The 243,793-nt window shown below is 33.1% G+C and overlaps 6 protein-coding genes across 8 annotated transcripts; 2 read left to right on the forward strand and 4 right to left on the reverse strand.

Annotated features, from left to right (window-relative positions):
- Positions 1-1,658: 1,658 nt before the first annotated feature.
- Positions 1,659-57,413, reverse strand: Syngr (synaptogyrin). Its single transcript, XM_072540736.1, has 5 exons — positions 57,259-57,413; positions 27,355-27,592; positions 18,897-19,036; positions 11,990-12,164; positions 1,659-7,368 (listed from the first exon to the last, which is right to left on the reverse strand). Exons 1-5 carry the CDS (start codon positions 57,358-57,360, stop codon positions 7,337-7,339), a joined length of 687 nt encoding a protein of 228 aa, XP_072396837.1. The 5' UTR covers positions 57,361-57,413; the 3' UTR covers positions 1,659-7,336.
- An 8,711-nt stretch (positions 57,414-66,124) lies between these two features.
- LOC140447852 (phospholipase A2 hemilipin) lies at positions 66,125-110,338 on the reverse strand. The gene is made up of 3 exons (XM_072540762.1): positions 109,912-110,338; positions 78,515-78,741; positions 66,125-66,821 (listed from the first exon to the last, which is right to left on the reverse strand). The coding sequence occupies exons 1-3, from the start codon at positions 110,193-110,195 to the stop codon at positions 66,496-66,498; spliced, it is 837 nt and encodes a 278-aa protein (XP_072396863.1). The 5' UTR covers positions 110,196-110,338; the 3' UTR covers positions 66,125-66,495.
- On the forward strand, positions 110,213-172,858 carry LOC140447849 (uncharacterized). The gene is made up of 5 exons (XM_072540748.1): positions 110,213-110,346; positions 149,706-149,903; positions 156,010-156,225; positions 158,830-159,122; positions 172,525-172,858. Exons 2-5 carry the CDS (start codon positions 149,745-149,747, stop codon positions 172,736-172,738), a joined length of 882 nt encoding a protein of 293 aa, XP_072396849.1. The 5' UTR covers positions 110,213-110,346; positions 149,706-149,744; the 3' UTR covers positions 172,739-172,858.
- Positions 172,859-178,729: 5,871 nt separating this feature from the next.
- LOC140447861 (3'-5' RNA helicase YTHDC2-like) lies at positions 178,730-219,603 on the reverse strand. 2 transcript variants are annotated; one of them, XM_072540774.1, is made up of 13 exons: positions 219,447-219,603; positions 218,551-218,627; positions 207,720-208,180; positions 204,007-204,978; positions 202,496-203,001; positions 197,645-197,818; positions 193,873-194,150; positions 190,323-190,446; positions 190,003-190,250; positions 184,944-185,082; positions 184,039-184,512; positions 180,278-180,427; positions 178,730-179,250 (listed from the first exon to the last, which is right to left on the reverse strand). In XM_072540774.1, exons 2-12 carry the CDS (start codon positions 218,562-218,564, stop codon positions 180,317-180,319), a joined length of 3,501 nt encoding a protein of 1,166 aa, XP_072396875.1. In that variant the 5' UTR covers positions 218,565-218,627; positions 219,447-219,603; the 3' UTR covers positions 178,730-179,250; positions 180,278-180,316. The 2 variants fall into 2 exon arrangements, with proteins under 2 accessions (XP_072396875.1, XP_072396882.1); XM_072540781.1 differs by lacking the exon at positions 180,278-180,427.
- A 6,130-nt stretch (positions 219,604-225,733) lies between these two features.
- Positions 225,734-236,506, reverse strand: LOC140447878 (short-chain specific acyl-CoA dehydrogenase, mitochondrial-like). 2 transcript variants are annotated; one of them, XM_072540792.1, is made up of 7 exons: positions 236,185-236,506; positions 235,977-236,134; positions 233,422-233,680; positions 232,087-232,239; positions 231,785-231,931; positions 226,194-226,354; positions 225,734-226,140 (listed from the first exon to the last, which is right to left on the reverse strand). In XM_072540792.1, the coding sequence occupies exons 1-7, from the start codon at positions 236,222-236,224 to the stop codon at positions 225,829-225,831; spliced, it is 1,230 nt and encodes a 409-aa protein (XP_072396893.1). In that variant the 5' UTR covers positions 236,225-236,506; the 3' UTR covers positions 225,734-225,828. The 2 variants fall into 2 exon arrangements, with proteins under 2 accessions (XP_072396893.1, XP_072396902.1); XM_072540801.1 differs by having other exon boundaries at positions 235,977-236,128; positions 236,185-236,505.
- Positions 236,507-236,624: 118 nt separating this feature from the next.
- Positions 236,625-243,278, forward strand: LOC140447891 (uncharacterized). The gene is made up of 3 exons (XM_072540814.1): positions 236,625-236,726; positions 242,433-242,735; positions 243,053-243,278. Exons 2-3 carry the CDS (start codon positions 242,448-242,450, stop codon positions 243,206-243,208), a joined length of 444 nt encoding a protein of 147 aa, XP_072396915.1. The 5' UTR covers positions 236,625-236,726; positions 242,433-242,447; the 3' UTR covers positions 243,209-243,278.
- The last annotated feature ends 515 nt before the right edge of the window (positions 243,279-243,793 follow it).

The raw sequence follows: 243,793 nt of genomic DNA on the forward strand, positions 1-243,793 counted from the left end.
CGACAAAGTGCATGATTTAAGTAAGCAATATTTTCTACTGATTTCTATGATTCATGGTATATGGTATTCTTACCGAAAAACAAATAAACTGTCGTTACTATAATTAAAATAAGATAAAATAAAATTATCTTTTGTAAATACTATTTATTTAATTAAAATCATTTTCCCTACTTTTCATCTCTTGTTTCGAATGGGCACTTTTGGCCAATTACGTTAAAAAACATTAATTTAATTCATGTCTGTGGAAACTAAAATACAAATTATACAGCCCTGACTCGTGCTTGTGTTCATCGTGGCATCGTCGCGCTTCTATCGTCCATAAGAAATACATGGCCCTATCTCCGCAATGTTATTTTCTTAACGTGAAACGCTCTATAGCTCTTTCATACAAAGCCTTTCTATTGTCTTCCTTTTTGAACTTAAAGCCAATCTGTCTTAAAACTCTCCAGAGACTTGTTCTGGAAATTTCAAATATATTTCTGTCTGTTAATTCTTGTAGCACTGAATCTAAAGAAACATGTTCTTTCTTTTCGCGCATTTTATATATTGTCTCACGGATTTCAAATTTGCAACTTTCGGGAAGATCTATAGTCTTTGGTTGTCGGCGAGATTTATATTGTGCGACATTTTGTTCACTTTGTCAACTTTTTTTGCTTTTTGCAAAACCGACTTTAGTTTTGTTTCACTAATACAGAGTGCATCAAATAATAAAGTACATTAAATATAAAGTTTTCTACATCTAAAACACGTACCGGCATTTTTAGCTTCAATAAACAAATACATTATACTAAACTCTCTCTTAACGGACACCTCTCATCACCGGACACCTCTATACGGACGTTTTTTAAAACTAAAATCAGTCGGCGATATATGAAACTGTATGTAAATTTTCGTTACTGTTTAGTATCTGTAACGACTCGGTACTTTAACTATCAATAGCCAGTATGTTATACCTGTTACTTGCGGTTAAGACTACATCCACTCAAAGCAAACAAATATTTAAAACTAACAAAATGAAATATTGAATTCTTTTTCTGGTTTCTAAACCATCGTTCTGCCAATTTCTTTTCAGTTATATTAAAAATAGTATATTTCTTTTTATTACAGTTGTAGTACCTAATAAAGTAATAAAATAGTGTAATATCAAAGATACCAGGCATGCCTCTTTGGTGTTTACATTTCACTGAAACCCATCCCAAATGTCTGATGAACACATTTGACTTCATAGACGTCATTGTATTTATTTGCAGGAGCGTTTGCGTAAAAATTTTGTTACTTTCGTATTAAATTTCACAATAAATTTTGCGTCTATCTGAACATCTATTAACTGAAATAATTTTAGTTTAGATGTCATACTAACAGTAGATCCTTTTTATTTAAATAATGATTAGACCAATTTACTTTCATATTTCTACTTGCACAGTAAAATATTCGTTGTCGCAATAATCCAAAACAGTCGTATATTATTGTGGAATAACCTATAGTATTGGTTTCTATTGAAGAACAAAATAAAATATCTTCTGTGGGTACGATAAGACAAATGGATCGCCAACTAATTTTTTGTCAACAGAGGTCACAGATCTAGGAAACTTTAGTAAACACTGATCTAGATGATATTTTCAGATAATTATAATTGGATTGGGAAAGTAAATGATATATTTTAATATTAACATTTATTAATAACATAAATATTACACATACGAAAGGTTTTATACATTCAAACAGGAAAAAATGAAATCACGTTCTTAACAATAAAATGAGATGCAACTTATATTAACATAAACCAAAAATAAAATAATTCAGCCATTCCTGCTAACCCTTAGAACAGTTCAGATAATGGAAAAAACTGTACTATTTATTCCACACAGAAATCATAGTAAACCATTTTAATATTAACAATCAAAACGAAGTGAAAAATGTGTTACTGATATACCTAAAAAACAAAAAACAAAATGTATATGAATAACATTCACAATTTCACTTCAAATTAATAAGTTATCCTTGATATCTAAAAATAAAAAACTCTCCTTGTATTGGGCGCAGTTCTAAGAAGTTAGAGGTATGAAAAATGCTACTTATCGAAAAAATATCTGTAAGATATTTATTGCTAAAGCTTCTACACTATCACCTTCACGAGGAACAATGTATCTATGCAACATTCTATACATCATCAAGCAGCAGAAATGAAAGGTCTTCCTTTTGTGCATCTTTCCGTATGCAGGGAATAAGAATTTTAATTTTTTGGTTTTTTAGGGATATGTGTTAAAATAGATAATTTTTAATATCTTTTCGTGGTGTATTTTTTATTGTCATTTTTATACTAAAGGGTTTAATAAATAAATATCTGGGTTTAATTCGAGAGATTCTTTGGGGTTATTTTACTTTTAATACTGAATATAGAAAATATACTACTTTATCTTTTAACAGGTCCGATAAAGAAGATAAATGATAATTCTGTGATTGATGATTGATAAAAGACAAACTTCAAAAGAACTTATCAAGAACTATCTAGATAAAAGCCTCTCTCTCCACTTTCTGAACAATAAAACTTTATAATTTATAAAGAGGTTCTAAATCTGTTTTCTTCTGGCATGTTTAAGTTAAATATTGTATTTTCTTGGGATTAAACCACAATTTATTATTTTTGACGTTTCGGTTTCACTCCGGAAATTGTTTTTAAACAAAGATTATTTGAAAAGTAAAAAAATATTTAAAATTTGGATGTTTATTAATTGGCGGTTTGCTACACCAATTTGACAGGTATCTTACTTGGCCTCGATCTTGTAGGCAAAAAATCCATGCTTTGAGTGAGAATTCTGAGGGTGGTCATTTCACCCTCGGGTTGATATCAAATTCTGATTCTTGGTGTTTATGTGTTATGTATAATATTGGTATCCTTTCGTTGCTGACTTCTTTTAGTATTGGCGACCAAAGTCTGCTATATTTCGTCGATGGGTTTGCTACACATTTTTCTTCATTAATTAAAATGAGAGCTTATTTGATTTTTCTCTTTTGATGTGTTTCATGACTAGTCATGACGCATGTTCGCCATTTTTAAATGTTACTACTCATTAAAATGTCAAGAACAATTGCCGGATGCCATAACTTAAGTAATAAAAAACTTAAATGCAACATTTGAAAACAGGTCAGTGCTCTAGTATATTCTACAGACTAGCGTAGCTCTATCTAGATACAAGTTTGAAGAAAATTTGTCTTTTATCAATAATAATGGCCATTTCATATATGCCATGGCAATATAAGATACCAGATAATATTCGAGAACTTTTCAGAAATATACATTTGTTATTTTTTCTGATTAACATTTGTGTAAAAAGGTTTAAAAGAATATAATAATTACTAAAAATTTTTAGCGTTAATTCTTTTGCAATACCTTCTTTCAACAAACTTCCTTATCGTCTATTTCTATGCATTTTACAAATATTCACTCCTCAAACGTAATGCTACGCAAACAAAAACAAAGAGGTTATTCCACTCATAAACTTTATTCTCGTATATTGTGTTGCAAAAATTGTTATGCTCTTTAGAGTTTCTTAAACGTCTAAGTGTTTGACCGATATATATTTTATTGATAAATAACACAAAATTGTTTATAAATTCAGCTTTCATTATTAAACTAATGAAATATATGGATCAGTAGTGAAATAACCTTAGTTCCATAACGTGACCTGACTATTTTTGTCGCTACGTTTAAAATTTTGCTAGGTGTTTGGCAATACAAAAACACAAACATGGTCTAGCAACTACGTACATCCATTTTATTTCAATGGACTTGTTACGATAAATTAGAAAAATGTTCTACAAAAGCTTTATATTCCGACACACATATACATTTAATATCAACTGTACACTGAACTTTTTACTAAAATAAGTATTTTAACATTTATTTATATATTCATATATAACATACTATTCAATGGCTTTGTATATTATTTTACAAAAAGATAAAAACGTAAATTATAGCAGAGGCAAAGTATGAAATGGTAAAGTAAACTTCAAGTCGATGAAGCTTGTTCATTTAACCTGACAGGTCGATCGTGACCGTCGAAGAGTTTTTGTCGTTGTCTGATTTGACTGTCAGAGTAGGTAAAGGTAATCGACGATTAGAAATATTTATATTAGATTATGGTATCTTTTTGTAATAAACTTATGTGTTTTTATGGGTTTTATAAAGAGTTGACGTTTTATAAAGAGAATTCCAATTGCTACTTTTACACATGAAAATCATAACTGTAAAAGAATATTTGCACAAATAATTGTACAGTCACATTAGAATGAAACCTAAAAGAGTCCATATACAAGTACTTGTGTGAGTACTTATGTACAACGTATTCAATGTATACTTGTATGTCGGCAGGGAAAAGGTTATGTATGTATGAATACTTAATTTTATTTATGTACCTCTTCGAAAGTCATCGTATATCGTAAGTAAAAGTGGGTACTTCCATGTGTAAATGGCAATAAATAGTACTCCGGTTAACGGAATCGAACATATCCATTATCAAGAAACGATAACTGTAGGATATAGACCCAAAAAATTTTGCAAACATGACATGAGAACTTGCAGTAAACTGATTTTATTTGTATCTGTACTTTGTCTTTTTTGATTTTATATGATTGTCTTGGTTGTAAATGGGTCTATTTACTGTCAATCGGGGATTGCACCGGATAAAACTAACTCTAAAATTGAATCATTTTGATAGAGATATTAATACAAGAAATCAGTGAATTCTCCAAAGATCACAAGGTTTAATTTCTTGAATATCTTTACAAAGCTTCACTTCATAATTTGCTCTGCTCAACAAACTAGCCTCATTAAGAAATCACAATGGTAGGGAAAGAATAACGTGAATAACTGACTTAGTCCACTACATAAAAACTCCCGAAATAACTACCCACAACTGTGAAAGATTTTAATAATTTTTAATAAATCTTTTCTTAAGTTAAAAAAAAATTATAAAGTTTGTAGAAAATATTCCAGTTATTATATGGCACGCTGAAAGGACTCAAAAGAACAAAGCCCAATTATTTTCTGTCCGACCGGCGATATTAAAAAATAATAAATGTTTTGCACCACCAAAAATTATGCTGATTTTGATAGATGATATTCTTGTGAACGTATTAACGGATTCCTCGTAAGTTTTTTTATTAGTTTTTCTTTGGTTTTTACACTGTTGGGCAAAGGCTTACTCAAACTTTTCTTTTGTGCTTATACCGGGTGGAAGAAAAGGTATGTTTTTCTTACGTTAAGTGAGACAACCTGTAGGCACAAGGGTGGATATTCATCAAAATCATGTTGCAGTCTCATGTTTTGTGACAACAAAACTTTAAAAACAGAAAGAACCATAACGTAAACTAATACCGCGTATTTCCTCATCTTCTAAGAACAGTTCTGATCGATGCTTAAGAGTTATTAGTCGACCAGGTGAGCGGTATGCACACCTCAACGCAAGAGAGACGAGATTGTTTAATGCAGGCTCTATGATGTTTTGGAGTGGAATTTCCTTGAGAGCAAGAACATATTTGTTGTCTTTACGTGGCTCTTACGTGGGTATGAAGAGGAAGAAACACGCGATATTGGTTTACGTTATGTTTCTTTCTGTTTTTAAAGTTTCTTTAACTGTTGTTATTTTTTTATTATTATACATAGGTAGTATTGTTTCGGTTAAAACACATATTAAAGAATAAAACCGTTTATTTTCTTTGTTTTTAAAGATATCAGGAACATTTAATAAACACAATGTTCATAAAACATGAGACTACAACATGAATTTCATGTATACCCACACTTGTACTTTATCCTTCCTACAGGGTGTCTCAAACTTAACATAAAAAACATTTCTTTTCTTCTACGCGGTATAAGCCAAAAAAAGTTTTAGTAAACCTTTTAAAAATCTAAAATAAAAAAAAAATAAGCCGAATCCGTCAATCCGTTCTCGAGAAAATCAACTACATCTTATGAATTATGATAGAAACGTTTCTTCAGAATTGGTTATTACTCCAAATAGAGACAAAGAAGACCTTAAATAAGGACATATCAATAGAATCTTATATCCTAGTAAGAGTAATTAAATCAAAAGTGAAAAAAAAGCGCACGGTTTGGAACTTCACTAATTTTACTGCCGGTATCTTATCCATCAAAAGTAGTTCAAACGTCATATATTGTTTCGCGGAACCAACAATATATCGTGTAACAATTTCATAGTACGAATTTTGGTAATCACCTTACTAAGACAGAAAACAATAGGACTACGAATAAATAACTATGAGTCCTTAAGAACTGATACATACAAAACCAATATGTATTAATAATTGTTAAAGTTATTACGTCTCTTTTAATCCTGTTATAAACTATCAAATGTTATCGATACTGTAAATTTTTGACGGGACTGAAGTACAATTCACAAGTTCCAAAAATATCGAAATATTAGAGCATAACGTTCGATATACACTAGATTTAGGTATCACTTATGAATTTCTATTTGATATGCAGGCAAATTTTGATATTTAACTGTGAATTATTTAAGTAATATATTATATATGTATGCAATTACTGTTAAAATAATAATTTTAATTATAAATAAACATCTATTATGATAAATAAAAAGTTTCAGTAAAACTTGACTTTTTGGTTAAGTGAGGTTAGATTTGACAACCCAGCTAAACAAAGACAGACTATACGTCAATCAAATAAACAGATAAGACATAATACTTTTGATTGTATTAGTATTGAGGTTTTGTTTAAATTCTTTTTATGTAATAATTAGTACAAAAAAAAAACAAAAACATTCAAATCATTAAAATTAAAATAATTCAACTATTGGCAACACTGTAGTCATTTAATACCGATTGAGCTTCAGCAGAAAAATCATATAAAGCATTATTGTTTTATAGGATTGTTCGGTAATGTTTAACATCGAATTACTGAAAACCAAACTAAATATTTTACTGAATAACGAATACTAGATCTAATTCATGTTTTAATTACATATATTATACCTTGCATCAAAATGTCTTCAAAACAATATTTCTAAATCTAGATATAAAAAAGATAAAAAAGGACAATTTATTTTTGGAACCAGAAATTTAGTACAACATCCCCTTCAATTGCTAACTCCTAAGTCAATTTTACACGATCGTCCATTATTTTGTACAAGAAACCATAATATTTGAGGTGTAATAATACTTGTTTGTTTGAATATTCCTAAGTACAATAATGACGGTAACCGTTTATAGGTAAAATCATCGAAACCTGGTTCTCCACTAAGGTGTTTCTATGTCGTCGACTCTTTGGAAAAATAAAATGTTCGACTCTTTCTTAGTAAGTTGGAGCTTGGAAATCTGTCTGACCTACAAAAATCATGTTTAAATAAATTATTAGTATCGCAAATATACGTTATGTTACACTAAATATATGAACGCATATTGTCCAATCTTTAAATTATAACAAAGTAAACGTCGCGTCGTTTATTACTCTTTGCAAGGTACAATTTTTTTTTTGTATTTTAACCTTGGTTTAGAACCTTTAGCCACGTAATTACATACAAATGGGCAACAATTAGGAACACCTTTCAAACTTTTTTTATACCATTCTATATAAAGTTTTAAATAACGTATTTCAAATTACATCCTGTGTAAGGTTTTAATCTACGTATTCGACAGAGTAAGACTCAAAGATGTAATCCATTTTCTATATAATAAAGAAGTTCATAAAAACTATTGAAAACATCTACCATAACAACAAAATGGAAGTCAGAATAGATGGATAACTTGCAGAAATTAATACATTTAAATCATCAAAAGTGTCAACAAAGGAAGATGATATAAAGAAGTAAAAATACTATGTTATACAATATTGCGTCGTCTGTTACGCAGACGACGCAATATTGATAGCCCAAGATGAAGATAGTCTACAACGACTGGTCCACAGATTTAACATAAGAGCAAAAGAATATAATATGACAATATCATCTCAGAAAACTAAAACAATAGTAAGTAATCAGAAAAGGACCAATCAGATGTAAAATAGAAATTGATGACATCAGTTTTAAACAAGTAATGGAAACAAAATACCATGGAGTTACACTGTCCAGCTATGAAGACCTGGACAAAAAAGTGAGAGATCAACTACAAAAAGCAAATAGACTGACAGGATGCCTTAATAACACTATATGGCGAAACAGACACATTAACACTGAGATGAAGTCAAGAATTTATAAAGCCAATGTAAGACCAATAATGACATATACCTCGGAAACAAGATTTGACACAGCCACAGCACAAAGGCTACTGGAAAGGGCGAAGATGAGAGTACTGACAAGAGACGACATTAGAAGTAAACGTAACGTACAGTGTACAAACTAATGGACGCTTAATAGAAAAAAAGCATGGAATAACCATATAAGCAGAATAGGGGAGTCCCGTATGGTCAAAACAGCAAGAGATAAATCAACAATCGGCAGAAGTATCGGATGACCGCGCATAAGATGAAGTGACAACTTTATTGCTTATGAAGAGAAAGAGAATTGCTTAGAAAGAGGAATAAGAAGAATGGGACAATAAAGTTTCCTGTTTATTTTTATATCATACTTATTTATATTATACCATTAATGTTTTGTCTGACTTTTATATAAATTAAGCTTAAAAACACGCAATTTAAAACTTTTCTCGTAGTAAATAGTCGGAAACCTACTCATGAACTGACTTCAAAGGTCCAATACGTTGGAGATGTTTTAAATAAGAAGGAAACGCATACTGGATCGAGTGTATCAAGCGATAAAGCAGGGTATTGTTCTTCTTCTTGACGTGCCTATCTGTGACGAATGTTGGTGGTCATCATGGCAATTATATCTTGTCTGCAGCAGGCGGAAAAGCTACACAGAACTTGTGTTGAACCAGGTCCTGAGGTTCTTTAACAAGGATATCCTTCTTCTTCCTGGACCTTGCTTTGCAAATATTTTTCCTTACAGGATATTGTTAAGCTTTACTAAATCTGATGTTTTATGAGTGGTACAATTCGAACTTCAATAAATGAACTGGAACTTGTTAATTATCTACTGTATTTTCGATTTCTTATTTAACCCATTTAAGGCCATCGTCCTTTTAAACTACCTCGTTACAAATATGCCTGTAATTTAATTATATTGCTAGTTATGGTGTTGGTATGGGTATGGATATGGTATGCTTAGTATAGTGAAAAACGGTAGCGTTTTTTAGGTACTGGACAAAACCTTTGACTTTAAGTGAGTTAATTGACGAGCTAGAAAATCTGTCAGATAATGAACTTCCTGATGACATAATTATTTTTCCATCCAAAGATGGGGAAGAGACTGAGGAGGACAGCGGTGATGAAGAGGCTGTGGAAATAAGTAACTACTTGGCAGGAAATCAACTACGAGTAGAGACAGAGATAATCATAAATGATCCAAAACCCATACCAAATCCGATATCAATAAAGATAGAAGACGACATGCCTTTGCCGCACTCTAAAAAGAATACGTCAAAACCTAAAATGCAAGTAACTCCTACAGTAAATGTGAAAGAACAGAAGAGCAAACGCTGCAAAAACTATCGATGGAACAAGAGAGATATACATAGCAAGATTTCAAGTTGGAGTATAAGGTCCAAAAAACATCATTTCACCGGTAGATACTTTTTTCCTATTTTTGATGATACAGTTATTCAGATTCTTGAATTCAGACGCTGTTGAACTTACAAATATGTACGCCAATTTAAATAACCGTGAAGGCGATATTACAACAAACGAAATTAGGTGTGTTACTTTAATTTTATTATATAGTGGATATATGAGTGTTCCTAGGCGAAAATCCCCCGATTCTACTCACGACCTTGTAGCTAATGCAATATCTAGAAACCATTTTAGATTTATCATACAGAACATTCATTGCTGCGACAATGTAAAATTGGATACACAGGACACATTTTCAAAGGTTCGACATCTGATTGATTTAATGAATCAAAAACTTCTCAAAAACCACAAGAAGAACAGCACAGCTTGGATGAGTTAATGGTTCCATATGGAAAACACGGATCCAAGCAGTTTATCCGTGGTAAACCTATTAAATGGGGATATAAGTTTCGGATGGGGATACTAGGCTAGGTTATGTGGAGTGGTTTGATCCATATCAGGGATCTTTAACTACTATTCAAAACAAATATAAACTTCTTTTTTGGGACCTAGTGTTGTCTTACAATTTGTTGATGTCCTAGAAGGCTTCCAAATGATCCTATACAGCGTTCCACGTTAAGAAAATAACATTAGGCTTATGGAGATCAGTGTTGCCAAAACTCTCAGGCATGCGGTTTACTAGATTGTCGATATATTTTTCGAATTTCCATTTTCAATTAACATTTAACTGTAAAGTCAGAATAACAACTGAAGAACCACAAAGCCTTATTATCATTATGTAGTCTCAGAGAACGACATAAAATCGCTGACATACGTACACCGTATTATTTTAAGTTGCAATTAGTAATTAGATATATGCATTCCAAGCGGTCCGTTTATTTGCTTTTAAATTTTTAATAGCCGGCAAAGTGTATGATTTAACTAAGCAATATTTTCTACTGATTTCTATGATTCATGGTATATGATATTCTTACCGAAAAACAAATAAACTGTCGTTACTATAATTAAAATAAGATAAAATAAAATTATCTTTTGTAAATACTATTTATTTAATTAAAATCATTTTCCCTACTTTTCATCTCTTGTTTCGAATTTGCACTTTTGGTCAATTACGTTAAAAAACATTAATTTAATTCATGTCTGTGAAAACGAAAATACAAATAATTATACAACCCTGAATCATGCTTGTGTTCATCGTGGCATCGCTGCGCTTCTATCGTCCATAAGAAATACATGGCCCTATCTCCGCAATGTTATTTTCTTAACTTGGAACGCTCTATATGATATATATATATATATATATATATATATATATTGGCAACTGAATTTATATCAAGGGGATGTAAAGGAACAGGTACCATAAGAGAAAATTGCCTAGGTAAAGATTGTGACATTGAGGGTTCAGACACACTGAAAAAGAAAGAAAGAGATTCGTTTGACTACTGTACGGCAGGGGAAAGTGAAATAGTAGTTTGCAAATGGAATGACAATAATTTTGTTTCCATAATATCCAATCACATTCAGATATATCCAACAAAGCAAGTACAACGGTATTCTCAAAAAGAAAAAAAGAAGGTGCTCGTTGATTAACCTAATATTATAAAATAGTATAATGAAAGTATGGGTGGCGTTGATCGGGCCGATAAAATATCAGCGACTACAGAGTAGCAATCCGTGGCAAGACATGGTATTTTCCCATAATAAGCCACATAGGGGATCTAGCAGAAAAAAATGCCTGGCATAAAATTAGTGGTGATAAAATGGATCATTTATAGCATCGTCGAACAATTACAATAGGCATTCTTGAATCTTTTAAAAAGACAACAAAAAGAGGACCCAGCAAACCTTCAGCCAATTTACATAGTCACTAAAGATACGATCGGATGGACGATCTTATTGTCTATAAGGACACTCAAACTCGTTTTGCTGCTTGTCACAAAAATTGTAATTTTTGCTGCAATTACTGTAATGTAGCACTACATTCAAAACAATGTTTTTACAAATATCATATAAACTAGATATTTAAGATTTTTTTATTTTAATATGTTGGAATAATTAGAATAAAAATCTGTAAGTTTAAAATGCTTGTACTTTTAATTACTTGTTATTCACAATCATTGATTACGCCACCGGTCTTTTAATGGGACACCCTTTTTTGAAAAATATACCGTATTTTTTGTAAAATTTCTTCCATACTTTACTTTTATCAACCTTAATAGGCCTAAAAATTAAATATCTCATCAATATAAGAAAGACAAAAGTTTCGGCCTTAAATGGGTTAACTTAATCGTACCAATATCTTTAGTACTTTAAAGTACTTACCTCTTTGGTTAGGCCCAGCCGAGAAAGGTGGTTCTTGATAGGGTGTATCTGTTTCGGGTCCTCCAGGGTAAGAGGGATACGACGCGGGCATTCCCGCTTCGTTCTCGTAATTTGTAGCAAAAGCTGCTCCAGCACCCTGACGGAAACGTTGATACGCGAAATATGCAGAACCAGCCTAAAAACCCATCGATTACTTATCAAATATAAATGCAAATATAATTTCGTGTCTCACATTTCGAAAGAAAACATTAATAAAAAGAGAGATTATTCTTAATTTGATTTTTAAGGATCAATATGTATAGCAACAAACCACTCTGTAAGTGAGTAATATAAAGAGGATTAAATTTTATTTTCTGTGTTTATTGCCGCACAGTGTACACTCATTTAATAGACTCTTTAAAAGTTTAACCTTTAACCCATTTAACTGGGTTAAGCATTGGTAATAAAAGGCCTAAGATGGCATATTTTTATTCGTTTTTCTTTTATTGATATCGAATAGCAGTCCAACATCTGTCTTGTTCACATTTTCCAGAATATTGAATGCTTTATATAGATTAAATTTTACAATTTATCTTACGAATATTGAGGAAATTTTCTCTGAGAATTATTGGAATGAATTGGAAACATCATTCAGATTCTTTTTAATTAATATTTATTTTGCTGTTGTTATGATAGATTTTTAGTTTATTTTTGCGATCTGTTTTTTTTTATAAGATTGTTATAATTTTTGCAAGAGGTACAAACTTTTAAATATGTGTCTCAAAGACAATTGCCTTCAAAACAAAGTGGAAAAATAATTAAAAATCGTCGAAATAAAGAAAGTGGATGAAAAATGAGAATACACCAGTACCTGAAACAGGTTTTTTTTTAGAATCTGAACAGATAACAAACATCTCTCCTAAACGGATATTTTTTCTTAGAAGCCTAGGTATGCTGGAGTGAACATAGGTGGAGGGTATGTACAAAAGAAATGTCAGTTTCAGTGTGGACATGTTTACGAGGCAAATCTAACCCTTTGCAATCTAGAGTAATACCAGCAGAAATTTATAAAATTTATTAGAAGCATAGCCATTCAGGTATGATAAAACAAAAGACGACTGACAGGACTGCAACGACAGATCGCGCAACTACCATAAATAAATTAAAATAAAAAAAATCAAAATAAAATAAATTAAAATAAAAAAAATTAAATTAAAATAAAATAAAGTATATACAGGGTCTCCAATTAAGTCGGCACAATATGGTAAACTTTTCGATTTTAGTAACAATATCCACAATTCATGTTTTTTGAAAAACTGCCTGTATGACTAAAAATTTTTAATATTTAATAATTGCATTTTAGGTTTCAAAACATGCAGAACATTTTATAAAAAATAACTTTTTTTCATAAAACTAAATATAAAAAAGTTTATTACATGATGGCGACTTAATTGCACACGCTATAAATACATACATATATATATATATATATATATATATATATATAATATCATCGCTCCGTCCGTAGACCATAAGAAAGCTATGCTTCCCCTCCTCGCTCCCGGAGTGCCCCATCCGTTTCTTTTATTATACTTCAAAGATGTCTAATTATAAAATAGTATTGAACGGGAATGATATGAAGGACTGTAAGGGTAACATTGGACTGAATCATCAGCATCATCAACTACTACTCCACCCATAGTAGGATCTAAGCTTTTAGTAGGTGTGAATTATTATAAAAATTTAAACAGATGATTCAATGTTATTAATAATTGGATGACATTTATGACTTTTATTAAAATTTGACAATCGTTCAAATCTTTTAGTGACAGATATTATTTTAATTTTTTTACTTCTCATTTAATGTCTACGTTTTGTTAGTTATTTTTGATGCAGTTTTTTATTTAAACTTCCTTACAGTAAATATATTATAGATAGAGTAAATATATAACTAGAAAAAAATTAATCGAGAGTAGTGAATCGATGTCAAGAATCTCTATTCTATGACGCTACCCGCGACGACGCCATCTTGTGGCGCTAGTTCCGTGACGTTCACCTCAGCATTTTGCTGCAGAGAAAACTAGTAATACAAAGCCAGCATAGAAGCTTTGCTTCAATCATTTTAGTATCTTAAGGAGATTCTGTGTAGTGTTCTGAAGCTGTTTACTTGTGTCATTTTAAAATAATTACTATTTTAATGTGAATAAGCCACAATTGAAGGTTAAAATAAATTTATTGACGTTTCAATTTCCACTTCGGAAATCGTTCTCAAAATACAAACATTAATAAATTAAACAAATTTTCTTTTTTATCACCTGGTAAAAATTTTTTCTAATTTAACTTTATCTGACTCAGTTATATTGACAATTCAGACATATATTATACATTTTAAAGTAGACGACTTTAAAATGATATTGCCAATATTGCTGAGTCGCGTTCCTGGGACGACTTTATTGTAAAGTTCATTCGATTACATGAAAGCAACTTTAACTTCAGAATATCCGTCAGTAAAATTATAGCATGTAATTCGTCTTTAAAAAGACAACCACATGCCATGATGACAGTAAAATTATCCTGTTAGTGATTCCATCGTAAATCATGAGCAAAAACCCAGGAAAAAAACCTCATAATACTATCCTGACATGGTAAGTATTTGGTCTTACATTTAGTTTATTCTCAATAAACACCAAATTCTGATTTTATATGTTTGTTATTTAAAAAACATAAATGATGTATCCTCGATATGTTATTGACTTACTAATACTGGTATTTTCCCTTTATTATATATGTATATGTATATATATATATATATATATATATATATATATATATATATATATATATATATATATATATATATATATAGGGTGACCCGGAAAATAGTGCGTTCCTTAAAGGTATGGGCTGAGTGTAGCATTTAAAACAAAAAAGTCTTATAACATTTTTTTATAAAGTCAACCGTTTTCAAAAAAAAAATATATATTAAATTTAATCCATTTGATTAGTGTCCACAGAAAAGCAAATACATCCGGCAACGTTGCGCTAAAAAAGGTATGGGCAGAATGCGATAGTTTAATTTATTTTGATACAGAAAAGGTACATTATTTGTAAACAGTTGTAATTACCCGTAGCTCAAGAATAAATAGTATTGTCATGTTTTCGATTCGCGAGTATCACGATATGTTAATTACTTACGGTGCAGCCCACTGTGACAGTAATAGGGCTGATAGACTTTATGTTGAACGCTATCCCGAACGACGACATCCTAACGCCCGAAGTTTTGTGAACGTGTCCCAAAGGATATTAGAGACGGATTGTGTGATACCTAAAAAAACTAGCGGTAGAACACGAAGTAACCGTAGACTAAATGCAGAAGATGTGATTTTGGATATAGTTAGTAATAATCCAAGAGTAAGTACTCGATCTGTGGCTAGAATGGTTGGCATTTCAAAAAACATTGTTCACAAGGCATTTACGGAACAACTGTTACATCCTTACCATTACCAACGAGTGCAAGATTTACACCAAGGCGATTTACCTCGAAGATTAAGATTTTGTAGATGGTTTCAAAACAAAATCGCCAGAGAACCCGAATTTCCGTGCAAAGTGTAGTGTGCAGATGAAGCTTGTTTTACGAGAAATGGTGTGTTTAATTTTCACAATTGTCACGTGTGGAGTGCTGAAAACCCGTATGCTACCCGTGTGCTATACGACAAATTTTCAAAAACAATTTAGTATAAATTTATAGGCTGGGATTATTGGTAATCGTCTGATTGGACCGTACGAACTTCCCAGAAGATTGAATGGAGAATCCTATTTAAATTTTTTGCAGCATGTTCTACCGATACTTCTTGAAGACGTTCCGTTACAAATACGCTCTGAAATGTGGTTTCTTCATGACGGGACTCCAGCACATTTTACGATTTACATTAAAGATTTCCTCGACGTCACTTTTCCTCGTCGTTGGATCGGTAGAAATGGACACGTTCTGTGGCCACCCAGAACACCAGAATGCAATGTTATGGACTTTTATTTTTGGGGAGATCTAAAATCATTAGTATACGACAACCAGGATGAAATTAAAACAGAAACTCAATTGCGACAACGAATTTTTGATGCTGCTGGAATAATCAGACATAATTTACATACTTATAATATTAAGAATAATTGGATTCGTCGAATAAACGCGTGTATCTGTGCAAATGGTGGCCATTTCGAACATTTATTGTAATAATAATTTTCCATGTAAGTAAAAACAGTATTCAAACTTTAATTATTAAATATTTAATAAAAACAAATACATGCTTTTTCTCTATCACTTGTATCAGTATCAATACATATTATGCCTAACGATCGATGATTCATAATAGCTGATTTACAGTAATTAACGAAGAATAACAAGAAAAGCAACGTTGCCGGGGTATTTCCTTTTCTGCGAACAATAATCAAATGGATTAAAATTAATAATTTTTTTTTGAAAACGGTTAACTTCATAAAAAAATGTTATAAGACTTTTTTGTTTTAAATGCTGCAATCTGCACATATCGTTAAGGAACGCACTATTTTCCGGGACACCCTGTATAAGGTTCTTGAACTAGGAGCATAGAGCTTCAGTGAAAACGCGCCATCGGGTTCTATTTTGCGCTAAGGCCTTCACCTCATTCCAAGACTTTCCTTACCTCTAATCTCGTCCATAATGGATCTTAACCAAGTTTGTACTGGGCGAACTCTTTTTCTTCTTCCTTGGGAATTCCACTCTAGGGCAAACTGGAATTATTTTTTCTGAGTGTGTGACCAATCCCACTCCACTTTCTGGACTTTATTTGATGTTCTACCCTATTTTGTTCGGTCAGGTGTAATAGATCTTCGTTTTTGATAATGCTAGGCCAGAAAATACGAACAATTCGTCGTAGACATTTATTAATAAAGACCTGCAGTTTATCTGTAAGGGTTTTTGTGACTTCCCAGGTTTCACATTCGTAGAGTAGAACAGACATGACATTTGACTGGAATATGCGGATCTTTGTCCTTGTAGTATACTCGCCAGATCTCCAAACAGGGTTGAGCATGCTTAATGCTTGTTGAGCTTTTCGTATCCCCTTACCAATATCGTCCTCTGTACCTCCGCTTTCTGTTATGACACTTCCAAGCTACGTAAAGTTTTCCACATTTTCGATCTGCATGTTGTTGATAGTAAATAGCGTGTTGTTTCTTGCATTTACTCTCATGGATTTGGTGATTTACCTTTATTAACTTCCTCTTTTAATATGGGTAACCAGATCCTACTGCATTCTGCCGAGGAATTTGCAACATAATTGGTCTCATTTAGCATAATTAGAACCGCTTCTTTCAAAGAGAAAATAACAGTATTAGTTAAGTCAGTAACATAACGAGGATATATCATTTATGTTTTTAGATAACAATCATATAAAATCAGAATTTGGTGTTTATTGAGAGTAAACTAAATGTAAGACCAAATACTTACCATACCGGGATAGTATTATGAGGTTTTTTCCTCATGATTTACTATAGAATCACTAACAGGAGAATTTCACTGTTATCATGGCATGTGGTTGTCTTTTTAAAGATGAATTACATGCTATAATTTTTCTGATGGATATTCTGAAGTTAAAGTTGATTCCATTTAATCGAATGAACTATCTTACAACAAAGTCGTCCCAGGAACGCAATTCAGCAATATTGGCAATATCATTTTAAAGCCGTCTACTATATATGTCTGAATTGTCAATATAAATGAGTCCGATAAAATTAAATTATTAGAAGAATTTTTCACCAAGTAACAAAAAACAAAATTTGTTTAATTTACTAATGTTTGTATTTTGAGAACGACTTCCGAAGTGGAAATTGAAACGTCAATAAACTTACTTTGAGATTCTGTGTTCTATCTGTGTACACATGGGCTTGAAGTTGGACAAAAAGATATTAAAAAAATGGTAAAAATATGAGATATCTGCAAGCAAAAAGACGATAGCTAAAAATACGATGACCACAAAGAATTCACAGATCGACGAGACCACGATACTGTATCACATTGTCTTCAATGTTATTTGATTCATGATTAACGTTACAAGATTTGATAAATCAATAGGTATCCTATGTGATATTCTTTAATTACTTTGAGAAGAAACATTTTTTCGTGATAGGGAGCAAACTAGTTCTGTACTTTACTCAATATATATTTAGGTTTGTATAGATCACAATACAATATATACCCACAAATAAACGAATTGTCTCCCATAACAGATTATAAATTAATAAGGAATTCATTGAAAGAACCAAAACATGTACATATCTACATAAATACAACGATAAATACCAAATGAGACCATTCTGTGGAGAGCAGATGTAGAATAAACAAAGCAAGATCGTCATTTAAGGATGTCGAAATTATTTCGCAGCCATGACCTAACACAAAAATGACTGTTCAGCAACTCAAAAACTATGTTTTAGAGTGTTTACATACGGTGTCGAAACATGGAAAATTACAGGTGCACCCACAAACATAGAAAAATACTCAGGATTAGCTGAAAAGACTATAATAATTATCTAATAAAGAAATATTAAGTAGTCTACATAAAGACATGAAAGTCTTTAAAACACATAATTTAAAATGACAACAGATTTGAAGTGTTAAGTCTAAAACAATCCAAGGACAAATACCTGACAGGAGAAGAATCTCCTCGCTAAAGAACCTGAACACATGGGTTTAAACAAATACTACTGAGCATTTGCGCGCTATTGCCAATCAAGTAAAAACAACCATGATGAATAAACCAATAGTAAGTTTATCTTTACAAATCTGGTACAGTGTTAAAATATCTGTATATAATGTACATATTTATCTAGATTCTAGGTTTAATTCAAATAGGATTATTTTCAATATTACATTCTGTACTTATGTACTTACCCATGCAAATATGGAAAAAAATGAAAACGCTATGGCAGCCTGAACGTTGTTTACACCAACACCGTTTGGAGGTGGTTCGGATTTTCCCCATTGACTGGTGAGGTACCAAAATCCAACAAAATAGAGGAATGCCCAGAATGCTAAAAATATTTTTTTCGTTAGTTATACAATTTTTGAATGAAGACGCAATGACACAAATAAGAAAATAAATGCTTATTAAATCTTTAACTTTCAATTTATTTAGTAGTGTTGATTATAATACCGGTTCCATTGAACAACAATCTCGTTGCATAATGATACCTGTCTTAACAATCCGTTGGAATGTGGCCGGTGGTATATCTGACATTGAAAATTGTTACCAGCATGTCGATTTTGTCATCTTCCAATAGTTTTATGGCTTCCGTGGTAATGCCATCCGGTCCAGATGGTATACTCCTGGTATATATTTCCTGGGATGTACAAACTATTGACGATCCATGTCGCTACTTTATGAATAACATTTTGAAGTCGAACCCGGGGGATTCGTAGCACCCTCGGACCATCTAAGGGAACTGAGGGCCTTTGCTTCAAGACTATAATTCATAGGCGTCTTGAAACAGGTGGGAATTGATGACCAACACCTCCGTATTATCAAAAATTTATATTGTGCTCAATGTGCAAACATACGAATTGTTCAGAACACGATGGAAACAGTGAAGATCAGACGTGAAGTGAGCCAAGAGTGTACTTCTTCACCGCTACTTTTTAATATCTATTCCGCATTTATCATCAAAGTCGCCGTAGATGAAGAGGCAGACATTAAAATCAACAGAATTAATGTAAATCTCAGGTACGCAGACGACACGGTACTAATTGCTTCCAATCACAAAGAGTTGCAACGACTTATAAACAGAGTGTTTATAAGTCGTTGCACATGTGCACGTTAAACATGTGATGAATATGGGCTACAACCTAATACTTCTAAGAAAAAACTTATGGTTTTCAGCAAAAAACAGAACCGGCTTCTATAAACTAAAAAAATCAATTATGTGCATATTTGGGTAGTTAAAATACCAAATTACATAGTAGCATAAAATGCAAATGAATTTAATACCTGTATTGACATCTATTGCCTAGTGAAAATTACATAACTTGTAATTGTAACTTGTACCGTTAGAGCTCCAAACGTTTGGGGTACAAATATTATATTGTACAACTCTTTGACGGTACAAATATTATATTGTTGGTTATGTACTTTTGTTTTAGTTTTATATTGCTAATACCGGTTCTCGTGTAAATTTAATTTTGTCAACTTTAAAATGAGTGAAAACAATAGCAGTGATAAACGTAAATGTGTTAAAAGTAAAACAATAATTTATTATACATTTATTTCAATAATTCATTAAAATAAATTTTCAGTTGATTTTTGCAAACATTAACTCCTACAATGTTTTTATATTTTGCAGAATGGCAAGTCTATAAACCTGATAAATATGATTCTGATAGTGATTGGGATCCATATGCAACTGATGAGGACAGTGAATATTATGAACCAACTTCCGACTTTTTATCCGAGGAGAAAGGTGGCTATAATCTCAATCCTAGCAAATTGGTATCAAATAATGGCTTTGAAGTGACGTCAGCTCCGGCTCATGGTAAAGGTTTTATATTGTTTAATTCACGTGCACAAAATAACACAGATTTTTTGGTTACGCCCAAGAGAGCACGAAAAAGTCAAATAAAAGAAGAAGAATTGAAAAGAATGAAGGCAAAGAAAGCAAGAACAAGTGTAAAAGAATATAAAACGAAAAATGGTAAAACTATCCAAAAAAAAGGGAAATGGAATTGTGGGAGCAGGATTGCAGGTATGACTGCAGGAAAATATCCGAAAATGATGCAATAAATATTTTTACATAGTTTTATGAACTTCAGACATATGACTTACAAACAAATTACATTGGTTCCTGCATTAAGAAGGTCCCTCCCAAGAGAGTAAAAGCTTAGGCACGCTGTCACAAAGAATTTGTCACCCATATTCTTCTTATGGGCTTTAAAGTCTGCGAGTCGTTCTTTTTGAAACTGTTAGGAATAACTAATCGCAGATTTATTTCGGTGTGTAATAAACTATCCAAGGAATGATTTCTGCAAGCCAATCAACGTGGCAAACATCCACCATGGAACACAATAAGTAAAGAGAGACGTGATGACGTCATATCACACATCAAAATGTTTTCGAGATATAAGAGCCATTATTCTTAAACATACTATAGGCATATTGTTTGTACTGAGTTTAATTTGAAATTTCATAAACCTACAAAGTAAAACAGAGCTGAAGGTACATCATAGAGTTGTAGAAAGTGTCTTAGCTGCCAAGAAAAAAAGACATCGAGTATTGCTCAGAACACTCTCTCTCAACTCGTTTAATATGCTTCGACTTAAAAAAAAACGCTAGCCACACCACGACAGCTGTGGACATATAATTTTTGCACAAATGAAGTAATTTCTGGTAAATCCTACATGTATACTTGGAATGAAACAATTGCTGCACGAGGATCTGTTGGTTCTTGTCTGGTGAAGGTAATTGCCTATTCTGATTCCTGTCGAGGACAAAATAAGAATAAAAACGTAGCTAAGCTATTCATTTATCTGGTTAAATGTACTATTCTGGAAAGAATATACCACAAATTTTATGAAAGTGGGCATTCATATATGGAATGCGATAGATATTTCGACCAAAAAGAAAAAAGGAAGAAGAAATACCCTCATGTATTTGTACCTGATGATTGGGTTGACATTATTAAAAAGACAAGTCACATGTATGAGTAGTGTTGCCCAAAATCGGTCTTGGTCTTGCAGTCTTGGTCTTGTTCTTGCGTTTTCGCAAGACCAAGACCGCCTTATTTAAGCAAGACCAAGACCAAGACTGACCGTTCAAGATTTAAGCAAGAACAAGACTAAGCATGCGAGACTCTTGCGTCTTGCAGTTACGACTGAGTGTCGTTTTAGCGAGTATATTAGTTTGGGTATATGCTTAAAGACTTTATGACACGCAAAAAAATATGTAATAAATCTTTGAAAAACTGGACTTATGCGCATTACGAACAATACCATAAACATACATACGTAATCAAAATATTCATTAAAAAACACATTTGACACGTGCTCAAAGGTCATAATTACAATGTAAAAATAAAATATTTTGTACATTCTTTTCCAGCAGACGACTTCTTCGCTCTGAAATTAATTGTAAAGATTTTGAAAATAGCCGCCCTCTAATCATAAAATAATCTTCTTGTATTGAGACGCCGACAGTAATATCGTATCGAACTTTTTTAAAAATATGTCACCTTAGCTAATAAAAATATAACACTTATTGTTTTTTAATTCAATTTGTTTCCCATTATAATTTAGTTAGGAGTAATCTAAATAAACAAATCTTATCGGCCTAAAACATTTGAGTGTGCGATGAGATCATTCGGTTAAACAAAATTTGCTGAAAGAGCGCGGCTAATATTCAAAAGTAACGAGACCAATTAATAACAGATAATGTCGCCTACCGTGTAAACAAAATACCGAAATATTTAGAATAACGAAGTAACGATATAATATAATTCTCGAGTTGTTAGTAGATACTTAGGATATTGCATAGTAACGAACATAAAGTAACTATAGAGCGTTTCACATTAAGAAAATAACATTAGGCTTATGGAGATCAGTGTTGCCAAAACTCTCAGGCATGCGGTTTACTAGATTGTCGATATATTTTTCGAATTTCCATTTTCAATTAACATTTAACTGTAAAGTCAGAATAACAACTGAAGAACCACAAAGCCTTATTATCATTATGTAGTCTCAGAGAACGACATAAAATCGCTGACATACGCACACCGTATTATTTTAAGTTGCAATTAGTAATTAGATATACGCATTCCAAGCGGTCCGTTTATTTGCTTTTAAATCTTTAATAGCCGGCAAAGTGCATGATTTAACTAAGCAATATTTTCTACTGATTTCTATGATTCATGGTATATGATATTCTTACCGAAAAACAAATAAACTGTCGTTACTATAATTAAAATAAGATAAAATTAAATTATCTTTTGTAAATACTATTTATTTAATTAAAATCATTTTTACCTACTTTTCATCTCTTGTTTCGAATGGACACTTTTGGTCAATTACGTTAAAAACAATTATTTAATTCATGTCTGTGAAAACGAAAATACAAATTATACAACCCTGAATCGTGTTTGTGTTCATCGTGGCAAACTATAGTTACTTTTTCGACATCACTAAACTTCATTCCCAATTGAGATTTCCTTTGAGTCTAATGTAATAATTGTTTTTCATCTAATCTTTGTTGTTCCCGGAGTGACAAGTTTACAATTTGACATAAGGGACGAAGATTCAAATAGTTATATTATAGTCGGAGTAGTGAGAGTTGGAGTTATAGATCTAAAAGATCTGAAAGCAAATTTGATGAGTTTTTCGAAATAATTCATGTATCCCAAATTACTTTGTGTAAATTGTTGTACATAGAAAGGTTGAAATGAAAATGAAAAACAGAAACAGGTCAGGTTTAAGAAAGCATCTAATATCTTTTCACAAAAAGGAATTACAAATATTTCTTCGTGAAAAAAAAAATCCGGTGGAGATATCACAAGCTTTTTAATAACCGCTGGGAAAAGTGGACATGTAAAAAAATATACTTATTACCTTATTACCAATTACATACATATATTATATACCTACTACTTTATTTTGGTAAATTAATGTATTTATTAAGTAGGTATCTCCTTAATTTAAAATAACTTCTTTTGATTATCATTGTTTTTTTACCTATTCTTTATTTTTTCAAGTTAGTTTTTTATATAAAAGTAGAGCTAAGATTGTTAACAACATTTATTTTGCTTTAATAAGTGGATTATAGTTTGTTATCTTATCACCTAAAGAATATGTGCCCTTGATACATGTATATGGAGTTTTTGCCACATACCAATGTTTTTTAGAATTTCCATTTCATATATGGTAGGGGGTCCATCAATTCCTTTCTAGGCAGATAATCTTCTTTAAAATACAGTCAAGTTTATGTCATTAATTTGTTTTTTTTTTGTGTTTTAACCATGTTTTAGCACATGTAAGCTTATTAAATGCAAATGTTTATTAAGAAACAAATTGTCTTCCGTGAGGCATGGTAGATAGTTGAGTTGGTTAGAGCATAGGCACGGATCACTTAGATCGTGGCTTCAAACCCTACCTGGTGTCAGTTGTTTAAGACATTTATTAATTTGGTTGGTCTTTATTATGGCTATGTTAATTCCAGCTTAAAATGTACTTACTCTGTTACGTTGTTCTAAGATCTAAAGTAACGTTTAATAAATAGCAATAGGCTAATGTGTAACTGCAAGACTTGCAAGATTCTTGCTGCAAGACCAAGACCAAAACCGGGAGTGCAATACCAAGACCAAAACCAGGTGTATTAGCGCAAGACCAAGACTGTCTAAGTCTTGTCTTGTTCTTGCACTTGGCCAACACTATGCATGAGTAATGACGACTTTCTCTCATTTAAATATCTTCATGACAACATAAAAGATCCAAAGACGAGGAAAACCGGATATTTAGATGGTGTGAAAATGTCTGGTTTATTTATACAAAGAATGACTTTTAGAAAGTTTTCTTTTAGGATATCCAGAAATTAAAGCTGGACTCCAATTTAGACAGAAAGTTGCTCTAAGCTAACAAGGAGAAGACCAACCTTCACATTGAAAAACCTCGATAAAAAAACTCTACAACGACGCATTAAAAATTTCGTATTCAAAGTATGAGACAGAGTTAAGGACATGATTATATTATATACCGCCTTGCCATCACCAATTTTATATTGATTTGCCTCATGAAGATAAAAAAGGAAAGAAAACAAGAAAAACAGCTAATCCAACCCAGTTAGATATTACCGCCGACTCCTGACGTAGATGTTTATATACTACCAACTCAGGCATTAGAAATCAAAGGTGATATAACGAGGTTCCAGACCTGTTAGACTAAGATTATGATGATTAATTAATTAATGTTCATGTTATTATGTTTATTATAAGCTATAAATAAGTTTGCTAGTTTCACTAATAAAACATTGCGAAATACCAAGTTTTATAAATTTATTTGCAGGCAAAACGGTACAAGTGCACAAAAAAACAAAAACGGGCAATTTTTGAAAAAGTGTCTTATGCTAACAAAATTTATGACAGTGCAACATATAAGTTGCTGAAGAAACAAAGAATGCAATACCTCTCTGGATTTTACAATAACACAAACACTTTAACATTGAATAACTCTATTTCTATTTTTTGTCACTTGTACCCTTTTGCTTCTAACCCCTTCAATTGATATCCTAAAAACATCAGGACTCGATGGTAAGGATATAAGACTGATCTCAAACTTATATGTCCAACAAAAAGAAACAGTGCGATTAGAAAATGAACTGTCCGAGATCTTCACAGTCGGAAAAGGAGTTGGACAGGGTTGCATATTGTCACCGGCATTATTTAACATATACTCTGAAAACATCTTTAGAGAGGCCTTGGACGAATCAGAAGATGGGATTGCTGCAAATGGTCAACTTATAAACAATATTAGATATGCAGACGACACAGTGTTGCTGGCAGATAGTGCGCAGGAGCTCCAAAGGATGATGGATAACGTTGTAGAAACATGTAACAAATACGGCCTAAAACTAAATTGCAAGAAGACAAAAATAATGATCATTTGCCCAACAGTAAGAACACCAACATAAACGCAGGCGATACACCGTTAGAAAGAGTGAAAAAAATAGGCTGTTTGGGCTACAATATTAAGGATACTTGGGATCACAGCTACGAAATAAAAATTCGTATTAAAACAGCCAAAAGCTCTTTTAACAGCCTTAGAAAGATTCTCTGTAACTGCTAGAAAGCTGGAGCCTTACAGAAGATGCCATAAAACGATTAGAGGCATTTGAAATGTGGTGCTTCCGACGTATGTTGAGGGTCTCATATATTCACCACAAAAGTAACATAACCATTCTCCAGAGGCTAAGAAAAGACAAAGAAATTAATAACACCATAAAAACAGAAAATTGGCTTACTTCGGCCACATCATGCGTAATAATAAATATCGACTTCTATAGTTGATTCTACAAGCCAAGATTGCGGATAAGAGAGGCCCTGGACGTAGACGTATATCCTGGCTGGCCCATCTTAGGAAGTGGTCTGGTCTAACGTCAACTGACCTATTTCGAGCTGCTGTGAATAGAATAAGATGGGTCAATGTGGTCGCCAACATCTCTAGAAGATAGGCACATTTAGAAGAAGAGCTTGACGTTTGAAGAGACACTAATGAAAAAATTGGAGGCCTTTAAGATCTGGATCTATCGACGAATATTACCGACAGATTGTGTTGATCGAATAAGACATGAAATAAATCAAAAAATGGAAAAAGGAAAGTATTTTTTGATTTGTCATAAGTGTGTACAAAAGCATAAAAAGCATCGAATGAAAAAGAGCACAGAAATAACGAAAACAATAAAAAATCCAAAGTTCCAATTATTCGGCCATGTAATAAGGCTCTGGGAGGTCCAGCCGGTTCAGGCCAAAGACGAATATCCTGGCTCCGAAATCTCTGAGGGTGGTATCAAGAGACATCCGCTAATTTGTTTCGAGCTGCCGTAAACAAAGTTATTATTGTCAATATGATCGCCAACGTTCGATAATCGGACAGGGTACTGGAAGAAGAAGAAAGGGATAATACTGCACAGAAGTAATGAAAGAGCACAAATACGCCAAAGAATACAAGGCGATACACCATTATATGCAAATTAAAAGATTAAAGATTAAAAGATAAAATTAAGTAAAAATATTAAACTGAGCGAGAATATATATAAAACAATAATAATACTAACAGTCTATAATACGCAGCAGAAACTTCAAGTCTTACTTATAAAGAAGAAGAAAAGTTAGAGATCTTCGAAAAAAAATATTAGAATGTTTATGAGATCCAAGATAATCAAACAAAACGAAATCAAAAAAGATCATTGATGAATTTTGAAATAGATAATATACTGAAGAGACAAAACATTGTAAGAATAATAAAAGCACAGAGAATTAGGTGGTCAGGAAAGCAAAAAAACACAACTTAAAAAAGAGTAATTGAGTGAACATCAGATGGAAAAAAACCGAGAAACGATGGCAGCACACAGACACTACTAGATAAAGTAGCTTGGAGGCAAGTGGTTAACATCGCTAAAAATTATCAGGACTTGTAGCAGATGTACCAAAAACCAGAGGACTGATCCACCACGGCAAACAGATCTGATAAGTTCGTCAGAACTAGTTCAAGTAGTAATGAATACTGTAAAAATTCTTCAATGGTTTCTAACTTACTAAATATTGTATTCGAGGCACCGCAGCAATAAAGAAATGTATAAAATAAATTTATTGTTACTTACCAGAGAATCCCAAATCGCCCAACACAAAGTGCTTCCTTGTTTTGACTGATGACATCTGTTCAAAAAGATATTCCCCAACAAGCAGTCCCATACTGGCCAAAAATGCTATTACACTTATTCCAACGCCGTAATTACATGCATTTGCGTCTTCGTTGTAGAGGCAAAGATGTCTGTTCTTTATAGGATCAAGTTTCCAACCCTGAGATGATATACATCCAAATATGATGACAGAGAAGAGCTGAAACAAACATTTATGTTTACATTTTATTCCAAGAACCATACTCCACATATGAAGTTTAGAATATTGAAAAGTAGATGTGATAGAGATGTATAATAATTTTGAAATAACAGAAATTTTCAAATGATCGATAGTAGTAGGTTGTGAATTCTATACTAGCTTTCAAATTGAATTATATATTTTGGGAATCAATGGGACTAACGTTTCCTTAGATAATCAAAAAGTATCAAAGTGCGACTTGAAAACCCTAACACTAGACCTTTGCCAGAATATTACACGAACTTTACTTTATCAATCGTTTAGAGATAATCAAAAATTAGAGAGAGCAGATTTTATCGAAAAACTTGCATTTGAATTAGTTACACCACATCTCATCGGAAGAGCCAAAAATCTACATGTAAATAGAAGAATCCGGTCAAATATTTGTGATATTTTAGGTTTAAAAGAAGAAATAGGTCCCCAAAATAAAATTGAACGTTTTGCCAAAAGAAAGACTTACTTTACTTGACCTTCACAGAAAAAAACGGCAAACCGTCTACGAAGTATGAATTAAAAGAGTTCCTAGCATTAGCTAAAACATTAGCTTCAAAAAAATAAATTACATTAAATGGAAAAAAGTGAATCTGTTCAACTCCGCTGAGACAGGCCACGTTAGTGCTCACGTTACAAAAATGATACGTTAGTGGTTAAGGGATAACAAAAACAGTACAAATAGGTACAAACAGGTCCTTACACTCTGAGATAGCTAGACTGGGTATGGATGGCTAATAGGTTAGTGAATTTTTATTGTCAAGTTTTAACAACGTGTACAAAAACAAGTTTAGTATTAGCGTTCCTGTCAAGTATTATATATTTTCGTACCTTTATCAGGCTAATTAACTCATTACTCATCCAAGGTATTTTAGTTGTTAGCTTTATTGTGGTATTGTATTTATTTAATGTGCATGTATCTAAAAATACGCGTCCTGTTTTTAAGTTGGTTATATATAATAATGTTTATAAAGAGCTAAATATCCACAACGGAATATTAGAGAGTTATTTAAGAAGTATTTTAGATAGTTCTTTATTAAAAGCAACTTTAATTTGACTTGGTACGCTTAATATCGTATTCTGCATAGTCTTATAGAGATGTTCATAAGACCTATTATAGCTGATTTATGTTCTCTAGGAGCTTCTTTGGAATGACTCCAGTAGTAGAGAGAATAATAGGTATCATTTGGGCACTTTCCATTCTCTACTTTCTCTTTAAGCCGAGATTTGACAGAACGTGGAGCGGGGTTCTTCATCGGCGAACAGAAATAGAAAATACATAAGAAAAAGACAAAATCTAAAGACGGGAACCAAGGCAACCTGGGATACCGTTTTTACAGTCAATATTTGTGGTTAAGGATCCCTGAGATAGAACAAAACTGTCTATTTACGGTGAACGCGTGCTGTCCCGTAGTTTGTCGGTAAATCAACACGGTTCAAAGGAAGGTTGGAAGCTGACGTTGTTTAACGAAGTTTTGTTGCAATTTTTATCATTGTTTAAATTACCCAACTTAATAAAATTTTTACCGCCAACACTGATGGACAAAACTAAACTAAACCCTCGATCTCAATGGGACACGCTGCATTGGGGTAGTTATCTAAAAGTAAATATTTATTAATTTCACAATAAGGCAGCGGGCCAATAGTGCTCTCTTTTCTTTTTACTGTTGTTTATTTTCTATTTCTCTTCGCCGACGTGAACTGGCGAAGAGCGCCTCTACATGCTCTGTGAGATGCCGGCTTTATTAGATATAGCTACATCTATTAGTGTTGTTTGCCTATTAAATTTAACTAGAATGAGATCCGGTCTATTATGCGTCACTGGTTTGCCTGTGAACACAGTGTGGTCCCAGTACAGCTTGTAGTTGTCGTTTCAATCAATTTGTCACGGACTTATTGATAATAAGGGAGATGGTCGGTTTGGAGCTTACTTTCGAAATCGTTTCATTAATCTAAGGTTTGGAGAAGTCTCATTTTGTTAGCTAGTTTTTGGTGAACAATATTTTCTACTTAGTCATGACGTTCGTTATATTCGGTACCGACAAGCGCCTGACAATCCCCGGTACGATGTTGGATAGTTTCTTGGGCTTGACATCCATATCGGCACATGTCGTTTTACTTCTTCGTTCGTTTTTCTTGTTTAGACAGATAGTTTAAGCGCATTTCTCCCCTCAGTTTAAGAGGCGTTGCGTCATCTACTGAGCAAATTAAGCGATGTAAAGTAGATTTCCCAGACTGCGTCTGAAAATAGGTCCTTGATTAAATTAGCAAACTGTTCATCCAGTTGCTTACTTATGTCCATAAGTCCTTTTCCCCCTAGATACCGCGGTAATGTTGTTCTCTCTACTGTACTGCGTGGATAATGTTTTGGTGCCTTTGGGAGAAGTTTTGTTATTAATATTATAATTATTCTCAATTATTAAATCTTCATGATCATTATGCAAAATAATGTAATATTATTCAAAATTTGCATTATAATAGTATGCAAAAGTAACAACTCTATTTCTTCGTCATTTGTGCCCGCCTAAAATAGTCTTGTAAGATGAGTATTATGGATTATGGTATTCTTTAAATGACAAAATAATGAAATTTAAAAAAACTCGAATATCGAAGTAAAACACTTCTGTTGTATTGGTATATTTAATTAAAAATTAAATTTTAAAAATACAAAATGATCAAGTTTAGAACGTTTTCGGACTAATCATCTTCAGTGAACTTTGTAGTACTTGCAAAATAACCTCAAAACCAAACAGTGGTTGGGTTTAAATGGATTAACCCATACTTGAAATTATTAAATTATCTGGCAATATGCCGATGGACTTATACTGCCTACAGGGAACATAAATCCCTATTTGAAAGAGTTTTCTAAATTCGAACTGTAGGAATGTTAAAGCGGTTTCCCACGATGGCGATATTCCAGACGGACGCGGACCAGCTCGCACCGACGCACCGTGGGAAATGTCTCGTCCGTGGTAACACAGGCACGTCTGTGCTGGTGCGATGTATCCATCGAGAGTCGGTAACATCAAAGGTGCGGTACATGCCCGTGCGACGCGATCCGAGTGTGTCCTTGTTTTAACAGACAAGTACAAGTCAGAAGTTGTTCATTTGCTGACACGAGTAGTTGTCTGTAGTGTTGTCAAAGTTGTCTTGCACTTTTTTGCTAAAAAATGGAATGGACAAACAAAGTTATTTATGATTTTTTTAAATTTGTATCAAAATGAAACAAGTTTATGAAATTCTACGGCGCCAGAGCATAAGAACCGGAACGATATATACGATGCATGGAACAGAATAAAAAATCAATTGAAGAATAGTACTATTTCGATTAAAGACTTAAAAAATAAGAGAGACAATTTAATATCAACATACAGAAGGCAAAAACAAAAGTAGAGACCTACACAGACTGTCACTGACCGTAGGAAGAGCTCTGTCTGTGGTACGTTGCCGTCCGTGCTCATCGGCTGTGCGCGATGATCTGTAAATTCGCCGACAGTGGGAAGCCGCTATTAAATGCCAACTGAACATTAGCGTGTCTTCTGAAGACTGGCGTGGCTTTGGCACACGGAAAACAATTCATAAGAAAATTTTATACAAAAGAATGGATATGCCAATAAGGAGAGCTAGACCAAGAAACGTGGGCTTCAGGACATTTGGAGAAGGATTTGGGAGCAATGAAGCACAGACGATTGAGTTTTTTTCCTTTTTTGATACGCTTCAAAGTCTGATAAACTCGTAACTATATTTAAGTTATTAACATTGCTTTCAAGGAGAAACTCATCTTGTAACCTCCATTATATTTCCAGTAATCATCAACCTCTAAAAATCATACGAACAAGCTGAATTTTGAAAAGAATGTCAATTTTGAAAAATCATTTTAAAAAAAAATGTTTATCAGCATTTTTTATGTAGAACGAGCCGTTCTCTCAAGAAACAATGCTTGAAGCGACCGGCGATTTTCGAAGCAGCCGCCGATTCCACAGTCACTTTAGAATTTCCATTGCCAAAGCCTAAACTTTAAAACCTATAGCATGAAATTTTGGTTTTGAGTTTTGGCAACAAATGTGAGGTATTTGAAATACGCCTAAAAAATCCTGAATCTAAACTTTTACATTACAAACGCTCTTAAACATTTAAAACTGCTTCTTTTTAACCTTTCAGTGCTAACGCATGGTCTCACAGACGGAGCTAACCTATTCATACCGATAATTAACGATCCGTTCCGATATTCGCGCTAGGTCATTCAATAGCTTCATATTTTGCCTAACCGTTGTTAGTATTAAAATATTGTTGAATGTAGATACACGGTTCGTTCGTTACACACGATTTCGGTCTCAGAGACGGATGTTAGCTTTTGCGGCTGTACTAAAGGTAAGGATTGTAACTTTTAGCGTTGTATTTGTAGTGAATAAGATATTATTTTTTTACTTTTTAGAAATAGAAATGAACTACGAGGAGGAGCAAAAATATTTGCAGAGACTTCTAGAGGACGTTGATAGTAATGATGAATTGGAATGCAACGATTCTTCGGATAGTTCTGAAGAAGACGAAGTTGAAATACAAAATCTCGATACAGAGAGTGAACAGGATATATCAGAAGCAGAAAATGATATATTTCATGAGGCAGAAGCAGAAAATATTTGCCGGCGAATTCCTATTTTTTTTGGTAAGGATAAAAAAACTAAATGGCGAAAGCATGTTGGTAATAAGCGAGTGCGTACAAGAGCAGACAATTTACTGAGACATTTACCAGGAGTAAAGGGGGATGCTAAGGAGAAATTAATCTTTAGTGATATTTGGGGATCTTTTATAACAGACCAGATGTTGGAACTTATTGTAATAAATACAAATATAAATATTGAACTACATGCTGATCCTTTGAATAGAACCTACAGAAAGACGGATATACTAGAAATAAAAGCACTTATAGGCCTGTTGTACATAGCAGGAAAGTTCAAGAATAACCATCTCAATGCTCGCGACTTGTTTAGAAAAAACGGTACTTCCTTAGAAATATTTCGCCTTACAATGTCATACGAGCGATTCAAATTTTTATTGGCATTTATTCGCTTTGATAATAAAAAAACTCGTGCAGAGAGACAAAAAATAGATAAATTAGCTCCTATTCGAAACTTTTTTGAAGACTTCAACACCAATTTGCCAAAACACTACACCATGTCACACTATTGTACAGTTGATGAAAAATTAGAAGCTTTTAGAGGACGCTGTGGGTTCAAAGTTTATATGCCAAAAAAACCAAATAGGTACGGTATAAAAATATACGCCTTGACTGATGCTAAATTAGCTTATACCTCAAATTTAGAAATTTATGTTGGTCAGCAACCACAGGGACCCTACCAGCAAACCACAAAGACTTTGGATTTAGTAGTACGTTTGTGCAGACCTATCTGGGGTACAAATAGAAATGTTACACTTGATAATTTTTTTACCAGTAAGCAGCTAGCTGATACATTATTGGCCAATCATCAGCTCACTATAATTGGAACTCTTCGAAGAAATAGACCAGAACTGCCTTTGGAATTTACGGCGCCTATAAATAGGCCTACTTCTACAAGTATGTTTGCATTTCAAGATAAATGCACTATTGTTTCGTATATTCCAAAACCGAAAAAAGTTGTGCTCCTGATGTCAACAATGCATTATGAAGATGATACGTTGGATCCCCAGACTGGTAAGCCTAACATAATAATTGATTACAACGCAACCAAGGGAGGAGTGGACACTATTGACAAGATGTGTGAAAGCTACAATTGTGCAAGATCGACTAATCGCTGGCCCATGGTGATATTTTATGCACTACTGAATATCGCCGGCATAAATTCATATACAATATACAAGTGTAATTCTGCTCGGAGAGCCCAACGCATACCACTTAGAAGAACATTTTTAGAGACAATGGGTATTCAATTGCTTGAACCACATGCCAGACGTAGAGCAATTGCACCAAATATGCCAAGGATGATAAGTATGCGACTCAGAGAAATGTTTGATATTACGTTGAATGTGCAAAATATTGCAAAATCTCATGGTCGTTGTTTTTACTGTGGAAGCCAGAAAAGTCGAAAAACAAAGTACAGTTGTTACTCGTGTAATAAATTTATGTGCTTAGAACACATAAAGGGTATATGTGTGGAATGTTCAGAAAAAGATTGACTTTTTTTAAGTTTAAAGTTACCTCGTATTATTAGAATTTTTTAAGTGTGGTTATTATAAGTGGATAATGTAAGCTTTAGTTTAAAAGCAACTAAGCAAATTTTTTGTTTGTAATAAGATTTTAGGGTTTTTTCCCACATTTTAGAATAGTAGCTTGTTTTTGTTAAGTAATTATTTTTGTCAAAATAAATGTTTATAAACATAATTTTTAAATAAAACTGTATTTATTTTAAATAAAAAAGTATTTAATAAGACCCTTAAAGTAATTAAATTTTAAAAATTGGTAAAATTTACAGTACTAGGGCATGTATAAATATACGGTCCCAGAGACGGACGTTAGCACTTACGTCAAAATAATTCACGTTAGCACTGAAAGGTTAATTACACAAGTACGTTTTTCGAAACTACACAACTTTAGCTACAAACCCCATCCAGTACCGTCTTCTTGGAGACATTTCCCGTGAGGTGCGATCGTTTGTAATGTAAAAATTTAAATTCTGCGTTGTTAGGCATATTTCAAAGGCCCCACAATGACAAAAATCGCGCAACGTTTTATTTAACACCCTTTATAAAAATTCCATATGATGACTTTGTTGGTTGCTATACGGAATAGCTGTGTTGAGGTCTTTCTATACCATGCTTCCAGGTTACCAACCCTTCCAGGTTCTTCGTCCTGGGGCCACTTTTCCTTCAATTTTAACTAGCAAAATGCATTGGAGTAGCACATATCTGCCTTGATTTCTCATTATATGTCCCAAGTACTGCAGCTTACGGCTCTTTACGATGTTGACCAAATCCGCGGTTATGTTCGTCTTCCGTAATACTTCATTGGTGACTTTGTCTGTCCATGGTATCTTTAGGATCCTTCTGTATAACTATAGCTCAAAAGCCTGAAGTTCTGATAGTTTCCGCATTCAATGTTCACGTTTCTACTCTGTACAGAAGCACTGAGTACACGTAACATTTAAGGAGCCTTATTTTTGTTTCAAGGATGAAGTCATGGCTCTTGAACACAGAGCTCATAGTCAAGAATACACTTTTTGCCTTTCCGATGCAACATTTAATCTCTTGACTATTGTTCCACGACTCATTGATTATAGTCCCAAGTAGTTGTACTATGAGACTCGTTCAACTCTAATTTGTTTCACATACTGATGATCATTAGCTTGGTTTTGCTGGTGTTTATATCCAGTCCATATGTTCTACTTGTTTCCGTTATTTTGTTCATTAAGTTCTGCATCCCTTCTATGGTATTGGAAAACACTATTGTATCATCTGCATACTGCAGGTTATTGAGCTTGACTCCATTTATTGAGATGCCTTCATCAATATCTTTTAGAGCCTCTTCAAAGATGTGCTCCGAGTACAGATTGAACATCAGTGGTGAAATTATGGACCTCTGTTTCACTCCCCTTAAGATTTTCACCTGATCTGTATATTCTCCATCTATTCGGAGCACCGCTGATTGATTCCAATACAGGTAAGCTATTATTTTTAGGTCTCTTCCGTCAATCCCTGTCCTCTTCAGCACTTCCATCATTTGTTCGTGCCTGACTATATCGAAAGCCTTCACCGTTGAGTTGATATAAATTTTATTTAAAATTACTTTTGCGCACGTAACTGACATTCAAAATCGCCGGTCGCTTCAAGCGCTGGTTCTGAGAGAACACTTCATTCTAGATAAAAAGTTAACTAAAATTTTTGTTCAAAATTATCTCAGCTGCATTTTTTATTTAAAACATTTTTTCTACGGCGTACAGATTCTTGGTGAATAGATTTTTCCGTCACCCCCGCCCCCTTAGGGGCGCTTTAGGGGAGGAGTGGTAATGCAACTTCTTTGCGGTCCCAAATTTGTCATTCAGCTTGTTCATATGATTGTTAGAGGTCAAATCTCTGACGACTTATAGACGAGTTGGGCGTCATTTAGTGTAATGAACAATACCTCTGTAAAAACAAGACTCATCACGCGTTGAACGCTAATAAATATAACGAAGCCTCAAACTTTGGCTATCATTTCGAGTAAAGCTCAAGACGTCTATGGATGACGTTCAGTATTTGCGGCGAGATTGGTCGTGGATAAGAGTTGCAAGCAAGATATAAAACGGGAAAAAATTTAAAAAATAAATAAAAAAAGTTGTTCAACGTCATCCTGTTTTTATTCGGGACATACAAGGAAACCCGATGACGTACCAATAAATGAGAAAGTAAAGACAAGAATAAGAAGTGATATAACTAGTCATATACTCGGAAGAAATGGTTTCCTGTATATTATTATTATTATTATTATTAGATTAGGTTGACCTCCCCCACCATCCGCCTCCAAGCATCCCTTTCCTTGGCTGCTCTCCTCCATATTGTATTAATACCGATGCTAATATAGAAATTTATTATAAATCATGTGTCATGACAGTATTTAGACATGTAGAGATTCCGTTTGAAACAGATGAAGTATTAATTAGTAGATAACCTCCGAAAGCCATTACAGCAGTAAATAAACTTAATTAAAAACTAATAAAACAATAAGCTGCGGTATTTTCATTTTGCGTAACTAAATATAAACATTATTACAGGAAAAGTTACTATCCAAACATCAGTTATGTATGTTTATGTAAGCAATATGTTGATGTAAACATAACAGGGTTATTTACAGAAAATAAAACCGTTCTTAATGTGTAAAATGAAAGATCTAATAAAATTTAATAATCAATAATTACCGATCATTTAATAAATTAAAAACTTTAGATAATATATGTACCACTGTTTTAATTAGAATTTAGTATTCAACGAAAACAAAAATAGATAAGGCAAAAAGCTCGGGTGCTTTCAAAAAAATGTTCCCATGAAATATTTTTGCCTAATCACATTCGTGAGACACCCCAGAATATGGTACAAGAAATCGTACGTGTGATTATTGGTCCTAATTTTATTTATGATTTTTTTTTGCTCGAACTATTTTTTTTGTGTTCTTTGGATCCTTCTGATCAAAAAAGGTCTCTTCCAATGTCCCTCATCGCTTCTAGAACGGCATCACTCCCAACCGAACATTTCCTTCTTCCCCACAGTCGACTCACACAGTCCAAGTCACATAGTCTAACTCTAACGTATTCCCTCTACCATCAACTTCCAGCATATTTCCCTCTTAACTTTGCCGTTGGTCCAGCTGTCGATGTGTAACATATCAACCTAGAAAACAGATAGGATTCCGAAAAGGTTATGGAACCAACGACCATCTACACAATATGAAAACCCTAATAGACAAAACAGTGAAATACAACAGCAACGTTTCTTAGTCTTTTTTAGGAAATCGATACCAAAACTGTAAGCACTGGTTATAAATAAAAGTTTGTGAACAAAAAAAGTTACTGATCCCTTTCTGAACATTGAAATAAAATAGTTTACGATGATTCCAGAAAATTGGTGAAATAAATAACAAAAAAAAAACTAACCTATCAACTACTGTATATTTCATCTATAAATAAAATAGAAGTAATTATACGATAACAGGTAAACGAAATACAGCAATTATGCCAAGGTCAATTGTAGATAAACAGCATTGACCATAACAGTTAAAATGACTGTATCTCACCTAAACAGGAAAACGTACGCAGCGGATGCTACTGGTCGGTCACTGACGGAAACCTTTGGGAAACACAACTGTAATATATCATATAACCACTATGAAAAAAAATAAAACCATTACATTGTTAAATAAAACAAACTTTTTGTTATTTGTAACTTTAAGATTATTAATATTTAAATGAAATTTTTATATTATTATTGAGAAACTCAATATTGAACTCTGAACATTTCTTTATTTAAAATTTCTCTTAATGATTTTCTCCAGGTTAAGGGCATTTTTAGAATTTTTATTTCGTTCGTTTTATAAGTTCAGAAATTGTATCCACTTTTAAACTTATTGGATTTCGTATCCAGGGAGTTATAAATTAGGTTTTTCTGTTTTTCATGGAAACTGTGATAAATAGGTTATAAATATGAATATAAATATGATTTATAAGGAGCCATAAAAAAAATCGCAATTGAGATATTGGAATGGAATAAGCCCTCCTTCTTTTGGACTGTTAGGCACTACACAAGAAAATCTAAACAAATATAAACATAACCAAACTTTTTGACATTCTTTAAAATACAAATAAAAAAAAAATGGAGTTCAAATCTAAACATATTTAAGTCCTGTTTGTTACTTTTGTAACATACAAAGGGGACCTATTTGTCACAAATGTAATAAAACTCATAAAAAATATCATTCTTGAAAGAAAGTGAAAAATATGTAATTCTTTTGACCTCATGTGAACCATCTACGGTTTTCTTCTTTTTCGTTTAGGCGAAACACGTTAATCTCTGGCACTTGGTAATAAGACCTTTGTACCATACCCTATTTCTTTTTTCATTAAATTCCAATAAGTCCTGTGGTCTCAACGAAGGCCAACAGTTTCCTCATTGGTAGTTTTCGGATCTCTTTTGGTTCAATCCTCAGTCGGCCAGTGAATTCCCGCCTCATATCGTATGGCGATCTCTTCTTCCATTTCGCATTTTTTGCACGATGGTTCATTCACCTTAGAGTTCAAATCTAAACATATTTAAGTCCTGTTTGTTACTTTTGTAACATACAAAGGGGACCTATTTGTCACAAATGTAATAAAACTCATAAAAAATATCATTCTTGAAAGAAAGTGAAAAATATGTAATTCTTTTGACCTCATGTGAACCATCTACGGTTTTCTTCTTTTTCGTTTAGGCGAAACACGTTAATCTCTGGCACTTGGTAATAAGACCTTTGTACCATACCCTATTTCTTTTTTCATTAAATTCCAATAAGTCCTGTGGTCTCAACGAAGGCCAACAGTTTCCTCATTGGTAGTTTTCGGATCTCTTTTGGTTCAATCCTCAGTCGGCCAGTGAATTCCCGCCTCATATCGTATGGCGATCTCTTCTTCCATTTCGCATTTTTTGCACGATGGTTCATTCACCTTACCTATTTCGTATAGGTGTTTTCTTAAATGATAATTTCCAGTCACCACTTCAGTGGTCGTTTATTGAGGTTCGTCAACTTGTCCGAGTTTTTTATCAATATTCTTGATAACTTCCTCTATTTTCTGAGTCTGAATTTGCTTTTGAGTGGCTCTACATTGAGAGGGTAAAGACGCCGCGCCGTTCCTGTAAAGTTCATATTATACTGTCTTAAAATAGGCAGCTACGAAAACTTAGTATAATCAAACGATGTAATAATCACCATTAGTCTAGGCGGGATCTGTTTTGGATTGGACATTTTCCATAGGAAGATATTTTTTTGCTGGAATCCCTTCAGGATGTGCCCAATATCGATAATCACGATATGCGCCAGTCGCAAACCCTGTGCTAAATTTTTTATTTAACAAAATCTGAAAACAATTGAAAATTTCTCATTTTTTTGCTCCTATTTTCGTTTATAATAAAACATAGCAATAATTGGAAAAAAAAGTACAAAAAAATGAAGTTAATCCTTTAAATGTTTTCGACTTTCTAAACTTGACTTACAAGCTCCATATTCCGCCTAGAAAAACCTTTTAATATGTTTAAAACGTGTGCTAAATTTTGTTAAGATCGGTCAGATAGGTTTTGCATAATAATTTTGCAATCCAGCCTACTGGAAAAAAATCGCAAATTTTCAAATTTATAGTAGGCCTTAAATAAGGCTCTCAGTTGCAAATTTTTTTACACTTAAAGGAAGGCTCAAACTTTCAAACGCTTTTTGTAAAATTCAAATCGGTTCACTAGGAGAGCCTAAAAATTTTTTTTAAGTTTTTATAAACATTTTTTATATATATTAGGCTTATAAACAAATTGAATAACTTTATGAGCTTTAAACATTTCAATTTCAAAATTTATACACTTAAAGAACATTAAAAGACGCTTCTTTAAAAAAAAAGATACATTCGGCTTACTGGTTGCCGAGATATTGAAGGTCAAAGTTGGCATACATTTGCCGTGTAACCATAAGTGATATAGGGCTCGTTTTTAAACAAATACCCTCGTCTTGTCAATTACTTTTTATATCAAAAGTTTTACGTAATGCGCTTCACGGCAACATCCATAAAAAAGACAAATAAAAAACCGTTTTCGCGTAAAATGTCGCTCGGAATGCATGAGAGGTGGTGGTGAGGGACATTCACTCGAAATGTGAATCGGCTAGTTCAAAATCAGAGCGCGCGCTAAAAATTGCATTATCTAGGCTTCTTGTTAACCAATTTTCCTTTTTTTTTAATCGCTGTCTCGGACGACAAGGATTTCAAATATCATATTTTCAAATACCATTTTTAATTGCAAATTGGTAAATTTGCAATAAACAATTGTATGTTAAACAAGTAATTTCTTCATGCATTTTTTTTTGATCTTGCAATTTATACATTGAAGTAAATTGTTACTTTTAGTAAACAAATATGTATTTATAAATTGTTAATAAATAATTTAAATTGTTAAAACAAAGGCGAACAAAAAAAATTTTTTTTTCATAAATAAACTTTATTTTGACTCAATCTTCAATAATTTTTTTTAAAGTCTTTTTCTTTTTTTGGAAGGATATGTTTAAAGCTCGTAAAGTTATTCAATTTGTTTATAAGCCTAAAAAATGTTTAAAACTTTAAAAAAATTTCTAGGCTCTCCTAGTGAACCGATTTGAATTTTACAAAAAGCGTTTGAAAGTTTGAGCCTTCCTTTATGTGTAAAAAAATTTGCAACTATCTGAGATCCTTATTTAGGGCCTACTATAAATTTGAAAATTTGCTATTTTTTTCCAGTAGGCTGGATTGCAAAATTATTATGCAAAACCTATCTGACCGATCTTAACAAAATTTAGCACACGTTTTAAACATATTAAAAGGTTTTAGGCGGAATATGGAGCTTGTAAGTCAAGTTTAGAAAGTCGAAAACATTTAAAGGATTAACTTCATTTTTTTGTACTTTTTTTCCAATTATTGCTATGTTTTCAACAATAAACATTAAATTTTCAATTTCTAGCTAACGAAATATTGTGTAAAATTGAATAACGGAACTTTTAACTTCTTATAATTTTTTCTCTAGGATCAATATTTTCCGAATTATAAACGAAAATAGGAGCAAAAAAATGAGAAATTTTCAATTGTTTTCAGATTTTGTTTAATAAAAAATTTAGCACAGGGTTTGCGACTGGCGCATATCGTGATTATCGATATTGGACACATCCTGAAGGGATTCCAGCAAAAAAATAGCTTCCTATGGAAAATGTCCATTATGGTCTTAATTTCCACAGATCCCGCCTAGTCTACATAGTATGATATCAGTATCCGACTATGCTAGCGCAAATGTTAAATTTATAATAATGGTTGTATCATTTTTATCAAGTGTGCCATAGATTAGTAAAATACAAAATAAGTTGCTTAAATATCTAAAAATGATTTAAAGTACATAAATGGTAATTTTTTTTTTTGAATTTTTTTTTAAGTATGTACAAAAAGATGAAGAGCAATTGAAAGTTTTTGAGAGGAAGATTATCAGAAACATACTGGGACCAAAAAGTGAAAACAGCTTCAGCTTCTTCGGGAGCGTATAGCTTGTATATATAGGGTCCACCGATGAAACCGGAATAAGCTTATTTAGAGAGACGATGCCTTTACATTATAGTAATTTTCGAAAAATTTGTGCAAAGACGTGTATACACCACGCGAATACATTATTATTTTTTGAATTTAGAACTATACGTGGAAATGCAGCCAGAGGGACCCTTTCAATTGAGCAATAAACCTAGCGACGTATTTCTTCAACTTGTAACTCCGATATCTAGAACCAAACGAAATGTAACATTCGATAATTGGTTCCCAAGTTATGAACTGATGCTGAAGATTTTAAAAGATCATCAATTGACTTCTACTGGAATTGTAAGAAAAAAACAAAAGACAAATACCTTAAAGTTTTCTAACATCTAGGAACAGCCCAGCATATTTCTCAAAATTCGGATTTCAAGAGAGTGTAATGTTAGTTTCACATGTAAAGTAGAAACGATATGAATTGGGAAAGAACAATTTTTGGGGTCCGGTCAGTAATTCTACGGCGAACATAGAAATAAAGATAAATCTTTGTAATTCTGTAATTATTGATTACTCCTGGTATTAGTCCACATGGATATTGGCGTGGCTTATTAATTTTTAACGTATCTTATTGGGTAATACTGAAATGTAATTGGTCAAATTTTTCGGATGTGCATAATATACACTGAAACCAAATCTGGCTTTGCCGTTATCTGGCAAAAGTTGCTTCTCATGTTTCAAAGGCGGCAAGCATATAATAAACACAATAACAGTGTCGTCGTGATAAACTTATAATTATTTTATTTTTATAGTAAAATTGTATTCTCATTTTTTAGTTCTCAAATTAATAAGCACATTACATTTCACTTGCATTATGTATGTATATACTTTTAATCATCAATTTTAAATTTCAATAAAAGTTAAGGAATTTTTCGGATCCAGTCCCGAATAATTCAGAAATATAAACATTGTTTGTAATTGATCACTAACGGTATTGTCCACATTGCAGCTGTGGCTTATTACTTTCTACGTATCTTATCGGGCACTACTGAAGTGTAATTAGTCAAATTCTTCGGAAGTTATTACGCTCAAACTTTATCGTTATCTGGTCAAAAATGTCTTCTTAGGTTTCTCATACTAAACGATATATTCAGTATCGTCGTGTACGACAGCAAGTTCACGTATATTTTTAATATTTTTGTGCAAACAGTAGTGTTGTGTTTTAGTTAAGTTTGAGTTAAGACAGTAGAAATAAGTTGTAAATACATTAAAGATGACTTTTTGGCGACCATTTGAATGTGATACCAACGAGAATACTAGCGACAATCCAACGGACGATTTAGGTATGTAAATTCTTATTTAAAACAAGTTTTTTTTTTAACAATTAAAAGTAAAAATATTTCTTTTAGATCCAACACCAATGAATTGGGAATTTGTAAATAAAGACTTACATATTCAAGCACAAAGGATTATTCTAAATATATATTCCTGTTTAAGAGGCGAAAATAGTACACTTTCGGAAAATAATATTGTGTTAAGGATATGTGAACTTACCAAACTTGCGCGTACGACAGTTTTACATGTTATTGCAGCTGGGGATGTAAGTGATCATTCTGTTAAACGTCAAAGAGTTGGACGAAACCTTAAAAAGATTGATAAGGCCACTAAAGACGTTATTTGTCGCTATGTCTACGAATTTATCAGGACAACAAAGTTCCAACGTTGGAAATGCTTCAGGACAAGTTGAAAGTATATCCCGATTATGCATACAAATCCCTTGATACATTGAGTCGTGTTTTAATAGAATGCGGATTTAGTTATAAAAAATTAGACAAGGGAATGGTAATTATGGAATCTACAAGGATTGTGATACAGAGGCAACATTATTTACGTAAAATAAAGGAATATCGAGATGACAATAGAGACATTGTGTATCTTGATGAAACGTTGTTTGACACCCATGATGTAGTTCAATATGGCTGGATGGATGATAGCAAAAAGTGCTGCTTGAGTACTCCTTGTTCGAGAGGAAAAAGAATTATAATTCTACATGCTGGAACTAAGAGCGTGTTTGCCTTGATATTATCGGCCAAAAACATTAAACAGTCATCAGCTGATTATCATGAGGATATGACGGCTGAACTTTTCGAAAAATGGGCAACGGAAAAGCTTTTACAGAATATTAAAACAAATTCCGTGATAGTAATGGACAATGCGTCATACCATTCTAGACTCTACACCAAAATTCCAAATACTAGCTCCAAGAAGGGATATATCATAGAATTTATGGTGAACATAGGCATGGCAACACCTAGTAAATGTACCAAAAAGGAATTGTTGCAATTAATTAAGCAACAAAATTTTCAAAAAGAATATGTAATAGATAAACTCTTTGAACGCCACGGGCATACGGTTTTGCAATTGAAATGATATGGGCCGATGTAAAAAAGGAATTGCGGAAAATGAATCAATCTCCCCAATTAAGTGACGTTGTTGTCCAAAATATAAAAACAGTGATCGAAGAACTTAACAAAACTGACATTTGGAAAAATTGTGTAGCTCATGTTCAAGTAAAAGAAAAAGAATATCCTACTTTACCACCAATTGAACCGGTAGTTATAAACACAAACAACGACTCAAGTTCTGGACACACGGATAGTGATAGTGTTTAATTGTGTGAATATTTCCACAAAGACTTCCACAACTTGTCAAAAATATGTTCTGTGTACCGTAGTAAATGTGATCTCTCCATTAATCTATAACCTAAGAGACAATTCGACTGGAAGACGAATTGGCCGATTTCATGTAAGAATATTTCAAAAATAAGCTCTTTAAACCGATGAAACTTACAGATCACATTCATGATTATTTTTTACCAAAAAAAGGGATCAACTTTGTTTTGAGCGTAACTTGCTTACATTTGATGCTAGAAACTTTTTTAAAAATCAAAAATAAAGATTTCTTTTCTGTAAACCGTCCAAAAACGTGGTGTTTTTGTTGAAAAATGAATATATTCACTCGCAAATAACTCGAAAAGTATTGATTTAGTAAACACCTTTATAGAACAAAAGTTGCCTAGAATTAGTCAGTTTATCCACTTCCGGACTTATTTTGGATGTATATCTTTTCACCCCCGAGAAGGGGCGGTACCCACCCCCAGGGCAAAAATACACATCGGCACAATATCACTTTTTTTCTTTGAAACGTTAGCTATATGTATATGCCAAATTTCATGTCAATCCCAGTGGTTCTTTAAAATTTAGAGGTTTTTACAATATTTTACCGTTAGTGAATGGACTATGTGTATTAACTTTTAATCATCTTTGGTGTCAAGTTCATAAAGAAATGTGAATAATTAACAATATTATTACTGTTTAACAAAATATTAGACCTTAATTTAAAAATAAAAGTTTATTATTTAATTTCTATTGCGCCGCCTATGTTTTACAGAAGGCGCCGACACTTGAGTGTCGAATTTTGTTTTTATACTTGTCCAACTGACATCGTAAGTACTAAGTACAGTACAAAAAAAGGAAAAGTAGTTCTTCTAATGTCAACTTTACACCACACCCCTGATATTGACAATAGTACTGGCGAAAGTAAGAAACCAGAAATAATTTCTTTTTATATGATGTTTCACGTAATAGTAAAAGGTGGCCCATTACATGATACTCAACTGTGCAGGTATAAATGCTGGAGTAATTGGCGATTTTCAGACAACACAATGGGAATTTTTGAAATTACTAGCAATACAGTTACAAACAGAAAACAAACAAATTCGGCCTTCAGGAGCAACTTGAGGCTTCCGCGAAATTTACAAGTCCACCCTAAAGGAACTGCAACAAATGACCAAATGCAACCAGGTAAAAGAATGAAAGTGGCCAAAAGATGTAATGTTTGACCGAGAAAACAGGACAGAAAGACCTTTTATAACTGTGTGATTTGTAGAAAAACTATATGTTTAGAGCATTCAGTGGTGCATTGTGATTCTTGGTGTTTAGCTAAAAACAATTAACATGTATTCTGTATGTATGGTTTCTCCAATATAGTTTTTTTATGTAAGGCTTTTTTATGATGTACAATGAGACTTTTTGGAATATTCAAATATTCAGTTTGCAATTTGTTTTTAAACACTAGTTTCTTTTAATTTAAGTTCGTTATATGTTGAAATATAAATCACAATATAAATTTTCTAAAAATGTGTTATTTTTATTTCATTTTTTGTTTTAATTTGAGGTATCTAATACCCCATCACACAGGTTTTTCCAATTAAGTCTATCACACTGGCGCTGGGTTAAGGCATCTTGCATGCGATCAGAAACAATACGGTCTTGCTAACCTCTAACCACTAAACTAGACCATACTCATAACTGAGAGTTCGGGTTTACTATAGATTTTTAAATTTCACATTTTTGAGAATCTATTGACCAATAAAAATAATTGAAATTTTTAGGACTCCAAATACATATTACATATCCCATTTTCTACGCCTCTGCTTTTTTAAATGTGATGTACCAGACAAAGAATTGTAAATGTACCACTATTTATATTAGCATCTAAGCATTGTTCTATTCTATTCTAATTACAGATTAGAATGAGAATAAGAATAAAAAGCAAATATTTAGAAGTTACACTTTCAGATCTTCCCATTTTATTTTTCTAGCCTCCTGTTATATTTAAGTGTCTCAGCGAAGTTGAAATTCTGCCAAATGGCTAATAGTATTGCGATTTCCGTATATTTTATATGTTTAGAAACATTTAAATAGACAAAATAATGGTATATGTATAGAGTAATCCTGATATTGATAAATATTCTTGTCCAGGAATGAAGTCACATCTTTTGGTGGCTGCATTTAGGTCTACTCCTATTTTACTTTCCAATCACATATACCTAAAGCTCTTGTTTTTATTGTTCTCCGTAGAAAAATATAAAACACTTTTTTAAATAATAAAACGCCTAAAGATCCTTTTATTCTATTTTCCAATATCTTATAGTCTATTATTTTCATTGTTTCATTACGCCAATTACTTACTTTGTGTTCCTTTAATTCCTTGGTACTGTTAATTAATGTAATTACTCCATATGTTCAGCCGACGTCCAACAATTGTACCTCCTGAATTAGATTGAACTTAAGTCATCATTACTGCCCTGCTGTTACCCTAATATCTATATTAGTTTTTTGTACGATTATTTTGAAAGTGTTTGATAAGGACAGATTCGTGCTGAATACAAGTAATACATTGTATGCGGATTCTTCTTCTCACTACTTGACTTAGAACTTGCTGCATAATACACTATAGTCGGTTCGCTATATTTACACGGGTTTCGGATTAACAAAATTATGCTAATGACTCATTGATAATCAGTTGCAGTAAACGACTTCCCAGAAAATTAGGTAAAAACTGCATTAATGGTCATATTTTAAAATACATTAAAATAACATTAGGGTAGGTATAAATTTGTTACAATATTGCAGTTGAATTGATTCTTTGCCAGTGTTGACATTGTATGTTTGGTGGAAATATTTAAAAATGCCTCGACGTGTTTTAGATGTAGATAGTCTAATTTGTAGTGTACATAAGTATTTTACGGATGAAAAAGAAAATGGGGGTCCTTTAAAATCGGTAATGTCTGTTCAACAACGCGTATGTGATGCTCTAGGAATTAGTGAAAGAAAACTAAGAGGAGTATTACAAAATCGCAATAATGAACGGCCGAAAGAAGATCACCGAAAAACTCGCCTGTCATTGAAAACGAAAGATATTCCAGATGGAAAAAAATTTGAAATTCGTGATACCATTTATCGAATGCGAGCCAACAAGGAACATGTGACCTTAAATACAATTCTCTCGGAATTAAAAGATAGAAAATTTGACGAAATTGGCAGAACAAGTCTATGGCAAGTGATACATAATTTGGGTTTCAAATTTCAAAAGGAGGATAACAGAAAAGCCCTTTGTGAAAGAAGTTCTGTTGTGCATAAAAGAATTAACTTTCTAAGAAAATATTCTAAATTAAAAGAAGAAAGGGCAAATTTTATATATTTAGACGAAACATGGATATTTTCTAGGGGTACAACCAAGAGAATATGGCAAGATGATAACGTAAAGTCTATCAAACATACTGATGGAGAAGGGAAGCGACACATAATTTTACATGCAGGAGGGAAATGGGGTTTTATAGAAGGTGCTGATTTAATATTTTCATCTAAATCAAAATCAAGTGACTATCACGATAATATGAACACAGAAATGTTTGTAAAATGGTTACATGAAAAACTTCTCCCAGGTTTAAGTGAGCCCAGCGTAATTATTTTAGACAATGCACCTTACCATTCTGAAGTATTAAACAAAAGTCCAACGAATTCTTGGACTGTTAATAAAATTAAAGAAAGGTTGACAAAGGAACATATACCATTTACACAACATATTTTAAAATCAGAATTATTACGCTTGGCAAATATCCACGCAAAACCAAAAACCTTTGTTGTGGATCAGATTATTGAAAGTTACGGTCATCAAGTTTTACGTCTGCCACCGTATCATTGCCAGTTTAATCCCATCGAATATATATGGGGAATAGCAAAACAATATTATGACAACCATATTGGGCCTAACGGTTATAGCGACGACGCAGTTCGAGAAACTTGGCGAAAGGCACTTTCAATTGTAACTCCAGAAGTGTGGTGCAACTGTATATTCAAGTGCGAGAAACTAATAGAAGATTGGTGGACTCGTGAAAATAAAATAAAGGAAATAAGTCCAATCATAATAATAATTAATGGTGATGACAGTGATGATGATGACGATTATGATATTTTTGATGATGATGACTGATTTTCATTTTTGTTGGCAAGTTAATTTTTTTTATTTTTCATTAGAAATTCTCTCCATGGAACAAATATACATAGACCATATTTTCTGTGTGAAGAAGTGTAATATAAAATTATTATTAGGTTTATATTAGCCACATTAGGCTCCATTAATGAAGTAATTCTCCTTATTATACTGTCAATTATATAAAAGATTTTCCATTATTATTTAATTAAAAAAAGTTATGGATTATTTTTCATTTCATTTGACCAGTTGATATTTCCCCAAAGAGCAGGTAATTACAACTGGGTACTTACAGTAAAATTTTTAATCCGAAACCCGCGTAAATATAGCCGGCTATAATTGTGCAATTATAGAGATTATAGAGACCAATTATTTTAAATTAGCTGCCAATCTGTCATGTTCATTTATCTAACAATTACAAGAAATCCCAAACTGTTTAAGAAGTGCTTTTTAAAAGTTTAATTATGATAGAAAATGGTGAAATATTGAGAATTAACACCTCCCAATATTTTGAAACCTGCGAATGCCAAAAATGGTGATTTGATGACAGAAATAACTAAAGAAAAACATAATACTGCATATAATTCGTGTTTTAGCGAAAAGATCAAAAATTTTATTTTGGCGTATTGTATTAGACCGTGCAAACAAAACTAAGTGGAGAGATGCAGATATGACGAAAACCACCAAGAGGTTGCCGGTATACGAAATCCCCTGCTTACTGACCAGATGAAGGTAGAAGAATGGATAAGTGACAACATCATATTCTCTTCTCCCTCCAATGGCACTACAGCCCAAACCGAGCCTTGGCCTCCTTCAAACTATGCCTCCAACCTTGCCGGTTCCGCGCCGATCTTCTCCAAGTTCTCACGTCTAGTAAATTTTACGCGTCCGCTACCACTTCATCCTCTCACCTTGTCTGTGGCCTTTCTTTTGGTCTTGCACCCTGCATTTTACTATCTAGGACTCTTTTTGCCAATCTTTTGTCCTCCATTCTCACTACATGTGTAGTCCATCGAATTCTCTGAAGTGTAACGAATTCTGAGATCGGTGCCTCTTTGAACAGTTTATGGTTGTACCTGGATCTCTATACTTCTTAGGACTTTTCTTTCAAAGATTTCCAACTGTCATCACTCATGTCTCGCATCCATAATATACTATTGGTCTGATAGTAGTTTTTATACCTGCTTTAGCTTTAGTAGCGTCTCAACTTTGGCAGACGTAAGACGTATTTACAGTGTCTGAGTTTGTATACACGTGTACCTAGTAGTTCCCATAGTTTGTGTGGATTAATATATGTGACCACTTAGATAATAACTAACATAGATTCTAGTATATTTCACGCTTCTTCAAAAATCTGTAACCCTTTTCGTTGCCGAGATATAGATATGACTATGCTAGCTTTACCGTAAAGTTAGCATACCCATTGTTTCTCAGAAACTGTTACAGTAATATTGTTTCTTGTCGTAAAACTTAAAAACAATAAATTAGCAATTAATTCCTTGCGGTTCACTTTTCTAGTTTCATCGTTTTTGGCCGATATCTCGATTTTTCCAGGGATGAGTTTTGCGCTAGGGGATGAAGGGGTAATTTTTGGGGATTGTTCAATATACAAATTAACAGTATTTAATTAGCAATAAAATATGCCGCCAAGATGTGCTCTGTAGCCTTATTCATTGTTGAGATATAGCTATGGCTATGCTGGTTTACCGTAAACTTAACAATCATTGTTTCTCGGCAATGGTTCTTCTTCTTCTTCGCGCGACTAGAATTACTCCTGTTTGTCTGCCCCTTATTCTGTTTCAGTCGTTGTTGACTGTACATTATCTTTCCACCTTTTTGGCGGCCTTCCAACGGGTCTTCTGCTATACGGCTTGTTGTTTTTACAGATGTTCGCTAATATATCTGGTCCCATTCGGTTTACATGTTCGTTCCAGTTTTTTTTCTTGTTTTTATCCACCTGTTAATATTTTGAATTTTGCATTGTTCGCGTATACTTCTGTTGGTTTGTCTGTCTCTTAATGATATGCCCGCTATTGATCTTAATACTTTCATTTCGATATTGTTGATTTGTTGTTTTGTCTTTCTTGTATTGCTCCTGTCTCCGCTGCATATGTTAGGATTGGTCTTACTGTTGTCTTGTATACTTTCATTTTGCTTTCCGTGGTCAGATATTTGTTTCTTTTGTTGTACAATTTTGCTGTCTATTTCTAGTTTGCATCTACGCGTCTCTATTCTGATCACTATACATTTAGTTTTTTCTACTGATATTCTCATATTCAGTTTGTTTGCTGTGATATTGAAGGTGTGGAGCTGCCTTTGTGGGTTATCTTCGTTATCAGCAATTAGTACTGCATCATCGGCATAACATAGTATCGTGATTTTATGCGCTCCCATGTGGTATCCGTGTCGTTTTCTTACTTCGTGAATTATTTGATTCATCACCATATTGAATAACAATGGGCTGAGCGAGTCTCCTTGGCGGATTCCTCCTTTTCGTTCTATGCATTCTGTTTCCCCTGTTGGCATTAGAACTCTGGTTCAGCTTGTAATAAATTTAAGATGTCATTTCGCTTCACCCTGTCAAAAGCACTTTTTAAATCTACAAAGCACATGTATGCTGGTTTTCCATATTCAATAGACTTCTCTATTTATTTGTAATAATGGCAACGGTTGTAGCAATAAATTGTTTCTTGACGTAAAACTTTGGCAATAAATTAGCAATCAATTCCTTGTGGTTCGCTTTTTGGTCGATATTTCGGTTTTTCCGGAGGTGTGTTTGAGCTAGGGGATAATGGGGTAGTCTTCGGTGATTGGTTTTGGTTAATATATCAATCAACAGCAATTAATTAGCAATAAAATATGTCACCAAGATGGGCCCTGCACCCCTTTTCATTGAAAAGATATAGCTATGGCTATGCTAGCTTTACCGTAAAGTTACCATACCCACTGATTCTCGGAAACGGCTACAGTAATAATTTTTTTCTTTCCGTAATAAATTAGCAATAAATTATAGTGTTGGTCTGAATTTGGCCTTATAAAATGGATCTGCTAACTTTACAGACATTTAAAAATAAGCTTTGTTTCGCTTTATTATCTATTCTTTTTTGAAATTCTGGTTCTTCTGTTCCATCAGTGCTTAATGCAACTCTCATGCAAAAATGTGAAACTTTCTATTATTTCAATATCGTCCTCTAATTCAACTGTGCGTATGTTTCAAACTGATATTTCAGGACAATTTGAGTTACGCAGTTACAGAATTTTTCAAATAAATTTATTCTATTTGGAGAGGGATTGGGGGAGGGGAGGAGAGGGAATTAACAGAACGCATTAATAAACTTCTATAAATTAATCTTGAAAAAAGCCTTAATTTTCGGGAAGGAAAAGAGCACCAAGATTTGTTTTTGTGCGTAGACATTTAACTGCTGGACAGTAGACGATTCTAAAACTGTTTTGGTACAGTCTAATGATGAAAACACCGACAATTAACTACGATAAAAGCAGTGTTTTATGGGATTGTTTCTCATGGAAAAGATTGGGCCCTATACACTTCAGTAATGACGACATGGATCTACTGATTTATAAACATATAATGCAAAACGCCACGTACTCTTATGAAAAGTAGAAAACGTGACTGCCTTTTATTTTTCAGAACAATATTCGCAAATTATTCAAGAGGCTTTTAAAGAAGACTAACATTCAAGTTTTGAAGTGGACGGTACAATTCCATAACCTTAATTAAAAATTTGTGAGAAAAAGTAAAACATCGTATTCATAGACAAATGTTTCCAAATAAACAATCGTTGATAGATAAAATCAATCAAAGTTGAACAAATGTTCCAGACAACTTTTTCAGCGGCGACAATACCACTGTATCCTCAGCAAGTAATAAAAAGTAATGGATAAACTATTATTTTGATGCTTTTAGTTATTATTATGAATACATTTATGTTGTTCCTTGTAATATCCACCATAAAAACTGTTGAATACAATTTGTTGATTTGTATAATTATTAATTATACATAATTTTTATATTAAATGTTATTTAGAGTTTCTACAAGGAAACTAGGTTCCTGTAGCTGACTGTATACCATGTATCACAAAAAATTTATTTAAAATCCTTTATAAAAGGTATATAATTAAGACACCCCTACATCACAAAACGTTTTCGGAATCTATATATCATCATCAGTGTGTCCTAAAAGTATATAACCACTTTAATTAAAGAAAACATGAAATTTAACCTAACCTAACCTACCCTTGGTCAAAATTTTAAATTTCATGTTTTCTTTAATTAAAGTGGTTATATACCTTTAGGACACACTGATGATGGAATATAGATTCCGAAAACGTTTTGTGATGTAGCCCGATTGGGTGTTTTAATTATATACCTTTTATAAAGGATTTTAAATAAATTATTTAGAGTTTCTTATAATATTCTAAAATATTGTTTTAATTTTAAGGCTCATAACTATATAAATAAACTAGGATTTTTCATTTAAACAAAAAAACAGCTTTGTTTATTTTTATCGAATAGTACATATTGACATTCTTGGCCAAAAGCTTTGAACTAAAGAATTGAAAAGTTGCACACAAGATGTCCAAACATTCATTTTGGTCTTAGCTTAAACCTGTTTTGCTTTTTCCACTGTGATATCCGCCATTGCTTTAGCCATTTGCCAAAAGTGATGTCGTGGTAAGGTGACTCTTAGGTATACAAATTTGTTGATATCTTCAATTGTTTCGTTCTTATAATAGGAATTTAATACCTCTACTGCCGATTTGACGGCAGTAGAGTATAGTAGGTATTTGAATTTTGGTTTTACCAATATTTACAGTTAGCTAGTGTTGGTCACTGTATTTTTCTAGATAACTTAAATTTTACTGAATTCAACTCAAGAGTCAGACATAATGACCAAATCATCAGAGTACAGTAGCATTATTATTTGGTTTTTGCTAACAATGGAGATACCTTTTGACCCTTGACTGGTAAAAAATTGCTCTATATCCACAATAAATAAACTAAATAATAGTGGACTCAAAGGAAAAGTGACTATCTACTTTTCTTCCAATATCGAAACACTTGAAAGCCAAATCTTGTGAGGAGCATAAAATTAAATTGATGAGTCAAGTACAATTAATTTGTTGAGTTATGTCATCCAAAATCTTTCTTAAACTCATACACGCCAGAATATATAAAAAGTGTGCAGTAATATGGGAAACACCCCATTTAGGTTAGGTTAGGTTTCATATAGTGTTCTCAAAACGCAATCTCTATTTGCAATGCATGTCATAATTCAAAGATGTAGAGACATCAACTCTGACATATGTGTTTACTTTTTGACTATGAAAAAGCATTTGATATGTGTAAGCACGAAAGGATATAAAGATGTATATCGTGAAAAGCTAAGAAGTAGTTGGAAACGACTTAAGAATAATAGTAAAACTTTATTGAAGACAGAAGACTACAGTACATGTTGCCGAGTCCAGTATACCACACCAGTACAGATACAAATACGAAGAGAGGCTCTAGAAAATATCATAAAAGGTAATAAAGGTAAAAGGATAAATAAACAAACCCATAAATCGTATACCATTTTACTAAAGAAGTTTTCTTCTTGAGTAAAATGAAGTACTTCATAGTAAGTTTTTTTAAAAATATATAGTATACAGTATACAGTCAACCATTGGAAATTTCCCTTTTAAATTTTAATAAACTGTGAGCAAAGAGCATAGACTTTAGTTGAATATAAAAAGATGGAGTAAGCAAGTCAAAGTTACAATACACAATACTAAAGACAAATGACCAAGTTATATATCTAGCACCAAAATTCACCAAGAGGTTGAATAAAGAAAGGGATTATTCTCAAGAAATAAAATTTAGAATCGTAAAAGGCAGAGCTATATTCTTCAAAATGAAAAACTTTCTTTATAGCAAAGAGGTAAGCTTTTGTAGATTTATGTCAATTAAAATCCTCAGAAGAAAATTAAGAGAATTAAGAAATAACTGCTCCAAAACTTTTAGAGGCATAATCTTTATCTACTCCCATTTATCCTCCTAACATATATATATATATATATATATATATATATATATATATATATATATAATATATTTTTATCTCACTTATCTTTATCAGAAATAAACTAAATAAAAATTCTGAAATATTCAATGGAATTGCAATACACCAATAATTCCTTCTAATAATCTTCCTGATTTAATGTGCCTCCAGTATATTATAGTTCATTAATCACTAAGGGAATGACCTCTCTCTGTTTTGACTACTTTGTCTTCTGCCATTCTATATAATGGTCATTCATTATGTTTACAACCTGTAATTCTGGCTCTATCCTTAAGTGTTTTTTCATAAATTCCTAACTTTTCATTTTCATCCCCAAGTGTTCTCATTGTGTAGAATTTGGTTTCCACAACTTAAGTCAGTATTGAACACCTGTATTATAAATTTTGATTTAACTTCTTTCCTTATATTTTTATTCCTCCATATTTTACAATGCAGACATTCTGCAGCTATATTTGCTCCACCAAATTACACCTTAGCAGGTCATTTGACACAGTCATGTATGTTAGCTTGTCTGATAAAATTCTCATTTTAAATTTCCTAGCAGTTAGTTTAATTGATAAAATAATCTTTGTAACTGGTGTTTGCTTTGACCATTAATACCACATGATCTGCGCACTGTGTTATTTTAAATTATTTTCTTCCCAAATCTTATCTTTTCTTTGTTGTTACTGGTCTATCAGATCAGTTAGTTCTTCTTCTATTTTTGCTTTTATTGTGTTGTTTTAAATTATAATTTTGATGGTTTTGATTGAGTTTAGTAGTATATTTTAATTATCTAGCTATGAAGATGATATGGAAGATATATATCTTGCACATCTAAAATCTTGTTCTTGTGATAATGATATAGGTTTATTGAGTTTTTTTTATGGCTTTTGTTGTGAATGCCCCTATAGTTTCTTGAATCTCCTTCCCATTTTTAAGAGTTTTTTTTATTGCCACTATTTTTTTTAATCAAGGCATATGCAAAGTTTCAAATTCTTATGTACTGATTGTATGCCTCTAGTGTTTAATGCATTATATATAATACAAAGGTATTTTTATTTCTGTATTTTATCTTCACTTCCTCTCTAAACCAAGGGGTCCTCTTTCTAAATATGTTAGTGTTCCTCACCTTTCTATCTTTAAGAGCTTCTACCACTGCTCGTTGTTCCTAAGCTTTTTGCAACATTGTTTAATGTTGTCAACTGCTGGTATTTCGTTATCTAATTCCATTTATATCAGTGTTCCAGTCTTGAGTTCATTGTATTTTGTATTCATTCTCATTTTATATAATATGTAGATTATGATCACTACCCACTGAGTTGAGACATTTTACATCTACTTTTGATTAGTGTATTCTTCTGTTTGTTGTAGTATTATCTATCACTGATAGTTGGCCTCAAGTGTGGTTGAATGTATACTTATTTGTATTTATATTTACGGTTCAAACCCAGTATTATTTATTCTGAGTTCATTACTGGTGCATAAATTTACCAACAACTCCCAGTTTTCTCTTTGAACATTCTCATAATATCTGTTTGATTCCAGGTATTATATTATCATTTTTTCTCTAACCTGGTCAATACTGTACTGTATTTCTTCATAAAATTGTTCTCTCATAGGTTTTGGTTTACAGTTTTCGAGTTTTCTGAGCTGTGTACTTAGATAATGCTTAAATCTTCTCTTTCCAATATGAAATGATCTTTTCTCATACAGACTGACACTCTAGTTATCCCATTTTGCTAACTTTGATATAATATCAGTATGACAACTCCTTCTTGGTCATTTCTTGTTTTCTTATCCTGCCACAAAATAAGATATGTTCTAGAATTGACTGGCCTTTCCCCTTTTTTTGTTGTCATCATAAAGTCATCAGGCATGTTCTTAAGCTTCACATTAGTTTTATTTTATTACAATAGGTAGATGGATAATCTTGCTTATCAACTACAGAGCTACTCAATATATACTGGATATTTTAAAAAGAAAAACTTATACAATATGTGTCTGAATTATAAAAATATTGGTATTGGACAAAATATTTACATTATAATTAAGTTTCCTTGACATACTTTATTTAATATTTGAAACATCAATTATTCCCTTGGAGGATATTACATTTAATTTTAGACAATATTATTTAAAATATAACAATTTGTGCACATAGACATGTTAAATAGTCAATAAAGGATAGTCAATATTCAATTATCTAAGTAAAACCAATGATAAGAATAAAGCAACTTAGCATACTTAATAACTTGGGAGATGATAATATATGATTAACCATTTTAAAAAGCAGTATTTATTCAAAAGATGAAGAATAAGTAGATTTTGTTTGTAGTCCTTAACTGCATCAGTTTAAAAAGTAAAGGGTAAACCTATACTTAAATCCAGTTCACAGATAATTCAATCTGATAATAAATTCTTCCTCATTAAATATAATATAATATCAAATTGAAAAATACAATATACTTAAAAATTAAAGAAGATATGATCTGGAGTGAAATGATTTTCCTTGTACCTATGTATTTGAAAAATAAATAATAAAAATATTGAATCCCTTTGTATTATAATGGTATTTACATCCCATCCTGTTAAATGGATAATAAACTGAAAATAAACAAATATTTGCACAAGATCTGTCTCACTGTTAATATTAATTTTTAGTTTTTTGTGTACATATTTTTAAAATAAATGCGAGAAAACAGCAAGATTTAAATAAGAATGACTAAGGGTGCAAATTGTTTGCGATGTACAGAATGAATTCGTAGAATATTTTGGGTTACATTGATTTCAGCTATACAGCAATAAATTTCAGGTGTCCCCGTGTGCAAAAATATAATATTTTTATACTTTTTGGGGGTGACCCATTTCAAATTTAAGTAATCAATAACATCTGACACACCCCCCACCAAGATTCACCCCATATTATATTGATTGAAATGCATTTGTATTCACATTAAATCGAATAATTGAAAATAGACTAAAATTTATTAGGAAAATCACTTACCCAACATAATGCTCGAAGTATAACTTGTGGTCTTTGCACAAACGAAATAGGATCAAAGGTTCCCCCGGCTTTTCCACCACCGTACGCACCAGCAGCCTCCATGTTTTGATTATCCCTTACTTTTTGAATCCTGCTAATGCGCTTACTCGGATAACGTCGAAATGACAGTGACATGGAACTAAAGACATAGGAATATAGATTCTTTCCATACATGTGAACGTTTGTTCGGTTGCCTACTTTTAGATCAACTAATACAAAAATGAGCTTAAAAAGTTTAATACACTAAAATAAAAATATGTGGAAAGTTACTTTATATATTCTGAAGAAATTTATTAGGTGGAACAAAGCAAGTAAATATTCTTGGACGGTAGATTATTCTCATAGATTAGAAAGTAGTAAGTGTTAAGAAAAATATATGCCCCAATCATTGATAAAGGTACACACCGGATAAGAATAAATACAGAACTTACGGAACTATACAAGCACTTAGACATTGTAAGAGAAGCCAAGAGGCAGCACTTAAAATGGATGACCAGGATACCAGGACGACCACAAACCAGATGGAGAGACAACCAGACAACAATGCTAAATATTTCCATACCATGGGCTTAGAGATGGGCAAAGACTTTATGAATGACCGGAAGAAATAGAGGCAGAGAATACAGTCAGCCAAGAACTAAGATGGATTGTAGCACTACAGAGTAAGTAAGAGTACCTAATATGTCTTGGATGAGCAACATATGGAAAACTACGAGAAACATGTAAAAACGAACTACTGCAAAGACAAGTATATGTGAATCAGTGGATTCTAGCAGTACTGATGTAGGAAGTAACCTAACAATAGCTTCAGTTACTAAATTGAAAGTGACAGAGAAAAATTAAACGAGCCGTGCTGGGAGTAACTCTATGATATATAATTAAAAACGAGTGTAAAAGAAAAATAACCAAGGTGACTGACATTATTGAAAGAATCGCCGGACTAAAGCACCGGATCACTAGCACGATGAAAGGACTCGAAGTATATTAAAAAAACTGGATTAGAGAGGCGCATGATAGATATGTTGAATTAAGAATAAAGGGATGAGGCCTATGTTCAGAAGTGAACGTTCGAGGCTGTTTGATTAAACTTTCTTATTAGCTACTTTTTTTTATATTGGCGGTAGTCCACGGGCATTCTCTGTTATGAATAGCAGACTTCAATAAATTATAGGTAGTAGTTTTTAAAGTGTCATTCTTCATGCCTATCGCAGATAATATTCTAAATCGCGCCAAAACGGTGCAACATTACATAACAATTTTACCAAACCATGTAGGTCATTACATCAAAATCCTGCCAGGCTATGTAGGATATTAATGGCGATCCTGTCGAACCATGTAGGGCGTGACAACTTACCTAATATGGTAGGGATGAGTACTCTATGGCACCAAACACAATAAATAAAACAAAACAAGTCAAATAAATTAAAATACTTTATTGTTCCATGTAAATTGGTTGTCGATAAGGAGAAAACAGAATATGTAATAATATTAAATCAATTAAAGTCTTCCAATTCCAGAGAAGATAACACCATCGCAGGAGCTTCAACTTTCCTTAACACAACTCCCGAAAGTTCACCGGAAATTAATATTGTAATGTTCGTTTAGTTCCTGTCAGAAATACAAACGAAAATGTTAAGGAGTTTGTGACTTAACCTCAAATCGCAATCCAGAGGTCAATCCAAAATCTATATTGGTACACCTGAAAAGAATGAAATTTAAATAGAAACACAAAGAATAGAAGAAACGAAATTGAAAGTAGTGAAACGAAAAATACTAGGTAATATGGTGAAAAATGATTTTAAAAGTGTACAAGTAGAACACAACAACCAGGAAAGCAACTCAATTTCATTTATTCAAGTTAATAAAGGTAGTAAAAAAAGAGGTCTATTGTAAGATCTAAACCTCTAAAAAGGAAACTTAGTTTTTCATCAAGTGATTCAGACGCGTCATTGGAAAAGAAAAATTCATCAGATTCAGACAGATATAACCGAAGATTATAAAATGGATGGTTTGAACAACATATCATTAGGTAACAACATATCATTAGGTAGGTAGGCTGTGTTCAAGATATCACCGACCCAGCTGAACCAGTGGTCAAATTTATGAGAAGAAAGCAAAATTGTGGATTTTTCAACCCGATACAGGATGATATTAGCTCTATACTTAACCCTTAAGTACTAATGCGTAGTCTACCAGACTACGGCTGTTTTTAAAACTGTAATATCTATCGTAATTAATAAAATATTTAGTTTTTCGTCAGTATACTTTCAAATAGCATTAAAATAAACGTATTTACCAGATATTAACAATAGATTTCGAATTGAACCGAAATTATCTGACAATAAAAGTTAGAACCTGTCAGACGATATGTCAGCACAGTTTAATGCTTTAGCAATATACTGTGACATCAGTATAAGAGTAACTATTATTAGACGTGGATTATTTGTTTACTGTTGCATACTGATAGTCAAAAGTGGTCAAAAAGAGTAATAAAGCACATTCCTCAAAGAGTGTGCATTTTATGGATGATAATTATGAAAAAATAGTTACGAAATGGTATGAAGAATGTGATAGTAGTGGAAGTGAAATAGAAAATGGAGAATATGATTGTGCTATCGAAAGTGAGCACGATACAGCATCGGAAATATCGGAAGAGAGTGACGAAAACGAAAATATTGAGCAAGATGACTCATCTAATCGAGATAATATTTACGGCAAAAGTCATTTTAAATGGGCGGCACAAAAAGCTACCTACACGAGGGAGAACTTTGAAACATAATATAGTTATACAACTTCCTGGTCTAAAGAATTCTGTTCATGCGCTTGGAAATAATGTATCGCCTTTAGATGTTTGGAATTTACTGTTTTCTACAGAGATGATTGAGCAAATTATTCACTGGACTGTAGTTATCGGGAAAAATACAAAAGAACTGATAGAATTGAAATTCGTAACACGGATTTGATTGAAATGAAAGCATTTTTGGGTATGCTAATTTATACTGCCATTTTTAACTCAGATCATGAGTGTATTCGAACCATTTTTGCTACGGACGGTACCGAAAGAGACATTTTTCGGTGTGTTATGAGTAAAGATCGGTATGCGGTTCTGTTAGCATGTCTTCGTTTTGATAATCCCAACGACCGAAAAAAGCGTCAACAAGCTGATCCAACTGCTTCAATATCAGAAATATTTAACAAGTTTGTATTAAATTGTCAAAACGTATATTCAGTTGGTCAGACTGTAAGTGTCGATAAGCTGCTAGTTAGTTTTCGGGGCAGATGTAAATTTAAAATGTTCATGCCGAACAAATCCGACAAATATGGTCTCAAACTGATGTGTCTCGCAGATGCCAGGAACGGGTATTTGTATAAAAGCTGTATATATTGTGGGAAGGACTCTGATGGGCGTGAACTATCAGAAGATGAATAAAAACTTTCGAAGCCAACTCAATCTGTTTTACGACTTTCTCGTCCATTGATGAAAACAAATCGAAATGTCACCACAGATAATTGGTTTTCATCGATTGAGTTGGTACAACTTTTAAGGAACAATGGTTTGACTTACGTGGGAACCATGAAAAAAATAAAAAGGAAATTCCTAATTCTTTTCTAGCAAATAGAAAGAGAGAGATAGGAAGCACCCTATATGGTTTTACTGAACAGATGACATTTCCGTCATATGCAGAAAAAAAGGAAAAGTTACAATTCTTATATCCTCAATGCACCATTGTAAAGACACTGATTCGTTAACGAACGAGCCAGAAATTGTATCGTTCTACAATACGACCAAAGAAGTAGTCGACTCACTAAATGAGAAATGTTCCAAAAGTACTTGCAGAAATCGTACCCAAAGATGGCCAATAGGAATATTTTTCAGAATTTTAGACATATCTTGCAGCAATGCATACATAGATTATCAGGCATCCAAACACAATCGTACAATATCGGAAAAATCTAATTTTCTAAAACAATTGGCAAAACAGTTAGTAAAATCATATATGCGAGGACGAGAAACCATGAATCATATCCCAAGAGAAATAAAAATTTGTATACCTCTGGTATTAGGTATTCAAGAAAAAACTGCGTCAGATCTTGTAGATAACGACATCTTGGAAAAAAGAAAAATATGCTCGATTTGCGCAAGTAAAAAAAAAAAAGACGAATGACTAAATACCTTTGTAATAATTGCAAAAACCGATATGCCTCCAGTGCACAAAACAAGTGTGTATTCGATGCGCAGAAGATGAGTAAAGAGTAAAGAAAATGATGTACTTTGACATGTGTTATCTTATGTTTAATTTACTTTTTGAAGTGTGTCTTTACTGCACATAATTTTGTTATATCCCCTAAGAAATACTAGATCTGTATTAATTAATAATAATTTATAATTATTATTTTTACTGTAAACTTTTCAGGTGTTACACTTGGTTTATCTTTTTCGATATCCAAAGTAATAAATTTTTTTTCAATTACTTTGTGTTGGTTTTTGATATTTATTGAAAATATGTTATTGCAAATGAATGTAATTAAGATATTTAAAATATATTTAACCGAATTTCACAAAAAACATGCAAAACAATTGTTTTTATTTAGGGTAGTCTCACAGACGACATGTCAGTAATTGTGTTACAATTCATTCATATGCCAGTACTTAAGGGTTAAAGGCGACATTGTAGCTAAACTGTCAAAACCCAATAAAGTGTCAGGAAGTACCTGAAGGCATCTTATATTAACTTTCCTGTTTCGTTTGTGTACTATGTTTTATAAACTTTGTGTTATTTTATGAAAATCATAAATAACTTTATCAAAAGGATAAATTGTGTTATTAATTCCATCTTTCTCACCATTGGGACAGCTTGAGACTATTTGTTCCAAAGTATCCCTCGACGAGTCCAAACGGCCCCACCATAGGGCACATTAGAAAAATGATGTATGTAATTTTTTTCTATTTTTTTCATAAACTATTTATAAATTTTACCTAGTTCACAAACAATAATATCATGAAACATCACGAAAAGGATGGAACGACAACTTACTAGAGGCTCATTGAAAAACAGACAGAGTTACGTCTACAAAAAAAAAGAAGAAGAAGGAGAATATGACATAACTTTAGAGTTAATTTACAGTCACGATTTGATCATGATTATCTAAACATAATTATCTAGGGGTGTAGAGTGTGTTATAGAGGTAGCACCTTATATCGGAACGACCACATCGAGCGTCATAGACGGGAGATGGTTCTTGATAACTGGTCCTCATAAGACAATTAACTCTCACTTATCGCTCCACGTGCCATACACCGGGCAACTGCGTTGGTCTGCAGGCTAAACTAAGTGAGGGTAACCAGATATGGCGAAAATTCCACCGAGCGATTGCCAGTATAAGCAATCCCCCGTTTACTGGCCAACAGCTTCGGGTGGAGGAGCTAGTAAAGGGTAGGGCACCTCTTTGTCCTGGAGTTAAGAAACTGGCTCCAAAGGCGGAAGAACCGTGAAAGCGCTCAACGGCATAGAGATGAGGAAGAAAGATTGGGACGAGACACCTCATTAAAGATCCGGATTGGATAAGTCCTAGTAGAATCAAATGGCTATGCTTGCAGCGTTACTGCAGCCGTTACAAGTATAACAAAAAGATTAAAATGCAAAGAAGCCAAATAGGCACATGGAACGTGAAAATCATGGCACAGGAAGGTAAAATCCATAATGCAATACAAGAAATGGCACACATGAAATTAAATATTCTGGGAATAAGCGAAATGCATAGACCAGGAACCGCAAATATCGGGGAATACCGCGTTTACTATTATAACGGCAAACATGAATTGGATGTCGGCATTATATTGACAAAAGAAGTGGCAAAATCTGTTGACAACTTCATCCCAATCTCAGCAAGAGTGATGCTCATACAACTAAAAGCAAGACCAATCAACATCAATATAATTTAAGTGTATGCATCTACATCAGAAGGAACAGAAGAAGAGATAGAAGAACTATACCATAGCATTAAGCAAGTCGTGAAAAGATTAAAAAAGCAAGACCTAATAACTGTCATGTGTGACTTCAACGCCAAAGTTGGGGCCAGCAAAACATCATCTGCACTTGGACCATTTGGTCTAGGAAACCGAAACGATCGGGGAGATACGGAGCAAATCAATTAGTAATAATGAACACCTGGTTTAAGCTACACCCAAGGAAACTGTACACCTGGAAATCTCCACAGGATTCTGTGGGAAGGATTGTAAGAAATCAGATTGATTACATGCTAGTAAATAAGAGGTATAGGAACAGCTGTACATCTGTCAAAACATACCCGGGGGAAGACATAAATTCTGATCATGTACCAGTTGTAGGTAATTTCAAAGTCAGAATGAAGAAGGTTACAAGTAAGTCGATGAAGAAGTATGATGTTAGAAAACTCAAAGATTCCAATGTTCGACTGAAGGTGAGTGAACACCTCAATACAAAGGTGCTAAAATGCAAAAATTCAGGAACTATAGAGGAAAGTCTGACCATTATACAAGAAACAGTGAGAGAAATAAAAGAACAACACCTGAAGAAAGATACAGTGAAACGGAAATCGTGGATAACCGATGAAATACTTGAACTTATGAGAGAGAAAAAACAAAGAAAATCTCCAAGAATATAAGAGAATACATATAATCGTAAGAAAAAAAAATAAGAGAAGCCAAAGAGAAAGAAAAAACAGAACAATGTCAAGAAATAGAGGAGTATCAGAGTTGATATGATAACTTCAATGTTCATCGAACGGTGAAGGAAATAGCTGGAAAGTTCCGAAAACGCAACAGCGGAAAAATACCAGATGATGAAGGCAATCTTGCCATAACCAAAGAAGATAAAAAGAAAGTATGCGAAGAATACTTGGAGAAACTTTTCCATGACCTTAGAACAATACAAGAGCCCACCATTGAAAAAAATTCAGGTCCTGGAATCCTATCAGAAGAAATAACGGCAGCCGTCAGAGAAATGAAGGATGAAAAGGCACCGGGACTTGATGAAATTCCTGCAGAACTGTTGAAGCTATTAGATGCAGAACAAATAAAAATAACAACTGAAATATTTAATGAAATATACAAGGCAGGAAACATACCAATAGAGCGGCTCAAATCGGAGTTCGTACCATTGCCCAAAAAACCAGAAGCAAAAGTTTGTGAAGATTATAGGACTATAAGCCTAATGAGCCATCTGCTGAAGCTGTTTTTAAAAGTCATCCACAAAAGAATTTACCGGAAATGCGAGGAACAAATTGTGCCGATTCAGTTTGGATTTGTGAACGCCGTTGGTACGAGGGAAGCTTTATTTAGCGTGCAGGTATTGTTTCAGAAATGTAGAGATGTAAGCTGTGATGTTTTTGCATGCCTGATTGACTACAAGAAGGCTGTCGATAGAGTCAGGCATAACCAAATGATGTATGTGCTGAAGACGACAGGGATTGACGGAAAAGACTTAAAAATAATAGCTAACATGTATTGGAATCAATCAGCGGTGCTCCGAATAGATGAAGAATATACAGATCAGGTCAAAATCTTAAGGGGAGTGAGACAGGGGTACATACTTTCACCACTGATATTTAATCTGTATTCAGAGCACATTTTTGAAGAGGCTCTAAAAGATATTGATGAAGGCATCTCAATAAATGGAGTCAAGCTCAATAACCTGCGGTATGCAGATGATACAATAGTGTTTTCCAATACCATAGAAGGGCTGCAAAATTTAATGAACAAAATAACGGAAACAAGTAGAAGATATGGACTGGATATAAACACCAGCAAAACCAAGCTAATGATCATCAGCAAGGAAAACATAACTGGAGCAAATCTGTATGTAAATCAAATGTGAATTGAACGTGTCTCACAATACAACCACTTGGGAACTATAATCAATAAGTCGTAGGACAATACCCAAGAGATTAAATGTCGCATCGGAAAGGCAACAAGTGCATTCTTGACTATGAGCTCTGTGTTTAAGAGCCATGACCTCACCCTAGAAACAAAAATAAGGCTCCTTAAATGTTATGTGTACTCAGTGCTTCTGTACGGAGTAGAAACGTGGACATTGAAGGCGGAAACTCTATCAAAACTTCAGGCTTTTGAGCTATGGTTATACAGAATGATCCTGAAGATACCATGGACAGACAAAGTCACCAATGAAGGAATACTGCGGAGGATAAACACAACTGCGGATTTGGTCAACATCGTGAAGAGCCGTAAGATGCAGTACTTGGGACATACAATGAGAAATCAAGGCAGATACGAGCTACTTCAATGAATTTTGCAAGGTAAAATTGAAGAAAAAAGGCCCCAGGACGAAGAAGAATATCCTGGCTTGCTAACCTGAGAGCATGGTATAAAAAGACCTCAACACAGCTATTTCGTATAGCAACCAACAAAGTCATCATAGCCAGAATGATCGCCAACGTTCGGAACGGACAAGCACCCTAAGAAGAATCTAAACGGGCACGAAATTGACCGCAAAATACCGAAACTTGTTTGATAAATATTTAATCGTTGATTAAAGTTAATCGGTCTATCTAGTAATCGTTGGATTAGATAGTGGCAAAAAATATCGGCACTAAAATGATCACGCAGTAAAAAGTTCCTATAAGGAGAAGGAGAGGAAGGTTAAAGAAGACATCATGAGTGTCGAAAAGAGATCCATAATGAAACAGTATCAATATTAATGTGAACTTAGATAGAAACATATGGAGAAATATAATTAAATAAGTATATCCGGCAAAGAAATGAGAGCAAAAAATAATGATGAATATTATTCGATCTCTTAGGATGTTATGTATTGGAATAAAAGCAAAGTTATTAGAAATAAATGTATTTTACAACACTAACAATTATTCTTAAAGTATTTTAGAAAGACACAATGTTTAATTTTTAGAACATTCTCTCGTAACAAATTCCATAAATTGTTACATTAATTATAATTCTGTATTTACTGAAATAAAAGATTTTAGTAAGAATATAATATTACCTAATACAGGAAACGAATGAAAAATAATTTACAGACAATTTTTAGCATGGAAACATTCGGCATCTTAAAATTAATTAATTAAAATAATTAAAATTAATTTACTTACAAAAATTATCAAAAAATTTGAAAACTACGTATTTATCTACTATTTTTATATTTACATTTTATACAATTATATTCTTTAAATTTATTATTTATGCTAGAAGTTTTTTCTAGCACTCCTAAACTGCAATCCTTTACCCGTATCCATAAGACAAGGCACTTGGACTATATTAAAATAAATTTGTCCCATCAAGTTGGCAGATGGAGATGGTAGAGACTTTTTGAGACATTGAAACAATTCATCGTCGCATCTACAATGGGATTTGGTGAATAAGGAATTGTTGACGAGGTCATACTGTTTGGAATTGGCCATGATCTTCACAGGACAGAGATCATGAGCTCGGCAGCAGGAGTCGACGGCTGAATCTGTTCCTAAGTCGAAGTAGTTTTTAGCTATGTCTCCAGTGCCACACCATTTGGTTCCTAGAAAAGAAACAAAAATAATAATTTCTAAGCATTTAATATATTCCAAAGCTCAAAACGTTCAGAATAAATTTCTTTAATTATAAAAATAAAAAGTAGAAATCCGACGATTTTTAAGTGTTTGAAACCAAAATTCTGATTATTGTCTAAAGCTGTTACTTCTACAATTTTCAAAGCAAACAGACGATGAATGGACCGATATGGAGGATCAAGTTTGTATTTTACGGAATATCGGCTCATCCAGGCAAGAGCCTTTCGTTAACTGGTTTCTAAAAGCTGAGTATCCACTATGATCGCGAACTTTTTGCGCTCCGCTTTCCTGCAACTGCTCTACATAATAGATACGTTTGCGCTTTAGAACGGTGCGCGCACCACGCTCAGAGCTCCAATATATATATATATATATATATATATGTATATATATATATATATACAATGGCTATACACCCCAGTGTGGGGTTAAACCGCAAATGCTTTCTAGATCCTATTTCTTAAGTGGATCAGTCTTTTTTGTTTATCTTATCTTCTTGACAATATCTCTCCATTTTTTCCTGTCTCTAGTTCTTCCTCTCCATTCTCTGACTCCTGCCCTTTGGAGGTCTTCTTCAACTTCTTGCAGCCACTTTGATCTCGGTCTTCCCCTTCTCTTTCTTCCTCCTGGATTCCATTCTATCATTGCGTATGTCACTGCCCCATCGCCTACTCGCCAAATGTGACCTAACCATCTAACTCTGCATTGCTTTATTTTAGTTACGATGTCTTCCTTAAGTTCTTCCTTAATTTCTGCATTTATTCTGCTTCTATATTCATTTTGCTCTGTTCTGATTGGTCCTAGTATGGTTCTCATAATCTTTCTCTCTGCTATTCTTAAGTCTTCTTCATCTTTTTTAACCATCGTCATTGTTTCTCCTGCATATAATAATATTGGCCTAATTATGGTGTTATAAATGCTCATCTTACTTTTTTTAGTCAGTGTTTTGCTTTTAAGTAATCTTTTGTTTGCAAAATAAGCTTTATTCGCTGCTAATATTTTTTCTTTTATTTCGGATTTCCTTTTTCCGGATTTACTTATTGTAACTCCTAGGTATTTGAAGTATTCTACTTCTTCAAACTCAGAACTTCCTATTTTGATTTTTTCTTTCATTGGATTTTTCCCTAATCTTAATATTTTTGTGTTTTCTTGATTTAATCTTAGCCCCATTACCTCCCCTTTCTCTCTTATTTCTTCTAGCATTTCTTTCATTATTTTTCTGTTCTTTGCAATAATAGCAATATCGTCTGCATATGCAATTATTTGACCACCTTTTGTTCTGAGATTTCCTTTATTTATATTTCGTAGTACATATTCTAATGCTAGATTAAATAGCGTTGTTGATAAGGCATCTCCTTGTTTTATCCCTTTATTTATACTGAATTCCTCTGTCTCTCCTCTTTGTGTCTTTATGCTTATTTTTGTAGTTCTCATTGTCATTTCTATTAATTTTCTGAGTTTATGTGGAATTTTTAATTTTTTAAGTGCTATCATTAATCCGTTCCTTTTAATTGAATCAAATGCCTGTTTGAAGTCTATGAATAACATTTCCAATTCTAATTTATACTCGTTTGCTTTTTCCATTATTTGTTTTATTGTGTGTATTGCATCTATTGTAGATCTTCCTTCTGTGAATCCACATTGGTACTGTCCTACTGTCTTCTTTGTGATCTTTGATAACCTCTTTTTTATTATTGATGTCAATATTTTATATGCTGTACTTAGTAACGTAATTTTATATGCTCTATAATTTTCACAGATTTGTTGGTCTCCCTTTTTATGTACTGTTATGATCTGCCCTACCTCCCAGTCCCCTGGCATTTTCTCTTCTTTCCATATATTTTTCAATAGTGCCAGTATTTTTCCTCTTAGTTCCCTTCCCCCGTATTTTATTAGTTCCATATTAATTCCATCTTTACCAGGGGCTTTTCTATTTTTGCTTCTCTGTATTACTTCATCCAATTCCTCTAATGTTGGTTCTTTTGAAATTTCGATGTCTACTTCATCTACTTCATCTGCTTCTTCTTCGTGCACCGTTTACTCCTCGTTATGCATTTCTTCTTCTGTTGTTTCCTCCGTCAAGAGCTCTCTGTAGTAATCTCTCCATACTTGCTTGTATTCTTGGTCCTCTATTATCACTATTCCCTCTCTATTTTTTATTTCGTTTGTTTTGCCCTTGTATTTTTTGTTTTGTTCTTTAATCTTTTTGTAAAAACTTTTCGTATTTCTGTTTGTTCTTTCCTGCATTTTTTTGTCTACCCATCTTCTTTTATTTTGCCTTATCACTTTCTTAGCATTCCTTCTTAATTTTTCATATTCTTCTCTGTCTTCGTCTTTATCTGCTCTTAGCCATTTATTTCTGGCTTGCACTTTTTTCCTGTTATTTCTCTACATTCTTGGTTATACCATCCATTTTTTGTTTTAGCCTGACTTTTACCTATCTGCATATTTGCACCTTCTTCTATTGATTTTTTGATCGTCTCCCATTCTGTGTTTATATCTTCTGCTTTATATTTCTCTTTTATTTGAACTGTTACTGCCTCTTCATATTTTTTTCTTACTTCTTCATTACTCATTTTATTGACATTCCACTTTTTATGTTGGTTTTTTGTTTTGTTTCAATTTTAACTTTTTGTCTTATAGTGGCTGTGACCATGTAGTGGTCTGAATCTGCACACGCACCTCTGAACGTTCTTACATCTTTTATTGACGATTGTTTTCGTTTATTAATCATTATGTGATCAATTTGACTATATGTTTTCTGATCTGGTGACCTCCATGTTACCTTATGTATTTTAGGGTGTTCAAATTTTGTTGAGCTTATTAACAAATTTGTTCTTGTTACATAGTCTTTGCCCATTGTCATTCGTGTTTTCGTGTATTGTGTGCTTTCCTGCAATTTGTTGTAAAAAGTCCTCTTTTCCAATCTGGGCGTTTAGGTCTCCTAGTACAAATATGACATCTTCTTTGGGTATTTTTTCTATCTCCTCTTCGACCCTATCATAAAAGATTTCTTTTTCGTCTGCATTGCTTGTTTCTGTGGGGGCATATAAATTCAAGACTGATATATTAAATGGTTTGCTATTGACTCTAACATAGGCCATCCTTTCGCATATTGGCTTGAAATTTATAATTTTCTCTCTTAGGTGCCTTAGTATCATGAATCCCACGCTTTTTGCCCTTGCTTCTTTCCTCCTGAATATAACATTCTAAAGTCTTGTTTATCAATCTGTCCCTGTCCCTCCCAGCGTAATTCTTGCAGTGCTGCAATATCTATTTTATACTTTTTGAGTTCTTTTCCTATTTCTAGCATTTTTCCTGGAGTATTCTTATGTTCTTATGTTCCATGTGCTTATTTTCAACTCTTTGTTTTTTTTTGTTCTGTTGTCTTCGTCTTTTATTTTTGTTTTCTTGTCTATCTTTCTTTATTTCACTTTTGTTGTACCCGGGTTTATCTGCAGTCATTTCCTGTTTCTTTGCCTCGTCCATCATAATTGATACATTTGCGCTTTAGAACGGTGCGCGCACCGCGCTCAGAGCTCCAATAGGTGGCGGTAAATTGAACGAAGACAAAGGCGAGCTGGCGAGCTCAGTATGTTCGTTGACGCGAGCAAGATATAACGAAGTGCGTATGTGTCATATATAGTGCGTTAAGTTTTGGATTAGATATTGCAAATACATAAATCGCTAAAATTGGCAACATTGCCTCGTACGAGGTAATTGTAATTCTCCGATCCCCACCGCTCCGATACCTAGACTCTTAGACAGAAAACGAGAAAACCATTTTGTAACACATAACAACGCAAGGGATATGTAACTCCGTCCGTCGATTTTTGTTTTGCTTATGTACACCCGGCTCATTCCTTATAACATAAACTCGATAAAAATAAACTGATCATTATAAGGCGGTGCATTTGTATCGATTTATAATAATGTGAATCATTTTTTGTGGTTGAATTAAAAATAAAAGCGCATTCCTTTAAAAAGATTAAACAAAAAATATACTCTTATTGAAAATAAAAAATAATTCCTAATAAAATAAGAAATAATTCTTTATGCCCTACAGAAATGATTCAAATATTTGTGCTTATACGGCTGAATAGTATCCCAATCTGTCATAAAAATTTCTGCGTGCATTTGTAAGAGTTTCTGCTGTAATAGAATTGGAGACTTCTCTTATTCGGTTTCTTAATTCTTCCAAATTTTGGACTCTAGCCTCAGGATGATCGTAGATGATGCTTTTTAAATGTCCCCAAAAAAAGAAGTCCATGGGTGAAAATCTGGAGATCGCGCAGGCCACTTAGTATCGGCTGTTCCACTAATAACTCGATTTGGGAAAGTATTGTTTAAGTACTCTCTAATTATTCGAGCGTTTTGAACTGAACAGCTGTCTTAATGGAACCAAACATTCTCCAGATTTACATCAGGAAGATTGAGAATAGTGGGAAGAACATGAAACTATAACAAATCGATGTATACTCTACTATTCAAGTTGCCCTCAAAAAAAATGGACCTATTATGTGGTCTTCTAAAATGCCAGTCCAGACGTTTACTTTTTGAGGACGTTGAGTTCGGCAAACAACACTTGTGTGCTGGTTTTCCCGCGCCCAATACCTCGTAATGGAAGGATTGTGTCTTTCTACTAACGAAACAGAAGATTCATCAGTAAATAAAATGTTTTTTATAAAATTGGGTTCATCATTAGCCTTCGTTATTAGAGTTTCACAAAACTCCATTATTTTAATGTAGTCGTCTGGATAAAACGGCTGCGTTTTCAAATATTTAACATGTTTGTAACCATCATGCTTTTTCCACACTTTCGTTACAGTAACATTGCTAATATCTAACTCCCTAGCAACGCTTCTACTTGAACGTGTAGAATCTACCTCGATTATTGCATACATTTGTGTATCCTAGTATTTCTTTTCTTTCCTCAACTTTTTTTGGTGACACTTCTTGAGCGTGACATTTTCTGCAATTTTTGAGGCAATAACCACTCTTAAAATTTTTAACAATATTATGAACTGACTGTACGCAAGGAATTAGTCTTCCCTCAAAAAACACAAAATAAATCTAAATACTGTTGTCCAGAATTACCACCATAAAACCATTTTATTATTTGAACCTTTTCTGCGGGCTTATAAACGGACATGTTATTTACAAAAATAAATTAAAAATCTACGCTCTTATTGCTCTCTAAACAACCACTGTATGATGACAAATTATTGGCGACGGGACAACGGAGGTTCGTGGACAGTCGACGGCGCGCAGTGTTGCCATTTATAGTGTGTATATCTAATTTAAAACTTAACGTACGGTATCAGGCCAAGCTGTGTATAAAAAAAATGTTTAACTGTAATCGGGTTGTAACAAAACGATACTGTACTGTGGGTTCCCAGGATAAAAATTTAAAAGAAGACGGCTGGGTGGAAGAGAGAAACCAAAACAAGAAAAAAAGCAGCGGGACTGGGAAAGGTAGGTAGGTTACTAGTAGGTAGCTTTATTAAGTGGTATAAAATAAAACACAGCAGCGAGCAAAAGCAAGGATGGCTTCTATAGTATTCGAGAAAATATTGAAATAAAATATATGCTGCACTGGCAACTAATGGTGACGACATTTTTACTCAAAGACTAGTTGGAAACTGCGGAGCGTACGAGAAGAAGGCGTGTTTTATGTAGAGGAGCGCATGTCATACGGAGCATGAGAAGTTTGCGAACAGAGTGAATACTCACCTTTATACTCAAAATATATGAGTAAATATGACCCGAGATCATAACATCCATAAAGATCGGACCTCTGCGCTGGATGGGCCATGTTAAACGGATGTTGGAGACTGAAACACTAAAACATATAATGAGGCAAATACCAGTAAGGAGAAGGTCAAAGGGAAGACCCAAACTTAGATACATGGAACAAGTGGAACAAGATTAGATAAGTTAGATTACCAATTGGAAAAACAAAGCAAGGAACAGAACAGAATGGCGGAAAATCCTAGAACAAGCCAGGACCCAGAAAGGGTTGTCGAGCTACTGATGATGATGATGATATGAGTAAATAAAGATATAATAGAAAAGACAGTTAATACTTGATTTCACGTATAGTGTTTCTACTATTCGCTTATACGTATTTCGTCCTAGCAAGACTCTTCAGAGCGATTATGAAGAAGCCCTGAACATGAAATCAAATATTTTCCGTCAAAAGAAGTAATAATAAAATAACTTTATAAAGACGCTACGGCGCCATCTGAGAATAAAACAAAAAGTATACATCCGAAAATTTCTAAGTATTCGAAACCAAAATTCATGTTTGTGGCGACGAAGGGCTGATGTAAATTAATTAAATTTTACAACTTTTTCGCTTGCGAATGCAGGGAGTATTATAATATTAATTCCAGGATTTCATAGTTGTGTCAGTCGAATTTGTACCACCAACCAAACCATACAGAAATAAAACTTAGGGGCCACACTTTTATATTTTAATACCAATTTAGATTATTGTCTAAATCTACGCCTTCTTCAATTTTCAAAGCAAACAGACGGTAAATCGAACGAGATGGGGAATCTAAATTTGCATTCCACTACATTTCGATTCATCTAGGCAAGATCTTTTCCTACACTAGTTTATTATACGAGTAATTAAAGAAATAGAAAAATCAGACAAGAAATATATGAAAAGGAGAACCACAGAAAGAAAAGCAATCTACGAAGATGCAAGACGAATCAATTATGCCGAACAAAGAAAAGAAAATACGATAACGGGAATATACAGGCAATATCCACAAAATGAAGGAGAATTTTCAAAACAACGATATAAGAGAAGTGTATAAATATCTACGCAATTTAAAAGATGGATACAAAACCCGAACGAATCTATACAGAAATTAAAAGGGACAGATAATATGCGATTTAAGAGAAATAAAATCAGTCTGGAAAACCTATTTCCAAACTCTATGTACAACGCAAGAAAATGAAGAGCATTATGGACATGCAGCATATTGAGGAAGACGCCGAAGAACATAGAACCTCCAACGATGATGGTCAAACGAGCAATACGAGCACAAAGGAATAACCAGGCTCCAAGTATTGAAAACGACTCCTCTGAATTGTGCTCATCAAAAATATTTGGAATGATAAAAAGGTCCCTAGTAACTGGAAAAATAGGATTATATGCCCCATCGATAAAAAAAGGGATAAACTGAAATGTAAAAATTATCGCGATATGACCGACCCTCTTATCCAACTATTCAAAGAGGCACCGATCTTCAGAGACGGCGAAGAGGTGGTCATGTAGTGAGAAGGAAGACCGGCAGATTCCCGAAAAGAGCCCTACATAGTAAAATGCAGGGCGCAATACCAAAAGAAAGGTCACGGAAAAGGTAGGTGAATGAAGTAGCAACGGACGCGCAAGATTTTCTAGAAGTGAGAAGAGTGGCGCGGGACCGGCAATGTTGGAAGCATAGTTTGGTGGAGGTCAAGGCTCGATTTGGAGGCACCACTGAAGAGTATTGCCAACGATGAGAAGTATTGCTAAATACTTTGGTTTTATTTAGATCCATTTGCCGTCCTACTTATTTTTATACTTAAATCATGAATTCTAGCTCTTCTCTATGCGTGGTTATCAACACAATAAAAAAGCTTTCGTTAATGTTATAAACGTTTCCTTTCCATTCTAGTTGTTTGAGAACATTTTTTAAGACTCATATAAACAGTTTTAGTAAGACAGGATCATCTTATTACATTCACCTTGTGTATTTTCTGGATTCGAGTATGTTTAATAGAAATGTCTAGAATTCGATCGTTTCAAAAGCATTTAATTGTACAAAAAAGTTATTTGTAGTAGAATATTGTATTTGGTCGACTTCTCCAGTAATTATAATTGTTTGCAGATGGTCCATCTGATTAAATTCTTTTTTATAATCGGCTTAATTGGTTGATAAAAATATAGTTTTGCTGTCAAATAGTTGGTTATGTTATTCTAGTGGCACATATTGAATGTTTATTGTAGTATGTCTCGCACCATTTTCAGCTTTCCACAACTTATTAGATCTTTTCCCAGAGTTTTTCGATAACAAGAACAGTATAAGACTAGAACCAAGGACAACGAAATCTGTAAGATAAAAAAGTAGGAATAGATGACTCTATTTACAGAAATTTTCATATATTTTATTAAATGGAATCATTGTGCGAACCGTTTAAAATATGATTAAGTTGTTTGTTGCTAAAAATATAGATAAGTGATACCAGAATTAATTATTTTGACGTTAACAATCTTTACTAAATAGGTATTATAACGACCTGTTGAAAATGATAATAAAAAAATAATATTCACAAAAATTGTCTATTTTAAGTTGGTTTTCTAAATCTTGAACTTTTAATATGACACTGTGTGATAATGAAAACACTAGACTCACAATATGATGATCAATGTATTCTAATCAAGATTAAGGACTTGAGTCCCAGTATTAACCTAATCTTCTACCTATCATATTAAATAAGTTTTAGTAGATAAAAGGCCAGACTTTTTATCCATTGAAAGGTTTGACTGTTGCAAACTTGGGTTTTCTAGTTGCTGAAGATATGGTAACTGTGTTTTGAACTGTGTGGATGTAGTTTTAGGTATACATGATTCTTTCAATTAATACTAATGGGATTTGCTTCACTATGAAGTTGCACCTCATATAATACATCTATTCTAATCCCACTGAACACATTAGTAACACCACTGCAATCTTAGCCCCCCCTATTCTTTTGGATGAATGTAATATTAAACTAGGTCGATAAGACAGCAAAACAAAATAAATTGATGTTACGATAAACTAATCGTAGAGAGAGTTATTGACCTGTATCAGCAAGACGTTCCTGTATCACTAATTTGGAAGTAGAAAATAGGTTTCTCGGTGCATTTACTTTTAAGAGGAGTTTTTCAGGTTCTGGTTATCTTTGGTCTGTTCTCCAGTTCTTCTATACCCCAAGTTCCTGATTATTAACTTCCTTAGTAGAGAGGATGTGAATTGTCCTGAGGAATTGACGGCGGCTAAACTCACCAGAGCCGCCAATTCCATCAAAATAGGTAAATCCCTGGACCGGATCGTGTACCACCAGAGACGATAAAAACACTAGTAAATAAATGCCCAGAGGCTACTAGAAATTCACTAAATGAGCTACTAACAAGACAAGAATTCCAAGACCAGTTAAAACTAGCTAAACTTACATTGATTCATAAACTCGGCAACAATTCGGAAAAAGTCAATTCATACAGGCCTATATGCCTCTTAGACTGTCTAGGGAAATTATACGAAAATCTTTTGAAAAATCAACTAGAAGACGAACTGAATGAAAGAGAAACCATACCGATCAGACAATACATATTTAGAAAAACTAAGTCTGCACTGGACGAGATAAAACGTAACCAACACTGTAAAGATCACTAGGAAAAGATCGGCCATACTAGTTATGTTTGATGTGAAGAATGTCTTCAACTCTATCATAACAAAACTGGAATCAGCACGAGTGTCAGGATACCTTATCAATATCATTAAAAGGTATCTTACAAATAGATATGTTACAATGGTAAAGAACACAGAACATAATTAGGTCCAGCACTTTGGAATATATTATATACCGGGGTACTAGAAATTTACTATGGTAGAAATACTCTAGCAATCGCCTACGCAAATGACCTGGCGATACTGGTGATGACTGACATGAACTGGAAAATCGAAGACAAAGTAAACACATGCTGCAGAAAAGTCAACAGCTGGATGGCTAGAAATAATCTGGAACTAGCCGGAAATAAAACGGAAGTGGTCATATTGAAAGGACCACGATAAAGGTCTGAGCTGACTGGTCAAATTGGTAATGCCTATAAACTGTGCAAAATACCTCGGCGTATACATCGACAAACGTAGTCCAGAGGGCGGAAGAATGAACAGAAGGCCTACAAAGGATCATGTCGAATATATAGCAGGCCCAAGCAGACAAAAACAAAGAATGTACGTGCAAGTTGTACAATCAACCCTTCTATATGGAACTGAAATGGAATGTATACTGGAATGCTTCGACGACGGCCCTACAGGTGATAGTGGGTACCTAACCTAACCTAGTGAAAGAACGGCAGATGCTTTACAACTCTCGGGATGGCCACCTATCTCAGGTGAAGCCACTGGCGATTTCGAATGTAACTTACGTGCGCGAAATCAATTTTAAATAAAACTTGTATCAACTTAACGGTAAAAATTCGATATCTTTTGATTAGTGTCCCATCGACAAAAATCAAAATGCTTTTTAAAGGTGAAGAGTGCAGCTTTTGTATGAAATTTTTGTATTTTGCCGAAAATGAAGAGAGTTTTTATAAAGATGTTAATTAAATAAACGTTGCGCGATTTTTGAGATTTTTTTATGATTCTCATGAAATGAATAAAATTTATTAATTTTATTGACCGGTTATAATAGAATTTCTATTGCTAAAGCCTAATTTTCAAAACCTATTCGCTCCATGCATAACCATGGTAGGGGTACCTTGAAACGATACCAGCGTGCGTAGCGGCGAAATATGACAAAATTGGACCTATCTTTTTACGCATAAATTTTATCAAAAATGGGTGCAAATACGTGTTGCGTATTTAATTGTGCTAAAAATAGTGAGTGTAGTTTTTATAAAATTCCAAAGATTACATATAAATTAGAGAAAACCAAAAGATGGATTCTTGCTATTAATATGAAAAAGTAAATATCACATAATTTCATTTTTATGCAATCGAAATAGAAAAAATTTAAATAATTTACTTTAAATGATATCTTATAAGGCTTCAAGCTAACTACAGAGTGCCTGATGACTTTAGCTTTTATATCACTACTTTTACTATTATCGTTTTTAATTACATGCTCTTCCACATGAAAAACTTGATTTGCCAGTACTAGTTTTCCCTTTTTTTTCCGTTTGGAGTTGAAAAGATAAATTATGATGAATTTTTAGAAACCCAGTTTTTCATACTACATTTATTTTGTACATAAACTGAAAAAATATAATAAAAAAACTAATTATTAATAATTGTCAATTTCGTATGTATTCAACATATATTATGTTTAACCTCAAATTGGGAGTTCCAAAACTGTCAGATGAAGACGGTAGGTGTCGCGTCAGTCACGCACGGAGCGAATAACATGAAATTTCGATTTTGAGTTTTGGCAACAAATACGAGGTATTTGAAATCTGTTAAAAAAGGCACGATTACCCTTGTTCCGGATGGCACCACTATTTTTTTCTTCAGTTTTGAGTACTAAAGAATAAAAAAAATAATGGTTTCAAGAGTGTGCTCTCAAATTTCAAAATCAATGTTTTTGGAATCAAAATTCGTCATATATCATACCTAAATTTAAGTCATTATACATAATACAATAACATAAAATGACATATATTTTAAGTTTGAAATGAATTTCAAGTACACAGTTTTGGAACTGCTAATTTATTACTTTAAAATACCTTAACAATTTCAACTTTGGATATGCCAAATATCTTTTTATCAAATGGTTAACTATGAATATAAAATGTAATTGTATGCGACTATATGTGTAGTTGTTTTGCTAAAGTAAATGTTGACATTGAAATTTCCTATCTTATATTGTGCAATGGTATTTAAACTATACAGATAGAAAAACTCACCAGGTAAAATACCATTCAATAACGTGAATGGGCTCTTTGAAGCAGCCGACCTTTCAATAGTTAATTCAGCACCATTCTTTCCAACTTCCTTATTCCGTCTCATTAATCTCCCTTCTTCTAATTGTTTACATTGAGTCATCAGAGTTACCATTTCATCAAAGGATATCATCATCGGTCTGGCAGTATTCTTTAATTCACCCAATACCTGCATAACTTGTTCTGGCTTCCTAAAAAATAAAATTCTATGATTTGCTTTTAATTATTATTATTATGACAAAATATTGGAAATTATTATGAGTGGCTCTAAATTCGTCCTCGAACAGGTAATAATACATAATCCTACTGTCAATTTGTGGTTCTGTTAATTATGGTAGGGGAGACCGGGCAGCGAGGAGCAGCTAAGCAAAATGTCTTTATAAAATTTCTGTTTATTGTGGTATAATTATAAAAAAATACTGTGTAACTCTATGATATAAATATGTTATTTTGTTTTATGTTAAAATAAAATTTAATCTTTGTAAGAAAAAAAATTGTATCATGTGTCATGTGGTCCTCCATGCCCCATATGATGGGGAGAGTAGGTCCACCATATTAAAAATAAGTAAGAAGGTAATCGAGACGGTTAACATGAACACAATTCACGGATGAATTCATTGTCGTCCTCTTCTGCCCCTGCACATTCTTCGTGGGCTCATCGATGACAAGTTTGGCACCTAATCCATCCTTCGCCTTGTTTGCTTTCTTTATAGGTGTTATGACAAAAAATGCACAGGCAATCGTCTTCATTCTCGCTTTCACTATTGCTGCTTTGATCATTTTTGCATTTTTTTCTTTCATGTAATTTAATTTTGTTTAAAAGTGGCTTTTTAGAAATATTTGCTAAGCTTTTTTCTTTTTTGGAGTTAAAGAAAACGCTTTGGTCTTCTCAATCGGTTTTTCTTTTTTACTCCTGCTAGTTTAAATATGTCTTTTCTTCTTTTTTGTTTTTCTTCTAAAGCATCCTTAATAGGTGTGCTAGTAAGGATTGTAGAATTTGCTTTTCTCTTAATTTGTCTATTCTTCTTTTTATTGTCTGACACTGCAACTGGCGATACGATTTGTAATACTTCTACAAATCATGAAGAGCAAGCAACTTCTGCTTTCGAAGAATCCGGTTCTGCACTAAATTCTGATAACCTTCGCATGGCCCATTTGAGTAAAGAATATTTAAAGTTGATGTTTTTGTAAATGTAGTAGTTTCGTGATTTTTTCATTGAGAGTCGAAGGCAGGAAATCAGATTCTCATATCGAAAATATCCGGGTTAAATGGATAGATGACACTTCTTTCAAAACCTTTGGCAGCTTTATTTACTGTAGCGACTTTCTGGAATGCTCTGTAGCTTAATTGCCTTAGTCATATATTGTGATCAGTTCTCCTTTATGACTTGTCATGTAGAAATCGCATTCTAGAGCATACTGAGCCTTGAATGGTCCAAAAAATGTTAAATCAAGTCGCTACATTCGGTGTCTGCAGTGAGGTGGGATATTCAGCGTTACTATATGTTTTTCTCTTGCTTTCAAAAGAGTCTCTTGCCGTCCAAGATTAGTAAAACTAGCTTTTCCTAGCTGAGCTTCGAGCGCTCTATAAAATAATCTAAATATTTTAAAAAATTCTCACTATCCATCCAACCAGATCCATTAGTAAAATCGACAGCTGCTGGAGGCACATTTCTTAATAATGATAGAGCTAATCTCTTTCGAAGAAATAGATAAAATGGAGGAATGCAGTTTTCAGTCACTGAAAATGCACGTGCCATTTTTATGATGAAACCTCTTTCGCCGCGGACTATTCTTCCTACTTGCTTCCCTTCTTTGTCAATATATTAGTAGGTTTCGGTACAGTGCTAATACTTGTTTCATCATAATTGTAAATGTTTTCTGCACTAAAATTGTAACGATCTGAAACTGTTTTTAAAAGATCAAAAAAATTGTGACTTGTTCTTTTCATTGAAACCTAAGGCTCTATTAAGACTTGTGGCTTCCGGTTTTCGAATTTCGTCTTCAGCAATTTTTTAGTGTTATTAAATGGATGCTTAATTTTTAGCCTTTCTGAAAGTTCATAGGCTATGCGTCTAACATCTAATGGATTAAGACGATAAAAACTAGACTGCATCTCTAACAAATGTGTTGAGAGTCCCCCTAGATTGGGGACAGAAAAGAACAGGATTGTATTTGCGAAGCAAGTGCCCAGGAATGTTTCCTTCGGTTTGCTTTATTCGTCTAAGTAAACAAGTTTTTGGTATTTTAAATCTCCTACCAGCTTCTCTGATGCTTGTTCCGTTGCGTATTGCCGTAATAGCGGCTTCTGCATCCTCTTGCGTCCAATCAGGTACATCACGTTTTCTCTTGTAATTTCTCATCTGAAAAACCAATTAATAAAACCATTAAACTTTTGGCAATAGGGTAATGGGGATCATTACTGTGTATCAGGGACCATGGTCATATCTGCCCCTATGTCAATGGTCCCCATTACACCAAATGTAACTACATCGAAAAGTCACTTAAGTGTTGTGGTCGCCTAGGTCGACCCTGTCAAAAGCTTTGCGATAATCTATAAAACAAATATATAGTGAGACATTGAATTCCCTAGATTTTTCTATTATTTGTCTTATGTTTAGAAGATGTTTCGAGTGTCTCTACCTTTGGTAAATCCAGTTTGCTCTTAGGTTATTTCTCTTTGTAGAAAAGTATTCAGTCTCTTACTCGACTATCAATCTCGTTTTAAATTGCCACGAGGATAGATATACATTGCTAGTCAAAAGTCCCTTCCCACCCTCGTATCTTTTGAACGGTTATTGTTATAATAGTAAAATTTGGAGGGAGGTAATAAACAGACGTAGGCTTCTTAACTAGTCATAACAAGTGACGTAATAGTGACAAATGACGTTACAGCGCCATTGTGACAGATAATTTTAAATAGGATCTTATGGCAAGTGATAACTCGTTTAAAAGGTATTGGAAATACCTATTCAACCATACTAAATGTTTTTGAGTTTAAGCTTATTTTGATAAATAAATAAATAAATACTAAAATTTTAAAAAGAAAAGACAGTTAAGATTTGATTTCACGTACAGTGCGTTTGTGTATCCGCTTATACGTATTTCACCCTAAAAGGATCTTCGGAGCGGCTATTTACAACCGCTCTGAACGTGAAAATAATCTTTCCTGTCATATTAGAAGCAACTATGAAATGGCTTCGATCTGAACGCAATAGCGACATCCGTAAACTAATTTTCGAAGCCAAGTTCAGATTTCTGCTTTAATCTGTGCCTTCTAAGAATTGCAAGGCAAAACAGACGTTGATAAAGATATTAATAGAGACATGGGGAATCTAAAATTGCATTCCACAACATATCTCCTCAACTAAGCAAAAATCCTTAGCGAATTGGTTTCTCGTATTTATAAAGAGTAAATCGGAATAAAAAGAAAAGACAGTTAAGATTTGATTTCTTTATCAACGTCTGTTTTGCCTTGCAATTCTTAGAAGGTACAGCAGAAATCTGAACTTGGTTTCGAAAATTAGTTTACGGATTTATTTATCAGATGTCGCTATTGCTTCCAGATCGACGCCATTTTATAGTTGCTTCTAATATCACAGGAAAGATTATTTTTACGTTCAGAGCGGTTGTAAATAGCCGCTCCGAAAACCCCTTTTAGGGTGAAATAGGTATAAGCGGATAAACAAACGCACTATACGTGAAATCAAATTATAACTGTCTTTTCTTTTTATTCTGATTTACTCTTTATGAGTACGAGAAACCAATTCGCTAAGGATTTTTGCTTAGTTAAGGAGATATGTTGTGAAATGCAATTTTAGATTCCCCATGTCTCTAATAACATCTTTATCAACGTCTGTTTTGCCTTGCAATTCTTAGAAGGAACAGATTAAAGCAGAAATCTGAAGTTGGTTTCAAAAATTAGTTTACGGTTTTACTAAAATTGTAGTTTCGCATTTAATTAATAAATATTAAAACCTCCACCTCTGGGTATTTGTCAAAAAGATTGTTTTTACGTCAACGTCAACTTTTTTGACAATTAACCAGAGGCGAAAGTTAGAATATTTATTAATTAAATGTAAAACTACAATTATTTTAATATACCTATTCAATCATACTAATTTTGTTTGGACTTGATGATTTTGACGAATAAATTAAATAAATACTAAAATTTTAATTTGGCATTTAATTAATAAAAATTATAACGTCCGCCTTTGATTATTTGTCAAAAAAGTTAACGTTTGGCAATTCTCTAGTTGTTTTTAGTTTGCAAAAGCGTTTATAGCTAAATATTTAGTTTCTCTTTCTGCTTAGTTTAGTCAATTCTCTAGTTATTTTTATTTTGCAAATGCGTTTATACCTGAATATTTAGTTTCTGTTTCTGCTTAGTTTAGTCAATTCAAGTTTAGTCAAGTTGTTTTTAGTTAATGGTTTTTAGTTAATATTTAGTTTAATTATTGTTTAACGAGACGTTTAAATTTTTACAAAGGCAGAATGGTACGTACTGTAGCCGACAAAGTAGCAGCTGTGTTAATAATTGGTGAATATGGAAATAATTTCCATAAAGCGGAAGCGGAACGTCTTTTTAATGAGAGGTACCCTGATCGCCCTACATCGAGAGCTTATTTGAGGAAGCTTCTTTGGAAGTTTAAACAAAACAGGTAGTCTTCAAGATGCCAAACGATCTGGTCGACCAACAATTAGTGATGACAAAAAAATTGACATAATTTCAGAAATGGTAGTGAACCATACTTCTTCTACAGCCCAAGTTGCATATATCTATGGAATCAGTCAAAAGACAGTAGACCGAGTGTTGGCTGAAAACAAATTTCATTCTATACAAATTAAAAATTGTGCACCAACTTTCAGATAATGACCCCGACTGAAGACTGGAGTTCTGTGAAAATATGTCCAATAAAATTAACCAATAGCCCGATTACATAAAAACAATTTGTTTTAGTGACGAAAGTACTTTTTCTCTCAATGGAAATGTTAACACACATAATGTGAGGTATTGGAATGACACAAATCCTCACGTCTTTCGTGAAACACATACTCAATTTCCAAAAAAAAAAATGTTTGGCAGGTATTTTGGGAAACCACATAGTTGGGCCTGTTTTTTTGAATACTAACTTAACCGGTGAAGCGTATCTGGAGATGTTACAAAATGTAATTGAACCGTTAATACTTGAAATTCTGGAGGATAATCTAGATGAATACGGCAACTTGGAAATAACGTTTCAACAAGATGGTGCTCCTGTACACCATTATGGTGCAGTAAGACGTTACCTAGATGAGGAATATCGTGGTAGATGGATTGGACGACGAGGTAAGATAGAATGGCCAACTCGGTCATCGGACCTCACACTATTAGATTTTTTTTTTGTGGGAATACTTGAAATCTAGAGTTTACGCTGCAGCACCTGACAATATTGACATTTTAAAACAACGAATTTTTGAAGAATATTGGGCAATTTCCCCCGACACATTTGAACGAGTACGGCAAGAGTTTAGAAATAGGATTCATTACTGTCACGAAGTAGATGGAGCACATTTTGAACACTTACTATAAGAACTGGTTGTTAAATATTTATTAATTAAATGAGAAGTTATAATTTTAGTATTTATTTAATTTATTCATCACAAAGAGCTTAAACTCAAACAAAATTATTATGATTGAATAGGTATTTTCAATCCCTTTCAAACGAGGTATCACTTGCCATAAGGTCCCATTTAAAAATTATCTGACACAGTGGCGCTGTAACGTCATCTGTCACTATTACGTCACCTGTTATGACTAGTTGAGAAGCCTACGCCCGTTTATTACCTCCCTCCAATTTTCACTATTATAACAATAACCATTCAAAATATACGAGGGGGGAACGGACTTTTGACTAACACTGTATACACAGGCTACGGCTAGTTAGTTTTTAATTTTTTTATAGAAACTTAAATACTTCAAAGTTGATGAGTTTCAGGATTTTTTAGTCTTAATATCAATTGACCTACTCACGATGGCTCATTTTAACTAAAATATACTGTACGTATATTTATTTACCCGTAATAATTATTTCAATTATACTAAAAGAGAACTCTGCATATGTAAAACAATGCTTTGTTACACCTTGTGCATTTCGTGGATACGTCTACTTACCACAGCGTGAACTGGAAAAGACTATTGTGAATATTTTCTCGTTGTTAATTATTGAAAAGTTTTTAGGTATAGTTTCGTGCATCGAAATCGGCTCATTTCACGATTTTAAATTGTATTGGTATTTTAAAAAAATATACGTTAAATCAAAATAAAACTTGGAAAGTATATTAGATTTTATTGACGTACGGCCTAAAAGTTTTGGCACAAAATATTTATCGGATTTTTTTAATGTAAAAACTTATTTAAACGCTAACTAGTTATCATCAAATTATAACTCAATACTTAACTAAACTATACTATCGAATTATGTAAAATAAATATTTATTTTAAGTATTTAAACAAATTACTCGTTTAAATAAACAATTCACAAATTAAATAATTGAAATGTAGTTCCTTTCTACTTCAGCTTAGGTGAACGGACGACCTCTTTCCCAGTTTTCTTTCCAACTACATGAAACCATTTCACGAAAAAATAATTATAGAAAAATTAATAAATTATCGCAAACCTACACATGGGTGCTATACATGATACTATGACTTCCAAGATAAACCCACTTCGTAATCGAATTTTGTACGTCGATGCGCATGACGTCACTTGGTAATAAAAGTTCCACTTGTCGGTAAAACATATATGGAAAGAGAGGGTTTTTATTTAAATATTTAGAATATTTAGGGATGTTAGGTAAAAGATCTGCAATTAAAACTTAAAAATGTGTTATATACTTATATCTCTGTTAGCCTAGCAATGTAAATTAATAGAATTTAAATAGATAATAAAATTATATAAAAAAAAGGAACTAAACATCCTTTTGGAAATGGAAATTTATATAAAATGGATTGATTTATTAAAATAAAAATGTAATACAACTGATAAAATAAAGTACACTGTAACAATTTACAAGTTTATTTAACAATTTATTTTACAATTTTTAATATTTTCTTTTTCTTAACTTTGGATTTTTCTTTAATATATCTGTTCAATTTTCTAATTTTAAAATATAATTTACACCTAAAAAAAAGATATTTGACATCTGAACTTACGTTTACTAACACAGCTAAATCCATTAGCGATTTTAAATAATTCTTGGTTAATTTTAATGATCCTATGTTAAAATTGTTAAAAATATGGTCCAGTTCAATACATTTAATAAGAAAATCTGGATATGGTTTAAGTAAACTTCCTTCGGAAAGATGGTTTACCCATGAAAATTACATTTCATTGCTGTCTGGAATATAACCCAGAGTTTCGGTTTTCTTTAATTTAAAAGCAATAAACCCTGCCGAGTTTTCTAAACCATCCCATTCCACTTCTTGAATATGACGTACAATATATTTGTCTTCAATATCAGCCGCATTTTTCGGATCAGCATGTTCATTATCATTAGATAAATTCAAGACCTCAAACATTTGTGCAGTAACAATTTCAAACTCGTCGACATCGTTTTCATATACATCAAGGTTTGACATATCTCGTTTAACAGATACACTCGCAATAGCAATATTTGGAATGCGGCCCATTCTAGCAGTGTTGGCCGAACTGGAAATAATCTCATCATTTCGCCCCATAAGATAATTTCTTAATCTGTATTTGAACTGTAGAGCAGTAGGATAATCATCTAAAGGATCCTGATTCAAATGGTATGTTAATAAATATTTTATGTCAAAATCGTCTTTCATATCGATGAATAGTTCCTTCAAAGATTTTATACTAATTATTATACCTCGTTGAAAAGGTAACAATTTATTAGAACCAACTTTTCTAAGATTTCGCATGGTTTTCTCCATTTCGTTCAAAATTTCATTTTGTTGAATTAAAGCTAAACCATACGCTTTGCAACGTTCTCGTGAATCACTTTGAGGTACTTTTGAATTAAATACATCAAACCAGTCATTGGTGAGTTTAAATAACTCCGAACATTCAAGCCAGTTGTTTTCACTCTTAAAAATTCCCAATAACCCTAGCCTAGAAATTGTTTTCGATACTGTGTGCGAAAACAATTTGGTACCTAATTTAAATTTTTGTCGTTGAGCGCCCTTAACTGTTAATAAATCAGCATTCATTTTATGTGCAATATTTAAATCTAAATTTTGTGTATTGTGGAGTAAATCTACAACTGGCTTGGATGTTATAAACTTTTCATTTAAGATAAATCCATGTCAAGAAAATGGTTCCTCTAAAGTTTAAGCATATGTGGAGCATCTGCAAACACATGCACTCTTTTTTTACTTATTGGATTTGTAAACCATGTTGTTTCTTCCCTATATTTAAAGACTTCCGCAGTCCCCTATTGCTGCTTCCTAAATCAGAGTTAATAGCATAAACAGGATAACCTATATTTTCTAATTATGAAATAATTTCAAATAAAATATTGTGTGTAATTTTTTTATCATAATCGTAGAATAGCGGCTGTTTCCAGTTTCCGCATATTCCACGAAAAAATAATTATAGAAAAATTAATAAATTATCGCAAACCTACACGTGGGTGCTATACATGATACTATGACTTCCAAGATAAGCCCACTTCGCAATCGAATTTTGTACGTCGATGCGCATGACGTCACTTGGTGATAAAAGTTCCACTTGTCGGTAAAACATATATGGAAAGAGAGGGTTTTTATTTAAATATTTGGAATATTTAGGGATGTTAGGTAAAATATCTGCAATTAAAACTTAAAAATGTGTTATATATACTTATATATCTGTTAGTCTAGCAATGTAAATAATAGAATTTAAATAGATAATAAAATTATACAAAAAAGTAGGAACTAAACATCCTTTTGGAAATGGAAATTTATATACAATGGATTGATTTATTAAAATAAAAATTGAATACAACTGAAAAAATAAAGTACACTGTAACAATTTACAAGTTTATTTAACAATTTATTTTACAATTTTTAATATTTTCTTTTTCTTAACTTTGGATTTTTCTTTAATATATCTGTTCAATTTTCTAATTTTAAAATATAATTTACACCTAAAAAAAAGATGTTTGACATCTGAACTTACGTTTACTAACACAGCTAAATCCATTAGCGATTTTAAATATTTCTTGGTTAATTTTAATGACCCTTTGTTAAAATTGTTAAAAATATGGTCCAGTTCAATACATTTAATTAGAAAATCTGGATATGGTTTAAGTAAACCTCCTTCGGAAAGATAGTTTACCCATGAAAATGACATTTCATTGCTGTCTGGAATATAACCCAGAGTTTCGGTTTTCTTTAATTTAAAAGCAATAAACCTTGCCAAGTTTTCTAAACCATCCCATTCCACTTCTTGAATATGACGTACAATATATTTGTCTTCAATATCAGCCGCATTTTTCGGATCAGCATGTTCATTATCATTAAATAAATTCAAGACCTCAAACATTTGTGCAGTAACAATTTCAAACTCGTCGACATCGTTTTCATATACATCAAGGTTTGACATCTCGTTTAACAGATACACTCGCAATAGCAATATTTGGAATGCGGCCCATTCTAGCAGTGTTGGCCGAACTGAAAATAATCTCATGATTTCGCCCCATAAGATAATTTCTTAATCTGTATTTGAACTGTAGAGCAGTAGGATAATACGTAAAGGTAACACGCATAAAGTAAAAAAATATTCACAACCAATTCAAATTTTTCTCCAGTCATTTCTAAAATTCAAGAATCGAGACCAAAACGCATATGTGTACAAAGCTATCAAAACACAATAAACATCCAACGCTTCCCGTTTTTAAAACAGATGCGATTCCAGACATCTACCACCAACCGACTCAGTTTTGAAACCGCTTTGGGAAATGAGGCGGTCCGAACCACCGTGCATGTTTTACCGTTGATTGATATGTTCAATCAACGGTTATACATCATTATAATTCAATGAATGATGCATTGACTCGGGCACCGATGCGTTTAACGCTTCGGTTAAAATCGCTGTGTGTGTCTTTACCCTTAATTCTTTAGCAATATACTAAGCCGCAACTATACATTCGTCTTTGGAAGACTACAGACTGAATTTACATGAACACAGCATAGTTCATTCATTTACATAAACACAGCATTTTTTGTTCCTTAGGCTAGGCGCACACACATCGAATTTGGACGGTCGATAAAAGTTCGATCGAACAAATTCCTTTGGTGGCGCGAAGAAACAATGTGAGCGTGCACACAGATCGATCGCCAAACGGCACGGCATCGATGTCGTGTGGCGATCGATGAATGTCACTGCATGAACGGCTGGCGTGCTCGTTGCCGTCGTTTCAAGGCGTATAGTACCAAATGAACGCGCGCACACTCATCGATCTTTGTCGACCTAACAGAGGACCAGTTGCGTTTTTTGGACATTCCTCAACGTACGTAGCTCTGTGTTGCTACGTAGTTCTGTGTTGTTCATTGTGATTTTGTGTACTCCACCTAACAAAACTTTGTAGATTAACAAACGTCATCGAATAAATGTCGTGTAGTGTGCGTGCAAAGCATCATCGATAAAAGTTCAATCGAACTTTTATCGACCGTCCAAATTCGATGTGTGTGCGCCTAGCCTTATGCTGTGACATGAAGCGGCATTATCATTGAAATGCGGTTGCGCATGGTACATTCAGTTAAGTGTCTCGAGGGTTTTCTCACAACCTTAGATTAATGAAACCGGTTTCGTTTCATTAATCTAAGCTCACACCCAAGTGTAGTCTTCCAGAGTTAACAATATTTTTTGACTTTATGCGTGTTACCGTCTTCCATATTTGATACAAAATTCCATTTTTTCAAATATTCCTTTTTAACAATGCCGGTATGTATTATTTTTAATATTAAAATATAATACTATACATACAATACTACTACGTATTTGTGAACGAAGAATAACAAATTGTTGTAAGAACCAAAAAAATTACAAGCCAAATACAAAAGGGGTATTACATTTTGTGAAATTTTGTGAAGTGGGCCGATTTCTATGCACTTAAGTGTAGTTCAAATCATAAAATATGTAGAACAACTAAGACATGCAATTAATTTGATAAATTTATTGTTGTTTGTATAGAGCAGTTTAATAAATACATGTGAATATATTGTACACCAGTTAACTTTTTTCACAAACAATATTTTTGTGTAATTACTTAGGGTATAGTTAATTATTTTAACAAGATAAAAATAGATAAAAAGGAGTGAAGTAAAAATTGGCTATTTAGTTATATAACAACTAAAAGATAAGATCATATGACCGTAAAAAAATGGCTTTAAACGAATTCTGGAAACCCGGATAAAAATGAAGATATGGATTTTCTTTTTCATTTTTTTTTTATTTCGTCGATCCGAGAACAAACAAAAGAGATGAACAAACTAATAAAAACGAAACACAGATTTCTACTTACTCAACACCAAAATTCAACTTCTTACTGTGGCGCTCTGATGAGGACCGAAAGAACCAAATACGTACAAGGGTCAAATTAAAGGACGTTATCCACTTATTGATTTAGACACGATGCTTATCGTAATCGGGGACGTACTTCAACAAGGTGGTCAGACGACATCAAGCGTATCCAGCACAACTGGATTTAGGGTTCTCAAGATCGGATGCAATGGAATTATTTACGGGAGGCCCATATTCAGCAGTGGAATTAAAACACAATGAAAGTGTTTTATAAAAGAAGAACTAACTGATCCTAATGAAGCTGGCAATGGGATAAGATAGGGAGATTCTCTGAGTCATCTATTGTTCAACCTGATTATGGATGAAATAATAAAAAAATAAGGACTAAAAATGGACACCAAATGAAAGAAAAACAACTTAAAATAATCTGCTATGCTATGCAGACGACGCAATACTACTCTCCCAAAAATGAAGATGAGTTACAACGTATGCTTCATCAATTTAGTATAACCGCCACAGAAAATTTAACGTAATAATTTTCCCAAAAAAGATAAAATGCATGGTAATAAAAGCAAATTTACTAAGGTATAAGTTGGAGATGGAAGGTTAGATAATAGAACAAGTGATGGAGTTTAAATATCTAGGCATCACATTATCTAGCTACGGAAATCTCGAAACAGAAGTGAAAGATTAAGTGAATAGAGCAAACAGAACCGCATTTTTCCTAATCAAATGATATAGAGAAATAAAAATATCGGAAAAGAAATAAAAGAGAGACAGAGAGGACAAATGACAAAACACAGAAAAATTTATGGTAAAACAATATAAGACAGAGCTAGAAGTACAGATATACTGCATAGATTCAAGGTGGAGAACATCCAGGACTAGGTAAGAAATGGAAGAGCAGAATGGAATGATCATATGAGCCGAATGACAACAAATAGAGTAGTAAAGACAGCAGGAGAGGGTTCCTCAATAGGAAGATGATTAGTAAGAAAACCACGAAAACGATGGAACGCCAACTGACTGGAGGCACATTGAAAAACAGACAGAGTCATGTCTACATCAAAAGAAGAAGAAGATCAATCAAACATTTTAGTTTTAAACGTAGCAGTTCAATTACTTCTAAAAATTGGAATATAGAAAGCCTTATTTAAATAATAGATCAATTTATAACAATTTATTGTTATTTGTACTATGATTATTTTTCTTTTTCTTTATCTCTTCAGTCTCGGTTGGAGATAACTTCTAAAATTCTTCTTTATTTTGGGCTGGTCTTGTTTGTTTCTGAATGTCTAATTCTGACCAATCTTTAATGTTACGTAGCCTGGTCAATTGTCGTCTGCCAGGAGCATGTCCGCCTTCTATATTCACTTTCCTAACAAGTCGCAATATGGAATTCAATTAAGCATGTCTGGGACGTAGTGGAATATCGATTTTAAATAGGTCATATATTCGAGGTATTCTAAAAGATTTTTCGCGAGGAATTAGAGATTGTTTTATGTCAACAGGAAGAGAGGTTTTATTGATTATGGCTTTTGTTGCTTTCTTTAGATAGGTTGTTGGATTATTAGGAATTGAATGGAATATCTGTAATGACTAGAATATATAGAAAGAATAACTAGATTTGCTCTTCATAGAAACTCAAAACTACCTACTCCGAACATTAACCAATGCGTGAACTCTTCTCACAATAATAAACCCTTAAATCTCATTATTACTACAGACTATAGACTAATTCCTAATAATTCAACAACCTATCTAGAGATATAAAATATACGAAACAGGGCATATTACCAACAGACTGGCTACTGTCAACATTTGTAATGATACTGAAAAAAATTAACGCTAAACAATGTAGCGATGAAATTGTACATGTTTGAATTGAAACATGTACTGAAAATTTTCTTAAGAATACTGCAATCGAGAATTTACAACATAAAAGAAGTACAACCAGACTTCTTTTATGTTGTACATTCTGGTTCAACTTGGAACCAGAGAAGCAACATTCAGTTTGCAGGTCCTGGTTCAAAGATGTAGGGATATAGAACAACCAGTATATATGTGTTTTATCGACTTCGAAAAGGCCTTTGGCCGGGTCACCCAGGATAAACTGATAGGGGTCTTGAAACAGGTGGGAATCGATGACCAAGACCTCGGTATTATCAAAATTTTGTATTGGCTAACAGTGGAAATACGACGTGGAGTGAGACAGGGGTGTATTTTATCGTCTCTGTTTTTTAATATTTACTCCGAATTTATTTTCAAAGATGTCTTAGATGAAGATGCAGGCATTAAAATCAACGGGATTAATGCCAACAATCTCAGATACGCAGACGACACGGTACTGATTGCATTCAATGAAAAAGAGTTGCAACGACTTCTAAACAGGATGATCGAAACATGTGTTGAATATGGGCTAAAGCTTAACACTTCTAAGACAAAACTTATGGTTGTCAGAAAAACAGAGTTACAACCAGTGAAAATCAGTATGGAATAGAGTTAGAAAAAATCCACATATTCATTTCTAATACACTACCGAGCATAAAATTAGGGTCACCCCGTAATTTGAATTTATTTTAGAAATTATTATTCTGTTTTAACTATTTTCGGTTGTAACATAGTTTACTAATGGATTTCTTGAAAAAAAAATTGTTGTCGTTATTGTTTCGACAAGCGTTGAAGATAAAAAGGGCCCCTTAGCCTAATTCCTAAAAACCGTTATCAGCACAGTTTTTGTTTCTATGGTTTTAACGTCAATTGTAAATTGTTTGTGTATTGTTATCACTGTCAGTGTATTGCAATGAGCATAAATTCTGTTGTGGCGGCAAGAATTGTGGCGGCGTTAGAAGATGGCCACGGTCAGCGCGAAACTGCGAGAAACGTTGGTGTAAGTCTCTCGAGTGTGCAACGAGTATGGCAACGGTACGAAAAGACCTGGTTCAAGTCGAGGCAGGATTACAACAGCTAGATATGACCGCTTTGTCGTTTCTAGTGCTTTGAGAAACCGAACGGTCACGGCAGTTTCTCTTCGAAATCATCTGCAAGAAGTGAGAAATGTAAACATAAGTGAATGGACAGTTAGGAGACGACTTCATGCTGCTGTTTTATCTTCTCGAACTAGAGCAACTGGACCGCCGCTTTTCCGTGAACACTGAATTGCCAGATTGAATTTTGCACGAGAACACTTGGCTTGGACAATGCAGGATTGGAGTCGTGTATTGTTTTCCGATGAATCTAGATTCTATCTTACGGGCTCAGACAAACGTGTAAGAGTGTAGCGACGTCCAGGCGAGAGATATGCTCAAGCATGTGTTGCCGAGCGTCTTCCATTTGGTGGAGGGTCAGTTATGGCATGGGGAGGCATATCGTTTGATGCTTGCACGGAGTTAGTCTTTATCGAGAATGGGACATTAACAGCGCATAGATACCTGATACAGATTCTGGAAGACCATGTTTTACCGTTTATGGTTATTCTTGGAGACGACGCAACATTTATGCATGATAATGCACGGCCCCACACTGCTAGGATAGTTACTAAGTATCTTGACGAGGTTCAAATCACACGATTTGTTTGGCCTGCTCGCAGTCCAGATATCAATCCCATAGAACATGTTTGGGATGAGATGAAGAGACGTTTACGGAGTCATGTGCCGGCCCCCACAAATTCGAGAGAGCTTCGCGACATATTGGTGCAAGAATGGAATAATCTTTCGCAGAATGTGATCCACAATCTGATTCAAAGCATGCTTCGTCGTTTGCAAGCTGTTATCACTGCCAGAGGAGGGAATACTAGCTACTGAAGTTCTTGAAATTTCTTTTTTTCAACAAAAAGCACATCAAATTAAAATTGTCCCATTTCAATATTTATTATATCAAAGGAAAATTCATTTCCATTATTTTTAATAAACTTTAAACGACAAAAACGTTGTTTTCTTTAAACAATCAGTGTTTTTTTTATTTTTTTTTTTATTTTTTTTTGTGGCATTTGCCATTCAGCCAGTCACAACTTTTTAAGTTCTTCCCAAAGGAAAGAAAAGAAAATAATTATCACAATATATTTATTATTGGTTATTTGGTTACTCGCTTCTCGTCTAGGGACCCATCAAGACATTAAATTAAAACACAAACTAGACAGGGTCACGGATAGTAGGTTTAAAACAAATGGGATAAAACAAAGGTTACTATTTTTTTGACTTAACTTACAAATTGAGGTTACTTTTCGAAATAAATTCTGTTAAGTAGTTACCTACATTTTTGTTATTTAATGACAAAAGGTAACAAATGTTATAGGGTGGAAGGATTTTATGTTTGATTAAATTTTTTATTAAGTCGTCAGTTTGTTGTATATATTTTGTACATTCAAAGAAAATGTGGTTTAAATCTTCTTCTTTTTGACAAACTTCGCATAAATTGGAATTTACAATTTTAAGTTTTGCCAGATGATCCGGATAACATGCGTGTCCTGATTTCATTCTGATAATAGGTAATGTATCTACGTGGAACAGAGTAATTTTTAAACCAAAAAGTAAACTATGTTACAACCGAAAATAGTTAAAACAGAATAATAATTTCTAAAATAAATTCAAATTACGGGGTGACCCTAATTTTATGCTCGGTAGTGTATTTTGTTCGTCATAAATGATTTCTTTTATAGTGGTATCACAATTTTATAATTACATTCAAATTTTAGTATTATAGTTTTGAATTTAGACCATAGTTTAAGAGTTTATTTGGTTTTTCTGGTGTTTCAATTTATGTATTTCTGTTCTAAGTACTTTACACACTTAATTTAGTTATTATGTTGTTTTGCTTTACTTTTATTTTCTATGGTATGCTCATGTATGGTGTTTGTTTTTTTTTTTCTTTTTTATTATCTTACGCCTCGTTCTAAATTTGGCTACAAAATAATTTACTTCCAAAAATAGTAGTGGAAAAAGAATATAATAAAATTGCTATAATTTTGCCTGTGTTATCTGAAGTTATAGCTATTGCACTTAGCGACTTTATAATTTTACTGCATTTCAGCCTTTTAAGAATAATATTTTTATGGTTTTGACGTCAAAATACCCCTTTAATTAAAAAAATAGATTATAGGTTATTAACGCATATACACTTAAACAAATAGATTGTACACTATGATAACACACTCTAATAAATAACACAAGTTAGCATTACCTACAGCATTAGCTATAGCTACATTAACGAAAATTTAGAGGTTCGGGCGTGAACAGTGATTGGTTCTCGCCCATAATGTTTTCTTCTTCTTTTAGTGCCTATCCGTTTCGGATGTTGGCGACCATCATGGCAATCTGTATTTTACACATTTCTGCTCTGAAAAGATTTGTGGTTGTTATGTTGAACCAAGTACCGTAGAGTTGGGTGACTTGGTTACAGTTTGGAGATTAATTCAGTAATCATACGTGTCATACTGATAAATCTATCACAAAACCAAAAATATGGTATTATGCCGCTTTTGGCAAAGAATATAATCTATATAATTATTTTTTGAAAAAACAAAAAAAAAGTACAAAAAAAAATAAAAACCGTGTTTCTCAAATCACCCTGCCTGTTGGGTGACTTGAGAATGTACTCAAAAATCAGTGTAAATGGCAAGTAAAGCTATTCTATAGGTGACTTGATATAAAATTTAACTTTTAAAAAATCTGTTACTATTGTACAGGGTGAAATAAATTTTTAGACCACTTACTTCAAAACGTTTCTTCTGATAAAATATAAAAACAACAAAAATTATTCTCAAAAAGTTTACATTGTATTAGACTTAGATTAACAATATTTTTATTAATGTAGTTACCTAACCTATTTGTTTATAAAACAATATCAGCTTCAACCAAAACAGTCAAAAATTTAAAACGGTCTCGGCGAAGGTGTGGAGCTGGAACACGGCTTTATTTCTGTTCTCCATTGATTCGTATATAACGTCAGAATATGAAAAAAATGTTTCTGTTTTACCTCCATTTGTTTGTAAGAATTTGACTTGAAGGTTCTCTTTATCTATGACTTGGCAGATTTCTCCAACATCTTTTACAAGCCTCTGTATTAAAGTTCACGAGAATAAACTCTGCCCATTGAAATGAATGTGGTTCCACAGGTTTTTTATTTTGCTTGTCTTCTTTATTTTGCTCTTGATTTCGTATTTGTAAATTATTATCCTTGGGCTTAGTATCGCTGAACTCTTCTTCGTTGGTCTCGTCTTCAAGTTCTATATCATCTATTTCACTTTCAGAAGAAAGATCGTTTATATTAGACTTCGGATTTTTTTCACACTTCTCTTTTGATTAGGTAGTCGGAGTTCCACCGTTGTCTCGTCTGGTTTTTGTGCTTCTAAATTTTTTACACAGATGCTCTCCCTTGAAGCAACATTTAGTTTCTTCCGTCTGCCGGATATAGTTGGTTTTATATATCTTGTTGTTTCAAACATATCCTTTAACACGTTGACAATTTACCTAATAGGCTTGAGAAGGGATTCGTTTTAAAACAGACTATCGGTCGAGAGAAATAAGTCCTGTTGCCTTGAACCCGACTTTCATGTTGTCACCTTTGTTTGCACCTAGTTTTACTAATGTTGCTTTCAGTAAACCTGGGAATCGATCTTTCCTTATATGGCCAGGTTGTGTTTGCTTCCATTTAGTCAAAACAGATCTCCATTTACCCTTCAGTGGTCTAAAATAGCAAACATCATGCGGTTGCGTTAGATGTGTGCTATTGGACGGTAAAAGAACAAAGTTAATATTATTGTTTTCGCACTCTTGTATGATAGTGATAGAAATATGGCTGGCTAAATTGTCACCGATTAACACCTTTGATCCTTTAAGTTTTTTAAAATAAGGGAGCACAATAAATTTAAACCAGTCTTCGAATAAATGTAGATCAAACCATCCCGATTTGCTCCGATTGTAATGAGAGTTTTCAGGACCATTGTCTGTCCATGTAGACCACTGCTGTTCAGCCTTATATACAATATTAGGTGGCAACATAATTCCTGATCCATTAACGGAAAACATCACACTCGTTGAAGATTTTGTGTGGTCCATAATTTTTTCGGCATGTTTAGCTGTGCGTCGAACAACTTTGGTTCGTCCAGAATCATCGGTGAAACATGTTTCATCGTAATTTACGATATTTTCATCAGGAATATCTTTTAAAGTAACAGCCAAATTATCAAAATATTCTTTTAAAACGTCAATAGAACTCTGTTGTCGGTGAAAGGTCCTAATTTTCGTCTTTGTCTGTTTAGATAACTTCGAACGAGATCTTTAATAGTGTTTTTATCTAAGGGAAATGATCACTCCGCAGCAAATAAAACAGCATCTTTTAAAACCACTTCCTCTTCCTTTGTCAATGAACTTGTCTGGCCTAATATAATGAAGATTTTGATATAGCGGTATTACTTGAAGCCTCCGCCAATGTCCATTGTCCATCTACCATTACGATTATTTGTCAAGGCTTCTTCTAATTCATCGTTACTAAAGTCGTGGTATTTTCTCTTGTTTAACACTCTCTTATACTTATTAGGCATTTTGCCAAGTCACCCAAAATCTCTAACAAAAAATTTAAAAAACCGTCACTTAACCTCAAAAATAAAAGCAACAAAATTAAAGTACAGAACCCTTAAGAAGGTAATAAACTGTTGTAAGAAAAAATATTACATATAATTTGCTGATACGGACACCTGTTGGTGACCTTAATTATATAGCATATCGAAAATCGTGGTTTTCTTACCTCTTCGTCGGTATTTTTTAGGAGCCAAACACAACAAATTATGTAAAATTTGTGCAAGTAAATATATCAGTTTATCATTGTAGAATACTTTAGAAATAATTTTGAAGTTTGAGCATTTACCTAATAGATAGCAACAGCGGTTCCAAAAATAATTGCCTCCCCAATATTTTCAAGTCACCCAACTCTATGGTACGTAGATTTTTCAGTAAGGAAATCCTTCGGCTTCCTGGTCCACGTTTTCCTTCTACTTTTCCCTGTAGAATTAATTGCAGCAACCCATATCTTTCGCTGTTTCTTATGATTTGACCGAGTTATTCGATTTTGGCTGTTTTTATTGTGGTTAGCAACTCTTTTCCTTTTGCATTCTTAATAAAACGTCCTGATTAGTGACGTGGTCGGTATAGGATATCTTCAGGATTCGACGATAAAGTCACATTTAGAAAAACTCAATTTTCTTGCAGGTAGCGTCTGTGAGAGTCCACGACTTAACTCCGTACAACAGTATAGGAAAGATATAACATCGTAGTAACCTGATTTTTATGGGTACTGATAAATCATGGCATCTAAATAGCTTAATGAGCGATAATGTTTAAAGAGCAAAATACGAAGAGTGGAACCTGAACACGTGCTCGTTACAAACCGATCACTTGTTTTAACTTGAGACTTTGAATTTTGAATGGGCTTTATATCACACTAACACAATGAAAAGAGCTACATACCCGAAGCGACTTTTTATTTTACTTACACAGTTATATAATTATTGGACACTTTACGTTTAAACGTAGGTTCTTCCAAGTATGTATTATGTTTAGATTGAACTTTTGTCCTGAATAGAGCTACAATCTCAATCTTTTTTGAAATAAATTTTTATATTATTCTTTTAATCTACGGTTTCTAGTGAAAAAATCCGTAACGTCCACTTCAAAAAAATTAAGATACATATTAAGGTAACTGAGATTCACATGTTATTGCTGGGTTTACACTAATAATAAAAATTAAAACCATAAAAATTATAACAAAATTATCCCACTCTTACGGTGTTTGTTTCTTAGGATAGAGGAGGGATCTAATCATAAAGTTACATAGGGGTCTAATGGTTATCGGTCAAATTAAGTAGAAAAGAAAAAAAGAACAGTAGTACTACTTCATTCCTTTAATGGAAAACGTTTGATATACGAATCCATACATATAAGATATAACTAATTTCAATCTACAGTAAAATTGTCAGACACAGATAATGATCAGATGACACAGATAATAATACATAATGACGAAGATAATAATAAAAACTTAAAAACCAGCACCATATGCCTTAGTGGTATTTTAAAAAATTAAATTGATTAAAAAGTTAAAAATATGGAAAAATATTAATAATAAAATGAAGAGATCGACGAATTTAAACACAGTTATGGATATGGATTTAAAACTTTAGGAAGATTTAAGTTAGTTTGGAACTGTCTTCAGAATCTGATTCGAATCGGAAAAGCCACAAATCAAGTTTAGTCTGGATGCCTGGACGTACTGGTATTAAAGAGAACAAAAAGACAACAAGCAGACCTACTTGCCAGAAGGGACAAAAGAAACATTCCTATGCTTAGAACCTGTCGTTGGCATAGCAAGAATCCCAGTCAAAAGAACAATATCGAACTGGGTGGAACAGATGAAACGTAACCATTGGTACGAACAAATTGGTCCCAAATATTCGAAGGCTTTTATATATGAAACTTCGAAGAAGAGCTTCTAAGATCTACTAGAATACGAATGATCTGCGAATTGTCGTAGGTCTCAAAACAGGACACTGTCGCCTCAGGGAACATTAACAAAATCGGACTAACAGAAAGAGCGAATTGCAAATTCTGTCAGGCTGATGACGAGACCACGGAACACGTTCTGTGCAACTGTCCAGGTTTGAATAGGTTAAAGCTTAATACATTTGAGCCTTATCAAATCAAGACCTATGACTTTGTAGATGTATCACCACATATGTAAGGTCATCATTATCATCATCATCATCATTCAATCTTCGCTTATCCATTGCTGGACATAGATCTCCCTCATAATTTTCCATCTATTTCGATCTTGTGCCTCTTGCATCCAATTCCTATGACAACGTTTTAGATCGTCAGTCCAACGTGTTGGTGGACGACCTCTGCTTCGGTAGGCATCATCTCTTGGTCTCCATTCCAGTATCCGCTTTGTCCATCTATTATCTGTCATTCGAGCCACGTGACCTGCCCAGTTCCATTTCAGTGTTGCTACTCTCTCTACTGCATTAGCCACTCCTGTTCTTTGTCGTAGCTGGCGATTTGGGATCTTGTCTCGTAGTGAAACGCCCAACATAGCACGCTCCATCGCCCTTTGACATACACATACATGTAAGGTCATAATAGACTTTATTAAAAAGTCTGGGCTGAAGGGACAACTTTAACTTAAGGATAAGCCACGTGATAGTTCCCCCAAAAATACAAAATTATTGGTTAGAACAACAAATCTACTACAATAAGATCTAACTTGAAACTGGAGGGTCAGATAATAGAACAAGTGAGGAAGTGAGGAAGTTTAAATTATCTAGCTACGGAAAGCTCGAAACAGAAGTAGACAATCAAATGAATAGAGCAAACAGAGCCGCAGGTTTCCTGAATAATACAATATGGAGAAATAAAAATATCGCGAAAGAAATGAAAAGCAGAATTTACAAAACACTCAGAGAAAAAAAGAATGCTGGTAACAGCAGAGATGAAAACCCTTAGAAAAATCGATAATAAGACACTATGAGACAGAGCTAGAAGTACAGATATATGGAGATGCAAGGTCTAGAACGTCAAGGACTGGGTAAGAATGATAAGAGTAGAAAGAAACGATGATCTAAGCCTAATGAGAACAAATAGAGTAGTAAAAACGGCAAGAGACGGCTCCCCAATAGGAAGACGATCAGTAAAAAGACCACGAAAACGATGGAACGACAACTTACTGGAGGCACATTGAAAGACAGACAGGGTCATGTATACACAAAAGTAATAAAAATGATAAGAAAAAGATTTGGAACTGTAATGTGTGGAAACCGTCATATACCTAACTCACTGTTGACTAAAGATAATACCGTCAGCGAAATAATTAAAAGAAAAATAGTGCTTGCCGATAAGTATTACTATAGCTTGAGAAGACAAACGGCCTTAAAACTAAGCAAAAAATGAAAGTAATTGTCTATAAAATCCTAATAAGAGACACGGGTAAGTGGAGGATTGTTCTGAAGAAGGCTTTGCCTCATAACGAGCTGTGATGCCACTGATGTTAATGATGATCCAAAAAATATTGTGTATCAAAAATATTTTATCTATTAAATACTCAATTTAACAGACGTTTGTTTCTCCTCTTTTTTTTATATGCGCTTTCATATTTGTTTACAATTCCTTTTCTAGTTGGTCTATACATTTATAAAATTAAAACATTTGATTAATTAAAAACTGTTTTGTGATTAATAGAATCTACAAAGGCAGTATTTAATGTTAATCACTGTAAGCAAAAAACAAATAAATAAATAAATATAAAGTTGCGCAAATTACAGCAAGGTCCACGATAAATTGTTAATTTCATCATCGAGGTTAATAATATACCTACATTACAATAAAACACATTATATCCACATAAAACTTTAAGTTAAAAAGATTCTAGTATAAAAAAAATATAAAAAAAAATAAGAAGACTTTATTTTCAGCAACAGACAAATTCTAATGATTTTCAACACTATAAAACAAGCTAACAATACTCCAATAGATGACGCATTTGGTTGAAAATTTTGAGTTAGATCCCTCTTACCCTCTACCTAATTTTTGGACTTGAACCCAGGGTTGCTTTTAGTTGGAGGGTGAAAGCCACCCTTTCTCTGGGCGAAAAAACATACGTTCAAAATAAGTACGGAAATCGATAAATTGACTATTTGTATGCAAATTTTATTCTATAGAGTTATTTCACTAAACTTTTTGAGTTATTTGCGAGTGAAAATGTTTATTTTTCAAAATAAAAACCTTGTTTTCAGACAGTTTTTCACAAATTACTCAAAAAATAAGTATTTATCGAAAAAAATATTCATAACAAAACTGTAACTTATAAAAAAAAACAAAAAATTGACCTCAAGCGACAAAATTTGATAACGGATTACCATTACTACAGCAGATAAATAGATAAAAGTACGAGCTCCATCAAATTTACAAATACAAGGGTGGAATTGTATGTGTCCGTATGTACCGCATAAACGCGCCTATCGGAAGGTTAAAATACGGTGCAAAAACTATAATTGAAAACATAGATGTACACTGCTGGTACCAGTGTAGACCAGCATTTACCATATCAATACACAAAAAAAGGAAATATTAAAAATCTTACATTATCGTACAATTTCAGTTGCTCAACACACTGATAACAATCATATTTGTCAATAAGATTAATGAAAAATAAGCATAAGAAACAATAATAATAAATCAACAAGGCTTTCGAAAAAATTAATCAACTCTGGATGCTATATTGAAATTAAAGAAATTAGTAAGAAAACATTGGAATATAATAAACCTGCCTGTACGTGCTTTGTAGGTCTTTATAAAGCTTTGACAGCATTAGATTGGAAGATTTGTTACAATTACAAAAGGAAAAAATCAGACCAACAGAATCTTCTTGTTCTTCTTCTTTTTATACAGATATGAGTCTGTCTGTATTTCAATGGGCCTCCAGTAAGTTGTCGTTCCATCGTTTTCGTGGTCTTCCTACTGATCGTCTTCCTATTGGGGACCCGTCTCTTGCCGGCTTTACTACTCTATTTGTTGTCATTCGGCTTATACGATCTTACATTCTACTCTTTTATTTCTTACCCAGTTCATGATGTTCTTCACCTTGCATCTACGTCGTATATCTGTACTTCTAGCTCTGTCCGATAGTGTCTTACCATCAAATTTTCTTGTTGTGTTTTCATCTCTGCTGTTTTGGTTGATGTTGGTCTGATGACTGTTTTGTAAATTCTGCCTTTCGTTTCTTTCCCGATATTTTTATTTATCCATATTGTTTCACTCAGGCAGCCTGCGGCTATGTTTACCCTATTCACTTGATCTTCCACTTCAGTTTCGAGCTTTCCGTAGCTAGATAATGTGATGCCGATTTACTTATTTATGGACACTTATTTGTCCAGGTCTCCATAGGTAGACAGTGTAATTCCCAGGTATTTTATTTCACTTACTTGTTCAATGTCTATTTTACATCTGGTTGATGAGATTGTCATATTAAATTCTTTTGCTCTTATGTTAAATCTGTGGACCAGTCTTTGCAGACTATTTTCATCTTGGACTATCAATATTGCGTCGTCTGCGTAACAGAGTATTTTTATTTCTTTATTATACAGAAGATGGATTTTATCTTAGAGTCTTACTCTGCCAAACGCTTTCTTTAAGTCAATCAGACACAGACATGCTGGTCTATTATACTCTAGTGATTTCTCAGTAATTTGCTTTATAAGGAATATTGCATCTGTACACGATCTTCCACTACGAAAACCCTGGTGATCATCGTAATTCCAAATAGTGTTATTATAATATTTGAAAAACTATCAATTTTAATCTTTGTACCTATTGTAACGATGGCCAGCGACAGCGATAGCCGCCGGCTTGTATCTCTCTGCATGCCTTCACTTCCACCGATAAGCCACCACTACTATCAATACGCGCTGAGGATGGAATACCGGCGACGATAAAAAACGACGTCACTACAACAGAGAACCAAGTTCAAACTGGAGTACTGATCTGGTAAGACCTCCTAACCCGGATCTTGGAGTATCGATCTAAGGCCAAACCTTGCTACCCCTTCCGTTCGTTGTCAGTATCGAGTAGCGATCGATTCGGCCACCTCTAATCTACACTAAGTACTAATTAGTTTTATCTGGTGTTTGGATATTGACCAATACATCGTCCGTCCTTTCATTTCAACCTTCCTAGCATCGCCAAGATTTATTTTTCACAGGTATCAGAGGATCGTCGCGTGGTCGATTTATTGACTAGTATTCGTATTTTATTGTACAATATATTGTGTAGAAGTTAATTTTATTTGGTTATTTAGTTTGAATATATTTTTATTTAAATAAAACTTGTGTTTTACTGAGTCAGGTGTCTAACACAGCTATTCGTCACACCATCATAAAACACAAACCACAAACAAATGATTTTTGAACAAATTACCTGTGAATACAAATTACAAAATAGTCTTGTTAATTGGCTATGGAAAAAGGAAAAAAAACTTGTTACGTCGTCAATTACTTGTATAGTTTATTTTTTAATTTTTTTTTTTTCACTCACAAGAATAATTTAAAGTTTTGCAATAAAAAATATAATTAACTCAAATTATTAAGTCCCTTTTAATTGGTTTACATGTTTTTAATTAGTTACAGGCCTTTTAATTAGTTACTAGAACTAATTTGCTTTAAGAAATACATCTTGCATGTGCTTGTTTTCAAGCATTGGCTATCGTCGTATTAACAAGCTGATTAAATTTTTCTCGGTTGGCAGATATATGTTGGCAGATAGATGAAACAATTCCCCGACCGTTCGACCTGTCCATTGTCTAATGTTACGCAGCCAGGATAGTTATTTTCTTCCGACCCAACATTTACCTTCTATTCATTTCCTGAATGATCAACGTGAGTAAGCGATATTTAGGTCTTCTCATTATATGACCGACGTATTGGACCTTCATCATTTTAATGATATTGATCAATTCTTGCACTTTCCGCATGGTCTCTAGCATACGTTCGTTAGATGTGTGGTGTCCACGAGATTTTGACCATACGACGGTAACACCACAACTCGAACGCTTCTAATTTGTTAAGATTTTTTATTTTCATTGTCCATCTTTCACATCCATAGAACAAAGCAGACCAGAGTAGCACTTCAATACTCTTAGACGTATGGTCAATGACAGACTTCTAATGCATAATACAGAACGCCAGTTAATAAAGCTTTTTCGTGCACGTTCTATTCTGGTCGAAATTTCCTCGTCTCTTTTAACCCTGCAGTCCAGCTACCCAGATATCTGAAGTGTTTCACCCTTTCCAGGATTTTGTTATCTAATTATAGTACTGAGTCTTCGATATTAATTTTTCCGACCACCATCCATTTTGTTTTCTTTGCGTTGATTGTTAAGCCCTTTTCAGTGCATTCCTTGTTTACAGTGTTCAACAGGGTTTAAAGGTCTTCTAGACTCTGCTACTATGGCGGTGTCATCTGCGTATTTGATATTATTAATAAGTTCACCACCGATTTTAACACCTTCGCGACGATCGTTTAACGTTATCTCAAAAACTGGTTCAGTGTAGACATTAAACAACATCGGTAACATAACATATCCCTGTCTGACACCCCGCTTAATAGAAACTTTAGCTAAAACCTCTTGATCCACCTTAATTCAAACGGTCTGATTGTAGTTAAGATTTTTGAGCAATCTAATGTCATACGTATTCAGACCAACTAAATATAAGCATTGAAATAGTAATGTATGTGGTACTTTATCGAAAGCTTTTTCGAAATCTATAAAACAATAGCCAAAAAATACAATATGATTATATCAGCAGAAAAAAACAAATGTATGACAACATCTAAATACCCACTATGATGTAAAATTGAAATTGATGGAAAAATAATAAAGCAGGAAGCAAGGTTTAGATATCTGGTAATAGATATAACTAGTTACGGAGATGTTGAAGAAGATGTACGACAACAAATCTTAAAAGCAAGTAAAGCGGCGGGATCTCTTAATGACACAATCTGGAAGAACAAACACCTAAGACAAGACACAAAAATAAGAATCTATAAAGCAGCAATACCTATATTAACATACACAGCGAAGACAAGACCTGACAGAACTAAAACGAGATGACTACTAGAAACAACTGAGATGAAATACTTCGACGAATATCAGGTAAAAGTCTGTTGGATAGGGAGAGAAGCGAAAACATAAAAAGAGCATGCAATATAGAAGACTTAAATGGATGGGAGACAAAACGGAAACAGGAGTGGAACGAACACGTTAGTAGAATGTCAGAGGATAGTATAGTACGAATAACACGAGATAAATCACCAAATGGACGAAGAAGTATTGGCACACCAAACAAAAGATGGTGCGATAATTTAAACAATTTAGGAGGCTAATATTGAAGAAGAAACAGGCTTTAAAGCCTATATACAAACAGGAAGAAGAAAAAGAAGGATAAATCAATTAGGTCTTCAAAAATGTAAAGTCCTTGAAAATATTTTACCTAATCCAGAGAAAAGTGAAAAAGATATTGTAGGTCAAGATTTATATCATGAAATTAACAATTTTGTACCCTATATTTCCCCTGAAATGAACGCATTAAATGTCAAAGCTATTCACCAATAACCTCATCTATTCATTTTCAAATTTAGTAATTGTCATACGAATTTTATTAACATTACCTGTGTAGACAGCTAGTGAGGAAAAAGCTTTTCGAAACTTAATAAAAAATTCTCTACGATCCACAATGGGACAAAAAATACTTATCCATCATTAATATTGAAAAGAATAATTTATAAAATATAGATCTGTCTCACATTGTTAAAAAATTTGCCTTAAAAAAGGCTAGAAAAGCAAAGTTTACTATATACCTAACTTAGTAGATACGTTAACATCCTGTCCTGTATTTATATTTACATATTTAGTCCTTATCGCGGACCAACTCGACATCGAGTTTTTTAAATGAAATTTTTATTTTGCGAGAAAAATTAAGAGATCAATACAAACAATATAAGCAAGAATATACATAACATTCATCAATAATAATGCAAGTAAAAAGTGTATTAAATATCACGAAATATTTCGTCGAAGACAATGTTTTTTGTTACAATGTTATCATTTAGCAGTTAATTTTGCATGCTGATCACGAATCCGGTGTCAGATTTGCCCTATCTTGACGTTTTATGCGCGTTTCGGGCCACTTCCGGTGTCGGATCGCAACCGGAAGTACATATTTAGATTCGTCTCGACGAGAACTTTCGATCCATATATACATTGTGGGGTCTAAAACTTAAAGTAAATTTTAACTTCCGGTCATCTCAAAACCGGAAGTGAATTTTTGTACCAAAAGTATATCTTGACAATCTCATACGTAATACTAATAATATTCCGAAAAAATATTTTAATTATCTAATATGGTTTTTGAGTAAAGTGGTGGACAAGAAAACTGCTTAGCGTTTTAGTATATAAGATATAGTAGAAAACAGTAGAATATTACAAAAAATTGTAAAATTATATTATATTAAATAAACTCTTTACGCTTCTTACAATTTTATTGTTTTTTTAGCGTAAAATTATTAACTATTTGATTTACAAATGCTTATAAATTTTCTGGGAAGGTTGGGATTGGGTAGGGCGGCCAAATTACTTTTGCACCCAGGCGGCAACTAGCTCAGGAACGGCCCTGAGTGTATACGTTCATGTTTTATATCTTTCATTGATGTTTAAACTTTTATCGTGCATATTTATGTAACAGTAAGTTCTGCGAATGCTACGTTACTGTGCTGAAGGTTTGCCTGTAGCAATCGGATTGGGGTCATTGAGACCCATTTTAGGCAGAGAAACAGTCCCTCTAGTCGTCTCTCTACGTTTATAAATTCACTCATTTCTTAATCCCCTTCTAACCTATCTCGTTTTGTCTGGTATTCATTTTAAATACCATATAACATACCAATACTATAATTTCCCAGAATTCTCCAACTCTCTGCGGCATCTATATACTTCGATTAGAGACAAAAACTATATTATAATATACGAGTAAACTGAAGATACGAAAAAAATATAGCTAAATTATAAAAAACTGTATAACACAGTCGCACAATTACAAAATAAAAGAGGAAGAAAAAATTGAAACATACCTAATAGGGATTATATTAAATAGTAGATACAAATAATCCCAGTGAGTAAATACACTAATGCCCAAAATTAACGCACCACCTTAAATGTACCAAAAGTTTGAAGCTATTTTTCTTCTGAACGAATGATGAGATTTTGATGTTTTTTTCATATTATAGGTCTATTCTTAGTAAATCAATGTATTAATGTTTTCTGAAAAATATCAACGTTTTACCCGTATACGGGGTGTAAAAATAAAGTTGTGTTTTTTCATCGTTTTTTGCAACACCCTGTGGAATTTATTAGAAATAAACGCTACATCTTATTATTATTTTGAGATAAATTTGTTCTTTCTTAAGATTTTCGTAAAAAAATTATTTCGATATCTCTATTATCAAAGATTATACAGAACTTTAAATGTAACAAGTTTTTATCAACATTTAAAGCAAAGAAAACATTACTTACATAAACTTTATTGACATTTAATACAAATAAAGCCTAAGAAAATATAACCTAAATATTCTTTAACAATTGCCCTTTCCCAAAAACACTTAATAACGAGTATTTCCACCTCTAAATCTTATAGAGGAGGAATTACTTCTTCACAGCGGCGAGGCACAGTTAAAATGAAGCAGCGTATTTGGTCTTGATCAATTGCATCCCAAACTTCTCTCACAATAACTTCTATGTCGACAAGAGAGACAGGAGACACAAATTCTCATTAAAAGAAAATTATTTCCTATGTAAGAAGCAAATGGAACTACATGGTTAGACAAAATGTCTAATATACCTTTCACCTGTTAAGAAATCTCTTCGTAAAGCAACAAGGTCCGTTTGCGCTGTAAGAGATATTCCTCCCCAAACCATTACAGATCCACCATTGAATAAAGTAATAGGTCGTATATTACACTGTGCATAGCGTTCTCTTGGCCGTCGATTAACTCTCACACTGAGCTATATAAGCAATACCACGATTCATCAGTGAACAACACGTACTTCCAGTCAACATTTCAGTCAAGGTGCTCTCTGGCAAATTGTAATCTACTTCTACAATGATTTACGTTTAAAGCTCTGACTGGTATCCTTATTTGCAGATCTTGTTCAGCAAGACGCCTTTATATAGTGTTTCTACTAATTTGAATATTATGAACATTTGTCACTTGTATTTGTGAAGGTCTCATTGTGAGAAAATGTTCTCTTATAGCACGAAGCCTGATAAACTGATCTTGTCGTGGTGTTGTAAGTTTTTCTCTTTCTTATCCACGCCGTTTCGTATGGTCGTTTGTTTCTCGAAAACGTTGAATAACTCGTGATATTGTAATATGAAATACCCCTAACCTCAAGCCTATTTCACGATAACTTAAACCTACATCAGCTAAAGTAATTGCCTGAACACATTCATCTTGGCTCAGATTTCTTGAAATTAAATGTTGAATTTTTACAATTCAATAAAGTCACGTTACACTTTGAACGTACTTTTATTTTTTGATAATAAAGATATCGATGATTTTTTTACGAAAATGTTGAAAAAAAATGAAACTTTTTTAAAGTATTAAGATTAAGATGTAGCATTTGCTTTAAGGAAATTCCACAGGGTGTTACAAAATAAGATGAAAAATCAAATTTATTTTTACACCCCGTATCTAGGTGAAATGTTGACACCTCTCAGAAAACAATAATACCGTAATTACTTAGAAATAGGTCTCCAATGAGCAAAAAAATTTATTGAAATCCAATCTAGGATACACAAGAAAAATAGCTTAATAATTATGGTAGAGTTGAGGTCTGGCGTTAATTTTGGAGAGTAAAAAATCACGCAATTCTTTGAACATACTTTTCTTTTTTGATAATAAACGTATCGTAATGATTTTTTTACCAAAATGTGAAGAAAGAATGAAGTGATCTTAAAATATTCATAACATGTAGCGTTTGTTTCTATTACCTTCCACCGGGTGTTGCAAAATTAGATGAAAAAACACAACTTTATTTTTACACCCCGTATATAAGTAAAACGTTGACATTTCTGAAAAAACATTAATATAGTCATTAACTAGAAATATACCTACAATGTGAAAAATAAATCATGGAAATCCAATTAAGGTTTCAGAAGAAATATAGTTTTAAAATCATGGTCCATTTTAGGTGGTGCGTTAATTTTGGAGAGTAGTATATTATTGAAAACTGTTTGTAATCTAAAATTTATATACTTACAAAATTTCAATTAATTCACAATTTAACAACAATTTATTGGCTCCTAGTTCCACAATGGCTACGGTGAAGTCGTTGACATACACCATTCGAATGGACTCCTGCGACACCCTATATCCCGTGTAATTTTTAGGTACGACGAGTCTATTCGCGTGAGGCCCGAACTTTGAAAAGTCGGGAAACTGCAAGGAAAACGACGGCATGGACTTCCCGTCAATCCCGACTAAACATAAAAACAGCAAAGTCGCGAACATCACCGTCACATTCTCCAGTTTTGGCAACGTCATTTTGACAGTCTTTTTTTGTGACAGTTTCGTTCGTCACATTATTTTTGTTAGAACATTTCCTGCCGTTGATGTACCTTCCTGCGAAGCGTGCAGTAGACTGAGCGGATTACCGGTACCACCATATACTCATGTACCTCGCCGGAGTTTGTAGGTCAGTAAAAGAAAATATTTTAGCGCTGAAGTGTTTACATGCTAACGAGACAATTAGTGGGGCAAATTGTGTTCAATGAAAGAGTCGATATATTGTCTATTTTTTTATGGCAGAAATAGAATATCTTTATTTATTTTGCGTTTTTTACCATATCGGAGAATTAGTAATGAATTGAATTCAGTAGAATAATTTTTTTTGTTTGTTTAGTTGACATTTCCTAGTTTGGTTAATTGTATTTGTGGTAACGTTTTTACTACACTAATTAATTCTTAGTATTTTGCTACCTGGTTTTTTCCCAGACTTATTAGGGTTGCGTAACCTTATAGTTTTCTTGAGTGGTATTTGGTTTTTCCTCTCCTTTATACATAGCTCTTATATGATGAACTCTTTAAGAGGCATTACTTCTTGTTAGAAGGAGTACGTAAGAAGATAATCGGTTCCTCACAACTTGTAAATTATTTGAAAAATGTAATGAATACGATGTTCAGGTGCATCAATTACTTATATAATTTAAAAACCTGGCACAGTGACGATATTAGTCCAGTCGTCAGAGATTTGACCCCTAAAAATCATACGAACGAGCTGAATTTAGCTGAGAATATCAATTTTGGGACCCTAAAAAAATGCAAAAGAGTTTAGCACTTTTACCTCCCGGGCTTCCCCCTAAAACCCCCTCTGTAGGGGAGTAAAAACGCAAAAAAATCGATTTCCCAAGAATCTGTACGCCGTAGAAAAAAATGTTTCAAATAAAAATTGTAGCTGAGATAATTTTGAACAAAAATATTCGCTTCATTAGCACTTTTTATGTAGAATGAACCGTTTTCTCCGAAACAACGCTTGAAGCGACAGGCGATTTTGAATGTCAGTCGCGCGCGCGAAATCAATGTTAAATAAAATTTGTATCTATTCGACATTAAAAATTCTTGATAAAATATCTTTTTATCAGAGTGTCTTATCGACAAAAATCAAAATGAGTTTTAAAGGTGAAGAGTGCAGCTTTCGTCAGCAATTTTTGTATTTTGCCTCAATTGAAGGCAGTTTCTATAAATCTGTTCAATAAATAAACGTTGTGCGATTTTTGCCATTTTTTACGAATCTCGTGAAATCAATAAAATTTATCACTTTCATTAACCAGTCGTAGTAAAATTTCCAATTTTAGAGACTAATCTTTAAAACCTAAAACATGAAATTTCAATTTTGAGTTGTGGCAAAAAATATGAGGCATTTGAAATATAACTAAAAAACGCAAAGTTTAAACTTTTACATTACAAACGATCGCACGTCACGAGAGATGCCTACAAGAAATCGTTTTGGGGATTGATTTGCAGCAAAAGTTAGCTACTTTTAAAAAACGTACAATTGTAATTAAAAAAGAACAGTTTTAAACATTTTAGATCGTTGAGATGTAATGTGAAAGTTTAAATTCAGCATTTTTTAAGCATATATCAAATGCCATACATTTGTTGCCAAAACTCAAAACTAAAATTTCATGCTATAGGTTTTGAAGATTACACTCTAGATATCGAAACTTCATGGTGCCGGTAAATCTTTTTCTTCTTCTTCTTCCTCTTTATAAGCAATTCTGCTTGTTCATTGGCGGATTAATACCTCTATAGAAGGTTGTCACTCCATCTTTTGCGCTGTCGTCCGATACTTTTTCTGCCGATTGGTGACTTATCTCTTGCTATTTTGAAGACACGGGTCTCCTCTATTCTGCTTATGTGGTTATTCCATTCTTTTTTCTATTTTGTGCATTCATTTATACACTGTACGTTACATTTTCTTCTAATGTCTTCACATCTCTTTCGATCTCTCAGCGTATTTCCTGTAATTCTTCTCAGTACTCTCATCTCTGCCGTTTCCAGTAGCCTTTGCGTTGTGGCTGTGTCGGGTCTTGTTTCTGAGGCGTAGGTCATTATTGGTCTTACACTGGCTTTATAAATTCTTGACTTAATCTAAGTGTTAATGTGTCTGTTTCGCCATATAGTGTTATTAAGGCATCCTGCCAGTCTATTTGCTTTTTTGTACTTGATCTCTCACTTCTTTGTCCAGGTCTCCAAAGTTAGACAGTATAATTCCCAGGTATTTAATTTCACTTACTTGTTCAATACTGATGTTATCAATTTCTATTTTACATTTAGTTGGTTCTTTGCTGATTACTATTGTTTTAGTTTTCTGAGATGAGATTGTCATATTAAATTCTTTTGCTCTTATGTTAAATCTATTGACCAGTCTTTGCAGACTATATTCATCTTGGGCTATCAATATTGCGTCGTCTGCGTAACAGAGTATTTTGATTTCTTTGTTTCCCATTCTGTATCCTCTTCCTTTGTTAACGGTTTTGATGATTTCATCCATGATCAAATTGAAGAGCATGGGGCTCAATGAATCCCCTTGTCTTATTCCGCTACCTATTTCTATAGGTTCTGTAGGTTGTCCATCTATTCTGACTTCCATTTTGTTGATTTGGTAGATGTTATCGATAGTTTTTATAATATATTTAGGGAAACTTTTCTATTATACAGAAGATAGATTACATCTTTGAGTCTTACTCTGTCAAACGCTTTCTTTAGGTCAATCAGACACAGAAATGCTGGTTTATGATTTCTCAGTAATTCGCTTTAAAACGAATATTGCATCTGTACACGATCTTCCACTACGAAAACCCTGTTGTTCATCTGCTAAACTTATCCTCCGATTTATTCTTCTTCATGTACCATGTCCTTTCAGAACGTTGGTTACCATCATAGGTATCTTAATTTTATTCACTGCCACCCTAAATAGCATGCTTGTATCAACATTATACCAATCTCGCAAGTTCTTCAACCATGAGGTTCTTCTTCGTCCTGGACTGCTTTTGCCTGCTATTTTTCCTTGCATGATATTTTGTAGCAACCTATATTTGGGACCTCTCATAACATGTCCGAAATACTCCAGCTTTCTCTGCTTGATGCTTTTTATGATCTCAGTAGTCTTGCTGAGACATTCTAGTATTGTGGAGTTTCGAATCTTCTCCACCCAGGAAACTTTTAAAATTCTTCTATAGAACCACATTTCGAAAGCCTCAAGGCGGTTTAGATCGATTTTATTCAAGGTCCAGGACTCGACACCATAAAGTAAGACCGAGAACACGTAACAGCGAAGTAGACGGATCCTCAATGCCAATTTTAGGTCTCTGTTACATAACACCTTGGACATCCTTCTAAAAGCCGCTCTAGCCTGCTCTATCCTAGATCTAATTTCGCGTTACAATTTTATTACGATTTTATCAACTTGCTCAAGTTTGGTATTATTTACATATATAGACGGTTTTATATGTTGTTGTTTACTTATTACGAGTATTTTGGTTTTCCTGATGTTCAGATTCAGACCTGCCTCCCTACAACTCTCAACGACACTATCAAGCAGTGTTTGCAGATTTTCTTGACTAGAAGCTAGGAGTACTGTATCGTTCGCATAACGCAAATTATTGATGACTTCATCGTTCACAAGTTTATTAGCACTTGTAAAATTTTAGTTATAAGTTTTAGCGTAGTATTTAACAAGTTTATACCTCTGTAGTTTTTTGGTTATTTTTTATCTCCTTTTTTGAATAGTAGAATTAGTTCACTTGTTCTCCATTCTTCTGAGATTTTATTGTGTTTTATAATTTTAATAATGACTGTTGTTAATTGTTCTGTCATTGCTGTTCCACAATATTTCAGTAACTCGTTTGGTATCCCGTCTTTACCTGCTGTATTTTCCGAACTTCCTGTACATTTATATTGCCTGTAAATGAAAGGGATAAATTATTGTATTGATCTCTTTGCGAATAATTTAAAATGGCAAAAATCCAAAAATCGTGCCACGGTTATTTATTTAACACATTTATAAAAACCCAGTTTATTTGCGACAAAATAAAAAAAAATTGCATGCGAAATCTGCACTCTTTACCTTTAAAATCCAACTTGATTTTTTTCGATAGGACACTCGGGCCAAAAGATACCAAATTTTTACGGTCAAGCTCATACAAATTTTATTAAACATTGATTTCGCTCGAGTAACAGTCATTCAAAATCGCCGATCGTTTTGAGAATTGTTTCTGAGAAAACGGTTTATTCTACACAAAAAATGCTAATACAATTTTTGTTTAAAATTATCTTAACTACATTTTTTATTTGAAACATTTTTTTCTATGGCGTACAGATTCTTGGTAAATAGATTTTTTTCCATTTCCCCCTCTACAAGGGGAGTTTTGGGGTAACTCCAGGGGGTAAAAGTGGTAAACTTTCCTGCATCTTTTTTGGCGTTCTAAAATTGATATTCCCGGAAAAATTCAGCTTGTTCGTATGATTTTTAGAGGATCATTAGTATTTTCGTCTCTGACGCCTGGTGTATATTATAGATTAAAACTATCAAAAAACCAGTAATCACAGAATCAATAATAAAGTTTATTAAAATTCCACTAAACGAAATCAGTAGTAAAATGATCATTCCAAATAAGAACTCTAGATAGTTTGAAATTAGGAAACTAATACAAAACATATATCAAAACCATATGCAATAAATGTAGCAGTTTTTAGATTAATGTTATATCAACAATACTGTATGCCAAGCAGTTGTTAGTAAAACAGTCATAACTGTCGATTGTGATGAGTAATTAGTAAGTAAAGATCACTTGTACCATTTAGCAACGCTTAAACAGTATACTATATATGGCCCCTAGTCTTTGAAAAATGACAGTTTTCCTAGTATTACCTTCTTAATCGGTCTTCGCCCTAAAACCCCTCTCGTAGGGGGAACGGAAAACATTTATTTACCAAGAATCTGTACGCCGTGGAAAAAAATATTTCAAATAAGAAATTTAGCTGAGCTAATTTGGAACAAAAATGTTTATTAGTACTTTTTGTGTAGAATGAACACTCTCAGAAACTACGTTTGAAGCGACCGGCGATTTTAAATGTCAGTTATCCGGGCGAAATCAATTTTTTAAATAAAATTTGTATCAACCCGGCGGTAAAAATTCGATATCATTTGATCAGAGTGTCCTATCGACAAAAATCAAGATGGGTTTTAAATGTAAAGGGTGCAGATTTCGTAAACAATGTTTGCGTTTTGCCGCAAATGAAGTCAGATTCTATAAAACTGATGTGCCCTCTATAAAGCGAAAAATGTACTTGTGGTTTAAACTTTTTAGATCGCTTGTAATGTGAAAGTTCAGCGTTTTGTAGGTATATTTTAAAGGCCTCAAACAGCTTTATAGAAACTCCACTCTTCACCTTTAAAACGCATTTTAATTTTTGTCGCAATATTATTTAAAAAATTGATTTCGCGCGAAAGGGACATTCAAAATCACTGGTCGCTTCAAGCGTTTTTTTTTTGAGAGAATGGTCCATTCTACAGAAAAGATGCTGATAAATTTTTGTTTAAAATTATCTCAGCTGCATTTCTTGTTTAAAACATTATTTTGTACAGCGTACAGATTCTTGATAAATCAATTTTCCCAATTTCCACTCCTACGAGGAGGTTTTTACGGGGAAGCCTTGAGGTAGCAGTGGAAAACTTTTTTGCATATTTTTTGGAGTCCTAAAATTGATATTCTCAGCAAAATTCGGTTTTTTCGTACAATTTTTAGATATTTAGTGGCATTTTCGTCTCTGACGACTGGATTATAAATATAGTCCTATTTTTTTTTCTTTAGAACTCTGCCCATTTTATGAACCGTGCCCTTTATATTGTCTTTTATATCGTATACTGTATATTCTATGCTTCCGTCTTCTTTATAACCAACAGATCTCAAATTGGAAGTTGTTCTTCCGCTCCATGGTAAACTAAATTTGCGCGTTTATATTGTTGATGTGTTGCCAGAATTTGTTTAGTCTTTTTTCTCCATGTGTCCAGATAATAAAGGTGCCGGCAACGTACCTATACTATAGCCATAATAAATCGACTATTTCGGCATAAATGCAGGAAGAAAGTATAAATATTTCAAGAATAAGAAAAGTAATAAACTGGCTTATTAATTATCCTCATTTGGTATGTAAATTTGAAAATTCGGTGATTAAAAGCATCAAATGCAAAACTATTTTTTCATTATTTGAAAGTATTTTTCGAAACAGGGTTGAATCAGTTCTTTGTTATGGCTCTGAATGCAATATGACAATTAATGCAGACCTGAAGAGAAGATTCTTGGCAGTTGATATGGATTATTTGAGAAGAAGTGCTAGAACATCAAGGCTGGAAAGGAAGACCAATCAATCCATAAGAAATAACATGAATGATACAGAAACAGTCATTGACAGAATAGAAAGAAGAGGTTTAAAATGGTTTGGAGACCCCCAAAAACTTCAAAGATGGAAGCCCCCTAGAAGAAGAAAAAGAGGTAGACCTCGACGTTCATGGAATGAAGGAATTAGAAGAGCGATAGAACCGAGAGGTTTGAATGAGGAGCATGCCTTGAACCGGAAGGATTGGCGGAGGAGAACGGGAATACGGCGATAGCCGTCTTCAAAATGTATTGTATTTACAAATTGGATCCTGTATATATATATATATATATATATATATATATATATATATATATATATTGGAAACAGCCCTTCTTTATTCATAATATATTCCAAGGCAAATGAGTTTTCAAGCCTATTTGATCTTACGAGATAAGGCTTATACACGATACAACAGTAAAACTAAAAAATTTTTTATTTATTCTTTTTATATCTTTTAAACTTCATAATAATCTAATTATAGCGCTGTCCAGAAGCTCACCGGAGAATATTTTCTAATAGAGACTACTTAATCTCCTCATCGAGATAACATTCTCATTTGTATAAGTTGTAAAGTGATGAGAGAAAATAAATAGTTGTTACTACATATTATATATAATACAGGGTTAAATTAAAACGAAATCGGAAAATTTCGTCGTTAAATAATTTTGGAAAATGGTATAAAAATAGTTCCGTTTACATTTTTAGAGCTAGTGTCAAAAGTGAAAATACTCGTGATGATTACCAATCTCCTACAAGGAGACTTTACTTAAAAAAGAAAAATGTGTAAAGCGCACTAGACTTCAATGGTATACCAATATTTCTGCAATTTTTTTCCAGTTCTTTAATATTTTTCCAAATAAATTTTAAGCAACGTTCAGAATAATATTCTCATTTCAATTTTTTTTAGCACTAAAGATATTTTTTTACTTTTCTGTTCAATGGCTTGATTCTAACGTTTTAGTTGTTTAAAAGTTTATGCAGCTTTTTACTATTCTTTATGTTAATTAATGATTACGAACTACATATTTTGAATATTGTTAAATATGTCAATGAACCTCATCGTGTTTTCATTATATCTAATAATATTTTTAATCTTTAAATTTTTTTAGGCGGTGAACTTGCAAATCATTTGATGCACCCTTCCCTGGAATATTATCACTAAATACGTAATACAGTCATGTTAAATGCCTCAGATATAGCATATAGCATATAGCAGATATAGCAGATATATTTTAGCAGTACACATCCTTTTCGTTTCGCTAATGTCTAAAATCGTTGACTTTTTGTTTTAACTGATTTAAATTATGTATTTAAATTTTAAATAACCAACCAAATCATCAGATTCTGTCTCTGTTTTAAAATAAAAAACAGTTTTATAACACTTTTACAGCACAGGGGATGTAAATATATATTAACTTTATAATTTGCAAATTATTATCAATTTTAAAATTAAACAAATCCTTACAGATACAACAGTATACATACATTTTACAATAGTGAAAACCTTTGCTCATTTTAACATTAGCATTCAAAACAGCTTCAGGTACTTAATACATTATACGTCAATATGTTTAGTACAACACGTTTCTAATAGTTTAACAAGGTCACAGTCAAGTAATGTAAAATACTGAAAAACTATATTCGAAGAAATGTAAAAACTTATGAAAAAAATTCTAACTAATTAAATGTAGATAATTATTTACAGCTGTGGAAAATAAATATCTTTTCCCTCTCTCTCTATCTCTCTGTATATATATATATATATATATATATATATATATATATATATATATATATATATATATATATATATATACTTAAGGTGGTCCTTAAGTAATTGTACAAAATTTAATAAAATGTTGATATTAAGAAAGATACAGGGTGTTAAAGTGCAAAATTAAAATTATATTTTTCACTATAACTTTCATGTTTGTAAACATTTATGTATAAAAATTTACGACTGGGTACTTTTAAATATGAGAAATTATAATTTGCTGCATACTTTAATGTAACTGATAGAGGGCGCCACTTATGCCACATATGCGGTATAAATTTGCACTTAACTTTTTTGTTATTTAAGTTACCTGTATTTGGGATAAAAATATTAAAGATATAATATTTTAACAAAAAAACGGTATACTTGTTAATAACTTCAAAACTCAACAGTTTTCGAGATAATCGCATTTTAAAAATCAGCTGCATAATTCTGATCTAAGGCAATTACTCCAGGCAATGAAGAAAAAATAGACAAAAACATTAATACTTCTGAATTTTGGTATAAAATACCTTTAACTAAAGGTAATAGTTAACGAAATATTAAATAAAATAAATATATCAGCAGGATACTTAATAATAGGATTTGACAAAATAACAAAATAATAGGATTTTACATCAAACATTTTACGTTTTATGTTAATTTAAAGTCATAATCAAAACATTTTGTTTACAAACAAAATTAAGAAATAGTTAAACTAAATAACATAACTTTTTGTCAAAGTAAGTGTTCGATATTTTCCACAATTTTGTTTAATTCATTTGTCAATATATTCCATAAAAGATCGTCTCATATTAAATAGCATCATTGGTTCTAAAAAAACTGCTGCAGTATTTATTTCTTCCCATAGTTGGTTGCGAATGTTTATGGGATTTTTATAGACACGTTGTTTTAATGCGCCCCATACACCAATATCAAGCGGATTAAATTCGAGGCTACGTGGTGGCTATAATGTATAATGGATAAATATATTATTTTGGATACATATCCAAATCTTATGGTATATTATGGTACTACATCATATTTGCCACAGAAGTTAAATAATGTATATATATTATTGTGATATTTAAAGTCTTGGTGCGCCAAGCAATAATTAGCTAATTAATTTTTTTGATTAATTAAAATTATTTAAATGATATGATTATGACTCTATCACAATTTTTAATTCTTTTATCTCAGGGTTAAATTCGTGCTTCAATATCTATGCTATTACATGTGAAAGGTAAGGTCCAGAGAATACCGGAATAATAAAAAACACATATGATCTAACACTATATATTGAAATAAAAATAATGAAATAATTCACACTCAAAAGTTTTCAATAAACTAATCTCATATAAGGATTCTCAAAATTTTGTTCTCCGTACGTGAACAATCAAAATTTATGGTACAAACAATATTAATTGAAAACTCAAAATCCCAAACTATTCTAACTCTCTTAATCAAAATATTTATATCCTTTCTAAATTACGTGTAAAGATTGTGTTATCAATAAAAGAAAAAAAAAACTGCAGAAAACAAAAATATCTCTCTCTGATGATGAGTGGTCCAAATCCTTGTTCCTTGTAGACTATATTATCTCCTCTCAACCGCTCCCTATGTAATCAGCAATCTTACAACAGATTGTTGCAAGTATATCGTCCTTAATGATCTCCTTCAAAAGCAACAATCATTCAAATTATGATAGCCTTTCTCCTCTCGATAAACTGAATCTCTCGTTGGCCCGAGTGAAAAATGACTCTTGGAATATCTTCTCTTTACGATAAACTGAATCTCTCGTTGGCCTGAACAGTGACTCTTGGAATATAAGTAGGAAAATATGACTTACAATATTTTGCTGCTTCAGCTTCTGTCAGATACACTAATTCCACAAAAACTCACTAACATTCAACACTACTGCTTGCTACTTCTTTCGAACCACCAGAGAACAATCCCTGTTCCTTTTACAGACTTGGAAAATCAACTGACTATATCTTTTCTCTCTCCTCAATCTCGCTAAACTTTCTCCTACATACCTATCCCGCCTTTTTCAATCTCCGCCAATCACAACTCGTCACAATTCCCCCATTTTTTCATTTCGATAACAAACAAATTTTTACCTATAATTATAAATTTCCTAAAACTTATTTACAAATAATATTTTTCTATAAATCTTAAAAACTAACAAAAACCTCTTTCTATAATCCCTTCTATTGTCTTTAATCACTGCATTAATGGATTTTGAAAAACCCCGTTCAATTCTTTGGCTTTCACTTAAACTTATGCGGGTCACTCAAGTATAACAAAGAAATGATTGATGTAAAGCTTACATTTTGTTTAGTACAGGTAATTCAAGAAATTAATAACTCTCCTTCTTCGAAATGTTTGTTGGATATTATCCTACTTATCTGAATTATTTTGATGTTATTGAATTTTGAAATATTTTTAAACAAACCAATATTTTTCTCGATTTTACATATCATAACAAATCCCCGCCATTTGATCTGCCGAAAACTCTTTGTTAAATTTTAAAAATGACAAAAGTTTTCTAGGATCAAATTATTTCACTATGTTATTAAAATCTATTCATGATATTGATAGATGTCGTGAATGTTAAAAATACCCCGTATATTTCCTGTCTCTATGTGCGCTAATTCATAACTATTTACACCATTTTCCGTATTGACCCTATATGGACCTTCAAATATCGGCATCAATTTAGCACAAATACCATTTTGTAAATTCGACACCCTCAGTGCCTTCACTAAGACTTTATCTCCTTTCTGGAATTTGATCGGCCTTCTTCTTCGGGTTCTCTCTTGTCTTTGGAGATATTTCTCTCCACTTCGTCTCAATCTCCTTTGAACCAATTCGATCACTTCTTCGTATTGTTTGGGGGCGGTGTCTTCCCACGGTCTTGTAGGCATTGTTCCTTTCATTATATATAAAGGCGTCTCTTTGGTAACCGTATTTGGAGCACAATTCAAATAGGTCTCGATCTCAAACACTTTTCTGTCCCAATGTCGATGATGTTCTTCCGCGGCAATTCGTAGAAATTTTGTGACTTCTTGTATAAAACGCTCCGATGGGTTGCTCTGTGGATGACGGATGCTTATAAATTTTGTATCGATGCCTCTCTCTCTTAATTCCCTTTTAAAACGTTCGTTCCTAAAATATGTCGCATTGTCCAATAAAATATTGTCTGGTCTTCCCACCGTTTCTATAAAATTGTCTATCTTCCTAAGTATTTCAATTCCTTTTGTGGTTCTGCATGCGTACAATTTAACATATTTTGAGAAAAGATCCACCATAACTAATATGTGTTTATTCCTTTGAGTTGTTGGTATCAAATCGCTCAACATATCAATAGCAACAATATCCAGTTTCTTCCGAGCTACGACGTTTTTTGTGACGTTTTCATTTTTAAAGTTCCTACTTTTACACTTTTGGCATGTCGCACAATTTCGAGTCACCTCTTTGGCTATTGTATAGTGCTGTCGACAAATGTAGTTCTCCCTGAACATAAGCCACACCTTTCTACTTCCAATATGTCCGTTGTCACAGTGTAACTTTAAAAAAACTTCTTTTGCCATTTGCTCCGTGATTACATAGAGTTCTTTACCATCGACCCTCTTAAAATATAGGTTATTTTCTTGTTCAGCCCTTTGCTTTTCTCTTTCATTCAATTCTTCCTGATTTTCCCTGATTTTGGCCAACGAAAATAAGCCTGCTTCTTCTCTCATTATGTTCATGCCTACGTGGAGAGTTTTGTGATCCTCTTTGCGGAATTGTTCATCTCTCGTCAACGCATCAGCCAAAATATTGTCCGTTCCTTTGATATATTTAAATTCAAAATCATATTCTTGGAGTAAAAGAATGCCCCTATGAATTCTATTATTTACCAACCTATTTTTCATTATGTGTATCAACGCTGCGTGGTCCGTTTCAATGGTGAATCTTGCCCCAAGCAGAGAAAAACCCAACACAGAGAAGCGACAGCTCTTTGAAGTTACGTGGCCAAGCCGCCAATGACAGCTAACAACCAGAAAATTAATAGTCAGTGGGCATATCACACAATATAAATTCTTCGAGCGTAGGCGCAAAATTTCGGGCCAATGTTTTTTAAATGCATTCATTTTTTCCGAATCTTGAAAAAACTAATAAGTATTTTTGAAAAATTTAAACGCAGAGTGAAAGACTACATTATTACTGAGGGCCGAAAGTCCCTGAAAACTTCTATAATATTTATTTTAATAAGTTACAGGGGTGAAAGAAAAAGAGAAAATTTAGTGTGATTTTTAATTTGAAATATCTCATTCAAAAAAACTTTTTGTTTATTCTAAGGGACTTTCGGCCCTCGGTAATAATGTAATCTTTCATTCTGTATTTAAATTTTTCAAAAATATTTGTTAGTTTTCTCAGGATTCGAAAAAAAAAATGATTGCATTTAAAAAGAATTGGCCCGAAATTTTGCGCCTACGCTCTTAAATCAAATTGAGCATTTATGTTGACTTTCAATAAATATGAAATATTGCACTAAATAGTTACCTGCAGGGCCGACTTTTGTTGACATTCTTAATGGTATAATTACATACATATTTTTTCATAATTTAATGTAAGTTTGTTTATTTGCAACCATGTTTTTGCAATTTTGAAGTCTTGTTCTGTTGGAATTTTAAGATTTTCCCAATTATCGGTCTAATTATGTTTCCAACAATTTTTAGTTTGAGCATTTTAGTAATTTCTTTGTTTCGTTTAAGAGCGTAGACGCAAAATTTCAGGCCAATGCTTTTTAACATTTTTTTGGAATCCTGAGAAAACTAACAAATATTTTTGTAAAATTTAAACACAGAATGAAAGATTACATTATTACCGAGGGCCGAAAGTCCCTTAGAATAAACAAAAAGTTTTTTTGAATGAGATATTTGAAATTAAAAATCACACTAAATTTTCTCTTTTTTTTCACCCCTGTAACTTATTAAAATAAACATTATAAAAGTTTTCGGGGACTTTTGGCCCTCAGTAATAATGTGGTCTTTCATTCTGCTTTTAAATTTTTCAAAAATACTTATTAGTTTTTTCAGGATTCGAAAAAAATGAATACATTTAAAAAACATTTGCCCCAAATTTTGCGCCTACGCTCTTAAATCAAATATTCCCGTGTATAAAACCCTCTATATATTTTTATTTCTTAAAAATACTATATTCGTATTGTTATTGTCTTCGAGCGCGCCGACATTTGGCCACCATCTGTTGATTTTTTGACCTAGCCTTCGGAGACTTGCGTCTTTCAATAAAAGAAAAAGCACTGTCACCAAATTTAATGTTTTCAGTTTGAACTAGGTATCCCTTGGCAGACCAAAGTTTATTTTTTTATAGCTCGGACAGACACGTCGGCGTCGGCTTACTGTTCGAAAGTCAAACCAATACTATTATGTAATTAGTAATAACTAATAATAATTACAAAGCAATAGTAATTACCTGTTATTATTCTTAGGAAATCTAAATAAACTTATTCCTTTTCCTGTCACAGATGAACATCCGCGAATCGCACAAATATATCCAGCCATTTTAAATATAAATTAAACTTTTAACTATAAACTATAACTATAAACTTATATATTTAACTATAAACTATAACTATAACCTTTTAACTATAAATAAATTATATAAATGGTCAAATGCACTTGTTGCGTCGAGTATTTACCATAGACGCCTACGGACTATCGAATACAACCAGAATTAAAGAATAAGCACGTGTTTTTGACAGTAATACAACCAGAATCGGGCATGCGTATACAAAAATGGTACCCGCTTTTGGACCGCTGTGTCGCTTCTATGTGTCTCTGTTATTCTAGGCCCCAAGTAGGTAAAAACGTAATTTGTTTACACAAAATAACACACTGGCAAACTCTAATTCAGTAACGCTGTATTTTCTCTCATACGTTTTGGTTACACGGGAAACAAAACATATTGGCACCTCTATATCGTCTTGTATCTGTGATAACACCCCTGCAAATTTTTTTATGGAAGCATCGGTCCTGAGAATGAAAGGTTGCTCATATCTTGGGTGGTGCACTCTTACAGCTGTGGAAAACGCTCCTTTTAAATTTTTGAAAGCGATTTCTTGTTCCGTTCCCCATTTCCATCTGACATTTTTCTTAAGTAATGCTATTAGCGGTATTTCTTTTGTACTGAGGTCTGGTATCAGCTTTTTGAAATAGTTTACCATTCCTAAAAATCCGCGCAAAGTTTTTAAATTGGTTGGCCTAGGGTAGTTGTTTATGACTTCGATTCTATCTTCTGCAAGACTAATCCCTTTTGTGTCTAATTTGAATCCTAAATACAATACCTCTTTTTGGAAAAACTGACACTTTTGAATATTTAATTTTAATCCGGCTTGATCAAGTTCTTCGAGAACAGTATGAATATTTCGTAGATGGCTTGTTATATCCGGTGAGAAAATTAATAAATCATCTATGTAATGTACAACAAATTCTCCATGCCTATTTAAAATTGTGTGTAATGCGCGAACCAAAGCAGCGCATGCACTTTGTAGTCCAAATGGTACTACCCTAAATCGGTACACCACTCCGTCGATAGAAAAAGCGGTATAATTTCGACACTTTTCTGCCAAAGGTATTAACCAAAAACTGTGTTTCAAATCGATTTTGGAGAAAATGTGTGATCCTGTGATTCGTCCAAAAATGGCTTCTATGTTCAAAGGCGCTTCGTATTGCGCGATTGTGTGCGAATTAATGTTTCTTGCATCTAAACATAATCGCAAATCACCATTTGATTTTTTTACGCATACTATCGGGTTGATATATGGAGAGTCACATCTTTCGATCACCTTGTCTTTGATCATATTTTCAATTTCCTGTCCGACGCTTTGCCTGTATTTATACGGGATTGGATATGTTTTCGATTTAAAATTTTCTAAGTTTTTAACTTTAAAAGAATGTTCATAATTTTTAGCCACTCGGCTTTCTTCATTAATAAGATCTCCATAATTTTCTAAAATCTTCTCTATTTCCTTCTCCATGTTTTCTCCACATATTATTCTTCTTTCATCCTCAGTTTGTTCACATGTGTTCACTGTCCGTATTACTTCTTCACAAAATTCTGGATTCTCGTCCATAATTGCCATTTCTTCTCTGTCCTCTTCCGTTATTTCTTCTTCTATTTTTTCTTTATCTTTAATTTCTATCTGGTATTCCGAGCACCATGTTTCGGCTCCTTCCATTTTTCTGCTTATAACTTCCTTTTTTTCCTGCTTTCTTTTCGAACTCTTCTTCTTTTTTTTTATTATCTTTTCCTCTTCGGATTGATTTTTTTCTTGAGCTTTCGATTTGTCCTCTACCGTCATATTGATTTCTTTATGTTTTTCTTGTCCATTTATCCTTTCAGAAAATTTTCTCCTATCTGTTTCCTTTTCTTCTTCTATGTTGTCTGGTTCTGCTCTGATTTCCAGTTGATTTTCCGAAAAATTGATGGTGATATGTTTTTCACTCAATTCATCAATTCCCGCTATCATATCATGATTTAGATCTTCGATCACCACACATTGCATAATATAGAATTGGTCTCCCACTCTGATCCGTACTCCTAAACCTTCGTTTACTGTCGTCAATTTTTTATTATTTGCACCCACTAAAGCAACCCTCGGAATCTTATACACAAATCTGTCCATATTTAATTCTTTTACTAGTTTTTTATTGATTAACGAAATTTCCGATCCAGAATCAATCAGAATTTTAATCGCTTTATGTTTTATAAATGCATCTAAAAAATTTAGACTGGAATTAGAATTTTGTTTTTCGTTTCCCGCCAACTGTATAAACTCTCTCGGGTGACAAAATATACCGGAGAGTTTTTTACTTTTGTTTAGTGGATGCCTTATTGAAAATCCTGTCTGGATTCATTGAATACTTCTTCTTCCTCCTTTTCTATTGCCACATGATTCATCTCTCTTCTGTTTTGTCGTTGGAATCTCTGATTATTTCTATCGTCCCTTTGTTCGTTCGTATTCCTATTCGGAGGATTTTGTGCATCTCTATTCCTGTTGTGATTTTCATTTGTTCTATTTTGTGTATCATTCCGGTTATCGTAATTTTGTTGTCTATTGTAATTATTGTAATTTCTCGGCCTATATTCGTTTGTTGATCTGGGATGTCGGTTTCTCTGGTCATAATTTGATGAATATCTTCTTTCCGCTCCATTATATTGGTCATGTTGTCTTCTATTTCTCATTTCTTTTCTTTTCGCTTCTTTTAATTGAAGGAATTGGCACAAACTATCAATATCTTGATAGTTTCTCAAAATCACGTGATCTTCCAACGTTTCCTCAAAATGTCTGCTGATCATTTCTACCAGCTGTTCGGTAGAATATTTGTATTCTAGATATTTTGAATTGTTATATATCTGCAAAGCATATCTTTCTTCAGATATTCCCATTTTTTCGTGATATTTTCCATTCTGTAGCTCTTGGTTGATTTCTCTCTGTTTATTTTTCCCCCAGAAATAGTTGAGAAATTTATTTTCAAAATCTGTCCAATTTTCAAACTCATCTTCCTTGCTTTCATACCATAACGCTGCTCCTTCTTTCAAATGGTTTCTAATTGTTTCTTTGCAATCGTCAAAATATCTAATATGTTGTAATTTGGTTTTCAAATTTTTAACAAACGGTACTGGGTGTGTTTTCCGAATATCCCCGCCAAATTGTATTTTCGACTCGCTTGTTCCATGGATGATAACTTCTTTTCTCTCTACCCCTCTTAGTTCAATTTCTGCCATTTGTTTTTCATTTTGCTTTAATCTTCTTTCTATTTCCTTCCTGTCTTCTTGTAGCGCCATTTCAAATTTTTCTTCTAACTGTTCTAATTCTTTTTTCTGTACAGTCTTAATATCTTTCATTTTAGTTTCTATTTCTTCTCTCTGCATCTCTAGTTTCCTCTCTGTTTCTTCTCTGACTTTTTCTAAACAGACTTTTACCTCATTTTCATATTTGTCAAAACGCTTTTCCATTTTTCTATCATTTTCTTCTAATTTTTGTTCTATTGCTAGCCTTGTTTCCCGTTGGTTTTCTTCCATTGTCTGTTTTGTTTCTTGTTGATTTCTATCAATTGTTTGTTTTGTTTCCAGTTGATTTTTATCCATTTTTTGTGACTGGAGTTGCATTAGTTGTAATATTTTATCTATTCCTGATAGTTCTTTTCTCTCCTCAACTATTGTCACATTTCCTTCATTATCCGATACTTCTTCCAAAATTGTTTCATCTTCTCTGTTATCCTCCTTCCTTTCTTGCATTTTGCTTTGACTCCTTGTGGTCGACATGTTGTTTCTTTTCGTTACTGTTTTTGTCCCCGCCAAATGTGAAATTTTACAACACTCTATATGTTTCAGAACACGACAATATTTCTCCCCAAATGTATTAAATTTTCACGACAAATATCAAATATGCAATCAGTAAAATTCAAATAATTCAAAATAAATATCAAATGTACGATTGGTAAAGAAAATAAAATCAAATAATTCAATAGCAGTAAATATCCACTAACTACGATCAATCAATAAATCAAATTTATATTCCCTGGAAAAATTGTCAAAATACTTTCAAATTCAAATTCCCTCAATGTTATATGTTTTTATCTCTGGATCACCTGTACTTATTCCAGATCTCTTTCCCTTCCTTCAAATGTAAAGCTGCGATATTTTCAAGCCCCACGTTTTGGAAGCCAGTTATTGTGATATTTAAAGTCTTGGTGCGCCAAGCAATAATTAGCTAATTAATTTTTTTGATTAATTAAAATTATTTAAATGATATGATTATGACTCTATCACAATTTTTAATTCTTTTATCTCAGGGTTAAATTCGTGCTTCAATATCTATGCTATTACATGTGAAAGGTAAGGTCCAGAGAATACCGGAATAATAAAAAACACATATGATCTAACACTATATATTGAAATAAAAATAATGAAATAATTCACACTCAAAAGTTTTCAATAAACTAATCTCATATAAGGATTCTCAAAATTTTGTTCTCCGTACGTGAACAATCAAAATTTATGGTACAAACAATATTAATTGAAAACTCAAAATCCCAAACTATTCTAACTCTCTTAATCAAAATATTTATATCCTTTCTAAATTACGTGTAAAGATTGTGTTATCAATAAAAGAAAAAAAAACTGCAGAAAACAAAAATATCTCTCTCTGATGATGAGTGGTCCAAATCCTTGTTCCTTGTAGACTATATTATCTCCTCTCAACCGCTCCCTATGTAATCAGCAATCTTACAACAGATTGTTGCAAGTATATCGTCCTTAATGATCTCCTTCAAAAGCAACAATCATTCAAATTATGATAGCCTTTCTCCTCTCGATAAACTGAATCTCTCGTTGGCCCGAGTGAAAAATGACTCTTGGAATATCTTCTCTTTACGATAAACTGAATCTCTCGTTGGCCTGAACAGTGACTCTTGGAATATAAGTAGGAAAATATGACTTACAATATTTTGCTGCTTCAGCTTCTGTCAGATACACTAATTCCACAAAAACTCACTAACATTCAACACTACTGCTTGCTACTTCTTTCGAACCACCAGAGAACAATCCCTGTTCCTTTTACAGACTTGGAAAATCAACTGACTATATCTTTTCTCTCTCCTCAATCTCGCTAAACTTTCTCCTACATACCTATCCCGCCTTTTTCAATCTCCGCCAATCACAACTCGTCACAATTCCCCCATTTTTTCATTTCGATAACAAACAAATTTTTACCTATAATTATAAATTTCCTAAAACTTATTTACAAATAATATTTTTCTATAAATCTTAAAAACTAACAAAAACCTCTTTCTATAATCCCTTCTATTGTCTTTAATCACTGCATTAATGGATTTTGAAAAACCCCGTTCAATTCTTTGGCTTTTACTTAAACTTATGCGGGTCACTCAAGTATAACAAAGAAATGATTGATGTAAAGCTTACATTTTGTTTAGTACAGGTAATTCAAGAAATTAATAACTCTCCTTCTTCGAAATGTTTGTTGGATATTATCCTACTTATCTGAATTATTTTGATGTTATTGAATTTTGAAATATTTTTAAACAAACCAATATTTTTCTCGATTTTACATATCATAACAATATATATATATATACATATATATGTATAAAAAAATGTGCACTCGTAAGTGAATGGGATATTTTCGGTCAATTTGGAGATAAAAAAGACAAGAGTTGTGCTACTTTATCTATTTATTGAAGACGTTTCGCCCAATGTTCATTGGGCATCATCAGTTCATCTAAAAGAGTATTATAAGCGATACATCTATATGAAAAACAATTAAGTAAATGATCTTACCTTTAAAAGATCTGTAGCATTAAGATGTTATTATTGTGAAGAAACATCAAAAATTAATCTATTAAATAAATCAGCAAAAACACAGAAACACAGAACGCCGGAAGATTCTCAATTAAAGTAATTTTATATTAATTTTTTTAATTTAACTTTTGAAAACATTGATTGATTAAATTTATATATATATATATATATATATATATATATATATATATATATATATATATATATATATATATAGTAAACTCTTAAATATTGGGGAAATCTGCAAGAAAGACTCTAATGAGTATCAATTGTTTCGCCGAACGTTTTCGCCAAAGAGAATTAATTTGGCTTCTTCAGGGCTGAAAGAGAAAAATTATAATTAGCTACCATATATTATCTATTAAAACATTATTGATCTTACCGTAACTTAGAATTGTAGAGTTAGAATATTAAAAAACTTTGCTAGTAACATAGTGGTGTCTTTTGTATATATATATATATATATATATATATATATATATATATATATATATATATATATATATAAACATATATATATATATATATATATTATATATATATATATATATATATACATATATATATATATATGTATATATACATATATATATATACATATATATATATATATATATATATATATATATATATGTATGTATATATATATGATGTTTATATATTAATTTATATAATATATTATGCGGGGTTATGTAGTGTATGATCTGTCTTCAAAGATCTTTGTCCATCCATCCCCCCCGCCCATCTTCTTGGCCGGGGGGGGGGGGGATTTTCCTCCTTATCATCTTTGTTTTCCTTGGATGATCAGCCTCTCCATGTTTTGTTTGTCAGTGTTCATAACATCCTTAAAGTATTGTAATGAATATATATGTATATATATATATATATATATATATATATATATATATATATATATATATATATATATATATATATATATATATATATATATATATTGGGAATATGAAGCAGTTGATCAACCTCATTTTTATATTTTCATTTTTAGAGTTGGTGAAATTTCAGTCCTTCCATATTTCGGCCATCTTTCCTAGATCACATCTATGTTTTATCTCCTGTATTTTGATCAATGACCCCAAATACAAGTATGAGTTCACAACGTCATACCGGTCAATCGTGGTTATGTATAGATGATTATTATGGAGTCTATATACATACATATGCTGGGATGTCCTCAACCCTGAAACGGTGCGACCTACTGGCTGATAGGGAATGCTCGTATAGATATGAAGGGCAGGTGCAAATAAGGCATAACCAAATAAGCACCGGCGGATCAACTGTCATTACTAAATCAAGGCTACAGCGGAATGATTTCTGCTTGTTAACAGACACTTACAGACGGATATCACCTTATAATTCAACCGGCCGTGACACTCAGATCAGACAGGCAAGGGGAAACCACATGATTATCTTTCCTAGTACACTCCAAATGAATAGCGTAACACAAAAAGTAGAGATGCCATGCGATCCGGGTAGCTACGGGAGCTGTCCTGATGCCGTGTCAGATAGTCTGAAACGGGTTATCGGGTACGAGCGCACGAGCAACCAGGTCTTGTAGTAAATGGGTGACTGGAAGAGAAACAGAAACACAGAAGCTTGAAAGCAGAAAATCAATTAATATAGGAACATGGAACATCAGAGGTCTTTTTCAAACTGGAAAAATTTACATAGTAAAGAAAGAACTAATAACACAAAATATAGACATATGTGGTCTATGTAACATATTTGTATACTTGGGCTCCCTGATAACCAACAATGGCAATATCTCCTCAAAAATTAAACGTAGACTAACAATGGCCCGAACTGCAACAGCTAAATTAATTAAAATATGGAAAGACCAAGCAATAACAAGAAATACTAAGCTCAGATTGGCCAGTGCCTTTATTTTTCCCATTGCTACATACGCAGCTGCAATATGGACTCCCAAAAAATCGATAGAAGTAAGATCAAAATGTGGGTCTGAGTGACAGAAGAATTCTACTCGTATCCTGAACAGAATACATGGCTATGGTTCGTGCTCCTCCAATTATAAAATTGGCAGGACCCTGGTCTACCTGGCCTTTCGGCATACGACCGCAAGCGCCTCCACTGCCCCTACGAGTCCGACACCAAAATAAGAGTGGCGCGATACATAAAGCATCGCGTGGCTCCATCCTCCCCGTAGTACCTGTATTGCGATTACGCCACACATCCGTTAGTCCTTCCCACGGGCGGGCAGGTGACGCAGGCAGAGGAATTTCCACCTCGCACAATCTCTCCTCTACCACTCTTAAATCTCCAGGTGGGTACGTGCCGAGACACCGGCGCCCCTAATGGTGGTGTAAGGCCAAAAGAGGTGCGTTCGGGCTCAGCTCGTTCAACCTCACCTGGTTCTCTTGGAATGAGAGTAAAGTGGTCCCACTTTAGAGAGTCTCGTCTCCGATACTAGGAGTGTAGACCGGTGACCGCGACGCCTAAGCGCCTCGAGTGCGTTTCTACAGACCCGACACCCCAAGCGATGGCTCTCCACCTCTCGATTCCTACCCATTAGTCTCCTCTTACGATAGGCAGGGCTTTCTGACCTCGGCCGTATTCTTATCTCGCGAGCCGAACGGAGATGAATAGAATACAGAACCAACCTATCAAATCGGGAAGAGATTCATGTAAAAGACAGTCTAATAAAAACAGTAAACCGAGCTTACCTAAATTACTTCGGCGATATAGCCAGAAGAACGGGGATTATGGAACTATTGGTAGTAGTAGGAAAAGTAGAAGGCCGAAGACCAAGAGGAAGATCTGCCGCACAATGGGTAGACCAAATGAAGACTGGTGGGAAAATCTCTACATGAAGCCGTCCATCTGACACAGGATCGCAGCTAATGGAAACAGCAAGCTAACAACATTTAGAGTACCACCATTCCCTGACAAGAGCTCAAGAAATGAGGAATGTATATGTATATTATATTTATAAAGCTCAACAGGTCTTGAATGCCTAGGACTAAAAAGTTTATTTTTCTATTACAATTACTATTGACATTTATTTACATAAAATACATTTAATATTTCTTATAATCTTTCCAAACATTTCTTTACCACTTTACACCATTGATTTTCGTCCAATGCTTTTTCTTCCAATTCGCAATATTACTTTTTAAGTCATCATATACGCTGTCCTTCCATCTCTTTCTTGGTCTACCTTTTCTACTTTTTTGTATTGGTCTTTGTGATAGTACAATTTTTGAAATTCTTGCTTTTCCCATTATTTATATGTGTCCTAAATACCTTATTCTTTATTCTTTGATTAACGTAGTTATTTTGATTTATTATATAGGTTTTTAAATACTTTATTATTCCTTCTTCTCCATTGATCATCTATTCTCACACCTCCATATATTGCTCTTTGTATTTTCCTCTCTCTCTCATCTTTTTTTTGGTATATAAAAAAGGTATATTTTTGATTTTTTAAGCACTTATGTTTCGCATGCATATGTAGCTATAGCCCTGATAAGTGTCCCTGTGTTAAATTTTTGTTTTTCTTGGGACATATTTGGATTTCATTAATGATCGCAATGTTACTTTGACTTTTTGTTTCCTTTTGCTATTCTTGCCTTTATCTCCCCTTTCTTATGGCCCTTTTCATCTAGTTTTACACCCAGGTAAGTAAATTCTGAAACTCTTAAACATGCATGTATTTTTTCCTTCTATCTCCAATGTGAAATTGTTTTCTTTTTCCTAATCTGTTTCTCTCACTATCATATATTTTGTCATTTCCTTATTTATTAGAAGCCCAATTTTTTTTGCCTCTTATTATATTATTCATCAATATTTTTAGTTATTTCTTACTTGTAGTTAATAGTGTTAGATCGTCTGCGAATGCTATACATTGATGGTCATTTTTAAAGTTGGTTTTCTGCAAATTTTTTTTGTTTTTTCTGATTATTCCTTCCAGTATCAGATTTAAAATAGTCATTGATAGTGAATGTCCTTATCATAATCCTAACTTTGTTTCAAAATCGTTTGATTCATGACCCTTCCATGCTATTTCGTTTGTTGTCGTATCTATAGTCATTTTTACCATCCTGACACTTTTACTTGGTATCCCAACTCTTTCATTAGTTGTCTCTACCATATCGTAGACTTGCTTAAAGTTGACGCACAGGACATATACTGCAGTTTTATGTTCGTAGCACGTAGTCTGGATTTCTTTTAGTGCAAATATTTGGTCTGTTGTCGACCTATTGTTTTTAAATCCCATAGGGGATTTAGCATATACTTGCTATGGCCTACTATCTTAGCATTTTTTCTGTTTTCCATATGCTTTTTATCAGATTATGTATCTCTTTATGTAGCCTTTCGCCTCCTGCTTTTATCATTTCCGCCAATATTTCTGTTATTTCTAAGCTTTTATTCTTTTTTTAGTCCTCTTATTTCATTCCTCTGCAGGATTTTACTACTACTATTTCTACTACTATGTGAGTATGTAGTATGTGATCATCTTCAATTTCATTGATTTTTTCCCCCTTTTCTTCGTTTTTGTTTAATAGTTGTTTTAGTATAGTAAGTCATTTTGTCAATTTCTTATTATTTTCTAGGTGAAAAAAATAATGTCTTTAAGTTACTTCAAAGGAAGCATTTATGTTCATCAACATTAAACTAGAGAAAAGCAAGTTAAATATTCAAACATATGTTATTTGGGATACTTATAATATACTACGTTATTACCGATCTTTCTAATTGCCATTTCCAATAAACAAATTCGATTCGAATACTTTTTACTTTGTCAGTATAATTACAGTTATAAATTATATAATTTTCTCTAAACGACCTTCGGGTATTCTACCATAATAAATTAGCATAAAAAGTCAATTTAAGTACGCGAATATCAAGCGATGTGCAACTTTTAACTGTCTTATTAACCAAACTAACACAATGGTGCAGTAAAATGCAATTTGTGTAGTTTCGCTTGTAGTCCATTCTGTTTGATTGGTTTGTTTCTAGGCCATTCCGTACTTTCTCGATTGATTTTGACTTCGACATGACCTAAAATTTACATTAATCGATGGTCAATTGGTCGAACTTTGTGTTGGGTAATGGTAATGTCGTTTAACAGATGAGTATTTGCATATTTTAGAATACAAAGACAAATTTATATTATTTCTTAATAACTTGTACGTCTGTGTTACTAAGTCTGAATATCATCTCATCAGAAAACTATGGTGGCACCTAACACAAATAGTCAGCAGGTGTTAAAGATGATCCTGAAGCGATTTTTTCATTACTTATTCCTCAATTTTATGTGATGTTAAAGTGCTATTTAACAATGGTTTTAAGGTGTTATTATAAATGAACACACATTTTAAATTTTTTTTTCTCGCTTCCTGTATTATATTTTATTATCAAACTTTTACTTAATAAACTGTAATGTAATTGAACTCTTAAAGAGTGTACAATATTGAAGCAAAGCTTCTATACTGGCGTTGTATTACTTTTTTTCTCTACAGTAAAATGCTGTGGCCGCCGGCGCGGAACTAGCGCCACAAGATGGCGTATGGCGTCGTCACGGGTAGCGTCATAGAATAGCGGTTCTTGACATCGATTAACTATTTCGATAAATTCGTTTATTCGTTCGTTATAGTCATATATTTATTCTAAGGCCCAGTTTTTCAGTAAGATGTTAAAATTTTGGTTAGTTAATCTTGGCTAAATTTGAACCAATTTTTTAACCCTCTTAGCCTTTTTCAGTGCTTTAAACCAGGTTGACATAATCTTGATTAGATAACCATTTTTTTCTTTTGCAGTAATTGTGCTCGCGCATGTGCAAATGGCTAAATTTTAAATGTATTATAAAGCTTGCATGTTTGAATAAAATCTGAATCACACTCTTATGGCATTCCTGTTCTTCTTTTGCCCAATATATAATTTACAATGCAGCCGACTAGTGTGTCTTCATTTGGCTTTGACAGACTATCACCTGTAGCTGTACAGTACTTGGTACTGTGGACTGTGGTATACCAACAGTATATGTTGCGTTAAATTTATTTGCAAGCTCTTCTCATTCACAGGACTTTTACTTACTGCTTATCACTCCTATTTCTTTACATTCTAATATTCTTCTGTGTTTATTCTTCTGTGTCGTTAAATTACTAAATTACTATACGGAAAAAATCTTGCAAGAGTACCAGGCTGGCTTTAGAAAGGTCAGGTCTAGTACAGACTAAATCTTCTCCTTAAAGGAAATCCATACAACTTGTTACGAAGGCATTGTTAGTCTGCATGTTTTGTTTGTGGATTTTAGACAGGCATATGATAGAGTCGATGGAGTCAAAATGTATATAGCAATGGAACATTTGGATATACCAAAAAAATCAGACTAGTGACTCTAGTGACTGGTGAATCAGACAATAACTCTACCTAACTTGGGAGACCAAATGATAACGACCCTAAGAACTACAGACCAATAGCCCTACTATCGGCGACGTTCAAGCAACTAGAACGACTTATCTACAATAGAATTAGTCCAAAGCTACTTGAATCAATAACGGTTGATCAGGCAGGTTTCCGACCGAAAAGAAGCTGCGCAGATCAAGTTATTTCACTTACCACATTTATTGATGCAGAGTTCCAGAGAAAACTTAAAACTGCAGCCGCATTCATAGACCTAACAGTGGTCTACGATACAGTCTGGAGAGAAGGCATGATATACAAGCCCCTTCGTACAATTTCCTGTAAATCCACGTCTAGAATAATCAACAGCATGCTAGCCGACCGAGCGATTCAAGTAGTCATGGGAACCGATATCAGCACCCCAAGAAAACTGAAGAATGAACTGCCTCAGAAATCTGTCCTAGTTCCTCTTCTCTATAGCCTGTACATAGCTGATATACCAGAAACCATATCAAGGAAGTTTGGTTACGACTATGACTAGGTCCTTGCAACAAGGTGTAAGTCATTTGAAGAAACAGAACAGTTCCTCACGGCGGACTTACACACAACGCTACCAAAACAGAGGTTTCTAGTTTCCACCTAAATAACAAGCTTTCTACCAACCGAGAGAGCAGACAGGATTCCGATCAAATTATGGTACCAATGATCACCTCCATACAGTAAATAAGCTCATTGAAAAATCTATAGAATACAACAAACCTCTTGTCCTTACTTTCATAGATTTTCATAAGGCGTTCGACACTATCGACTATCGAAATAGACAGCCTTATAGAAGCAACGAATGACAGCAGGATTGACCATAGTTATAGTAAACTTATTTACAATATTTACAAAAATGCCACTATGACTGTTAAGATACAGGATAAAACCCGACCAATAAAAATAAAACGTGGGATAAGGCAAGAAGATACATTATCACCGAAATTATTCATAACGGCGTTAGAGTATGCCTTTAAGATGGTCAATTGGGACCACAGAGGAGTAACAATAGACGGCGAAAAACGTAACCATCTCCGTTTCGCAGATGACATTGTCCTTATCACAGATAATTTAGGAGAAGCCACAGATATGTTAAATGAATTGGACTGTGCATGTTCGAATGTGGGCCTTAGAATGAACTTGTCCAAAACTAAGTTTATGACAAATATGGTCCTCAATAACCATTTACCTATTCAAAACAAAGTGGTAGAACTGGTGGAGAAATATACGTATTTGGGTCATTATAAGAATCAGCAGGGATAACCAACCATGCGAAATCCAAAGACGAATTACTTTAGCGTAGGCAGTGAGCTTTGGAAAACTGCGAGACACACTTAGGGCCAACATACCAATTAGCCTCAAAAGAAAAGTATTTGACCAATTCGTATTACCGGTCATGACCTATGGGGCGGAAACTTTGACTCTAACAAAGACTACCGCTTCAAAATTGAGAGTAGCACAGAGACGAATGGAACGGTCTATGCTGGGAGTGACGTTGCGGGACTGAATAAGAAACGAAGATCTGCGAAGAAGGACGAGTATTGTTGGTGTTGTGGAACGCATAGCGGAACTAAAATGGAATTGGGCAGGCCATGTAGCGAGAATGGATGACTCACGATGGACGAGCAAAATTATACATTGGAGGCCAAGAGCAAACAAACGTAGTAGAGGAAGACCACCTACACGTTGGGATGACGACATCAGGCATATCACCAAAAATTGGCAACAAAGAGCACAAAATCGCAAAAAATTGAGAAGTTTAAGGAAGGCCTATGCCCAGCAGTGGACGTGATAAATGAAGGCTGGCTGATGAACAAGCTTGCATGAAGAACACTCAACACCCAATCCTCTGATAATGTCTACCGCAGTTGCAGATAGATAATGTCAGGAACAAAAAAAATCTGAAACAAAATAAATCGGCCGTGAACTGCTACTACACTCTTTGGTACTTAATAGATAATTTAATACATATCATACCAAGGTTAAGTGGCTTTAATACTTTTACTATTAAGATTATAAATTTGAATAACCTATGCATAAAGAAGTTTTTTCCACAGTTTACAACCAATTTTAATGTCGAATTTAATTATCTGAAAGTAGGTCAAAAATATATTTTATCGTTTTGTCGTAACTCACAGGCACAACAGGTACTACTCAAATAAACAAATGGCTGCTTAATGGCGCATTAATGTTTAAAAAATGCGTGTGGATTAAGCTCTATAATGGATTATGTAATTAGCAGGATTAGATACACAAGTATACTTAAAGGAAAAAACTTTAGTTAAAATAATTTTTTAGTAAAATCAGCAACTGGCAATAACTGGCTTAACAAAATGGAGGAAACTACGACATAATTAATTGATCGGTACGTAATGTATCATATCAGCAAAATAATCTCCGAAAACATTAATTTCTTCATGATAGTCTTTCGTACAGTTTGAAACGTACTTTAACAAACCTGAATCAACCAATACTTTATCTCCTCCAATGTGAGTGATAATCAAAAGACGATCTTTATTAGTTTGAAATTTTAATTCAGTAGACAAACTTTCAGTAAACGCCTGACCAGTATTTGTACCTGTTTATCATGCCAAACGTTTATAACAAAATGTCCTGTAATAATCATGTTACAACCAGATAAAATATATTGGTGCCTTTTCGCACGTCAGTTTCGTCGCAATGTGGATCTGCTAAAAGTTTTTCCACCATAGATATCTGATTTTAAAAATAAAACGAATGCACTTTTTTCGAATTGTTTGTTTTACCTTATTATCTATATGTTGCGGTTTCGAGGTTTTCAGTGCTTCTGTAATAGCTTCTTGTGCTTTCATTATATCAAAAGCATATATATATATATATATATATATATATATATATATATATATATATATATATATATATATATATATATATTAGAATAAAGGGTTGTCCACTAGAATTACACTTTAATAATGTCTGCCGCGCTGAAGATGAAACGTACGGAACAGGCAATTTCAGAACACGGTCTATAAACTTGAATAATAATGTATCTTTATCTAAAAAGTGCAGCTGAATTTCCAAAGAATTTTTTTAGATATATTCAAAAATTGTTTTGATTTTATTAATATGCACAACAGTCAATTAAGACCTAGGGCATTTTTATAAAATATGATCATGAGCTTAACTAATTACAACTATTTCTAAACAAAACTTATGTATAGCTCACTACCATCCTTTCTACATGTCAGAACCATCTGATCCTTTGCGATTTAATGAACCTGGAGATATTAGATACTTTGTTCAAAGCCATTAATTCATAATTAATTAATTAATAAGTTATTGGTTCTTCTCTCCCGCATCTCAATAGTTTTCTTTCCCATCTTTCCAGAGTATCCTCTTCCTTTTTTATCTATCGTGATATATATATATATATTATATATATATACATATATATATATATATATATATACATATATATATATATATATATATATATATATATATATATATATATATATATATATAAATGATGTTTCTATGTCCAAGAACGATATTTTTAAAAAATAACTTTATTAACAAGGGACTACTTACTACGGTAAAATGCAAAAATAAGAGTGACCTATACAATGAAAAAAGTAAATTTATAAACTCGGTGACGCCGAGGTGTGGCATGCTGACGCTGTCCTTTTACTCTAGCTGAATCAGCAGTTCTGGTTTCTTAACTCCTCCGGGGCTAGATGAGAACTATGGGGTGGCATAGTTCGAAGAAATGGAAAATTATCTGGTACCTTTTTTTCTCGTACTGTGGATTCTTTTGGTGATTCTGGATTTGTCCTTTTTGTGTATATTCGCCAAATGGTGTAGACAAGGAAAATGTGACTAAGACATATAAAATTATGGTATAAAAACTGACATGTTGAAAATGAACAGGAACTGTGTCTAGATTGTCTATTTTGTTTTCTTGATCTGCTAAAGCACTTTGCACATTATTTAATTCATCTAATTTTATCGAGTCTATTTTTATTGGTTTAAAGTTTAGATCACTGACCGGCATTTTTAGTAATACTTCTAAATTTGGCAGTTCCATTTTAACAAAATTTGGGGTTTTTAGTTCAAATGTTTTTAAAACGTAATTGTCTATATATATTTCGCACGCACTATTGAGTTCGATTAAGTAACTACCGTTTAATGGAATATTGTCCGAATTCTTATCACATTTTTGAATACTGATCACTTTGTTTAGCGTTATTACGATCCACTTATTGTTTTCTAGTTTTTGAATTTTTATATTATTAATTTCTGTTGGCACTGATTGACATTGATTTACAAACTTTGAGTACTGTATGAGTTGAACTTCGCAAGGGGCTGTTGGTGTTACTTCAATTGACTGGACATCGTGGCATAAATATTCTTCTTCTACCAATTTTTGACATTGAACGTTGGCAAGTGCATATTGGTATCGATTGGAAAGTAGGAACTTGGATTTTGGAATAATTGTTCTAAAATGAGTTTGGTATCTGGTCGGAAAGGAATAAAGATGATAATAATCATAGTCATTGATCTCAACAATAGGCAATTCAAGTACAAAAATTATTTTATTTGCTTTACTATAACTTTTTATCTTAATTATTTTTTCGAATAACAAAATATTTTGCAAAGATAATTCAAAAGGGAGTTTGTTATTTTTAAGAAGTTTATTAACGTTTAAAATTTCGAGAAATAGTTCATTTGGGTCGGCTATTGAATTATGAAAGGTATTTAGTTTTGAAAAGCTGATAGCAACTTCGATTTTTTCTAATAGATCATAAATAATTTGGAAACTAGTGTAAAATTGCGATACAAGGCTTTCTAGTGCAAAATAATGAAATGTCTCAACTTTTTCTATCTTTATATCTTTAATTAAGTTTTGAACTTCTGTTATTCGTGAGCTTAAAATTAACTGGTTATGGGCTAAGATTTTTGTATTATTTTCAAAATTCTTTATTGAAGATCTTAATAAGGTAATTTGATTTTTAACTATAGTTTTAATATTATTTTGATTATTTGTTAGAGTTGATATAGCGTCGTCGTAACGTTTTGCATCGTTTTGGTCTAAGTTTCCGGTTATAAATTTGATTGCGGAACCTACACCATCAAATAGAGATCTTTTAGATCTGGTATTCCAAAAGGGATTTAATTGTTTTAACTCAAGATAAATTTTGTTTTCCAAAATTTGAATTAAATGATAGGAGTCTTGAAATTCTTTATTAAAGCTTAAAATTTGAGAAGTATTTATAAGGGTATTTATCATGGAATTATATTGATTTTGTAGAGTTAGGAAATTTGTAGTAATATTTGTAATGTCATAGATATGTATAAAAGTCCAAACATCTGTCTGAATTCGGGCTGTGCCTAAATGAAGAGGTAAAAGTCCGGGATTGTCGTTTAGGTTATGGATTTTGGATGTGTCTCGTCTTGCGTCGACGTTTGTTGTCCAGAGGATGAACCTGCAACGGGAGGTTTCTTTAGTTCTTTGATATGTATAATTTCTGTCTGGTTAATGTCTTTTTTATATTTAAGTCTTTGTCGTACAAGTTCTACTCGGTTTCTGTCAAGAATTTTAGTTATTTTGTAGGGACCTAAGTATGGTTGATGTTTTTTGTTACGTTTTTGGGTATTAACTTTATAAACTACTTGTCCAATTTTGAATTCTGAATTTATTTCTCCTTGATCGTTTCTTTTATTAATTACTTTAGTTTTATTTTCTGTTAGAGTTTCATGTACTTTTTGGTAAACGTGTTTTAATTTGTCTTTATGATTATTTATATATTCGGAATAGAAATTTTGAGAAAGAAATAGTTCGTTGGGGTTTCTAGAGTCTGTATGTCCGAAAGTCAATTCAAATGGGGTAAATTTTGTGGAACTATGAATAGAATTATTGTAAGCTATAAGAGCATAGTCCATTAAGTCATCTTCGTTAGGATATGTCTGTTTTAGAATTCTTAAATGTTCGATTAAAGTAGAGTGTATTCGTTCAGCTATTGAATTTGATTCATGGTGGCCAGGAGTAGTAAAATGAACTTTGATTTTGTGTATTGCTAATAAATCTTTTATTACTTCGTTATTAAATTCTCTACCTTTGTCTGCTATTATTAATTGGGGAATGCCGAAAGAAGTGAAGTATTTTATTAAGGATTTCGCAATATGAATCGCGTTTTTACCTGGAATAGAATAAGCTTGGGCAAATTTAGTAAATGCGTCCGTCATAGTCAAATATTTGTTACCGTCATATGTAAAAATATCTATATGAACAACTTGAAAAGGTTTGCTGGCGGTTTCCGTAAGCATTAGCGGGACATAGGGGGTGTGTCTACCGTATTTATTTTTCTGGCAAATAGAACATTCGTTAATGTAATTAGTAATAGATGTCTTCATATTTTTCCAATAATAATTTTGACGTAATTTTTCGAAAGTTTCATTAATTCCTCTATGGTTAGTTTTTCCTTCGTGGTAATTTTTTAATAAAATGATTTGTTCTTCTTCGTTCGCTACTGTATTAATTAATCTAGTGCATTTAATTAGTTTCGGACCATTTTCAGAAAAATGTTTTAGGTAATACTTATTAAAATCATTATACAGGTTGTCTTTACTGAAATATAAATAAAATGTATTGTTAAGATCTGTGTAAGCCATAAGAAATTCAAAAATATATTTTTCATTATCAGTTTCAGGAATTTTGACTTTAATTATTTTATGGTTTTGATAAGTTTCATGAGTTATATCGGTTTTTGGGTAAACGTTTGGGTACACTAAAATTTGGTGAACTTTGTTATTTATTATTTCATCTAAAATGGGTATTCCTTGATTCGTTGTTTCATTTGCGGTTGAATGTTGTGTAGATTCATCTGAGGTTTCGTCTGGTGTATCTATTTTGTCTGGAGGTATTCTTATATCAGAAATAATGTTAATTTGTCTTGAGTCGTTATTGTTACTTGTTGAAAGTTGTGGGTCTAATGGATTCTCTGCAAAATTTTGGAGGTATTTTAAAATATCTTCATCTACGTCTCCAGGATTATTTACTATTGATTCATCTTCTAATTCGTTAATTGTAATACGAGATAAACAGTCTGCGTTTGTATTGTGTTTTCCTTTTTTATACATAATTTTGTAATCGTATTCTTCTAGTTTTAGACGCCATCGTATTAATTTTGAGTTTGGCTCCTTTAGACTGAAAAGCCAAGATAATGGTTTGTGATCCGTGTAAATATAAAATTTTCTTCCGTAAAGGTATGGTCTAAAATGTTTACAGGCCCATACAATTGCTAGTAGCTCCTTTTCTATAGTTGAATAATTTGTCTCTGATTTATTTAGAGTTCTCGAGGCGTATGCAATGGGTCGATCATTTGGAACATTTCCTTGTGATAATACAACTCCAATTGCAAAATTGCTAGCATCTGTCGTTAAAATAAATGGTTGGGAAAAATTCGGATATTGTAGAATGGGGTCATTTGTTAAGATTTGTTTACAAGTTTCAAAACAATCAATAAAATCTTTATCGTGGTTTACTTTAGAACCTTTTTTCAAACATTTGGTCATCGGTTTAGTAATTTTTGCAAAATCTTTTATAAATCGTCTATAGTAACCTAGTAATCCTAAAAAGCTTTTTATTTCAGTTTGGGTTTTTGGAATGGGAAATCTTTTTATGGCGGAGATTTTATCAGGGTTTGGTTTAACGCCTTGAGGGGTAATTACATGTCCTAAATACATAACTGTTTTTTGTAAAAATTCTGACTTGTCTAATTGTACTTTTAAGTTACTCTTTCTGAGTCTTTCGAAAACTATTTTTAACTTTTCAAGGTGCTCTTGTAAAGATGTACTATAAATTAAAATATCATCTAAATATACTATACATGTTTCGTCTGTTAATCCTCTTAAAACATTATCAATAACTCTCTGAAAGGTCGAGGGTGCATTTTTCAAACCAAAAGGCATTCGTTTAAATTGGAAGTGACCTTGTGGTGTACTAAAGGCTGTTTTTTCAACATCTTGTGGGTCTACTTCTATTTGGTGGAAGCCACTTGCAAGATCTAGTGTCGAAAAGTAATTTGCTTTCCCTAATTTATCTAAAATTTCTGTTATGTTTGGTAACGGGTACTTATCATCTACGGTTCTCTCGTTTAACTTTCTATAATCTATTACTAGACGCCATTTTCTTTTTCCTGTAGCATCTTGTTTTTTCGGGACCACCCAAATGGGACTCGAAAACGGAGAATTGCTATCTTCTATTATACCTTCTGCTAACATCTTATTTATTTGAGATTTAACTTCTTCTCGGTGAACTTCCGGGAAACGATATGATTTTGTATATATTGCAGAATTATCAGTGAGTTTAATTTTATGTTTAATACTATTAGTAAAACTTAAGGGTATTCCTTCGCAATAAAATATGTCTCTATATTGGAAACAAAGCTTTTTTAGTAATTCTCTTTCTTCTTTGTTGCAATGATTTATCCTTATATTTTTTAAATTCCTCTTTAACATGTTATCATCATTAATAGACATTTCTTCATCAGTTTCCATCTTTCTTATAAAATTAATATTTACTATATCTAATGGTTCTATATCAAAGGGTTCAGTAATACTTAACGTTGTCTTATATTCGCTTATATTCGTAATAGTGGTTATAGCAAAATTATTTTTTACGTTAACTACTGCTTTAGGCATTTCGATTCCATTACCGAAATTCTTATATTCTAATATACCTAATCCTACATTTAATTTTACCGGTATTTTGACTATTTGCTTAGTTCTAGGGGGAATAATTATGGTATGATTAAAAGTTGATTTGGGATATAATATATTCTTTTTACTGGGTTCAAAAATTATGGGTATCGTTACATAAGGCGTTTTCATTTGTCGCATGTTGACATTAATTGAAGCTTTTAATTTTTGTAATAAATCTACACCAATTAATCCATCGAAATTTTCGCTAAATTTAAAAACATAAAACTTATTATATTGATTTACTTTAAAAATGTTAAAAGCTGGAATATTAATTATTTCATTGTGCATAGAAATTCCGTGAGCCGTCTGTATATTAAAATTTTCATAAGAAATAAAATTTTTATAAAATTTATGCGCTAACTGTGGAGATATCAAACTTTTGGAAGACCCTGTATCTAATAAAAATCTGGCATTGAGTTCAGGAATAATAATATGTGGTAAATCTGCTATAGTTGTATTTAAATATATTATGTCGGATTGTAATTTTCTTGGAGCATGCAAAAATTTGTGTTTTCAACATTTTGAGTGGGATTGTGATATGATCTTTCGTTTGTCTCATTTGGATTGCGATAAGGACTGGATTGAGTTTCATAATTGTTATCGTAAGGCGGAAATGAACTTTGAGTTGGGTGTACGTAGTCAGTGGGAATATTATTTTCGAAGGGGTTTTTGAATTGTATTTGATCGTTATTAATTTGTTGATTAAATAATTGCGTGGAGGTAAAATGTGGTCTAGATCTTAAAGAAGTATTTCGTGAATTTGTATCCATCGGTTCTAACTGGTATTGATTTTGATTTTGGGGTTTATTATTAACATTTCTTTGTTGAAAATTAGGGTTGTTAGTATGGAAGTTCCATGGTCGGAAATTAGAATTATTATTGTCGAAATTTCTTGGGTTGAAATTAGAATTATAATTATTGAAATTTCGGAAGTGATTTTGGTGTGGTTGAAAAGTATTGTTGGGATAAAAATTATTATTTTGGTATTGCGGTCTGATGGTTTGATATTGGTAAGGTGGAAATCTCATATTAGGGCGATTTTGTTGAAAATTATTTCTAGGAATAAAAGTTCGATTAAGATTACTGTTTCTCGTAGGATTATGTCTCGATGATGGTCTAAAAGAATTTTGTGAGTTTAAATTATTTCCACGCTGTAACGAATATAGAAAATTCTCTTCTTCGATAACGAAGCTCATAGCTTTCTCTAAACTGTCTGGGTTTCTCAATCGTATATTTGTTTGTAACGATAAGGGTAAGCCTCTAATGTAAGTTTTTAAACATAAGTCATCGTAACTATTTATTCTAATTAATTTCTCTTGTGCATTAATATTAAGCGTATTTAATTTTTGTGTTACTAAACTACGTGTTTCTTGGCATCGCATGCCAAAATTATAAGGGGTTTCATTTTTGAAAGGCCTCAATGTTATCAGGTCTTGGATAAGGCAATTGAGATCTCTCTGGTCTCCAAAACTAAGATTAAGGGCATCTTTTACGAGTTGCCATGTATTTAATTCTGTCCTAGAACCTATTAACATTTGAGCTCTTCCATTTAATTTACCTAATATAGCTCGAAGTAAAAATGTATTTAAGGTGCCGTCTGTTTGGCTAGCAAAATTAGTTATTAAATTTTCACAATTTTCTATAAATATGGTTAAGGTATGTGGATTACCATCATATGCTGGGATAGAATCTAAGTAAAGTTTTAACAATTGGTAGTTTGTTTGAGCCATTTCGTTATTTTTATCGCTATTTGGTTCTAAAATTAAATTTAATTCTGCTACAAGGCTACTTAAATCTAATTTACTATCAGTTTCACTCATTAAATATTTATTCTTTTTATTCAGATAATATATCAAATTGTAATAAAATATAAAATATGTTTCAATATAAAACTTTCAACTTCAATATAATAAAATATTTTCAAAAATATGATAATATAATATAGTAATAATAATCTTTCTCTTATTAAAAATATCTCATAAATTAAAACCTTTAAAAATTGTTTACTTTCGTTAGCTCTCTGACTATAAGTATTTTCAAATATGGAAATAATAAAATGGAAAATAAAATGGAAAAAATAGGAAACACTTACATTAAAATGTAGATTTTCAGCATTTCTGCCTATAGGATTCGACGATTTTGTTCTTCTCCCAGGTCTTGTTGAAACTACTGCTTAAATCTGCTGCCTCTAGGGTTCGACGATTTTGTTCTTTCCCCAGGTCTTGGTGATACCTTGTCTAAAGCTGATCTTGGACACTTTCACAAAAGGTTCGGTTTTCCGGTAAATCGTTAAAACGAAAAACTACGCGAAACTGTTCGATTTTTGTAACGGTTAGCGACGTAATTCCCGAAAATCTGTACTGACTGCGCCAATGATGTTTCTATGTCCAAGAACGATATTTTTAAAAAATAACTTTATTAACAAGGGACTACTTACTACGGTAAAATGCAAAAATAAGAGTGACCTATACAATGAAAAAAGTAAATTTATAAACTCGGTGACGCCGAGGTGTGGCATGCTGACGCTGTCCTTTTACTCTAGCTGAATCAGCAGTTCTGGTTTCTTAACTTATATATATATATATATATATATATATATATATATATATATATATACATATATATATATATATATATACATATATATATATATATATATATATATATATATATATATATATATATATATATATATATGATATAGTTGATATAGCCTTCTCTGCAGTTGATCTCTACCAAACTTCATTTCATTTCATGTCATTTCTATACATATTTAATTTTTCCCAGAACTTCTGTTCTTTTTCATTTCTTATATTGCTCTTGCCACTTCCCCCTCTGTATGCTGCCTTTTAAGTATTTCCTCTTCTCCAACTGCTCAGTTGACTACTGCTTCGCGCTCCACCTCACCATTCAATAACTCTTCCGAGTATTTTTTCCACTCCGTCATTATTTCTACCGGATCACTAATTAAATTTCCATCTTTGCCTTTCGTATAACTACAATGACTTTGGTAACCTTTTCGTATCATCTTAACTTCGTGATAGAACGATTTCACCTTTTTGTTTTTGAACTTTTTTCACTCATATTATCTATCTGGTTCACCGTCCTTCCATCTGAAGAGATGACCCACATACCTTTGTACATTTTTTTTCATTTTAGTTGTGTACTTCTGACCACCATGTTTTTCTCCATCGCAAATCCAATAAGTATTTGACCATTATCGTTGGATACTTCATGTTTACTGTGCTTACTAGCTACTGCAGTGTACAGAGAATCTTTTCCCACTTTAGCATTACAATTCCATTATTACTTTCACATCACGTTTAGGTAAGCGTTCGTATTCGTCATTTAACTGTTTGAAGTAAAGATCTTTAATTTATTTCGTCGTCCTTGTCTTCAAAACGGTGCATGAATATTGATTATACTCCAGTTTGTTTTATTACTTTTAAAACAGGGACAGGAATTAAAGCTGTCACTTTGTCCTTGATATATTTAGCTACTAAAAAACCAGATCCGAGCATTCTGTCTGTTTCTCCACTTTTAAAGAGCAAAGGTTCCTCTGACATTCCATGTTGCCAATTATATCTTGTCCTTCTTCCGCTTTTGTCTTATGCTCCTGTCTTGTTTTATTTAATTTTCACAGTTTGTAATCCTTTTCGTCGCATTGTTCGTCCATTTATTCCCTGCTAGTGCTTAGTTTTTTGGTTTGGTCTCTACCAACAACATTTCTTTCACGCCATTCCAGCGCCATATTTCATGATCGGAGTGTATTTGTCAATTTACTTTTGTTTTGCATGATTTTCTTTTATCCTATTCCTTTTCAAGCTCAACCAGATAGACTCTTTCTCCCAACTTCACAGCCTTCCTTATTTGATTATCCTACTGCTAATTCTACCTGCATACAATTTTTCATTACATTTTTTAAAGTATATGGGTTATTTGTATCCATGTTCAAGCTCTGTATAACTTACTTTTACGCCTTTTTTTATTTTCTAAACTTTCTATTTGAAAAACTACCTATTTTAACTTTGTATTTTCTTGTCTTAATGTTACACTCTATTGTCTCTCTTGTATCTTCTCTACATTATTTTTACTCTTTACAGATTTCACTAAATTCATTTGATTGTTCTTTAATCTTTTTACTCACTCCTGCCATCATTTCCATAATTTTTTATATGGTTTCCTCCATTTTCTACCTTTTAACGGGGAGATCCGCTTATATTTCGACTCTTGCTAAAAGCACACTGTAACTGTTCCTTTTGATCTCCTCTTCTCGTCTTGCCATTTTCGTCTGTTGTGGTATCGTCGCTTTCCATTTGATCCTGCCGTTTGCCCTTTTCTTCTCTGCTCATTAAATATGGTCAGTTTCATCGCGATAGGGGCCTCGCCCGGATTATAGGACTTCACTGAGGATTTGACAACACCTCTTTCCAATCGACCAGGGCCAGCTCTAATATTCATGACGTTTTATCTACATATATACTAACCTTACTTGTACTTCTGTATTTACACTGCCAATTTAAAGCCCACTTTTAATATTTTGATTATTATTTTTCGCTCTGCGCTAAGATTACCCCATTAGCTTCACACTTTAAGCGTTGGATATAATTGTTATTCTCTGCATTTTGCGAAAAACTCGGGATTATTGCAGGAGCTAAAAACAATTAATAATTACACGCTCAGCGCTACGTTACCAGTTACATAAAATTTTTTTTTTCAAAAATGTTAAAAAATTAGAAAAGCAATAAATTAATTGTCTATTCGATTGTATTAGTCTTGCCAATAACTTATTTTATATATTGTAGAAACTGCTAAATCAAATACTTGCAGAAGAATAGAATATAATGATCGAATTCGACGTTGAATTAGACAAAACACCTCTGACAGCAAATGAAAATGCGATAAAAACAGCAAAACAACAGGGAACAACGGAAAACACAGGTGTAAGTACAGAAAATACGACAAGAACAGCAAGACAACAAGGATCAACGGAAAATACTAGTGTAAGTACATAAAACATCCGATATAAAACATTTTCTATTAGAAGAGCTGTCTGATGTTCTGGTCTTATCTATGCTATATCAATTTGTAATTTCTATTTGTTTAATTTATCGATTTTTATCCATTCTATAGTATAAGTCACAGTTAGAATGCAGTGTTGGTCTTATGGCGCGCAGCGATGCCGCTTATTTCGGCACAGTGGTAGGTGTGTGGTGGTTTGGCGATAGACTGAGAAATCAGGACCGTACGCGCTTCGTTTTAAAAATATTTTCTCACTAATTTAACTGAGTTAAATAAGAGAATAAACAAAAAAAAAACAAATTATTTTTTAAAAAAGCCTGTATACATACTAGTTATTTATGTACCAAGGGTATTAAATAGATGTTTATGCCCAGAGGGCGACGATGTTACAAACCCGAGGGCCTCTGGCCCAAGGGTGTGTAAGTCGCCCGAGGGCATATACATCTATTAATACCCGCGGTGCATACAAACTTTTATTAGTTTGTTATTGCATCTACAAATAAATATATGTTCTAATAAATCTACTATATATATATATATATATATATATATATATATATATATATATATATATATATATATATATACATATAAAATATTTACTAGTAGACATTCTATCGTCCGTGTTATGTTGCTAAGCTACGGAAATGCTGTCAAACGTGTCAAGCTAAAACCGTGAAAATGCAAGATTTTTTGAGATCCCTAACCAAATTTTAAAAAAAGCGGAAAAAGCATCGCAACAGTTACTACCACATAAGTCGAGAGATGTCTACGACAAAGAATATGAAAAATTACAGAACTGGATGATAGAAAACCATGTAGAACACATTAGTGAAACTGTGCTACTTGTATACTTTGCCGATCTCGCCGAAACATTTTCTCCGAGTTCCCTGTGGTCCAAATTTTCAATGGTAAAGAAGACTTAAATCGTAAATAAGAATATTAACATTGCCAATTTGAAATGTTAAATAAAGATGTATCTATTAAGTTATCTTTTTGTTTGTATCTTTACGCCCGTGCGGGCCATAAAGTATACTTTATGCCCGCGTATTTATTAAGTGTATTTAGTATTTAAGTGTATTTAAGTGTATTTATTAAGTACACTATTACGTAGTTGGTAACTAAGCAATAAACACACAATAATAAACTACTATGACATAAAATATCTAATACCTCGTAAATGCGTATATACATATATACAAAAAAAATGCAAGTAGTTTACCCTATACGACACGTTAAATATATATACATAAGATACACAAGAAGATCATAACTGAAATGTACTGTACGTACAGTACTAAAAAAATAAATGAGTATTAAATCTGAGATATTTCTCGTTAACTAATACTAATCGAAATCCATATCTAAATCATCCTCATCCTCTGAATCATCTCCTATATTAATTATCACCGGTTCAATATCTTCCTGCAAATTGTCCAACGCAAACATTTTTTCTTCTACTTTCTTGATGTGATTCAAATAATTATGCCACTACTCTTTAGATACGCGTTGGTAAGCTTCTTTTATCAACCGTTCTACCATTTTTTCTTTAAAATCGACGTTGTTTAAAGCCACATACCTTTTTGCTCGACTCCACACCATTTCAATCGAGTTCAGCTCGCAATTGTGAGGCGGCAGTCTCAAAATCTTAACGCCATAATTTTCCGCAATTGTTACAATTTTGTACTTGTCGTACTCGTCTCTAAATTCGGCCGTAGTATCCAGTAATTCACTTTTTAGGTAATCTGCCTCGAAGAAAATGTTCTTTTCGATTAGCCAATCCTGATTTGCCTTTTATTTCACAATTTTTTCGGGAAATCAAATTTGCGGGAGTGGTATGACGCCTTATCCAAAAACGTCAATGTTTTCTTTGTCTCTCGGCAAGTTTGGTATAACGTCTTCTTAAACCATTCGTCATATAGATCCCCGTCCATTTCGTCGTGGGAATCAGCGGTTCCCTTTTTGGCCAAGAAAGTTAATTCGGCCCATGTCACAAAACCAGTTTCGCTTCTAGCATGAAAAAGAACAATCCACTGACCTCTTTGGGTTGGAGCTTTCAGTCCAATAAACACATCGGTATAAACAAGGTTTACATTAACCTTCTTCCTCAATAGTTTTATTTGTCTGAGGTACTTGTGTCTCTAGGATATCTTTTTTTTTCCATCATTATCGAATCTCGACCTCTTTTACCATATTCAAAACCCATGTCATTTAGTAGCTTACAAAATGTGGTTTTTGAAAAAGCTGGTAGGTCCTCATCATCCTTCACTCTGTTCATTATGCTGTCGACGGTTGGTGGTACGTTTTTTTAAAAAAAATTACGGACAATTTTCCTTATTCGAAATTTCACTCCCTCATCGTAAGTATTCTCACGTGAATTGGACTGGAAACTGTTTTTCTTCCTATTTTGTACCTGTTTCAGTTCGCCTTGCTGTGTCTCTTCGCAGATGTCATAAATTGTGCGAACACTCACACCGCACATTTTCGAAACTTTTTCCACAGTAATAGTCAAGCTGTCACCATTTTTTAAGTTCAGATGATTGTTCAGTACATTTTACACTACACCTTTTACTTGCACACTAAGAGTCATACCCTGTTTGAAATTCACGACAGATACTGGCAACCATGATGTAGGTACTTTCATGCGCTTGCGAAAATGAAATTGAACTGAGCTTTCATAGTTTTTGCCAACAAGTTTTTGGTCTAATGGCCAGTACCCAAATCGACAAAGAGACATATTTGCTTTTCGTACATAATTGGAATTAAAACTGATCCTCGTTTTACAATGGAAGCTATTGAAAATTGATAAATATAGATAAGCTATCGACAATGAGTTTTTGATATATTTTACTATTTTATAGTACTTTTCTTTATGTTATTGTTCAGTTCGACATTGTAACTTTCTTATTTATAGATAGATAATTGAATCATGCTTTAGATGAAACAATAATGATACTCTTTTATACAACCGTAGGCAATTGTTGCGTGCGCGTATATTCCAGTGCTATGATTCTTAGATCCGGTCCTGATGCGCCGCTCGAGGCAAACCGGCAACGTGGTCGGCCGTTCTTCCGTAAGAAATACATTGCCTATCTTACTTGCACTGCATTCTAACTGTGGCTTCTACTATAGTGACATCCATAATTAAAAAAGAAGATACTGTTTTGCGCCGTTCTATATCTCCTCATAAAAGATTATTCTGTACGTTAATTTTCGTATTTCTGTCGGAATATTCCCTACTTCTCACCTTCTTCAATGTCGGAAAAGATTTGTACAACTCTATAAATTCAATTAAGAATGGTTTTGAAATGCTTCTTATATCGCTCATTTCGTCTACTCGCATTGAAAACTTTTGCTGAACTGAAGAACAAACTGAACTTCCGGCCACACGTTGCAAGTAAAACCGGTGGTAAAACCGTAGAACCTAAAACCACACACGTAAAATCTTCAGCATGTCAACGAGAGTACAGGCCGCGCTTGGAGGCCCGCGCGTGATACCGTCTTGCCGTCCATACACACGCTCTTAAAGTTTGTTTAGCAGAAAATGGTTGACTTCAATTAGAGCGGTCGTAAATATTATTAAATTTATCTGACTTGGCCCATTGTTAAGACCGGTCCGGAGCGATAAGCAAACGAGGTAGACAGAGTTGGTCTTTTGACAATTAACACTGACTAGACGGTACTCCTATAATAAAGAAAAGGATCCACAAACTTTACAATAATTACGACAAAAAAAAACAAAAAAACGGATGTAAAGTATATTGCCTTGCCTTATAAACCCGAAATTAATGTTTTCAAATGAGTTTTAAAATAAATTAAATCTATTTTAACTGCTAAGATTATAGAAAAACAAACATTAATAATAATTTGTGGTTCTGAAAAGAACCGTTTTTTTTTAATCGTCACATTTGTAGATTTGATGACAGTATCACTCCACACATAGTTCTGTTTCGCTATCCCTATTCTCATCTAAATTAATTGTGATCGGTTGAATTATATTATGATCTACATGAACATATGAATTTTCTTTACTTATTACGTGTCGGACTGAATTTCTCCAACTACTTGGAAGTTTGATTTTCTTATTAAATCTTCAACAGTACTACTTAACGTTGGAAAAATATTTTGTGACCTCACGTTAGACTTCAATTCGTGCCACATATGTTCTATGGGATTAAACATACAATAATAGGGTGGAAGCCGCAGCACTGTATGTCCCATTTCCTCTGCCAATGTATCACAAACATATACTTTTTTTATAGACAATTCCTTTAAAACTTCTAAAAGCTCTTGTTTGGGTTAAAATTCTTCAAAATACATATCATTCATCTCCATGTAATTTTGAATTTCCAATTAATATTATTAGAGTTTGGAGCCTTACTTAGTTGACGACTGTGATAGCCTGCATTGTCTATTACTATAATGCTATTCTGAGGAATGTTTGGCATAAGATTATTTTTGAACCATTCTTCAAAAAGTTCTGCCGTTATATCTTAATGGTAGTCGACGCAGGAGTCTTTAATATTCTTTGCAGAAAGCCACAGGGCATTTGGAACTCAACCATTTTCTGATCCAGCATGTAAAATCGTTATTCTTTTCCCTTTATTTGACGGAGTTTTTGTCTTACAATTACCAGAGGAATCGGCAAATCCTTTAGGTCGTGTTGAATGTGTGTCAAACCATGTCTCGTCGAGGTAAATTATCGAACAATTTTCAGAACGGAATTTTCGTATCGAAGTTATATGCTTATAACGCCATTTTTGTAATCTACGAGATCCCATAATTACTTGTCTTTTGTCAATTATACGATATCGAAAGACTACTTTTTTTTCAAAATTTTTCATAAGCTGGTGAGGCTAAAGCTTATTAGGGTTTCGTCAACATTGAGCCGTTGCTCCAGAGCTCTTAATATGGGTATGCGTTGCTCTTCGTACATGGTATAGATTTTTCGACTTATCAAGTCCTTTTCGGCTTCGTCCATACATTCGGTGGAACTGGAATCTTTACGTTTTTTTCTTGTTTCTATGGGATTTGATGTAATTCTTTTTACTGTGGTCAGAGGTATTTTCGTCAAATCGCATATTTCACTCGTAGCGGAAGTTGTGTCAAGTTCTCTTTTAAGTAAGGTACTGTATATAGTTTTTACAATTTTCTTTGCATCTACAGATAAATTTTTCTTCTTTACCGGAACACTAGAAGAATCCTCATTATTATTATCCTACGGACGCCACCTAATGATAGAAAACGTAATGAATAAAATGTGTAACACTTCCCGTTATACATAAAGACTAACAAATTTTATCGAGAACTCTTATTTAAATACTGGTTGGTGTTCAGCTCCATAAACTTATTATATAAATACCTGAAAACCACTTAAAAGGTGATTAGCAAACCCGTCGCGCACTACCATCGAATTCGAAATCCCTCTGATCAGTACAGTTTCGTCAATATAAGCCTTATCTGTATTAATGAAATAATAATGAGTTTGGAGTTTGGAGTTTGCAGTGAAATCGACATTAAGAAATGAAGATTGACAAATTTTAGCAGGAAAAATATTTAAATTTTAACTGAAACCGGGCCTTTTATACTATTATCGGTTAACCCAGGATGTTTATAGTCGGTACTAATTGAATTCAACCATTTACTGCTAAACAAACTTTACTTGCGCAAACGAGTCTCTGCAAGCATGCTCTCACACAAAACGTAATGTGTAGCCGGTGTATAAAACTTCTTAAAATGTGTGCTCTTCGATTTCTGTTATACACTACAAAACTAAACTCTTATGCAGTAACCGATTGTACAACTGATAATTGTTTATTAAACAAGGAGAAAAGGTTAGGAATTTCACAATAGTTAATCCTCAAGTCTCAATCAGGTACATTTTTCTAGAAATCTATTAAAACGTTAAATAAAATGGTTCCCTTATAATTACTGTTATTAAGTATAAAATATATTTCTAATATCGATTTTACAGATTTATTTGTATCTCTAATAAATTACAAGCGCATTCAACCCCGTAATATATTTCATCTGCGATTATTTTATGCTTTTTCAAAATCAGTAAATTTCATATTTTGTTTTTTATAGATCATAAATGATGGTTCTGTCACATTATATATAACATCGTGCGAAAATGAGACGCCAGATCTTTGCATTGAAAAATTAAAAACGGTTTTTCCGAAATTGAATGTGACTAGTACAGTTCAAACGGAATATGGCTTGATAATAAATTTACAAAATGATACGTTTCTTCAAAAAGTATTGCAAATGGATTTAGCAAAAATATTTGGAGGTCCTGTACAGGTAAGTGTAGCGTTCTGACTGAATTTATAAAAATATTTATTTCTATCAATAAAACACAGAAAATTTTTGTTTTCAACATGTCCACAAAATTTATTATAATTTATTACCACTCCAGCTGTTTCGGCAGAGTGCCTTTGTCAAATGATATATGTTTACTAAGCTTCTACTATAGTCTTCTTCTATACTTTTTATAGTCTTTAACTGAATAAGTTAAAGTGTGTGTTTCAAGTTGGTCATTCAGAATTATATCTGCATTTTTTAATTTATTAATTTTCATAGATTCTAATAAAGATAGTTTAAGGCCTTTATTTTGAATGTAGAGTACCTGCTTAAAATTGGTCATTAAAGGAATGATTATGATCTAGAAGGTGAAATGAGTATTTATAAGCTGTTTTTTATTATTGAAAGATCTTTTGTGTTCTACTATACGTTTTTTAAAGGTTATACGAGTTTGACCGATGTAAGTTTTTGGGCAGTCACCACATGTAAGTTTATATACACCACTGTTTATGCGCTTTTTCTATTTGTTTTAGTTGTTGTTTGTTCTGAGAGAAAACACAAACTTAACCAAATATATTCCATGTGGCTTTCTTTACAAATACAAATTACATGCTATGATGTTCTTAAGTTAAAATTTATTAAGTAAATTGTTAAGTAAAAAATATACTGTTCGATATAAAATATTCTTGAAATAGAAGTTTAATCTAGCAGGTAAAATCCAATCGTTAATTTATTTCTTTGAATCCTAGCGAAAGTGACATTGAACTAGAAATGATTAAAGCGATCGGCATGACAATCACTTTGCTCCTTTTCTATTGTTCGAATGGACGTATCGAGATATTTAATATCGCTTTCGAATTAAAATATATTCCACAAAGAAACTAACAGATATGCTAATTTTACTTTTTTGTATTCGCGTTAAACAAAATCGTCAAAAATAAACATTTTAACCAATGAACTGTCGTCCAAATAAGATTTATAGTGAGTAGAACATAGATAGTGACCTCTACTTATTTAAGTCAAGCATAATGTTTTCAAGAATAACTAAGGTACTACGTAATTAACAAAAGAATTAACAACAAAATTGATTGAAAAAAGTAATACGAAAAATTTTTTTATAGTCTGGGACAGGAAATAGTGGCGGCTGGTGATAATTGTGTTAGGGGGTTTGTTCGAGAATACAAACAAAAAGATATATAGATTTATTCTATATATCCATCTAAAAAGGCTAAATTGTCCACTCCTGAACGTAAGCATCGCTAAGTTTTTGCCATTCCTTTCAATTTGTATATTTTTATCTAGTTTCCACTAACTCTTTTTATGTCGTTGGTCGATCTACTGTATCATGCTCATCCATTATTCTACCAATATGTCAGGCACAATTCCATTTTATATGCAAAATAGTCTCAACAATGTCTCACACCCTCGTCTTGTTCCTGATCAATTGATTTGAAAGTCTGTCCTTTTGACTTATTCACAGCATTAATCTTTCCTTTTTTCCCTGCATTATCTCTGCAGGAAAATCTACTACAGTAAAATCTTATCTATTTTAACCCATTATCTAAGTATAACTTGCGTTGCTAAAAGAAAACGTGAACCCTCTGGATTTTTTAATTACTATTTAAATGGAAATAAACCACGATTAAAGGTTAAAATACGTTTATTGACTTTTCAATTTCCACTTCGGAAATCGTTCTCAAAATACAAACATTAGTAAATTAAACAAATTTTGTTTTCTGTTACTTAGTGAAAAATTCTTCTAATAATTTAATTTTATCTGACTCATCCATATTGACAATTCAGACATACATTATACATTTTAAAGTAGACGACTTTAAAATGATATTGCCAATATTGTTGAGTTGCGTTCCTGGGACGACTTTACTTATAAGATAGTGCATTCGATTACATGAAATCAACTTTAACTTGAGAATATCCGTCAGAAAAGATCTTAACATGTAATTCGTCTTTAAAAAGACAAATACATGTCATGATGACAGTAAAATTCTCCTGTTAGTGATTCCATAGTAAATTATGAGGGAAAAACCAGGAAAAAAACCTCATAATACTATCCCGACATGGTAAGTATTTGATCGTGCATTTAGTTTACCTTCAATAAACACCAAATTCCGATTTTATATGTTTGTTATTTAAAAAATATAAATGATGTATTCTCCATATGTATGACTTACCAATACTGGTATTTTCCTTTTCATAACTTCCTCTTTCAATATGGGTAACCAGATCCTACTACATTCTGCCGAGGAATTCGCGACACAATTGGTCTCATTTAGCATAATTAGAGCCGCTTCTTTGATTTTTCTCTTTTTACCATCCGTTTCTTTTAGGACTATATTTATTATATTTTATAATATAATAAATATATTATTATATTATTATTTAAATAAATAATAATTATTATTAATTATATTCCCATTTAAATAGTAATTAATTTAAAATGCCACAAGAAAATAGCTTCAGAACAATACTCTGGATTTTTTATTTTTACATTTAATTTTCTTATTACATATTTTTTTTTCTTTTCTTTACATCGCGCTTCTTTTAAATAATTTCTCTGGTAATAAGGAATTATTAATTTTCCAGGCAGTATCTTTATATTCTGGCCAGTACAAAAAAATTGTCAGATTTAAGGAAATTCCTTGGTGCATCCGAAACGAAGAAATTGAAAATTGTTTAAAAAGACAAGGTGTATCGTACTCTAAGTTGACGAGGAAAAAATCTACGTTGTACGTCGAGGTATCAGATTTTACAAATTACCAAAGACTACGAGAAGAGGGAATAAACTTCTACGATTCTGTAGTGCTTAGATCTTCTGAAGATGGAGGACTAAATGAGGAGATTTACTGCAACAATACCAATATAATACAATGCTACAAGTAAGTGGGGCTAGTTCTATGACAATGACTTTTATATGTTTTTATATATCTATAAACTTTCATATTATATTTTCCTCCATTATACAGATATTTTTCCATTTTTGGACACATGGCCGTAAAACAGCTATGACTAAAAATATTTCGGGAAAGTAACCGTAGGAATTCTTCTACTACATACATATATACCAAAATATATTACAAGGTTCTGAAACTGAAACTACTTTCTTCTGTCATGTCTAATTTAAATATTATTGTTGTGAATTTAATAATTGTTATGTCTTTAATTTATAATGTCTTTATCAAAAGGTTCTTATCTAAATTTATTAAAAAGCACAATAACTGATATTAATTTATTTATCACTAAATATACATAATTTATTAAAAAGCGAACGTAACATTTTATCGCGAGCGCGTCTTCAGAATTAACTGTTTTCTATTCTCCAAAAAGTCCTGATATATATTCACTACTGTTAGACTGGAAACGTCTACGGCCTTCTAGACAGAGCGGCGAATTGTTCTCAGAACCGGTATGGTTAAATCGGCTTGTCACCAGAAGGTTCGAATTGTTGTTTTTATTACAAAGGGGGACCCATCGTGTGTCAGGTAGGCATTACCTAAAAAATACGTGAATGAATGAAAATATTAGTAATAAATATATTTACGGTTTTGGGTCAGAATTTATCGTAACATTGCCCCCCTCTTAAAAGATTGTTCCTCCTGGAACCTTGTCGGGACTGGAACCGGAACGGTATGCTGGTATCGGCAACTGGACCCTCTTTTACAACTTCCAGTTGTATAAAAATGACAAGGGACGGTTTTCTCTCCGCACCAGTAACTATGCGGATTGCAACAGACTAACACCTGGACTTCGGTGTCTTTAAAGATCTCTTCCACCATATTTCGGATAACCCTCCAATCTAATTGGCGGCACTCCAACTTTGGCATGGCTAACTTTTGCACGTCGGACTCCAGTACGTGCTCTCTCAATTGAAGTAAGGCTTCCCATACATCTCGGTAGGTAGGTTGGTCACGGGCAGTGTCTTTTGTTACCAGGTAGAAAAGGTAACGTGATGCATCTTGGAGTTTCAAGGTTTTACCGGGAGCTGGCACTTGGCATTGAAGTTCTGCAACTCGACCAAACTTCCTTCGAAAGACGGATGCCAACCCTGGTGCGTCTTTGATACTGGCCGGGATGGTAAGGGCCAGCGAGTAGTCATCGGGGAGCGCGAGTAGATCTTGCTTTTCTTCAGTGGTAACACCATGTCTCGCTTTACCGGTACCTCCATAGGCACCCATGAATTCCTCAAACGTGAGGTCAGACACATCGTGGACTTGGTTTACTTCCACTTCTTCATCTACGTTGTGGTCACCTTCGAAAGACGCCAACCGGTTATGGTGTACTATCATCGGCTTTCCCCTCGGAATCTTGCTTATTCGGTAGATGACATCGTTGATCTTCTCCATAATGAGGTATGGACCTTCCCAAAACTGCTGCAATTTGGGAGAACAACCTTTTCGCTTCTTGGGATTATACAGCCATACTTTGTCGTTCTTCTTAAAGCAACCGTTTTCGGCTTGTGTATCGTACCGTTTCTTCATTCTGTCGCTAGCGATCTGAAGGTGGGAACGGACCAACTCATGTACATCGTCCATTCTTCTTCGTAATTCGATCACATAATCTTCACCTGCTACATCTTCTCCAGGTTTACATCCAAACTCGAGATCACAAGGTAGTCGCATTTCGCGTCCGAATAGGACTTTGGCTGGTGTCTGGCCTGTTGATTCGTTAACAGCAGATCTGTAGGCCATTGTGAAGAACGGAAGGTATTGGTCCCAGTCTCGCTGATGATCGGACACCATCTTTGTCAAATACTTGCCAACTGTCCTATTCATTCGTTCTACCATACCATCCGATTGCGGATGATACGCGGTAGTTCTTGTTTTCTTCATGCCTAGTCTATCACATATTCCTTGGAATAGATCGCTTTCGAAGTTCCTGCCTTGGTCACTATGTATCTCCAAAGGCACTCCAAATCGGCTGATATATTCTTGGATCAACTTATCTGCAACGGTGGCGGCCTTCTGGTCGGGAAGTGCGTAAATCTCGACCCACTTAGTGAAGTAATCCATTACTACCAGCATGTATTTGCCTCCATTTTCACTTTCTGGAAATGGCCCAGCGATGTCCAAAGCTATTCTTTCAAACGGGCTTCCAACATTATATTGTCTCATAGGAGCTCTCCTTTTTTGGTAGGGCCCGTTACTCGTGGCACAAATAGTACATTTCTTACACCAGTCTTTTACATCGTCGGAACTGTTCATCCAATAAAACCGTTCCCGAATTCGCTGAAGGGTTTTCCTTACACCAAAATGCCCTCCCGATGGACTGTCGTGTAACTGACGAAGTACTTCGGCTATTCTGCTCTTTGGGATCACCAACTGTCTTCTCTTCTCTGAGCCGTCATCATTTTCCAGGACTCGTTTGAGCAAGCCATCTTCGATGATAAATGAGTCCCACTGGGCCCAATACGTCTTAACTACTGAGCATAGGTTTGATATTTCCTGCCAAGGTGGTCGACGGTTTTCCTCTTTCCATTTTCGGATTTTCTGTATAACTGGATCTCTCTCTTGTTCTGCCCTTATCTTAGTAGGCGTCCAGTCGTCGTTGAAAATCGTCGTTCTTAGCACTGCTGCTTCCTTGGATTCCGTTTTGTTGCAGTGGGAACACTCTGCTGGGCATGGCCTTCTGGAAAGAGAATCAGCGTTTCTATGGCTAACTCCGGCCCGGTGCTCAATCTTAAAATCGTATTCTTGGAGTCGTTCGATCCACCTGGCTATCTGACCCTCTGGATTCTTAAACTGCATCAACCACTTAAGGGCGGCATGGTCGGTTCGGATTAGAAACTTCCTACCATAAAGGTATTGATAGAAGTGCTCTACTGATTTTACTACTGCTAGAAGTTCTCTTCTCGTGACACAATAATTCCGCTCAGGTTTTGAAAGAACTTTACTAAAATATCCGAGGACTCGTTCCTGTCCTCCTTGAATCTGAGACAGCACTCCTCCAATTCCCACATTACTTGCATCTGTATCTAAGATGAACTCTCCTTCTGGCAGTGGATACCCTAAAATTGGTGCTGTTATTAAATGCTTTTTCAAGGTCTCAAAGGCATTTTGGCAGTCTGTATCCCAGCGGTAATCTCTCGCTTCCTCCGTAAGTCGCGTTAATGGCTTAGCGATATCTGCAAACTTCTTAAACCTCCGGTAGTAAGTACATAGTCCAAGAAAACTTCTCACTTGATGTTTGTCAGTTGGTTTTGGCCATTCCTTAATGGAATCGATTTTTCCCTTATCCACGGCCACTCCTTCTTTACTGACTATATGACCCAGATAATTGACTTTACCTTCAAATAGCTGGCACTTCTTGGGGTTTAGCATCAATTGGGCAGCTTTAAGTCGATTAAAAACGTTTTCTAAATTCCTCAAATGATCTTCGAATGTCTCCCCCAAGACGATTATGTCATCTAAATAAACCAGGCATGTTTTCCAAGATAACCCTCTCAACACATTTTCCATCAGCCTCTCAAATGTCGCAGGAGCATTACAGAGTCCAAATGGCATAACGTTGAATTGCCACAATCCAGATCCTGTGGTGAAGGCTGTCTTTTCTTTATCTACTGGGTCCATTTCTACCTGCCAGTATCCAGACTTCAAATCCAAAGTAGAAAACAATTTACTTCCAGCCAATGTGTCCAATGTGTCATCGATCCGAGGCAGAGGATAACTATATTTCTTGGTAACGTTGTTCAGCAAACGGTAATCCACACAGAACCTCGTCGTTCCGTCTTTCTTCTTAACCAGGACCACCGGAGAGACCCATGGGCTCGTAGAAGGTTCTATCACCCCGTCTTTCTTCATTTCCTGAACAATCGTTTCAGCTTCCTCTCTTTTCGCCTGTGGTAATCGTCGAGCTGTTTGACGAATTGGCTTAGCATTACCAGTATCAATTTTATGCTTAACAACCGTAGTTCTTCCCGTCTTTCCTCCTTTCGGTACGAAAATATCACGATACTGCCGAAGAAATTCCCTTAATTTCCTTTTCTCCATCTGATTTAGAGACTGTCCTGCAACTGCAACCATTTGGTCGAATTTGTCGTTGGAATTATCAGATGTTGTCGCCTGACGGATTATGGATGTCACAGGTACACAAGTTCCTACCTTTGTCTCTTTCTTGATGGTCACTGGGTAGTCGTTGACATTGATAAGTCTCACAGGAATTTCTTTAGCCGAAGTCACCAATTCCTTTCCAATTATGATTCCACGGCCAACCTCATCGTCGTGGTTCCAAGGCTCCATCATAACAGGTGTCCCTTCGTCTACAATTCCCTGTAGTCGCGCTACTATGATCGTTTCGATTCTCGCAGGCACGACTGTATCTTCTGTAATGGCTGCTTGCACAGTGTTGTCATTATGTGGATGAAGAAATACCTCCTCGTTGCCAACTTTGATTACCTTATTCTTAAAATCCAATTGGAATCCATGCATATTCATTACGTCTATTCCTAATATAACATCCTCTTCGATGTCAGCAACTATAACAGTATGGACGAACTTTTCTGCTCCAATTCCCAATTGTACCTGGATTTCTCCATGAATGTTAGCATTTTCACCTGTAGCGGTCCGAAGTCGCAACCTCGTTGGTAACAGTTTCTTTCGGCTGTTTATAACTGTCGGGCGTATAATGGTTCTAGTCGCTCCGGTATCCACCAACAACGTATGTCTTTTACCATTTATTTCTCCATCTACATATACACTATCTTCACGACACTTCAAAGAAGCTATTAGTATGAGAGGGTCTTTGGAAAAGTTCCGGGTCGAAGCTGCTCCCCTAAAGCCGACTCGTTCTGGTTTTTCTGATGGTGAGTTCCTTGATTTTATAGTCTTCGTTTTCTTGCATGTAATGCTTTTTATCATATTAACGAGCTGGTCAAGTTTATCTTCATCTCCTTCCTCTTTTACAGTTCTAACTTTACTGTACCCGCCAGAGGCCTGCGTAGCTGACTCGTATTCGAGGGCGGCGGATAAGACATCAACCAGCGTTTTGTGACGAGCTAATCGCAGTGTTCTCTGCATTTCATGATCACGAAGACCATCAATAAACGTTTGAACGGCCAATTTTTCCATCATGTCTTCGGGAGCTGTTGGATAAGCATATCGTACTAATCTGGCAATATCTACCTCATATTCTTGAAGAGCCTCATCTTTCTTCTGTCTACGATTTTTAAGCTGTGACTGATATACATGCTCCAAATGTTCGTGGCCATATCGCATATTTAACCTCTTCTTCAGTTGTTCGAAATCATCGGTCTCCTCTACGGCTATGGAAGCACATCTAAGGCATCTCCTCGAAGAGCGATAGTCAGGTTTACAGCCTTTTCTTTTTCAGACCATCCATTTGCTCTTGCGGCTGATTCGAACTGTTTCATGTAGTTGTTTCATGATGATTTTCCGTCGAAAGTTGGGACTTTCACATGGACAGTACCTCCACTTCCTTCAAATTTCGGTCGTGTTTCCAACTTACATTTCGTCTCGTCTTCTTTTGTCTCCACTGTAATTGGATTGTTTCCTCTCTCTGCTGTCCCTGTTTCCTCCATCTTCCTTTCTATCTCTTTCCATATCTTTTCTTCGAAGGCCAACATATCGGCAGCAACTTGGTTTTTTAGCGAAGACATTCTATCGTCGAGGGCAGACATCTCAGAAGTTACTTTAGAGATTTCCAAAGAGATATTAGCAGAGACTTTGCTTTCCAGCGAAGAAATCTCGTTAGAAACTTTGTCTTCCAAAGAAGCGATGTCGCCGGAAACTTTGTTCTCTAATGATGCGATGTCACCAGAAACTTTCGAAATCGACGAGAGGACAGCATCTTCAAATATATAAGTCTCTGGATCTAGTCCTTCTTCTAGCAAAGCGTTCTTTAGTCGTTGGACTAACTCAGCCTTTTTTCCGGTAGAAGCTAATTCTCTGTCTTCGAGATGTCTTCTTAAATTAGTCACTGTCAGCTCATAAATCGTAGCCATTTTCACAATTTATTTTATATTCACTTGTATTATTATTATAAGTCTAATTTATGTTCGATCTCACTTCTTACACCACTTGTTGTGAATTTATTAATTGTTATGTCTTTAATTTATAATGTCTTTATCAAAAGGTTCTTATCTAAATTTATTAAAAAGCACAATAACTGATATTAATTTATTTATCACTAAATATACATAATTTATTAAAAAGCGAACGTAACATTTTATCGCGAGCGCGTCTTCAGAATTAACTGTTTTCTATTCTCCAAAAAGTCCTGATATATATTCACTACTGTTAGACTGGAAACGTCTACGGCCTTCTAGACAGAGCGGCGAATTGTTCTCAGAACCGGTATGGTTAAATCGGCTTGTCTCCAGAAGGTTCGAATTGTTGTTTTTATTACAAAGGGGGACCCATCGTGTGTCAGGTAGGCATTACCTAAAAAATACGTGAATGAATGAAAATATTAGTAATAAATATATTTACGGTTTTGGGTCAGAATTTATCGTAACATTATGTTTATATGGGATTAAGCCACAATTATTGATTGAAATAAATATGCCATTTGTAAATAACTAATGTTTGACGTTTCGACTTCAACTCCGGAAATCGTTCTTATAAAAAAAGTTTATTTTAAATAATATAGACATACAGAGTGTTCAGAAACTCTCCTGACAAACAATAACTGCAGATTCCTCAGATAATTTTAAGACGATTTAACCCAATTCGCCTAGTCCGAAAATGCTTTCTAAGGGAGCTAAAGTTCTTTGAAAATAGCGCTTTGTAAGTAGTTTTTTAATATCTCCAGAATGCTTGTATTTAGAAAAATTAAAACTGGTATGATTATTTATCCTCCAGATGTAGATCGATTCCAATAATTGCGAATTTCTAGTACTGTTCACAGGCGTCCGTTTTGGGTAGGTCAACTTAGTATTTTAACGCAAAACTTTTTTGTCTGTAACTTTGAAGCATTTGTGATACTAGATTATTACATTTTCAGATATTCTAGTACTAAAAGGTACTCCTATTTTAAGTCGATAGGATACACCGTTTACGAGAAAAATCGATTTGAAAATTTTTCGTTTTTCCGTCATGAAAGTCAAATTAATATTTTTTGCACTAGTTGGCTTTGAACTGTCAACTGTGTTCTGTTAATCTGTGACAAAACTATAACCTACGTTTTTCGTTGTCAAACTTTTGTCAGTTCGTAAAGTTTCTTTTTTAGTTTTTACTTTTTGGCATTCAAACACAATAATTTCAATTGAACAAAAATGGTTTTTACTAATGAGGAATACGCTGATCTACATTTAGTTTATTGCGAAATTAGGTGAAACGCTCGAGCAGTAAAGTTGATACGCTGAAAAATTTCCCGATTAAGAGAAACAAGTTCAGTGTTCCCAAAAAATAATGAAACAGAGCGACATAATGATGTAACAGAACATCAAGATGTTACTTTAATGGCAGTTGAGGAAATTTTAGAAATTAGCGTTCCAAAACTATCTGTCATGTATCCCACAATTTCAAAATCTTCCGCAAGAAATATCGCACACAACGAAAATGTATATCCTTTCATTTTACAACGGTACAAACACTGCTACAAGGAGATTTTTCTGCTTAAAAAAATTTCAAATCGATTTTTCTAGAAAACGGTGCATCCTACAGACTTAAAGTAAGAGTACCTTTTAGTACTAGAATATCTGAAAATTTAATAATCTAGTATCACAAATGCTTAAAAGTTACAGACAAAAAAGTTATGCGTTTAATACCCGTTGACCCACCCAAAACGGACGCCTATGAACGGTACTAGAAATTTGAAATTATTAGAATCGATCTATCTCTAGAGAATAAATAATCGTACCAGTTTTCATTTTTCTAAATAGAAGCGTTCTGGAGTTATTAACAAAAAACTACTTACAAGGCACCATCTTCAAAGAGCTCTAGCTTCCTTGGGAAGCATTTTCGGACTAGGCGAATTGGGTTAAATCGTCTTAAAATTATCTGAGGAATTTGCAGTTTTCGTTTGTCATGAGAGTTTCTGGACACCCTGTATAATTTAAACTGGACTGATCGTTGCACAGAGAAAACTGACGCAAAGCAGTCCCTGCATCTCTTTCCAATTTGCCAAGTTTATCGACCATGTGACCTAAATGACCAATGTAAAAGTCCCGTGTTCGATAAACCTGGCCGATTAGACAGAGATGAAGGACTGCTTTGCGTTAGTTTTCTCTGTCGCACTGGGGGAATGGGTTGGTATTGCAAGGACAAACTTTTCAATTACATTTTGAAAAATAGAACATGCCAACTTCGGGCAATACGGTAACCGCTTTATTCTATAATAGGTATCTAGAGGTGTGCTCCACGATTATAACTTTTTTTAGTTTTATCATCTATTACTAACTGGTTAGAAGCATTGAGAAAATCGAGTTTTGAATATTTTTGTCCTCCCTATAACGCGACAAAATTGTCCTCAATACGAGGCAATGGATTGTTGAAGTCTTTTAAATATTTATTTACGGTGATTTTATAGTTAGCGCAAACATACGGATATCTTTGCCATTGGGTGTAATAACTGGTACTAATGGTGTTTCCCACAGATAAATATCTGGCCGTTCAACAGCACCATCTGATTCTAACCGCTTTAGTTTCACCTCCACCTTTTCCCGAAAAGCAAATGGTAATGGAGGAGGTTTGTGGAAAACTGGTTTTACATTTTTATCTATTTTTAAAGTAACTTTTTCTCCATTGTACATATAATACGAAACTCCCTTTGAATTAGTTTTGAATATTTTGACAATATTTTATCCAATTCATTGTTTTTATTTTGAATAGTTAGGTAATTAATTGTTCTTTCGGAAATTTTTAATGCCAAGTTAAATTCATTAATTAGATCGCGACCTAACAACAGTTGACTAGCTTTCTTCACTATTGTAAAATTACAAATTTTTGAACCATTTTATACAGAAATTTTTACAGTAATTTTCCCTTCTGGATTTTTCCAGAGTAGATTTTTAATCTAATATCTGTTTTATTCAAAGGAATGTAGCTTAAATTATCTAAGTAAAACTTATGTGACAAGATAGATAGATAGATAGATAGATGGTTTATTGGTAATACATCAATACAAAAGTATTTTTTACAAGTCAAAGATAAAATATGTCAATATAGTTAATAAACACATAAATATACAAGACATTCTAGCTCCCGTATCCAATTCCATCTGCGTGGACCTTATGGACGTGGACCTTATGATGCCACTTTAATTTGTATGCTGCCATAATATGACCCTCTTTGCCACATTTTTTACAAATAAATGTTCGGTACTTACTTATTTACTAAAATTATGCTTGATTTTATTACAGAAATTACACCTTAAGTCTTCTAAATCTTCCTCTTTATCACTATGTCTCTCTACTATTTTCTCGCCATTCCTCGAACTATGACAGAAGTACTACTTGCTTTTTGTTTAACTCCTTGCAGCTTATTCATTTCAGCATTATTTTTGGACTGTTCTCTCAAGGCTGCGTCTTTGTTCAAAGCTATCTCTAACAATTCTCGAAAATTTTTGGACGGACTCTCCTCACACAAGTGATCCAATATTTGACCTGGCCTCATGCCTGTCAAACATTTATCTTGGACTCGATACATCTGTTTGTCCATAAAATCACATTGCGTAGTTGCATTTTAACCCTTAAATACCAATCATTAATTGAATCTGTAATAAAAGAGGGTACCACATTTAAAAAGGGTAGGAAAAGCGGGTAGTGACCCTCTGACCTCTGTAATAAAAGAGGATTGAGGCTAAGGGATGCTTAGCACTGTCACCACTGTAATATCCCCTGTGTTTAAAGGAGATTTAGCTGTCCGTGCGAATTTGAGGCATACTGGTCCACTAGTTCGAATAGGTCGTGTTTTCGCCCTCGCGGATTTACAAGAGGGTAGGAAAAAAACAGGATAGGGGCTGAAGGATACTCCGATGCAGGCCCTGTAAAGAGTCAGAGGTTATGGGCTTGCGTTAGAAGCCAGGAAGATGTACAAAGCAAAAATGTGTTCTCTTCTTGTCTCTATCTAACGGTAAAAAAAGCCACTTTCAACTTACTATGTATTTAACAAATCGTAAAATTACAACTACTACACAAGATGTACAAGAAAGCTAGTAGTGGTTATCAAAGTTTGCGAAGGGAGACGAGAAGAGATTTTACTAAGGGAGTTTAAAAGGCGGACAACCCACTATTAATTGTTTCTCTCAATGGTTAGTATATATTGTTCGTTACCTTAGCATACTTAGGCCCTATCTAACGAATACGCCTTGTAGTCCAAACTGGAACTCAGGAACAGTCTGGATGAACGCTGGAATTCACTGTACGTTATGGCGGTACTGAGCGAGACGAAAATTCGTATTTTCGATTCTCTACCTTCCGTCAGATACGATATCACGATAATTGACCGTAACGCTGGCCGAGTGACACTCTAGGTCGCCCCCGCGTTGATTGACCGACTGACTGACTCGGTTGCCAGAACGCTACCGCCTGGCTCGGTCGCCAGAACCTTACCGCCCGGCTCGGTCGCCAGAACCTTACTGCCCCGCACTGACTGCCCGTCTTTCCGCCGACTTTCTTGTTTTTATATCTCCCAACGCGTACCCTGAGTTTTTCTACGTTTTCGCTGATTATCCATCTACTCCATGTGTTATCACTGTTTAACTATTCGTACTTTGTATTATTTTCCAACGAAGCTCTAAAGTGTCGTAATTTTTTAAACATTCAGGCTTGTGTCAAAACTAGGTCAAATTGTTATTCTTTGTTTAATTTGAAATGTATACGTTAAACTGTGTCGAATTTATTCTTATTAATTTGGAGTATGAATAGATTATTTAATTAATTTTAATTATTCTTTTCTAGGCTAACTACCCCTTATTTTGTTTCTTTTATTTTCTTGCTATGTTGACTTGTTACATACCGGCTAACTGATTAACGATTGCGTTTGGGGGTGGGGTTGTTCCCTTGGGTATGTGGCTCATACATTACAAATCCTGTCCTGTTGAATCCATTGCAGCATTATAAAATGCTTCAATTACTTTGATGATTATACATTAGCAATAAAGATGGGTTTTCTCTGGTACTATCAGTGTGCTTAATAAAATGCTTAACAACTTGCACAAAGCACTCTGTATTCATCCAGCCTGTTTTTGAGCTAGCCAGAGGGCGTTCCATTTATTATAAAATCTTTAAAGTGTACTCTCGGGAACAACAGAGCAGGAGGATTAGCTGCTCCAGATGCTCCAACAATACAGCATGTTGTAATGAACGTTCCACGTTCACCACTTGTGGTCTTACTAACCTGTCGTATACCTTTTTCTGCAAACACATAGATGCGACTAACATCTCCGAACACCGTGAAACGCTTTAAGACAGTTTCAAGTTTATTGAAAACATTTCAACGTTAAATCTATTGAAACCGGTTGCCCTTGCAAGATTACAACCTTCTGGATTCCGGAGGGATAAATTATTGGAATGGCGTTTCTGAAATACTTTCATCCAGGCAAGGGACGCGCTTCTTTATGTATGCCAGTGTGCTGAAACCACTATTTTATTGTAGGTTGCGGCTTCATATGACAATTTTTGGGTTATCTTCTCTTGATAGACCATAAAACATTTTAGAACATTTAAATATATTATATTTGTTTATATTATTATATCTGTTTATATTTATAATTTTTTTTTTACTTTATAATTAGGACATAAACGGACGTACTCGTCTTGTTGATGGATTTGTTACATATTTGTGGACCGTTTGGAAAGGTAGTCCTTCCATTTGTGCTGCTTGCCGTATACAGGTGCCACCTTGTACTAATTTAATAGCCTGTCTCATCAGATCTTCAGAGAATCTTCCTATTTTCCGATTTGTTTTATCTTTTCTTGTCATTTTCTTTCTACAAGAGAAATTATTTTGCAGATGGCTTGGCTTATACAACTATAACGGAACAGTGAGACAGTAAAGGAACAGTAAGATGCATCTCGCGGTTCCATCTGCTAAGTTCTCTCACTGTTCTATAAAAATTCGTTAATAAAAATCGATTATAATAAAACGTATACAAAAATCGTTTATTTTAATTTAATCGTTTTGTAAAATGGTTTCTTTTTTAGTTAACTTGTCTAAAAAACTTCAATTTCCGTGAAAACACCGGCCACATAGATACGTTATATTTACTACGACGCACTTACTTCGAATGATCAGGGATAACTAAAAGATTTCTTGTTAAATCTCAATCCTTTGTTTCCTTCATTTCAAGGTGGTGATTGGCATGTTCGTTTAGGTCTACCAGATAATACCGAACGTAGTAAGCTCTACTGAGTTTGTCTCAGTGTTCTGACCGTCTTATTGTACTTGCCTCCCGCCTTTATGTTTAAACTAGGTAGATGATTCAAGTCCTTCACGGAGATGATCAAATTAAAAAATTCACAGGACTCTTTTTTCGGGAAGCATCTCACAAAGCTCAAAATAAAGTTGAATGGTTAATCAAAGTCACCCAAACATCATGACATCACCATATCCTTGTGCAGGACTACGAACTGAGGAGGAGTTAATATATTTTCAACAAGTCCGCGCAAGCATAAATCTGCTTTTTCTGTTATTCCAAAAACTTCAGTTGGTAATTAATCTTGTCCAGGTACTTTTCCCATTTTTAGCATTTTAAAAGTATATCTATTGGGAATAAGCCACAATTCAAGGTTAAAGTAAGTTTATTGACGTTTCAATTTCCACTTCGGAAATCGTTCTCAAAATACCGTATTTTGAGAAGGATTTCCGAAATAGAAATTGACACGTCAATAAACGTATTTTAACCTTCAATTGTAGCTTATTCCCAATAAAATAGTATCTAATTTAAAATGCCACAAGAAAATCACTTCAGAACTATATAAATCTACTTACTTTAATTTTTTGCAATGAATCCTACCCGATCTCGTGAATTTTCCATTTTTTCAAATATTGAGGTTAGAATATTTGGTTTGTAAATTTTATACACGTACACTGATATTCTGTTTTCTTTAATAAAGATTATTCTTGTGAGTTCTATAAACGTCAACTTAAACTATGCCATTTTTCGTTAGCATTGTTTTCGGTGTGGCGTTCTCTCTCTCTCTCAATTCCAAACGATTTTGAAAAATATTCATGCAAGCTCTTGTCTTGCACCACAAAATTTGGGAAATAATTTATAATCATCATCATTAAATCATAAATTTATAATCATTATCCAGTTATATAAAGGAATAGATTATATTATAACCCATAAAATCTGTTGGTAATATTCTGTATATATTTTTAGATGTCAAGGGTTCTGGCACAAAGCAAATACCTGCAAGCAAAGCATTAGATGTGTTAGATGTGGAGAGGAACACCTAGTAGAACACTGTGACCGCCCAAAAAGCAGCCCTATTTGCTGCAACTGCAAGGGACCCCACCACGCTGCCTACAAACTTTGTCCTGTGAGACTCAAACTACAAAAATCCGTAAGAGTGTCGTTTAATTTCGAACAATAATACCAAATACGGAGGAAGTATGCTAAATTTGTAAAATGAATACTTTAAATTAAATAATTAATTTGGATGTCTTGGTAACTAACATAATCGGTCATCATCAGGCTAATAAAATAAAACTATACGAAATATTTTATGCTTTTTACATCTAATCCTATAATTTTGGACAACATAATTGAGTTGTTGTAAGTTTTTTGATCCAACATAACATATTGCTATCTTTTTATACCAGGAAGAAGAAAGATATTGGTCGGTCTCTGACTAATAGTATAACCTATCATTAGACTAGTGATATTTAAAATAACAGAAATAATGCTCGATACATTTATGCACCTTATTAGGAAGTTTTGAAGTTCTCTTAAAAAATACTACACTTCTATGTTATTTTACATTTTGTAAAATAATTTTTTTTTTATTTAATTGAACGTGCTTGTGACAGCTTCGGCCATTAGCACGAGGCACCGTGGATACAATTATATATAAGGTACAATTACATATTATAATATACTATAGTTATACATCATTTGGTAAGTTTTCTAGCTTCAGGAACTGGATACCTGTGATGACTTGGCTCTGGTTCGATAATATATCTGTGATGTCGCCCTTCATGCCCAGTTCTTGGCGTCGTTTATTGTAATGAGGGCAGTCCACAAGGATGTGTAGAACGCTTAGTGGAGATTGGCAATAGTGACAGATTGGCTTAGGTGTAGAATTCATTAGGTGACCATGTGTCAATCTGGTGTGACCGATACGCAATCTTCTAGCAACAACCATCTCATTTCTAGTTATACCAGGGATCACGAACCGCTTAATCGTCTGATCTATTTGGTGTAAAAATGTAGTGGATTGTTTCCAATGATTCTGCCAGTAATTTCGTACGAGTTTCTTTATACTAGTTTTTTGGTCACTGGCAATTTGTATATTACGTGGTGTACAATTGGATACAGCAGCTTCTTTGGCAAAGCGATCGGCGTTGTCGTTACTCATAATCCCGATGTGGGAGGGAATCCATATGATAGTGATATGGATGTCGTGGATGATAAGATTTTGGTAAATGTCATGGATTTTTTCTACAAGAGGGTGATTAGTAAATAGATTATTGATGGACTGGATAGAGGCAAGGGAGTCTGTACAGATGGCAATATGTTGATTGGGTGCTGTACAGAGTTTGAAGGCTTGGTAAATAGCATACAGTTCACCAGTGTGAACGCTGCATGTGGCAGATATTTGACATGAACTAACGACTGTTTCCGTAGTGGTAACCGCACAACCAACCCCCGTTTCGCTCTTTGATGCGTCAGTGTAAAGTACCCATGGACGTATAAACATAGATCTGTGTTTATACGTCCATGAAAGTACCCGATCGAATTTCTTAAAATTAAGGGGATATAGGATATATATATATAAGAGGAGATATTGGCGCCTAAGCCAAAGAGCTTCGCGGTAGAGGCTCTCAGCTGGACCGCTACGAAAAGCTCCTAAACAGAGGCGGATAGCAGTATTATGCACTGAATTAAGGGTTTTTAAGGATGTTTTGGATGCTGACATATATATATATATATATATATATATATATATATATATATATATATATATATATAAAGCTGCCGTAATCGAGTTTAGAGCGAATAAGAGACCTATATACTTTTAATAGTGTATATTCGCTAGCGCCCCATTGGTAGTGGGAAAGTGTTTTGATAATATTTAAACGTTTTAGGCACTCTGCTCTAGTTTCCTGAATATGTAGTTTCCAAGAAAGTCGGGAGTCAAATATTAGTCATAGAATTTTGCGGTTTTAATAATTTTAAATGTTATCATTTGAGAAGTAATATGAAAGCTATTTTCTCAAATAGTATATTCCTCTGTTTAATGGCGATAGTGTGCAAAAAAGTGAATTATCCCTAATAATCTGGTAGTTTTCAACTTTTATGAAAAACACTCAAAAAGGTCAATTTATTTCCTCACATTCTAATAAAACTCATTTGTTTTTTAATTGACATCTATTAAAGGTATGACGTGTTAAAGATCTTGTGCCATTTAGTGCATTTCTAGCGACTGAAAGGAATTTTTTTCATTAAAGGTCAATTTGACATACCAAATTTTCATATTTCAACGGACATACAAAAAATTTTTGGAAATTCTGAGTGGTATAAAATATTTCAAATGATATATCATCATCATCATCATTGGCTCCACAACCCATGCTGGGTCTTGGCCTGCTCAAGGATAAGTCTCCATTCTCTCCTATTCTTCGCCTTGGCTTTCCAGTTTCGTACTCCCAACATTCTCAAGTCTTCCTCCACCTGATCCTTAAATCGTGCTCTGGGTCTGCCTCTCCTTCTCACTCCATCTATTCTTTGGTTATAAATATGTTTTGGCGGCTCCATCTCATTCATTCTCTCTATGTGACTAACCACCGCAGCCGGTTTATTTTGATGGACCTAATACTATCAGGTTTGTCGTACAGGCGGTAAAGTTCGAAATTATAGCGTCTACGCCATAATCCGCCCTCTTGTGCTCCTCCATAGATATGGCGGAGGATTTTACGTTCAAAGCATCTTAAAAGTTCTTCATCGCTCTTTGTCATCGTCCATGTTTCCGACGCGTAGGTGAGGATGGGCTTGATAAGAGTTCTGTATATCACTAGGTTCGTTCCTTTTGTAACTAGGCTTGTTGTTAAAAATTTTTTAATCCATAATAGGCTATATTTGCCAGATATATCCGTCTGTTAATTTCTGCACTTACTGCATTAATCTGATTAATTTGTGAGCCTAGGTATATAAACTTTCTTACTACTTCGAAAGTATGTTCCGATCGTTTGATCTTCGGGTTGTGCTGCTTGAATATAATTTGATACTTTCATATACTTCGTCTTACTAGTGTTAACCTCTAGTCCCATTCTTTTTGTTGCTGCTTCAAGCGCCTTGAATGATTCGACCACGTCCGCCTTTCTTCTTGCAATAATGTCGATGTCATCGGTGTACGCTAGTAATTGTACGCTGCGATTAATAATAGTTCCTCTGGTTGTTATTCCAGATTCTCTTATCGCTTTCTCTAGTGCAATGTTGAATAGAAGGCATGATAGGCTGTCTCCTTGTCTAAGTCCTATCTGAGACTGGAACGTTCTGGAAACTCCGTTCTGAACTCTAACTTTACACTCGACTCTTGAGAGGGTCGCTTTCACCAATTTTACTACGTGTACTGGTATGCTGAATTCTATCATGGCCTTGTACAGTGCGTTTCTTTTAACACTATCATAGGCACATCTAAAATCAACAAACAGGCGATGAGTATCAATGCCATACTCATATGTTTTTTCCAGAGCTTGCCTTAGAAGGAATATTTGATCGGTCGTTGATCTTTTTTTACCAAACCCACACTGATATTTACCTATTGTCTTCACAATATCTCAATAGTCGGTCGTAAAGAATATATGCCAATATTTTGTATGTTACGTTTAGGAGAGTTATTCGTCTGTAGTTGTCACATATTGTTTGATCTCCTTTCTTGTGGATAGGTACAATTATACTTACATTCCAGGCTTCTGACATCTTTATTTGCTTATAGATCAGTTCTACCAGTCTACATATACAGTATGTTAGGTTTTTTTGCCATGCTTTAAAAGTTCTGAAGGAATGCCATCTGCCCCAGGAGCTTTGTTTTCTTTCAATTTTTGTATAGCTTGGATGACTTCTACCTCTGTTGGGATGTTATCTTTCTCTCTTTCATCGTCAATGTCCTCGTCAATCAATGACCTATATAAGTATTATAGTAAATGATATATCACTTACTACAATACTTATATATACTGTCGGTAAAGCGTAAATAACCTTTTAAAATTTTTGTTTATTTTCATATTATTAGAAAAAATATATTCGCATCAATGTTTCAAAACGGTACCAAAATACATCACTTTACTGAACAAATTTACCTAAATTTTCTTAGCGACAAGAGTACTAGATAAAAGAAATTAAAAAATGACGTCAGACAACCTTTAGGAACTGTGTGACATTAATAATTATACAAAATTCATTTGAAATTTAAAAAAAAAAATCAAATGTATAAAACACTGTTATGAAATAAAGTGAGGTTATTTTTATTATTTCATCTAATTCTAGATCAAATTGTATAAAAAAAGTAATAAAATATTCGGAACATTATAATTATATATTAATTTAGGTATACTTTCCTTTTTTTTTACTATAAACAATTTTTTTTGATAATAACTGGGAGCAACAATCACGATCCACCAAAACAACAAATAATAGATAACTGCAGACGTTCAGAGGCAGATTTTCGACCACTTGAAGCAGGCAAGGTAGGAGTATACACTATAAAGCGCGCCAGACTTAACTACTGGTTAATATTTTACCTGAACACGTTGCCGTCAAAGCGCCTCGACGATATCTGGTTTATTTTTAGACTACGAACTTAATCCTACATGGAGGAAAAATAAGTGGTTTAAAAATCAACTAGTGGCCGCTAAAGGGTTATAGCAATCGATTAGTCGAATTTGTAAAAGGAGCATTCGCCAAAACTTGCACTGTCAAAAACGCTCTCGCCCAAATGTTAACTGTCATTTTGTAAATAAAATTTAGTTTGTATACTTGAGGTCCCAGTTAAATTATCTAGCAAATTTAGTAATTTATTGTTTGCTATATTGAACAAATTTTGAATTCGACTGTAATTTACTGGAAGTTACTATACAATCAAGCACATGTGTTCAAAGACAATATTAATTCTAAATTAAAATAAAGAATTATTCACACGCTGTTTTTATCAACAAAATAAAACTGCATCAATTAAAACTTAATTTGCTTAAAAAGCTTAAATTTTGACCAACTGGAAGTTACTATACAACCAAGTATAAGTGCTCATAGCCAATATTAATTGTAACTACAACTAAAGAATTATTAGCAAGCAGTTTATCAACCAAATATAACGTTTCAGTTAAGAAGGCTATATTTATCTTACGATTTTTTAGTCCGTCGTTTATTTCTTATTCCTTTGGCCCTAATTCCCTAGTAGTTATTTAGGTGGCCTGAACAACAAATAAGTTCATACTAAGTCAACGAAACTCCAAGAAAATACTGAAAACGTAAGTAACAGATCAAATAGGGCACTTCGGGTATGTTTCTCGAAGAGATGATCTCAAGAAGCTTACCATAAAGAGAAAAATAGGAAGGGGGAAGGGGTAGGGGTATTCCGTGATCATAATGTACGAGAATGACTTAAAATAGAGAAAAATGGATGACGATAGGAAAGACAAATTATGAAGTCAAGATATCACGATACCTTTAACAGGTTAACAATTAATATTATAATAATAGTCTCCCGTTTTATACCGCTGTCGCGGCTTTGGGAGTATAGCAGGGTAGTCTGCTATATCTAGGGCCTACGGTATACAAGGAAGGTAACATGGCCAGTGCTACGCTTCAACCGTCTATTATTACCCCTGGTTTTACCCAAGGTACTCATTTTTATTCAGGCTGAGTCGACCTGGGGCCTATAGACATTTTTAAAATGTCTAGATGTTCTTGCCGGCGGTAGGATTCGAACTCCAAACCACCGGCTTGCGAGGCAAGCATCCTACCGCTTGCGCTACGCAGGCCCTTAACAATTAAGGTTAACAATTAATAAGAAGAAATTCTTGATTGATTGTGGAGTGCTTATACCTAAACACAAAATTTATTTGTGGAAATTAGATTTTTTATTTCAACAATACGTTTACCTAATTATTTTTAAGTTTCCCAAATAGTTTCCATATCACAAAGAAAGAAAAGGTATCGGTCTACATGAAGAAACTTCATGTGAAGGTTTTACTGGTTTAGGAATTGTAATATCCTCGGTCACTTCCGATAACTTGGACACATACATTTTAAAATAGAATCAATTAGGTTAGTGAGGTTTACAAATGCTGTATGAGGAAAACATGTAGTAACCTACATGTTTCTCATGTATAACTTCCTAATTATTTACAAAAAAAAACGCATCCATACGTAATTCATTTTTCTATTTCAATATTTATCACAAAATAAATTCCTTTTAATAGCACTTAATAACTAAACAAAAATTGTACATTAAATCACACAAGACCATTAACACATTTTGGTCAAAACATTCTTTACATACACTTTTTAAATAATTATATGAAAATTCAATAGTTTTTTGCAACAGTCTTTAAAAAAAAAAGAAAAACTGTTAGTGTAAAAAGGATTCTAAAAAAAATACACTGTAGAAGAAAAAAAAAATTAATAAATAATTTAAAAGAACAATCGTTTGTGGAGAATTACAGAAAATATCTAAAATAATTTTAACGCTATTCTTTCGAATACAATCCCATTCTCTAAAAAGACAAGGACGATATAGCGCGTTGTTACATAAAGGATAAATATGGTTTCAAATGATGAAGGTTTTTTTATGTTTGCACATCATTCCCACTATCACATCGAAGACACAGGTTTTTAGTAATGCCTTCGTTTATCATAAGTATCAAAAAAGTCATCTCTCCGTTCCTAAAAATAAAAAAGGAAGAATTAAATCGCATCAATACAAAGCAGAACAAATGATGTTAATAGTATATTACATATAGATAAAAAAGTGCCGTAATAATCGATAGTACAGGCTTATAACATGTTGAAACCAAATGTTCAACACTCTGATATATTTACCATATATTATGGATGGAACGCTGGTTCACATTTTTTTTTTATAAAATGTGTGTAAAAGATTTATTTATAACTTTCTTAGATCAAAGACGCCTTTTGGCAAAAAATGAATTAGCCACACCCTTGTCTTATACCGAATTTACTATACATATATATATATATATATATATATATATATATATATATATATATATATATATATATATATATACTCTTGTAGCAAATTATTCAAATGATGTTGTCTCCTTCATTGTATTTCCTCATTTTTTTATACTGTGTAAAACTTTTTAAACACAAATAAAGGGTGTGCAGTTGTTACAACAGTATGAAATTATAAATAAGAAATCATTGTTTATTATTCTGTGATAAATTTTAATATTTGCAACTGCTGTATCCTGTGCCTTTATCACTTAACTTTATTGCCAAGATTGGCAGATGACTAACAAAAATATTCTACACCGACTATGAATGAATTAACACTATCATTCTAGGAAGAGGTTGAATTATTTCGAGGTTATACTTCCTTGATAGAAAAATTATTCGCTTACATTATAGTCACGGGTAAAATAAGGTCTTGATCTATGGCAGCCTAAGAGGTAATGCTAGGCATTCCCCTATTTTATACATATCTAAACAGAATCTCTCTAGAAACTGTCATTTGGCTAATACAGGTTCGGTGTGTAGCATCCGGCAACCTGATTGTACATCTGGATTCTAAGGGTTGGAACAATTCAATCCATGTACATGTAGACACCCACATACATAATGGCTTCGAAACAAGTTTTTCGATTTCGAATTATAAGTCATCAAAAACGACGTCTACGGGACCAATTGATCCCTTTGAAATCTACAAACCTACAATCTAGCTACTGACCTTGTTAACGTTTTGTCATTTCGATACAACATACAGTCACTAGGAAGTACAGTTCTTCATGATTGCAGAAAGAAGAAAATCTGCGGGACTTTGAGGTACCAAATCTAAAGTCTCCATTGAATCACAGATGTTATTGTCTTCGGTAGCTGCCTACATTGAATAAAATATTAGTTTATTCATTTCAGAAAATTACCATGATAATAACAAAAGCCAATATTTGTTATGAGGTATTTTGATTCCAAAATAAATCGTCGAAGATTTTATAAAACATATAAATGTTTCTCTAAAACGATGTAAAACAAATATTTTACAAAGTAGGTATGTAAATATAAAACAAAAATTTTTTTAATTTCGAGAGTATTTCTTTGTCACCTACAGATATGTTGCACAAAAGATAGTATCATAAAGACAAATTAAACTAAAGTATGTTGAAAAAATGCCCAAAAGAGTATACAGGTCAGACAGGTGGAAGTTTCAAAATACCTAAACTGAACACAAAGCTAGTTTTCTCAATGAAAAAACTAATTCCAAATATGTAAATAAATTAATTACTAAAAATAATGAATTAAAACAATTTTGAGCATCACTATCTTGACACATCACTGAAAATGACCACAGAGAGCCAAAAGTATTCAAAAACCAAAAAATTATTAGTCGCTTCTCTTCTATGAATGCAAAATATATAGCAGCCATATAAAGCTGTTGGTTTGGGTTTATCACTAATTCGTAAAAGAAATCAAGTAATCGCTATCAAAAAATCTACTTCGCAGTTTATCTTGAAGAAAGAACCTAAAGAGTCTATAATACTTTTAAACAAAAACTTAAGGAACTTTGAAAAGACAACTTTTATTTGAAAGAATACGTCAATAAGCAGAATTGTCGCTACTGGGTAGAGCAGAATCCAAAACAGAAACATTAGCGATCACTTTATAGCCTAAAGTCCATTTTTTTGTATGCAACAGCCGATACATCATTTTGACTCCAGTCTGTTCTATGTCACAGGCATGGAACATAAATATCTATGTTTTACTTCAGTTGACAATTCTGTTCTATCATGTCACACTTCAATTCTAAAGAAAGGGAAATTTATGTTCCATGTCTGTGACATAGAACAGACTGGAGTCAAATACAGGAAATATAACAAACTAAATGAACATTGAATATGAAAAATAAAGATTAAAAAGAAACAAAATTTGAAAATCTGACGCAATAGAAGAGCAATATTACATAAAAAACAGATGCAATCTAACGAGTAATGTCAAAAACGCTGTTATCAATCTTCGTTCGAAGAGAAATGCCAGACGGGAGATGATGGTCAGCATCTAGACAACAATATTTTTTCTAAATCATTATTTTGCAATTCAGTTTCTGTAAAAAGAACATAAACAACCCAGTTCATTTTACGCAGTGTATCCACAGATAGAATGACAAGAGGAGAAACTTTTTTATTTTTAGCGAAACATGTCATTCCTGATAAAAAGTTATGCTTATTCTAAAATTCCATAAAGGTAGCATTCCGTAACAAGCGACCAAGACAAGATACCGAAACAAATGACATATAGACGAGACCGAGACACCAAGTGAACTGCCGCTTCTTAAAATAAATATGCCGCCGAGACAAGCGACATACGCAAAACGTGCGTCTATATTTCAGTATATTACATGTAGAAAAAGGGCGAAAAAGGGAAAAATGGCTTCGAACGGAGGTGTATAAATTGTATATTTAAAACGAGGTGCGAAGGATTTTATATTTTCTATGACGATTACATCCTTGCAGGATTCTACTTGAGGATCAAATAGTGGTGGGTTCTTAGCCATTAACTCCATTAGCAATTTGTTAGCATTGCTAACGCTATCATGCGCCAGATGACTCCAGTTTTTCTGTTATTATTGTCAAAAATTATTATTCACGGTTTTTCTCTGTTACAAAAATGTCACTTCTTTGTCATTTGTGACCGAGTAGTCATCTGCGTAAAACATCCGCAATCAATCCGGTGTAATCAGCGTAAAATCTGTGTTTAATTAGCAGTGGCCATTTAAATTCAATTCTTTTTAAGTTTTATTCATCCATGTTACTTTTGTCTGATCGCCAATATACTGGAAATCGAAATCGAGTGCGATGTGGTCACACAGTTAAATCATTAATCATCCAGGTTAATCTTCATTATCGGAAGGTTAACGCATCATCCACCTAACAAGAGATAAACTAGCAGAGTTTTTTTGCATCCAAATCTGTCAGAATCAACTAGTCAATAGTAGTAATTAAATTTATAAAAGCAATTCAAGTATTTCTATTATCTATTTCACGGTGAACCCCCCTACGAACTAACAAATTTACTTATCGAATATACAGTGCATGTCTGAGGGAGATTCACAAAGAGTTAAGAGTAGCTCCGGTCTTGTGTGAGTCATATGTGGCTGGGAGGAAAAGGAATTGTTGAGGAAATCGAATTGCTTGGGGGAAAACTAGGACAAGTAAGAGAACTTAAGTACCTAAGCCCCTTCATAACGGAAAATGGGATACTAGATCGAGAAATTCCCCACAAAATACATGCTGGTATACAACTGGAAGCGAATGAGTGGGATACTCTGTAATCGAAAAATTGGGGAAGGGCTGAAAGGAAAGATGTACAAGAGTGTGGTGAGGTCTGCGTTAGTGTGCAGCGGTGAAATGTAGCCTATAAAAAGGGTCTAGGAAAAGAAGATGGAGGTAGCTGAAATGGTGGATGTTGGGTAAGACTAAAAGGAACAACGTAATTAAGGAAAGAGCCGGGTTGACTACAGTCTGAAAAAAGTACTACAGAACTATGTGGGACGAAGGATAGATCTGTTAGAAGTTGAGGGAAAGAGAGGTAGAGGAAAGCCGAGGAGAAGATGAAAGGACTGTGTGGAGAGGACTTAAGAGAGAAAGATTTAAATAAAGAAGACCCGATGGACAGAAATGAATGGCGAAGAAGAGTAAGGAACAGCAACCACTGAAAAGACAAAAGCCGAGGAATAAGAAGATTGAATTAGATTGAGGAACAATAATTAATGCCGTAAATGAAACTACCAAATCACCCTAGACATGCTAAGAAACAGTTAGAAATAAGATAAGATTAATAAAGAATTTAGAAATAGAGTGGAGAGATGTTTTGAAGTTGGCGGAGACAATGTGGAATAGTTGTTGTTGTGTGAATACAACGTTTTTTATTGATTTGGACTGGGTTGACTATTCTAACTAAAACTCCTCGATTAAACTCAGTTTATATTAATTTAAATGTAGACAATTCACTCCCCGATATGCCGTTCGTTCTATGGCTGAACAGTGATCTGTTTTGGTCAAATGCGTCGAGCGCGGCGTAATCGACGACGGCCGAAGGCACAGTGCCATAACAGTTGTTTTTTATTTAATGTTAGTTTATCTATATTATTCTTTTGTTTTTATTATTGATTATAATATTATGGCTTAAGTCACGATGTATTGAAAAACTTTTATTCATTTTATGGGGTTTTAGAATAAACAAAACTTTTTATGAAGAATGACATTTTTAGCTAAGAATAAAAATTTTAAAAATTCTCCTCTTGATACCATTTTTGAACACGTAGTGCGTGATAATATGAACACATAAATGCCATGATCATATGAAAAAAATTAAAGAGAAAAAATAAACGGAGGAACAAATCTTTAAGAGGTTAAATCATAACCTTCATTTATTAGATTCGTCGTACAAAATAGTATAAAAGCAAGTATAAAAAAACACATTAAAAAAGTTACAAACCTCTACTGATCGTGAACTATTTCCAGTTTTAACTCTACGATAGTTATTATTCGGTCTATAGTAATTCGGTCTTTGGTGACTTTGTTGATGATGGCTCCTACTTTGGGATCCACCTGGACGGAAGTCGTTACGTTGATAACCTCTGCTGTTTTGTTCATGACGATAGTGGTTTGATGGTGGATGACGACGCATAGGTGGCACATACGGCGTTTGTAGTGGATCGAAATACCTAGGTATCCTTAACTCTGCTGTTTCCTCTTCTTCGTTCAAAACAGTTTCCAAAGTTCTTAAAGTTAAATCGTCGAACTTGGAATATTTATAGCTTGGCTCTGTTATCACTTTTTGGTATATGTTATCGAGAGCCTTGCGGAGGTTGATGATGTTTGCGTCGTGAAAGGAAAAGTTCAGCCAACCGTCAATATCCAAATCCGTTGGGGATTCTATTGTCGTGTCCATGCCGCAAAATAGACCGACCTAAAAATAAAATATTTACAGTAGTTTGGTACAACTTAAAAATTTTAATGAACCCTACATTAAAACTCTCTTGAGTATGTTTATCTACGTAACAAATCCACACCCAAAACATTTTATTCATCAAAAAAATTTTTATTTCAAATCTTTAGTAAAAGGTATAAATAAAATACCCAAACGGGCTATAGGTATCACAAATACAGAACGTTTTCGGAATGTAAATTTCATCATCAGTGTAACAAAGTGTACATGCTATGAGCCACTAAAATATATGGGTGAAAACCCTTTAAATGTTATAAATTTATAAATATGTTACATTATATGTTATTAAAAATTAGGATGTTTAAGTTACCGTTGGAATTGGTAACATGGCAACGGTAAATTAAACATCCTAATTTTTTTGGTTTAAAAACTGATGTTTAAAAATTACTTACTGTTAAAGGAGTAACAGCTGTAACTCCTCTAAGACCAAAACCACCCTTCTGCTTTAACATTTCATCGTAAACAAGCCACGCCTTAATTTCTTGATGTGAGCATGCGCTAAAATTCGATATGGTTGGACATGTTGCTCTCCTAAAATTAAAAAATATTTAAAAATAATAACAGCAGCATTTTATATATATATATATTGGCGTTGAACTTACATATTTTTTTTTCAATAAATATTGATAGTTGTTGTATATAACTTCATAAACTAAGTCTATCTACTCGCTAAAGATAAAATGAAAAATTCTAAAAAATTCTAAAACCTAATAAATACATATGAAAAAATTTAATGACCTCTTGTGATACACAACTTACGAACTCTTTTATCACAAATATGTCACAGTACATATGATAATCTCAACTTCCTAAAAACGTGTTATATAAAGTTTCACTCAGGTTTTAAGTTGTTTTTTCTTGTGAATAGGTTTAAATATAAATTTGCAATACTCAAATTCATTGCCATTCTAACGTTTTAAAACATTTGAAATAATAATAATTTACCAAAAATTTACAATCTTTCGGAACAACTGATCCGTGTATATAGGGCTATGAAAAACCTCGCCTTACGGAAACCATGAAGAAAAAGAGACTGCAATGGGCCAAACAACAACGGCATATGACTTTTGAAGACTGGACTCGAGTAATTAGTACTTTTTTAAATATTGTAGTTACTAAATACGGATTCTTTTAATTTTTACAGGTATGCTTTTACGATGAATCAATTTTGGAAACCCAAAATTTTCCACGTTGGAAATTTGTATGGGAGCGAATCAGTGAAATCATTACATATGTAAGACAATGAGTAAGAGAGAGACAGAAGATATATTTTCTCTCTCTTCCTCTCTCGAATATAAAAATGTTCCTTTTGTATATAATTTAATATTATATATATATATATATATATATATATATATATATATATATATATAGATATATATATATATATATATATATATATAACATATAAAGATATATATACATATAATATTATATATATATATATATATATATATATATATATAATAAAATATTTATTAATATTGTTATTTATGTGATATGTTTTGTATTATTTATTAAATGTTCATAATTATATTAGTCTTTTTGTATTTCAAAATAATAATCTCAATAAATCACTGTATGATCCAGAACTGTCAATTTTGAAATACGTTTATGTCATGTCCTCGGTAGTATAGTAGTCAGTATCCCCGCCTGTCACGCGGGAGACCGGGGTTCGATTCCCAGTCGGGGAGGACTTTTTTATTAATATTATTACATGGTAAATTAAACATATATGCGTAAGTAGAAAAGTTATGTATATTATTGTCATTTTTAAATACTTATGAATATTGCATTTTAATTTGTATTGTATTATTATATTAATAATAAAATAGACAATGAATTTTACTGCAGAGTATGTGTAAAAAATTTTTGCATTCAACTCCTTTCATACATATATGAAAATAAAAATATACATTTTCATCATAATATTGATTCAATCCTTCATTTACTATACTATTACAGGTCAAAAGTTGTTTATTAATTGTTAGTAAGTTGTTATTAATTCTGTTTCTCTTTCTGCTATGTCTTACCTATAGCATTACATATGTGAATGATTGTGCAGATTGACTCCCAAATAAATTTGTAACGGCGAATGCGTGTATAGAAGTGTAACTTCCACCGGCAGTCCCACTGGACTGCCACACCCGTTTTTTTATTTGCGCCCAAACCATTTCTATAGGGTTCAAGTCTGGATGATATGGCGCAAGTTTTAAAGAAACATGTCCAGATTCTTGCAGCACTTTGTCAAAATTATATTGAATATGATCTTGTTGGTGTCGTTTGATGATTTCATACAATTGCGGCTTTAACATTGACGTTACAAATGGTAAATTTTTTTCTGTCAACCAAGATATCATATCCATTTGTTTAGAATTACTGATGGGTGCTTTATTAATTTGTACATTATGATATGACGTATTATCAGTAACAACAACAGATCCCACAGGCAAATTAAGGATTAACTGTTCTTTCATCCATTTTTCATAATTTTCTGAATTCATCATCATGATAATCTCCTGTCTTAGCTCCTGACTTAAAAATCAAAAGGGAATTCTGTATGAAGCCCATCTCCCCACTACCATGTACGATAACCAACCTACTTCCTTTTGAAATATTTTTGAACAATCCTTTGCCACTGTCATCTGTCCAGCTATTTGGCATAGTGTGTCCTGCATGTACATGGGTTTCATCAACATATACAATTGACTTACCTTCGCTTCTGTAATATTTAATTTTGTCCAAATATTTAATGCGTAGAGCACGAATATCATTCCGTTCAATTAATAAACGTCGATTATCTTTCGTTTTCTTCCATTTAAATCCCAAATCTTTCACAATTCTGTAGAGAGAACTCACACTTCCAGTCCACTCGTACACCTCTTCAAGCCTTTTCTGCAAAAGCTTCAATGATACACGACAACGTTCAGTCTCATGAAAACGATGAATGGTATTTCTAATGAACTGTTTGTCATACTCCCTCAAGTCTGTCGCGGTTGCGTTTTAGCAAGTGTTGTAGCTGGAAATTTTAGTGTATTATTTGACTCTGCGTTTGTTAACATACTCGGTTGTTGAATGATCCTTTATACTGTACGTAAAGATACTCCAGTAGCGCCACTCACACGTTGTTTAACACTGGTTCGATTATCTTCAGGAAATAGTATTTCCATATATTTAAATACATTGTAAACTATTCCTTTGGATTCTGGTGTCAATCTGATCTGTTTACTCGTACTACACTTCTCCGTACTTCACTACAACCATCTCCATTCCACAAAATAGTTCTAATACGAGTGGTAGAACCTTTCTTGTTGAGACTCGACAACATAATGAGACTAAATTACAAACTTGTTCGAAATCCAATGACTAGAAATTCTCGGAAATAATTCTTATCAGTTCTTTGTATGTCCTTAACGAGTCGTTAAGGAGTCATTAATAATGACTTTATAATTGCGGTTTTAAGGTAACTGATACTAAATTAGAAATTAACTTTTAACAAACTTTATAGAGTATCAATTATTAAAGATGGTGTTATAAGAAACAAAAAGTTTGGTATCTATAAAACAATCTGTGTACAATCGAACTCCATTTATTATTTAAGTAAGTAATAATTTTGTAATTAGTGCGATTTCGAATAATTTAATTTCGTTTAATATTGCAACGCCACTGCAAGGGGTCTGATCTTAGATATTCTATTGTCTGCGCGATTAACTATTTCGTGGAAGGGCTCGCCACTCGATTTGAAATAAGCTGTATGAGTATTTTAATTGCGGTGTACGCCCTGGATTTCACAGAGATGCAGGCCCTTCACGTTTCGACTGTGGTCGAACACACACCCCAGGAACACCGTCGGAGTGGCGACTTCGACGTTGGTGCTACGCCTCGCACGTCACCTCTCGCGGAAACAATCTTATGTCTTGTAAAGCGTTGATTATTTCCGTCGAGAAGGTTTCTAATGGCGAAGCGCGACTTCAGCTCGCCCACCGAGCGAGGAGCAATTCTAAGTCCACCTGGGACTTTTATTCACTCCTAACCGTCGGTGGTCCAGTGGAACACTGTGAAGTTCGGCATGATCTGAAATAGGTATAAGGCACACTGTCTTTCCTATCTCAAAGAACGATGCCTACCCAGGCAGGGAATGTTCACTCCGAGCTGATAGTTTCCTTCGTGAAGTGACAAGTTTACTATTAAACTTTTCTTCACCTCGACGAAAGAATGACCAATAGTCGCTACTTCGGTTCCTATAACTTCCTGTGAATACTTCGTAGCCTATAAGACTTTGTACGTATTCACTAAAAAAGCGTTCGAACTCTTCTTCAAACGAAGTCTTCTCACAAGGGTTCACTCTTGTTGTATAATAATAATAAGCAATGAATTTTCAAGAGGCACTCGGCCAACAAGGTCTAGCAGGGGCTAGTGGTGTAAGACGACTAGTTCCCGATCGGAAGATGTGCTGCCTTTTTATACACTTCGTGTTTGCAATTTAGCATCGATCTTCCGCCGAGAGGCCAATGACAACGCAGTTAATAAAAGTATTTGTGATTGGCCGGCTAGAGTGACAATCTCCGTCGTGATTGGTCACTTCTGGCGACAATAACTATGATAATTATATTATAATCATACCTATGACACTATCATATCTACGACAAACTGGGGTAGAAAAAATTGTAAAAATTTGTGAAAACTTAAGAATTTTCAGGACAGACTGGTTTGCGAAGTATTATGCAAACATAGAAAAATGGTCTCTCATTTTTCTTTACTTTATTTTTGAAGTAACTTCAAATTTTTTATACCAAATTTTTAGAAAGTTTAAAAGAGTTTTGGATACATTTTTATGCAAGATCAGACCTTTGTCTTGCTCTATGGCTGTGAAATTTGTAAGAAAGATGTATATACAGACCGATGCTGAGAATTCCCTGGGTCCAAAGATACAGCGCAATAAGAAGAAGAAAGAGTTTTTGCATTTTCTACAAGTAAATTTCCAAAACGTTATGTTTACAACTAGCGAGCTAGAGAAAGAAAGGCATATATCATCAAAAGTAGCGTAAAACCATAATTTACATACAGACTATCCAAATAATTGATAAATTTGCATTTAACTTATTTCGTCATAAAACATAAAAACCAACACGTTAAAATAAATATTTGACAGATGCAAATGCTGTTACAGTTAATTAAATACATTTGTACAATATACAACCCTAAACAAATCTCTACTGGTTTTTAGACCGAACAAACGCTAGAAAATATTCTTAATGGCCAAATGCTATTCAACAATTAAACTCTTACTGAGCGTACTTATCTCGAAATCGTTGAGACAGAGGGAAACTTATATTTATTTTTAAATTAAAATTATATATTACTAAATGAAGTAGCCCTAATGCAAAAATTGTGGTGAAATAAGTAAAAATATGTTGTACAAACAAAAGTAATTTCAAAGAATTGAATTACCTTGTTTGTAGTTTGTTTCCGCTTGGATAAGCTATGTTTGGATACAATCCGGTACAAATCAACCCTTTCACCAATGGCCAACAATCTGAATGTGTATTTCTGTAAGATCCGGCTGGGCCAGAGACGAAATTAAGCATCTTAAGTTGACCCATCAATTGACTTTTTGTTTTTATAATGGAGCTCATGGCGTTCTGGCTCAAAAAGTATTCATGACAAAAACGACCCACATTACCCGACGCAGTTGCTTCCTAAAATGATATGGTTCAAATTATAAAAATACACGTATTCAAACGTATGATCACTATGTAGAGCGTACTTACCTCAAATTTTCTAAAAAGTTCAAGATATAAGAGATGATCGCTCAAAACACCATTAATTAACTCCTTTCGTTTACCAGCTGCCTGTGTTTTAAGATGTGCCTGGGGAGGTAACTGGAATGGATCTCTAAAAAAGCATATATAATTTAAAAAAAGTCGTTAATTTTTTTTAGTATATTCCGTAGTATACTTTAACATGCTCCAGCATACTATAAATAAATAAAAAAAATATATACGAGTTGGATTTGGTTCATCAAAGCGAATAGACGTGCGATACTTAAAATCTATCTAGATCAAAAGAACGCTGTCAAAATTGTGGAGAAGATCATAAAGTAGAAAATTGCCAAAAAAATGAACCAATATGCATTTATTGTAAAGAAAAGCATTGATAGCAAGATAGCAAGATATACTGTTACTTTAAAAAGAAAGAGGTTAGCTATAACCCCAGAGATCGATGAAACATTCGAAAAACACAAAGAAATAATTTCAAATCCAAAAATTTTAACAGAACCTGTTTTCAATAAATTTAAAAATATACCAAATTATAATAACGGTTGTGATGATAATAGCATTTTAAGTAAACAGATAAAAACTCGCGAATCAATATTAAATCTTATCAAAGATGTTTTAACTTTTTCAAATATAGAAATTAAAAATAGTACACTTATTGAAAATATAAAAGACAGTATAACGCAAATTCTATCAGACTATGAGTAACTTAAATATACTGCAATGGAATGCTAGATTAATTTTGTGTAATAAAGGTCATTTTGAAAAATACATTTTCGATAATAAGATTAATGTAGTGTTGCTTTCGAAAACCTGGTTAAAGGAATCTTCACATTTTTTTATTAATAATTTTAATATATTTAGACACGACCGTAATGACGGTTATGGAGGAGTTGCAATCCTATTTAAAAAATTCCTTACCTTTTTTCCCAAGCCAAAATTTACTCCAATAAAGTCCGTAGAATGTGTGTCGGTATCAGTGTCAATAAATAAAAATATCAAAATCCACCTATACTCTATATACGCCAAACCAAAACTATACATTAGAGAAACAGATTGGGTTGCCTTTTTTGATAGCCTAGAAAAGCCATTTTTGGTAGGAGGTGATTTCAATTGTCATCATACTGCATGCTGAAATAGTTATTCAGATATATCGGGTGCAAGGCTTCTCGGTGCTATAGAGGAGTGTAACTTAAATTATTTAAATACAGGAAGCGAAACATTAATACCTAGATTTGGAAGTAATAATAAATCTGCTGTAGATATAACAATATGTTCTAGAGATATAACTTTAAATTGTAATTGGAAAACTGATATTATACCATTAGGTACTTCCAATCATTTTCCTGTTCTAATTGAAACACATTTTAATACTACTCAAGTATCCTTTAAGTGTAAAAACAAAGTTAATTTAAATAAAGCTGACTGGTCCCTTTTCTCTCAGATAGTATATGAACAATTAGATGAAAGTAATAACGAAAGATCTTATAAAAGTTTTATAGAGTCACTAAATCATGCTACAAAACTAGCAATCTCACAGAAGAGAAAAGAGATCAAATCAGAATTTAGCAAAGTTTGGTGGAATCAGAGATGTGCAAATGCCATTAAATGTCAACAAGCTTTTTTGCTTTACAAAAGGCAGTCAAATTTAACTAACTATTTAAAATATAAAAATTTAGTAGCAGTCGCAAAAAAAATAATATTACAAAGCAAAAAAGATTCTTGGCAAAATTTTTGTAAACAACTTAACAGAAACACACCTATAAAAGATATATGGAAATATATAAAGAAAATAAAAAATACATTTAATCCTCCAAAAAATAGGATACAGGTAGGGGAGTGGGTAGAAATGTTCTTCAATAAAATTGCTCCAACTTGGGTGGAAACAAATATTCGGCCGATTAGTTCACTGCGCACGAATGATATAGATAAGGAATTCTCAAGTATGGAAATAAAACAAAGCCTCAAAACTAACAATAATACAGCGCCCGGAGTTGATAACATTTATTATAAAATGCTCGCTAGTTTGTCAGAATCAAGTATAGAAATTTTTCGCAAAATAATAAATACAACATGGAATCGGGCAGAATTTCCAACAAACTGAAAGGAATATTCAGCAATCCCAATTCTAAAGCCAAATCGAGATGCGGAAGATCCAGATTCATATGGAGCAATTTCTCTAGCTTCTTGTGTCTTAAAAACTTTAGAAAGAATGATCAAAGTCAGACTAGTTCATTGGCTTGAAAACAATAAAAAAATTACCTAAATTACAGTTTGGCTTCAGAAGAGGATGTTCAACCATTGAAAATGTAGGTAATCTAGTAAGTGATATAAATATCGCTTTTACTAACAACAAATCACTTCCAGCAATTTTTGTAGATATAGAATCAGCATATGATAATGTAATATTAGACATTCTCTATGAAAAAATGGAAAAAATGGGAATTTCTCAAGCTTTGACCTCACGTATCAGATTACTATATTCCGATAGAACAGTTTCAATAAATATAAATGATGAAATATTGGGCCCTAAAACGACCAATATTAAGTTACCACAAGGAAGTATACTAAGCCCTGTACTATACTTAATATACACAGCAGATCTGGAATGTAAAATTAAATCTGAGACCATTTCTATACAACAATTTGCCGATGATATTTGTATATATTCACCATGTCAGTATATTGAAGAAGGGTGCAAAAAATTAAATATAGCTTATAAGAACCTCAATAAATGGTGTAATGAAAATGGTCTAAAAATTTCCAGGAAAAAAAACAGAAGTTTGCATTTTCACGAGAAAAAGAAAAAACATTCCAACCGAATTAACATTGGATACAACAAAGTGTAGCGTACGTGCATCAGTAAAATACCTAGGAATGCGTCTAGATAAAAAAATGACATGGAAAAATCACATAGATTATCTAATCAAGAAAACAGAAAAAGGAATTAACATCTTACGGTCAGTATGTGGAACAAAATGGGGATCAGATCCAAATGTAGCAATCCTTCTGTACAAATCCTACATTAGGTCAATACTGGAATTATGGTTGTTTCTTCTACGACCAAGCTTCAAAAAGTCAACTAGAAAAAATAGACCACGTAGTAAATAAGTGTCTAAGACTATGCCTAGGGGCTTTAAAAAGTACACCAATTGATTGTTTATTTGCAGAAGTAGCGGAAACTCCACTAAAATAACGCTGAAAGATTTTAACTTCCAATTTTATAGCTAAATCAAGCTCCAAAAAAAGCGACTTAGTCCAAAAAATTAATATACTGTTGACATCGGATCTTACCCACAGTTATTGGAAGTAGAAAAAAAGTTTAACTATTACAGAGTCATATTATGTAATACATAACGTAATAGAAGAAATACACTCCCCTTTTTTTAACCCCCAATAAGCAAACTAGTGGGACCTGTTTTAAACTGTTCTCATATCAACGATATACTTTTGATTTAATGCGTATAAATTGTATGGTGACGAATCTGCGAAGATTTTACGGACAGAATATATAAATCATAATTATAATGAAAATTCCACTTACTTATGACTGAGAGTTGCTACTAAAGTTAGAATAGGGTCCAGACACTTCGTAATAACACCCCCGATTAATATTTTTCCTAAATGAGGCTCCAACGTCAATTGAGCGAGATAGCTGCCGAGAACGGTTAAATCTTCGTCTTTATCTAGGGCACCAAGAAATTGAAGGTTTTCCACAGCAACTCTGATAGAATTTGCTGCTGGAGCGTCCAATGCTAATGAGAGAAAACTGTCAATGTCCATGTCGTCGGGGGCAAGAACTTTGGCATGTAGACAGATCTCCTAAAAAGTTTGCATATCAAATTAAAAATCAATAATTACACTTAAGTTTATTTTTGTATATCACAATTCAATATAGTAAATTGCTAAACCGAGTATACGGAGTTTGTTAAAATATAGGTTCCCTTTAAATTTTGCGGGCTACGTACAATCGATTATCATCACAGCCCAACAAAAAAAAATTATTTTGCTGCCGAAAAAAAAATCAACTGATTTTGGTTAATTCATCTGTGCTGATTCCAAAAATACAAACCTTTTCTTTGTATCAGCTCTGGTTTTCGAGATATAACATAATCATCAAATATTTAAATATTCTTACATTTCTGTACATTCCACCACTAAAATTGCAATATGTTTATAAACAAACCACAAGTTGTAAGACAAATGCATACTAATGACTTCTAATTAAAGTGTACGTATTGGAAATGCCCTTAACTTAAAATTGGCGCTAACTGCTTCTTAACTATTGTCCTATAAGTAAATAGTATTTTCTCTGAACTGACCTTAATAGGTTCCTAGAAAGTCGACTGCATTCCATTGTAAAATTTAGTTTGAACTTGAGTTTAGTTGCAAGAGTTTGTTTTTGACAACTGAAAACTATGGCTTTTACCACTACAAGCAAGCGTTTTTGTGTGAATAACCCGGACGTTTTTTGCTACCTATGTGGCGAGTATATTGTAAAGGAAAGTAGAAAACCAGTTTCTAATTTTATAAAAACGGCATATCAAGCCTATTTTGTTGTTCATTTAGATCAAGATAAATCCTGAGCTCCACATGTAGTGTGCAAAACTTTTCTTGAAAACTTGCGACAGTGGACGAAAGGACAACGAAAATGTTTAAAATTTGGTGTTTCAATGGTATGGAAGGAACCAAAAAATCATTTTGACGATTGCTATTTCTGTCTTGTAAATATAAAGGGCATTAATCGTAACAATCGACATAACTGGACATATCCTAACCTGGATTCAGCAATAAGACCAATTCCACATCAGCTTGAGCAGATACCCATTACAATATTTAGCAGTCTACTTACGTTACCAGAGGATAATGTCGAAACGTTATCTGACGAACTACAGACTAATATATTTGAGGAAGATGACAGTAATTTTGAAGAGGATGCAACACGTCCTGAGCGCTTTACTCAGGAAGAGCTAAGCGATCTTATCAGAGATTTGAACCTTCCAAAGGATTCTTCCGAGTTGCTTGCCTCCAGACTAAAGGAAAAGAATCTACTTCACCCAGACACCAAAATTACATGCTAACGTAATAGACAAAAAGATCTTTTGCCTTTTATTTGTCAGCAAGATGATATGGTTTTTTGTAACAATATTAAAGGACTGTTAGAAAAAATGTGTGTATCGCAGTATACACCAGATCACTGGCGTCTTTTCATCGACAGTTCCAAACGAAGTTTAAAGTGTGTTCTTTTAATCCTCATCAATTTTCAATAAGTTTGTAGAAAACAGCAAAAAAAATTATTTCATAGGGCAGTATGCTTGTATTGATGAAATGCTCATTGGTTTTCAGGGAAGATGTTTATTTCGCATGTACATGCCTCAAAAACCCCGAAAATATGGCTTAAAGATAATGGCACTAACTGACGCCCGAACCCATTACTTTTTGGATGGGTATGTATATACAGGTGCTGGAAGTGATGACCAAACATTGTCAGAAGAGGAAAGAAAATTTAACAAACCAACGCAATCAGTTCTTCGTCTAGTAAAATGTATTGAGGGTTCTAACCGTAACGTAACAGCAGACAACTGGTTTACATCCTTAGAAGATAACTGAGTTGAGGAACCGAGGCTTAACTTGGGTACTGTTAAAAAATAAAAGGATACCTATTTCTTTTTTGCCAACTAAAACGAGACTCACGGGATCACCTCTATTTGGATTTGGCGATTAGTTTCATATGTACCTAAACCACGAAAAGCCGTACTTTTGATGTCTTCAATGCACTACAGTAATGCAGTAAACGATGAAACAAACAAACCCAAAATTATCGAGTTTTATAATCAAACAAAAGGAGGCGTCGATGCATTAGATGAAAAATGTACAGTGTATTCTACACAGATTCTAGAAGTCGAAGATGGCCTTTTACATATTTTTATACAATTTTGGATATTTCTTCCGTCAATGCGTTTATATTATACTCATCCCTACCTGGAAACCCCCAAAAGTCGAGGTATGAATTCATCAAATCTCTGGCTCGGCAGCTTGTGCAGGATCATATGGAAAGAAGACTAACTATTTCTGAAATTCCAAGGCAACTGAGACATAATATCGCTTCCATTTTAAAAACAGACATTCCTGAACAGAAAAATGCTATTTTAGAAAAAAGAGTAAGGTGCTCAAAATGTCCACGACCGTTAGATAGAAACACGAAGATAGTTTGCGTTAGTTGCAAAGCGCCAATATGCCAAATATGTGAAACACACATTTGCAAAGATTGCCTATAAGAATGGATTGTAGTTTTTATGATGTTTTTTGTTTTTGGTTATTTTTTTTGTATTGGTAGGTTAGATTGAATGTTTAAGTTTATGTTTTAAGAAAAAAAAAATTTTTTGTGTTCCTCATTTTCTTGTTATAGGATAATGTTTAGTCTAGCTACAAAATAACTCAGTTTTTGGGGCTGTTTCTTAGTTTAATTTTTTACGCGTGATAAGTATTTCAAATATCTGTTAAATTTATATTATAACAAAATAAACGTCTTTATGTTATTGAAGTCATTTTTTTTAATATAAACAAATATCAGTGTCTAATTTTGCAAAACAAATTGGGGTCAGTGTGACCCCAACTCACCATACACGTAACAAAAAATGGATCTCACCAGTTACAAGTTAACCTGTCAAAATATAACTAACTTCGCAAAAATAATTATTAAATTCACTACACAGTTGGGACCAGGATTAGCGAACAGACTATAAACATATTTTGGTGTGATTCCGTTCTTGAACAGTTCTGATAAAAAAAATTAAAATTAACAAAATGCTAACTTACAACTTATAGAGGACAGTGAGGGCACCCAATATGCACCAAGAATCGGTTATTTTGATTTTTCAAACCTGGGAGACGTTTCTGCTCAAAATCTACTACACAAATCTCAGAAAACCAAATTTGTTTTGGCACTTTATATCTACGACTACAAAATAAACCTCTGAAAAGTTTTAAAAATCCACCCCAACTTTTTAGTACAGAGGCAAATTGAACCCCAAAGCAGGCGTCTTTTCGAACTTTTTATAAAATCGCGTATAAAGGCCTTAGAAATATTTAAAAAAAATTAACTTTTTAAAGGTTTATTTATTAGTTTTAAGTCTCACGAACTGAATCCAGTTGGAATAAAAGAAAACAATGAATAGAAAAATTATGACAATAAATATAATAGTTTTTTTGTTTAATATGTAAAAATTGACTTTTTCCAATTTAGAAAGTAAAAGTCCATTTAAATAATTTGGAACCATTAATAGCAACATTTTACAATATCAATCAATAAATACCTCTAATGAAATCCTGAGAATTTCTGGAACTCTTTCCACATCCATATTTTCGTAGCGTTGTTTAGAATACAACCGGAAGCATCTGCCAGGTTTTGTACGACCTGCTCGTCCTTTTCGTTGGTTGGCGCATGCTTGTGAAATCCACTTTGTATGCAGCGATGATACCTTATTATACTGAAAAATTACATTAAATAATATTAAAATACTCGATTAATTGTTGTATCCACGGAAGATGAGACGAAGAAGAAGGAAGAAGAATCATGGAAGAAATTATGTATATTTATATTACAGTTACTTAAGAGATTAAAAATAACAATGCTAAGTGAATTAAACTTTGTTAAACAATTGAGTAGTCTTTAAAAAATCTATTATGCTTTTAAATCTGCTTGAACAGTTCAGAAGTTCTTCTAAACTCTGGTTTCTCTTAGCAATGCGAGTGGTCTAGTAGTGTTGTCATTCTGTGAGGATAAGCTTGACGGTAATACGAGTATCGTCGCATAGAGAGCATAACTGTTATCTGTAGAGGAGATTAGACGTCAAACGTGTGTGTCTTATCCTCACTGTTCGTATTATCTACTCTTTTCTATTCAAGGATGTGAGGGATAAATAGCTGGTAACATTAGGTTGTATTTCTCTTAGTTTTTTGCCTTTGTAGATCGAAACTTCTTGTCACTTGCCTTGGATATTCCTTTTAAATTTTGATTTTATCTATTCTTGAAGCTGTAGGATGTAGATGGGAAAGTTGCAGATGCTTCTTTGGGAAGCGCTATCAGCCATCTAATGTCCTTGGATGCTGCTATGAAAAGGCAGTAGTATTTTTTGCGCTAAGTGATGTTGAGTGAAAATATTTTCTATTGAGTGAATTCCAGATAAGGAATCGGTGCACAGAGCTACACTTTTACCACTGCAGTGGTTACCGTACAAGATTTAGGAGACATTCGTTGAACTTTCCGAGTCTGAATTTGTATCAGCCCGAGTGTCTGATGAAACAGGGCTGCTGAAATGGATCATAACACTCTATTGATACCGATTCAAGCACGGGAAGTTTAACGAATTTGTCCTCCTATGCCATATATATTATATACATAATTAAATTACAAAATAAAACGAATTGATCTACGAATGATAATCGAATGAATTAAAAAAATGTAAAAAAAGAGTTTGTTGTCCCGGTTTCAATGGAATTTGCTGACTTTACGATCTGCTCCTCCAGTTCAATGGTCAATGGCTGTTAGTCTGAATGCTTATGACTACATTTCTATATTATATATATATATATATATATATATATATATATATATATATATATATATATATCACTGGTCAGTGAGAAGACAAGTAAGACCCACTGTTTGAAACCAAACCGGATGGGTTTTCCTTTTATAAATTCTTCCAGAAAATGGTGCTCATAGTAACGCACCATTTGCTCATCAGTGGCAAGTTCCTTGGAACAAAAGCGAAATTTCTTATTTGCCTTCATTCTGTCGAAAAAGGGATGAATTTAAAAAAATTTGCATATGTATCGGTAGTGCAATTTCTTATGATATTGGATGTTTATGTTTTGACGCCAATATAATTATTTTTGGCGCAAGGAATGATAACCAGATAGCAATAAAATCCCATCCCAAGCAACACTTTGAAGTCAAATGAAATTCTTCTTCTTCCTCTTTATAAGCAATTCTGCTTGTTCATTGGCGGATTAATACCTGTATGGAAGGTTGTCACTCCTTCTTTTGCGTGGTCGTCCGATATTTCTTCTGCCGATTGGTGACTTATCTCTTGCTATTTTGACGACACGGGCCTCCTCGATTCTGTTTATGTGGTTATTCCATTCTTTTTTCTATTTTGTGTCCATTCATTTTCTTCTGTCTTCACTTCTCTTTCGATCTCTCAGCGTATTTCCTGTAATTCTTCTCAGTACTCTATTCTCTGCCGTTTCCAGTGAGTTTGCGTTGTGGCCGTGTCGGGTCTTGTTTCTGAGGCATATGTCATTATTGGTCTTACATTAGCTTTATAAATTCTTGATTTCATCTGTGTTAATGTGTCTGTTTCGCCATATAGTGTTATTAAGGCATCCTGCCAGTCTATTTGCTTTTTGTACTTGATCTCTCACTTCTTTGTCCAAAATTGCTTTGCGATGCAATACATTCTAAGAAATATGCACTTTTTTTCACGAGCATTTCAAAAATATGAACCTGTATTTTATCTTTTTAATATAATTTCATATTTTGTAGGATCGTTAGATCGAAAAGGAAATTGAAAAAAATTTGCATTGACTTTCTTCGGATATGACTGGTAAATTTAAAGCTTTTTTTTCTTTCAGGCTTTGTTAAATGTATCTAAAATTGACCGGAAACATCTTTAATCGTTGATTTTTTAATTTGTAATTTGTTCAAAGTAGTATTTGAAGAATGAAAGGTGGTCCATAACAATTACGCTATTTTTAGGTGAACCGTGACTCAAAAATTATACTGTCCATATTTCTAATGCAGTCTAACGATGCACCTTTATTATTATTATTTTTTGGTTGATATAAATGCATCATCGGTCCATTTATTTTCTTCACCGCGATGTGAAATAATAATCCTCTGTCCTTTATTGGAAGGTACTGCATTTGAATATATATTTTATTATTATTTGTCCAGATTTTTTCACGGTGTCATGAGTATTAAAGCAGGTCTCATGTAAATATACAATGTTCCATTTCGTTTTCCATACTCTGTTATATTTCTTATATAATTACTATTAGCCTTGAGGCATAATCGAAGTATTGTTTCTTAACGAGAAAAAATGTTTTTTGAACCAATTCAAAGGCTTTCGATAGTTGGAAAAACATTCGCTGGGTACTTTTTGTATGCTGTTCTTGTCACAGGTTCAATAAGGTGACATTTGTTTTTTTCTTAACTTGCAACTATCCTTTCTCTTCTTCCCAGATAAAAATGTTCCTCCTACAATGCCATAAATCCGATTTTAGTATCTTCAACCTATGGCATTTGGTATATGAGACCACAATAAACAATTTTACCATGCATTTGGGATCGTCAAAGAGGTACTGAAAATGTCGTTTACGTTTTACTTGGCAGTTTTGTAAATTTTCCCATTGTTTAGAAGGTTCCATTGGGAAGACTTTCAGTTCATGGAAATTGTCGCCCCAGCGAGTCCACATTTTAAAAGTAATATCTCGATAATATTTTAAAACTTTAGAAATATCAGAAATATCATAAATATCATTCACAAGTAAAATCAATTCAATAAACACTATTTAATACGTTTAATTAGAAGCCGATCCGAATTGTTATGAAATTGAAGCCACAATTATACCATGATCTTTCTTAAATGAAATGTCGGTTGACTTTAACGAAAGTACAAGCTGAATATAGCCGCAAATGTCAACCATGAAACAAAATATTTCGGTTTGGCAGTGTTGGGATTTTTTTATAATGCATATGTTGTATGCTTCAAATATAAGGAGAGAAAGCTTTTAAAAAGTACATTTTGATTATATTATTTTATGAATTCTACAATTTTTAATTTATATAAAACAATAACGAGTTAATATTTATCTCTTTCGACATTAATTTCAAACATCTGTTGCAATCTGGTAACTGGTGGTTTGATGATTGCCAAATCTATCCGCTAATCCATCAAAGGGCAATTTGCCAAAAAAAATTTCTTATAATTTACTGCAATTAATCTCCAAAGAGACAAATATTTACTCGTAATTGTTTTATATAAATTAAATTGCAGAATTCATAACATAATATAACCAAAATGTACTTTTCTAAAGCTTTCTCTCTTTATATTTGAAACATAAAACATACACATTATAAGTAAAAACATGCCAACACTGCCAAACCGAAATATTTTTCCATGGTTGACATTTGCGGCTATATTCAGCTTGTACTTTCGTTGTTAAAGTTAACCGAAATGTCATTAATAATATCCTTAATGTCAAGTATTTTAGTCGAATATTATTGGAAATACTATTATGACTATACGCAGGGACGAAATCTAAACTGAAACAATGATAAGAAATTTAAAATGATAACATTCATTTAGTCACCATGGAACCTAATATCTTGCAATAACAATTATTCTGTAGACAATAGATGTCAAGTCATCAATTATACTGGGAAATGTAATCATTAGATATGCATTGCAATAAATAAAAAATATAAACAAGAACGTCATTTGAAAACTAGAGGTGCTAACGTGCTAATAGATTAAATAACATTCCAAGCAAGATTATCCAACTTATGGGATCATTAAAAATGCGATATGGAGCTGATAAAAATTATTTTGTGTGTGTATTGAAATCATTAAAAGCATCAACATTCTAGGTGACGAAAAGTCACGTTCTTAGAATTTAGTGCCACTCAATTTATATTTTAATTTCTTTGTACACTATTACAATTTTATTAATATTATATTATAATATAATATATTGTTCTGAAGCTATTTTCTTGTTGCATGTTAGAGTAATTATTATTTAAATGGAAATAAGCCACAATTAAAGGTTAAAGTACGTTTATTGACGTTTCAATTTCCACTTCGGAAATCGTTCTCAAAATACAAACACTAATGTTTGTATTTTGAGAACGATTTCCGAAGTGGAAATTAAAACGTCAATAAACGTACTTTAACCTTTAATTGTGGGTTATTCCCATTTAAATAATAATTAATAATATAATATAATAATAATATAATATTATAATAAATATGTTTTTTCGGGACGCCATTAGTCAGACAAAATAATAAAATCTATTTTAGGAGTTGTCCAAAAAATTTGACTGAAGTACTGAAAAATTGATAAAATTACACAGTGTAAGTTAATAAATAAATAATACTTACGGCGTCAAATGCTTTTTCTTTTGCTTTTCCTACATCAATCACATATACAACATCGTCGATAGTAATACTGGTCTCTGCTATATTAGTTGACAAAATAATCTTTCTTAGACCAATTTCTTTAAACACATCATTTTGCTCCTTAATGTTCATGGATCCATGGAGGTAGAATATTTTATAGTTATGATCTAGCAAAGCTTCCGACTTTTCTATACTATCACTGCACATCATAATATCATCGTAACCAGGTAGAAAAACTAATATAGATCCAGGGATCCCACTATTATGTATACTACTTATCACAGTAACTATGAGATCAAAGTCAATAACATCCTCTGGTGTTGTTATGTCATACAAATCTAGTAAGCGTAAGCCCTCGCTATGTGGATCTGCAATCGGTTCACCTTGTCTTTCGTTCTGTACATATTTTAACAACGTGATTACTTCTTCGTTGCATGCATAATCGAAAACAGTTTTGCCTAATCTACACCGGAGATTAAGATCAGCGCCTACAAAATAGAAAAAATAGAATTATTGCAAGGAAAATAGGTTGAACATCAACATCAAAAAACAGTGAGAAAATCTTTCTCAAAAAAAAAAAGCGCAAGATGAATCTCGTTAACCCAGTTTCAGAACAATCATTACCAAGTTTACAAAGTGTCTTTATAATAAAATAGACAAGAAAATCATAACAGATTTCTCCAAAAAGCACTAAAACTGCCGAAGATACACTTGTATCGGCAAAGGTATACTCAAGCAACCAAATATCGCTCGGCCGGTACGGCCTGAGTTACATACGGTCTAAGCGGAAATGCAATCACGCATCGAGGATCTTTCGCCGGTAAAATTCTCCCAATAGGCCATTTGATTTCCATTTAGCAGCAATTGTCAATGTAAACAATTACTTAATTATACGAAAATGGTTGCGTTTCGATTTAATTTGAGTCTCTTACCACTCCCTAACACGTGTTTCTGGGTCTACCCGTCATCAGAGAGAGTTTGTAAGAAGACTCAAACCAAATCAAAACGCACCGACTACCCTGGCAATTATAGAAAAAATAATTACCAGAGTATGCTGCTAGAGACATCTAGTGAGGAAAGATGAAGTTAAACACATTTAACTTCAATTACTTAATTGGATGTGTTTATTCTCGTTCGAAGATTTTAAGACGCAAATTAAAAAGTGTTTAATAGGAACTTATGAGATTTACAGAGAAAAAAAAAACGAATGAAAAGAAAGACACAACTGCTTTTACCTGATGTAATATAAATATAGAATGTGTAAATATACATTTACAGTATGCCTTCTCGTTTGAAATTCTAAGTATTCTCTTTCGAAAATGTGTAATACGTCAATTAAAACCTTAGCAAATTTTTTATGATAAACAGAGTGGAAGAAAAAACTGCTACAATGCTATAAGATCATTTTACAATAACTTCTGCATCTTGAGCTCATACATACCAGCGTTTAAGAGCTGAATCTGGCTATAACTAATATTGTAATAAAAACTTACCCATGTTGCATAATCTGCTGATAAAAGTTTTGTCTCCAAGATGGGCAGCCAACATTAGAGCAGTTTGTCGAGTTTTTGAATGTTGATAGTTCACAGAAACTCCCTCTGAAATAAAATACATAAAAATCTGTGCTGTAGCTTCCTCATTGTGTACTGTATAATCATAATTTTCCGAAAAATTAAGATAACTATCCAATTCTTCATCCATACACTCATTCACTTCATCTCTATCTTCATCCGTTTCTTTTACCTCTTCATAAACGGTATTTACTGGTATTTTCTTTTTGGATTTTCCATTATCCTCTGCTTCTAACATTTTCAGTGACATGTAGTTTGTTGATGCCAAAATTTCTTCTAAAAAGTGGGTTTCTATGGGAAACATTCTTCCAGGGATTGAAAGTACTTTTACATTGCTAAAATAATCCACAAACTTCTGACAATTGATAGTAGCTGACATGAGAATGACTCTCAGGTCTGGAAAATTATGAACATGCTGTTTCAAACAAATTAATATGAAATCAGATAATTTGTCCCTTTCATGGATTTCGTCAATTATAATGTGTGTGATATTCTGCAAGGCATCTGATGATCCCATTAAGATTCTTAGAAACACACCTGTAGTACAGTATATTAAATTGGAATTGGCTCCGTACTTTTGTTCTAATTTAATATGATATCCAATAGTTTCACCTACAGATTCTCTTCTTTCAACAGCAACACGCTCTGCAACAGCAACCGTTGATATCCTTCGAGGTTGAGTGCATATAATTTTGCAAGGTTTATTATTAGTAACAGCGTCTTCAAGGAGGTATTGTGGGACCTGGGTGGTTTTTCCTGATCCAGTTTCTGAAGACAAAATGACAAATTTATTGTCCTTTATTGTTTCTACTATCTCATTTCTGTGTTCGTAGACTGGTAAACTATCTCGGAAACTTTTTAGCTCGAGGTTATACTTCGCCGCAGGGGGAACACCTGTAAAATAAATCTCGTTTTATGTCTTTATTTTATAATTAAAGCAAAAAATATAACACAGGAAGAGATAAAAAATTTAAATAATAAGATCCTATATGTTTTTATAAACATTTGGTGCCTGGAACTTGGAAAACAGATATGTGCAAGATGTTGGATTCTTTATTATTAAAGATTGAGATGTTAATTGATGTATGTCCGTAAGCACTTAAACACTTTATATTGACTCTATACCGATTTCTGTGATACTAAACAAACTAAGTCAGAACAAGATATCTGGTAATATAATATTCTTTTATAAAAAATTTTCTCTCAGGTCGATCCTTTAAAGTAATTACTATCGGCAAAACATCCTCACATCACACAACCAAAAACGGTGTCATACAAGGGCCTGTCCTAAGAAGGACACTATTTCTCCTTGGTATAAACGATTTATAAATGATCCTGTACAATATGGAATATGTGCTGACGACATAATATTATTCTGTCATGGAAAGGTCACATCCACCACAAACACTTTACACAGAACAAGATAAATAAGATAAACAACTGGGCCAGTCAATCCAGCCTTAACTTCTCTCCATCCAAATCCAAAGTTATTCATTTTACCAGAAGACAAAACACATAATCTCCAACCATTTCTCTGAATGGAAAATTTCTCCAAGTAGTAGACCAAATAAAACTTCTCGACATTATTTTCGATAAAAAACTTTCCTGGAGACCACGATGAGGAAACACTACTAAAAATATATCGAGCTCTTATCCGCTCAAAACTTGACTACGGTAGTATTCTCTACATGTCATCAAGTAAATCACCACTACGTTCACTAAATATAGTCCAGAGTGCTTCTCTTTAACTATATCTAGAAGCATTCAGATCCAGTCTGGTGGAAAGCATTAACGTAGAACATTTCGAACCTTCGCTTCATCTAAGAACTTCTACTGCTATTTTTCGCTAGAATTTCAGCAAATCCCATAAAACCCACAAGAAATCTCATCGACAGTAGACATTTACCAGTTACTAATAATTCTAGAATGGTACCGACCACTATAAATATGTTAATTCCTTATTTAGATAATATCAATCTGTTGTCCACCACCCCTTTCAGGTTCCCTTAAACTCCACCATGGATATGCAAACTTCCGAATCCCAATATTGAACTATTCAAATATAATAAGAATGAAATATCATCTTCTATTATCAAACAAAGATTCTATGAAATACTACATAAATGCAACTTTGATATGATCCTTTACTCAGACGCATCTCAGAGAGAGGTGTTGGCTGTGCTTTTACAACAAATACAACTACTGTCAACCTGTTTCGACTCTCTATCAATTGCAGTGTTTATACTGCTATATATGGAATACTACAAGCCGTGAAAACTCCACTCAACGACAATAAAACTATAACAATCTGTACTGACTCTCTATCATCAATGCACTCCATAAGAAACTTACATTCTATCCACCCAATAATTCAAGAATCCAGAGTATATGTAATCGTCTTCAAACTAATGGAATTACAGTATCAATATTCTGGGTCCCATCACACGTTGGTATTCCAGGTATTGAAAAAGCCGATCTAGCAGCAAAACAAGCCTGTTCTCTAAACTTAACAACAAAAATTCAAACATTATCAGTTCTAAAAAGAACACCGAAAAAAACGCTTCTCCAACCAAACATTTTCTACCACCAGCTCCCACCAATGAAAAGAAAGGACAAATCTATTATTCAGCGATTAAGAATAGGACACACACGTCTTACACATGGACACCTAATGAATTCCAGCAATCAGATTTTGTGCCAGTACTGCAACACCACGACTTCTGTAAAACACACACTTCTTGACTGCCAACACTACCTAACGGCCAGAAGTAAATACAATCTTGGTAATAACCTAAAAGACATTGTTATCTCAAACAGCGGCAACTATAAAAATGTATTAAACTTTTTAAAAAACGCAAAGCTATACAATTTAGTTGAAAAAAAATGTATTTCAAAAAGTGTATTGTAGCTAATATTGTCCCCAATGTAAAAGTATTAAAAATATAATTATAAATGTAAATTCTACCTAGAGACACATATTTCTAATTAAAAAAAAAATAATTTAACTGTATTTAAAGGGTTTTTACCCATGTATTATTTAGTGCCTTCAAACATGTAAATCTAGTAAGTATTAAACTACATTTTTGTTATAACCTTGATCAAAATTTTAACTTTCACTTTTGCTTTAATTAAAGTGGTAATACTTATTTTAGGATAGCACTATGGAATACTCATCCCGAACACGTTCTGTGATGTAGTCAGATAGAGTTTTTATATTAATATACTTTTTATAAAGGATTTTTTTAAATAAAAACATGGAAATCTTCGAACAATGAAAAGCCATCAATATTAAAAAATAGGAAATGGATGTTTAAAACATGAATTCTATGACAATATGATATTAATGTACCATTTCTACTGAATGGAGGTAAAAATTAGCATGACTAAGGCCGCAAAAACTTGTAATAGACATACAAATAATGAATATAAACGGTGGTTTGATGACGAATGTAAAATAGAACTACCAACAGAATTGAAAAATTATATCCATAATATCAATATAGATATAGGGATTTCCATGAGTTTTGAATATTGAATGACATCTTAAAACTGTCCCAAAATAGAATTAAAATGCATATAAGTGGACAATCAACTGCCCTCTAAGCTAACATGTGAAATGAAATGAAATTATATACCTGGTTTACTGGAAATTAGTTTCCCAAGCTTTTGTTTTTGTCCATGAAACTTTTGTTTTTGCAGAACCACATCGTTTATATTTTCTTTGGCCATAGTAGCAAAATTATCTAGACATCTTGTTGAACCTGGACAAACGGAGATGTTAAATTTCTTGGCATCTTTTTGCATGAAAGCTTTCTTCTTTATGTGTAATTTCCTGTTGGGTTCTCTACCATACGATCTGGAAATGAAATTCATCTGGGCCGCCTTAAAGTGGATGTATTTCCTTTGGAAATTATTTAAATCTGATGGAAAAATGTATTCACTGCTCTCCGGATCATCTACAAAGGTTTTAAAGATGCGGTCTATCTCCATGCGCATTAGTATGGGAGTATTTTCCAGACAGTTAGTGTCTAAATTTTGATTCCGAGCTACTTTTTTGCTTAAAGGCTTTTGGATTTTACTAGGATTGTACACATCCCTGAAAATATTTTTAAATTAAAACTTAACACTTACTTTATGTTTTATGAACAGCAACATGTAATTCATATTTTTAAGTAAGGGCCCACGATTTACGGGGTATCAAAAGTGCTGACAAAAATAAAAGTTTAGGAAGCGCCTTGACTTGCAAACAAATACAACAGATACTTAAGAGAAGTAGCAAATGTGCCCAGATACATAGTCGAACATTTCCTGTCCAGAGATTTGAAGCAAGTGAGAGTACTAGAAACTATGGAAGAAAAAGCAAAAAAAAATCGCTGAGCTAGAAGACCACCCGAATCAGATCCTTCGAGAGATATTAGGGTACGATGTGTTCCATAGATGGAAGCACAAGGTCACCAACAATTTAAAGCGGATTGGAAGGACCTAAACTCTCGAGTGAAATCAGTTAAGAAGAAGCGTCTCACGCTGCCCCGTATTACTCTATAAATACATCATATGAGGGTCTCTCGGGACTCTCATATGACAAGCATAATTATAATAGTAACCTCCCAAGCATGCTATGGGGAGAAGGGAGGAGAGCCAGGAAAGTATTGGGCTCAGAGAATTCGTCCCTGGTTTACTCGGACCAATCCTCCTTACACAAATTAATTGTATGTCTGAATGTTCAAATGGGTATACAGGTCTCTTCAGATAGATATTACGAATTTTTGCTTACTTGCTTGCGCCTTAACGTTTCTATAGCGTTATGATGCTGAAAGTTACGATTAATTAAGCCAAATTTTCACGGGCAATGAAACGTGGCCGGTCTGCGTTACATCCGAAAACAACAACATGGGGACAAAATCACAATTGAAAATAATGTTTAACCTGTTTTGGAAATGAAGGAAGTGTTGCTTGTTGATTTTTTGCCTCGTTAGGACATAATAAATTCCGAAACATATTGTATGACTTTAAAAAATTTGCGCTGTTCAATTCTACACAAAAGAGGCAGCAAGCTGAGCAAAAAATAACTACTGCATGACAATACCTATCCACATGCGGCCAAACGAATTCAGGATATCATCACATCTGGCTAGGAATATTTTGATCATCCATACAGCCCCGGTCTGATGTCCAGTGACTACTATTTCTGCTACTGAATAAGCACATCGAAGGTCAGCTAGATAATCACGACGTTGGCCTCAAAATGGCCACGTTACAGTGGCTGTCAAATAAGGTGACAAAAGCTTGTTTGATATGATACATGCGTTCACTACCACACCATCAAAATGAGAAAGGATCAATACTTTGGTCATATAATGAGGCGACCAAAATATTGCTTACTCTGGTTGATCATTCGGGACAAAATAGAAGAAAAACGTTGGGTCCAAAAACAAACAACTCTCCTGGTTGCATAACATTAGACAATGGACAGGTCGAACTGTCAAGAAGCATTCTAGCAGCTCGTTAACATGACGAGAGCCAACACTTAAAAACAAGCATAGCACACAAAGAAGAAGCTGTTCAAACTTTATATAGAAATGAAAAGTAAAATGGTCAAAAAAACTTGCTTATGAATTTATTCAATGGAATTATAAAAATGAATCAGATGCTAGATAAATGGAAAAGCAGACCTATATACAAAACAAAGATGATTTATAAATTACAACCTATAAGACCATAAAACTATAACCATATCATGAAAATATTGTACAGAATAATTGATATATGGTTATGTGCAGTGATGGCTAGTGAGGGAGGGCTGTGGGGCGTAACAAACCATTAATTGTTATTTCATATTTTCAATTTCATATTCACCCCTTTCTGTTGAAACTTTATTCCATTAAAATATATTTATCTAACCAAAGAAAATTTTTCAATAATTACATTTGTTTTAAGCATGCGCATTATATTTGGGACTGATTTAATGCTCGATAAAAGCATACAGTTAGCATAGAAATGGCATGCAGTAACTAAAATATTTCCGGAGCCCACCACCCTATAGACACATACAGTCCATCTAATTTACTTACCGTTGCATGTCATTATCATTGACAGAGATTGAAGTTGACATAGTTGCGAAAGTATAAAAAAATCCTGAATCCATTTTAAATCAAATAAGTCACATAATTATTGCAAAAGTGGATTATACAACAAAACAAATTAATATTTAATGTAAATAAATAGAAACAAAACAAAAGTTAAAAAATAATCTTGTTAAAAACAATTTGAGCCGCTTGTATGTGTCATATAAAGATGTAAAATGGAATACATATTTTATGTAAAATGTAAAATAAAAAGTGTTAACACCTCAACTGTCAAATAAATGTTACCAATTTATGCCAAAATATCACCTTCGTTCGATTACAGCTACAGTGTGTTCTGAACAAATGTTCTTCATAAAAACACTTTATGATTCATTTATACAAATTAAATGAAACATATCGCACCTCCAGATCTATAAGGGCACAACTCAAAAAGTATAGTTTTGAGTAAATCACTTTTGAAGTTTTAGACAAAATAGTTTATGCTATGAAATCACATGTAATGTAAATACAAATAATTTTACTACAGCTAGCTATTTTTATTCACCAGTATTTTACACCAGTATCATTAAAAAAACTTAAAAATAAATATTTAAATTGTTTTTTGACATGTGCCTATATTACCACTCAAAAATGTACATCTCATGCATGTCAACCCCAAAAGTGCCTGTTTTGCCATTAATAAAACGGATATGACACTATAGGTCATCTTTAGGTTTGTTAATAAAACAATACAAAACAATTAAAATATTTATTTCATTATAAAATAATACTTGAATTGGAATCAGAAACAATCTTACTGCCTAAAATTATTTAATTCTATTCTACTAACTTATTCTCATTACTCTATTGACATAAATAATGAAAATACATTTAATACAATGTTGGTAATCATTGGACTTGTACTATTAAAATATCATATATTTCAACAATGTAAATTACTTTAGTAATATTTAAAAAGATAATTAACTTTTGTGAAATTAAGATCATATGCAACTGCATCATTCAATATCATCTGCATCGTAATCATTAAGAAAAGCTGATGAATTCAAATTGTTATAAAAATTATGGTAGGGCTTTGTAATAAGATTTGTTTCGCAGAGTGATAGCAAATCATTTTTCTTTGCATCTGATATAGAGGGTGGATGGGAGAATGCTTTTTCAAGCACCAAGTTACTTAATTTTCCACGATTACGTGATCTGACATTTATTTTTAAAAACTGAGAAAAATTTTATTCCTCGTCATATTCAGTTTTGTACAGTAAAATAAATGGTTCATTCTTATTAGCATGCATTACTTTTATTTGATTCCATGTTACTTTGTCATTTTCTGAATTTTTTGAAAAGTTACTCCCAATCTGCCCTGATAATCTTTTAAAATCAATTACATCATCTGTAACTATTTCTGTTATTTTAAATGGACTGCCGGTTTTGTTTGCATTTTGCAGTACCGTAACCCACTGGAAAGGAACAAAGATAGTACCAGATTTTAATTGCCTTTGTTTTTGCTTTTCAATTAGGGTATGCATCATATCCCCTTCATTTTGTGTATGCTCTACTTCCAAATACTTATGTGTAATACTTTTGATACCTAACTCCTGAACTGCATACAAATACAAACTGGCCAAGTACTTGTTTTTGTTTTGTCCTACACAATTATCACTGTAAAATATAACATATTTGTCTCCGCAGTGATCTTTTAAAAACATTAATAAGCATGAGCCAATTTCATTGCTACTACGCTTAGCAACGCCAGACGAAACAGAAACCTTGGCTGGTTCCAATTTCATAAATAGTGAAATTAAAAGTGGACAATTTTCTTTTATAATAAAATAGGGAAGCATCACCCTGTGGTGTTTGCATCACAGCTTGCAAATCGAAACAAGCACAAACACAATTTCCTTTTTTTGCTTCAGCGGCATCAAGTAGTTTTTGCTTCCGAGCTAATTTTTTGTTTCTAAGGTGTTTGTCATGTTCAATTTTTAGTCCTTCTTGTTCATCAGGACTAGCATTTTTGAATGTTTCACACTTTACACATAAATTCTTTTTTGGTTTAAAGAATCCTATGTTAAAACTATTACTAAAAACATGAGCATAAAGAGCATAAGTTACTTTTTGAGTACTAGTGTCATTAAACTGTTGCACAAACATTCTATGCATTTCTGCTATTGTAAGTTGGTCTTCAAGGTATTCCCTGTCTGTTTGAGCTCTCAAATAATGGGATGGAATGCGAGGGAAACTATTGATGCGGTCTTTTATTTTTTGTACAACGGCAGCAGGAATAACTGGGTGATTTTTATGTTTCCCACGTTTATCCTTTTCAAGAACTACAACAGACAGGTTTTTGGCAATAGCTGTGCGAAATGCCTTAGCAGTGATATCAAGAGTTGATAAAAAGAAATGTTTACAGACTAGTATTAAAATTAAACGCATGATTATTACTTCTAGTGCTCCCCTCCCTTATATACCTATACTTGGGCTCAATTATTGTTACATGCCTTACAATAAATTCTCTTTGTCAATTAATATCACACATGTCCCAGTAATTATTAAAAAGATCTTTTCTATCATCGTGGGTAACCTTAGTAGTACACTTTAATCTACATTTTTCTTCATTACAAGGTGGCTTAATACTTCTACTAGATACTTGATTTCCTTTAGCATTTGTGTATGACATCCCAGAATTGCGCTTTTCTTTGGCTTGAGCTGACTTCCAGCGTCTGGTATTTCGTTTTCTTGTCTTGTTCTGGTCTAAACAAAAAAAAAATATGATTTTGATGTCTTTAGCTAATGCTACAAATCTATGACTTTCATTCAAGTGAATGCAGTTTGGAAATTGTTAAATGACAAATTCATTAACTTACCTTGAGAATGTAAATCCTCATAATATGTTTCATTGTCAATATCAGGTACATTTCCTGGTATTTCACCATTCGTCTCAGTTTGGTTTCCTTCATCCATCTTTTGCCTTTTAAGTATGTGGGCAGCAGAAAGAGAGATATCTTCTTCACTGCTTTCAATCTCATTGCAACACGTGTGTTTTGCCAAAGTAAAAGTTGAAGTACGTTCTTCAAAGTTTATTTGTTTGAGATTGGAGTTTATACATAAGGTAATTGACTCCCAAAACTGAATAAAAATAAAATTAAATGTTTGTTTTTCTACAGTATGTCTGAAACACGGGAAGTAAAGTTTACATTATCTTAATTATTTATATGGTTAAAAGATCGGCAGAGATATTTAGTTGAGGCTGAGGCAGTTTTTGGAGCTGACCACGTTATATTTTGTAAATTACGCCTTACATTTTCTACTAATAACTTCATGATGGGTTGGGGCAATTTAGCTGATGGAACAGCATTTTTCTTTAGTCTTCTCAATTTTGTTTCAGGTGTTATTATAAAATAAATTTTGTATAAATATATTAAAATATAAATAATATTTTAATCAAATTTCTTTGTGGTAATACGGACCCAACTAAAAATTTAATTGTTTACCTATTACTTCAAAGGGCACAACTTAAAAAGTGCCTGTGTTTACGGTACAAAGGAACAATAAAATATTGTTAAAAAGGCACATCTAAAAAAGTGCCTCTAGATTAATTTAAAAATCTAACATGACGCACAGAAAAAATAGGGGTATAACTCAAAAATAAAATTAATGGACAAGATTAGAAACAGGACGATATTACCATTAAAAAGATCGTTCAAAACTACATATAAATAAAGGCCTAACTCAAAATGGTGCATTTTTGAGTTGTGCCTCTATAGATCTGGAGGTGCAATATTATGGTGAATTTCTTTAAGTTAACAATAATAGAAATCTTTAAATATTATTTCTACGCATATATAATAAAATATGTCTAGTGGCTGTAATGCCAGTTTACTTGGCAAAGTGATTCTAAAAAAGAACACACCTACCACCTAAATATTTCGTGTTGGTATCATGTGACCTCACTGGCTATGACGCTGAAGACGTGCAATGGTAAGTAAATTAGATGAAGTACAGCTAAAGTGATTATATGAGCGTTCAGAAGGCAGCAAATGACAACAGGAATGAAAAAAAAAAAGAGAAATTGAACAGAAATAAAATTATAAAAAGACATGGTAGATAAGCTTGAAATTGCTTAAAGGTTATAAGCTATCATGCCCAGCAGTTACAAGTATTATATTGTGAATTTGTCATCTATCGACATAAGATATAACATGCAAACAAAACTAGACAAATTACTCTGACATAATTTATTGGAATTCAAATAAACATGAAAAATACAGGGGGATGCAAAGAATACACAAACAAAACAAGAGTAACAAAGGCACAATATGCCCCTAATACACTACACAAAATTTAGGCACAAGGAGAAAAATGTAAGAGGATTGGCCACACATTGAGAGGAGAGCAAAATAACTCTGAGGTCAGCACTCAAGTATCACTAACATAATACGAAAAAATCATATTAAACTGTGAAGTCAAAAAAAGAGGAAGAAATATTAGAGCATGTAAAGAACTATTATAGAGATTACCAAGATAATAAAAGAGAAAAGAATATGATGACCTGCCCAGTCAAGCATGTAATACAACTGACCTAAAAATGCAGAAGAGTGAAGTACTCCAAAAAGAGTAATGGTTCCAGAGAGAAAGAGAGAAAGTATGCAATAAAAATATTGGTATGCCAAAAGGTTTAGTCTACAATAATTACTTTTTATATTATACATTAATGAATTATTATAATGAAATCCATGGTATTGTATTATTATTATGATACTGCTATAATGGTTTTATGTAACACTTAAACTAAAGTAGATGAGGATATGAATATTTGCTTCATATAGGTAACTGATTAGAAGTAAGTAAGTTGTCATTAAATATTGAAAGAACTGAATATATTTCTTTTAAAAATTAAGACAATAGTTTATCAAAAGAGATTACATAAAAGCACATAGACAAAGTACAACGAGCGTGGAAATGTGTAAATACCTAGGTGTAATATTGGATGGTTTGATCAAGCAATAAGATGTAAATTAATTTCAAGTTATGAAAATTACTTTGCATGATTTGGTTGTTAGAAAGTCTTAATATCCCGAGTCATGAAAAATTAGGAGTGTAATTGTTTTAAAATAATTTAAACTTACTGAGGAAACTCACATGTACCACCAATTCACATATTCTTTATTTTATTCTCTCTTATCGGCACAAGTTATATATATATATATATATATATATATATATATATATATATATATATATATATATATACAGATTGAACCAATTAAAAACGGAACATACAATTTAATATATGTCTGTTTGAACTGCATTTGAAATAGTGGACCAATATAAAACTTGGACAAAAATAAATCCATACCCGGTGATAGACATTGTATAAAATATCGTTCAACTATCTGTCTCCTTTAAAGGAAAGAGGAGCTTGCCTAATAGTCGGAGAGATAGAGCCGAAATTTTGAAATGATCAGTAATATGACATTTCTCTATTGGAATATATTCATTGTAACTGGGTTAAGACTTTGCCTTACAGGCGGACGCCCCTCGTGGTACAGGGGGTGGCTATACAGGGATGAAGTTGTCATTATTTCGGAAAAATTAACGATCGATAATATGGCTGAACATTTGCCCAGAGTAAGATCTTGGTATAACTAGACGAAATCCCAAAGGGCGGACGCGAGAGTGAATACATAAGGGGTGGAGGACAGGGGTGAGGTTGCAATTTTTTGGGGAAAAATTAACGATAAGTAATATGTCCGCCATTTTCATGGCTCATTATTTAGCCCCTAAAAACTCTAAATATAAAAGGGCGGACAGCTGGGTTGGTACAGAGAGCCATAAAACGGGGTCAAATGTACCACTTGCCTGCGCATTTTAGGTCTCGGTAACAATTTTCAAACTGATTTTATTATGATATTTTTATACCGATTGATTTGAAAATTTGTATGCTCACTTCTGTTACTATTCTGAGAAGCGTCAAGTAGAGTTTTCCTCAAAATTTTCCAAAAAAATTTCCGTAAATGAAAATTTTCGTAATTTTTTGAGGTAAAATCTAATTTGTAGAATCCTTTCGATTTTCTGTCAGTTATACCATGATTTTTTTCCAAAAATTTTCAAACGATTTTTCCGATAAGAAAAAAAAATTTAGAAAAACTTTAAAAATTTCGTCATTTTTCTCACTCTCATTGATGTCATCACATTCATCATCTTCGTCACTTTCAATAATATCACATTCATTATCTGCTTCATTTTCAATCACTACTTCTCGAACTGATTCTGGCATCTGAGGTCCACTAAATCATTTGAATTTATATGTTTCATCTTCAAACTCCCAACCATGTTCTTCAACAATCAATTCTGTTGGTACTTTTTTATGAGCATTTGTCCAAATATTTGAAATATAATGAGCTCGCAGTAGATGTTGGTGTAATTCATCTTGACATGGTGGTAAGCTTGAAGCATCGAAATTTTTTAGTTTTTTTTTAAGGCTCGTTCACATCATGCAACTTATACTGCCGGTTAAATAGTGAAACTCTGATATCGTTTACTTTTCTTTTTGGAATTGTTCTCGTCAGTCCTGTTCCATATAAGTGACATATGAAAGTTTCTAAGGTTTCAAAAACTTCATTACAATCGAAGTCAGTTTCACCAAGTTGAATAAAAGCATCTTGATACTTATTACATTTAGCGCATGCGTCTAGAATTACTGATCTAAATGAACGCGCATCATTATTATTTTAATATTTTAAAATATTAATGATGCAAAATTAATGTCCAAACAGAATTTGTAAAATTATATTAACTAATGAAAAAAAATTCAATCAATTTGAAAGTTAAAAAAATATTGAAAATATCTACAAAGTAAATTTCAAAACTTAAAAAATTGATAATTCCACTATTAAATTGATTTTTATTAATAATTATTTGTAAAATGTTAAAGGAATTCTACAAATTGAATTTTACCCATTGATAAATAGAAATAATATATTTTGTAATTGATTATTAATGTAATAATAAATCAAATTTTTCTTATATCTGAACAATCATTATTTATGCAATATAAATTTAAAAACCTTTTTATTGTAATAAAAAATAAGTAAAATTACTATTTGTTATACCAAAAATATTTAATAGTTAACATTATAAAATTACTTTAATTTAATAAAATATCAAATATCAAACATTTATTCAATTAAAAATTAATTCGTAAAATATTTATATTTAAGAAAAAAATGTGATTTGTAAAGTAAATATGACTTTAGTTTGAAAAAAAAACATTATCATAATATCATTTTAAAACTACAAAATATTCTATAAAAGATTCAGACGATGACGTAGAGTTTTATCAAATGTTTTAGAAAAGTTTTTCTAATTTTTTTTTCTTATCGGAAAAATCGTTTGAATATTTTTGGAAAACAAATCATGGTATAACTTACAGAAAATCGAAAGGATTCTACAAATTAGATTTTACCTCAAAAAATTACGAAAATTTTCATTTACGGAAATTTTTTTGGAAAATTTTGAGGAAAACTCTACTTGACGCTTTTCAGAATAGTAACAGAAGTGAGCATACAAATTTTCAAATCAATCGGTATAAAAATATCATAATAAAATCAGTTTGAAAATTGTTACCGAGACCTAAAATGCGCAGGCAAGTGGTACATTTGACCCCGTTTTGTGGCTCTCTGTACCAACCCAGCTATCCGCCCTTTTGGATTTAAAGTTTTTAGGGGCTAAATAATGAGCCATGAAAATGGCGGACATATTACTTATCGTTAATTTTTCCCCAAAAAATTGCAATTTCACCCCTGTCCGCCACACCTTATGTATCCACTCTCGCGTCCGCCCTTTGGGATTTCGTCTAGTTATACCAAGATCTTACTCTGGGCAAATTTTCAGCCATATTATTGATCGTTAATTTTTCCGAAAAAAATGACAACTTCATCCCTGTAAGGCCACCCCCTGTACCACGAGGGGCGTCCGCCTGTAAGGCAAAGTCTTAACCCAGTTACAATGAATATATTCCAATAGAGAAATGTCATATTACTGATCAGTTCAAAATTTTGGCTCTATCTCTTGGACTATAAGGAAGCGATGACAGCATAATAACTGCTTGTTTAGTCTAGTTTTTTTCAGTGATTCTAGGCAACCTATTTGGGTGGAGTTTTGACTTGTTCTTGAATGAGTTCCGAATCCAGCAGCCCGCTGAAGTATTGGATTTTTATAATATAATTATTTGACAACCTTTTGTTGGCCAACCACCTAGAGCGGAGTTGAGCCGAAATACATTGATTTCGTATGTTCCGTTTTAAATTCGTTCAATCTGTATATATATAGAAAAATTATTAACCATACATACTTAAAGTATAGAAAAAAAATGCACACTTACTTAGATTTGCCCATTTTTATGATATATTTGTTTCTTACACTGCCTCGAAACTCAGTGGTCAAAAAGTTAATCTTAACCTAGAACATAGAGTACTTATAACATATGAGTGTCGCTTCAAAAGATAAATAAAATAGACTACAAGAAGCATGAATCACATATAAAACAACACTACAATATGTAATAACAACTTTAGAAACTATGCTGTCAATTCTTATTGGTACAGGTGAGTCACAGGTAAGATAAACTTACCACTCAAGAGGGAGAGGGGGCTTTTTAGCCAAACATATTTGTACAGCATAAAAAGAATGACCTGCGACTCAATGGATACAAAAACATTAGTACCAGGAGCAGGGAAAATTTTTTATTTTCAGAAAACTTTTTCCCCATTTTCAGCTTGACACAGTAGGGCATTCCTACACAAAGTTTCAGATCAGTATATAAATTAATTTTTTTGCAACGACGCACATTTTTGGCTGAAACCGTAAGGTGCAAACCTTAATTTGAACCCCCATCCTTTGAGTACCAATAAGAATTGGGGACATACTTAGTTTCTAAAGTTGTTATTACAATATAGTAGTATTGATCAATACCTATAAATTATAAGTGATTCATGTTGGGTAAATGATCCCCTAAAAATTACCATAGCTTGTAGTCTAAAAATGTGTTAATTGTGACCCTAATTAAAATCTAAATTAAACAAAAGAAAAGAGGTTAAGAATATATAAATATTATTTTTATAAGGTCTTCCTATTACACTATAATTTGCACTTTTATAATTAGGACCAATAAATTAGTATTTATTTATCAATATTGTTTTTATTACACTCTAATTAGTCTTGTTTTGAGCAAAGTTGCTAAAATTTGTGCAACATGTTTTAAACAAATTTTCAACTTACCTACAAACTTACAAAAGTTGTATGACTGCAAATTTTTTAGGATAGTGAAAAAGTTTTAAAATGGTTAAATTTAAAAGATATAAAACTACATTTTTTAAATTAATAAAATATTATTTACTTTTTTCACTGACATGACATTGACTTAACAATTTTGGCATTCTTGACAATCTTGACATATACATTCTATGTATTGTATGTGATTCGCCATAGAACACGAAAAGGGTTGTACAGGGAGAACTTTTTGCTCGATGGGGAGAATACAAAAAAGAAAAAAAAAAAAAAGATGTTAACAGTAGAAGTAGACGGTACAGTAAACTAGCGCGAAGCTTTATACCACGGAATAAATAACAATCAGAATGCCCACTCTCAGTTGCCGCCTTTGAAGTGTGTCAGCACGCGATCGCCATATTTTAAATGGAAACACCATCGGGAAACAGACTCGAATTGAGAAATTTGTGACAAGCTACGACAGAACCATAATTTAAATTTTTAGAGATTAATAATTTAGTAAATTTGAAATAATTTAATCTATTTTTCAACTAAAAGTACGACATAAAATATTGCATATTATGTCTATGGCTGCCGTAAATCAATTAAACCGGGTTAATTTTTCTATGCACATCAGATAAAATTTCACTGAACAGCACTGGTTCCGTTTAAAACATGATTCCGTCAATGTTTTCTATATTTCTAAAATTTAAATAATATTTTTAAAATTGAATAAAGTAATTTTATTATCTATTTATTATTTATATTTTAAACAAAATATATTATATGAAATAATTCAATGAATTATTGTATTTGCTCCTATCGGCACCTGTTAACGTATTAGTAAAGCATACGTTGTTTGTTTACTTCTGACGTTATGACAGACCTGTCAAATTCAAACGAAATATTAACATAGAATAACAGAACAACACATAGAAGCGACACAGCGGTCCAAAAGCGTGTACCATTTTTGTATACGCATGCCCGATTCTGGTTGTTTAACTGTCAAAAACACGTGCTTATTCTTTAATTCTGGTTGTTTTCGATAGTCCGTGGGCGTCTATGGTAAATACTCGACACAACAAGTGCATTTGACCATTTATATAATTTATTTATAGTTAAAAGGTTATAGTTATAGTTTATAGTTATAGTTAAATATATAAGTTTATAGTTATAGTTTATAGTTAAAAGTTTAATTTATATTTAAAATGTCTGGATATATTTGTGCGATTCGCGGATGTTCATCTGTGACAGGAAAAGGAATAAGTTTATTTAGATTTCCTAAGAATAATAACAGGTAATTACTATTGCTGTGTAATTATTATTAGTTATTACATAATAGTATTGGTTTGACTTTCGAACAGTAAGCCGACGCCGACGTGTCTGTCCGAGCTATAAAAAATAAACTTTGGTCTGCCAAGGGATAGTTCAAAATGAAAACATTAAATTTGGTCTCAGTGCTATTTCTTTTATTGAAAGACGCAAGTCTCCGAAGGCTCAGGTCAAAAAATCAACAGATGGTGGCCAAGTGTCAGCGCGCTCGAAGACAACAATACGAATATAGTATTTTTAAGAAATAAAAATATATAGAGGGTTTTATACACGAGAATATTTGATTTAAGAGCGTAGGCGCAAAATTTCGGGCAAATGTTTTTTTAAATGTATTCATTTTTTTCGAATCCTGAAAAAACTAATAAGTATTTTTGAAAAATTTAAAAGCAGAATGAAAGACCACATTATTACTGAGGGCCAAAAGTCCCCGAAAACTTTTATAATGTTTATTTTAATAAGTTACAGGGGTGAAAAAAAAAGAGAAAATTTAGTGTGATTTTTAATTTCAAATATATCTCATTCAAAAAAACTTTTTGTTTATTCTAAGGGACTTTCGGCCCTCGGTAATAATGTAATTTTTCATTCTGTGTTTAAATTTTACAAAAATATTTGTTAGTTTTCTCAGGATTCCAAAAAAATGTTAAAAAGCATTGGCCCGAAATTTTGCGTCTACGCTCTTAAACGAAACAAAGAAATTACTAAAATGCTCAAACTAAAAATTGTTGGAAACATAATTAGACCGATAATTGGGAAACTCTTAAAATTCCAACAGAACAAGACTTCAAAATTGCAAAAACATCGTTGCAAATAAACAAACTTACATTTAATTATGAAAAAAACTAAATAGGTACTCATCTACTTTTTGCTATATACAAAAGTTGTCTGCCAATTTTTAATTCGTTAAATATAAATAAAAAAGATCAAATATATGGATCGAAGTACATAAAATAGTTAGGAGTTTTAAATTCTTTTTAAATGCAATCATTTTTTTCGAATCCTGAGAAAACTAACAAATATTTTTGATATTAAATCATAATAAAATATAAATAAATATCATTTATATTTTATACTGGAACGTCTCCAGAAATCCATTTCCGTTGCCGAAAGTTTTCTCTTGTATTGTTCCTTTATCTGCCATACTTCACTACTGTAGGTGATTGTACTGTTAATAATTGTATTATATATCATACGTTTGTTACTATTTGTTGTTGATTGGTCCCAAAGTATATTATTTAGAAGGGGTATCACTTTTATTTATTTATTTATTTCAGCAGCATTCATTAGAATGAGAACCATTTTCAACAGTCGAGACATATCATTAAAAACAAAATGCCGTCTATTGAACTGCTACATATTCACAGTTCTGCTCTACGGAATGGAAGCATGGACACGGACTGTTGCATCTATGAATCATAAACTGTGCCACCTTCAATGTAGTCCTATTTCTGGCCTCTTCATTTTTTCTTACAGCTTTTATATGGTGGCGAAGTCTTTTGATTTCATTAACAATTTCTTGCTTATAGAATTCTTCGAAGGATTCACAACATTTCCTCCATCTGAACGATTTTGAGTTCTTCGAATATAGTTTCCATTCTTCTGTTGCATTCTAGTTTGAAGCTCTTGGTATAGCTTGTCTAAACATTCAAGCATAGATCTTTTAGTTTCATCTTCGAGCGATAGCCTAGCAAATCTATAAATTCATTTTATGGGTCTAGGCTAGCTATACCGTATTTGAATAAGTTATGTACCATATGTAGTTTTTCTGTTTTATGTTATGTACCATATTGTAGATTTATATGTTGAATTTTTTTTTCGCTATTTCTTAATTTTTATGCCAATCATGCCCTACGCCACTGCTCGTCCTTTCTGCCTTTCTTGTTTAATGCAACTTTGGAAACGTTGGGCTAGGCTTTCATATAATTTTGCTGTGGCGTATTTTACTAGTCCAGCAGGGATGTTTCCTAGACCAGGTGCCTTGTTATTTTTGTAACGGTTTACATATCTCTTCTATTTATTTTGATGGTATTCGTATAGGGAGGCTAGGATATTTATGGGTTTCGTTGTTATCTTTGAAGTCTGGTCTGTCTTCATTTAAAAGTCTTTCGAAGTACTCGTCCCATTTATCAGGTGTAATTTATTTATTTTATTTTCAACGGGCTGCTGCCCAATAAGATTAACAATGTTTACAATGTATACAACAAAACAAACAAATATAAGTACAAATATCACAATAATAAAAGTATAAATATCACAAACTTAATCACGTAATTTAGTTTTACACATCAAAATGATTACCTACTCCACAGCCACTCAAATAAACAATTACCTGAGACCAGAAATGAATTCGGCCTTCAGTGCAAAAAAATTTAGATCTGGGTGAATATTTGCCCATCTTAGTGCTCGAGATAAAAAATTATATGCATAGTTGGTTCTGTGAAGAGGAACAGAAAAGGTTTGGTTTAATCGTGTTCTACGTAGAGGTACATGCAGACCAACCCGCTCAAGTAGCCGAGGACACAAGACTGTAGAATTAATTATGCCATAAAGCATCTTTGTATCTTTAATTAATCGTCGGTCGTACAATGAGATAATACCAAGTTGGGTTTCAATTTGATCATAATTTATTTGATTTAATTCAAAAGGTATACCCTGTTTATATGCTACATATTTCAAGAACTTGTTTTGAACTGTCTCAGTTTTTTATATGTAAGTATTATAAGATGGAGACCATACACAAGAACAATACTCTAGATGGGGTCTGACTAAAGAACAACATAGTAATTTAATCGCTTCAATATTCTGAAAGTCTCTAGTGAATCTTTTTATAAAGCCAAGCATTTGTAAAGACTTGGAAATTATTGACATAATATAATGCGATTCAAATAAAAGTTTAGAGTCTAAATTAATTCCCAGATACTAATTTCGGTAATCCAGTCAACAAGAATGTTCTGTATATTATAATTATATTTCATTGGGTCACTCGATCGTCCAAAAGAAACAGCATGACACTTGGATGCGTTCAGGGCCATGACATTTAATACACCACTCACTCAACCGATCGAGATCGTGTTGAAGATTAACACAATCTTCTGTATTATTGATAATTATGTAGAACTTTAGATCGTCCGCAAAAAGAAGAGGTGAACTGTGCTGGAAGCAGTGGTGTATATCATTGATGAATATTATATATATTTAGGGATTCTACAGTATTCACTGCCTTCCCTCGCTCAACCGTTTCCATCTCTCTCTGTTGTTCCATTCTCCATCGTTTAGGCCTCTCTTACTCATGGCGTCGTCTACTTCGTTCCTCCAGGATTTTCGGGGTCGTCCTCTTTTCCTCTTTCCTGTGGGGCTCCATTCGGTTATTCTCTTTATCCATCTGCTGTCGCTAGTTCTTCTTACATGTCCATACCACTTTAATCTTTTTTGTTCTATATATGTTAGTATGTCTGTTTCTATTGATGTTCTTTGCTTTATGTCGTCATTACTTCTCCTATCCATTCTTGTTACTCTGCAGCATCTTCGCAGGCATTCCATCTCTGTTGCTACTATCTTACTGCTGTTTTTCTTGTTTATGATCCAATTTTCAGCCCCGTATGTCATAATACTTCGCACTAATGTTTTATAAATCTGCGTTTTTGTCTTCATATTTAGGTGTCTAAATTAAACTTAACTCAGTATGGTGGGATAGACACCTAGATTGATGAATATTATTATGTTAAATAACAGGGGTCCCAAATGAGAACCCTGGGGCACTCCTGAATGAACCTTAATCTCACTGGAAACGAATTCCCGATACGCAGCCTCTGAACTCGGTCAATCAAGTATGTTCTCAGCCATCTAAGAAGTGGCCCGTCAACACCCATTTTTTTAAGTTTAACTATTAAAATATTATGGTTGATCCGCTCAAAGGTCTTGGAGAAATCAGTGTATAGTGCATGTACCCTACAGCCCCTCTCCATGGCCTTCCTCAGGAAGCCCATAAACACTAGTATATTACATTCAGTTGATCTGCTATTCCGAAATCCAAATTGTTGGTCTACTAGCTGTTTTTCAAGTGAAGCTTTAAGATAGTCACATACAAAACATTTAAATATCTTTGGTATTACACTAATTATACTAATGGGCCTATAATTATTATTCACCAATGAATTATCTCCCGCTTTAAAAATATGTGTTAAAAAACTATTTTTCCAGCATTCTGTAAATTCACCCTTATTAAAGAATAGATTAAAAATGTGAAAAAAATTTGAGCTGGAGGGACAGATAATAGAATTAGTGATGGGTTTTAAATATCTGGGCATCACACTGTCTAGCTGCGGAAAGCTTCTAACAGAAGTAGAAGATGAAGTGAATAGAGCAAACAGAGCCAGAAAAAAATATGGAGAAATTAAAATATCGGAAAAGAAATGAAACGCCAAATATACAAAACAGTCATCAGACAACTAATGACATACGTAGCAGAAACGTGACTCGACAGAGAGAACAAAAACAATGCTAGAAACAACAGACATAAAAATTCTTGGAGAACTTGATGACAAGACACTCTGAGGCAGAGCTGAAAGTATAGATATACGACGAAGGCACAAAGTAGAGAACGATCACATACGGAAAATGACAACAACAGTGGGAAGGTCATAAAAACGATGGAACTACAACTTACTGGAAGCACATTTAAAAACAGAGAGAGTCATATCTACATACAAAGAAGATAGAGAAACAGCGAAAGAGGCATCCGTGAAAAGAATGGAAAACTATATAATGAAAAAATTGTAATCTTTCAATAATGTATTAAATCTGAATGTGTTTAAAAAACACCTTCTCTTACACTAACTTGTTGTATACTAACTTAAATCAGATTTCCATTATCCCTTGCTTGCATTTAGTTTTGGGAGCAAAATATAATATTTTTAATATTAATAATTACACATAGAGATAGAAATTCCACATAAAAACAAACATCAAGCTAAAAATGATTAAAAATATATTTTATAACAAATAACATCAATGATAACAAAAATAAATTTAATAAATTTCAGATTTGTATATAATAAGCAAAATATTATTGTATAACTTCGTATTCTTTAACCACTGAGCTCCCCACCAACATTCTATGAATATCGTTAACACCTCCGTATATCTCAGTGATTCTGGCATCTCTGTAATGTCTCTCAGCTGGCATATCCGACACATATCCCATCCCGCCGAGAACTTGGATAGCACCGTGAGTTATGAAAGTGGCAGCTTCGCTAGCGGCTAGTTTGGCCATCGAAGTTTCTTTGGTGGTTCTTGAAGGATCATCACAAAGTACTGCTGCTTTCCACACCAGAAGTCTTGCTGATTCCAAGCGAAGAGCCATCTCTCCCAGGCGCAACTAAAATAAATCCTTTTATATACTAAACTCAAATATATATCAATGGTTTTTACCTTCACAGCATCCAATTCGCTAATTGTCTTCCCAAAAGCTTTCCTCTGTAGCGAATAACATGCAGCCAAGTCCAGAGCAGCTTGTCCAATTCCTACAGCTTGAGCTGCAATTCCAACTCGAGCTCTGTCCAGTTGTTCCATTGCAATTCTAAAACCGCCACCTAAAACACGTTCAATATACTTTAAAACACATCAAACAACTATTAATTCTATTTATTCTTATTGATGGTGGACAAGGTTGTTTCAGAAAAGATCTTCTCCAATAAGAAAAGGCAAGAAAATATTATCTTCAAAATTACAAGGTTGACATAGTTACAAAAAGAAAGCTAAATTAACTGCAGCAAAAGCGTATAAAAACATATACGATAAACTTGATATGAAACAATAACAAACCATATAGACACAAAAAACAAGTTGAACACCGTTACGGAAGAAGGAACAATTTGACAAATCGCTAACAGGTTTCATTAATATTAATCTTTATAATCTTATATTAACATTAATCTTCTCAAAAATAAACGAAACGTTCAACACTGTTTAAATTATGTGGACAGTAAACTTAGTCACACCAGGACGATCGATAGGTAATGAAGGAGAATTATCCGAAAATAATAGGAATAAAGAAACAAATTTTCATATTTTATTCACTGATCTTGCGAAAGCATATTATTACGGGGTATGGGATAAAAGACTAACGAATAAGTGAAGTCGAGATTCTAATACAATTAGTAGTAGGTAATTACAGCAAAGCATACAATTAAAATATACTACAGGAAACTTAAGTGTGGTCTCTATTGAAGCCAAAACGAGTCGATGAGATTCAGTTCACTCTTTTAGGTTAGAAAGTCATCTAATTCGCTAAACCGATAATAAAAAAAAGGGAAAATAACGGCACGTGGAACTTAGGGAGTACCAAGAGAAGTGAATACTTGTTATAGCGCGTTATTACTATATTTGGGTTAATGAAACTTTATGTCTGCTTATTACTGAATTGTTAATATTTTTTATAATAACACCACACATTTAAGTACTTTAAAATTTGAAAAATCTTAATTTTTTTCCTTAAAAATTTTGTTTAATGATTATAGTAATTTTCAAAATTTGTTAACTACAATATTGAATTTATTCATTATTTACATTTTCATTATTATCTTGTATTTATGCTTAATTACTTACTGATAAATTATTATTAAATTGCTGATAAATTTCATGTGAAAGTACCATTGTATCAAGGCTCGGTGCTTAGTCCTTATTTATTCTCATTAGTTCTAGATCAAATAATAGCAAAATTACAGGCAAATATTCCGCGGTGCTTAATGTATCCTGATGATATAGTGTTAATAGGAAAAAGTGAAAGCGACTTATAACAAAAACTGGAACAGTGGAGACAAGCTCTTGAGGAAAAAGGTTTAAAACTTAGTAGGACAAAAACAGAGTATTGTGGTGTTGTGTGACAGAAAAAACAGAGTGTTGTGTGACAGAAAAATTCCAATCAAGCTGAAGGAAAAATTCTATAAAACAGCCATAAGACCAGCTATGGTGTACGGAACTGAATGTTGCGTAGTTAAAAATAATGAGGAACAACGAATGCATGTAGCGGAAATGAGAATGCCTAGATGGATGAGTGGAGTGACAAAAAAGGATAAAATTAGGAATAAATATATTAGAGGAAGTCTAGGGGTGGCACCAATTGTTGCTAAGATGGTTTGGTCATGTTCAACGAAGAGACGGTAATCAGCCAATACGAAGAATTGCTAATCTGCGGGTTCCTGAAAGTAGTAGCAGAGGAAGACCAAAAAAGACTTGGGGGAAACGCTTAGGGAGGACATGTCGATAAAGGGTATTAATATTGATATGACCCAAGATAGACACTTATGAAGAAATGTAATTAGGGAAGCCGACCCCGCATAGGGATAAAGGCAAAGAGAGATTTATGCTTAATTACTTAATATTGTTTATCGATACATTTCATTATAATGGATATAAAAAATTAAAAAAACGGGATGTGGCACTCCGGGAGGGGAAGTATAGCAAAGACCATGGAGGGGAAGTATAGCTTTCTTCTCGTCTACGCATGGAGCGATGGTTTTTATTTTAATTACTTTATTTTATTTGATTTGATTCTATTTTATTTTATACAAATATTTTAAAATCAAAATCTAAATCGATCCAGTCGTTCTCGAGTTGTTTAAAAAAAAATAAAATGATGTTTGTTAAACGTCAGAAGTGTATATGTATGTACATTACTGTATACCGCAAGATTACTGCAGGCGTCTAGATTTTTCGAGACACGATAAATATTAAAATAAAAACATCATACCGAACGATAAGAAGTGTTCACTTCAAAAAGAGAAAATTTAAGTGAAAGTAGACTACATACAGTCCATCTAATTTACAAACCGTTGCACGTCATTATCTACGTCAGAGATCGAAGTTGACATAGTTGCCAAAGTATAAAAAATTCCTGAATCCATTTTAAATCAAATAGGTCACATAATTATTGCAAAAGTGTACAACAACAGTATACAACAAAATAAATTAATATTTAATGTAAATAAATAGAAACAAAACAAGAGTTTTCTCTATAAAAAATAATTCTTGTTAAAAACAATTTGAGCCGCTTGTTTAAAAAACAACATAGTTTAATTAATAGTAGATAATAAAAACAAAACTAAACTGTCAAAAAAGTGTTACTAATTTATGCCAAAATTTCACCTTCGTTCGATTACAGTTACAGTATGTTCCGAACAAATGTTAGTCATAAAAACGCTTTATAATGCATTTATACAAATTAAATGAAACATACTATTATAAATTTCTTTAAGTTAACATTAATAGAAATCTTTAAATATTATTTCTACGCGTATATAATAAAATATGTCTAGTGGCTGTAATGCCAGTGTACTCGGCAAAGTGATTCTAAAAAAGAACATACCTACCGCCTAAATATTTCGTGTTGGTATCATGTGACGTCACGGGCTATGACGCCGGTGACGTGCAACGGTTTGTAAATTAGATGGACTGTAGATAACTAAATGAGGAGGATTATGTTGAAAGTTTAGGAATATTAATTTAATATCGTGGTCAAGAATAAAAAAAGATGATTTTTAGCACAGTCGCATCTACATACTTTATCAGTTCAACTGACTTCACAAGAACTAATCACATAGAACGAAGACGAAGACCACATTTAGCGATGAGACTCATTTTTATCCTGAAAACTCCGTTAGTTTTCAAATCTTTCGAATTTGGAATTACGAAAAAGAAAATCTACGACTACTTGTTGTGAAACAAGTGTAGAGATGTTTCAAAACTTCATAAACCTTGAAAATACGCATGCCCGAAAAAAAATTGAATCCTAAAAAAAATAACTATATTAATTTCATACTGAATTCAATATAAAGTATTAAAAACGACTGATATAAGAAAAACAATAAATACTCCAACTATTTTACTAATACAAAAACTAGTTTGACTCTGTGTTGCTATGAGAATGCACTGCAGACAAATCAATGTTTTCAGTGAAATTGGATTTCATAGTTTTATTCTAGTTTGACGTCACCAAATGAGTGAGTGAGGTGCATGAAATTTTTTATGACCAATATCCCAATATGTATCTACAACTTGTCACCTTTTGGGTCGAATTTTGAATAGAAGATTCCTTTCCGAAAAGACGACAAATAAGGTAAGAAAACAACTTTTTGGGGAAATTGTATTTTTTTTTGAGTTTTTTAACTGTTTTTGTGCACTGCATCAACGAAATTTTGCTAAATTTACGTAAACATATTTACATACATGTCAACAAAGCCTTTGAGGCGACTTACCGTGCATTCTTTACTTTGTAACTTATAATGAAAAAATTTAAAAACAAAAAAGACAAGTGGTAATTATAAAAAAAGCAAATGAGTTTAAGAGATTATCAAATTAAATTTGTCATCCTGATATCAACTTCCGATCTTTATGAATATTTAATAAACATTTGTATTATATGATAATAATTATATGAAGTACTTATTATTTTTATCTTCGGAATGTGTCAATCTGGATATTAACAACTTATGGAGATAACAATTAAAGAATTTAAATAATTTGTATTCAGTTTCAAAGACCCATATATATATATATATATATATATATATATATATATATATATATATATATATATATATATATTGTATGAGTAAATGTTCTTTCTTCGTGTCTATCCTACAATTCTGAAGTGCCCTCTATAGTTTGGTAATCCAAAACCTCAAGTAGCAATATGAATAGAACAATTACAAGAATAAAGAATACGATCATGACAGAGCACTGGGTAGGTAAAATTTATTTAAATATAGCGCGAATTATAGTCAATGTCGAACTCAACAGTTACAACATGCCCAAGAAAATGATCTATGTTTAAGATATATCTTGGATTGGTCACGTCAAGGTAAAAGACCAACATGGTAAGATATAAGCTTATAAATTATAAATAAATTTAATTGTTCTAACCGCGGAAATCTTTCTCCAGGTTTGACTCCGCATTGAATAATTCTGGTTTGGAGAAAAGACCATTATTTTGACGTTTTCGCAAGATCTCACTTGCCATTGTCAAGGCAGGTGGTAACGCTTCTTGCTGGTGCTTGAAGTAAGTAAACTAACTTGTGCACCAACAAGTGCGACCTTGCCAAGACGTCGTCAAAATAATGGTTTTTCTCAAAACCAAAATTATTCAACGCAGAGTCAAACCTGGAGAAAGATTTCCGCGGTTAGTACAATTAAACCTATTTATAATTTATAAGCTTATATCTTACCATGTTAGTCTTTTACCATGATGTGTCCAAACCAAGACATATCTCAAACATATCATTTTCTTGGGCATGTTGTAAATGTTGAGTTCGCCATTGACTATAATTCGTGCTGTATTTAAATAAATTTTACCTACCCTGTGCTCTGTCATGATCATATTCTTGTAATTGTTCTATTCATATTGCTACTTGAGGTTTTGGATTACCAAACTATATTAAATGGCCCATTCAGAATTGCAGGATAGACACGAAGAAAGAACTTTTACTCATACAAATGTTTTTGAAAATGATACAAGCTTTCACGACTCTTGAAGTTTTCTTTTGTAATGTAATAGCTTCTTTTTAATTTCGACAAAAGTTTTGTCAAGTAAGCGATGACTTTTTCTGCTCTATCTTGAAGTTGAGATAAAAGCGGCTCCTGGTGCCTTAGCATTTTTAATGAGCACGGCAGTGTTGCTTGTATGTCATCTGTATCCAAAACAAATTTTTTTCTGGCCTCGAAAAACTTAATATGGGTACCCTCAGTTGTTTATAACTTGTCAAAACTTTTTTGACATTCAGCATTCCACATAAATTCGTCAAAAGGAAGAGGAAAAACAATACAGACAGAAAATGGAAGAAACTTAATAACACGGGTTAGAAAAAAAGGGATACAAAAATAAAAATAAATGTGCAAAAATAGCAATGCAAACCTTGAATCTCCTAAACCTATTATATGTATATTATTCTAACAATCACAATCATTTAAAAAGGCAACAATTATTTATGACTAATAAACAATATATGGCTCAATAAAAATCTTACCAATAGAACCTAAAATATTTTCTTTGGGTACTTTAACATCTTCCAAAATTAAATTACATGTTGAGGATGCTCGAATGCCTAATTTATCTTCTTTTTTGCCTAATGTCAGTCCTTGGCTTGGAATAGGAACTATAAATGCTGTAATACCTACAACAATATATGGAATAAAAATATTATATAAACAAAACAATGTTAATAAACAGCAGGAGATAGAAAGTATTTTTGTGATTCTAATGTATATTTATGTGTTAAAAAGAAAAATATATTTTATGCTAGAAAGATATTCAAAAACCATTACTAACCTTTGTGTTTTAATGCTTTATCTACAGTAGCAAATACAACAGCAGCCTTTCCTTGTAAACCACTTGTTACCCATGATTTATTTCCATTCAATATATAATGGTCTCCATCCTTATCTGCTGTGCATGACATTGCTCCTACATCACTTCCAGCATCTATAACGAATTAACTTGACTTTAAGAACAATAATAATAAGGAAATAGGAAAATGTTTCTGTGTCTTGGTTAAAGGTGAATTTCAGAATAGCAAATTAATAGACAAGCCCAGAGTAGATGTACACATTTAGTATCATAAGGTAATTTTTACTATTAACGATATAACCAATGTAACTGTTACTCTTCACATGAAGTCAGAAGTTACTTCAGTTTTCATTTGTTTACAGTAAATTTTACTCTGAGATATTTGTACCTATATTTTCACCCTTGATCTCAATGTTTTGGACATTTTGCATATCAAATTCTCAGGGCTAAACCATTCCTATGTCTATGTTTACAATATTCACTTGTCTAGTCCAAAGTGCAGAGTAATGTTATTTGAGAAACAGTTTTTAGCCATTTTTTCAAATGATCCATATTATACAACAATTATTTGGTGTCCCCACTACAGTATTGTCACTTTTGGTGCTAAAAAACAAAACCAGTGGAGTTTGGTAGCTGAGATAGAGTGTTCATTGCTAGACAGAACCTCAGTGGATTCAAGTCATTGGAATAAACAAAAATAAGAGCATCGTACGCACATCAGTTAGATAACCCCTTTGGCAGGTTAAGATGTGTAGAATGGTGTAGAAAACTGTAAATGCTGTAAATTACAACAATTACAACTCGAATGCTGTAAATTAAAAAATGAGTATGCCCAGTTGCTGAGAATTCAAGTTAGACATAAATTTCTACATGGACCCTTTGTCACACCTCCAACTGACGATAAGCTAAGTTCTCTTCCAGAATGCCTCGGAAATCTTATGGCTCAACAGGTATTTAATTCTAATATATTTTTTTAAATCTTAGGAAGTTAAACACCATTGTTACGTTCAGTATCTAATTCGAATACATTTTTTTAAATGTTGCTTTAATGATTATTAGATGACGATTATGTTGCCATTTAATCCAATAAATTTGTTAAAAATAATAAATATAACAGTTTTTGAAAGAAAATTTTAATAGGACCATGTACATGTAGGAAATATTCTCTTCTCATGCCCAAATTTACTTTAATTTAATATCACCAGAATGGAAAAAAATGAGTTTGAAGATGTTATGTACTATATTGCTTTGATATAAAAATGCTTTGTTTAAATATAAGAACTAAAAAAATGAACCAAGAAAATCAGACAAAATTACCTGGTTCACTTAGGGCAAAACATCCTAATGTTCCTTTAGTAAAAGCTCTTAAATATTGCTCTTTCTGATCTGGAGTCCCTAGTCTGTCCACCAGACTGGCATATAAACAATTATGGATTGAAACTATTGCTCCTGTACCAGCACATCCTTTGGATATTTCTTCAACAGCTACAGCCATACCTAGACCATCATAACCAGAACCTCCGTATTCTTTAGACACACATATACCTAGAATACCTAGTTCAGCTAATTTCTTGATCTAAAAAATAAAAGCAGAAAATTAAAGAATTTGTTTTAATATCATAGTGCTCATCGGTACAGTTTTTTGGAGGACTGTGACTCGATAGCATAGATTGTAAGTTACTAAATGTTTCACCTAATTGAAGAGAAATTTTAAATAACAAGGTATGATGATTGGCTGGTATTCATCACGAGTGTATTTCACCTAAATTCTAATAAATAGTCTAATTTTTCCAACGGTAATCTAACTACTTAGGAACAGGTAGTAATTTATTACCCTTGGTGACATTTGACAATCTATAAAAGAAATGATCCTTAACCCCTTAACGTACGTGCCCGTCTCAGACACGGGCGCGCCTTACTGGCAATTTTGTACGCGCTCGTATGGGACACGGGCACCGGTTAAATTTTACACATCGAATTTTTCAACTCTTGCGAAGCGGATATTTGTATAAAGAGACATATGTAAGCATATACCTAAATTATTTATCTATTATAAAATAGATGACTCAGTCAGTATTGAGTTACTTTAAAATATATTTATTATCTCATAACTTGCAATTTGCAATCGTCAGCATTGATAACCGATATTATTGTCGAAATTTTGTGTTTATACAAGCCTTCTGTCTTGCCGGTGTAAAGTCGTCTGATGTCGATATTTATTGTGTTTTTGCGTTTGAACTAATTTGTGCCTTATTTTCATCATATTATATTGTTTTGTAAGTAAATTTGGATATAATAATCGGTAGGTTAGAGTAATGTGTATATTTTTTGTTTTACTAAATTTCATTATAATTTATCTAAAATAATATATTGTGTGTGTGTGTGTGTGTGTGTGTGTGTGTCAATAAAATATTTTGGATTATTTATATTGTTCATATAAATCATACTACTATATACCTATTCACAGTATTTTCCTCTGCACAAAATTTTTAAATTTCAACGGATTTGCATATAAAAAGAGTGCGCCACTGTCATCTATAGTGAAAGACCATTGGCATTATATATATATATATATATATATATATATATATATATATATATATATATATATATATATATATAATATGTGTATATTATTTTAGTATATGTATTAAAACAAAAATAAATATTTCGCCTAACCCCCCAGGAAAAGTAAAGGTTCTTCGCCACTGAATATATTTTTTTTATTTAGTTATAACAAAAAGTTCACTAGAGTTTAAGTTCACTAAAAAAAAATTCGATCATTTTTTGACCATAACTTCAAAATTAATGTGTACGTTAAGGGGTTAAGCTGAAAGAAGCAAAAAATATTTTGGAATGTCTATGTCTCTAGAAGTAGACATGGCACTAAATGAGACATGTAGGATAGCACATGGAGCATCAATTTAAATGTGCCATCCCACACTCTACTTTCATAATAAGATTAGGAATTAACAAAAAATATATTTGACAACTTTGATTTAAATTAGTCATAACCAAAGCCTTCAATCTCATGAAAAAAAGACTTTAATTTGCAAGCCAGTCCATTTAATGAAGTTAGTTATAATAATTAGTTAGATTCACTTTGGAAAAAGCATAGTTATTCAGTTCTATGGGACATCTAACTATAATTTTTATCTAAATTACACATTCAAGTTTTTAGTGGCTATGATATTTTTTTAAGTAAAAAACACAGATTTTAACTTGACTGTTTGATTAATTTTGTTTGACAATTAATGAAATAAACTCCCAGCTTGACTTAAATAAGAAGTACTCTTCATGAGGAGACCATAATATCTTACCCACTAAGAGTAATTCTGGTAACTGCAAATTACCTATTGTACTTTTGTCTTTGGCTATGCTTTTTGAAGCTCTTTCCATAGGTTCCTAATCGTTAGATATATGTTACCATGTAGTCTTCAATCTATTATATTATTAGACTAGAAGACAACTATCCTAAATTACGCCATAACCTAGTCTAGAAATTAACAAATTATCGATTTCATGGGAACGTTTATTACATGTATTCTATAGCTTTAAACCATAAGGAGGATGTATTTAATGAAAAATAGACAAATACATCTGACCCAGTAATTAAGCTATGTAAGAAAAAGAAAACAATATTTTTTTCCTGGAAGCTGTCTGTTATAAACCAGTCATCCTATAGCCAATCAGCTTATTGTACATCAATCAAGAATTTAATAAAATGAGAAAAAACAAGAAATAAAAATGGCTACAACTTATTGATAAACAAATCTTAATAAATAATTGGAAAGCAATATTGCAAGGAAAAAGATCATTCAATATAATGAACTTCTCTTTCCTTCTAGTAATTAATGTATAATATATCTTACTTGCTTTTCTGGAAATTTATGCTCTCTATCTAATAGAGAAGCTATGGGCTTAAGTTCCTTTTCTGCAAAGTCCCTACAAGTCTTTTGAAGTATCTTATGAGTTTCTGGCAATTTGTGTAAACTAAAACATCTTGAAATTATGGTAGTTGTTCCTGAAACTTAAAAATATAAACTTCCAGATTAATTTAAATAAAAATTATGGACATACCTTTACATAAAAGATGGGAAGTGGAATAATTTAGGGCCATGTTTGTATAAAAAATTCAAAATAAATGTGAGAATGATTGCACTTCTTTATTAATTATAGAAAAAAACCAAATTAATCATGACCTTGGATTAATTTGGTTTTTATGTTTGATATGCTTTTACTGATAATATTTTTACATCTCATTCCCATTTGAGTAGTTACAATAGAAGCCACACTTCACACTTATTTAAATAACACATGATAATTTCTATTTACATTATTAAAAATCTGTGTATGCCAAGTATCCTTTATCCTTTTATTTTTTATTTTTAAGGAAGTGAGGTTATATGAATTCTTCTTCTTCTTCTTCTTTTTTTGGGCTATGTTCTAGACAATTTACCCAGTTTACTTCGAGGGTAGACACTTTTTGTCTTGCTTCAGCAATCAGTGTCTACCTACACTTATATTCTTCCTTTGTTTGTTTAAGGTTATTCTACATGTATACTTGTGCTGGTTTTTTTTTTCTTCACAGGCTAAAATATTAGTAATATAACACAACAAAGGTATAAACTTTTCTCGCTCGGGGGTAGCGTCCAAGCTTTGCACACACCAGAAATGCTACTTTATAATTTAATATTAAAGGTAGAAATAAAGTTGCATAAGGTGTTGATTGTATTTTCATTAATATTTGTGAGAATTGTACAAATATTTATGGGGGTGGGAAGTTTAGTTTTAGCTAATTCGGCATACAAGTCAAAGTGTGGGTTTTGATTTAAGTGACATTCTAATAAAATATGGTTTAAGCCTCCCACTTGGCCACATTCGCAATAAGGATCATCTTTGACTCCAATTCTGAATAGATGAAGAGGGGATGAGCAATGGCCCGTTCTCATACGGATGATTGTAGTTAAATGTCTCCTACTGATATATGCGAATTTATTGAACCATGGTAGTGTGTGGATTCGTTTATTAATTTTGGCATAGAATGAATTGCTTGTGCCATATCCTTCGTACCATTCAGCTGCCCAATTAGACCAAATCTCTCTTTTCAAGTAGGGTGTGAAATTTGAAAACTCTAGCTTGATATTCATGGGAATATTCAGGGAACGACCTATATTGGCAAGTTGGTCGGCCTTGTAGTTTCCAGTGATACCAGTGTGTCCTGGGATCCATGCTAGTAAGATTTTGATATTATTGTTCCTTGCTAGGATAATTCCTCTTTTCGTTAAATACGATATATGTTCTGTATCTTTAGAAAACCCTGTTTTTTTAATTTTTTGTAGTGCACTTTTGGAGTCAGAAAAGATAATGGCTTCTGTGATATTTTGTTCCCGTATAATTTGGACTGCATGATTGATCGCAGTAACCTCTGCTGTACATATTTGGGTATGATTGGGTAGTTTAGATGAAAATGAATAGTTTATATCTGGGGAAAAAACACCAAATCCCGCATTTCCCATTGTGTCCGTTGAGCCATCTGTAAAGAATTTTTTGTATGAATGGAATTTTTTAACTAAGTTCACAAAATTCATAAGATTGAATTCATTTTTTGTAATATTTTCATTCAGAATTCCTAATGGTTGAAGTTGTAGTTCCAAGTCATATTCATGGCAAGGAAGAAGTTTACTGGAATATAGGTTCTGCAAATAAGGTTGGATTTTTCTGATAGTTGCTATCAATATGGGTTTTTCCTTATTTCTCCAGTATTTATTGTCCATATTACAAAGTGCTTCTAATTCAATGATTGATTGAATGACAGGGTTGTTTTTAATGCTTAGGTTTTTTAGCAAAAATTTTGTGGTGAGCCATTCTCTTCTGTATTTTAATGGCAGTTCTCCAGACTCTGATAACAAGGCTTGGATTGGAGTTGACTTCATGCATCCTGTGATAATCCGAATACTTTGGTAGTGCATCTGATCTAGTTTCTTCAATATATATTTAGGGCACGTAGATAGGAATTGACCACCATAGTTTAAATGACTTAGGATAAGTGCTTCATGGATCAGTTTTAATATTTTTGGGTCACTGCCCCACCATGTTCCACACAAGGCACGCATTACATTCAGTGCTTTACCTATTTTGACTTCCAGCTGGTTAATGTGTGCTTTCCATTTAAGGTTTTTCTGTAAAACCATTCCTAGGTATTTAATTTTATCTACCCACTCTATATGCTGACTCTTATAACTGATATTTCCAGGCATTATTTTGGTATTACCCCTTGTAAACAAGATAGCTTTAGATTTGCCCACAGAGATGTTCAAATTATGATTGTCCAGCCAGGCTTCAAGATTGACTAAATATTTGTTTAAATTTTGATATCATATTTTTAACATTCACTCCCTTGATTAGAATTACAAAATCGTCAGCATACTGTATGACTTTAGCATTTTTGGGGAACACTTCGTGTATTGAGTAGGTATATATGTTAAATAGCATTGGACTTAATGGTGATCCTTGTGTGAGTCCAGTGCTAGTGGTATTTGGGCCATGTACTAACCCAGAGTTATCTTTGACAAACAGTTCTCTGCATTTTAAAAAGTCATATATGAGGTTAGCTAAATCATGTGGTATATCCAAATGTATTAATGTAGAGTACAGTTTGTCAATATTAACATTATCATATGCTGAATGGATATCCAAGAATATTCCTATTGTACATTCATTATTACTAAATGATTTTTGGATTTCAGATGTCAAAATGGATAGACATTCTAAACATCCTTTACCCCTTCTAAAACCTAGCTGCAATGGTCTGAGGATTCCCTTATTTTCTATACGCCATTCCAACCTATTTTTGATCATTGATTCTAAAACTTTACCTACACAAGAGGTGAGGGCAATAGGCCTATAGTTAGTTGCAATGAGTTTATCTTTCATAGGTTTTAGGATTGGAATTATTAATGACTGTTTCCATTCAATCGGAATGGTCCCTGTACTTAAGCATTTGTTAAAAATTTGTAATAATAGTAATGATCCTGAATGAGGTAGATTTCTAATCATAGAGTATGAAATTAAGTCAAGTCCCGTAGCAGATTCCTTTTTAGAATTGATTATGAATTTGTATTCATTAAAGGTAAAAGGGGAACTTGTATTGCTAGTTTGTATACTTTGTTGATGTAAATGTATACTGGGAGGAGCCAAGGAATTCAGTATCTCTTGTGCCATATTAGGATCAGGAAGGGAGTTAATTGGGCTATTACCATATCCAGCTATTTTCCTAACTTTATCCCATATTGTCTTGATTGGCGAGTTTCTATTAAGACCTTCTGCAAATTTCCTAAAATTATTCTTTCTTTTTTCTTTAAGGAATCTTCTAGCTATAGCACATTTGTTTTTTACTATTAAATAATTTTGTAAGTTGGGTGTTGATTGGAATTGCTTTGTTGCCTTAATTCTGTCTTTAATGACTTCAGCGCAAGATTCGTCCCACCATGGGATATGATACTGTTTATTAACATTTGATTTGTACAATGGGATGGACAACTGTGCAGCTTCATTTATTAGATCTGCAAATGATCGGTAGTTCTCCCCTGGAAATGATGTAAATGATGACTCTAATACTGAGGTATATTGGTTCCAATTAGCTTTTTTGAAGTTTCTGTTATTCCTTGGTGGCATGTGGATGGTAATGTTTTGGACACCAATTTTGCACATTGTGGGTAGGTGATCACTAAATCCTAGGTCAGGAATTATTTGCCATGATGATCTGGTAGCAATATTCTTAGATGTTATTGTTAGATCCACAGCTGATGATCTTTTTGGAGGTGGTGCTATTCTGGTATATGAACCATCATTTAAAAAAACTAGTTCCAGCTCATCTAATGTTTGGAAGATGTTTCTCCCATTGGAATTATTACAAGGGCTACCCCAAGCCTCATGCTTGGCGTTCAGGTCTCCCATTATTATTACTGGTTTGTTGATTTCCTGGATCAGTTTTATCCATTTTTGTTTAGATATGGTATTTGCATTAGGGAAATAGGCATTAAGTAGGTTAATTTGGAATTTAGGTAGGAAGATTGCTTGCAGTTGAGAGTTGTTATTAAATTTATTACATACAGATATTTCATAAAATTCTACTTCATTCCTAATAAGGATGGCTATACCACCATATGAATCATCTCTATCATCTCTAATTACTTGATAGCCCTTGCATCTGATTATATGGTTATTATTTAACCATGTTTCATTTAGCAATAATATGTCAGGATTGTATTCTTTGATAATTATTTTTAAGTTATCCACATTAGCATTATATGATCTCATATTCCATTGTATTATAGTCAAAGGAGTGAAAGCTTTATTTTTTATTTTTATTTTGGGCTTAGTATTCTGAAGCATCAGATACTGTCCCATCTTCCATTAACTCATAGGTTATGTTATTTGTTGAGCTGCTTTTAATTGTTTTATATTGTGATACATTAGATGAGTTAGGGTATAAGTTTCTTAGCAAGTTGTTTACAAAAGATAGTACCATCTCTTTATGTTGTGGTGGTAGTAATGACATTGCATGGGAGATTCCATGTTCAGTTTCCTTATTTGCACTGTATCCTTTTGATGTTGATGGCATTGATTGAGAATTTGTTGCCCAGTTCAATCTTCCCCCCGGATTAATTAATTGAGCACTATGTTGTTTTTTGTCATATCCTGTCATGTTTGGTTTCCTTCTTTTGGTGGGTTGAGATTTGACGATTTGGTTATATTTTGGTATACTTGTGTCATTCTTTATGGCTTCTATTCTTCTTTCTGTGATATCTATTATATTATTAGGCTTGGATTCTGTATGCAAGACAGGAAAATTCTCTTTGTTCAAAGAGTATTCCCTGTTTTCATTTTTCGGTATTTGCATGTTTGCTTCATAATATGAGATGTTAGAGAAAGACATTAGGGCTTTTATTTCTTTTTGCCTTTGGAATTCTTTACATTTTTTATCTTTAGAGATATGATCATGATTTTTACAGTGTATGCAGTATGTTTCACAATTCGAGGCTTCCCCGTGTTGGTTTTTCCCACAGTTCTGGCACTTTGGGTTCCCTCTACATTGATTATTACTGTGACCATATAACAGGCAGTTTCCACACATTAGGACTGGGCTGACATATGGAATAACCCTCATGGGTAATCCATACACAAGCACCTCCCTGGGCAGTGCTTTTCCTGTAAATGTTACGCATATGGTGGTTGTTGGTACATAGTTTTGTTCTTTTCCCTCTTCGATAATTCTCCTATTTAGTCTTTTTATGTCAATTACTTTACAGGATACTAATTTTGTTTCGATTGCATTTTTAATTTCTACTTCAGATATTTCTTTACATATGTTCCTTATTATACCCTTACATGTGACATTGTGATTTGGGATAAAGACATCATATTGTAAACTTTCCCATCTCTTATCATTCACAAATAGATTTGCCGATTTAAAATCTTTAAAAACAACACCTAACCGGTTTTTCCCTTTACGGTTAAATTTAATAATTTGCTGTAGGTTTAGGTTAAATATTGTTTTAGCAATACTTAAGATGTGAAAATTCCCTATATTTTTGTCTTTTCCCTGTACATATACTTCGAAAGGACCGGAATAATATATATTATATTGGTTATTAATTTTTTTTCCACTTAAATCAGGCGGGGGGTCAGGAGGTTTATCAGGATCGAGGTTAGTGTTAGTGGTCTCCATTTTCGGCTGGAGGAACCGTGTCGTGTATTTTATTACTATTAAGTATGTATGCGATGCGGTAGGATCGGGTTACAAACAAAGGATTATTAGTAATAGCCTTATTATCTATATATATCAAAGGAGAAACTTTGAAATGCGTCTATACACTTTGACAGTTGTTTGACGTTTTTCAGGTTATATGAATTATACACAGCTGACAGCAGCACAGCACAACAGCAAAAACAGTGTGCTGTGATTTATTATATAATAGAGATGTTTATTTTTTGAAATCAACATGTACTTTTTTATGTAGGAAACTATTCTACAAAGAATATAATTCTAATTTAACAACATTTAATAATTACTTTTTTACTTTTAATGTTTTTAACATTTCTAACATCTAATCTTATATAATAATAATTATTGGCACTTCTTTAGACGTTACTAAAATTTATATGATGACAAAAATGTTGCACCTCTAGTAAATCATAATTTTCTCAGGTTTATTACAGGACAGGCTTAACCCAAATAATAAATTATTCCTAATATTTTAAAGTTTAAATGAAACGTCAAATTGAAAGACAAATATAAAATTTAAGTTATTATTTCATGTCAGTTGTACACAAAATTAATGGATGCCAAAGACACCGAAGAATTTAAAAATGCTATAAGAGATATAGCATCGCACGCACATCAGTTAGATAACCCCTTTGACAGGGTAAGATGCGTAGAATGGTGTAGAAAATTATCAGGATTGTCGGAAGAAGATCTCGAATGCTGTAAATTAAAGAATGAGTATGCCCAGTTGCTGAGAATTCAAGTTAGACATAAATTTCTACATGGACCTTTTGTCACACCTCCACCTGACGATAAGCTAAGTTCTCTTCCAGAATGCCTCGGAAATCTTATGGCTCAACAGGTATTTAATTCTAATATATTTTTTTAAATGCTAGGAAGTTAAACACCATTGTTACGTTTAATATTCTATAACATAGAACTCTACTTAATCGTGATCATATTATGATATTACGCGAAACTGAGGAGAGGAGTAAGTAGTTTTAAAGAAAGTATTATTGAAAATTAATATATATTATGGAAATGGGCTCATCTGGAATATAAAATATGAACCTAACAAAAGTACCTAATAGAAAAATTAGCTACACAGATTTTTATAGATAACAATATTTTAATTGATAATTAATATCCCTTAAAAACATTAACTTTTTCGATTTTTAGATTCCATACCTTCCTAGAGTCGGGCCGATATCTCCAATAATTCACCATAGATCACCTGACGGTAGAGCATACATATCGACCAAACAAATTCCTGGCGGTGGAGTATTTTGCTATATGGCTGTTAGTCCCGATGGTTTAAAATGCACTTTGAAATAATCATTTTTAAATATTACAGTGTATATATTGATCAAGTGCATATATTTTAATAAATTTTTAATAAGAGACATTTAAGTAAATTGTGGAGTTAACGTTTTTTCATTTGCGACAAAAATATATTAAACTTTGTGCAATCATTTTTATGTTGTCATAAATAATGGAACAAGATTTCTACTAGTGAATATCCCAAAATATTCTCTTTAAAGGTATATAGAGCTTGAAAGCATAAACTAATAATTAAAAAAAGAGAAATGAGGCGCTGCAGGATGCTCGGCATATGTGAAATAACAAAATTATTTTGCATGTAAAGATGGCCTATTAAAGAAAATTGATATAACATAAATATTGGCAGCTGTTCCATCAGTTACCTTGGTTGTACATTCAATGATACTAAAGCCTGGGCCTTGGCCTCCTTCAGCAAGTTTCTTTCTCGATCTAATGTACAGAACGTGTTTTTAGGAGGTTTTTGGCAAACTCATCTTTTTAGTCCTCCCATCTCTTGAGTGGAAGACCACCTAAAGTCTCAGAAAGGTCTTTTCCCTGAATTCATGCCTTTAGTAATTTTCTGGGGATTCTGTTTTCATA

This window comes from Diabrotica undecimpunctata, chromosome 1, assembly GCF_040954645.1.
Source record: "Diabrotica undecimpunctata isolate CICGRU chromosome 1, icDiaUnde3, whole genome shotgun sequence".
In the NCBI taxonomy this organism is placed as follows: Eukaryota; Metazoa; Arthropoda; class Insecta; order Coleoptera; family Chrysomelidae; genus Diabrotica; species Diabrotica undecimpunctata.

What these genes read in the sequence shown, in the direction of transcription:
- Syngr (XM_072540736.1), bottom strand. Translation starts at nt 57,360, where the DNA reads ATGGAGGCTGCTGGTGCGTACGGTGGTGGAAAAGCCGGGGGAACCTTT. An exon ending in TACTTCGAGCATTATGTTGG is followed by an intron (nt 27,593 to 57,258) that starts GTAAGTGATTTT and finishes TGTTTGTTTCAG; the next exon opens with CTCTTCTCTGTCATCATATT. An exon ending in GGGCGATTTGGGATTCTCTG is followed by an intron (nt 19,037 to 27,354) that starts GTAAGTAACAAT and finishes AAATATTTTTAG; the next exon opens with CATTCTGGGCATTCCTCTAT.
- LOC140447852 (XM_072540762.1), bottom strand. Translation starts at nt 110,195, where the DNA reads ATGACGTTGCCAAAACTGGAGAATGTGACGGTGATGTTCGCGACTTTG. An exon ending in TGTGAATTAATTGAAATTTT is followed by an intron (nt 78,742 to 109,911) that starts GTAAGTATATAA and finishes TTTATTTTTTAG; the next exon opens with GAAGCCAGAACAAGTTATGC. An exon ending in ATTGAATGGTATTTTACCTG is followed by an intron (nt 66,822 to 78,514) that starts GTGAGTTTTTCT and finishes TTTCTTTTCTAG; the next exon opens with GAACCAAATGGTGTGGCACT.
- LOC140447849 (XM_072540748.1), top strand. Translation starts at nt 149,745, where the DNA reads ATGATCGAATTCGACGTTGAATTAGACAAAACACCTCTGACAGCAAAT. An exon ending in GATCAACGGAAAATACTAGT is followed by an intron (nt 149,904 to 156,009) that starts GTAAGTACATAA and finishes TGTTTTTTATAG; the next exon opens with ATCATAAATGATGGTTCTGT. An exon ending in TATTTGGAGGTCCTGTACAG is followed by an intron (nt 156,226 to 158,829) that starts GTAAGTGTAGCG and finishes TTAATTTTCCAG; the next exon opens with GCAGTATCTTTATATTCTGG.
- LOC140447861 (XM_072540774.1), bottom strand. An exon ending in CAGCAGATTATGCAACATGG is followed by an intron (nt 203,002 to 204,006) that starts GTAAGTTTTTAT and finishes TCTATTTTGTAG; the next exon opens with GCGCTGATCTTAATCTCCGG. An exon ending in AAGAAAAAGCATTTGACGCC is followed by an intron (nt 197,819 to 202,495) that starts GTAAGTATTATT and finishes GTAATTTTTCAG; the next exon opens with TATAATAAGGTATCATCGCT.
- LOC140447878 (XM_072540792.1), bottom strand. Translation starts at nt 236,224, where the DNA reads ATGGCCCTAAATTATTCCACTTCCCATCTTTTATGTAAAG. An exon ending in TTTTGCCCTAAGTGAACCAG is followed by an intron (nt 232,240 to 233,421) that starts GTAATTTTGTCT and finishes AATTCGTTATAG; the next exon opens with ATGCTGGAAGTGATGTAGGA. An exon ending in AAATATTTTAGGTTCTATTG is followed by an intron (nt 226,355 to 231,784) that starts GTAAGATTTTTA and finishes AACGTGTTTTAG; the next exon opens with GTGGCGGTTTTAGAATTGCA.
- LOC140447891 (XM_072540814.1), top strand. Translation starts at nt 242,448, where the DNA reads ATGGATGCCAAAGACACCGAAGAATTTAAAAATGCTATAAGAGATATA. An exon ending in GAAATCTTATGGCTCAACAG is followed by an intron (nt 242,736 to 243,052) that starts GTATTTAATTCT and finishes TTCGATTTTTAG; the next exon opens with ATTCCATACCTTCCTAGAGT.